Source organism: Lethenteron reissneri, chromosome 41, assembly GCF_015708825.2.
Source record: "Lethenteron reissneri isolate LAM-NWPU_2019-01 chromosome 41, ASM1570882v1, whole genome shotgun sequence".
NCBI classification, from domain to species: Eukaryota; Metazoa; Chordata; class Hyperoartia; order Petromyzontiformes; family Petromyzontidae; genus Lethenteron; species Lethenteron reissneri.
Genome location: NC_083819.1, coordinates 10,733,837 through 11,022,194, shown reverse-complemented (window position 1 = coordinate 11,022,194; position 288,358 = coordinate 10,733,837). Strand labels below are relative to the sequence as shown.

Genomic DNA, 288,358 nt, shown 5'->3' with positions numbered 1-288,358 from the left:
CAAACCTCGTTTTCATGTCTGCGTTGGGCTTTATATATTGTTTTTGGTCGAGTAATCTAAGTCACTGGTGGTTGACTGCTTCTGGTATGTCTATGTGTGTGGTGGCGTGCAGCTAAGACCCAGAGAGACCTGGAGGTAGGGTTGACGGATCAGGCTGAGATGGGAGCCATGGGTGATACACGATGCTTACTTGCAGGGCAACAATGTGCCCTGAAGCAGGCAGTAGAGCAAGTGGGTTCATGGCCACATCGGTTGATGTTATTCAATTGTGTGCACAGGTTATCTTTGAAGGTGGTAAAAGCACTGTCGTTTGCACACGCTACTGCTGGTGGAAGGGCCTCCACTAAAGGGTGAGGCTCTCGTAATTCCCCTCTCGAGGGTGTATTTGGCCTACTCTTCCACGCTGACCAGACATCTTGAGGGTGCCACGGTGCCGAGATGTTAACTACCTCACCTGGTATACAGGAGGCCGTGGATTCTATCCCAACCCTGACGCCTGCTGCTGTATATTTGGAATTTGCTTGTCTCTCTCTCAACTGCATAACCGTGGCTATGAGTTGTTAACTACCTCGCCTGGTATACATGAGGTCGTGGGTTCGATCCCGACCCTGACGTCTGCTGCTCTATATTTGGGCTTTTCGTGTTTTCCTGCCCGTGGTCGCGTGGATTCTTCTCCGGGTTTTCAAACCACATTTAGAAACACGCCTTTAGAGAATTTGGCTGCTAGGATTTTTCACACGATGATGAGCCACTTCATTGAGCTATAATTTGGGGCCAGGTCGCTTCTGAAAAAGAGTTGTACAGCTCAGTGGGCCTTACCTGGTAAAATAAATAATTATAGAGCGTTTCCCGACGTGGCGAAAGCCAGCGTGCCTTGAGGGAACTTGGGCCCACAATGGAGCAACACTCGGTCGTGTTCACAGATATGCCAGTAGCTGTCCCGTTTTTTTTTATCTTGGTTAATACCGTATCTCGGCATTTAACGTTACGCTGTCCCAGACCGCTTTGGAAAAAAAAAATCTATTCAATCAGCAATTCTCTCGACACTTTGAGTCATCATCCGTTGGCGGTGTCAATGCGCGAAGAATTGTATCGGTCGCAATCGAAGTCTGTTCCTTATCGAGCGCTCACGAAAACAAACGGCACCCGAGTTAAGATACGTTCATCCGCGTTGGGCAAAAGGCACTGACACGGTCCGCATGTGCAGATTGCCATTGATCAGCGGCGCATCGACCGTCGCTCGTCCTATTCGTGCGAACATCGCTCTGAGTGCAGGGGTTTTATGATGCGTAAAGTCACAATCGGAGCGCGTGGCAAGTGTTGTTTGTTAAGTTAATGGACGACGCTAATGCGATGGGCTGCAGACTGATAATAACCCATTCATCGAGGTTGAAAAATAAGTGAGAGTCGAGATAATAGCTACCCTCGAAACTGAAATCGTCATACAACTTATCGACGCGCTGTATTACTTGTATTATTTATTCGCACATAAGAAACAAGCGAAAAACGAACGGTGCAAATTAAGAAAAGGTAAAAAAATGTGTGCAGGTAGAGTTGGAAACCCAAGAGAGCTTCCGTGAAAACCACACACGAAAAAAAGGACAATGTATATGCACAACTTATTGATCAATCAATTAAACAAAGCATACTTATTACAATTAAACATGTTAAGCTCAGTGTTGTTTTTGTGTGCGTATGTGTGCGTATGCGTGCGTGAGTGTGTGTGGGTGTGTGTGAGTATGCGTGAGTGTGCGTGAGTGTGTGTGGGTGTGTGTGAGTGTGTGTGGGTGTGAGTGTTTGTGAGTGTGTGTGAGTGTGTGTGAGTGTGCGTGAGTGGGTGTGAGTGTGTGTGGGTGTGTGTGGGTGTGTGTGAGTGTGCGTGAGTGTGCGTGAGAGAGTGTGGGTGTGTGTGAGGATGCGTAAGTGTGTGTGGGTGTGTGTGAGTGTGTGTGAGTGTGTGTGGGTGTGTGTGCGTGAGTGTGCGTGAGAGAGTGTGGGTGTGTGTGAGGATGCGTGAGTGTGTGTGAGTGTGTGTGAGTGTGCGTGAGTGTGTGTGGGTGTGCGTGAGTGTGTGTGTGAGTGTGCGTGGGAGCGAGGCGACATGGAGGACACTCCGTGGTAGCTGATCAGACTGACCGAAGTCTATGCTTGAAGTTATTGAGGAATGACGATTATATTTTGGCATTGTAAAGATAGGAATTCCAGAGTGCACAGCCTGTGTGTCTGATAGAGAATTGACTCTGTGCGTGGTGCGGCTGTGGGGAGGAGGGTCAAGGTTATCAGAGTGTCTCGTGTTGTACGCATGGATTTTGGAACTAACACGGAAGAATACTTTGAAGGGTTACGGTACGATGTCGTGGAGGTACGTGCATTTATAGAGTAAATTTGCATACTTGGAATATACGCTTTATTTCTTTCGGTGAAGTCACGTTGAAAATAAATAAATACAATTATAGAATACAACGTTTCGATTGCAACAAAAGCAACCGTCAACAGATAAAACTCAATTTGAGAGAGAGACAAAACACAGACACGGAGACACACAGACAGACACACACAAGCAGAGAGAGACAACACAGATACACACAGAGACACACACCATAGACCCACAGAGACACAACATAGACACACAGACAGACACACAAGCAGAGAGAGACAACACAGAGACACACAGAGAGACAAACAACATAGACACACAGAGACACAACATAGACGCACAGACAGACACACACAAGCAGAGAGAGACAACACAGAGACACACAGAGAGAGACACACATTTAGTTCTATCGGGTGACGGTTGCTTATGTTGCAATCGAAACGTCGTATTCTATTATTGAATTTATTTTCTTTCTACGTCACTTTACCGAAAGAACCAAAGAGTAATTCCTGCAGTCACGAAAGCTTCAAATCATATTTGTAATATATTAATGGTGTTGATGGACATGATATTGAGTTTCTTAAACATCGGGGCAGATTGAGCCAAGTACTGTGAGGAGGTGGCCAGTCTTGCACATTTCTTTTGGACGATGTGTCATTTATGTAGGTAGGAAGCATATTTACCGGCCCAGACAAAATTGCAGTAGAAATACCTACAGTATTTTATACTGGTAGGAACCCACTGGTTCCACCAGCCCACAGGGGATTATTGTGTCCGTCCGTCCGTCGTATAGAGAGGGGCTGGGTGGGGAGGGGAGGGTGGGGTGGGGCTGGGTGGCGAGGGCGGGGCTGGGTGGGGAGGGGAGGATGGGGAGGGGCTGGGTGGGGAGGGGCTGGGTGAGGAGGGCGGGGAAGGTGGGGCTGGGTGGGGGGTGGGAGGGGTGGGGCTGAGTGGGGAGGGGCTGGTCACCCCGTGGTTCCCCTATAATAAAACTCAACGTTTAACCTACTCACGCCGGCTTGTGCCCGCCCTCACAGTCGGGCATATTTGCGGAATACACCACGCCGCCGTTGACCCTGGCCATTGGCCGAGCAACCCAACATTCCTACCAGCTCCCTCCGCAGGACAATGTGTTTATTCGCGATCACGTGCCAGTCGTGCCGTCGGCGTCACGTGACGACGAGACGAGGCGATGATCGTCGCGCAGGCGCGTCACGTGGGGCGACTTCGCTGCGGAAGAGGATTCCACAGATCTGCCGCCCAAATGAGAATAATCAGGAGACGAGTCCGAATGAGAATGAGGATATTTATTTAGACCGGAGGAGGAATCCGGTGAGCTGTGAAGCTCCTTCTTCACAGATTTCCAGTCGGGGCACGGGGTCAGAACGTTACGACAACAAACAGTACAACAACACGATCGGAGTGGAAAGTATATGACAGGTATACAATGATCAAAAAGATATACAAATAAACTTATTTTTTTATAATGAAGGTTTTTGGGTTAGATCGCGTAAGTACCAATCTGTCGTAACCCTCCACCACCCGACACTGCCAATTAGTAAGGGATTTGTCACGTAAACAAAACGCCAATTAGTTACTACTTAAGCCCACCGGTGTGTTGGAGAGTAAATCTAATTGGCTGTGTCAGGTGGTGGAGGGTTATGACACATTTATAGTTACGCGATCTAACCCAAAAACGGAATAATATTGGTCGCGAAAGCCTACGTGTTAAACAATTTTTGTTTGTCTTACCAGTTAAATCCCACTGAGCGATTAGCTTCTTTTTCATTTGGCTACAAATTATAGCTCAACGATACCCATTGTAATGCATCAAGTCGGTATTAACCACACACACCGTAGGTAATACATGCAAACAGACACGCTCTGGTAATATAGGCATTGACTTTGAAACGGATTGGCCTACAGCATGCACAATGTATTATCAGTGCATGTTTTTCCACAGGAACCTATGTGGTGTTTAAACATCTTAACACCTTATGTTGTATTGCCATTAAGGTTCAAGCCTATTCGTATTTTGTAATCTTTTTTTTAATGTTCAGCCCTCGGAGCTGTGCCAAGCAGAATTCAAGTGAGAAACCATCGCGAATTTTGTCTCGTGCTCTTTAATGCCACGTGACGCAAATTGGCCGGTTACTCACAGACGTGGCATTACATTGAGAGGCAGAATAGGCCGGTTACTCACAGACGTGGCATTACATTGAGAGACGTGGCATTACATTGAGAGGCAGAATAGGCCGGTTACTCACAGACGTGGGATTACATTGAGAGACGTGGCATTACATTGAGAGGCAGAATAGGCCGGTTACTCACAGACGTGGCATTACATTGAGAGACGTGGCATTACATTGAGAGGCAGAATAGGCCGGTTACTCACAGACGTGGCATTACATTGAGAGACGTGGCATTACATTGAGAGGCAGAAAGAGGAACCGCGTGGGTTAGAGCAGCGGTCCCCAACCTTTTTGGCACCAGGGACCGGTTCCGTGGAAGACAATATTTTCACGGACCGGGGGGGAAGGGGGGGGGGTCCTCATTGGGTCTTTCCCCCTTTTCAAAGAAGCTCTCCAGCGACGTTTGACTTTTACTCATTTTGGCCAGGGGTTAGAGCTTGTGGGCGACCAAAACTGTGACTGAGACAAATGTGCAGTGTGTGAAAAAGGCGCGGACGGAATTGGTAACTAATAAAAGAATGGGGGCGGGCCACGCGCGGACTCACCGCCCTCACCTCCTGCTGCTGTGCGGCCCGGTTCCTAACAGGCCACGGACCGGTACCGGGCTGCGGCCCGGGGGTTGGGGATCCCTGGATTAGAGAACACACGTAGGCTTCTATAATTCAATTTGTTGAGAAGAGTCAGTGGGCTTCCGGCAGGACACTTCACTCGAGGGGATGATGGCCGATGGTCAAGAATAGTGACAGAGTGGCAGCCAAAGAAAACTATAAACCATTTTTTGTTTCACCAGGTAAGGCCCACTGAGCTCTTTTTCAGAAGCGACCTGGCCACAAATGATCGCTCAACGAAGTGGCGTATCATCGTCTGGAAATGCATCGCAGCCAATGCTCTAAACGCGCGATGTTGATTGTAAATGTGGAGGGAAACGCCGGAGGACGCGGAGAAAAATCCACGCGGCGACGGGGAAGAGAGAAACAGCAAACTCCAAATTTACAGGCATCGAACCCACGAGCTCCTGTATACCAGGCGAGGTAGGTAACATCTCGTCACCGCGGCGCCCAGAGTAGTGGAACGCCTCCGAAAGGGGCCCTCCACAGAAGGGGAGGTGGAGTGGTGAAATCGTTTCGGTGTGCGGCTGCTGGCAGTCATTGTTGCACGGCTCAATCGCGATAAATTGCGGCGGCTTGGGGGATGTCTTCATCCAGCAGTGGATTGACCGTGGCTGATGAAGATGATCACGAGTCAACATTTTCGGGCGTGGGGGAGCTTCTCAGGGTGAGCACGACACGAGGCCGTCGCGGCCTCCGGACGGAAGCGGTTACCAACATTCAGCTCGGCGTGCGTGACGGGATCAAACTAAAAACCTTGCGCGGTGGACGATGAGATCGCTTGTCAGTTGTTAGGCAAATCGCCTTCGTGGCGATGCCAGGGTGTGACACGGCTGTCCGCTCACAGGAAGCAACTCTCGCCCTGTTCAAACCGTCGCGCGAACTGCGGTCATCCTTGCAGTGGCGGCGGCGGCGGCTTTTGGCTAACCATCGAACAAAGACGGTCACTTTCAGATGCGCTTCTGCGACCGTCTGGAACGCTTTTTCTTTCGATATTAGGTCACTGGAGCCGTGTGCTTTTAAATATAGATTTAAAATTCACTTTCTAGAACCGCTTTTTGTGTGTTAGTTTGTTGTCCTTCCCCCGTACCTCCGATTTGCACGGTTGACTACGTACGGTGCGAAAGAAGTTAAACATACAAAACTAAACAAAAATTTTTTATTTACCAGGTAAGGCCCATTGAGCTATTTAGTTATTTTTCAGAAGCGAGCTGGTCATCACAAACGATAGCCCAAACGAAGCGGCATGTCACGTGTAAATGTATAGCAGCAGCCAAATCCTCTGAACGTGAAGAGGTCTTCTAATGGGCGTGGAGAGCGCCGTCTCTCCTGGATCATGACTCGATTCTGGAACCACCGGCGGTCATTATCCAACAGCAGCGCGTGGTGTGAGGGGAAGGGCGGGATAGAGGCACGGGGGTAATAGCTCGGCTATGTTAGAAACGGATGCGATATCTGCTCGTGTTGGGCACTAACCACTCACCCTGGGATGCACCTGGATTTTGTTCATCACACAATGGGGGTTTTTGTTTGTTTGTTGCGTGGACGTGATTGTTGTTTGGTAAATCTCTGGCGGTGTCACGTCACGAGATTGAAGCGTGTTCCATCTTTCGCCATATCGGAGACTCTCGTAGAGAGCAGTGCATCGCGCTCTGTCGGAGATGGTGGTCTAGACAAGGCCGACAGCATTGTGGGTGGAACGTGGTGGTGGTCACGTGGCACGTGTGCAAGGCACGACGGGAGTCGTGCTTTTGAATCGGACAACCGTGACATTTTTATCCACCCCCTTGATAATAAATGTAATGTTTTGCTCTAAAATGTGAAACTACTTTGAATGGGTAGTTCATTAATGGATTTCTATTGATTCCTTTCGCAAGCCCTTAGGGACGGAATGCACGAGGAAAATCAATGTTTAAAAGTCATATCTTTTTTGCCGAATCCGGTGCGTCTACTAAACACGGTTCAACAGAAGCGCGAACTAAAATATGGGATTAACCTTCAGGAAGAGATTACGTTCTGATAAAAAATAATAGAGGCAATCCAGTCAACGTATGAAATATAAATGAGATCATGATTGTTTTTTTTTTATTTCAGTCTTGCAATAACCCTAACGTGAGTTTCTAATGAGATGAAATGGTGAAAGTGTTATAATCATCGTCATCATCATCATGTGTGCCACGCTGAGATTACACGAATTAAAGAGGAGTCGGTATAAAAAGATACCCAATCAGCAAGGCAATTCGAATCGGATTGGATACATCGATAGGTAATCATAAAGAGAGAAAGCATTAACTAGATATCGGATGTGTTCACGAAATAGTAATTATATCAACCGATGGACATTAACGAAAGGAAATTTAATTAACACCCAGCCTTTCCCGACCAATGTTACGATTCATAAATCATGATTTTTTTTTTTGGGGGGGGGGGGGTGAGATAACTGCGTAAGTAAATGTGTGTCGTAAATCCTCCTCTACCCGACACGGCCAATTAATAAAGTTGCCACGTCATGGACGTACGCGCCAATTAATGACGGCTTCAGTATCACTGCGGGCAGTGCTGGAGAGCGATCCACGCGTTAACGGTGTAATGAGGGCTCAGCACAAAACAATGTTCACGTTTGTGCATCACACATTTTACTTACGCGATCTAAACCATGCATATTAGCGGAACTCGTTGAAGACGGCAAGGTTGAGTTCGAGATGAAACTAAACTCTACGATCTTACACTGACATACTAATCTCTCACAATACAATGGCCACATCCGCAGCTTCGTCATCGTGGAAGTGACTCTTCGATTTACTCGATCTTACATTTATATGCAAATTTTAACACTAGCCCCGCCCACTTCGCTTATGACCCTTGGGCTACACCCATCTCAAACCTTTATAACATCCTGCCTCAGCAGCTCTCCCGTAATGTTTTCACCTGATGACGATTCATCTTCTTGGTTCTTTCGGTAAAGTCACGTAGAAGGGAAATAATAAAATAATAAAAATAAAACATAATAAAATTATTCTCACGACGTTTCGGCCACAACGCAAGCAGTCGTCCTCAGGTGAAGAACAAGACACTGTCTTTCCGACAGACCTGTTCTTCACCTGAGGACGGCTGCTTGCGTTGTGGCCGAAACGTCATGAGAATTATTTTATTATGTTGTATTTTTATTATTTTATTATTTCCCTTCTACGTGACTTTACCGAAAGAACCAAGAAGATGAATCCCTGCAGTCACGAAAGCTTTAAATCGAAACTGATGACGATTGTTTGTGTTGTGATCGAAACGTCGTAATGTTTTTTTCTTCTTCTATCCAAAGAATATGAATTCCTGCAGTCACGAAAGCTCCAAGTTAAGATTTATCTTTTTGTGTTTTGGCAGGTAACGTCTACTGAGCTATATAGCTCGTTTTGAGAAGCGACCTGGCCACAAATGACAGCTCAACGGAGCGGCCGATCGTCACGTGGCAATGTATGGCAGCCAAATACTCCAAACCCGTGTGTCTACATGTGGAGGGAAACACCGGTGGAGCCGGAGAAAAAAGAACCACGCGACCACAGGGAGAACGTGCAAACTCCAGTGTCGGGATCGAGTCCAAGACCTCCTGTATACCAGGCGAGGCAGTTAACATCTCGCCACCGCGGCGAATAAAACACAGCACGCGAAGCACGTGGCGTACAAAGTGCGCAGCGTTTACTTTCCGCGGCGGCTGCCCACGCGTGTTTAGTTTGTTGTCCTTCCCCCGCACCTCCGATTAGCGCGGTTGGCTACGTACGGTGCGAAAGAAGTTCACCATGTAGTACATACGGACAGACACATACAGACGGGTTTACGTCGAGAGCACAGGCTCAGCGGGACCGAGCTTAAACTCGCACGGCACTCGCAGCGTCTGACCCGGTGACTGCGGCGACAAAAGAAGCCGCGGGCGCCTGAATGGAGTTGAGGCTTTAAAAGTCCACAGAGTGAAGAGGAGAGTCGCGGGGAAGGTCCGCACCCCGCGACTTGTCGGCGCACAGCGCCGCCCTCAATAATGCCACGGCGGGATGGTCCGCGCGGCGTCTGCGTGCGTCTGTGTGCGTCTGGTGCGTCTGGGTGCGTGAGTGCGTGCAGCGTGCGTCTGCGTGCGTCTGTGTGCGTCTGGGTGGGTGAGTGCGTGCAGCGTGCGTCTGCGTGCGTCTGTGTGCGTCCAGGTGCGTCTGGGTGCGTTTGCGTGCGTCTGGGTGCGTGAGTGCGTGCAGCGTGCGTCTGTGTGCGTCTGGGTGCGTGAGTGCGTGCAGCGTGCGTCTGCGTGCGTCTGTGTGCGTCTGGGTGCGTCTGGGTTTGTCTGCGTGCGTCTGGGTGCGTGAGTGCGTGCAGCGTGCGTCTGCGTGCGTCTGGGTGCGTGCGGCGTGCGTGAGTGAGGACCCCGTGCGACGCGCTTTACGGTTTTGGTGTGGAAGGAGACATTACGAGCGCGTGATGTGTGCGCGTATGTTGAACTTCGATTGCAGCGTACGTAGCGCACCGAGCTAATCGGAGGTTACGTAGGAAGGACAACAAACTAAACACAAAACGCAGTTCTAAAAAGTGTAAGTTTTCATTCTAGATTTGAAGCTTTCGTGACTGCAATGATTCATATTCTTAGGTTTTTTCGGTAAAGTCACGTAGGTCAAAAAACATTAAAAAGTAAAATAAAATAAAAATCACGACGTTTCGGAGGCAACACAAGCTTCCGTCTTCCAACACAAGCTTCCGACGGTACCACCTGAAGACGGAAGCTTGTGTTGCCTCCGAAACGTCGTGATTTTTATTTTATTTTACTTTTTAATGTTTTTTGACCTACGTGACTTTACCGAAAAAAACCTAAGAATATGTAAGTTTTCAATTTAATATAGTGGTGTAGTGTCCAGGTATAGTGCGGTAGTGTATGATGTAGTGTACAGCGTAGTGTGTGTAGTGTATAGTAGAGTGTGTATTAGTGTCTAGTGTAGTGTGTATGTTGAACTTCTATTGCACCGTACGTAGCCAACCGTGCTAATCGGAGGTGCGAGGGAAGGACAACATACTGCGTGGGTGCGACCGAGTGCCAATGAGCGAGTGTTGTGTGTGTGTGAGCGTCTGTGTGAGTGTGTGAGTGTGTGCGAGTGTGTGTGTGAGTGTGTGTGAGTGTGTGTGTGAGTGTGTGTGAGTGTGTGTGTGAGTGAGTGTGTGAGTGTGTGTGTGAGTGAGTGTGTGTGGGTGTGTGTGGGTGTGTGAGTGTGTGTGTGTGAGTGTGTGTGAGTGTGTGAGTGTGTGTGAGTGTGTGTGTGAGTGTGTGAGTGTGTGTGAGTGTGCGTGTGTGTGAGTGTGTGTGTAAGCGTGTGAGTGTGAGTGTGTGAGTGTCTGTGTGAGTATGTGTGTGAGTGTGTGTGCGAGTGTGTGTGAGTTTTGGATTGACCCACAACTCTTTGCTCATGAAGTTACCCGCACGCCTCGTGCTCAGTTTGCTCGCGTGCGAAGCAACCAACGCTGCTGAGATGATGCGCCCGCAGAAGCGCGTGGTGGCTGATGAGACGTGGACATTATATTGTCTTTTTTTCACGTTGACGGCAAATTGTAAAGGTGACGTCCGTCTGCCTATTTATTGCAATTTCAGCCGATTGGGATTTCGGAACTTTGAGGACAAGTGGAACTTTGAGGACAGGTGAAACTTTGAGGACGTGTTGAATGCCATCCTCATATATTCACCATGGCTGGCACAGCGTGGCCTCTACCAGCCTCCCACGTGCAATCTCCACCCCACACTGATCTCAACCTCTTCCTCAACGCCCTGGGGGCAAAGTCATTCGTGTAGAACGAATGTTGGAGTCTTCTTGTGAACGGACATATTTGGGTCATGAGTCAATGGCACGAGATTCGACCAAAATGCCAACTTAGAAGCGGTCCACAATGGATTGTACTTCCATACTCAACATCTATGCTGTCTGCCTTCAGCATCCCACCGGTGGGGCCGTGAGGGGGGGGCGGGGTGGGCACTTGTTACATTTCATTGGTTTGGTTGCGGGTGATTTGTGAAACGTGTGAAAGGCGCTGAGGTCACGTGTGGACCTCTCCCCGCTCAGAGGAACATTCGAGCGGTGACAGTGCCGACGCTGCGGTGAGATCGCTCCGGCTGTCAACAGTGGGCATGGACCGGGCTGCCGTTCATTGCAAGCGGTCGTGCGGCAGCAGTTGCAGGACTGATAACGCAGCCTGCTAAAGCCCCTAGTGGGGCGCATACCGTTACTGCGTTTTGTACTTATTGACATTCGATCGGTGTTTTTCATGGCAAGGCCTGCGGGCCATTGGCGGCCCCCTGGTGGCCTTTAGTGCGGCCCCTGGCAAAAGACAAATCGTGAAAACACCGCCCCATCGTCATCATCATGCTGCTGTCAAACCCCCAATGGTTTTCAATGTGTGCGACTCCTCACCCGGGCAATGCGACTCCTCACCTGGTCGCGCGTGCGCGCTGCTCCGTCGCGTGCGTTTTCCAGATCCGTTCGCGTAGCAGCGCGCCCAGGTGAAGGGAACCGTGACAGTCAACAGCGCCGCGACCAATCAGAACCACCGTGCGCCGAACAAAAGCCGCTTCAGGGAGCGAGGAGACTCACGCATGGCACGCAAAGCTCTCTTTTTTCTTCACACAGCTCATTAGCAGCGACGAAGACTGTTTTTTTTTACTTTCCGGATATCGTTTGCGAGAGACCTCTGCTGAACGCGTAGCGCAGCTCATTGCCGACTGCCTTGGGGGTCCAAAGCGTCCCAGTGTCTACGGCAATTCATTGACCCAGCACCGCTGAGATCTTTGAGCAAGAATCTGAGCCTCTGGCCCAGGTAAAACCGGGTTGTGTCGATTGTGATTTTCATGGTCTCAATCAAGTAATCAATGATTTTTTTTGTATGAAACATTATTTCGCTTGTTTAGCCAGGAAAGGCTCCCTGAGTCTCAACATTCTTTGTCAAGAGGGTCCTGCCAGCTGATCGCAGCAGCAGCAGCAGTGGGGACGATGTTGCTGCTGCGTGTGATCACAGTTTAGTAGTTTGTAGTGGAATCTTTCATCTATAGGATGTTTGGTCAATGCCAGCGACATTGGTTTGGGTTTTATTTGTCGCTATGGGAGGAAACCGGAGAGCCCGCAGTAAGCCCATGAAGATTCGGTGGAGTAGACACAAACTCCAGACAGAAATGTGCCTGAGTCAGAGGTTGAACCCAGGTGCTTTTTTCTGCCGTGAGGCACAGGTGTGTGGCCACCGTGCCGCCATCAAACCGCATGAAGAAACCATTGCGTCATATTTGACTTTGCTCTTCTTCCTGTCAATTTCAGTTGTGCAGAAAGTGAGCTGGGTTGGTGATAGATGCCCTTAGGGTTGCCATCTGTCCGGGTTTGAGCCGGAGATTCCGGGAATCGGCATCTGCGCTCTGGTGGCAGGATCACCGTGTCCATAGACCTAGGGCTGACTTGAGAAATATGTCCGGGTTTGTGATTTGAGATTACAATGAGCAGTGGTTTGAGATGCAGTCTGGAATTTCCATGGGATACCTAGTACTGCACCTAAATCGGTGAATAATAAAAGGGTAAAATGATTTGTTCGATAGCTGGAATAAAATGACGTTGAACCCGTTGCGTGGGGGCTTTGGGCACGGGGTGTAGATCGCGAGGAGGGACGGTGGGGTGATGGAGCGGCAGCCAAACGATGGAGCGTGTTCGAGAGCGCGACCGCGCGTGGTGATAAAGCGATGAAGTCGGCTCAGTGTACCGGGGCGCGAGATGGACCGTGGCATCACCTGACCACGAGGTTTGGTGATGCCCAGGCCTTCATCTCGTCGTTCACAGATTCGATCTGCGAAGTTTAAATTAAATAAAAATAGCAAACTGCAGCGCGTGTCTCTCTCCTTCTGTGCCCAACCGTGGTTGTTCCCGCTAGCGTTCTTTTCCAGACGAGAGATGACGGCTCTCGATGCGGCCACCCATCTGGTTCTACAAAGGCCATTCAATTAGATTTAATCGAACATCGCCGTGCTAATAATAAAGAAGACGATGATTCGGATAAGCCGAACCCCCTTTTGTGGGGAGCGCGATTGCATTTGTGTAACAAATGGGCACCCCCCCCCTTCGCTCCCCGTCACCTGTGGTGGCGGCGGCAGCGGCGGCGGCGGTGGTGGTTGTTGTTGTTGTTGCTGCCTCCATTCAACAAAGGCCCCTGCTATAGCCAGCGCCGGCTGGCGTGTTGTGTCACGCTGTGCTGGTGCGTGTATGTATCTGTGTGTGTACCTGTGTGTGTACACCTGTGTGTGTACCTGTGTGTGTATCTGTGTGTGTACTTGTGTGTGTGTGTACATGTGTGTGTTTACCTGTGTGTGTACACCTTTGTGTGTACCTGTGTGTGTATCTGTGTGTGTACCTGTGTGTGTGTTTACATGTGTGTGTGTACCTGTGTGTGTATACCTGTGTGTGTACCTGTGTGTGTATCTGTGTGTGTGCACCTGTGTGTGTATCTGTGTGTGTGTGTACCTGTGGCTGTAGTGGGTGAGTGTGGGGAGCGGTAGTGTAGCGGTTAGCGCGCTGCGCTACAAACCTGGCGCCCCGAGTTCGTTTCCCGCTCACGGCCAACATCAGTGACGATTATCTGCACCGACCCTGGGCGTCCCCTAGGGCGACTCAGCCTCAAATGCCTTTAGCTGTAGCGGGGTTTGTAGCGGGGAGTGTAAGTCGACTCAGCCTCAAATGAGTACCTGGTGCGGTGTGTAGGCGGTCGGGAGTGGTGCTCATGGACAGCTCCTGCCTTCATAGGTGCTCGCTAAGAGCACTTGCCCCTGCAGTCTGTTGAAGGCCATACGGGGGATCTTTGTCTTTGTGGCTTGCGAGCTGTGCAAACAGAACCGCGACGCGCACCGCATCCGACAACACATTGCGAGCTGATGAGTGAGCCGATGAGTTTTCCGAAGGCAGCCGCCAGAACCATCATCATGATCATCGTTATAACAACAACAATACCACCGCCAGCAGTAATAACAGTGACTTTGTAACGCTGCACCGCCGCTCACTCTCGCCGAGAGGAGGACCCGCAGACAAAGCGGGAAGGCAGCCAGCCACGCGACGAGCCGGCGATAATTATGAACACTTGCCCAAGCTCTGGGGTCCCCAATAAATTGAGGTGGTTACGGCCAATTAATGAGTGTTCAAACGTGGGAGGAAACCGGAGCACACAGAGAAAATTCCTGGTATTGACCAGGGCGGCTACTGGGCTTCAAGCTGTAAACAACAACAACCGCGAGCACCGCTAGGGGCCCTGTCCAAGCGTCCTAGACAATTTTTTTTTTATTGCGAGCGTCAATTTCTGGACCAACATTTTTTCTTTTACGGAACGCAGCCCACGGGTGACGGCACCTGCCCACGGTGCCCGCGCGCCCTCGCCCGTGCGCCCGCGTGTTTACCGAAGCCGGCGAGGCGTTGACTCTGGGTGCACGCGCGGAAACCGTCGCAGTTGCGTGCACTTCATTTATTTTTACCCGCGGGCGGCAAATATTAACATCCAAAACGAGCTTTAACGGCACCGCCGCCCATCGCCGCGACAATTTTTGTTTTTTAACCGGCTATTTGTTTTACTTTGTTTTTGTTGTTCTGCTTCTGTCACTCGGGGCGACACGGTGGCGAGATGCTAACTACCTCGCCTGGCGTACAGAAGGATCATGGGTTCGATCCCAACCCTGACGCCTGCTGCTGCTGTATATATGTGGAGCTTTGCTTGTTTCTCTCCCCACGTGGTCGCGTGATTTTTTCTCGGGGTCCTTCGGTATTTCCCTCCACATTTAGAATCAACATCGCTGCGCGGTTCGAGTCATTGTCTACCGCTGTAGATTTCCACGCGATGAGCCACAACGCTGAGCTTTCATTTGTGATAGCCGGGTAGCGCTTCTGAAAGATCGCTCCATAGCGCCGGTGGCGCCTTACCTGGTAAAATAGAAATGAGTTTAGTTTGAGTAAAAAACAAAACAAGTTGTGTTCAGCGGGGCACGGTCTCTGCCGCGCTTGTCCCACCAACAGCAACATTGCAAATGTTGTGGATTTGCTCTCCGCCACACCGGTGTGCTGTACTCGTAACGAATTGGCACGTTCTGTTTACGTAATAAACCTCACAAATTGGTGGCCGGTTTAACAACGCATTTATGTTCACGCGATCTAACCCCAGAAACACCTCTATTATGGATGACATTGGTCGCGAAAGCCTGCTCCTACTACGAGGTATCACACTAACAGCCAAGAAGGGGGACTAAATATTCCTCAGTCAGCGCTGGGTCCACCCACCCACGTCCCTCGGCACCGCAGGAGGCCGCATGGCTCTGCGATCAAAGGGGCCCCCTCGTCGTGGTGTTCTGGGTGGCGCTTCGTCATCCGCTTCTAATGAGAACTCGGGATCGCTCCTAAGGGTCCGATCTGAATCCCCCCCTCCCCCACCACGCCCCACGAGACACCCTGACTCGTTTATTTGGTCACACACACACGTGCGCGGCCGCGTTCGTACGTGACTGTAACGTTCTGCCATTAAACGGCTTAATGGAAATAAAGTTTGAAGTGGACTTGTTATGTCTACGCTTTCAACACTAATAATAAGATGATGATGATGACGTTGTTGCTGCATTGTGGGCAACCGAACGTAGTGTGGCGGACATCATTTGTTGTTATTGACTTCTACGCTTCCGCAACTCGTAGTATGCTCCCCACCTTCACCAATCCCGCACTCACCGGAGTGGTGAAGAATGGTCAAATAACCTCCCCCCCACACGAACCGCAAGGCCACGGGAGGCCCACACCCAACGGCAGATTGACCAAGGGCTCTCTGCATGCAACTGTTGTCACATCGTTATCATCACAACAACAACAAAAATAACAATGACGCTCTGAGCCATCTTTCTCGTCACAGTTAACTTCCTTACGGGTATGATAGCCCTGCAAAGGGGTGGACTTTCTCAGTGCTGCAAACAGGAGATGGCTCCCGGCCTGGGCACACTCGGCGGTGGGAAACCCACCCTGACGTTCTTCGTCATCGCAACGCCCGGCGTCTCGTCGCGCCGCTGTTTCCCATTTGAACTTTCGCGTCGCAGAATTCGAGGCTCGGGACAGCGACAGGAAACGGGGACGTCGCTGAAGTCGGCGTCGACGTCCGAGCCATCGGAGAGGCCTCCGGAGCGACGCGCCCCCAACAGCGTCGTCAGCCCCGTGGTGCGGACTCAAAGTTGCACGCAATGAAGGGAGCTGAGTGACGTTCACGAGCCTCACTGGCGCGGGCAATCGTCCCCACGGTCCAGTCGGTGTCCAACGTCAAGGGACGCAATCCACGCGAATGCACTTTTTTGTATTTTTTGTTTTACTTTATACCAAAGTGGTGCCATAGTTTGCACGCTGGTGTGGTGTGAGCCTTCGCAGTCCCATCCGGTTCCTGCAATATGAACATTTTCAAACTTTTTGGAAAGTAAAGTTTAAAAACAGAAAGATTCCCTGTGACGGCTAGCGTCGCACCCCGGACTTTACGGTCTAGAGATCGCTCGCCCGTCCGTCCGCCCGTCCGATCACCCGGCGTGGCAAGTCGGTACGACGGTGCGGGCTTTCTGCAACGCAAGGTCGTCGCTCGGCTGCTGTACCGCGCGGTGGGGTCTGGGTACTCCGACGTCTTGCGACAAACAACAACAACAATAAAACGGCCCGGCGTGGGTGAGTGGTCCGAATATCGTTGCAGAGGTGCGCCAAAAAGGGCGGAGGCCCTACTACCCACGGGTAGTAGCATACTCAGAATATGATTTATACTGGAGGAGTCCGATGACCTATAAAGCTCTTTTTCACAGATGTCCAGTGAAGGGCGCGGGGTAAAAACGTCACAGCAGCAAACAAACAGTACAAACATAATACAAGAAAAGTAAACAAATCACCCACACACATACATATGGAACTAAACCATCCCTACGGTACCAGGCAAAGCCCACTGAGGTATTAACGTATTGTTCATAAACGACTTGGCTACAAACGATAACTCAACAAAAGTGGCTAAATCGCGTGGAAATGTAAAGCGGCATGAGCAAGACATTACGGGGCTTCTCCTTTACCTTTTCACATCTTCCTCGATTCAAAATCACACGAGGTGAGGGTTGTGGCAACCGAGCGCTGCTTCACCCACCCGTCACCCACCCTCCCCCGAGTGGCAGCTCGCCGTGTTCGCCCTCCGTGTGTGGCAAGCGGCGACAATCGCCGCCGCTGCCCTTAGATCATCGGAGCGCGCCACCTTTGCTCTGGGGGGCGGGCAAGGGGGGTGGGGGGGTCCCGAACCCTCTTCCTTCTGTTAGCGCCACAGAAGGGTGCGCCCGTCTCCGACCTTGTGAATTAAAACAAAAATTCACGACAATACGTCCGCCGCGGATTTCATCACATCTCCGTGCGAGACCACGCAGTGAGACCGTGCCTCGCCTGGGAGATCGGATCTCCGACCCCCGTGCCATGGATTCGCAAGTCCACTGTGCCAACAATACGCATCGTTAGTTAGAAGATGTTAACTACCTCGCCTGGTATGGAGAGGAGGTCGTGGGTTCGACCCCGACCCTGACGCCTGCTGTATATTAAAGTTGGCGGTGTCACTCTCCCCATGGTCGCGTGGATTTTTCTCCAGATCTCCACATTTATAATCAAAATGCGTTTCTAGTATGTTGGCTGCTTTAGATTTCTACGTGATGATAATTCACTTCGTTGAGCCATCATTTGCGGCCAGGTCGCTTCGGAAAAAGAGCTACAACGCTCAGTTGGCCTTACCTTTTAAAATTAAAGAGCTTACCATTATAATTATTATATCACTTGCTGTCAACGAGGGCCGCTATCTAAGAGAGGGAAAGGTTTATTGTCCATAAACATTCTGGGCGTTCGCCATCGTTGGTTTAAGAGCAAAGCCTCGCTCTGCTGATGAGATGGTAAATGTCGAAACCGGATCCGGAGTTTATTGAACGAATGGTGCTGAAACAAATGCATTCCAAAGAGGTGAATATTTTGACATAAAATACTTTTATGACATGGAGAGACAAATATGAAAAAGAGGACGGATTTCTCGTTTTTTTTACCTAAAGGTTGCACCGTTTGAAATGTAAATCTTTCCGAAATATATACTTTGCAATTATTTGAGGTTTTGCAAAATTCACTTTCGTGGGTTCAATAAATGTTTTTATTGCTTTTATGAAGTTGTGAATAGTTTATAAGATCGATAGCCTGGATAAAGATGTATTTGCCCTTCTAAGGAACTCCTCCCTCCAAGCCTACTCTCATCCACGACGAACACGCGTACACGCCCTTCGCACGCGCGCGTTGTGAATACATGCAGGCAGGATGCAAGTGAACGAGAATATGTCGTTTGTGATTAATTACATCCACACCCAGACAAGGGACTTCTACCATTGGAACCTCATTTGCCAGTAAATAATTATGATTATTGTTTTTTAACCCTTTTATCTGGTAACAAAACTGACACCTTTTTTTACAAGGAGTCATGTTTGCATAGATCACAATACCTGCAGTCATAATGCAAACAAAAAACACAACACTGATAATGTATGCACTGTCCTTGAAGTTGATTGGTCCACATCCTAGACAGCTTTCCTTAGAGCCTAGTCTCACATGGTGTTGGACCAGATGACGCCAAAAGGCGCACAACTCAAAGACAATGCACCATCAGAATATGAGAGCTCGGGGTAAGCATTTGCACCATTTGAGTTGTGCGCCTTTTGGCGTCATCTGGTCCAACACCATGTGAGACTAGGCTCTAAGGAAAGCTGTCTCGGGTGTGGACCAATCATCTTCAAGGACAGTGCATACATTATCAGAGTTATATTTTTTGTTTGCATTATGACTGCAGGTATTGTGGTCTATGCAAACACGACTCCTTGTAAAAAAAGTGTCAGTTTTGTTGCCAAATAAAAGGGTAAAAAACCAATTATCAAGAGCCTCATAGCCAAAAGATGTCGATAAGAAGTCGCCGGCATGTGCCCAGGTGCCTGACAAGTCCCGAAAGAGAACGTGGCCAGGTGAGTGTTGTATGTTGTGTTGTAACGGGGAGCGGTGGTGCAGCAGTTAGTGCGCAGCGCTACAGACCCTGGCGACCCGAGTTCGATTCCCGCTCACAGCCACCAATACCAGTGACGTATATCTGAACCGGTCCTGCCCCCCCTAGGTTACGTACGGTGCAAAAGAAGTTCAACATACATACGCACACGTCGACTCATCCTCAAATGAGTACCTGGTGCGATGTGTAAATATCATCACTGGGGAGACAAAGGCGGCCGGGCGTGGTGCTGGCCACGCACCCCCTCGTGTGTCGTTCCGGCCTTCATAAGCGATGCTCGCTAGCAGCACTTGTCCCAAAAGGCTGTTGAGGCTATACGGCGGTGTGCTGGGTGGGACGTGCGTGCAGCAGCGGCGGCGCGGCCTTCACGAGTCCTGGGACCGAGGGGAAGAGAAGACCTCCGAGCAGATGGAGGGAGACTGTCAGGGCGCATCTCGAACGTCGCGTGAGTTAAGGGGGTTCGATGCAGCTGGCGCGAAGTGCTCGTTGTTGTTTAGTTGTTTACACCGAGCAAACCGATGCGAAGCACGGACCTTGCTCACGGCCATTGAACCGGCCAGCGGTGTCGCTGGAGACACTCGCCGGAGACGAACTTGCGCACGGTGGGTCCCTTGACCCCCCCCCCCACCCTCCCGGCTCCTCTGGGAAACCTTCAAAGCGGCTTCACTTCGAGCGTGGCCGGCAGCCAAGCTGGGCTCCGCGCGTGCGCGTGGGTGGTGTTCTGAAACGTCGCACTTCCCAAAAGGGACACGGGGTATATCGCTCTCTTAGCTCCGAGGTGCCCTTCGGCGCAGTCGCAGCGCCCTGCCGACGGTGCGGCCGCCTGCAAAATGAACAAAGAAAGGCACCGAATAGAAAGCCGGAGCGACGTCGAGGCGCCTTGGGGACGTCACGGGCTGTTGGCTCACGGCCCGTGAGCGACGCGGAGGTGGGAATTTGCCGCCGGTTGTGGCGTCGCGCTCTGGGGTTTGCGGCCGCGCGTCTCCGAGGAGCCGAGCTGTCATCTCGTTGGCGCCCCTGGGCGAGCGAGATGATTCTCTCTCTTAGTTTTCTTTTTTTCTTTTACGATCAGAGGAAACAGAAGATGCTCGGTGTAGTCGGCACTTTGCTTCGTTCATCATTTAGTTTTTTTTAAATGCTTTGCTTTATGTAACCCCCCCCCCCTTTTAAATGAAAGATTCAATGCTCTGCTCTCCTTACCCCTTCCCTCTCTCTCTACCCCCTCTCTCCGTACTCCATGTCTATGTTCCCCCTATGTTTTCAATGTAATATTTGTAATATTAATATTTTTACGACAAGTGCTGCATTCTCTCTCTCCTCTCTCTCCCCTCTCTCTCCTCTCTCTTTGTCTCGGAGCGATATTCTGCGGCTCTTAACGGCCCTCGGCTCCCGAGAGACGGGAGGCTGTGACGGGGCAGTTCTGGGATGCGAGTCGCAACCAACCCACCCACCCCTCCCATCCGGCAGATCTCCATTGCGAGTGTCGCCTTCGCACAGCGGATTGCGGGGACACGCGAGGGGGATGATGGAACAGTGCAGTGCCCCTGGCTCCGAGAGAGAATGTATCATATAAAAGTCCACTGCTTAAAGGAAGGCTTATCAAATTTAATACAAACGGCTAATATACTCTTTGGTTATTTCGGTAAAGTCACATAGGTAGAAATAAATCAGCAGTTGTCCTGCTGTATCGGTTACGCCTAATGACGGTCGCTTGTGTTGCGATCGAAACGTCGTGATTTATTTTATTTTATATCTACCTACGTGACTTTACCGAAAGAACCAAAGAGTATAGATTACTGCATGCAGTCACGAAAGCTTCAAATCAAGATTAAACGCCTAATGTATATTTTTTTTGTCCAGAGAAACCCGAGCCTCGGGATTCATCTTCCAAAAGGGTCCCGCTTACTTTGGGGAAGTTTGTCCAATGTGCGTTGCCCAAAGGGCAACGTAAAGCGACAAGTGTTCGAAATCGTGTTGCTCGTGTGTTCAATGAATAACAGAGACTTCTGGAGAGCAAAAAAAACAATCCAGATGAACGGGAAAGGAATGTCAGAGGAAATGCCGAGACTTCTACGACCTACGTGGTACCTGGCTCCCATTGCCTCCCACCATGCCGCTAGCCAAAGATCATTCCACGGAATCACCTGCGCTGAATATTATATTGTTTATGTTGACAAATAAGACGTGATGTGGGCGAGTGCTTAGAAGAGCGAGTAAAGAGTTATTGGGCACGGACAATCGCTCCTCCGATTAGCACGGTTGGCTATGTACGGTACATACAAACGAAATGCATTGCAGTTCAAAGGTAACTAAATACAGGGTGCTTCAAAAAAATGTTAACACTTCCGAGAGCATGCAACAATATCACAAGAAATGTGCCTCCGGGCTCTGGAGACCACCTGGAGAAGATTCCAGGCGTGTGTTGACAATGATGGCGAACAAATGGAGACTCTTTGACTTTGTGAAGCTATTAACAAACATTTGTGATCATGTTACAGTGTATTTTCCGTTCTTTTTCTATTAAAAACGATAGTCCCGTAAAAGTGTGAAGATGTTTTTGAAGCACCCTGTACTGCATGTATTTGTAGTGACATGGAATGGGTCACGGTGGAGCATAGCGCTGCTTGCTGGCAGAGAAGGGGATCTGCAGTGGCCCTGTCTGTCAGCAGGTCACGTGATAAGCAGAGAGAGAGATGTAGGGCAAAGGTCATAGAGGGGGCACGTGAGGTCAGTCCGGGAACCCACGAGAAGGTTCTAGAAGGGGGGCGTGGCCGGGGGCGGAGCCAGGCCCCGCCAGGGGGATAAAAGGGGACCCCGAGTGAAGGCTCGAGGCTGTTGCTTGGAGTGGGATCCCGTCGGGCTGCTGGAGTCTTCGTCACCGTCTTCGCCTTCTCGGCATCGTCAGTCAGGCAGTCTGTTGGCTGTCCTGACTGAGAGTGGAGTTACCCTTGTACCTGTGAAGGCGGTAATAAATAGAGTGCCTCCTACTCCTGGTGTCTCTGAGTGTATCACTAAATATTTATAATCATTTAATCGGGGTCACCCATTGCTTTCAAAAAAATATATTCACACACACAAAGTATAAACTATTTTTGTGTGGTGTTCTTGGCCGATCTGTGCTCAGCCACACGTTTGACTCCTCTCTTTCATTCGCTGTCGCTCCTGGGTTCATCCTCTCATCTGCACGAGAGCTCAGTGAATGGGATGGACGACGTGCATCTAGGATACCACTTCTGGCTGAGTCAAAATCTTTCCGGACAAGTGTGCGGAGTAAGAGAATTGTCGGCCAGCATTTGGGTTTACCTTCCTCTCTATTGTCGGTGCCTTCACGGACAAAAGGATACATCTATCGTCTGTAGTGACACCTTCTAGGCGACAATGATCGTGATGCTGATGATAACAACCGCTATTCGCAACTAAGTGGTGGAGACATCACCATGGCGATTGTGCCAGGCCAGTTGACCATTGGGGTCACGCGAACTATCGAAGGCTCGCTGGCAGGAGGTCATGGAACAGACCTACGTGTCGTGGGTTGGCTAAGACGACTGGCAGGTGATTACGACCGGCTTCATCAGGCAATAGTAATCACCAGCGAAACGTACTCGAATTGTAAATGTTGTGGGTTTACCCTCCAACACACCGGTTTGCTGAAGTAGTAACTAATTAGCACGTTTTGTTTACGTGACAACCCTTACTAATTGGTTGTGTCGGGTGGTGGCGGGTTTAATGACATATTTCTATTTACGCGATCTAACCAAAAAAACACCTCTTTGTTACGGATAATTTGGGTCGCGAAAGTCAAATCATTAAACAAGTTAAACACTTGACGATACCGGTTGTAATCTTTGACGAAATGTCATCTAGAAAAAATTGTCAAAATGTTTTGCTTGCTTTTCAACATTTCTCCTCCTCCGTTTTTTGCTGACAAACCAAATACATCGGCATATTTGCCCATGTGACGTGACAACTTGATTTGTTTAGCTCTGTCTGGGTGGTGGAGGGTTACAGTTAAGCAATTGACATCCTACCTCAAGGCCGTATCCATGGAGTCAACATTGGGGGGGACCAAATCTTCCAGGGTGTCTGGCGGTCCCAACCCAGAAAAATATCCAAATTTGAAAACTAATTACCTACGTAAAATATAAAAAAAAATTCACTAACACATGGGATAGACTTTTGATAAAATGTTTTACAATAATGTCTAATAGTGTATTGTATTACATTGCTCTGTTTTACTTTTTTACCATTTCTTGCTTCATTGTTTGTAATGTTTGAGATTAGGGGTTAATAAAGTACAACCATAACCACAATTATATAAACAGAAATCTAGGCATTGAATAATATGAAGACAAGTCCAGATATTGTGGCCAAGGTTTAGCAAATTGTTGTTTTTATTTACATAGCATAGCAATTATTTTTATAGCAATATATTGGGGGTGACATTTTGAGCATATTTGAATATTGGGGGAGATGTGTCCCCCAATATATATTATAATTACGGCCTTGTCATATCTCCACGACTATCTAACCCATGCAAAATAATATCATTGTGAATAATCATATTCGTAATAAAGGTGAATACAATTGCATTAACTTTCCACCCCTCCTCCGCCTCTGATCTCTGCACCTGATGGCTTTAGTGATGACGTCATCTTGCTCTATTCAAGACCAGAAGCAGGTGGATTGCTTCATTATTCTGGCAAATCGCCTGATGATGCTGGATGTAATTACCAGCGAAACGTCATACTCAAATTGTACATGTTGTGGATTTACTCTCCAACACACCGGTGGGCTGAAGTAGTACACTAATTGGCGCGTTGTTTCCCGGACAATTCCCTTACTGGCTGTGTCGGGTGGTGGAGGGTTACGACACATGTATACTTATGCAATCTAACCCAAAAACCGTTGTTATGAATCATATTCGTCGTGAAAGCCTGCGTATACAATCTACCCTTTGGTTATATACAATTAAGATGCAGTATATAAAACCTAGCGTTCGTACTGTATGAAAGACAACATTTAGTAACAACTACAACCCGAAATCATGGGACATTTTCTTGCCACCATCAAAGTATTTGAAAAAAAAAGAAAACAGGTGTTCAGATGTTCAGACAACAAATAGATCCCTTTTGCAAGGAATGAAGTCCGTGCCAAAGAACATGATTAGTATCTGAGCGTGTTTGTTTGCATGTTCACCACAAGTACTGCGCGGTTAATGCAGACTCGATGCCTTTGTTTTGGCGTTTGAACATCGTAACGCCTCCTGTTTTATTGCCAGAAAGGGTAAAAACACATTTTCATTTTTAAAACTGCAACCCTATCACACCCACGCAAGTTCTTTCCTGTCGCCGCAGTTGTCAATCGTTTAAGGGCAATTGCACGGAAGGGTGACCCCGCCCCCCCCAACCCCCCACCCATCTAGGCTGTACCCCCCCCCCCACACCCCACACGCGCGTTCCAGGATGGGCCGCGCGTTCCCGGATCCGCGTCCCCCCCCTCGACCCCGCCACTCGCCCACCTGAAGCTCGCCGGTGAGTCACGGCGAGGGCTAAGAATAGCCCGCAGCGACACCTGCGATCGCCGTCCTGATGAAACCTTTGTGCCGACGACTGCGGGAACGCCGCCGTTGGTTTCGCGCCAGAGACGTCGACCGCTCGTGGCTACGCCGCCGCCGTCACCGCACACGTGCAGCCTCTGCTCTGGCACGTGGAGGGGGCGAGGGGTTGGTGAATCGCGCACGGATCGGCTGCGAAGCGCACTTCGCGTGGGTGGCGGCGAGGAGGTGCCATCACCTCCCCTGGCTCGCCAGCAGATGGCGGTGCAGCGAGGGGGCTGATCGCCGCCTGTTTCCGCCTGTACGGGGATAGAGCGTTGTTGTTGTGTGTTGTGTACAGTCGTGTTCTCCTGTAACGCGATGGTAGTTGCCTTACTGAAGAACACCGCGTTATGGGAAAAAAATTGCGTTATAATAAATAACATGTAATATGGTGGGGGGGGGGGGGGGGTAAAGCACAGTCCGCAATAACGCGTGGGATGCGTGCACAGGCTGAGCACAGGCTGAGGCGCGTGGGTAGCATCTAGAAGCATCCAGCAGCATCCCAATGCCTTGTGCGATGATGCATCCTGATTGTTTCCTACTCGCGCAACGTAGTTCCGTTCACTCGATCGCGTTATATCCAAATTCGCATCGGGCGCTATAACAAAACTGTGTTCCCTGATACATTCATCGCGTTACATATCCAATTCGCGTTATGAAAACAACACGTGGCGTTTGCAGGAGAACAGGCTGTACGTTGAACTTCGTTTGCACCGTACGTAGCCAACCGTGCTAATCGCAGGCTGTTGTTGTTGTCCCCCGCGCACACGCGGGAGGGATTTCTCCGGCTGCTCCGGTTTCTTCTCACGTGTATAGTCGACGCAACTAGCCATCCATTGGCTGAATTACTTTTTACAATAAAACTAAATAATGCAGCAGCAGGAAGGGCCCTCCTGAAAAAATGATCGGATACGACCCGGCGTGGCTTTCGTGGACGAAAGAAGGACATCGATGATGCAGCTCCAGGGGGAGGCCACAGTCCCCGTGGTGTTTGCGACTCTCGCTGCCGCTGTTTCTCCCTGAGGACGAGAGGCTGCCCGCCCCAACGTGGAGTCAACATCGAGAAGACGTCGGATGCCGCCCGTCGGAGGAAGGCGCCGTCGAGCGGGACTCCCGTCAGCTGCAGACCGCGCAGAAGTCAGCTGACGGTGGCCCGCTCGATGTTGCGAGGAGCCACAACAAACACGACGGCCGTCCATAAATGGCGTCACGCACCTAGGCGGGGGGGGGGGGGTCAGACATTTGCGACGATGTGTGACGAGGGGGGGGGGGGTTGAGAAATGTGACATCACATCAAAATGCGCAACTTGAAATAAATATAGGCAACACGTTCTACTTAATTAAATAGACTTTTTTAATACATGTTTTCTCCTACAACATCAGAGTGCAGCGCCACATTAAATACGCACTACAATGACAATAGTTTAAAGCGATTTGAAGCGTGTTTTATTTGGGGGGGGGGGGGCAGAGCTTTGTGACGTTATATTTGAGGGGGTGTCTGACTTTTTGTGAAGCCGTGTGACGAGGGGGGTGGGTCAAAAATCTACAAAATCGTGTGACGTCATTTATGGACGGCCCCTAAGCCACGGTTTAGCGACAAGTACTTATGCGATCGATATATTGGCCTAGCATCGTGAACGATTTCCGATATCGGTGTAAACGTGACAATCGACCACGTGGCCGAACCCGAAAACGAATTTGGATCGTCGGTGGTTGGTGACTGTCAAGGCCGGCACGGTCTGTGGAGGCAGTACCACGCACTCCCGGCCGCCTTTGTCTCCCCCACTCCTGGTGCGTCTTTACAATGCAATCACCCCACCGAGCGCTCGTGATTATAATGAAAGCTGACCTGAAGGAGGGCAAAGCGAGGCTCAAGCACGAGTGAATGCTTGACCGGGAGTCGAACACAGTGGCACCACGTGCACCTTCCAACAAAAACAACAACCCCCCGTATAGCCTCAACAGACTGTTGCGGCAAGTGCTGTTAGCGAGCACCTATGAAGGCCGGAACGGTACACGAGGGGGTGCGTGGCCAGCACCACGCCCGACCGCCTTTGTCTCCCCAGTGGCGATGTTTACACACCGCACCAGGTACTCATTTGAGGCTGAGTTGACCTAGGGGAGGCCCAGGACCGGTTCAAATAATCGTCACTGGTGTTGGCCTTCGAACCCGGGTCGCCGGGTTCATAGCGCAGCGCGCTAACCGCTACACCACCGCTCACCGATTGCTGCTCTCGCAAAGCCAGTTCCCGCGCCTGACGACCACGTGTTCGGCCGGCACCAGGGTGTGTGACGCGTCCACCGTCACGTGTGCCGTTATAATGGAGACCCCCCCACACACACCCCCTCCCCCCTGCCCGCCGGCGAGAGCCAGAGATGCGCGGAGTTCAAACGAACACGACGGCCGCCTGTGCGCAGTGACGATTCAAACCCCGGCAATTGAGAGCACGCGCGGCGTAAGAGCTCGCAAAGATAAAACCCCCAGGAGTCGTGAGCAGTGCTGACCCGGTGCTCCGACGTGGCCAATTTCGAGCCTCTCGAGAGGCAAACTCATCCCGAGGGCTCGAGGCCTCAAACGTCTCGGCGATGCCGGCCTCGGTGCTTCTGACGCGCCATCGGCTTTGGAGGCTCGACTCACATTCAGCCGCCTCCGGGACTCTTATTCTGAACGGTTTGCCGCGCTTAATGGGACTCGGCAAGGCACTCGGTCACCACGGTGAGCGCCGTGTCCAGCGATGCAGAGATGGCCACCGTGCGCTGATGCTCATCCCCAATGCAAATAACGCCCTGTTTGGGAACACGCTACCACTGCGCTGTTCCTTCCTCCGCGATGTCCATCACCGTCGTTCATACCTCTGGGTTTGCGCTTCTCGCGAAAGCTCTCCCTCCGGTGGCTACGGGTCAAGGTTCGAGGTGCGCAGAGACCCGCTATTACCTCGTGCTGTCTGTCAGCTCGACAAAATGCGGTGGGGCAGCTCCACTGGCCGGGAGGATGATGTGGCCATACTTCGCCACGCTGGTCCGTGCAGGCCGGTACAGGCGGGGGAGAGTTCATGCGGCGTGGGCTGCTGCTACCCACAAAACCTGGTCGTGTTCAGTGACTGGTGGATACTCATCCGAATACTATCCACGGGCTCAAAAGCCTGTTTCAGCGTCTTAGGTCTGGTGGGAATCCGGGTGATTTGGATCACCTCCGATTAGCACGGTTGGAGGCGTACGGTGCGAAAGAAGTTCAACATATAAATTATAACAGATGATAACAAAGTTACAAATACATACTTTTTACCCGATGAATGTGGTGGCTTGCAAAGTGTTCTCCGGAGTTAATGACTACCAAGGCGGTGATATGACGCCGTAATTTTCATCGTTAATTCCGTTGTCTCGTGAAAGCGACATCACGTGCCTTGTAAATTGTAAAGCCGTAGCGGCGAGCAGAACTATGGGAGCGTTTACTGAGCTGAAGGGAAGTCGATTGACTGTGAACCAATCCCGACGCGTGTTGGAAGCACAGCAAAGCACGACGCAATAAGCAATTGCAAAGTTACGGGCCAGCGATATCGCAGTAATGTTCATATCGTGAAGTTTGAAATCGTTTTGTCGTGGAAAGATATCACGGGAAACCCCAGCGACCACCGAAATACATTCAGCTGCCTCGTGTAATGGTTAGAAAAACGTCTACGCGTTGACCTGCTTGACTCGTCTTTGCTTTTAATCTGCTGGGTTTTGTTTGACTGGATCTCAACACACGCACGCGAAGATGCGCGGAGACAACACATTCCCCGTTTGACCTGGAGCCCTTAGTTCGCGGACTGTCAATGTTGGCGGAGCTCATGACTCACAGTTGCAACTACGTGTACACGAGTTCAATTCCGGTTCAAGGGTCGACTCAGCCCATCATTCCCCTGGGGTTATTTAAGTGAATGTCATTTTGTGGCGTGTTCAACGGCGTCCTTGGGATAAGCTGGGCCCCCTGCCATAAGGCTGTGGAATTGCCAAGAATGGCTTGAGGCCACCAGTTTGTGAAAGGTGCAGCACGTGAAGGCGGGGGGGGGACCGTTAGCCTTGACCACCTTTGTCTCCCCAGTGTGGATCGCACTGCTTTAGATTACAGGGCCGGATGTGTTCGTTCCAGAGGCCGGATTGACCTCACGGGACACCATGGTCAGATTCAGATGCCACTGTGGCGGTGTTTGCGTGGCCACACATTGGACCGAAAGTTTGATCGGGAGGGTGCGGCGTATTCACAACCTCCAGCCCACCACACACACAACTTTTTAAAGATAAAAAAATCCCCCGTATAGCCTCAACAAACTGTAGGGGCAAGTGCTGTTAGCGACCACATATGAAGACCGGCACGACACACGAGGGGTGGGTGGCCAGCACCACGCCCAGCTGCTTTTGTCTCCGCAGCGGCGATTTTTATTACACACTGCACCAGGTACTCATTTGAGGCTGACTCAACTTAGGGGAGGCCCAGGACCGGTTCAGATTATAGCCACTGGTGTTTGCCGTGAGTGGGAACAGGACGCGTGCATATTTCCGGGCACATTTATGTGAGCTTCGTGTACTTTCTCTTAGAATCGGAATGCCACGCATGCCTTGCCAGTTATTAGGGATTCTATTTCACCGCGGAGCGAGCGATTACACGCAGACGCACAATGGAATTAATCCGCGGGGCGGGTGGGGAGGGGGGAGCGGGGTCATATTTCCCGTAAAGGTCAGCGCCGTTAAAAACAAAAATGCCACAAAGAGACGCAGCAGCAGCAGATGGCTCGCGCAAAGAAGTGGCCGCCGTTGGTGTCAACAAACAAACAACAACAAACAACAACAATCATGTGTCGTTGTAGGTCGAGCCTGACTCAGTAGGTGACGTGGCGCCAGCGGGTCAGTGGCGTTAGCAGAGAGCCGCTAAGCCACGGCGGCACCCGGCGATGCGATCCTCCCCGAAATGCATCTCTTCGTCTTGTTCTCGTCTTGTTCTCGTGTTGTTCTCGTGGTGTCCTCGTGGTGTCCTTGTGGTGTTCTCGTGGTGTTCTCGTGTTGTTCTCGTGGTGTCCTCGTGTTGTTCTCGTGTTGTTCTCGTGTTGTTCTCGTGTTGTTCTCGTGTTGTTCTCGTGGTGTTCTCGTGGTGTTCTCGTGGTGTTCTCGTGGTGTTCTCGTGGTGTCTTTGTGGTGTCCTCGTGGTGTTCTCGTGGTGTTCTCGTGTTGTTCTCGTGTTGTTCTCATGTTCTCGCGGGGTTGTTTGTTGTTGTCGCGTCCACGATGGGAGCGAGCCCACTTCGCTCCGTAGAGCGACGGTTCTGGGTCGATCCCCTGCGTCTGAAGCTCGCCTCCCCCCTCCCCCAGCTTCGTCGCCTGCCCCGAGTTGGGATCTTAGACATCACGCGGGGGGAGGGGGGCAGAGGTCCTCCTGAGCGAAAATTATGGCCAAAATCCCAATTATCCAAACTTCTCACATGACGTTCCAAAAATGAAAATGCAATTAAAGCCTCTCCCTATGTAATAATTGATTCTGGAGTATCTCCTTTGCAAAATGTATTGTCGTGAATTTCATGGCCCGATGAGAAGCACTTCTTCTCGTGTGCATGACTCGACTGTCACTCCAGCTGCTGAACCACTCGTGCTCTGCGATAGTGAGATGTCAACTACCTCGCCTGGTATGCAGGAGGCCGTAGGTTCGATCACGATCCTGACGACACGTGTATATTTGGAGTTTGCGTGTTCTCCCCGTGGTCGCGGGGATTTTTCTCCGGTTTTTCCCCTCCACATTTAGAAACATTCGTAAAGAGTATTTGGCTGCTATAAATTTCCACGTGACAAGCCACTTTGTTGAGCTATAATTTGTGGGCAGGTCGCTTCTAAAAAACAGCTTCATAGCTCAGCGTGGCTGACCCTGGTATAATACAAATGTTGACAGTGTTTTTTTTTGTAGTTTAGTTGTGGACAATGTAACGGAATCCGTCAAAATCAACAAATTACACGGTGACTATGAATTCACCACCGCCGTCGCCGTATGAACGTACAAACTACCTTTCGTGCTGATCAAAACCCATTCCCGAAACGCCCCCACCGCCACCGCCCCACCGCCACCGCCCCACCCACCTCTATTCAACGACCGTGCCCTACGAACGCCGCGCCCTAGCCTACAAACCGGGACGCGTCGGGAGGTGGCTCAGTTAGGGCCCCCTTTGTCCACCGTAGACCCCTGAAACCCGGACAAGTTTCTCAGTCAGCCGAGGTCAGCGGCAGCGGTCGGCGACCTGCGGCGGCTCTTTAAGGACTTGATTTGAAGCTTTCGCGACTGCAGGAATCCATACTCTTTGGTTCTTTCGGTAAAGTCACGTAGGTAGAAAAATAAATAAAACGAAATTTTGTTTGGTTTTATTTTATTAAATTTTTTTTTTATTTTATGAATTTTTTTTTTTTGATTTTTCTACCTACGTGACTTTACCGAAAGAACCAAAGAGTATATTTAAGGACTGTTTCGTGACGTCGTCTATTACGGGGCGGGAGGGACGTCTCGTGCTCACCTCGTATTGCGGCTCTAGAAATATTTTATTTTACAGATTTCGAGAGAAACAAACGTCTCTTCTCGTTGTTTTTGCTGCCGAGCCTTGGCCTACGGTGCTATAAAAGCCGTGCTGTAAACTGCGATAAAGTTGAACACCAGATCTCGGTATAATGTTTTTATTTACGTCACTCGAAACAGAAACTAAATCTCGGGCCGTCGGCGCCAAGCGTGGGGTTGATGTCAATGGTCGCGTGGATTTGTCTCCGGGTCCTCCGGGTTTTCCATCCACTTTTAGAATCAACGTCACGTGTTTAGAGTCCAGCACTGCATTTGGCTGCAATACATTTCCACTTGATGGGCTACTTCGCTGAACTATCATTAGTGGCCGTGTCGCTTCTGAAAAGAACTACGTAGCTCAGTATATGTTTTAAAGAACCATCGTGTAGTTTGAGTGGCTACGGCGTGGCCACGCACCGGACCTGACAGCAAGCAGCGGCGTGTGCGTCTCTGTCTCCCCGCGTCCCTGCGAGGTGGAGCACGCGCCGCGAGAGGGCGGTGGGCGGCAGCGTTCCCAGCAGCAGAGCGCGCGGCACCGGCACCAGAGCGCGCGTTGCCCAACAACCCGGCGCAGCTGTTGGCAATCCACGAGACACAAAGCCACGTGTCTGTGTGTGTGTGTGTGTCTCTGTCTGTGCGTGTGTCTGTGTGTGTGTGTGTCTCTGTGTGTTTGTCTCTGTCTGTGTGTGTGTGTCTCTGTGTGTGTGTGTCTCTGCGTGTCTGTGTGTCTCTGTGTGTGTGTGTGTCTGTCTGTGTGTGTGTGTCTCTGTGTGTGTGTGTCTCTGTCTGTGTGTGTGTCGTCTGTGTGTGTCTGTGTGTGTCTGTATGTGTGTGTCGTTTGTGTGTGTCTGTGTGTGTGTCTCTATCTGCGTCTGTCTCTGCGTGTGTGTCTCTGTCTCTGTGCGTCTCTGTCTGTGTGTGTGTGTCTCTGCGTGTGTCTCTGTCTGTGTCTCTGTGTGTGTTTCTGTGTGTGTGGGGGGGGGGGGGGGTAAGAGGTAGTGTCGCGGTTAGCGCTACGCTGCGATACCAAACCCGGCGACCCGAGTTCGATTTCCGCTCACGGCCAACACCGGTGACGATTATCAGAAACTGTCGTGGGCCTTCCCTATGTCGACTCAGCCTCAAATAAGTACCTGCTGCGATGTGTAAACATCGCCACTAGGGAGACAAAGGCGGCCGGGCGTGGTGTTGGCCACCCACCCCCTCGTGTGCATTGCCGGCCCTCATATGTGCTCGCTAACAGCACTTGCCCCAACAGTATGTTAAGGCTACACGGGGGATTTTTTCCTTGTGTTGTTCTTCAGCCTCACTGAGCCACCTTCCTCTCATGATGTGAGTACGTCTCCTTTATCCGCCTGTGACCGAGTTGGCGATCTGGGAGACGGTTTACTGCAGGGGGTGTTTATGGCTCAGAGCTCACAAGTGAGAGAGAGTCAGTGTGAGAGAGTGTGCGAGAGAGTGAGAGAGAGAGAGAGTGTGAGCGAGAGAGTGTGAGAGAGAGTGAGCGAGAGAGTGAGCGAGAGGTGGGGGTTACATAAAGCAAAGTAAAAAAAAATACGAAATGATGAACGAAGCAAAGTGCCGACTACACCGAGCACCTTCTTGTTTCCACTGATCGTAAAAACAAGGAGAGAGTGTTCGCCTCGCGCTTTACACAGGCACGTCTGTGCCCGCTGTAATGACGTCGGTGCGGCACTTCAGGTTCATAGGGGACGGCGAGACAATGGAACTCGATGGACGCTACTAACACGATGGGTTCTGCATTCACGGTCTTAACCCCAGCAGTGCAACTTGAGTACTCAAAAGGCGATGGCACTCGAAAACACAATGCACGTGGAGACACATCATTCGTTTCCCATGATTTAGGTCGCAGAGATGCAATGCTCATTTCTTTTTCCAACGACTGTCCCACAGCCCTCCACCACCCGACAGAGGCAATCGAATCGGGTTGTCACGTGATGGGGAAAATTTTTTGCCAATTTATTTTTTTGGTTCGTGAGCAAACACTGAAAGGGATTACTGAAAAGCGATAACAAAAAAAATGTTGACACATTTCTTTTTTTAAAGCGACGTTCGCACGCTATGGCTCTCCGCTGCTCCTGACGCGGTTCGTCTGGCTTTACCGCCCACACGCGAACTTGTGAACTGTTGCTCTGCATCTACATCGGCCGTACGACAGAAGACGACGGCGAGGACTGGAGATTACAACCGGCATCGCCAAGTGTCCGCTAGAGCTCAGCTCGGCTAGAAAAGACAGCCAGTTCAGGAAGTTTCAGATAATCGTAGCAACACGAGTAGCTACATATGTTGCTACGGGCCCCGCACTTTCAAGGGCCCCGCGCTAAATGCTTTCAAGCTATCAATTCCGGTTCAGTGATTCTGCACTTGCTCTATTACTATAGTACTATATTGCCTTCAACTTTCATGAACGACTGGGTGTTTAAGGTGAGCGATTCGTCGTATTATCTGGCTGTATAGCAAATGAAAAAATACAATTACTTTACTATGCAAGCTAAACATTTGTGTTTTTTTTTTATTTAGGGCCCCTTTATAACATCATGCTACAGGCCCCGCACTAGCTTAATCCGGCACGAAGTTCGGGGATTATAGTGGAATGTGTGACGCAGCTGTCCACTGACAGGAAGCGACTCTTGCCCTGTTTAAACCGTGACGAACACTCTGGTCATCCTCGCATCGGCTCTTGGCTCACCGTCGAACAAAGACGGTCACTCCATCGCGTGCTTGCAGTTGTGCATCTGCGGCCGTCTGGAACGCTCTTCCCTCTGATATTCGGAAGCCACTGGAGCTATGCACTTTTACATCATCGAGATTGAAAACTCATTTCTTTGTAACTGCTTTTTGCATCTCCGATTAGCACAGTTGGCTAAGTACGGTGCGAAAGAAGTTCAACATACATGCATGTCCTTATACATTCAAGTGACAACTATGAGCCTTGCGCTGTAGAACTGATGCAGCAGCATCGGTTTGATACCCGGCCATGGCCACGGTGAGTGGTGGTCGATGCAACGCAGCCGGTCCTAAGCCGATGCCACTTCACCAATCCTCTCCGTGGCTGGTTGTGAGGCATCTTGATGAGATTCTCAGTTGCCACGAGCCAAAGGGGCTGCTCCTGAGTAGAGGCCTCCTACAATGAGAATCAGAATCTGTATTTGTCACTGGAGGAATCCGAAGAGCTCTGAAGCTCTTTTTCACAGATGACCAGGAGGGGCACGGGGTCAGAACGTTACACCGGCAAACAATAAAAAAAACGCGATATGGGTGCACAGTTTAGGGAAGTTAGACAAATCACTTTAAAAAATATAAATGAAACTTAACTCTTTTTTTATCTTACCAAGTAAAGCCCACTGAGCTATTATCTTCTTCTTTCAGAAGCGACCTGGCCGCAAATGATAGTTCAACAGAGTGGCTTATCACGTGGAAATTTATTGCACGCAAAATTCCCCATTATAATGTGGTGGGGGAAACCCGGAGGACCTGGAGAAAAAAATCCAATCGACCACGGAGAGAGAGACACGCATACTCCAAATATATTCAGTAGGCCTCGGGGTCGGGATCGAACCCGCCGACCTCCTGCAAGTTTACCATCCCACTAAAACCTGCAACGTTGGCTCAACGTTCGCACGTGGGTTGGAACTAATTGGACAACGTTGTCTCAACGTTGTTCCACGTTGAGCCAGCCACAACAATAACAACAGTTCCACGTTAATTCGCAAATTTGCCCATTTGAATACCGAAATGTAATGTAACGGACGTCCTGTGACGTTCAAAACGTCTTGATTGAATCTCCCCCGTTGTTGTACGAGTAGCTCACTTGTGCCTGACGTTTCGCACCTAGCATCTCGTCCCGCATTCGCATTTTGGTGGAGCAGTCCCTTTTTCTTCCACGTGTGGTTCTGGCTGCTGTTGTTATTGTTGTGGCTGTTGTTGTTGTTGGAGCTGCTGTTGTTATTGTTGTGGCTGTTGTTATTGTTGATATGCGGCGCGACCGCCCCCCCCCCCCAATTGTCGCAGGGTCAGCAGAGAGAATGAGGAGCAGCGCTCTTCCCCGTGTCGACCCCTCGAAAGACGGCGAGAGTGGATGGATTCGCGTGCAGAGCCTTAGAGCGTAACGAACGTGGGGGTCAGGCAGGGGGGGGGGCCTTGCCCCCCTCCCCCCCCAACCCTCCCTCGGGTGGCCAAAGCTACGCGCTGGGGCCCCCTTGACAACCACCGCGGTGTAACTTTATTTTTCTCAATGGAAATGCTTAATGGTGTGATCAGGCAAGGGGAGCCTCTGGGTGCGATCGTGCGCAGACAAATCAAATGTTGGCGGTGACCCGACCTGACCGAGTGCCGCAAACCCCACCCCCTTTGAGCCGGTACTGTTGCGTCACCACCGCCGCCGTGACGTCAGATGGAAGACGCGTGGCGACACGTGGCCGACTTTTAGATGCAGCGCTGTAACTGTAAATCGCTTCCCCCCCCCCCCCACCTTGCACAACAAACAACGAGGGTGAATCCCCCCCGCCCGCCCGCCGCCATCGACCCCTTTTAAAACAACAAACGAGGTCCGCTCAGGCGGGACGCGCTTGTTCAAACATTCAAGGGCGGCTGTACATCTCGGCCATCTGCCCACTGCCGTGACCATCGCAAGTAAACGAGTAGGGGACGGTGTGTGTTGGGTTCGTTGCTTGAATATCCACGGTACAAGTGATACCCCGGATTTACGTCGTTTCGAAAGCACGTGGTCACTTTATTATTGGCACCGCTTACCCGTTTTGCGTCGCCTCAAGTCCCACACTTACGTCGCTGACAGCATCATCGCCCGTCCTGTCTCGGTATCCATCACCTATCAGCCTTCGCCTCCACCACCCACTACAACCCTGCGAATCGCGTCGCTTGACGTCGTTTCCATATTCGTCGTAGCGCCTTCCAGGAACGCATCCCCGACGTAAACCGAGGGTTCTTGCTGTATTGCATTCCTGCAGGCGCTTGGCCAATGCAATGCATAGTGTACAGGATGTCACCTTACGAGAAAATATCACGTATACATGTATTTTGTATACATTTGGAAATGTAACGTTCCCATCAGCCCCCAACCCCTCCAATCGTTTTGCCTTCATCCCGCTGCCAGGCACGCTCTCTGCCTCATGCCAGGAGGCATGTGCTGTCTGCTTTAAGGAATGTTTGAATTGCGAGTTGGTTAAGGGTATTTTTGTTTGTATCTATTCCAATGTTGACGTGCTCCTCTTTGAAGTCGTCACAGTGGGGAATCCTCCTCAACCCCGTCCATAAATACCCCTCTGAATACACTTCGTGAAATCGCATACCTGTGATTAGTTATGGCGTTTGTAGGATGGACGACAAGAGGAACATTTCAAGGTGTGTTATTGTTTGGATAAATAGGAAGGAACCGGAAAGAAAGGAATGCCTAACAGAGAATGGCTTGATGACGACAATTATAAGAGATCGGCGCCAGAAAGATGTGACCACTAGTTGAGCATATTGGGCACAAGACAGAGGAAAGTGGAAACAAATGATGAAATGTACAGTGGACACATACGGGCTATTTGCACGCAGCCCCTGATGGTGATGATGAGTTACGGCCGTTGTCAACTTAGCCGCATGCATCGCTCTCACTCGGGGTCTCCATTAGGACGTCATCACAATTTCGTGGCAACTGTCGTGGCAATTGATAAACAGTATTCCGTCGTTATTCTCGAGGAATATATTCCGGAGATGTTTGTGAAGAGCAAATGCCGTGGAAAATGATATTGGCTCTACGAATATCATACGCGCAACGTCTACAGATGCTTAAAAAGCTTCCAGAAATTCTCTCTTTCTATCTCTCTAATTTCATTTTTCTATCACTTTCTCTCTGGTCGCTGTATCGCATCACATTCCCTCTCTCATCACTTTACCGCATCACTTTCTCGCATCACATTTCTCTCTCACCACTTTATCGCATCACGTTTTTTCTCGCTCGATACAGTAGTCGTGCAGAGTTCCAGACGCGATTCGCGGATAGCCAAAATAGCGGAGAACAAGTTCGCGAATAACGAGGGAATGCTGTATTTCATGAATGTTATCATCCCTTTGTCAATTCCTGCAGATTGCTGGATGAATGCCTCCCTGTGCCAGTTTGCTCGTGGGTATTGTTGGACCAGACTTGCCCAAGGTGGTCACTGTGCCATGGGTTGGTGAAGGGTGAGCCATCGGGCCGATTCTGATATCGCTCGCTGCCGAAGTTGGGCGTTGCTGGGAATTGATCTCAGGTGGCTGGGGCCGTAATGCAATCGATATGGGGGCACCACGCATAGCGAGATGTTAACTACTTTGCCTGGTATACAGAAGGTCGTGGATGCGATCCCAATCCCGACCATGATGCCTGTATATTTGGAGTTTGCGTTTCTCTCTCTCTCTGTGGTGGTCGCTTGGATTATTTTCCAGGTCCTCTGGTGTTTCCCTCAACATTTGTAATCGACATGCGTTTAAAGCATTTGGCTGCTATACATGTCCACGTGATAAGTCATTTCATTGGGCTATAATTTACCTGGTAAAATAAAAAAAAGTTTAGTTTAGTTTTAGATATTTTGGCCGTTTTGCACCCCGCAGTAGCGTCTTGAACATCAATTTTCACTGGTCATTTTCGGTAGACTTGAAGTGGTCACAGGAGTTCAACCCTTTGGCTCTTCGCTCAATCGAGAGGTGGGTGCCATAGCCACAACCGCTGTAGGTCGGCGAATTTTGAGCAGCGGCAGTGCAGTACATTGCTGGTAGCAATGTGGCGGCATGATGGCATTCCTTATTTATTCCTCATCAAAGCCGCACGTTGCATCCTAATTGAATTACACTAATGATGTCATAGCCATGTGGTTGAGTATATCAACCGCAATTAGGGCATAATTCTTACGTATCAGATATTTTTTTGAAGGACACCAAACCCTCGACAAAATAACATCGCTACGTAGGAAATATATATGAAGTATATTTAAACTAGAAAAATAAACGTAAGCCAAGGGGGTGACAAAGACAACTGATTCCCAGCAACCACTGCCTTTGCTTGCGCGATTCTTGTTCGGAGTTCAGCTCATGGGCTGCGCAAGAATACTCGGCAATTAATCTCGTTTTTATTACCGCAATCTGCATGTGCAAATGAGTCAGAACAAGAGGCCACGTGTATTGCGTGTAGCCTGTAGTTACACGAGCTACTAAAAGCAACATAATTAGGGTCTAACGTTCACACGTTGTCATTATGACCGAGAAAAGACTTATGAATTGCTGTGATCATCTGCCAGATTAGTGGGAATATACACTTAAGTGGGCGCGCACACACACACACGAAAGAGTGGTATTTTTATTATGCAGTTTGTGAACCTTCCATATTTATATCCGGACTCGGATGAGTTAAAAGGTTTTGTTTAATAGCAAATGTAAAGGTTTACGCAGGCAGCATGTCTAGTTCGGTGCCGTGGAGAGGCAAAGCTCTCACACCAGATTGTAATTCCCGTTTTTAAAATATATATAATTCGTGAAGTTTTTTCCTTAAAGGTATAACGTGATTCAAGCATTTTTTTAAAATGCAGTTTTTTTCATCAGATAATATTTGTACGACAATCACCTTCTTATTTTCGCAATTACTGTAATGTTGTTCAAATCTGATTCTCTCTTTATCCAAGGAAGATCTCCTTATCCAAGGCAAAGCGTGCTCTCTCACAGCGTAAACATACCGAACATAAACCGCTCAGGAGGCAGCCCTGGAAAGAGTTGAGGTGGAAGGTGGGGGGGAGGAGGGGTCCATCACGGCAGATAAAGTCGCTGCGGCAGTCGAGGCCCTTCGTAGCGGCCACGCTGCTGGGGGTGGACAAGACTCGCTCAGAGTTGCTGAAAGCGCTGGACCGTGTAGGAGCGTCGTGGTCAAGACGCCTCTTCAATGTCGCATGGCAGTACCTCTGGATTGGGTAACTGGGGTCGTGGTTCCCATTTTTTTTTAAAGGGGACCGCAGGGTGTGATCCAACTGCAGAGGAGTCACAGTCCTCAGCGTCCCAGGTAAAGCCTAAGCCAGAGCGCTCGAGAGGAGGCATCGCACAGTGGTCAAGCCTCAGATTCAGGCAGAACAATGTGGATTTCATTTCGATTTAAAGCTTTCGTAACTGCAGGGATTCATCTTCTTGGTTCTTTCGGTAAAGTCATGTGGATTCCGTCATGGCCGTGGAACAATGGACCAGCTACATCATGGGACCTCCTTTGCCAGTACCAAAATATGAGAATAAGTTTTTCAATTTTTTCTGGCAACAAAACAGGTGTTAAGATGTTAAAACACCAAACTGAAACCTTTTACAAGGAATCATGTCTGCATTAACCACAGTACTTGTGGTCAGAATGCAAACAAAAAACATACTCTGATAATATATGCATTGTCTTTGAAACTGATTGGTCCACACCAGAGACAGCATTCTTTGGAGCCTCGTCTCAAACGGTGTTAGACCAGAGAAACTGACCAATCAGTTTCAAAGACAATGCATATATTATCTGAGTATGTTTTTGGTTGCATTCTCACCATAAGTATTGTGGTTAATGCAGACATGATTCATTGTGAAAGGTTTCAGTTTGGTGTTTTAACATCTCAACACCTGGGAACCTTCTTAATTTTGGAGCTTTCGTGACTGCGGGAATTATTCTTTGGTTCTTTCTACGGGGAAGTTCCAAGTTTACCTTTTTTCTCTCTCTCTCTGGGTTTTTTGTTCTCTCTCTCTGCCTGTATATTTAGTGTAATTTTTTTTGTCTACACTCGTTTTTTGTCGTTCTTAGGTTCTGCTCTGTCTGTGTGTCTCCGTTCCTCTTGTTTTTATGTTTTGTCTTTCTTTGAAATTTTCACACTTAATTTCTAACTTAGCAATCTTTGAAATACGTAATCGACCAGGCTATGCGTTAATTGTGTGTTGACCGACTCTCTGTGTCGTTTTACATAACATTTCGATACTTTGCTAGGTTGTTTAATTTAGTGTGTTCTTTCTCCCTCTAAGCCTGCGTACTTTACTACGCGTCTCTTCGTACTCATTGACATGTAAATTTTGTCTCTACCCCCTCCTTCTCGCTGCCTCCGCCCCCCTCTGTCTATTTAAGGCCACCCCACAGAGACGATCACCCCTCTCTGTACCTGTGTTGCCCGCTCTATGTATCTTGGTGATATCTGTCTGCTTATATGTCTGTCTATAGTTTTCTGGTTAGATTTTATGTCGCTATTTCATTATACCTGATGATGATTGCTTGTGTTGCAATCGAAACGTCGTATGCTATTACCTGGGAACCTCATTTGCCAGTAAAAATATGATAATTGTTTTTTTTACCCTTCTATCTGGCAACAAAACTGACACCTTTTTACAAGGAGTCATGTTTGCATAGACCGCAATACCTGCAGTCATAATACAAACAAAAGACATAACTCTGATAATGTGCACTGTCCTTGAAGTTGATTGGTCCACACCCGAGACAGCTTTCCTTAGAGCCTAGTCTCACATGGGTTGGACCAGATGACGCCAAAAGGTACTTGAAGGCTGCCAACTTCTTATCTACAGCTCTGGCCGGTTGTTTCATAAGGCCCAATTTGATGTGCAGTGGTGGCATCCGCACCTTCCGGGGGTGCACCAGTGGCTCCCACTTGACGTTGTTCCTCCCCACAGAGAACTCGGTCCGCTGTGGCCAGTCCCGCTTGTGGTAGTGCGCCTTGGTGTCCCTGCTGTCCCAAAGGCAAAGACAGCAGGGAAACTCGGTAAAACCGCCTTGGAGACCCATCAGGAATGCCACAATTTTGAAGTCTCCGATGACCTCCCAGTCGTACTCAATCATACTTCAAGGCATCAAGCAAGGTATTGATGCTGTTGTAATCCTCTTTGAGGTGTATCGAGTGAGCCAGGGGAAGAGACGGGTACTTGTTACCGTTATGAAGCAGCACGGCTTTGAGGCTCCTGGATGAGCTGTCAATGAAGAGGCGCCACTCATTCTGGTTACAGGCGATTCTGATTGCCTCGAACAGACTGGTCACATTGTGGCAGAAGCAGAGCCCATCTTGACGGGTGAAGAAGCTGCAAAAAGGTTGGTGACGCTTCCTCTGATCTGCGACTTGCACACTTTCATCCAACAAGTTCCACTGCTTGAGCCTAGACATCAAAAGCTCGGCATTGGTCTTGGTGAGACCAAGTTCTCTTATCAAGTCGTTGAGGTCATTTTGGTTGGGGTAGATTGGTTTCTCTCCTCAGCTCCACCTCAGAAATTGTCATCTGGATCTAGAACGTCTTCTTCGCTCTCTGACTTGCTGCTCTCTTCTATAGACGACTGCTCTCTCTCCAGAAGAGTGGGTATGGGGAGCTTATGGCAGTGTGGCACCGGGGCGATGGATGAAGGAAGGTCTGGATACGTGAGAGCATGTGCATTTTTGCCAGTCCGACGTTTTGAAGGGTCCATCATGCAGAAGTAGCAGCTGCTTGAGTGGTCAGTGGGTGCCCGCCAAATTGTTTGGATATCGAACTTCATGGCTCTCTTTTCCCCTCTGTACCATCCTACAAAAATACATTATTTCACCCATGACTAATGTGTAAGAGATTCTCCCAACATTTTTAATCTATGATATATTTTTCAATAACTTACAAAATTGTTAAAACATTTTAAAATTAAAAAAATGTATAACATAAAATTCCGAGCAACAATTGTCCATCTTACCTTCCAGAGTTTTTTTTTGCATTGCTCGCAGGTGAAATGAGGTGCCCAGGGTTTGTCTTGATCCCCGACAGACATGCAGAAATATGCCTTGTAGGCCTCACACATCTTAGCAGATGCTTCCACAGAGTACTTTTTCGCTCTTGTCTTGATTAATTGGCCGCAGACATAGCAAAATGCGTCTGCCGGATACTTGCAGCCTCTTGATGCTATCTCAGAATAATGCAGAGATGTAGCCACTTAGGCAGCTGGAACTAAACTGAACTGGTGAGCTTAAAGCCATTGTATTTATTTATTGCTCGCAGGTGAAATGAGTTGCCCATTACTTTTTATATTACTGGAAAGTTCAAAAATGTTCTAGAAGTTACTCCAAGTTTACTCAGCACCGAATCTATCTGGAATATTCTGGAAAATAGGTAAATTTGAAAATATCACTGTCCTGGTCACAAAAGCAAAGTTTGTGGGGAATAATAGCCATTTTATGTACTTTTGAGGTATAAGCAATTAGGAAATAACACTACCCAGGAACAAAACATAATAAAAAATGTGTTACACAGTGTTATCAGTGGCGTAGTAACCACATTATCAGTGGCGTAGTGACTACATTATGAGTGGCGAAGTAACTACATTTTCAGTGGCGGAGTAACTAAATTTGCAGTGGCGTAGTAACTACATTATCAGTGGTGTAACAGCATCATCAGTGGTGTAATAACTACATTATCAGTGGCGGTGTAACTACATTATCAGTGGAGTAGTGACTACATTATCAGTGGTGTAGTAACTACATTATTAGTGTAGTGACTACATTATCAGTGGTGTAGTGACTACATTATCAGTGGTGTAGTGACTACATTATCAGTGACGTAGTAACTACATTATCAGTGGTATAGTGACTACATTATCAGTGGTGTAGTGACTAGATTATCAGTGACGTATTGACTACATTATCAGTGGCGAAGTAACTACATTATCAGTGGTGTAGTGACTACATTATCAGTGGTGTAGTAACTACATTATCAGTTACGTAGTGACTACATTATCAGTGGTGTAGTGACTAGATTATCAGTGACGTACTGACTACATTATCAGTGGTGTAGTAACTACATTATCAGTGACGTAGTAACTACATTATCAGTGGCGTAGTAACCTCATTATCAATGACGTAGTGACTACATTATCAGTGACGTAGTAACTACATTATCAGTGGCGTAGTAACTACATTATCAGTGGCGTAGTAACTACATTATCAGTGACGTAGTGACTACATTATCAGTGGTGTAGTGACTACATTATCAGTGGTGTAGTGACTACATTATCAGTGACGTAGTAACTACATTATCAGTGGTGTAGTGACTACATTATCAGTGACGTAGTAACTACATTATCAGTGGTGTAGTAACTACATTATCAGTGACGTAGTGACTACATTATCAGTGGTGTAGTGACTACATTATCAGTGACGTAGTAACTACATTATCAGTGACGTAGTAACTACATTATCAGTGGTGTAGTGACTACATTATCAGTGACGTAGTAACTACATTATCAGTGGTGTAGTAACTACATTATCAGTGGCGTAGTAACTACATTATCAGTGACGTAGTGACTACATTATCAGTGGCGTAGTAACTACATTATCAGTGGTGTAGTGACTACATTATCAGTGACGTAGTGACTACATTATCAGTGACGTAGTGACTACATTATATCAGTTCAGGGGGTGCATCGATCGGTCAGGTGGGGCCCCCCAACATTGTATTTGTCTGCGCGTGCTCGCACCCACAGGCTATTATATATCGCGGCTCCTCTTGCCTAATCACATCATTAAGCACTTTTATTGAAAACCTAAACTTGAACCGCAGTTTTAAATACGCGTTGTTGCTCTTGTTCGTTTACTACTGTTGTTGAAAACATCTCTCACGGTGCTTGTCAAGGGGGCCCCAACTTGTAGCTTCGGCCACGGGGGGCGGGGTGGAGGGGGGGGGGATCAAGGCACCCCCACTGCTCCCACGATCGTTACTCTTCTGGTGATGGATGATCTGTCGCTAACTATCCATCTACTTTCCGACCCCAAAGGGAGCAGTCGTCTCCCGCGTGATGGAATGGACTCTATCGCCCGGAGGTTCTTTTCGCGAGTACTACGCGGAGCAGAGTTTCCAGACTCTCAACTTCAAGCCACTTAATTGAGTCGAGGCACTGTCTGTCCCCTTATGTATTAAAAAAATCAACGCTGGGTGTGCATCGTGTAATCAATCCAGAGAATGCATTGTGGTCTTCCGGAAGACGCGTTTTAATCAGATGCTTCGCATCAAGACGGTTCGTCCATCGGATTTCATGGCCACCCAGAGGGCAGAGTTCGACCGCCGGCCGTTCACTATCAACTCCCGGACGTCATCTCTCGCGATATAAAGGTAGCGCATTCATAATCATCTTCTGGGAGGCGGCTCTCCATGGTACCATATTCTCCCAATTCGAAGAAAAAAAAGAGTCTTAATTTAATGTCAAGAATGGCGCATTATAAAGTTTGGAACGCGTACAACTCACGGATGGGGAGATTTTGGGAAGGACGAATGAATGTGTCGTGCGATGAAGTGGCGCGGGGTTTGGCGGGTTCAACGGACTCAAGAGTTGAGCAATCAGCGGCGATGTGCGTGCCGAGGTGGGTTGGGGGCTGCGCGCTGTGGATCCTCTCTGACCTCCGAGGGGGCGCCACTGCGCACACACAGACACACACACAGACACACACGCAGACACACACGCACACACGCAGACACACACAGACACACAGACACACACACAGACACACACACGCACACACGCAGACACACACACAGACACACACACACACAGGCACACACACATGCACACACACAGACACACACACAGACACACACCCAGACACACACACACAGACACACACACACAGGCACACACACACAGACACACACGCACACACGCAGACACACACACAGACACACACACAGGCACACACACACACACACATAAAGACACACACGCACACACGCACAGACACACGAACACACACACACGCGCACACACGCACACACGCACAGGCACACACACACTCACCACATACACAATCACCACATACCTACATACCACATACATACACAGCACTTACCTACTCACCACATGCACACATACTACCTACCTATATTACACCTACCCACCTACCACCTACCGACATGCCACAGACATGCAACTCACAGAGCGCGCGCAAACGCGTTCACACGCGCACAAGACAAAGCTCCCCCGTGTAGCCCTACACAGGCTGTCGGGGCAAGTGCTGTTGGCTAGCAGCAGAACCTGTGAAGGCCGGCACGGCGCACGAGGAGGGGATGTGGTGGCCGGAACCACGAGTCTTTATTGTACCGTGCCGTGCACACCTCTCGCTCTAAGTTGGCACCCCAGAGTTGAGTCCATGGCCCGTCGGGCAAGGGCTGCGAACGAGCGCCAATCCATCCGCTCGACGAGGTAGCGCACAAGGCCACGTGCAGGAAATAAACAAACATCAACCAGAATGAGCGTGCTCACCCCTATGCAGTATGAACGCCCATCTATTAATTGGGCTTTAAACGCCCTGTGTCCCCCGTACCTGTGCGCGTACACGTGCAGTGTCGTCGACGCAGATCAATACGCCCCGTTGAAGGCGACCAGGACCGAAAGAGCAAGTGTTGCTCGCGAGAAACTATGACGGCATCAGCCATGATCTATGCACTGCTGGTTGAAGACATCCCCAAATAACGTCTCCCCAATGGTACGAGCTATACGTTGCACACACATATAGATATGTGTAAATACATTAAAGTGTATATATGCACGTGCATAGTGTGTGTATGCAGCGGCGCATGTATGATGACAAAGGAATATGCCGTAGCAGCCTCCAGTCTACCCACACACACACGCGCGTGCGTGTCCGTCGCGCGGGCGTGCGCACGGCACATTAACATCGCTCGATCCTCTGATGGATGAAGGGCCCTCCCGAGCTGCAGTGAGGGTTATCCGACCATACTTCACCGGCCCGGTCAATGGGGCGGTTGGCGAGCGTCACACAGTCAACGCGCGCACCAGGAATTCATAGCGACTGGCGAATCGCGTGGAGCCAGCGACGTTGGGCGAGAGCGCGCGCGCGCGCGTGTGGCAGGCGGAGAGGGAGCGGTGGCGGCAGGGGAGGGGTGTGTGGAGGAGGGTTCGTGGTGGGGGTGGGGGGGGGAGCGCTCGCATCACGCGCCGGGAGCGCGCATCCCAGCACCGCCGCCATCGTCATCTTCCGAGCACCAACTTCTCCGCGCAGACTATAACCACCCCCCATATCCCTAACCCCATATGACCCCCGCCCCCCACCTCTCCCCCACCCCCGCCCCCCCGCTCACGGGAGAGACATCAGCACCGGTCCGAGCTCGCTGCTCCCCATCGCCGCCCACCTCCCCCTACTCACCATCCGTGCCCTTCGACTCCTCGCGGCACCGCTCTCCGCGGTGGCGAGGAGTTTCCCTCCTCCTACTCCTCCTCCTCCTTCTTCTTCAGCGCTCCGCGCCTCCCCCGCCATCCTCCCCGATCGGCGTTGCGCGCGCTCCGGCGACCGTGGCGTGGAGGGGTCGTGGTGGTCGTGGTGGTGGTGGCGTCCATCCAGGACGAGGCTTTGCCCCCGCCGCTCAACTCGAGCGCATCGCTCGCCCCCCCCGTCTCCCCACCGCTCCGTACCACGGCCGCTTCGTTCGGGGGAGCCGCCGGGGCTACGCGTCGCCGCCTGCTCTCGTCTCGCAATTAAACAGCCTTTGTGGGGGGGAGGGGGGTGTAATTCGTAAATTTCGCGGCGTCAGCAGCAGTAGCAGCAGCGTCGTCGACGTCGCAAGCCGCCGCCTTCAGCGCCGCTCGGTTCGGCTGCGCTGACTCGCGACGCCGGGCAGGAGGGGGGTGCCTCCTGCTGCTGCTGCTGGCGGAGCAGCGACTCCCCCACCACAGCACCCCCACCACCCCCACTCGTCTCTGTGAAGTTTTCTCCAACGGCGGCGACTGAGGCGGCGTTTCGTCTCTGCTCCGAAGCGGCTGGCGCTCAGAAGGCAGCAACAGCAGAAGCAGCAGCAGCAGAAGCAGTAGCAGAAGCAGCGGCAGCAGCAACAGCAGCAACAGCAGCAGCAGAAGCAGCAACAGAAGCAGCAGCAGCAGAAGCAACAGCAGCAGAAGCAGCAGCAGCAGCGCGTCACGTTGAGTTGGATACCGACAGAGCCAGCGGCGAGGACGACTGCGCGCGGATTGGATATACCACGGAGTACTTTGCCGTGAAGACAGCCGCCGTGTGTGTGTGCACGCACGCGCGCGCGTGTGCGTGACGCCTCAAGTTTGTGGCTGCTGCTGTTGTAAAGCCGGCTCATCTATATCAGCAGGAGCAGCAGTATCGGCAGCCCTCTAACGCATCCACATCATCGGCCGGGGTTGCCAGGAGGCCCGCGCTGGTGTCTGCAGGGAGGGAGTGGTGGTGGGGTGGGGGAGAGAGGCACGGAGGGCGCTAGAATGGCACAGCGCGTGAGTGTTGTTCGCACTTCGCGCGCGTCCACGCCACACACCCCACACACACCACACACCCTACACCCCACTCCACACACACCCCACACCCTACACCCCACTCCACACACACCCTACACCCCACACACACCCCACACACCCTACACACACCCCACTCCACACACACCCCACACCACACACCCCACACCCCACACACACCCCACACCCTACACCCCACTCCACACACACCCTACACCCCACTCCACACACACCCCACACACACCCCACTCCACACACACCCCACACACCACACACACCCCCCCACACACACACACACCCTACACCACACACACCCCACACACCACACACCACACACACACACTACCCACCACACACACCCCACACACCACACACACACCACACACACACCCCACACCACACACACCCTACACACCACACACACACCCCACACACCACACACACCACACACACCCCACACATACACCACACACACCCCACACACCCCACACACCACACACACCACACACACAACCTACAAGCCCCACACCCCACACCACACACACTCAACACACCACACACCATACACACACCAGACCCCACACACCCCACACATACCACACACCCCCACACCCCACACACCACACACTCCACACACACCCCACACACCACACACACTCCACAAACACCACACCTCACACACACCACACATACCACACACACCATACACCCCACACACCCCGCACACACCCCACACACCCCACACCCCACACACCACACACCACACACCCCACACCCCACACACCCAACACCACACACACCCAACACCCCACACACACCCCACACACCCAACACACCACATACACCCCACACACCACACACACCCCACACCCCACACACCCCACACACGCCACACACCCTACACACCCCACACCCCACACACCCCATACCACACAAACCCAACACTCCACACACATCCCACACACTCCACTCCCCACACACCCCACACTACACACACCCAACACACCACACACACCCCACACACTCCCCACACACCCCACACTCCACACACCCCACACATACCACACACACCACACACCCCACACACAACACACTCCACACACACCCCACACACCACACACACTTCACAAACACCACACCTCACACACACCACACATACCACACGCACCACACACACCCCACACACCCTGCACACACCCCACACCCCACAAACCACACACCCCACACCCCACACACCCCACACCACACAACCCAACACCCCACACACACCCCACACACCCCACACACCCAACACACCACATACACCCCACACACCACACACACCCCACACCCCACACCCCACACACCCCACACACGCCACACACCCCACACACCCCACACCCCACACACCCCATACCACACAAACCCAACACTCCACACACACCCCACACACCCCACTCCCCACACACCCCACACCACACACACCCAACACACCACACACACCCCACACACCCCACACACTCCCCACACACCCCACACTCCACACACCCCACACCCCCCACATACACCCAACACACCACAGACACCCCACACATCCCACACACCACACACCCCACACACCCCACACACCCCACACACACCACACACACCACACCCCACACACCCCACATACACCACACACACCACACACACCACACACACCACACACACCCACTCCCCACACACCCCACACCCCACACACCCAACACACCACACACACCCCACACACCCCACACACTCCCCACACACCCCACACTCCACACACCCCACACCCCCCACACACACCCAACACACCACACACACCCCACACATCCCACACACCACACACCCCACACACCCCACACACACCACACACACCACACCCCACACACCCCACATACACCACACACCCAACACCCCACACACACCACACACCCAACACACCACACACACCCCACACACACCACGAACCCCACACCACACACCCCACACCCCACACACCACCCTCCCCACACCCCACACTCCCAACACACACCGCACACCACACATCCCACACACCCCACACCACATACACCCCACACACCCTACACCACACACCCCACACACCCCACACACCCCACACACAACACGCACCCCACACACCCAAGACCCTACACACACCACTCCCCCAACACACCACGAACCCCACACCACACACCACACACCCCACACACCCCACCCCACATACACCCCACACACCCCACACATCACGCACCCCATACCACACACCACACACACCCCACACCACACACCCCACACCCCACACACCACCCTCCCCACACCCCACACTCCCCACACACACTGCACACCACACATCCCACACACCCCACACCACAGACACCCCACACACCCCACACCACACACACACCGCACACACACCACACACCCCACGCACACACCACACAACACACACCCCACACACCCACACCCAACACTCCCCACACCCCACACTCCCCACACACCGCACACACACCACACACACCGCACACCACACACCCCCGCACACCACAAACACCCCACACACCGCACACGGACCACACACACACGCAATCTACACACCACACACCCCACACCCCCCACACCACACACACCACACACCACACACCCCACACACCCAACACTCCCCACACTCCCCACAAACCGCACACGCACCACACACCCCACCCCACACCCCACACACACCCCACACACGTCACACACACACCGCACACACCACACACCCCACCCCACACCCCACACACACCACACACACACCGCACACATCCCACACACCCGACCGCACACCCCCCACACACGCCCCACACACCGCACACCCCACACACGTACCACACACACCGCACACTCCCCACCACACACACCACACACCCCACACACCACACACACCCCACACACCACACACACCACACACACCACACACTACACACCCCACCACACACCACACACACACACCACACACACACACACCACACACACCACACACCACACACACCACACACACGCCACACACACCACACACCCCACACACCACACACCACACACCACACACACACCACACACCACACACACCACACACCACACACCACACCCCACACACCACACACCACACACCACACACACACCACACACCACACACACCACACACCACACACCACACACCACACATACACCACCGCACACCCCACACACCACACACACCACACACACCACACACACCACACACCACCGCACACCCCACACACCACACATCACACACACACACACCACACACACACGCACCACACATACACCACACACACCACACATACACCACACACACACACACACACCACACACACACACACCACACATACACCACACACACCACACATACACCACACACACCACACACACCACACACACACCACACACACACCACACACACACACCACACACACACCACACATACACCACACACACCACACACACCACACACACACCACACACACACACCACACACACACCACACACACCACACACACACCACACACACCACACACACCACACACACACGCAACACACACACACACACACACCACACACACCACACACACCACACACACACCACACACCACACACACACCACACACACCACACACACACCACACACACCACACACACCACACACACACCACACACACCACACACACCACACACACCACACACACACCACACACACCACACACACACACCACACACACCACACACCACACACACACACACCACACTACACCACACACACCACACACACACCACACACACACACACACACACACACACCACACACACCACACACACACCACACACACCACACACACCACACACACACCACACACACACCACACACACACCACACACACCACACACACACCACACACACCACACACACACCACACACACACACACACCACACACACACCACACACACACACACCACACACACCACACACCACCGCACACCCCACACACCACACACCACACACACCACACACACACACCACACACACACCACACACACACGCAACACACACACACCACACACACACACACCACACACACACACCACACACACACCACACACACACGCAACACACACACACCACACACACACACACCACACACACACACCGCACGCGCGAGACGCCCGCAGCTTCACGCGCGCGCCCTCGAGTCGGGAGCGCGCGTGCACGTGCGTTCTCACGAGCAACAGAAACAACCCCAACACTCTGTTAAGACTCTACGGGGGACCTTTGTCGGCGTGTCTGTTGCGTGTGTGTGTGTTGTGTGTGTTTGTTGTGTGTGTGTTGCGTGTGTTTGTTGTGTGTGTGTTGTGTGTGTTGCGTGTGTGTTGTGTGTGTGTGTTGCGTGTGTGTTGTGTGTGTGTGTTGTGTGTGTGTTGCGTGTGTGTGTGTTGCGTGTGTTTGTGTGTTGCGTGTGTGTGTGTGTTGCGTGCGTGTGTGTTGTGTGTGTGTTGCGTGTGTGTTGCGTGTGTGTTGCGTGTGTGTGTGTTGCGTGTGTGTGTGTGTTGCGTGTGTGTGTTGTGTGTGTGTTGTGTGTGTGTTGTGTGTGTTGCGTGTGTGTGTGTTGCGTGTGTTGCGTGTGTATTGTGTGTTTGTTGTGTGTTGCGTGTGTGTGTGTTGTGTGTGTGTTGCGTGTGTGTTGTGTGTGTGTGTTTCGTGTGTGTTGTGTGTGTTGCGTGTGTGTGTGAGTGTTGCGTGTGTGTGTGCGTGGTGCGTGTGTGTGTGTTGCGTGTGTGTTGCGTGTGTGTGTGCGTTGGGTGCGTGTGTGTGTTGCGTGTGTGTGTGTTGCGTGTGTGTGTGTTGCGTGTGTGTTGCGTGTGTGTGTTGCGTGTGCGTGTGTGTTGCGTGTGTGTGTGTTGCGTGTGTGTGGTGTGTGTGTTGCGTGTGTGTTGCGTGTGTGTGTGTGTGTTGCGTGTGTGTGTGTGTTGCGTGTGTGTGTGTGTGTGTTGCGTGTGTGTTAAGATTCCAGCCCCTCCACCCCGTCCCCCCGGGTTCGCCAGTACCGCGGTGCGAATCTCGTTACGGGAGCTCCTCACTCAGGTTCACGCAACGCACCGAGGTGCGGTGCGGAAGAAGTTCAGCAATGCACGCGTGCGTGCAACTTCGTTCTGTTCTTGAGGATGATGGTAGCAAGGTGTTCGGAGGCTAGACACCGATGTCGAGGTCTGCTGCTGGCCACGACGAGAGGGCCTCGTCAGAGAGAGAGAGTTCGTGTCGTGTCGCTGTTCCTCCTCTGTTGAACGAGCTCACAACGCAGTGGGTTTACTGTGTGATCCATAGTTTGTTTTTAATTGGCTACAACCGCACGCCTGTGGCTTGTCTTTAATGTATATCTGTGTATCTCCATGGGTCTCTATGAATCTATATGCATCTCTGTGGGTATCTATGTATCCCTATATTCCTCACGTTTTATTATATTGTCAAAAGTATGGGTTTCATGGTCACAATTGCATTGATGTGGCTTGCCTCGTGTTGATTGTATCTCTATGTGTCTCTATGTATCTCCATGGGTCTTTATGGGGTTACCATATGTTCCCTATAGTTTGGGTCGCATGGCCACATTCACACCACTCCTGTGGCTTGCGTCTTTAATTTTACTTTCATGAAGGGGGTGCGCGCAAGGCGTTGATGCTAAGCCAGTGGAATAACTGCTTCGGATGTACGTTTAGTTTCAGCTCTGGGAAGACAAAGGCGTCTGTGGCGTGTGCCCTGTACTGGTCCCACCAACCTCTGCAGAGGGTCGTGTCGGTCTCAGTAGGTGCTCGCTAACTGCACCGGCCTCGACAGCCTTTGGTGGCGATAGAAGTTAACGCATCGCGTGGTTCATGCGTCCGTGTTTGTGTGTCTACCCGAAAACGTTGCAAATATACAAAACAAAGTCCGACATCTAAATAATTGCGTAGTTTGTGCGAATAAGTTTCGACCAGATAGAGATGTGCTGCGTGTCCCGAATGGCCGCGTTTAAACTTTCGTCGCGGTCGGCAATTATCAGAAAGTGTACAACAACAACAGCCAAGAAACTCCGATCGTTGGGGACCAATTTGCCGCGCGATTCAGTCACACGGCAAACTGCACATGCGTCCTGTTCGCAGGCCACGCGGTTGACGAGAGTAACTTTCGAACACCCCTTGCGTCGACTCGTTGAGGGTTCTAAACAAACGCCTCGCATCTCATTTGACACGCGGTGTTGTTTTAGACGCGCGCGTGCGTGCAGTGCGGGGCAGGTAATGTTACGACAGAGGCCTGTCGGCGGCGCAATACGCAACATCTTCACTCCGACGAAGGGTCGTCGCGAAACATCGCTGAAGCGAGTTGAAAAGTTTACGGGGGAACACGAAGCAGCCCGCTCACGATTCCTCCCATGGGCAAATACAACCAACACCGCCACCACCGCCACCACCACCGCACTGCCACCACCGCACCACCACCAACGCATCGCCACCACCGCCACCGCACCGCCACCACCGCCACCACCACCGCACCATCACCGCGATTTTAATTCATTGACTGGGCACAAATCGCGCCCGTGTGGAAGGGGCTGTAGGAGTTGGACTGCAGTGCATGGTACGTGTGCTTCGCATGACATGTGCTTAGCACGTAGCTCGCGAGAATTGTTGACCAAGTCTCTCGTTCGTGTATTTTTTTCCCGCACCTCCTATTTGCACGGTTGGTTACGTACGGCGCCAAAGAAGTTCAACATACATACAAATATGATAGGTTTGTGTTGCGGTGAGCGTTCTGCAATGCGAACCCGGCGATCCGAGTTCGAATCCCGCACCAACACCGGTGACGATTATCTGAACCGGTTCTGGGCCTCCTCCGCTAGGTAGACTCAGCCTAAAATTTGCATTTGGTGAGGTGGGTAAACATCGCTACTGGAGAGATAACCGCGACCGGGAGTGGTGCTGGCCAGCCACCCCTCGTGTGCCGTGCCGGCCTTCATAGGTGCTCGCTAACAGCACTTGCCCCAACAGTCTGTAACTGCGGTGTAAATGACTTGGACACACTTCGTGCGCGAGACGCGAGCGCGTCGCGCCCCCCATTACTTGCGTCAACGTTTATACTTCTGGAACAACGCGCGGCGCGCTTGACACGACCCCAACCAACCCCCCTACGGCACCCGCACTGCGGGGCACCCTGCCGAGGTGACCTCGACCCGCACCCAGAGATCGAGAGCCGCTCGCGTAGTCACGGCAAAGCCCCCAGGAGCTGGCGAGCCGACACGAGCACCCACCAAACACACGCCTATGTTTATATGCAGGCAGATATATATGTGTGCGTGCGTGTATAGTTTGGTTGGCAATTATGGTTTGTTCCATTCGAATTTACGATTTGAATTATTTACATTCATTTGAAAGAATGCGTAATTCCCAGAAAGGTGCTGTTAGCGAGCGCCTGTGAAGGCCGGCACGGCACACGAGGGGGTTGGGTGGCGAGCACCACGCCCGGCCGCCTTTGTGTTCCTCAGTGGCGAAGTTTACACATCGTACGATGTACTCGTTTGAGTCTGAGTCGACTCACGGGAGGCCCAGGATCGGTTCACGTAATCGTCACCGGTGTTGGCCGTGAGCGGAAATCGAACTCGGGTCGCCGGGTTCGTAGCACAGCGCCCGAACCGCTACACTACCACTCCCCACATCATCACGTGCACACACACACACACACGTGTACACACACACGTGTACACACACATACACGTGTACACACAGACACACGTGTACGCACACACACGTGTACACACACACACGTGCACACACACGTGTACGCACACACGTGTGCCGTGAATGCACGACCTGATGCCCAGCTCAGCAATACAACAAGATTCGTAAACTAGCCGAGCGATAGCTATTCACCCTACGTGAACGTGTGTATTCATGTTTCACATGTCGACGTGTTGTTGAGCGATTGGGAAAATTCTATCATTTCAATTGTCCAGTCTTGTTTCGGCTTTCTAAAATAATTATCGCCCTGTGTTAAGCTCACAGTGTACACTCACACGAATCTTTACCCAACGTGTACGTTTTGCCAAATGTGACGTTGCGCGCACATTGGGCGTGTGCATGTATATACGAGACTCGAGTGAGATTCCGTTCACGTGTAGCTTGTTAGTGACCTCGATCACGTTCACTCGTGTAGTTCATTGCCCGTGTTTCAACAAACTTGAGCCGATAGATGCAGCAGCTCACTGCGACCAAAACGAGTGGCCCAAGGCCGCTTCGGGCACAGCGCGTGCATCTCCTTACCTGGGGAGCGGTGGTGCAGTGGTTAGCGCGTTACGCTACGTACGCACGTATGTTGAACTTCTTTCGCACCGTACGTAGCCAACCTTGTTGATCCGAGATGCTATGACCCCGAGATCGATTCTCGCTCACGGCCACCAACACCAGTGACGATTGTCTTAACGGGTTATGGGCCTCCCCTAGGTCGACTCAGCTTCAAATGCGGCCGGGCGTGGTGCTGGCCACCCACCACATCGTGTGCCGTGCCGGCCTTCATAGGTGCTCGCTAACAGCACTTGCCCCAACAGTCTGTTAAATGCTATCTGGGGGCTCTTTGTCTTGTGACCACTATTCATCGACGTAGCTGCGTGTCCACGAAAGCAGCGTATACATGCTCGGAGCTCCGGTTAATATTATTATACACACGCGATTATATGATCCGTGATAACAAGCGTTCATATGAATGTCTCCTATGAGATATTATTAAAATGCCTCCTATTCAACAGTGCGTGTGCGCGCGCTGTGTATATTGGCCCCGTGTGGATTACGAATGCGGGATGGATAGAACGTCATCATCATCATCGACAGTAGCCATTGTCTGTCCACTGCTGGAGGAAGAACACAATGCACGATTTTAATTGGCAACAGTGCCTCACTGAGTCGCACGCCTCATATCGTCCCGGCCGAGAGCAACCATAACTTCATGTTCACTCATCATCAGCAGCAGCATCATCGTCGTCATCATCATCATTATCAGCAACAGCAGCATCGTCGTCGTCGTCATCATCATCAGCAGCAGCATCATCGTCGTCGTCATCGTCATCATTATCAGCAGCAGCAGCATCATCGTCGTCGTCATCGTCATCATTATCAGCAGCAGCATGCACTGCTGGATGAAGGCCTCGCCTTCTCACGCCGCCGCCATCCTTCGCGGCCCCGCGCCGTTACCAGATGTCCCCACGGTGCAGACAGACGACGCCATCCTGTGCGCGCCGCACTCCTCCACGTGCATTGACACGCGCGTCACCTGTGGCGGCTTCACCTGGTCGCAGGCGAGTGCCTCGTCTCCCCACCCAAACCCCAGCCCCTTCACGCGCTCGGTCGGGGTGACTGCGATCTCCTCGACGACGCACGATACCCACCCACACTGAACAACAAAAACAACAACAACATCAACAACATCTTCCCTCCCACTTTTAGAAACTATTCTTGAACGCTGTAGTTGTGCGGATACCCGTACATCTACATTTATATATATATACACATACGCGCAATCGTTGAGCAGTGATGAGTACACGCCATGCCTGTAGTGGTCGCTATATATCTACAATAATTAATGGGACTGATTCCCAGTTGTGTGTTTGTTTGTTTGCTAGATCAAATATGTTGTAGTCCTCATCCTCGCATGGTGTATTGCAACATCCTGACGTTCTGCACGCTATGGCCAGGGATATCCACGCGTACCCGCAGGCACACCGGACTCGTCACAGCACGCGAACGGGATGTTCTTATTCTTATTGTTGTTGTTATTGTTGTTGTTATTGTTCTTATTAGTATTGTTCTTATTCTTGTTGTTATTAGTGTTGTTGTTATTGTTCTTATTATTAGTATTGTTATTATTATTCAACAGCCAAGTCGTGCAGACTTAGGGTGTCGCGGTGCTCCGTGCCGTGACTCGGGGGAAAGGGGTGCTCGGGTTTTAAAAGCCCCCCCGCTCCCCCCCCCCCAAAAAAAATAGACAGATTCATAAAGGTTCAAACGAGGCAATACTCCAGCCACGATGATGCATCCTCGAGTGAGATTTGGTTCATTAAAGACGCAGCGTCGCCGCGCGTATTCCTGCCGTTCGCGTGCGACATGGCACTCGTTGCGTTCGTTCGAAACTTTAATTTTGCTTCGCAATTCGCACTGATGTAGCATATATATACACACACAGCGACACACTGCGACTGAAATAACCAGGGTGAATAACGAACGGGGAGTTTTGGCATCATCAGGCATGGGTGGTGGTAACACAGCGACTATGAATGATTGAACAATGTAGGCAAAAGAGCCCCTCCCTGAAGCGAAGTCAGCCACGGGTCGCCATCAGACCACCTCCCTCTCGTGTCAAGCCGCCACTCAGCAACCTCGCGTGGCACTCACTCCACGTGTCACACGTCTCGGTCGCAATGCTGTCACCCCCCTCCCCCACCGTTCCACTGCTCAATGTGATATCGTTCGTTTCATACAATATGTAGGGCCGTTGCCCGAAACGTCACCAAGTCATATATGTATATATTCCCTTCTAAGGCCGCAGGATGATGGACAAATGCGTTGATGGTTGTTGATGTGGTTGATGGTTGTGTTTGTCCACCACTGTCAAACCAGCAGCAGCTGTCGCCCAAATTGTACACAAACTGCTAGCATGAGTATACGTGTATTAAATCAGAATATTTATGTTATACTGCAGGAGGAATCCGATGAGCTATAAAGCTCGGGGACACGGGGTAAGAACGTTGCAACAACAAACAGCGCAAACACGCGATAGCAGTGTCAAGTACAAGAAAGGTAAATACATCACCCAACACACACACAAATACAACAACACCATCCCCACCTTAAACAGGCAAAGCCCCACTGAGGTAGTCACCTTTTTTTTATTCAGGAGCGACCTGGATATCGCAAATGATAGCTCAACAAAGTGGACATTTGTAGCAGCAAACTACAATAGCTAACATTCAAACTTGATTAGAAGCTTTCGTGACTGCAGGGATTACTCTTTGCTTCTTTCGGTAAAGTCACGTAGAAAGAAAATAAATGAAATAGTATACGACGTTTCGATTGCAACACAAGTAGTCGTCATCAGGTAGAACTCAATTTGAGAGAGAGACAAAACACAGACACGGAGACACACAGACAGAGAGAGACAACAGACACACAGAGAGAGACACAACAGAGACACACAGAGACTCTGTGTGTCTATGTTATGTGTCTCTCTCTGTGTCTTTCTACGTGACTTTACCGAACAAACCAAAGAATACTTCCTAACATCGTAAATCACGTGCGATCATTGCAGACAATGGCTATTCATTGCATAATGCATGCATCATTGTACACGGTGTATACATTGCTAGCACGCGTGTACAACGCAGACATTGTATGCAGTTATTTACATTGTGTTCGCGTACTGTGTGATATCCTTCGTAGAAACGAGGAGACACGTATATGTGTAGAGCTGTGAGTCTGGTAATGTAAGACTCAGCGCCAAAACGGATGCCCGTTGCCAATAAAGTTACACAAATCTAGTTGCACTCACACGCACTCACGCACACACTCACTCACACTCTCACACTCTCACACACACACGCACTCACACACACGCGCACGCACACACGCACACACTCACTCACACACTCATGCACTCACACACACGCACACACTCACACGCACGCACGCGCGCACTCAACTACCGGATTATAAGACGCACCCTGAAAGCTTTAGAATACGGGGGGGGGGGCGTTGCGTCTTATAATCCGGAGGTTAGGGACGTTGATGTTGCACCCTCTGCGTTGTGCTGGCGATGTGACGTCGTACCAAGCAGGGAGCTGCTACGTCGAACTTGGCCATTGAATGGCAGGTCAATTATAGACAATGGCACATTTACTGTCGTCGAGAAGAAAGTAAATGTCTAAGGCGTTTCGGGCCACTGCCCTTCACCGGGATATGTTTTGATTTGCACATCATCTGAAATAGTTGTACTGCGTATGTGTCGTGAGCCACGCCTCGTGCGTGTGTGTACATAGACCCTGCGTGTGCAAGTGGCATGCGGTTACGAGTAAGCACAGGTTAAGTGCAATGTGCCGGTGGGTGGTAGGCATCCACCATTTGACGTCTGCACCGCATACTGCCGCATGCAATGCACAGGTGTGTGACATGTACCTCAACACGTGCGGGGGTGTAGGTGAGTGCGTGTGCGTGTGTTGTGTGGGGAGCGGTAGTTGTAGCGGTCAGCGCGCTGCGCTACGAACCCTGGCGTACCCGAGTTCGATTCCCGCTCACGGCACAACACCGGTGACGATTATTTTAACCGGTCCTGGGCCTGCCCTAGGTCGACTCAGCCTCAAATGAGTACCTGGTGCGGTGTGTAAACATCGCCACTCGGGAGATAAAGGCGGCCTGGCGTGGTGTTGGCCACCCACCACCTCGTGTGCTGTGCCGGCCTTCATAGGTGCTCGCTAACAACACTTGTCCCAATAGTCTGTTAAGGCTATACGGGGTATCTTTGTCAAGGTGTGTGTGTTCCACACGCAGTGTAATAGTGGGGAGCTGTAGTGTAGCGGTTAGCGCGCTGCGCTACGAACCCGGCGAACCCGGCGAACCCGAGTTCGATTCCCGCTCACGGCCACCAACAGCAGTGACGATTATCCGAACGGGTTCCTGGGCCTCCGCTAGGTCGACTCAGCCTCAACTGAGTACCTGGTGCGATGTGTAAAACATCGCTACTCGGGAGACAAAGGCGGCCGGGCGTGGTGCTGGCCACCCACCCCCTCGAGTGCCGTGGCGGCCTTCATCTGTTCCCGCTGTACTCGATAACAGCACTTGCCCCGACAGTCTGTTAAGGCTACACGGGGGGTCTTTTTCTTCGTATAATAACCACGTGCCCCACGTATACACAATGTGGACATCTGGGATTTGGTGCTGGTATATCATTAATGTGCAGCGTTGTATCTGTTCGCATGAATGACGCCGCTATGTAAAATGAAAATTATTATTACTCTATTTGTGACAAAGAGCTTCATAGCTGATCGGATTCCTCCAGTGGGATTTGCGCCCTGTGGTCACGAAGCCGCCACGGCTCACATCAGTGGCGATTCATATCTGCACCCTTCCCACCCCACCCAACATCCAGTCTCTCTCACCAACCCACATTGGCCAGCGTGGTGAAGTATGGTCAAACAACCAGCATGAGCGGCAATGCGTGGGGAAGCTTTCATCCAGCAGTGGATGACAAAGAGCCTCTCAACGATGACGATGATGCTGGTCTGTGGTGCTCGTACAATTGAGATGCACGTCGTGGTGCACAATAGAGGTTCTATCAGCTCCCTCCACCACGTAACTCGCCACACCCGCCACACCCGCCACACCCGCCACACGTGTATCACGCATGTTCGTCATCATACGATTCGTGTATAGCCACTATGTTTTATACGTATACAGTTCTGTGTGTGTATGTCTACAAACGTTTGATTTCAAACAATGTGTGATCGGCGTTGTCACAAAGACCTCGTTGTACTGCACTTCTATGCCCACCGCCTTCACCGGCGCGGCGAGGTAGGGGTCAGTGGAGCCCCGCGACCCGCACGGCGTGTGGACCCTCCTCATCCAGCAGCGGGTTGACGCAGAGCCGCAAGACGAACGATGTCTCGTGCACGGAACGTGCCTGTCACCGTGCGTCACCGACCGTACAGGGAATCATCTTCTTGTTTCTTTCGGTAAAGTCACGTAGAAGGGAAGTAATAAAATAATAAAAATAAAACATAATAAAACAATTCTCACGACGTTTCGGCTACAACGCAAGCAGCCGTCTGAAGACGGCTGCTTGCGTTGTAGCCGAAACGTCGTGAGAATTGTTTTATTATGTTTTATTTTTATTATTTTATTACTTCCCTTCTACGTGACTTTACCGAAAGAAACAAGAAGATGAATCCCTGCAGTCACGAAAGCTTTAAATCGAAATCGTACAGGGAATGTTTAGTTTGTATTGCGGTAGGTCCAATAAACACGTGGAGGTACACGTGTTCCACTTACCGTGTAGATACACGTGTAGGTACGCGTACACGTGTTCCACTCACCGTGTAGATACACGTGTAGGTACGCGTACACGTGTTCCACTCACCGTGTAGATACACGTATAGGTACGCGTACACGTGTTCCACTTACCGTGTAGATACACGTGTAGGTACGCGTACACGTGTTCCACTCACCGTGTAGATACACGTATAGGTACGCGTACACGTGTTCCACTTACCGTGTAGATACACGTGTAGGTACGCGTACACGTGTTCCACTCACCGTGTAGATACACGTGTAGGTACACGCGTACACGTGTTCCACTCACCGTGTACGTGCGCGCGCCTCGGGGATTCCTCTCGACCCCAGAGGAATCTCTAGAGATACCGATCCCGAGTCTGTAGAGTCGACCGTGTGCCCTACACAGTCCAGGTCTCTGTAATCGTCTTCATCATCATCACCACCGTGATCATCACCATGGTCTATCAACCGCTGGCTCAAGGCCCTCCCAACAACCATCCACCCGCCCCACCTTCACACGATCCGTCTGGGAACGCGCTCCGTCCCTTTGATCTCCACTCCGTCTTTATCCATGGCTGTTTGAGTCGCGATGTTTTTAACCTCCGAAACGGAGTTTGCGTCACACCCGTGTGTGTGTGCGGCGCACATACCCCCAATGAATATTGTCACGACCACAATAAAACGGCGAGGCGAAACAGGCAAAGATCCCCCTATAGACTTTACGAGACTGTTGGGGCAAGTGCTGTTTGCGAGCACCTATTAAGGTCGGCACGGAACACGACGGGGTGGGTGGCCAGCACCACGCCCGGTCGCCTTTGTCTCCCCAGTGGCGATGTTTAAACATCGCACGAGGTACTCATTTGAAGCTGAGTCAACCTAGGGAGGCCCAGGACCGGTTCAGATTATCGTCGCTGGTGTTGGCCGTGAGCGGGAATCGAACTCAGGTTGCCGGGTTCGTAGCGCAGCGCTAACCGCTACACTAACAGCAAGGCAACCACACACACAGTGGGTGCAGCTCGCTATATTATTATTCCTGCTGAAGACTAGGCGACCGAAACGTTCCATTCTTACGTGACGCGAAACGTGCCCCACACAGGCTAAAAGCCTTCATGTATGTAATATGGAATTACGATGTTTTAATCTGCACATGTTATCTGTATTTAACGAGTTGACATACAGATGCATGCGTTACGACCACGAGTCGTATTTCTGTTGTCACGGGATAACATCAGTTGATAAAGGGCAGCGAAGTATATTTATCGATTATCTGCGAGTTAATTAATATCTGTTTATCATATTACACACACGCACTCAAATAATTTTTTTAAAATATTTGCTGGCTGCATGTCTGTTGGGAGGAACGGACGGTGACGAAGTATTCACTAAACATGCCACTTGCCTGGATTGCAACTCAATGCGCACACTGCACGCCTGTGCTCCGATTCTCAGAACCGAGTACAGTACGATGGTTACTCATCTTGATACTAGACTCGTCTCAATGGTCGTCGCAGCACTAATCTGAAATACTCATCAAAATGCTCCACTCAATACTCGACTCACCACTCGAGTACTCATACCAGTGCTCATCTCAGCACGCATCTCCATGCCGTGTCAACCCACACGGTTTACCCCGTATTTTTGTGCAGGGAAATTGAGTTTTCAGACCCATACGGCAGTACAGCCGTTTCAACACGGACAACATTTGTTCATTTTATTTCTTTGCGTTTCTTCCTTGCGATGGCACTTTGTAGGGTGAACGTTGCGATGTATAAGGGGCACGGGGTGACCGATAAGGTCTGAAGTGGTCTGTGACAAGCTCGGGGCTCTGATGATAAGGAGTTCACAGCTACGCACTCGGGCTCACTCGCCTCCAGCTGCCCGTGGCACCCCGCGGATCATCGCGCAGCGCGCCGTGGACGGAGTCGCTCCGCTGCACTGAACAGACACGGCCGCGCGTTGACGCGCAGCATCGCTAAACCTGCGAGCGGAGAGTAAATGTCACGTTAAGACCCTTTGGGGAGACCGCCGTATAATTAGGGTAATTCGATGAGAGCCATGAAAGTATAATCATCGTAATGATAACTCGTGGACGCTGCCGCGCGCGGGCCGCCTAAAGCAGGTCGGTTTCGTGCCGCGCGTTATTAGCGCACGGGGAGTTCCAACCCAGCTCGCTAAGCCGCGGTGAATTGGAACCCGTGCCGTGCCGTGCCCCACGCCGGCGTGCCACGCCAGCAGACGGCGTGGCAACGCGTCCCTTGCGCGTGCCCACTTTGCGATCACGCGCAGAGGAAGCCGCTGCCGCTGCTGTTGGCATCGCCTTCCCGTTCTGTGTCGACTCACCATCACGCCGCAATGATGCATACGAGGGCTGCTCGTGCCGACCTCGCGGACCTGCGAGCCGTGCCTGAGAGTGACCCCCACCAACCCCACCCCTCCCCCCGCCCTCTCCCCCCTTGAGTAGCCAAAATAGATGCTCGCTGACAGTACGCGTCGAGACGCTTATAGGCGCGCTAACAGGACGGACGCTATTGGGTTTCAATCTCAACGGGCGCGGCACCGGGCGATCGGACTCGGGTTACTAATCGCAACCAGACATTGCTGTCCGAAGCTGGACTTCGGATGGATCGTTTGCGCGCTATGAAGAAGGGCCGTAGCCCGAAACGTCGCGGGCCCCGGAGTAGCGTGGGTGCAGCCGCTAGGTCCACTCGGCATGAAAAACGCACGCACAGTCAGTGAGTGGTGGGAATCGGCAGCATCGGGGCGAGTGTGTGGAGTCCCGTGAAGTTGTCGATTCGTCTGCATGTGGCCGAGCTGCGTCGTGCCGCGTTCTCCCGCGATTATTATAAGACGCCTCGCTCGGGAGGGTAAACAGCGCCCCAAGACGTGCGCCCGGTGGATGTCTGGTCAAACACTCACACAGCAACCGGCGTTAGATTGCGGTGGTTGAAAGTGCAGCGTTGAATCCGGATAATGATCGATAATAAAGGAGGTGTGGTGGGGGGGGGGTTACTTTATTTGTTGTGAGTGATTTTGAACTCGCTGCTGGATAAAGGCCGCCACACGCCGTGCCGGTCACGGGCGTGGGACTGACCACACTCCACCACACTCCACCACACTCACTCATCCACACCCAACCACACTCCACCACGCTCCACTACACTCCACCACACTCCACCACACTCCACCAGACTCCACCACACTCCACCAAACTCCACCACGCTCCACCACGCTCCACCACACTCCACCACACTCACTCCACCACACTCCACCAGACTCCACCACACTCCACCAGACTCCACTACACTCCACCACACTCCACCAGACTCCACCACGCTCCACCACGCTCCACCAGACTTCACCACACTCCACCACACTTCACCAAACTCCACCACACTCCACCACACTCACACTCCACCACACTTCACCATGCACCACCACACTCCACCATACTCCACCACAGTCACACTCCACCACACTCCACCACGTTCCACCACGCTCCACCACACTCCACCTCGCTCCACCATACTCCACCAGACTCACACTCCACCACGCTCCACCACACTCCACCTCGATCCACCACGCTCCACCACACTCCACCACACTGACACTCCACCACGCTCCACCACACTCCTCCACACTCACACTCCACCACACTCCACCACGCTCCACCACACTCCACCACACTTCACCAAACTCCACCACACTCCACCACGCTCCACCACACTTCACCACGCTCCACTACACTCCACCACACTCCACCACACTCACACTCCACCACACTCCACAACGTTCTACCACACTCCACCACACTCCACCACGCTCCACCACACTCCACCTCGCTCCACCACACTCCACCACACTGACACTCCACCACGCTCCACCACGCTCCACCACACTCCACCACGCTCCACCAGACTCCACCACACTCACTCCATCACATTCCACCACACTCACACTCCACCACACTCCACCACGCTCCACCACACTCCACCACACTCACACTCCACCACACTCCACCACGTTCCACCACACTCCACCACACTTCACCACACTCCACCACGCTCCACCAGACTCCACCATACTCCACCACGCTCCACCACACTCCACCACGCTCCACCACGCTCCACCACGCTCACTCCACCACACTCCACCATACTCCACCAGACAGTTCGGGTTCGTGAAGTTTCGTGGTGTGCGAGTGGATGTGTCTGTGAGTGATGTGGCTGTGGATATGTGAGATAATGTGTGTGTGAGAGTGAATGTGAGTGAATGCGTGAGTGAATGCGTGAGTGAATGTGTGTGAGAGTGAATGTGTGTGTACATGTGAGTGAATGTGTGTGTGAGGGAATGTGTGTGTGTATACATGTGAGTGAAAGTCTGTGTGAGTGAATGTGTGTGTACATGTGAGTGAATGTGTGTGTGAGTGAATGTGAGTGCATGTGTGTGTGTATACATGTGAGTGAATGTGTGTGTGTAAATGTGTGTGTACATGTGAGTTAATGTGCGTGTGAGTGAATGTGTGTGTGAATGTGTGTATACATGTGAGTTAATGTGCGTGTGAGTGAATGTGTGTGAGTGAATGTGTATACATGTTAGTTAATGTGTGTGTGAGTGAATGTGTGTATACATGAGTTAATATGTGTGTGAGTGAATGTGTGTATACATGAGTTAATATGTGTGTGAGTGAATGTGTGTATACATGTGAGTGAATGTGTGTGTGAGTAAATGCACGTGTGTGTGTGTCACATCGGAGACAGAAAATATGAACAGGTCCTGGGCTTTCCCCTATGTCGACTCAGCCTAAAATGAATACCTGGTGCGATGTGTAAATATCGGGACGAGGGATACAAAGACGGGCGGAAGTGGCACTGGCCTTCATAGGTTCTCGGTAACAACACTTGACCCAGAAGTCGGTCGAAGACGGTACGGAGGATATGTGTCTTTGTGCGTGTGTGCGTGTGTGAGTGTGTGCGTGTGTGAATGTGTGTGTGTGCGTGTGTGAATGTGTGTGTGTGCGTGTGAAGTGAATGTGTGAAGTGAATGTGTGTGTGAGTGAAAGTCTGAGCGAGGGAGTGTGTGTAAGTGAATGTGTGAGTGAATGTGTGAGTGAATGTGTGTGTAATTGAACTCGTAAGTGAATGTGTGAGTGAATGTGCGTGTAATTGAACTTGTAAGTGAATGTGTGAGTGAATGTGTGTGAGTGAATGTGTGCACGTTCGCGAGAATTTGACTCCGTGTTCGTCTCCCGACCACTGCCGTCACTGACTGCTGTGGGGGTGGGGATGGGGGGATGGGGGGTTGGTCTTTACAGGGACACGAAACCCCGCACGGCTCTCAACTCGTAGCTATGCACACCCAGCGCCGCGTGTCCCGCTCGCTCCCGCGCGAGTTCGATGGCACGGTAGTGAACCCGGCTCACTATGGCCGTGTCCCCTGTTGTGACCGTCACCCATTAACGCCCCGCATCCATGCGGCGACTTCGCAAGGAGAAGCTACGACGGTGCCGTGTGGCCGTGATTTGAAGTTTCTATTTGAGTTTGCTTCCAACACGAGTTAAGCGCCCGTCGTATCTTCCTCGATACCCGACGCGGGGGCTGAGGTTGACTGGAACCCACCCGGCTCACGTTCGCCGCCCGAGATGGAGAGGTCGAACTTGGGACCGTCTGGCTCAGAATACAAAAGTAACGGCCAGGGGGGATGAGCAGCCCAAGTAGCGCTGTCGAGGGGCGCCCTGGAGCAGCTACACCCATGAGTCGTGGCAGAATCATCATACGAATATTTACGTGCGCTGCAGGAGGAATCCGATGAGCTATAAAGCTCTTTTTTTCGACATTTGTCCAATAAAGGGGCACGGGGTCAGAACGTTAAAACAACAACAAGCACTAGAAGAACACGACGGGAGTGCAAAATCACCGCCGCCTCCCTCGTGCCGTAGCAAGTAAACAAGCAGACCCTGACCGGCGACCTCATGTCCATTGGCAAACGCTGGCTGGTGACGGGACTGCAACTGGGGGCCGTTGCCGTGGTTGAGATGTGACGAGAGACGCTTTGAGATGCCGCCGATGCATTCAGTCGATCGCCACGTGCACAACATTCACCCCCCCTCCCCATGTATGTATGTATGTTACACGCATGTACGTTGAACTTCTTTTGCACCGCACGTTAGCAACCCCATGTCTCCCCCCGCCCTGTGCTTGTCGGCAGTACGAGGAGCTCCCGTACGGAGGTCTGGACGGGCTCACGCCGGCCATGGCCGCGTCTGTCTACGGCGACCCGCACGGCCCCCGGGGCCTGCACCACCACCACCACCACCTGCCCCCGGGGCCCCCGCTGCACGCGCCGCCCTACGGGCACCCGCAGCCTCCTCCGCTCGGCTCCGCGTCGGGCGACAGCGTCAAGAGAGACAAGGACTCCATTTACGGGTGAACACCAAGAGACAGGGTCGAGCGGCGGCGTCACGCGCGAGGGAATTGCAGGGCTGCCCCCTTTGCCCCTGGCATTTGCGATTGATTTCAATGCTGCCGCTGAGTAGCCCGCGGTGCTGAACGTGCGATGCAATGGAGTCGCCAGTTCGGATTCGATCTCTCCGGGCGCGGCAGTTTGAAGCGACGGGGCGAGGCTTCTCATCGTCACGCACGCACACGTGCGCATGCCGGTGATGCACCGCTGTTAACTCACCGCGTGCGTATAAGAGGCGGAAGCCCCCGGGGATAACTGCCACAAAACAATTGCATCGCATAGTGGCCAGGAGGCCTTTTGGTTTGTGCTCAAAGTTTTGGGCATTCTTTTTTTTTTACCGATTTAAACAATATTTTTAAACTATACTTGTTGTACCAGGTAAGGCCCACTGAGATACGTAACTCTTCTCCAGAAGCGACCTGGCTATCGCAAGCGATAGCTCAACGAAGTGTCTATTCACGTGGAAAATGATAGCAACCAAACACCCTAAACGCACGTTGATTCTAAATGTGGAGGGGAAAATCCGGAGGACCCGAGAAAAAAAATCACGCGACCATCGGAGAGAGAGACACCCAAACTCCAAATATTCAGCAGGCGTCAGGGTCGGGGTTGAACCCATGATCTCCTGTATACCAGGCGAGGTAGTTAACATCTCGCCACCATGGCGACCCATTTGATAACAATTTGAATAACGTGGCCCGGTTTTAAATGAGGGTAGGTTCCCTAGTAGCGATACAACTTAGCAGTACTCGTTGTCTCATATTGGATGATCCTTACGAGAAGCGCGCATCTCCTTCACGAACGGAACATTAAATAGACAAGCCTCAGTCGTGCGATTGTGGCCATGCAACTCAAACTATGGACCACACAGTCAACGCACCGTAGCCTGCGCCCCTTCAACGGAGGAGGAGGAGGAACAGCGACACGAACTCGCGCTCTCTCTCTCGATGCTGAAGCCCTCCCGTCGTGGCCAGCACCGCTCGACATTGGTTTCGACATCCCGACTCACATTGCAGCTGCCAACGTACGCACGAATACCATCGAATAGGGATAGTTATCATGCCCCCCCACCCACCACCCATCCCTCTCCCCCGGTTAAGGAGAGACAGATGAACGAGTTTAAGCGCTCCCAACCTTGCTTTGATGTCGGCATCGGGCCTCTGTCATTCAGCTGTCACGGTCCGCATACTCGTCCCAGCGGGGCGCAGTTAGCAAACGGCGTTGTCATGCGCGTGGACACGTGCGAGCTCACCAACCACTGTAGCGTCCTCGATGGCCCCGTCACTCATCGTCGTCGTCATCATCATTCCCAGGACGCTACACGCTCGCGCCATTGCCCCAAGTTCCTCGCATTGATCACCGCCCGTGACAGCGCTTCCAAAGGGAACGGTTGTCCACATCGCCACCTACAACCGGGGCTGCGTTGGTCTCGCTCGCGGCGTTTGCTTTGACAAACGTCACTCGGCTCGACAGGCTTTCCCTTGGGCACACGAAGACAAAGATCACCCGTATAGACTCGATAGAACGTTGGGGCAAGTGCTGTTAGCGAGCGCCCATGATAGCCGGCACATAACGGGGGTTGAGAGGCAAGCACCACGCCCGGCCGCCGTTGTTACTCCAGTGGTGATGTTTCCACGGTGCTAAAGAAACCCATTTGAGGCTGAGTCGGCCTAGGGGTAGGCCCAGGACCCGTTGAAAATATTCGCCACTGTTATTGGTCGTGAGCGGGAATCGAACTCGGGTATCTGGGTTCGTGGCCCAATCCACGACCACTCCCCACATGATACACTCGTGCACTCGACGTCATACAAGCGGTTATGCATTTGCCGCACACAACAAAACCACAACAATCTACTACTCATGTTGGAACACTTGGCCATGCTCAGATGCAGGGATACCACACGCAGTACACCGTATTCTCTGGATTATAAGACACGAATGTTGTCCCCTGTAGTTGGAAGCAAAAGTTTGGGTTGCACGTTTTAATCAGGTAGCTGTAGTTATGTGTTTTTTTTACCAGATTTTATAGAACTTTATTGAAACCGGGCACAAGTTTGCCATCGCGTATTGTATGTTGAACTTCTTTCGCACCGTACGTAGCCAACCGTGCAAAATCCTAGGTGCGGTTTTATTTTCCGGAGCGTCTCACCATCCGCAGAGCGTGGTGCGCACAAGTCCTGCACAACTACACAATGAGTGAAGAGCCGTCATTAGCTTGGACCTTTCTGATGCCCACTGGCAATGCTACTTCACATCCTGGGTCTGCTTGGCCAGCGTCTGAGCAATCTTTACTCTTTGGTCAACGTAACCCCGTGTGCTAAAGCGTCTGCGATTCGGCGACCGACGTAGTGTAGAATTCAATTCGTCACAATTTGCCTGAGAACACGTGACCGAGGCCCCCTTGCACACGCGTCCCTCACGCGTCCATACAGCGCCGTACACAGCGGGGTGCATCCGTCGAAACGCGGGGACCCCCAAAGCGCGGGTCCCGGGGCGGTCGCCCCGCCTCGCTGCCTACCCTAGGGGCAGCTCTGCGCGCATATTTACTGTGGTGTCGGATCGGCACAGGTGACACGCGCGGACTTGTTTATAGCAGCTCGCCATTGTAACTGGCGCGGGGAGGCGGCTCCTGGGCTCGGTGGTGATTTATTAATCGTGTCAGAAAATCAATGCTGGTTTTCAGCTTCCAAAGTTCATGCGTTCCATACATAAATAATAATAAGCGCCGCTGTTCGGCAGTCCCATTGTGTGCCGAGTGGGTGACGCGTCCCACACACGCAGAAGTTACAGCAATAACAACAACAATCTCTTTACCTGAGGTCACATCACCGGCTGGTAAAATAAAAACCACGTGCATTTGTTGTTGTTATCGTTACAGGCACGGTGGAATAATATTACTCTGTGCATGCGCGTGGCGTTGTTGGTTGGTGACGTTACAACTCATCGCAAACATTTTTCAGAGGGAACCCCCAGAGGCAGCTGTCCCCGTGCGGCGCGAGGTGACACGGCAGTCGTGTCACTTACATGTTATTATTCAACCAATGCTGGATGGATACAGGCCTCACCATCTACGGTGACACACTGTGTGCCAATGTCCAGCACGTATTACGGATTAGACAGACCATAGCCCCTGTTCCGAGCAACTTTAACTCTCGTTCGCAATCTCCCTGGACCTCGTGTTATAATTCAAAGTTGACTCTTGTTCTAAACCAGATGATAAAAAAAACATTAGAATTCGGTACAAAACTCAATATTTAAGAGCAGCAACGGATGTGACGACACACACACACACTCATTACGTCACGAAGCAGGGAGTACAGAGCCGCGGGTTGCCCACCCCGGCTCTGAACTTCTCACGTTCGTTTAAAATAAACCAAAGCCCCTACGAGTAAAGGCTGCCTCTAGCCCGCACTGGTAAATGCAGACTCTAGCGCTGGCTGATATCTCTGCAGTCCTACAGAGCCCGAGTTCTTCCTCCCTTACAACCGCAGCGTTGCTCCAAACATCAAACCCTTCGGTTCTTCCCCCAACGCCGCCGCTGCACGATTGTGGCTGGACGCGCAGGGCAGTGGCTGTGTGTGGCACCACCGATGCCCCCCCACCACCCCCCGCGTTAATGAATAGTGGGGCACGACTCGGGGCACCGTCGATCTGCGTCACTTTTTTGTTCTGCGCCGTCCCCGTGTCTCATTTACACGGCCACTGCCCTCGGGGTGGTGGCAATGACGATGGTGGTGGCGGTGGTGGTAGTGGTGGTGGTAGTGGTGGTGGTAGTGGTGGTGGTGGGGGTTCAGCCTCCACGCGGCTCGCTCAACAACACTCAACACACGCCTCTGATTTCGTCACTCCGTCTCCCCTTTGTTTAGCGACCTTCCTCGTCGCATGCCCCCCCCGCCCCTCTCTCTCTCCACACACACGCGCACACACAAAACAAAGACAGAGGGAGCCATGCGACGCAGCCATTAAATCCCATCACACATTTTAGAATGCGCAAAAGTTTCGTTGGGATTAATGACAGGCACGCATCCTGAAAGTTTGACTGCTGTATGTTTAAAGTTGGCACCTCATCCGGTGCCAACTTTAAACATACAGGCGGGGTGTATCGCCACACATGTTCATTCGACAGAAGAAGAAGAAACACAGCCATTCCATTCACCACCTCGTATTTCTACTGACAAGTCAGCTCCTCTAATTAAAAAACAAGCCCTCAAGATGTAATTGACCTGATTGTCAGCGGCAACAGCACCCAGAAAAACCTGGGAGCTGCATGCCTGGCCACCCCCTCCCACCCCTCCCACCCCTCCCACCCCCTCCTCCCTGGGCCACCCCCTCCCACCCCTCCCACCTCCTCCTCCCTGGGCCACCCCCTCCCACCCATCCCACCACCTCCTTCCTGGGCCACCCCCTCCCACCCCTCCCACCTCCTCTTCCCTGGGCCACCCCCTCCCACCCATCCCACCACCTCCTTCCTGGGCCACCCCCTCCCACCCCTCCCACCCCCTCCTCCCTGGGCCACCCCCGCCCACCCCTCCCACCCCCTCCTCCCTGGGCCACCCCCTCCCACCCCTCCCACCCCCTCCTCCCTGGGCCACCCCCTCCCACCACCTCCTTCCTGGGCCACCCCCTCCTTCCAGGGCCACCCCCTCCCACCCCTCCCACCTACCCTGGGCCACCCCCTCACACCCATTCCTCCTCCGTGAACTCTAAAGCCCTCGCCTCCTTGTCAAACAGAGCGTTAGCCTCCGCCGACCTCTCCCTGTACGCAGTTGGAGTTTGAGCAGTAACCCCTCGGCTCGCCGGGACGAGCCCATCATTGAGATGCACGTGGCGTGCGCAGGGTGGCCGGGGGTGGTCCGGGGTGCCCCACCGTCCCTCCTTCCCTCTCTCGGGGGTTTGTGCTGCCCGGCCCCCAAACCGGGCCCCAACCCGGGCCCCAACCCCGGCCCTCCCGCCCGCCCGGGTGCTTTTCAGCGGGTGTCGCGCCCGGCATCGAGAAACGGCGACGTGCGGTCCATGCCAAGGAGGCTCCTGAATGGGGGCAGCAAGGGGCGGGGGCGGTGGTGGCGGTGGTGTCGTAGACTCGGCGTTTGGAGTTGGGGGTGGCGTGTGGGATGTGGGTCAGGGTAGGGGAGCCTCTGTGACCACCACCGCCAACCCACCCACCCTCCCGTCCTCTCCCTCCTCGTGGTCACGAGTGCACGCTGAGACCAGTGCCAGATTAAGCGAGTGCGGGGCCTGTAGCTTTTGTTATAAAGCGGCCCTAAATTAAAAAAAATATTTAAACACACGTTTTTAACTTGCAGATAATACGACAACTCGCTAACCTTAACACCCAGTCGTTCATAAACGTTGAAGGCGGTATCGTACTATAGCAATAGAGCAAGTGCAGAATCACTGAACCGGAATTGACAGCTTTAAAGCATTTAGCGCGATGGCCCTTGAAAGTGCGGGGCCCGTAGCATCATGTGTAGCTACTCGTGCTGCTGGGATAATTCGGCACTGACGGAGACTTGGCTTGGTGTTGCGCGTGTGCCGTCTGTCACCTGCACCGCCCTCCCCCCCTCCACGTGAAACTCCGAGTATCGGATGTGTAAATCCTTGTTATCCGGGGTCATCAATTCCGATCCACGAACACCCCTCGCATTTGTCGGATCTTCTTTTTCGCGATTGTGACGACGAGTCACCCACACAAGCGGTCACGGCAGGTGCTAAGTGAATTGTATTATCCTTGGATAAGAGGATCACAATGATCGGCGGTGGTGATGCCAACAATCACGATCGTGATTCATTATTCGCAAATAACTTTTAACCGATCAGTTACAATTTAATAACAGTTGGCATACCACTACATGGACGAATGAGTCACTTACCATCACATGCCCAGGAAGTCAATAATACTCTTGCTCTAAGTACTGTGCTTTATAAAAACTGCACGGTTTATTAATTGGAACATGAATCTCCGATAAATATTTACAGAATTTAAACCGTATTTCAAAACACGTGTTTACAGTAATGTAGTCATGAGCACGGTTGGCTACGTACGGTGCGAAATAAGTTAAACAAACGGTATACACGAAGGGGAGACGCAGGGGATTACCACCCGTAATGGACACGTTTAACCACAGGATCGGGCTACCACAGCGTTCGTCATTGCAAGGCCTGGTGGCCTTTAGTGCGGACCCCGACAATACACAAAGAGCGAAAACACCGCCCCATCATCATAATCGCGCTGCTGTTAAGCCCCCAATGGTTTCAAATGTGCGGTGGTCCTCACACTGATGATGTCTTATCGGAGAAAGTGCCTCCCTCTGAACATTAGTGAAGAACATTGGGCTATCACGTGGTCTGCTGCTAATTGACTTGGCTCTTACTCTGTTTTGGGAGATTACATTTCAAAATAAATTGAATCAATCACATATATTGTCACTTCATATATGAACATCGAAATATGTATTTATACTGGAGGAATCCGATGAGCTATGAAGCTCTTTGTTACAGATACCCAGTGATATTTTAATGGCTGAACACCAACCATGCACTTCCATGCATGCGAGCAGCGTTCCGGCAGGAACTTTCGTTTCTTTAAAGTATTTCTCTGCACTTCTAAGAGCATTACTGGCATTCCCCAACCTCTGGCTTCCCTGTGTCCAGTCTCCAGAGGCTTCCCTGTATCTACCCTTTGACGGCGTAGCGCCGTTTGCACCCCAGGTGTGCGTATGGATTGTCCAATAAGAATGCACGGACCGAGTGATGGAGTACATAAGGACAGCATTAATCTTTTTTAAAGCTGTCATCAATACTACAAGTGCCGTTGCTATATTACACATTTTGAAATAATAATCAGAATGATGATTAGTGCCATTAAAATAAAAGTGTCTAGATGCACATGCAGTGATTTGTTTTCAACACATTTGACCTAAACATATCTCATCATCATCAGCAGCAGCCATGGTCACAATTCACTGCCGGATGAATGCCTCTCCAAGACGCCGCCACTCCTCATGATGTAACAACAACAAAAATCCACCCAGCACAGGCCCACGGGCCGATGTCCTCACTCCATCTCCTCGGCGGACGAGTGCTCTCGGACGCGTTTCGTGCAATGCCTGCAAGCCTAACGACGCCGAATAATGAAAAGTAAATCCTCGCATTACGTTGCTGACGTCTGTTTTTCAGTTCCTCATTACCACCGTAGCCTCCCCCCCCCCCGCACACAGGCGTGCATAACAAGAGGGGGCATGTGATACATAATACAACTTTAACACTCACGCGAGTTTAAAATCGTACAGTGTGCTTTCCCAGACCCCAATTTCACAGCTGTTTAATTGCTCAGTTCACAGTGTTAGGGCAGCATTGAATTACCATTAGTGCCATTAATATTTATTAAACAGGTTCCCATACAATTAGCTACGTGGTGCACATTTAAATCACTACACTGTGGCGCACATGAACAAATGAGTCTCGTTTATTTGTTATCTGGTGGACAAAGGCAAAGATGTTAGTGAGCACCTATGAAGGCCGGCAAGGTACACGAGGGAGTGGGTGGCCAGCACCACGCCCGGCTGCCTTTGTCTCCCTAGTGGCAATGTATGTACTCTAGACCAGGTACTCATTTGAGGCTGAGTTTACTTAGGGGAGGCCCAATACCGGTTCAGATAATCGCTGTCACTGCTGTTGACCGTGAGTAGCAATCAAACAAGGGATGCCGGCTTCGTAGCGCAGTGCTCTAACCACTGCGCCACAACTCCCCATAATCTGGCCGACGCTCACGCGCACACACATACAAAACAAAGGTCCCCCGTATAGTCTGGAATAGACTGTTTGGGCAAGTGCTGCTAGCGAGCACCCATGAAGGCCGAAGCGGCACACGAGGGGGTGGGTGGCCAGCACCACGCCCGCACGATCTGCCACACACACAATATTGCGGGTTTCTCGAGGGCATGTGCTGCTGGGAAAGGGTTAACATAGCATTGCCCCATAGTATGGTTTGTACCGGTGAGTTTAACCGATCCAGCTAGAGTTCGTGGGGTATGATAAAAAACGAAATTCATGAAGATTACTTCGATTTAGCTGTTGCGTGTCCTGTACTCGTCTTCCTGTGGAGATACTGACGCCTGCCATGAAAACGTGGAAATGACACCACTTGCTCAGAATCACGCATGTACAGCTGTCTCGGTTGTAGCGTCCACAGTCCACCCTGCAACACAGGCTGGTTATTCCAGTCTGAATGTGTGTGTAATGCAAAGATTCAACTCTGATGTCAATTTAGAATTAGGGCACATAACCAGGAATTTCACTTAGGCTGCTGGGATTTTAGCAAAAGCTTCGAACGCCAATACCGCTGTTTCACACGCCTAATGTTCCAGCGACACACGAATATACAAATACCCGCCATTCGCCACTAAGAGACGGTGACGTGAAGTGTCGAAGGCTCGCTGACAGGAGGTCACGGGACAGAGCCGCGGGTGCCATGGGTTGACTGACTGAGATGACTGCTCGATGCACCACCAGCTGAACCAACTTGTTGCGAGTGTCGCTCACAATATACCCACGCACACGTCCATGACGGCAGTTACTCGAAGAGAAACGCGTGCTGTAACGCAACTGAAGTTGACTGCCTGTAGCGGTGATACATTGGAGTCAAACCCATCTCGATGTTCATGCGATCAGCGCAACGCAAGTCTGATTGTTAACACTTGTTGAGAAACGGACCCTGTCATCGTCATTGTATTTTGTAGGAAAAACTGTTACGATGAGAATATTGCAGATTTTCTCTGCGTCTACTTCTTTGGGAAGGTTAGTGTCAGGCGTGTTCGTTTAGAATGCGGGTGAAACACACGACAAAAAAATAACACGTACAAAATACAAAATGAAGTTTACGTGAAAACAAACTGCGCCCTTAAAATTCCGACGCAATCCCGCAGCAGCATCATCAGCAGCGTAGGTAGCAGGCATCCTGTGTGTGTGCGCACGGCGCGTGTTTATGCCCTTTCGTGGCAAAATGTTGCAGTCACAATGTCCAAGGAGCGTAAACCATCACGCGAAGTGCGCTCATCCTCGCAGCAGCAGCAGCAGCAGCGGCTTGTCGGCTGGGCCGTCGAACAAAGGCGGCGGTGGTCACCGCATCGTGCGGCGCTTTCAGATGCGACTGTCTGGAACGTTCTTCCTTTACGATATTAGGAAGCCACCGGGAGCTGTCACTTTTAAATCGTCTAGATTGACAAACTCACTTCTTTAGAACTGCTTTTTGTGTATTAGTTTGATTTCCTTCCTTCGGTTGGCTGCGTATGTATGTACAGAATGTTGAAATAAGTTCAACATACTTACATAAGATTACTTAGATGTAGCTTTGTATGAACTCTACTCGTCTTCTTACGGAGGAGACTGACCCCTGCCATGATACATCGGAGCCAATGCCATCCCCACGCCCTGTATGTTGAACTTCTTTCGCACCGTACGTTACGCCACACACGACTTCTACACACACACGTGACTTCTAAACACACGACTTCTACACACACGCGACTTACACACACACACATTTACACGTACACACTTCTACACACACGTGCCTTCTACACGTAGACAATTCTACACGTATATAACAACAACCGCCATTCGCCACTACGTGGCGGTGACGTCTCCACGACGCTTGTGCCAGGATATGTGCACCTTACGGCCACGAGAAGTGTCGAACGCCCGCTGGCAGGAGGTCACGGGGCAGACCCAGATGCCACAGGTCGACTGACTGAGATGACTGGCTGATGCACCACCTGTGCCCCTTAGTGTGCCAACTTGCTGTTCTTTAGCTACCCAGCGCTCCGCTCGTTGTTGTGAGCGTCGTTCCTCCGCCCTCAGTTGTTGTTGGAGGGCGACTGCCTCCAACTGTCCAGTAGCCTCCGTCAAGAGCCTCCTCCACATAGGCCGATCTTGACACCGCTGCTACCAGTCATTGGCAAGTCCACTCAGCTCCACATCCTCCTGTACCATATCACTCCATCTTTTCTCTAACCTGTGCCGTGCCCGTTTAGCCCCCTCGATCCGGCCAAGCCAGCGCAGCCTTGCCTGCCGGAGAAGCTCACCGATGAGACTTTGTCCAGATCTTTCAAGGATTTGTGAGCTCCTCACACAATCTAGCCTGGTTAAACCCAATTAAAATTGGCCCTCCCCCCACGGCACTGCCCACCACAGCGTTGCCGCCTGGCACCACGAGGGGGTAGGGAGTGGATTTTGCCGGACTACACGTACATCCTTCTACACACACGTGACTTCTACACGTACACACACACGTGACTTCTACATGTACACACTTCTACACGTGACTTCTACACGTACACACTTCTATACGTACACACACGTGACTCCTACACGTACACACACTCAACTTCTACACGTACACACACACTCAACTTCTACACGTACACACACATGCAACTGCTACACGTACACACACACACACTCAACTTCTACACGTACAAACACACACGCAACTTCTACACGTACACACACACACACTCAACTTTTACACGTACACACACACGCAACTTCTACACGTACACACACACACACTCAACTTCTACACGTACACACACACACGCGACTTCTACACGTACACACACACACACGCAACTTCTACACGTACACACACACACACTCAACTTCTACACGTACACACACACGCGACTTCTACACGTACACACACACTCAACTTCTACACGTACACACACACTCAACTTCTACACGTACACACACACTCAACTTCTACACGTATACACACACACTCAACTTCTACACGTACACACACACGTGACTTCTACACGTACACACACACGCGACTTCTACACGTACACACACACACTCAACTTCTACACGTACACACACACTCAACTTCTACACGTACACACACACGCGACTTCTACACGTACACACACATGCAACTGCTACACGTACACACACATGCAACTGCTACACGTACACACACACTCAACTTCTACACGTACACACACACGCGACTTCTACACGTACACACACATGCAACTTCTACACGTACACACACATGCAACTGCTACACGTACACACACATGCAACTGCTACACGTACACACACACACAACTTCTACACGTACACACACACGCGACTTCTACACGTACACACACACGCGACTTCTACACGTACACACACATGCAACTGCTACACGTACACACACACTCAACTTCTACACGTACACACACACGCGACTTCTACACGTACACACACATGCAACTTCTACACGTACACACACATGCAACTGCTACACGTACACACACACTCAACTTCTACACGTACACACACACACTCAACTTCTACACGTACACACACATGCAACTTCTACACGTACACACACACGCGACTTCTACACGTACACACACATGCAACTTCTACACGTACACACACACTCAACTTCTACACGTACACACACACTCAACTTCTACACGTACACACACTCAACTTCTACACGTACACACACACTCAACTTCTACACGTACACACACACTCAACTTCTACACGTATACACACACACTCAACTTCTACACGTACACACACACTCAACTTCTACACGTACACACACTCAACTTCTACTCGTACACACGCTACATAGAAGTCGTCGTCACAGGATGAGTGTACCGTACAGTATTTAAGTATCGTTGAGTAACAACGTTACGATGCACATACTATTTTTAATACAAACGTATGGTAAGAAGCTACTTCTTAAACTAAACTCAAACTGTAAACGAAACAGGGTAAGGCCAATTGAGCTATGTAGCTCTTGTTCAATCTCGACTCGTGTAGCTTCCGCGCACTGCGAACCAGTTCACAGGCTAAACGTGGTCGGCAAGACCTCAGTGCTGGATTATTCTAGCAGCAAAAGTAGCTACAAATGCTACGGTCCCCGCACTAGCTTAATCCGGCACTTCAAGGCCTACGGTGTGGTGGAGCTCTTGGAACGTTACGCAAGATACCGATGCATTCCTGAATCACTGGGCGAGTTTATTGTCTCTAACGCTCCTCTCTTGGAGGTTTTTTTGCTATCTTTCTCCAAATTCCTCATTTACAAAGTGTCGCCCCACCCAAAAATAACGATTTTAGGACCGTAACGCTACGTTGTGTTTAGAAATCATGGGTGGGGGGGGGGGGGTCTCTTCCCGTTCTTTTGCCACGAGGGATTGAAAACTAAAATGCGTTCTCACAGCAGCGACGTTGATTCTTGACACAGAGAGTTTGTTCACGTCTTAGCTGACGCGGTCACAACTAAAGCGCACGCGTGTTTACGTTACGGGCGCTTGGCAAGGAAGGTCCCATCATCCAGTTGTTAGTTTTGCAGACTGGGCTTGCAGTGGATCATTTAACACGCCACAAGAGAGTGTCAAGCCAGGGGTGGCCCTTTGAAGCTTCGCACTCTACTTCGCTGGAGTTGTAACGTTAATGGGACCTGGGCAGAGTAGGTGCAACGGCGTGCAGCCAAGCGACTTGGGACTATTTTTCCACCATGCCACCGTTGATGATGAAACGCATCCAGTGGAAAGCAACGGGTGATGCGTAGAATTGGCCAGGGCATTTAACCATTGGCTGTACGACTGTATGGTGACCTGGTTTGAGGAGGTCTGCCTGTGGCAAGGTGCTATTGCTGTTCAGACTCTTGAGTTCAGAGCCTGTGGGGGGGGGATGAGTGAACGTGGCTGGGGTGGGGGAGGTCGGGGCTCGAGGTCAAGGGGAATGGGATGCGATTTTATTCTGAGCCGATAAGTGCCGGTTCAGGCCAAGAGGCCAAGTCTGGACACTGCATTGGTCAGCTTCGTTTTGTTTGGGGCGTAGCGCGGCACGACGACTCCTATCCCGAGTGTAGTAGACGCTGTTGTGGTCGTCTCTGGGATTATTGTACTCTCAAGCTCGACGTTGCAAATACAAAGATCCCCCATGCAGCCTTAACATGCAGTCGGAGCAAGCGCTGCTGTTCGCGAGTAGCACTAATAATGTCAAGGCTGGAAACGGCACGCAAGGGGGTGGGGGATGTTTATGCACCGCACCGAGTCTTCATTTTAGGCTGAGTCTAACTAGGGGAGTTCCAGGTCTGGTTCAGAAAATTTTCACTGGTGTTGTTGGCCGTGAGCGGGAATCGAACCCGGGTCGCTGGGTTTACCGCTCCCCAGTGCAATGCCTGGAGCTGCTTGCTTGTTAATGTCGCCCCTAAGTTGGAAGTAAAGTTCAGACATGGTGCCTATAACCTCATCTTGAGCAGCCCCGCGACTCTCCGCTGTGATCTCCGATCGAGCCCCAATTGATGGGCCGTGCCGGGTAATGAACAGTTTCACGTTAACATACCGTGTCAACCCATACGGTTTACTCCGCATTCTTGTGCAGAGAAATTGAGTTTTCAGGTCCATACGGCGTACAGCCGTTTCAATACGGGCAACATTTTTCTGGTCTATTTGTTTGTGTTTCTTCCTTGTGATGGGACTTTGTAGGATGAACGTTGCGATGTATATGGGCACGGGGGTGGCCAATAAGTTCTGAATTGGTCTGTAATAAGGTAGGCACTGATAAGGGGTTAACAGGTATGCGTTTAAACATGGTGAGATGAACGATACAGATTGGTCTGTCTTGGGGGGGTTAAGGGCCAATGTCAGCACCGTTTCGTGAGCAAAACATCTTGTTAGCAACACTAGAATGTTACCCTTTAAAAGTACGTTGACCTCATCAGTTATTGCCTTCAAGTTACAAGTATCGAGTCGTGCACGTTGTTGGGAATGGGTTGTTGACAAAGTGCGCAAATGACATGCGAATGTTATATTGCAGCTCGCGACGTGAACGCAACTGTAGAAACGGGACAGAACAAAAGATAAACAATACGCACGAGACGAGGCAGATTAAACACGCGGGAACACAAGGATGACAATGATTACGACTGCACGTGTATGTATGTATAACGACATAAATGGGCCGTTCTATGGCGACAGTGGGTGTACTATACACAAGGGCTCCCTAGACGGCAGATTCCGGAAGTCACGGAGGTCGGGTCAGGACATGACAGTCTGGGTGAACTCGCGAGAGCACGTGACCGGACGGGGGGGCACGGGGGCCCCCAGAAGGGGGTGAGCGGGCCACGTGATGTGGACCCAGACTCTTCGAGAAGGATCGAGAAGGGGGCGTGACCAGGGGCGGAGCCCGGTGACGTCACAGGAGATAGAAGCCGAGCCCCGAGAGGGAGCGTGGCTGTTCAACCCGGGAAAGAAGTCGTCCTCTTCCATCGTCGCTCTTCAGTCTCCGTACGCGACGACACGACGGCGTGTCGGCTGTTCTGGTTCAACCATATAGTGATTCCGTTCAAGTGGTTAGGAACGGTGGCCACCACCTTATGTAGTTAACCTGTAATGTACAAAGTCGCTCGAAATATACATAGGTAACCTTGAAACGTTGAATAGTGTTGGTTGTGTTAGAGAATGAAACGTGTTGCCTCCCAGTTTTGGTGTGAGCCTGATTAGAACCTACTACATATGTTTGTTGAACTTCTTTCGCACCGTACGTAGCCACCCGCGAGGAGACGATACGAACGAGCCTGAGTACAATGTGCAGGCTAAGATTACGTGGCATTGTTATGAGAGACGGCAGTGGTGTGAGGAAGACCAACAAGAGCAATTGGCAACACACATACACACCCCGGTTTACGTCGAGGATGCGTTCCTGAAAGGCGCGACGACAAATATCGAAACGTCAATCAAAGCGATTTTTTTTCTCCAAATCACCGAAATACTGTACGTAAATAATCTATTGTACTCTGCAGTACAGTAAAAAAAACATTATGCGGGACGTTGCAGGGTAGTTCGTGTGCAGTGGTAGGTGGGGACAAAGGCTGAGACGCACATCCGGTAGTTGCGGCGTTAATAAGAAAGTGACGACGTACTTGCGAAACGACGTAACATGTGGAGACGTACATCGGGCTATGAACTGTATTGTATTAATCTTGATTTGAAGCTTTCGTCACTGCAGGAATTCATACTCTTTGGTTTTTCCGGTAAAGTCACGTAGTTAGAAATAAAATAAAACAAATCACGAAGTTTTGATCGCAACACAAGCGGTCGTCGTCAGGGTAATATGAACAGATTAGCTGAGAGCACGGATTGGCTAAGCTGGTAAAACTAAGAGCCGTCTACATGGCAATTATACACCGGTTGTTATTGGTGTCGACTTGCCCATTAACTATGACTAACATCCGAATGTATGCCAACTTAATTGTGATCACAATGCCGAACTAGCCAGCGTGTTCCCAAAGTTGTCTGCCCCTTGTGACCCCACAGCGTGGCCTGCAAACCTCCCCCCCCCCCACTCACCCTGGCTTTAACCTGGCGAGCGATGGGGCCGGCGTTCCCGTTACTCTGTGCACGTGGAATTCTCCGGCCCAGCGGCCTATCGGGCCCAGCGCCTGCCGTGTCCCCACCCAACACGTGGGCTGCTGCTGGGACGAGCGACTCTGTCACCAGTGACAGGGATTGGCATAACAAACATCGGTCCAGGCGTTTTGTAAACACACCGGCCCAAATTCGGGCTATGGGCAATTTTTTTTATTGTAATTTTTGTTCAATGGTTGTTGTGCGATGACAAACTTGTGTTGTACTAAGTAGCTAAGATGTTGCGGTGTGACGACGTGTTGGCGTGATTTGGCCGTGCGATCTCCTTGGCCAATTTCGGAGCTGGGTCCAAAGAAACACAAATGGGTGGATGGTGAGGAAGAATCTTTGGGGGCTGCTGAATATGGGGACTTAACGCCGACTGAGAGTGTAACTAAGCAATGACGCGTACACATCAGAGGTAATAAAATATGTTAATTAATTGTGCAATTTCCGCACACAGACCTTCCCCACCGGCCCGCGGAATGGGCCAGCCCACCGGGAATTTTGCCCTATGGACTGCTGCGCTATGGCCGGTCCGGGGCCTGTTCGCCACACTGTGTTTACAACTCGGGGCGAGTTCTCCCCCCATAACAACGGCGCTCTTCCGCCGTGATGGTCTGCGGTTGCTGCGTAGCCACGAGCCCGTCGGTTTGCCCGCTCTCAGCCGAGCCAGGCTCGCAGCGAGACGAACGACTCCGATGTTCCGACGTTGGCTCCACATTCTTGTGCAGAGAAGCAGCCTGGGAGAGTGGATCGTGTGCCAATACGACGGGTGACGGGACGAAGCCCGTGATCTTTACCTCGATTCATTTCGTGCAAAAACCTCACATCCCACGTTTAACAATGACCTGTCGTGAAATAAGAAAAAAAACGAACCCACGTGGTTTTCCATAACTTGTAATCCAATGATAAAAAAATCAATTAATCCAGCTGCCAGTTGGCTTTGTATAATAGTTGAAATAAAATGTCATTCAAATTAATCGCTGTTTCGGATTTATGATGTCCCAGTCGTATTTTGGCTTCATGTCACCAAGGATCATCAGCAGGGTTGTGGCCTCTTTAATGAATGCTATTGGGTATCCATCCCATTGCTATCAGCTAGAGCCAGCATTGAACAACGAAATTGGCTAACATTGAGCTTGGATGTGCGGGGAATTTGTGAGACCGTTAGGGGAAGGAGGTGTTGGAGACACAGACAATGGTCTGGCAAGTGGTAGATCTGAGAAGAGGGTTGGAGCCTGTGTTCCACCATGGCACAGGATATCTTGAGAGAAAGAACGAGTCCTTGTAGGGAAATGTAGGAGGATCGGTGTTGATAGACGAGGTCAGATGCAGGAGTGATGGGTGCAGGAGAGGCCTGCGTAGTTATGGAGACATTCACAGAGGGTGTCGTGGTAATATTTGGCAAATTAATGGGATTTCTATTTTTTAAAAATAGGGTACTTGTTGAGTGCTATGCCGTGTTATATTCGGTAAAAAAAGAGTCTGTGTATCCAATATCTTCCTGCTTTTTTTTGTTTAGTTTGTTTTCCTTATAAGAAAATTTTACTTAAAATCGAATCGGCCCAAAGAGTCCAACCCCGTGCCACAAGTATGCTTAAAAGCACAAATACAATTTCAACCACGCACGGTTGTCTACGTACGGCGCGAGATAAGTTCAGCGTAGAGGACATGCACACAATCTAGATTTAAGTTTTCGTGACTGCAATGATCCATACTCTTTAGTTCTTTCGGTAAAGTCACGTAGGTATAAAATAAAATAAAAAATAAATAAAATAAAAAATATAAATACAAATAAATGTTTTTTTTTATACCTGCGTGACTTTACCGAAAGAACTAAAGAGTTTACATACACACAGTTTGGACGTTTGTAGTTTGGCACTTCGAGCCCCCTACCTAGGCACGTTCGTCGAACCCCGAGCTACAAAACATCGCTCCGGTAGAGCAAGTCCCCCGTTTGCATCGGGCAGCATCAACAACCACGCCAGCAGCTGGTGGCCCAAGCCACACGGCGGATGCTCGTCTACGAGCGGGGGGGCGGGGGGGATGCAAGCAACTCGAGGTCACGTTTGCTTGTCGAGAGCAAATGAACAAATTGTCTTGGCTCATTCGTCGTGAGCTTTGGGCGCGCGTGGGGTGTGGGTTTATATAGACGGGGACGCAAGGTTTGTAAAGCAACGGGAGCCCGACGGTTGTGTCCGGTGTTTGATGTACAACACGAGGGGCCCGGGCTCCTTTACGCGTGGGTCGTGTCACCGCGTGTACCCCGAGGCGATGAGACGGCGAGCCACCTGAGACTCCCTTGCATCGGGAGAACGTTTGCGCACTGCAATGCGAAGCTGGCAGCCAGGGTTACAATTCCCCCGGCCACAGCTAACGTCGGTGGCGAGTGACATCCGAACCGGTCCCTGGGCACTTGGTGGACAAAGCTACGAGTTGGAGCCCCACCTTGGACAGCCACCACGAGATATGGTTTCAACCACAGTGTACAAAAATAAATAGAATAAACACTTATTAAAGCGCAGTTCATATATTTTTTAAAATAAAAATGCTTTCATTTACGTCCCACGTTTTAATTTTAAGTTATTGGAGAAGCAACGTTTGGCCTCCGCAGAATTGCGCATCGCATGTTTGTTTTGCCGTGTCCGTGTTGTTGGAGTGTAGCCAGGTCGGCAAGCAGAGCTGTCCGGTGGCTGTATTTTGCGGGACCGTAGAACGACGCCGTGATTAGGGCAAGAGGAGCCGCGAGATTCTATAGCCTCCAAGTGCGACCGTGCCAGACATCAAATCTTGGAGGGGCACCCCCCCCCGAGCTGATAATGCATAGCTATCAAACCATACGGTTTACACGGCGTACAGCTGTTTCAATACGGGCAAAGAAAAAGGGTTTGTGTCTATTTGTCTGTGTTTCTCCCTTGTGATGGGACTTTGTAGGATGAACGTTGAGATTTTTAAGAGGCACGGGGTGACCAACAAGGTCTGAGTCGGTCTGTAATAAGGCAGGGCACTGATAGGGGGTTGACAGGTATGATGATGTCGTTACTACTCCGCCCCTGCTGGGCACCCACCCCCTTCACCAACCCGCACTGACCTGCGTGGTGAAGTATGGTCAAACGACCTCCCGTGGCCGACGTGGCGCAGGAAAGGGGACGGCCCCGAAGTCCTTCATTCGCTCAGCCGTTGATTGACAAAGAAGTGTAACTTACAAGCGCAGTACTTGTCAATCCGGTCTGTTTTATCTGTGCGCGGGGCACTTGGAACGCGGTGTCGTGAGGGGTGGAATTGATTTTCCTCTAAGTCGACCGAAGCCCTTGCCTTACGGCGAGTCACTAAGGGCGCTAATTCTCGTATGGATTTACCATCGGGCGCGTTTGACGCGTGCCTCGTTTCTCGAGACTTTATCGCCCCCGCCTATCTGTCGTGTGCTTGGCGAGAGAAACATCTTCAGGTCGAGTTTGCTCAGTGACTGTGACACGAGGTTTTACATACAGTGTGCTCAATGATGAACACGTGCACGCACGCGCGCGTTCTTAAACACGTACATGCACAACACTTAGTATGTGACCGGTTTATTTGTCAACGAAAGCTTGCAATGTTTGTATGCATGTTGCGTGTGAAGGTGTATTGACGGGTACCTCTAAGGGAGAAGTTGTCATTCGTCATAGCCTAATGTCTTTCTTTTTTTAAAGATCGTTTCGTGAGGTGTTACATCCGAATATAAACCACTCTGCTGCCAAGGACTTTCTGTCTCCACTAATCCACACTGTGTTCAACCACCACACTGCAGGTCCCAACACCACAGCCACTCACTTTATCACTCATCCACTTACTCAACTGCTCACTCACCCATGAATTTTCAGACGCTGTCTCCCCGACAGACCTGGTCTTCACCTGAGGACGGCTGCTTGCGTTGTGGCCGAAACGTCGTGAGAATTATTTTATTATGTTTTTATTATTTCCCTTCTATGTGACTTTACCGAAAGAACCAAGAAGATGAATCCCTACAGTCACGAAAGCTTTAAATCGAAACGTTCTACTTAATTAAATAGACTTTTTAATAAATGTTTTCTCGTACAACATCAGAGTGCAGCGGCCCATTAAATACGCACTGCAATGACAATAGTTTAAAGCGATTTGAAGCATGTTTTATACTTGGGGGGGGGGGGGGGCAGAGCTTTGTGACGTCTTATTTGAGGGGGGATCTGACTTTTTGTGACGGCGTGTGACGAAGGAGGGGGGGGGTCCAAAATCGTCCAAAATCGCGTGACGTCATTTATGGACGGCCACTATGCCAAGCAGCACCAATATACAAAAAAACAAATCCCTGGCCAACAAATGCCGAATACCGCTGCCCGGATCATCTTCAGTCTCCCCCACCACCGCCAAACATTGCCTCTGCTCGTCCTGCCACGCTGGCTTGCCGTCTGCTACCATCGCTGCCTTTGCGAATTCCTCAGCCTCGTCGACAAACCTCTCCGTGGGTTCGCCCCAGCGCATCATCATCTCGCCTCCACGCTCCTTCTCGCCCCTCTGCGTTCACAATCACAGCCGTCTCTGCCCCCCCCCACCGTCCTCCCTGTGTCCAATCACCATTCACTTCTGGCACCCCTCGCACTGGACCTGCCCCTTCACGGTTGGCTACGTACGGTGCGAAAGAAGTTCAACATTCATACACGTCAAACAATCGGCCTCACTGTCTATTTTTCGTTCTTCCCCCCCAAAACATTCACTTGCTTTCCCTCGATTACCCCAACTCCCCTTACCTCTCCCTCCCCCCATCACGAACTCCATCCCTCTTCGCAACTTCCATAACCATCCGTCATCGACCACTCACTGCCGCTTTATCATCGTTTATTTCACCCTTCGTCGTTATATTCATCACGCACTGCCATCCTTCTCGGCAACCCATCTCATATCATCACGCTGTACCGCTGCACAAATTGCTAACACTGCCTTAGTCAAGGCGCTCTCCGGTAAATGAAAGTAAGACAAGAGCTGCCGCGCGTTATGTTCACCACCACCACGTGAACTTTGTAGTAGCCACTGCAATGGATGACCCCACCTCTGGGCACCCTCCTGGCTGGCGATCGCACCGCGTCAACAGCGTTCGTGTGGCGTTGCCCGTGCGTCGATGTGCGGTGGCCTTTCACGTCCATTGTAGGGGAAGCGGTGGCACGGTGGTGATTAGTGCGGCTGCGTCATGAGCCGAACTAAAATATGGTTTGTTATTTTACCAGGTAAGGCCCCACTGAGCTATGTAGCTATTCTTCAGAAGCGACCTGGCCACAAATGATAGCTTCACGAAGTGGCTTATCGTGTGGAAGTTCATTGCAGCCAAATGCTCTTATACTGCACGTTGAATATAAATGTGGAGGGCAAACCCCGGATACAAATCCACGCAACCACGGGGAGAAAGACATGCAAAGTCCAAATATCCAAGCGTCAGGGTCGGGATCGAATCCACAACCTCTTGTATACCAGGCGAGGTAGTTAACATCTGACCACCGTGGCGACCCGAGTTCGATTTCCTCTGACGACCACTAACGGTGGCGGGGAATATTTGAGAGGGTCCTGGGCCTCCTGTGGGTCGACAGAGCCTTGTATGAGTGCCTGGTGCGGTGTGTAATCATCGGCACTGGGGAGACAAAGACGACCGGGTGTGGAATAAACATCATGTCATGGACCTGTCTGTCAAATACTGGAACCCAACAGTGGAAGTTTTTATATCTCTGTGTGGGTTTGCAGTCGCTGTGAAGTTTGCGACGACGACGATGCTCTGTCAGGGCGTGGCTCGCAGTCTCAATTTCGCACAATTTGCAAGATGTGGGCAGCAGTAGCATGGGTTCGATCTCTGGTCTTGGCATCCCTAGTGGCTATGTGAAGCAGACCTGAGCCTCCCCTAGGTAAACTCAACAATTAAAACATTGCTCGTGCAGCATGTGAGTGTGTCAGCATCTCCACGGAACATACAAAGGTAATACTGGCTGTACCACCCCATTGTGTAGCCTGAATAAGCGCTTGCTAACAGTAAATGAACTGGCATTATACAATGCCTCTGTGCACGTGTGCACGCGTGTGCGCGTTTGTAAAGAATGAAAAATGCTATAAAAAACACATTTCTATAAAAAAAGTCAGCTGAAGTTTTTTTTTTTTAAACCGAGCCCTGAATCATCCAATAAAACCCAGAGCTCTACGGCGCAATGTCGTAATGGTGGCAAAGGGGGCTCTCGTAATGTTTAGACCAGATGTAATCAGGGGTGCATTTATTGTCTGGCTGCTGATTTAACAACGGGAGAGGTCTCTAAAGGGCTCCAATTCGACATTCATCTGCGGCGGATTCGCGACCACACCGCGTGCCGGCGACGGCCAACATTTATTTTTTTTGAAAACATTTCCAGCATGTTACATTTTGTTTTAGATACTGTACAATGCCCGGACATTAAAACGAACCGCACATTCACTGGAATTGAGAATCGTACATCGCAGTCATCACTGGTAGACTAAATGCTCGCTTGCAGAGGCCGAGAGTCTGTGGGTAACCGTGTACCCACAGAGACAGCTGCCAATGGGGATACCCTTTGAAATGTGTTCAGATGAGATGCGGTGTAAAGACGCTCTTGAGATGCCCAGGCTTCGAGGAGAGCACCCTCTTTCGAAGACCATAATCACGACCATCAGAATCTGAATATGTATTGAAACTGGAGCATCATGGCCCTTGCACGGTCGTTGGCTCGGGAACTATCACGCATGGCGGAGTGACGCGCCGGGGGGGGGGGGGGTGAGATTTCGTGAGCGAGGCCGACTTCACCGTGGTAGGAAAGTAGTTCCCCCAGTGGAATCGTCTGCCCTGGTAAATGTTTACTGCTCACTCAAGGGCCATCAGGAGTGCCGATTTGCCCCTCGGCTCTGCTTAGATGTGTCAGCGTTAGGTACGCGCGCGCGTGTGTGTGAAAGCATGGCTGTGTTTCTTTGTGCTTGTATGAACAATGATGACCGTGTCAGTACGCGTAGGTGAGGGTTGTGCGTGTGGGGGTGTAGTGGCGTAGTGAACCCGGAGCCACACGGGGTCAATTCCCGCTCACGGTCAGCAGTAGTGGCGATGATCCAAACCGGCCCTCGGCCTCGCCTCGGTGTGGAAACATCAGCAGAGGATAAATCACGGCGGCCGGGCGTGGTGCTGACCACACTCTTGCCCGTGCCAGCTTTTCGCAGGTGGTCACCACGCCGGCCTTCGCACCAACGGTACCTTGGCGGCACCCACGTTCAAATGAAAAGCGGGAGCCTGACAAGGTGACGCTCTCTCGTCATAGCAGTGCTTCACACAGCGACATCGTCAGATGATTTGCCGACAGGTGAATCGGAGACACCGAGACAGCTCAACGGAGCGTGCGCACCCAGGCCGATGGCTCGGCAGCAGCCCCTGACCAGCAAGGGGTGCGTCCACAGCACTGTGCCGAAGCAGTGGGTGGTGATGGAGGCTATAACGAGGGATCGTCGCGTGCGTCTCTCCCCCCCCCCTCTTCTCTTCGGCTCCGTGTGTCCCGCGGGCCGCTTGATCGCAGACACCCGCTCTTCCCCCTGCTGGCGCTCGTGTTTGAGAAGTGCGAGCTGGCCACGTGCACGCCCAGGGAGCCCGGCATCGCCGGCGGGGACGTCTGCTCATCGGCGTCGTTCAGCGAGGACATCGCGGTGTTTGCCAAACAGGTGCGGGGCGTTCCACGCACACACAAAGACAAAAGATCTCCCCCCTCCCGTATAGCCTTAACAGACCGTTGGAGCAAGTGCTGCTAGCGAGCAGTGCCTATGAAGGCCGGAACAGCACACGAGGGGGGCCAGCACCACGCCCGGCCGCCTTTGTCTCCCTAGTGGCGATGTTTTTTTACACACAGCACCAGGTACAAATTTGAGGCTGAGTCTACCTAAGGGAGGCCTAGAACCCCTTCAGATAATCGTCATTGGTTTTGGCCGTTAGCCGGAATCGAACTCGGGTCGCCGTGTTCGTAGCGCAGCGCAGCGCGCTAACCGTTATGCCACCGCTCCCCACACTCACGCACCAGAGAGCCGAACCGAGGCAGAACACGAAATCGGAGTCCACTGCTAACTTTTATGACCATTAACCGAAACGAAAATCGTAAACCGAATGAGAGTTAAAGGATAGGATTTTTGATCTAGAAAAACACCTCCATCAAAAAGGATATGGTTACCGGTTTTAACCGGTTCCAGAAATACTTTTTTCTTCACATTGTCCGTGGCCGCTAAAGCAACGCCAGTCTAAGAGGGGAGATGGATGCACTGCCTCACTCAGACACGGACACACGCATCGAGACGCGGACAAACAACGCAGAGAGACAATAACGGAGCGAGAGATGCCAGGTTTCCCGATTAGTGAAAGTGTATCTTCTCTTCAGATTTTCGCAGTAAAATTTAATGAGGGTTTAACCGTCGCGTTATCTTGAACGCGTTCATTAGAGTGGGAATTAAGGTAAATACAATAAACGGCGCGCGCGGCGTTCACTGCTTCGTTTGATTGCCTGCGATGAATCTGGCGAAACGATGCTCTGTGCAGTTGTGATCACGATGCCGTAGAGCAAGAACACCCCACAATAAAATGATGAAAATTAAAAAAATAGGGGCAAATTCTGAAAGAAATCCTTCGCGACGTGAACCTGGTCGCTCTACGTAGATTTCACAATAGAGATTTTTTTTGGGTGAGATCGCGTAAATATATAAAAGTGTTCTTAAACGCACCACCACCCGACGCGTGTTGTAGAAAAAGCCACAAAATTGTAAATGTCGTGGCTTGGCTCTCCAACACAGCGGTGTGCTGTACTTGTTAACGATTCGGCACGTTCTGTTTACGTGACAAACCTTACTAATTGGCTGTGTGGGGTGGTGGCGGGTTTAACGACACTTGTATATATTTACGCAATCTAACCCAACACAACTTTTATTATGGATGATATTGGTCGCGAAAGCCTACGTGTTAAACTCGACGTAGATTTTACGCTCAGGAGAAGCCGTGGATGGAATGACGGCCCTTGCCGTTGCGTCGCATCACTGGCCCGCGAGCGCGTCTCGTTGCTGGGATTGCGAGACGCCGCTTCTCCACGGGCGCTCTCTCGCAGGACCTCCGTGACTGTCCCTTTGGCAATTTGCTCTCAAGAGGACTTTCAGAATGTCTTGAGAGGACTTTCAAGAAAGTCCCAGTCCTCTTGTTTTTTCGCCCGCGAGTGCTGCGTCGGTACTTGGCCCAAAGTCTGCCGCCGATCTTCCTCGTCCGAGCAGCCATTGCGGGACTCTCCCAAGACACCAATTTATCGTTTGTATTTAAAACTGTAAACAACATTTTTATTTACTTTACGAGGTAAAAGAAAGCGCTTCGTTACTTGTGCATATTATACTTGTCCTGTAAAGGACACGTTCCTATTTTTTTCCTTAAAAATATATATATTTTTCAATACAAACGTATGGTAAGAAGCTACTTCTTAAACTAAACTCAAACTGTAAACGAAACAGGGTAAGGCTAATTGAGCTATGTAGCTCTCGTTCAGAAGCGACCTGGCCACAAATGATAGTTCAACGAAGTGGCTTATTGCATGGAAATTTAAAGCAGACAAAGTAATCTAAACGCATGTTAATTCTAAATGTGGAGGGAAAAACTGTAGGACCAGGAGAACACGCAAACTCCAAATATATACCAAGTGTCAGGGTCAGGATCGAACCCACGACCTCCTGTATACAAGGTGAGGAAGCTAACATCTCGACGCCGTGGTGAGATGACCCCAGCCACCTGGGTTCAGTTCGCAGCTATGCAGAGAGCATCGTTGGAAAGTGGAATTTGAACACTGTTCCAGACATTTTCCCTTAGGTCAGCTCAGCCTTAAACGAGTAGCTGATGCATTTTGAAAGCGTCGGAAGTTTCGGAGATGATTGTATTTATCGCGGTGACTGCCCACGCTACCCACATCTTGCGCCTTGCTGGCCTTGGCGGCTCCCGCTAACGTCGCTCAGCCTGGCCATCTACGTGTGTGTGCGTCCGTGTGCGTGTCCACGTGTGTGCTTTTCGTGTGTCTGTCTGTGTGCGTGTCCGTATGCGTGCATCCATATGCGTGTGCATGCATCTGTGTGCATGCATCCGTGTGCGTGTCTGCGTGGGTGCGTTCGTGTGCCTGTCTGTTTGCGTGTCCATGTGCATATGTCCATGTGCGTGCGGCCGTGTGCTTGCGTCCGCGTGCGTGCATATGTGCGCGGGTAGCCTGCATCTGCTAAAGTAAGTGCATCAGAAAATGCATCGCGGTGCAAATTGTGGTTCACCAGTTTTGCGCAGCGATGGGAGGCGGGTGCTGGATGCCCGTTTGTGAAGCCTCCATCAACGCCCTCCCCGCACGCATTCAAAAAAATGTAGGTCAGGCATTGCTGATGTCAGCTGAAATAAATAAATTACCAGGCCAAAAAAATAAAATAAAAATTTCGATGAATGTAAAAAAAATAACAATAGTAATTACTCAAATGTATATTGGCAGAAATTGACATTATGGAATAAAAGGCTTTATACAAGATGATAAGAATAATGTTCAGACTGTAATAACCCTTGGGTATGGTGTGTATTTGTATATTACCGTATCAACATTACACCGAGCTCAACCACACGGCACGCATTATCCGAGAATTCCCCAGGCGCTCACACTAATAAAATTATATGGCATGATGATGATGATAATAATAATACGCCACGTGGAGCTACACAGCACAGTGTTTTGTTTAAACCGGCCTCTGTAGTGCAGAGCCCGACGATTCCTGTGTATCCTGGTAAATTATCCCATGCTCTCACAATTCAAATATTGTAGACCTACGACCCAACTAAGTTTAAAACTTGCAAACATTTTTTTATTTTTCCGGGTAAGACCCACTAAGCTGTATAGCTCTTTTTCAGAAGCGACCTGACCATCACAAATGATGGCCCAACGAAGCGGCTTATCGCGTGGAAATTAATAGCAGCCGAATACTCTACAAGCACGTTGAGTGGACCCTGCCTCTGGTCACTCTCCTGGCTGACGATTGCACCGTGTTGTGTGGCGTTGCCCTTGCATGGATGTGCGGTGGCCTTTAATGTACATTACGGGGAGCGGTGGCGCGGTGGTAGCGCGCTGTCCTATTAACCAAACGAAACTTTTCATTTTACTAGCTAAGGCCCACTGAGCTATGTAGCTCTTTTTCAGAAGCGACTTGGCCACAAATAATGGCTCAACGAAGGGGCTTATTGTGTGGAAATTGATAGCAGCCAAATACTCTAAATGCGATCCAGATGCGCCGCTTCGATCTCCCGGCACTGCAGTTGCAACGATGGGGCTGGTTTCTTAAATCTCCTTCTGCCTCTGTCCACCCGGCAGTAACGATAGGGTGAACCACAGTCGATCGGCAGTGGGGTAAAGTGTGGGTACTCCCAGTGAGGGCACTCCCACCTCTTCTAAGAAATCTGGCCGGCGTGGAAGAGTAGACCAAACACCCTTTTGAGGTGCGCTCTGAAGCTCCCTGGAGTTCTTCTGCCAACGGTAGCATGAGCAAGCATTTGCAGGGCTGCACCTTTAACCTGTTTTATTCTCACGAAAGCAACGAACGACGAGTTCGCCGCCGTGCTGTCGGCGTCGTCTCGTGAAGTGAAATGAACGTCAGTGGAACAACTCGCCGCGTCCCCAAAGGGGGACACCACTTCGCGAGGCCTCCTTTACCAAAAACAACATCGACAGTGCCTGTTCCAAGGTCCTTAAAGAGCGGCCCGCTGCCACGTCCTCCGTTGAGTTGCGTGGACGTAAGTTATCATCTCGAATGCAGGGCCACGCGAAATGAAGTGAAAATACGAATTTGTATTCGTTTTTTTTTTTGGTGCAGCAAACTTGCTCCACTTGCCTGGATTCAAACCCAGGGTTTTCGTGGCTCTGCCTCTGGGTTGCACCACCGGCTATTCGGGAACGATGCCTATTTCGCTCCGGGCCCTAGGAGCTTCTTCACATGAAGCCAAGCGGTAGCCACATGCATTCGCCAGTTCCTCAAGAAGCTTCCCACACTTGGTGTGAAACGTCGGACAACCCCGAAACTCATCTGAGAGCTGGCATCACGAGCCACCTGAGGTAGCTGGCAAAACTCCCCTAAGTGTTATTATTTTGCGTCAGTTCATTGTTTTTAGTCATTTTTTTTTAAATCAAGTGATTTGTTCAAGTGTCATGTGACCGTTGTCTTGTTCTGAAGTGGGGCCAGTATTCGAACTGCAGTGATGTCACATTAACGAGGATAACCTGGGTAATTACTTTATATTACATATGCGCAGCTGGGTAGGCCGGTCACGAGCACTGTTGCTACCCAGACAATTTGTGTGCAATCACTGGTTCCATTCCCGTTCAGCGTCTCCGCATATGAAGTGTCTCCACATCTAAACACCAAAAAACAGTCCGCCCGGGTCCATCGGCCTCTCGGCTTTCCAGACCCATTCATTTCCCAGCAGCATCCGTTCAAGGGCGCACATTCTCAGAGACCGACGTTTCACCTTCCGGGTCACGTCAGCAGGGTCGGGCACGTGAACCACTTGAACCAAGACCGCCGTTGGGTTTACCGGCCAATCTCCGTGCCTGCTCGCCGCTCTGAAGGGAGGGCCCACCGGCCAAACAAAACACTCCACTCCACCAGGAGGCTTCTCCATAATAGAGAGGGGTGTTATTTTTTGGGTTAGGGGCCGTCCATAAATGACGTCACGCACCTGGGGGGTAGAGGGGGGGTCAGACATTTGTGACGATGTTTGAAAAATGTGACGTCACATCAAAATAGTAACTTTAAATAAAAAAGACAACACGTTCTCCTAAATTAAATAGACTTTTAAATAAATGTTTTCTCCGACAATATCAGAGTGCAGCGCCACATTAAATATGCATTACAATGACAATAGTTTAAAGCGATTTGAAGCATGTTAAAAAAAAATTTGGGGGGGGGGGGGCAGAGCTTTGTGACGCCATATTTGAGGGGGGGTCTGACTTTTTGTGACGCCGTGTGACGAAAGGGGGGGGGTCAAAAATCTCGTGACGTCATTTATGGACGGCCTCTTAGATCGCGTGAATATAAATGTGTTGTTAAGCCCGCCATCACCCGACACAGCAAATTCGTGAGGTTTGTCACGTAAACACAACGTGCCCACTGAGTTCAGCACTAACCGGCTGGAGTGCTGGAGAGTAAACCCACTGCAACATTTACCGTTCGACTCACGACCCGTCGCCGGTAATTACCGTAATTATTACAACCGCAGCCTCATGGGGCGACAGCAGCCAGAGTTGTATGTTTCTCTCGTTGTGAAAAATGATGCGGCCAGCAACTTCGTTGGCTTTGTCCGATGTCGTAGCCCAGCCAAAATAACGAGAAGAGCCATCTTTATACATTATAGACTGCCAGTAGGCTCACTCCGATTAAGAACCAGGCTACAGTCTACATTATAGACTGCCAGTAGGCTCACACAGGTTAAGAACCAGGCTACAGTCTACATTATAGACTGCCAGTGCGCTCACTCCGATTAAGAACCAGGCTACAGTCTACATTAGTGGTTTTATTCTTTTTATTCTTTTTATTATTTATTATTATTATTATTATATTCTATCTACGTGACTTTACCGAAAGAACTAAAGAGTATGAATTCCTGCAGTCACAAAGGTTTTAAGTAAAAAAAAGAGACATCTTTCTTCGAAGTCGGCACAAAATCTCAACGTTTCAATTTGCCGCAATGCGCGCGAAAACAACAACAACAACAACGACAGCAGCAGCTGCCACTCAGCGGCGGTGACTGCACCACGGCGCTTGTGCCAAGCTACATGCACCTCGAGTCCACGTGAATTGTCGAACGCCCGCCGGCGGCAGGAGGTCACGGGGCAGATCCAGCAGGTTTCATGAGGTGGACTGACTGATGTGACTTGCCGATGCACCGATGCAAAGAAAGCAACAACAACAACCGCCATTCGCCACTAAGTGGCGGTGACGTCACCACGACGCTTGTGCCAGGCTATGTGCACCTTGAGGCCACGTCAAGTGTCGAATGCCCACTGGCAGGAGGTCACGGGGCAGACCCAGGTGACACAGGTCGACTGACTGAGATGACTGAGATGACTGGCTGATGCACATCCTGTGCCCCCTACTGTGCCAACTTGCTGTGCTTTAGCCATCCGGCGCTCCGCTCGTTGTTGCGAGCGTCGCTCCTATGCCCTCCGTTGTTATTGGAGGGCGACTGCCTCCAACTGCCCAGTAGCGTCCTTCACGAGCCTCCTCCACAGAGGCCTATCTTGACACCGCTGGTACCAGTCATCAGCAAGTCCACTCAGCTCCACGTCGTCCTGTACCACATCACTCCATCTCTTCTCTAGCCCATGCCGCGCCCGTTTAGCCCCCTCGATCCGGCCGAACAAAAGCTGTTTAGGCATGCGGTGGCTGGGCATACGGGCTACATAGCCCAGCCAACGCATTTTTTCGTGCTGGAGGAGCTCACCGATGGGACTTTGCCCAGATCTTTTAAGGATTTGTGAGCTCCTCACACAATAAAGCCTGCTTAAACCCAAGATGGATCGTAGGCAGGCCAGCCTAAATGTCTCTAACCGTCAAACATGCTCCATTAGGGGGGTCCACGTTTCGCAAGCATAGAGAAGGGAGGGGATGATTGTGGCCGAGAAGACCTGAAGCTTCGTGCGGAGCGACAGACCAGGTAGCTTCCACACAGCATTACGCAACCCATGAAAAGATATTGCCGCTCGACTGATTCGGAGTGAGATCTCTGCTGTTAAACGGGAGCCAGTCATGAGCACACTGCCCAGGTAAGGGAAACTCTCCACTCTCTCCACAACTGCCCCATCACCGATTGGGAGTTGTGGGAGTGGAGTGTCCGATGTTACAAAATACCCAGGCAGGTGCTTAGTTTTGGTGGGGCTGATGGTAAGGCCCCACCTCTTAGTGGCACGCTCCAGTTTCAGCAGCAGCGTCTCCAACTCCTCCTCTGAATGAGCAGCTATTACCAAATCATCAGCATACATAACGTGGTTGACCAATAGGGAGCCATCCCTTGACCACACCCAGTCATCGATCAGCCTCCCATTATATCTGTACCAAATAAAAATTTCACCCGGTACAGCTATTGAAGGCTTCACGAACTACATGGTCAAAATAGATGTAAATAATGTGGGAGCCAGAGGACATCCCTGTTGCACCCCAAGGTGTACAGGGAATGGCTCTGACTCGCGGCCACGTAGTTTTACCTAGGCCCGCTCACCATCATGAAGGTCCTTAATGATCGTGAGCAGAGGGTCAAGGACTTCGAAAGCACAAAGAACAACCCAGAGCCCAGGCCTACTGATGGTATCATAGGCCTTAACCAGGTCAATAAAGCAGAGATGTAGGTCTTGTTGGAATTCCCTACACCTCTGCTGTAGCAGACGGACAGAAAATATGGCATCTGTGCAGGACCGCCCTTTCCTGAAACCGCATTGGGGCTCCGCAAGCCTCTCGTCAGCGTGCCTAGCAAGGCGATGTTGAATAATCCTTGCCATGACCTTTCCCGGTACACTAAGGAGTGAAATGCCCCTGTAGTTGTTACACTCTGTGCGGTCCCCCTTCTTAAAAAGGGGGACCACCAGGGCATCATTCCAATCCTGAGGAACCCATCCAGTGGTCCAGACTGTTGTTATGATGTCATGTAGGGCAGTCTGTGCACAAACGCCACCCTCCCTCAGCATTTCGCTTTGGAGATTATCTCTGCCCGGTGCATTTCCTGGTCTCAGACTCAGGATTGCCTTCAGTACTTCCTCAACAGATGGCACCTCAGCCAGCCACTCACAGGGGGTGACTTCTTCCAATATTTGAGGCACCGCAGCCTCAGCAGGGTCATCCCCACTTTGTGCCATGATGTTTTCCTGTCCGAGGGATTTCCCCTCCCCCAGGACCTCACATAAATGCTCAGCAAATCTGCAAACCTGTTCCTGGGGGTCGGAGATTGGATCACCGTTGTTCCCCCTAATGATGATAATAGATGTGGCGCTGCAGGTTACTTTTTTGATGGAATTAAAAATGGATTTGTGATCACGGGCCACTGAGGCAGACTCCATCTTCTCAGCAACCCGCGACCACCACCCATCCTTGCAGCGCCTCACGGCTCTCCGAATCTCCGAGCGAAGGCTGCGGTAAGCCTCCTCATTCTCTGACGTGGGATGCTGTAGCCGATGAGAGTGGGCCTGTTGCTTTTTCTCAACCATCCTGAACACCTCCTCTGTCAGCCAGGCTCTCTGGGGAGGTCTGGACCGCGTACCCAAAGCAGCCATTGCAGCTGCATGAGTCACAGTCCTAAAACTCGCCCATTTACCCTCAACATCAGAAGGAGTGGGGGACGATGCCAACCCCAGCTGCAAGCGATGATGAAATTATCGCTTACAACTTCCATCAGCTAGCTGAGACCAGGCCACCTTAGGTTGGAATGGGGTCCTGGGTCTGCATCTACCACCGAAGTGGAAGAATGGCAGGCGCATCTTACAGATGACAAGTCGATGGTCAGAGGGCAGATCAGCTCCACGGTAGGTCCTGGTGTCAAAAACATGGGCTCGCATCCGCTGATCCGTCACTGTGTAGTCCAGCAGATGTTCTTGCTTGGACCCGGCATGCATCCATGATGTTGTGTGGATGGTCTGATGCCGGAACAGCGTGTTGGTAATTACAAGCCCATGGGCTGCACACAATTCTAGCAGCCTTTTACCGTTATCATTGAGCTGATCGGGCCCATGCCTTCCAATCACTTCAAACCAGGTGCCAGCATCATGATCAACTCGGGCATTGAAATCACCCAACAAGATTACTCTATCCCGAGGGGCCACTTTAGCCAGCACCTGTGACAGGAGGTCATAGAAGGCATCTGACTCATCGGCCTTGCCTGCATCCCTCCACGGATGTTCGTCTTCAGTAGAGGCATAAGTAACCATGACCACCACTCCTCGCCTCCAGTTGATAGGAAGGTGAGCCCAAAGTAGCCTGGGGCTTACAGCTTCGCACACCTCACCGCCAAGCTCCCACGCCCCCTTAATTATTTTGTTCAGAAGAAGAACCACACCCTGTTGTTTGGCAGTCTCCTGCCCCGAGTAGAGGATTGTCCACCCCTCATGGTAGCAGGAGCCAGAGCCGGTCAACCAGACCTCCTGAATGCCACAGAGATCCAGGCGGTACCGGTCCAGCTCCCGACAGAGGAGTGGCAGCCTCTCCTCCACAGTGATCGTTAGAACTTTCCACGTGGCAATCCGAAGTGGCTTTTCGTTATTTCTGGAGGATCCCCGAGGGTAAAGATTCAATCTCCTGGCTCCACCAAATGGGGTTTGGCCAGGAGACGTCATAGACGCCTGTCCCCCAGGGGCCTCCGGCACAAGCTTATTAGTTACATATATGTATTCGTGGTTTAGTGGTAATTTATTGAAGGTGGAGGGGTTACCAGCCCCTCGCACCCGTCCACAGCCCCCATTTAGCCACTGTGGGTGGACAGAGATTCCATGAAGGGAGAGGCTGATCGGAATTGGCCCTCCCCCCCCGGCACTGCCCGCGGCAGCGTTGCCCGTCCAGCACCGCGAGGAGGTAGGGGGTTGCACACAGACACATATGCAGTCACAGACACACACACAGACACACACACACAGACACACACAGAGTCACGTACAAAACCCGTCGCGTCGCGAAACAGTTCCGCAAAGACTCCGCCCGCGTGCGGCAACCTGAGCTGCGGGTTCCCCCCCCCCCGACCCCGCAGCCTCGTGCAGCGGCACCCATCATGAGTGGGGGGCAAGGTGGGGAGGGGGGACGGTGGGCGCGAAGGGGTTGAGGGAGCAGCAGGGGGGAGGAGGCTGTGATTAAACAAGCTCTCGTTAAGGTGATGGCGCTTGCTATAATTATTCCGCCGCTTGCCTGCGGTGCCCCTATAAAGGCTCGCGCGAGGTGGGGGGGTCGTTTATTAAAGCAGAATTTGCTGTTATCGCATTTCCCCCCCCCCCCCACCGGTGTGCTGTTGTCTGTGAGAATGTGTGAGTGTGTGTGAGTGAGTGTGTGTCTGCGTGTGAGTGTCTGTGTGTGAGTATCTGTGTGTGAGTGTCTGTGTGTGAGTGTCTGTGTGTGTGCTTGTGTGAGTGGCTGTGTGTGTGAGTGTGTGTGTCTGTGTGTGTGTCTGTCTGTGTGTGTGTCGGTGTGTGTGAGTGTGTGTCTGTGTGTGAGTGTGAATGTCTGTGTGTGAGTGTGAATGTCTGTGTGTGAGTGTCTGTGTGTGTGTCTGTGTGTGTGTCTAGTGGGGAGCGGTAGTGTAGCGGTTAGCGCGCTGCGCTATGAACCTGGCGACCCGGGTTCGATTCCCGCTCACGGCTAACACCAGTGACGATTATCTGAACCGGTCCTGGGCCTCCCCTAGGTCGACTCAGCCTTAAATGAGTACCTGGTGCGGTGTGTAAACATCGCCACTGGGGAGACAAAGGCGGTCGGGCGTGGTGCTGGCCACCCAACCCCCTCGTGTACCGTTCTGGCCTTCATAGGTGCTCGCTAACAGCACTTGCCCCTACAGTCTGTTAAGGCTATACGGGGGATCTTTATCTTTGTGTCTGTGTGTGAGTGTCTGTGTGTGTGCTTGTGTGTGAGTGACTGTGTGTGTGTGTGTCTGTGTGTGAGTGTCTGTCTGTTTGTGTGTCTATGTGTGAGTGTGAATGTCTGTGTGTGAGTGTGAATGTCTGTGTGAGTGTCTGTGAGTGTGTGTCTGTGTGTGTGTTCTATGTGTCCTGGACCTCCCCTAGGTCGACTCAGCCTCAAATGAGTACCTGGTGCGGTGTGTAAACATCGCCACTGGGGAGACAATTTCGGCCGGGCGTGGTGCTGGCCACCCACCGGCCTACGTAGGTGCTTGCCAACAGCACTTGCCCCTACAGTCTGTGAAGGCTATACGAGGCACCTTTGTGGTCGTTGTTTCGTGAGTTCACGTACTCGACAGAAGAGCCCGTGACCTCGCTGTTAACTCATTTCCCTGCACGTGTCCCTTCAAGTAGTGCAACCGCGTTCTTTCCGTGTCTTAATTAATTGCTCTAAGGCTGCGGTTCTCAAACCCAAAAGGGTTACTGAGAAAGCCTTTCGGTAGAGGGGTGCAAGGCTCCGGCATGGATACCGTGCAAGATAATTGTCCGTGGGAGAATGTCATCGCCTCGCCAACACCGCGGTGATTGTGTGTCTGCGTATCGTGGTATGAACATCCCTGCGGGGTTGACTCCGTACGTGTGCGAAAGAAGTTCAGCGTACAACTTTCTATTCTTTCCGTCGCTTGCAAAGGCGTCCTGCCGCTGGCCACGGCAAAGAGGGCCTTCAAACAAGCGCACGACCGTGGTGTGTCTCTTGTGAGTGAAGAAGCCGTGCGGAGGGGAGGGGAGGAGGATGATGACCACGGGGCTCATTGAGGTCTCCGACCAGACTCTCGTCTGCCTCCTCGCAAAGCTTCCTCGCGGCGCGAATCGAACTCATCTGCTGCGCTCGATTGGCGATGCGGTTTGTTTTGTATCTCTGAACACACGAGGCATGGCTCTGGGAGCTGAGTCTGGTGAGCACTACGCCGTTGCAGCGGACTTCTGCCCAGATTTCGCCATTTTGCAGGCAAGCGCGCAAGCGAGGACTCTTTTTTGTAAAAATATGTAATATTTAAAAAAACTTTTTTTAAGCACGCTTTTATGAAATGTACTAGTAATGGCAAAACTCCACGACTCCATGATGTGGCCCCGAAGCTTGCCATAACGTATGGGACCGTGGCCAATTACAGGCAACGTCAGTTGACCGTGCACAATTAGAGCCAAGCCGAAACATATCATGTAAAAAATATTTCATTGTTTATGATAGAATATAATATTGTCATCAGTATGACATAAGTATACCAAGTTTGCAGTTGATACCACATTGGGAAGTGGGTTAAAATGAGTTACAAGATTTGAGGATACAACAACAACCAGAGGTGTGGACTCGAGTCATGTGACTTGGACTCGAGTCAGACTCGAGTCATGAATTTGATGACTTCAGACTCGACTTGGACTTGCATAACAATGACTTTGTCCCACCTCTGAGGTGTGGACTCGAGTCATGTGACTTGGACTCGAGTCAGACTCGAGTCATGAATTTGATGACTTCAGACTCGACTTGGACTTGCATAACAATGACTTTGTCCCACCTCTGACAACAACAGACAGAGTGAGTTAAATGAAAGTGTGTAAAAACGAGACCGCTTTCTCATGATTGTCATTGTAGCCCGAGGTACCATTGTAGCCCGGGTACCATTGTAGCCCGGGGTACCATTGTACCCCGGGGTACCATTGTAGCCCGAGGTACCATTGTACCCCGGGGTACCATTGTTGTTGTACCCCGGGGTACCATTGTAGCCCGAGGTACCATTGTACCCCGGGGTACCATTGTACCCCGGGGTACCATTGTAGCCCGAGGTACCATTGTACCCCGGGGTACCATTGTACCCCGGGGTACCATTGTAGCCCGGGGTACCATTGTAGCCCGGGGTACCATTGTAGCCCGAGGTACCATTGTAGCCCGGGGTACCATTGTAGCCGGTACCATTGTAGCCGGGTACCATTGTAGCCCGAGGTACCATTGTACCCGGGGTACCATTGTTGTAGCCCCGGGGTACCATTGTAGGCCCGAGGTACCATTGTACCCCGGGGTACCATTGTACCCCTGGGTACCATTGTAGCCCGAGGTACCATTGTACCCCGGGGTACCATTGTAGCCCGGGGTACCATTGTAGCCCGGGGTACCATTGTAGCCCGAGGTACCATTGTACCCCGGGTACCATTGTAGCCCGAGGTACCATTGTAGCCCGGGGTACCATTGTAGCCCGGGGTACCATTGTAGCCCGAGGTACCATTGTAGCCCGGGGTACCATTGTAGCCCGAGGTACCATTGTACCCCGGGGTACCATTGTAGCCCGGGGTACCATTGTAGCCCGAGGTACCATTGTTGTTGTACCCCGGGGTACCATTGTACCCCGGGGTACCATTGTTGTTGTACCCCGGGGTACCATTGTAGCCCGAGGTACCATTGTAGCCCGGGGTACCATTGTACCCCGGGGTACCATTGTAGCCCGAGGTACCATTGTAGCCCGGCTCTCGCATAATGTTCGTGATGCAGTCACTGTTAGTCTGTTGATGGTCGTGTACAGGGTTTCAGCGCAATCGTCCTCGCTGCGTGTCGACATTGCGGAGTAGCACTCATTTCGGATTGATTGGTACCCCAGTCGCGGAGTGAAGTACACCCCTGGACAAAAAAGTGTCCCAGAAATACAAGATTTAATTGCCTCGTCCCATTTTGTATTATTTGGTAACCCGGGGTAGCGCCATCAGGATCACATGCTTGTCGGGCGGCACCCGGCGGTCAGTTCCCGAGGAAGCGCCCGGCACGTGGAGCGAAACGTCGGACACCGAACAACTCAAGCCGAAAAAGCTCCGCGAAACCCTGCGCACCCCAGGGGGGTCGTTTTGATGACCCCTGAACGCGACACTCAAATCGCGGCACATAGACTCCGCGACTTACGAACAGAGTACATGCCCTGGTTCGTTCGTAAGTAGGGGAGTCGCTGTACAAGCATGGCTTTGGGTGGCCCCACGGCTGGCAGGATGGTTTAGTTTGTATGTGTTTGGGTGATTTGTTTACCTTCCTTGTGCTTCGCACTTCTATTATATTTCTGTATTGTTTGTTGATGTTACGTTGTCCTGTTGGACGTCTGTGAAAAAAAGAGCTGCATAGCTCCATCGGAATCTTTGAGTTTAACGCGTCGGCTTTCGCGACCCAATCTACGGAATCTTCCAGTATAAATAAACATTCTGATTCTGCTCGATGGGTCACCTCGCCCACCGTCGTATTTCTTGCAAGGCGGTCTTGTAACTTGTAAAAGTGCTCGCTGACCTCACGCGCCATGCACACTGCTGGACATCTGGGAACCGACTTGGACGTCTGTGAAAAGAGCTGTGAAGCTCATCGGATTCCTCCAGGATAAATGCATATTCTGATCCTGACATTACAGGTTGGGGGCCGTCCATAAATGACGTCACGCGATTTTGGACGATTTTTGACCCCCCCCCCCCTCGTCACACGGCGTCACAAAAAGTCAGACCCCCCTCAATTATGACGTCACAAAGCTCTGCCCCCCCCCCCAAAACCATATTTCCATTTTGAAAATAAAACATGCTTCAAATCGTTTTAAACTATTGTCATTATAGTGCGTATTTAATGTGGCGCTGAACTCTGATGTTGTAGGAGAACACATTTATTAAAAAGTATATTTAATTAAGTAGAACGTGTTGTCTATATTTATTTAAAGTTGCGCATTTTCATGTGACGTCACATTTCTCACCCCCCCTCCTCGTCACACATCGTTACAAATGTCTGACCCCCCCCTAGATGTGTGACGTCATTCATGGACGGCTCCTAGGTGCTTCTCGCTAACAGCCCCAAAGGTCTGTTGAGGCTAAATTGGGGATCTTTGTCTTTGTCTCTGTGCGCGCTTGTACAGATACGTACGGAGAAGCCGCTCTTCTCATCCAACCCTGAGCTGGACAATCTGGTGAGTAGCTGAGGCTGTCACGTGCACATGGGGCGGCCTGGCAGCACCGTGCAGACGCGCGCACGCACAAGGGCACATCGTGGCACTGCCGGGCATCCGCAGCTCAGGAACTGACCATTGGCTGTGAATTGAAAAGGAAAACTGATGAACAGATCTCAGTAGCCATAATCGTATTTTAACAGTTTTAGTGGATATTAAAATGTGTTTCATCCCTAACCGTTGACTCACAAGTAGGCCACAGCCATGCATCTGACCAGCCGCGTAAATCACGCTGTAGGATCTCTCTCAGCATCAAACCCTCGCCGTTAACCTCGCTCAATCCCGCCGAGGCTGCCTCCACCCCCTCTGCGTCTCAGATGTAGGGGGCACGCTGAGCAAGATCCTGCCCGAGGTCGCGAAAGTTGCTCGAGACCATCAGGAGCCCGCAGACTGAGTGGCGTTCGCGTCGCGACGTCGGAGCGGCCCGTAGGCCCATAGCCATACTCGGCGCGATAAGCCACTTCGTTGAGCTATCATTATCAGCAGCGCTTCATGATCGTGAGCCACTTCCATGCACGTGGCATCGCGGCCACTCGAGTTTGGGATGCGTGCCACTGGTCAAATGCCACGGTGGCGAGATGTTAACTACCTCGCCTGGTATACAGGAGGTCGTGGGTTCAATCCTGATCCTGACGCCTGCTAGTAAATTTTGTGTTTGCGTGTCTCTCTCCCCTCCACATTTCGAAGTGTGCGTTTAGAGTTCACGGTTCTAATATGACAGGCTGCCCTGGTCATTACTGCGGTGCGTACCAACCACGCAGATACGTGCCGTCCGCTTCACAAAGGGGCGTTAACGATCCCCTGGCGTAAATTCGAAACGAGTAGGCCGTTGTCCGCCTGCGATGCGGCTACATTTACAGAATTTGAACAATGACCCCAAATTACTCAATTGGGGTCGCGCAGAGCGACACTCGCTCTGTCCTGGCTGACTGTGCCCGTCTTTGAAGCACAGTCCTTTCCCTCGTGATAGCCCTGCACTGTAATAATGGCGCGAATATCAAATGTACATCCTTATCATTGCTATTCATGCAACCTCTTTGTGGTCGCTTGAGATGTGCCGGATTAGTGTGGTGGTGGTGGTGGGAGATGCTAACCCTCGTGCCTCCCTTCTCCGTGCAGATGATTCAGGCGATCCAGGTGCTGAGGTTTCACCTGCTGGAGTTAGAGAAGGTATTTTGTGTGAGTGATTGTGTGAGTGAGTGATTAGGTGTGTGAGCGTGGGGAACTGTGGCGCAGCGTTGAGCATGTTGCACTTAGAACCCAGTGACGAATATCTGAACTAGTCCTGGGCCTCTCCTAGGTCGACTCAACCGCAAATGAGTACCTGGTGCAGTGTGTCAACGTTAGTACATGGGAAACAAAGTCGGCCCTGTGTGGTGCTGGCCACCCACCCCCTCGTGTGCCATGTTGGCCTTTATAGGCGATCGCTAGCAGCACTTGCCCAACCAGTCTGTTAAAAGGCTATACGGTGTATCTTTGTCTTTGTGACGATACTTCAAGCCTGCTCGGCAGTGCGAGTTGGCGATCAACTCACCGCCGCTGATCTTTGTCTCCGAGTGGGTGATTGTGGGAGTAAACGTTCGCGAGCGAGTGAACGGCGACTGCGTGAATGAGCGCGTAAGCAAGCGAGTGTCGTGTGGAATCAAAACCAATGGGACGTGGCAGTTGGGGAACAGCAATATGACAAAACCGTTGTGCACGATCTGAATATTCCTTGGACCTTCTCTAGGTTGACTCAGCCTTAAATGAGCACAAGGTGTCGTGTGTGAACATCAGCACTCGAGAGATAAAGGTGCTGGTCATGCATTTAATAGGCGCTGAGAAGCAGCGATTGGCTGAGCCGAGTGCTGTTTGTGTTCAAGTGGCGATGTCCTCTCTCATTCCATGCTGCTGTCCTGGGGTTCATGCCATCACAGATACTTTGCACATGAAGAAGACAAAAGGACTATTCATAACCGATTTTTGGGATGAGGCCCGTCGCGCCGCAATGATCTGGCCAAATGTATGTGGTCAGGGCCCTCCACCACCCAGCCAAAGAAATGGCATTGTCCACGTGTGGTGGGCGTTTTGCGAGGCACCAGCTACTCTTGTGTCAGCGCACACCGGTGGGTTTGGAGAGCAGTTCCCTTGGCAAGATTTTGGCAACGTCTTTTTATCTTCTGCGTACGGGTATTTGCGCGCCGCCGTGCCCGCGTGTGCGTGCGAGGCCACGTGGGTCACTGTTTACGCGAGGGAGCTTGCCGTCTGTGATGGAGGCGGACGGGGGCCGGAGCAGCAGGTGTTGGGACAGTTGCGGTCTACGTGGATCCGGTGTCAAAACAATCGTCGCAAGCGCAGCGTTACGTCCCCCGCCACCGCAGCGTCGCGCGTCACCCATGTTGCCCCCCCCGCGCCAATTTAAACACAAACCACACACATGGCGAATTCTGCCACCCTCACTGCACTCCCCCCACTTCTGGCAATTTTCCCACGCACCATGGGATGTCCCCCCATCCCCCCCACCGTGCGCAACGGTTGTATCGCTCGCAACGTTACGGCTACCGCATCGAGCACTCTCACATGCGCTTTTGCGGCCGTCTGGAACGCTCTTCCGATATTCGGCAGCCACTATGCACTTTTAAATCTAGATTGAAAACTAATTTATTCAGAACAGATTTTTTTAGTGTTTACATTTTTGTCCGTCCCCCGCACCTCCGATGAGCACGGATGGCTCTGTACGGTGCGAAAGAAGTTCAACGTACATACGTACAAGGCATCGGTGGGGGAGGTGCCCGGGTATTCGTATCGGTTTGCTAGTTTTGAGCCAGCGGTCAGAACATTCTGAGACCCTATCGCAGGACTCGGTCCCTCCTTCGCCGTTCACCATGGTCGCGCTCGGCGGCGGCGGTGTTTTGCGTGGTGGAAGGCCGTCCTCCTACCCCCCCCCCTCCCGCGTTCCCATTCTTCGGTTCTTGACACGCCGGCTGCGCTCGCAGGAGGGAGGCCGCTTGCCGTTCTCGGTGGGGCTTCCAAACCTGGCTACGAGTTTTGAAGGGGGCCGTCGACCGATCGACCGGGCTTGCTGAGCGGCCGCGCGCGCGCGGTGTTATTGGGCGCCAGCCAAGCGTGGCGTCGGGCGCCCTCGGTTTTCCGTCGCCGCTTCCAAGTCTGCGCGAGCGAGGGAGAAAAAAAAGATGAAGAAAAAAAACCGAATTTCGCGCCGAGCGGCTTCATCGCCAAGCCACCCGGGACGCGCGGCCCGCATTAACCCCGCTCGCCGCACTGTCAACGTCGATTTTCCAGATGTCTTTATTTTATGCAAGTTTATTCAAAGTTGCGCCCCGCCTGTCTCCCCAGAGGGTAATGCTATGCATGAGCGAGCTGCGCCCGTAATTGCACGCCGAGTTGGCCCGCACGCGCGTTGCGTGCCATCGCGAGCCTGCCTGTTGGCGGGCATGTCACGGCCCCTCCGTCTCGTCGTGCCCGCACGCCTTGGCCCTCGTCGTCTTCCCGCTCTGCACCGATGCCGCTCTCGGCGTCCTTCGCGCGTGCGGCAGAGGCCCGCGGGCTAGGCGGGCGCGGAGCCATCGGTGTTGAAATCCCCGCGCTGCTTGGACGACAAGAGGCAGACGTTGTCCTGCAGCCAAGGCGGTTGGAGCCTCAACTTCAGCCGAGGCAGGGAGGGGCGCTCCCCCTGAATTTTACGAATGCGGTCACTACTTTGTCCTCCCTCCCTCCCGCTGCCCCATTCCATAAAATTGGACCAAATAAACCCTTTTATTTTCACCATACTTTTAAGCACCAACCAATAACTGCATTAACAAAACAAGACGTCATGTTTTATTGTGAATCAGTGTTGATAGAGAAATCATAGTGAAATCAATCAGGATGTGATTGCATCAGGCGCAGTGGAGACGCTTTGTTGCGGCCACGGCTCTACCAGCAACGGTGACCGTGCGTGTAAACACACTCCGCGTGTCCGTAACCAGTGGGAAACCCATTGAGATGGGCGAGCTCATTCGTAAGTATGACCAAAGTTACCGGAAGTCTGTTACCATTACGTATTTACTTTTGTAAGGCTTTGTGGGGACGCGTGTTTGGCTTTGGGATTTTGGCTGACATTTGCATGAAAGAGCTTGAATTTCTTAAGAGTCGAGCGAAGCAGTTCGGTGAGTGCCAAACATGCGGCAGACAGCAGGCGTGGATATATATTTTTAACAAAAACAGAACAGTTGACAGAGATTTAAGTTTTCCGTAACCTTGACTAAAAATTTCGATTTCAACTTTATTTGTGCATCGACTTCGTTCACCCCCTCCCGCTGCCGCTGCTTGCGTCACCCCCCCTCCCGCCCGGTCTCCGTAGACCGCAAAGGAGTTGGGGGTGGGAAAGTGGCACGAGAGTGAATGTCACCGGTCAGTTGCAGCTGTAGCGCTCGCCAATCGCGACTGTGCCAACCACTCGCTGTAGAACAGGTTGCTTGTGGAAGCAGCAGCAGCAGCAGCAGCAGTAGAAGAAGCACCCTGGTTTTCTTTTCAGAATCCTTGTCCGGCATCAAACTTTAAACGCCGTCATTCTGTGAACGTGGCAGTTGGAACTGTGCTCACCTCCACGTATAGAGCGACGCTCATCACGTGCTGGTAGTGTGTGGCAATTTTCACGATGCCTTGACTTTCGTCCACTTGACTTTCGTCACTTCGCTCTTTCGGCCGTTTAAACTCTAACCACATTTAAAATTTGGTCCACGCGCTTTCCTCTTTTGTCCGATTTCATCCAGAACCTTCCACGACGTTCGCGCCACGCGCCATATTTTTCGTTCAATCTTTGAATTTAAGTCGTTCGGTGAGCATTATACTGTGAACAATTCATAGTTCTTTTTGTGATAACGGTATAATACTACAGTGTTCGTCGTTATTTTGTGATTACAAAACACGTGTACAGTATTCATACTGTGCTTATTTTTGTGAATTACTGTAAAATACTTATTTTTGTGCTTTAATATATTCATAATGGGTTCTAAATGTGGTGATGGTAAAGCTAAAATAACCCATAAGGTTCTCAATTTGCAAGATAAGCTTGACATAGTCAAACTTAATGAGCAAGGCTAAATGAAGGCTCTCCTTTGACATTCATCCATTTTTGACATTCGTCCATGCCCTGGTCCCTAACCAGACGAAAGTGTGAGGTATTCCTGTTCAGCTCTTTTCAGAAGTGACCTCGCCACAAATGCTAGCTCAACGAAGTGGCTTATTGTGTGAAAACATCCACACGATCACGGGGAGAGAGACACGCAAACTCTAAATATGCAGGCGTCAGGGTCAGGATCGAACCCGCGACCTGATGCTTAGCAGGCGAGATATTCTTTGCCAATCGCCCGGCGCGGTGTCCTCACGCGCTCACTGTTGTTCACACGCAGGACAAGTGAGCGCCCTAAACTTAGAGGAAATATCGATGCGTACAAGACATTCTACTCACGAACAGGGTTAAAAATGTAGACGCCCTGTATATTTTAGTCCATTCCTGTTCATATGATCTCCATGAGAGAGATTCCATCCGATTTAGATACGGCTAGAGCCAGGATGTCCTCCTGGAAACTAGTGATTGACTCAACTTGCACGTGAACAATGGCAGGTCAATTGTTTTAACCAATTGACTTTTCTCTCTCCTGTTTCTTAATGGAAGCCCAGTGATAATGACGAGGCTTGACTTGTGTAATCGGCCAATCGGCAGCGACTGTTTCTGCTCACGGCCGCGTGCTCAAAGCCCATCCCCGGTGGTCACGCAGGGACCCACGACGAACGTGACTCTCTTGTTGCCTCGTTCCTCTTCAGGCTCACATAGGTGCTTCATACAGGGCCGCCACTTGTCCAGAGAATTGGCATCTGTGTTCGGGTGGCAGCAGTAATGGATTTGCACCGAGATCTGGTGGCGTTGAGTTGAACGTTATCACAGGATTACTGCACGGTGTTGATAGGCCTAGGCCAGGGGTTGGCAACCAAAATAACAAGAAGAGCCTTTTGTTATTCGGTTCAAAACATAATAATTTCCAGAGCCGCAATGCATGTGAATGCGAGATGGTGGTCCTTAAAAAGCTGCAGATTTTCGGCTCCTGGCCTAGGCTGACTGAGACACGTGTCCAGGTTTGGTCAGAGGTGGTCAAGGTGGCGGCCCTAGTGGCATCCCTCTATTCCACTGTACAAAAACATATTTAACCAAAGGAAATCAGTGCCAGGCATGAACACATCTGTGTGAAGTAAAACCGAAATGGATACAAACCATTTAAATGTACCCATTTGTACTCACACACAAAAAAATGGTTAAATATGAAAAAAAGTTCATAGAATAAATGAAAACTGCGGTAATTCGAGTCAAATGAAAAGGATTTCATATAAATAATGCAATTTCTTGCATTATCAGCTTCTGCAGCACTTACATTTGTGACTTCAAATGAGTGTCAATATTTGAAGTTCAATTAAATTCAACTGATAGGGATTGAATGTGACAGACACGCGCAGTGTAACGCTCACAGCTGTGGCGTCATACTGATTTTAGTTTTTTTTTTATAAATTGCATGTGCGATGCGAATTTCGGAGGAGAAAGTGCGGTGCCTTTCCTGGTGTTTGAGGAGTGTGCCAGACTGAGCAACCGTTAAAAGCATTCACCATCGTTTCATAAAAAAAAAAAATCTTTAACAAATAAAGGTTTTGGCTCGTTCAAAATCGGCGCGTAAATTATTTGGGCCTTCTAAAGTATTCCCTCGTTATTCGCGAGGGATACGTTCCGGAGATGCTCGTGAGTAAGCCAATTTCGGGGATAATGATGTTGGCCTACGAAAACCTATCTTTTTAATGAATTATAAATAACCTTTTAAATACGTGAAAATTATCCCATCGCTAAATCTCATCATCATTTTCTCGCATCACATTCTCTCTCATCACTTTTCTCATCACATTCTCGCTCTCTCTCTCTCGATGCAGTCGTATAGAGTTCCAAGATGCCATTTGCGGATAGCCAAAATCGTGAATAATGAGGGAATGGATGTATTTGGTCAAAAAATGTCATGGCCGTGGATTAACTTCAGCTTGTAGACACCCAATTCATCGAGCGATCATTGCATTGGCTCGACTTTGCATGAATGGAGCGCGGCTCAGACGTCTGGGGCCATTGGCATCACTGCCATCGCTGGTGCAACTGACGAACTTGCGGACGCGGCGATCCGACCTCAAAGAAGTCAATTATGAATGAAAATATTGGGGCACAAGTGCGTATGTTGAACTTCTTTTGCACCGTACGTAGACAACCCTGCTAATCAGAGGTGCGGGGGAAAGACAACAAACTAAACACACACGAAGCGGTTCTGAACAGATGAGTTTTCAATGTAATATAGTGGTGTTGTGTCCAGGTATAGAAGTGTATAGTAGTGTAGTGTATAGCGTAGTGTGTGCAGTGTATAGTAGAGTGTATATCAGTGTGTATGTATGTTGAACTTATTTCGCACCGTACGTAGCCAACCGTGCGAATCGGAGGTGCATGCCAAGCCCGCCGCATGCGATTGAAGGAATCATCACGATTCGGTGTCACCGTGGACTCGGGATGTCCCCTGAATAGCGCTTGTGGAACCCTCGCGACCGCGTTGTCTGTAAATCATGCGGCCTGTTGTGTTGAGACGAGGGCGATTGAATGAAAGAAAGAACGACTCACTGCATGGCGGTACACGGGGAGGAGATGTTATGATAAAAGCGGTTTTGTAAAGGGTTACAAAATGATGCTCGCGTAGGTTTTCTTAACAAGACACATTTGTGAGTTATTTCGATTTTCCAGCACGCCACCTCAGCTCAGGATTTGCTTGCTCTCTCTCTCTCTTTGTGCAGTGCAGTTCCTCCAGCAGCTGCATGGGTCACGTAGAATCAACTTGGGTGCATGACAACGCAAGCACATCAACATGTCCCCATCGACGTATACACGTCGACGTTACCGTACACATCAGCACGTGCGAATCGAGGCCCCCCGAGCAAAGTATACAAGTCGACGTATTCCAATCGCAAATGCTTCTTGGACGCGCGGTTCGATGCGTGCGTTGTGAGCGTGAGAGTCGAGCGTAAACGGCGAGTCTGTGGCTACTCCTCGCGCTCGCAAGCTCCACGCGTTGTCTCCCGGCGTGTTCGGGTTTTATTTGAAAACGCAATCCCACTTGTCTTCCGTTATCATTGCAGTGTGATACGAGCTTTTCGGGGGATCAGTATTTACCGTAAAATGAATTCCCTTTGCGCGTGTCGTTTGTATGGGCTCCACGGTGGCGAGATGTTAACTACCTCGCCTGGTATGCAGGAGGTCATGGGTTCAATCCCGACCCTGACGCCTGTATATTTGAAGTTTGCGTGTTCTCCCCGTGATCGCGTTGATTTTTCTCCGGGTCCTCCAGTTTTCCCCTCCCACATGTCGAATGAACATCATGCGTTTAGAGTATCTGAATGTTATAAATGTCCACGTGATGAGCCACTTCGTGGAGCTATCGTTTGCGATGGCCACGTCGCTTCTGAACAAGAGCCACACAGCTCAGTCGGCCTTACCTTGTAAAATAAAACAATTTAATAGTTCAAGACCTCGATTTGTCTCCACTGCTGCTGCTAGACGCAGTCCTCTTACGAGCCTTCCCCTCGCGATGCCGCCCGCAGGTTCACGAGCTGTGCGACAACTTCTGCCATCGCTACATCAGCTGCCTCAAGGGCAAGATGCCCATCGACCTCGTGATCGAGGAGCGCGAGGGCGAGGGCGGCGGGAGGGGCGACATGGACGACCTGCCCGCCCCGAGCAGCCATGCGGGAGACCAGGTGAAGCGTCGCCCGCTCTCGCCCACTCACACGTGGACACGCTCTCTCTCGCACTCACACACGCGCACCGCACACAAATTCAAAGATCCCCCGCATCGCCTGAACCGACTGTTGGGGGTGAGTGGCCAGCACCACGCCCGGCCGGCACCATGCCCGGCCGCCTTTGTCTCTCCCAGTGGTGAGGCTTACACCCTGAGAGGCCCAGGACCGGTTGAGAGAATTGTCACTGGCGTTGGCCAGTGAGCGGGAATGTAACTCGGGTCGCCGGGTTCTTAACGCGCTGCGCTAACCGCTACACTGCCGCTCCCCACACTCTGTCATTCACACAGTCTCATACACGCTCACTTCCAGCAGCACTGGTTCAATATGAGCAGAATGAGACGTAGCAAAGAGTTCACTCTGACAATTGGAAAAAAAATGCCCTGCGTGAATTACTGAAATGGCCGAATGGGGCATATTTTCTCCTCGATACAGTCAAAGTCAAGGTGCAATGATAGTCAACAATGCTTCACGAATTGGGACCTCTGGTCTGCCTTCTCAAACCAGTCACACAGCACAGAGCTCCTTATTGTCACTCGATCATCGCTTCGCCTGCAAAGTGATCGTTTGATTGAACACCTGTAAGTCATTGGGAGCCAGGCCTGGTGAGTGTGGATTTCTCCACATTTCTTGTCTTTCTGATACCTCCACTCCACCACCGCCCCCACCCCTCACCAGCCCCAATATTTTTCCTGGGCCTTTCTGATATTTTCACGTTTCGCTTGACGCAATCACGCACACACGCATGCAAACAAATCGCCAGGCACAAGGACGTTTCGATCACCCCCCCCCCCCCCGCTTGAACACTCAAGTGACAGGAAGCGCCTGCGCAGTGCGACGGACTGTTGGGGCGGCACTGTCAGCGAGCGCCTATTAAGGCAGGCGCCGCACACTGCGTGGCGATGCCGACCTCAGCGCCTCTCCTGCCCAGAGGCGCACTAGAAACCTCTTCCAAGCAGGGAGAGGGGTGGGCGGGTGAAATGTTAAGCCTTTTGAATCGAGCCCTACATTAATAATAATAATAGAACATTAAAGTATTTTCTCTGGTAATTATCAATATAATACCAATTTTTTGGGGTCTCAATGTGGAGGGGTGGGCTGCTTAGATCCCCCCCACCCCCAGATCTGCTACTGCTCCTACCTTTGTATCTCCAAGGATTATGTTTGTGTTTATATATAAACCTTGGCACGGCCACATGCAGCGCCCGTATGGCACATCTCACTGTTTCTCCCTGTCTCCCTTACCCTGCTCACTCCCCCCACTCGCTCCCCCCGTTTGCTCACCCCTCTCGCTCACCCCTCTCGCTCACCCCTCTCCCTCCCCCTCTCCCTCCCACCTCTCGCTCACCCCAATCGCTCACCCCACTCGCTCACCCCTCTCCCTCCCCCCTCTCCCTCCCACCACTCGCTCACCCCTCTCGCTCACCCCTCTCCCTCCCACCTCTCGCTCCCCCCTCTGGCTCACCCCACTCGCTCCCCCCTCTCGCTCACCCCTCTCGCTCACCCCTCTCGCTCACCCCTCTCCCTCCCCCCTCTCCCTCCCACCTCTCGCTCACCCCAATCGCTCACCCCACTCGCTCACCCCTCTCGCTCACCCCTCTGGCTCACCCCACTCGCTCCCCCCTCTCGCTCCCCCCTCTCGCTCACCCCTCTCGCTCATCCCTCTCGCTCACCCCTCTCGCTCACCCCTCTGGCTCACCTCTCTCGCTCACCCCTCTCGCTCACCCCGCTCGCTCACCCCTCTCGCTCACCCCTCTCGCTCACCCCTCTCGCTCACCCCTCTCGCTCACCCCTCTCGCTCACCCCTCTCGCTCACCCCACTCGCTCACCCCACTCGCTCACCCCACTCGCTCACCCCACTCGCTCACCCCTCTCGCTCCCCCCTCTCGCTCACCCCTCTCGCTCACCCCTCATGCCCACCCCACTCATCCACCCCTCTCACCCACGCGTCCTCTGCTGTACTCGCCATTGTCCCGCATGCCATCTCTCTGTCTGTGAACGTTTTTTTTTCTTCTTCTGTTCCCAGCCCTCTTTCTCACAAACATACCGTTACAAAAGCTGAAGATGGCACATTTAGCGCGAAGAAACTGTTAGAACTGGGCGATGCAAAGATCACACCGCAAAGGCCACACCGCGTCCTTGTGTGTCACGTCGACCTTAATAGGTACTCGCAAACAACCGCTTGCTCTGGCCAGTTTATAACCCTGCATGGAGGACATTTGTCTTTGTGGACACAAGTTGCCAGCGCTCACTGTGGAATGTGAAATTTTAAACGCTATCGGGGTCATGTCCGATCGGACAATTGCGATATCGAATCAATAACATTGATGGTGCATTTTATTTCTTTTGTTCACCGCCCTACTAACCGTCGCGCAACCGACGTGCCGACGGTGCATTAATATACGCGCATTTTAAGAAGCACACAATTGCGAGACGGTGGAGAGAGGAGGAGAAAAAAAAAGAGCGAGGAGAAATTGTATATTCTAATGACTGCCATAATTACCATCGATATTGGGAGGTCTGCTCATTGGGCGGCTGAGTAATGAACCCTGTTGGAAATGAACTAGCCACACAGACGGAATTATAGATTCGTTGCGCGGAATACAGCCTTGTAAACCGCCCCCCACCGCTGCCCCCCCCCCTTCCCCCCCCCCCCCTCATCGCCCCCCCCCCCCCCAGTAATATTTCAAAACAGAGGCCCACCCGCTGCCTCTTATTTAATCCAACAATGCTCGCCTCCAAGCTGCGTCGTATACGAGATGACGGATTAAATGGGTTTAATATTTAATTACGGCAAGCTTGATTTGTCATCCCAGCCAGGGTGGGCATTGCGGTGAGCGTCACCGCCTCACAATCAGAAAGGGGGGGGGGGAGCCCGAGTTGAAATGCCGGTCAGGGGTCAACTCGGGCCCCACCGTCTCTCCGCGACGCTTGAAAACAAGCGCCGCTTTGGCGGATGTCAACGGCGGCTTTTTTGCACCGTGGGCACACTCGGAGCGAAACGTTGCGAAAAGACGCCGCTCACCGTCGTTCCCGATGGGCATTTGGAGCGGGGAGACGCCGGTTATTGCCTTCGACGTGGCCAACGCGACTCAGCCGCAGTTGCCGAGGGTTGCCACCCGTCCATGATTCTCCCGGACAGCCCATGAATTTGGCGTCTGTGTTTGGCTGGCAGGAGCTGATTCGTCCCGAGATCCGGCAATCGGTGCTCTGTGGTGAACTTTAACAACAAGAAATTGCGCAGGTTTTCATTGGCCCAGGCTGACTGCGAAAATGTGAACGGGTTGGCCGGTGATAAAGAGACCGCATCGGTCAAGAGGGAAAAGTAAAATCCAGATGTTTTGCTGACACAACAGAGACGATGACAGCCAAATGGAGCGATGAAATTAGGACAGGCATTGGAGGTATTTACTTTTGATATATCCTCCCGTAGTATGCACATTTTGTACACGGTTTTGTTTAAAGGAATGCACATCTTCAAGTGCATTTTGTAGGTTGGTGATTGAGACCTGCGCTGCGAATTACCCATGGCACTGGGTGTCCGTTGTTAAATTTATTGTCAGTTGTTAAATTATTATAATTGGACAGTTCATTGAACTTTACCAGGCGATTCGGTGAAAACGTCCTCCCTGCGCACGCTTAAGTTCGTTTGTGTGGTTTTTTTTTTAAGCGAAATTCTTTAAGCGATCTTCAACGGTTCATGACAGAATCATTTGAAACGATCTCGCAGCCGAGAAACTGGCGATGCATCCGGAACCCTCTCAGGTCCTGATGCTTCACACGTAGCCAACACCACCACGTGGCAGGGACGCGCGTGGAGACATCTTCACACAACCACGTGTGTGTGTAAGAAGTCTTCCTGAACCCCTAGCTCAAAGCAATGTCCAGTAACATTGAATTGAAAATGGATGATAAATGAATGGATACGCTGCACAATTTATATTTGAAACGTACCAGCCCTTTGTCAATCCACTGCCGGATGAAGGCCTCTCCATCCTGTGTCATGCTGGTTAGTGCAGGAGTGTGGCAAGATCGGCTAAGGTGTCACTCATCACCGATGTGAGCCGTAAATAACACCGCACAGGTTCTCAGAAGCGGCGGCACACTCATACTCGCACAACAGCGACGATAGCGACGACGGCGGCGGTGGTGGTGGTGGCGGTCGCGGTGGTGGCGGTCCAGAGAGATTCGCTGGTGGAGTGGATGCACGGCAGCAGAGATGCCACCACCACGATGAGAAAGGCTTTAACCCAACAGTAGATTGAGGCTGGTGACGTTGACAGCGATGATAACGCAGCGAGGCCACCTGTAGAAACGAGGGGGCACGTTGCCGGCTGTGCCCCCCACACGGCCTCGAGCGGGGGGGGGGGGCGAGGCAGTCGGGCTAATCGCGATTCCCACGGCGTGAGCGCTGGTTATTACCGAGTCCTATTTGCATGCCATTACGCCTTTGCTCCTCTTGATCCAAATCAAGATTTTAAATAACATTGTATTATGCGTTCATTAAGAGCCACGCCACGGGATTTGATGGAAATTGGTTTGTGGAGTGTTACATGGGAAACTGGGTGGATCTGTTGTTTGTCTCTGTGTGTGTGTGTATGTCTATGCGAGCGTTCACGTGTACGTTTGGGTCCGTGCACACGCACGCAACACGCGCAAGTGATGTATGGAGGGAGCGATGGTGCAGCAGTTTGTGCGCGGATCCGACAACACCTGAGTTTGATTCTCGGCCACGGCTAACGTCAGTGGCGGAAATCTGTACCTTAAAAAATATTATCACCTGGTGTGGTGTGTCAACATCGGCACTGGGGAGAAAAAGGATGGCCGGGCATGATGCTGACCGCATAGATGATGATGTTGTGAGTGAACATTCCAACTCGCCCTGTGGGATGTTGACTGGCATCACGTGATGACCGGGTCTCACGACCATTAACACGACTTTTTTTGTCTTGTTGCAAGTGTTTATCTTCCTGCAAGTATTGGATGCAACGGGGTTAAACTCGCAAAATCTTGCATCCTACAACGGTGGAGATTGCAGTTGAAAATTGCACTGAACCATAACGACGACGATCATTTACAGCCCTGTGCTCATCCGCCACTTGCGTGAAAGCCTCCCGCCCCGCCGTTGACGGTCACTGAGTGCCGTGCGACCCTACTTCACCAATCTGGTCGGCGCGGGTTGTTGGTGAACAGGTGGCCCAAGGCACCAGTTGGTTCGCACTTGGGTCGCCGGGTTCGTAGGGCAGCGTGCGCCACTGCTGCCCCGCGCGCCGCGTGACACCGCAATGTCGCAGTGGTCAGCGCGTGAGAATTTTGCGGTCGGACAGGGGGGCGTCATCTCTTGGAGGTCTTCTCCGCCGATTTGACGGGAAGCTGCGGCTGTGACGCCACACACAACCACTCGGGTGACTTGGTGGCTGGGTTGGTGCGCGTTTGCCACACGCTTTGCCCGTATCAAGCGGTACAGCAAAGCGGGATATGGACTAATGTGTGGATTTTTGGAGTGTTATTAACCTCGAATGCACGATATATATATATTTTTCTGGCTACTCCGGTGTCTCCTCCCGTGAATAAAGTACATTGCTCAATAAGATTCTTCGTCTCGTGAGATGACACTAATTGCAATTGGAATATAATTAGGAAAACGTAAACAAAAATACTCAATAAGGAATTGATCCAATATCCCACGCAGGGCCTTCGCGAAGCGCGTGCACACTCCCGACTTGTTGAAGGGGGTTGCTGCCGCCGTGGTGTCATAGTCGACACAATGTGGGAATTGCAATCCAGGGGTCGCCCGTTACGATCTCCCGGCACGGCGGTTGAAACGACGGCGCGAGCTTCGTGACACCACCCCCCCCGCCTCTTGTCCACCCACGGTTAGTCAGTGATGGGCAGGTCGCGTGCAAAGCGTGGCCCACTTCCTATCTCTTCCAAGGTGTTCTGGCCAGCGTGGAAGAGTAGGCCAAGGCACCCTCGAGTCTAGAGATCCAGAGCGGGAGGGTTTCAGGGCCTCCACCAGGAGGGGCTATAAGGGTGGCTGTCTCTAGAGGGTATCTCTAGAGCTCTAGCACTCCCTCCAGAGGGGCTGTCTCGAGTCAGCACACACACAAAATGTTCCGTCCGTTAAATGTATTCGCGAATAAATTAATCGAACGCTCATTCCCACTTTCTCATTGGTAAGCACAGGTAATCATGAGTCAAAGGCAATACTTACATTAAAAGCCAGTGTGAATGATTTCACAGTGAGATTGCACCCAACCAACCCAGTCACGCCAGGCTTAGGCCTATTTTATTTTATTTTTGTTGCAATTACGTTAATAATGACAACATGAAAGGCAAATTAATTTGATAGCGTCTAACACGCAGTGAGCCAATACCCATTGGTTAAAAATCTCTGATTAATGATGTAGTATTGTGATTAATGATGTAGTATTATGATTAATGATGGTATTGCTAAATAGGTAATTTATAAATGTTGGGGCTCTAAGTAGTTTCACTTCCCATCGCGAAATCCTCTTCACCGTCACTCTTATATTCATGTGCGTGCGTGCGTCCTCTGTTTGCACACTTTACATGCTAAGACAAAGACCCTCCTTGTAAAATCTCATAGACTATTGGGGCAAGTGCAATTAGCGAGCACCTATTAAGGTCGGTACCGCGCGCCAGTGGGTGGCACGGCCACCTTTGTCTCTCCATTATCCCCTCTTTGCCCCACCCCCATTTCTGTAAATGTAACAGAGACAAAGATCCCCGGTATAGCCTTTAACAGACGGTTGGAGCAAGTGCTGTTAGCGAGTAACGCCTATGAAGGCCGGCACTGCACACGAGGGTGTGGGTGTCCAAGACCACGCCCGGCCGCCTTTGTCTTCCCGGTGCTGATGTTTACATACTGAACCCATTCAATGCCGGGTCGACCTAGGGGAGGCCCAGGAACAGTTCACCCATTCGTCTCTGTTGTTGGTTCAGAGCGGGAATCGAACTCAGGTAGCCGGGTTTGGAGTGCAGCGCACTTACCACACCACTACCTCCCCCCACATGTATACCTAATGCAAAGATCCCCCGTATAGCCTGAACAGACTTTTTGGGCAAGCACATGAGGGGGTGGGTGGCCAGCACCACACCCAACCGCCTTTGTCTCCCCAGTGGCGATGTTTACACACCGCACCAGGTACTCATTTGAGGCTAAGTCGACCTAGGGGAGGCCCAAAACCGTTTCAGATAATCGCCGCCAGTGTTGGCTGTGAGTGGGAATCGAACTCGGGTCGCATGTTTACCGCCACACTATATATACAGTGAGGGAAAACAAGTATTTTATCCCCTGCTGATTTTGTACCTTTGCCCACTGACAAAGAAATGATCAGTCTATAATTTTAATGGTAGGTTTATTTGAACAGTGAGAGACATAATAATAACAACAAAATCCAGAAAAACGCATGTCAAAATTTTTATAAATTTATTTGAATTTTAATGAGGGAAATAAGTATTTGACCCCTCTGCAAAACATGACTTAGTACTTGGTGGCAAAACCCTTGTTGGCAATCACAGAGGTCAGACGTTTCTTGTAGTTGGCCATCAGGAGGGATTTTGTCCCACTCCTCTTTGCAGATCTTCTCCAAGTCATTAAGGTTTCGAGGCTGACGTTTGGCAACTCGAACCTTCAGCTCCCTCCACAGATTTTCTATGGGATTAAGGTCTGGAGACTGGCTAGGCCACTCCAGGACCTTAATGTGCTTCTTCTTGAGCCACTTCTTTGTTGCCTTGGCCGTGTGTTTTGTGTCATTGTCATGCTGGAATACCAATCCACGACCCATTTTCAATGCCCTGGCTGAGGGAAGGAGGTTCTCACCCAAGCTTTGACGGTACATAGCCCCGTCCATCGTCCCTTTGATGCGGTGAAGTTGTCCTGTCCCCTTAGCAGAAAAACACACCCAAAGCATAATGTTTACACCTCCATGTTTGACGGTGGGGATGGTGTTCTTGGGGTCATAGGCAGCATTCCTCCACCTCCAAACACGGCGAGTTGAGTTGATGCCAAAGAGCTCCATTTTGGTCTCATCTGACCACAACACTTTCACTCAGTTGTCCTCTGTATCATTCAGATGTTCAATGGCAAACTTCAGACGGGCATATATATGTGCTTTCTTGAGCAGGGGGGCCTTGCGGGCGCTGCAGGATTTCAGTCCTTCACGGCGTAGTGTGTTACCAACTGTTTTATTGGTGACTATGGTCCCAGCTGCCTTGAGATCATTGACAAGATCCTCCCGTGTAATTCTGGGCTGATTCCTCACCGTTCTCATGATCATTGCAACTCCACGAGGTGAGATCTCGCATGGAGCCCCAGGCCGAGGGAGATTGACAGTTGTTTTGTGTTTCTTTCATTTGCGAATAATCGCACCAACTGTTGTCACCTTCTCACTAAGCTGCTTGGTCTTGTAGCCCATTCCAGCCTTGTGTAGGTATACAATCTTGTCCCTGACATCCTTGGAGAGCTGTTTGGTCTTGGCTATGGTGGAGAGATTGGAATCTGATTGATTGGTTGCTTATGTGAACAGGTGTCTTTTATACAGGTAACAAGCTGAGATTATGAGCACTCCCTTTAAGAGTTTGCTCCTAATCTCAGCTCGTTGCCTGTATAAAAGACACCTGGGAGCCAGAAATCTTTCTGATTGAGAGGGAGTCAAATACTTATTTCCCTCATTAAAATGCAAATCAATTTATACAATTTTTGACATGCGTTTTTCTAGATTTTGTTGTTGTTATTCTGTCTCTCACTGTTCAAATAAACCTACCGTTAAAATTATAGACTGATAATTTCTTTGTCAGTGGGCAAACGTACAACATCAGCAGGGGATCAAATACTTTTTTCCCTCACTGTGCGTAAAACAAAGACAAAGATCCCCCGTATAGCCTTAACATACCGTTGGGGCAAGTGCTTTTTGCGAGCACTTTGTATGTGTAATGCACACATACACATACACACACACAGGCCCGTGTGCGTACGTGAGCATGCCGATGCAGCCCTGCATTTCTGCTGCCAGCCAACGTTGGGAATGTCAGTTCCAGTGTTCTCATGTAGCAGCTGTATCTGATCACGTTGACCCACTCCGACAAAGGCAGACTGCAATGTGGCCTGAAAATTAGTTTGTTCTGCAAATAAGACAAGTGGGAGTTGGTCGTCTCGTGTGTTTCATGGTGAAAACAGCCACGCAACATTCGGTTTCTGTAAACATGGGCTTTTGATGCATTGCAATACCGAGTTTTGTATCTGGACAAAGGGAACTTCAGAGCAATGCAAGCAGCTGCAGAATGTGCTCGAACGCTGGGTTAAAGTGTGTGTTTGCGAGCGTGTGCGAGTGTGCTCGCTAACAGCACGTGCCCCAACTGTCTGTTCAGGCTATAGGAGGATCTTTGTCTTTTTGTATATATGTGTGTGTTTTTGTATATGTGTGTGTGTATGTGTGGGGAGTATTGCTGTAGGATGTGGCAATTCTCAAATATGATTGCAGCAACCGAGTTCAATTCCTGTCCAGGGGCGTTTGAATTTGTCCTGGATTCTCCAATTCCTGATCCAAACGAGTCTAAATGGAGTGGATGGTGGCTGTCGGCTCAAGTACATTCTGCAGGGCTGGCCGCTGTTGCAGACTAGGGCCACGAACAAAACACCGTGGGGCACATCCGGAAAACTCGTGTTTATAAATTAACAAAAATTAGCATTGAATTGCACGCTCATTAAAATCGAGCAAGCTTCCTGTTTCTAGTATTTCGACATACAGACAGCGGATAGGTACAGAGAGACTTTGATTCTGTTCTTGCGTATGATGACGATGTGTTTAGGAGCGAGATGCCAATGTCGAGGTCTGCTGCTGGCCCCGACGAGAGCGCTTCAGCAGAGAGAGAGAGTTCGTGTCGTGTCGCTGTTCCTCCTCCTCCTTAGAAGGAGCTCAGACCACAGTGGGTTTACTGTGTGGTCCATAGTTTGGTCTGCATGGCCACAATCTCACTACTGTGGCTTGTATTTAATGTATCACTTTGTATCTCTATGTATCTCGATGTATCTCTATTGGTCTCTGTGGGTGGACTCCATGGTCCATTGTTTTGGTTTCATGGCCACAATCGCACGACTCAGTGGCTTGTGTCTTTAATGTTTCGTTAATGAAGGGGTAGTGCACCCCGGCCTGGTGACGATGTTCCGATGAAGCCTTCGAGGAATTAAGCAGAGAAATCGTCTTTTGTTTGCCCTGGTTCAGAACCTTTTGGGAACAATTAAGTGCACGTGATTCGGCGATGCTGGCAGTAACTAAAACTGAACACTTTCGTTCATAACATCATCATCATGGCTTGGCTTCGCGAACGAAGATCTAGGAAGGACATCCACGTCTTCTGCAGGCACGCTGGTGGCTGAAGAGGCCTATGCGGGACAAGCAGGTCCTGCCACAACAGCTGCAAGTATAGGTTTCACTGTGGCATTAAAAGGAAAAATTCCTCTTTATAATAACTGACGTTTCGGACAATGGCTCTTCTCCATGGGACATAGCGTCACCTGTTATGTATTTATTTTCCACGTGTTAAGGCCACGGTGTTATTGACGAATGTGTTGAGTTTTTTAGTTTTATCGAGGCAATGCCCCAATTCCAGGGTCGTCTGGGTAATAATGGAATGTCTGGTGTAGCAGACGCACACAGCGCGTCGGTGAAAACATATTTATGCATAAAGACAAGGATTAGCATTCAATAGTCTGTGCGAGACAGAAAATTAACAACAGCAGCAATGCGGCTAATAATTCAACATGATGTGTTTGTACAGTAAATCAGCCCGACAACACTGATGTATAAATACAACACGTTCAACAATGTTCACAAGAACATTGCAACGTGTCAATATACATTCCCACAATTATAAGATGTTTTTGGAACATTATTCTTTATTAAAAACACGAAATAATAGGCAAATGAAGACATCTTGTGACACTCAATAGTGAAATGAATACGACCAACTTAGAATAAGCCAAAATATAAAAGTCATATAAACCGGTGATTTGACAAGGATATTGGCAAAAATTGTTTTTCATCTGCATGTAAGGCCCTGACAAGAGTTTATGGATTTCTCTTAATAGGCTGTGGACCTCCCTGGGCGAGTGTGTGGTTCTGCACATTTGTGACTTAGTCGGAGACACACAAAGAAGGAGCCAATGTGTACGTAAGACACCAACTACCCACTGGGCAACGGGGTGTTCATGCTAAGCAGTAGAGCAAGTGGGTTTACGACCCAATATGTATAGCGTGAACTTGAGTGTGTTCTCTCCTTTGTACGCTTGGATTTCCTCCCACACTCGCAAAGAAAAGATAATTCCAAAGCAATTGGCCCCAAATATTATGTTAAGCAGGGCCCTCTTGGCAAATAGTATCTTGTGGCTTTACAATGCTCTCCTGTGATGCCAAAAGCCCCCGGACGTTTATAACGCTCTTCCACGAGACGTCAAGATCTCTTGAGTCCGTGAACATTATTAAAACTCGTGTTAAAGCGGATTTATACGCGTCTGTTTATTCAGCTTTTAGATCTCATTCAGCAAACGGCTTTTAGTGTTTAACTTATAATTTTACAACTTCTTAAATGTGTAAATGTGAGCTCCACAAGTTATCGTCGTGCCGTGTCTTGCACAGCGCTTGAAGAATCCTCGTTGAAAGGTGCCTTCGTGAATAGAATTGTCATTACCATTATTATACGATGGTAAAATAATCACCCGGCATGGCATGCACAGAGCTCTGTGGCTCACGATCGGACAGCTGCGAGTTCCAATTCCTATTGGGTGTTGACGCACGCCCATCCTCCCGCCAGCCAGAAACCGTCGTGTGGAAAGTCCCGGGATTAACTGTCTCCTGTCATATGAATGTGGAATTTGACTTGTTACCATTGTTCTTTGACAGACATCAGCGTGGACGATCGCAGTCCAAATTGATCGTTTTAACGTGCCTGTTTTTATTCATTTTGTTCCGTTTCGAAAGCTAAACATTCGTTCTGTAATGTACCTATAAATAGTTCGCTGCTTGTCATCTCCGCCGCAGACCGGCCGCACAGACAATGCCGCCTGAAAACAAATACGGCACTTCCACGAGCTTCCTGTGCGGGCATCCCCCGAGGATTCTTTCTCAGTAATTCACAATGGAAAGTAATTATCTGTTAATACTGTCTGCCCGTTTAATGGTCTCATAGTCTCGTATTGTTTTCCTTTAAATTCTTTCGGTTCACCAAAGGTTGGAGGGAAAAAAATGTAGGTCAACAATTTACTTTCACATCGCTGCCCATGGTGCTGCAGCAGTAACAAGTCGGCACGTTTGTCCACCGCGTGACAGTTGTATTTTCATTGGGCTGTCGGGTGGAAGAGGGTGTACGACACACGGTTTTACTCACGCGGCGATCTGACCCCGGTAAACGTACGCACACTGCACGTTTGTGATGCGGCGATGCATCGACTAAACGGCGGTGACCGTCGTCCCTTTCAATCAATAGTTTTTTTTTGTTCTCTTCTGCTTTAAACAACACTGGCAAGACGCTCGCCACTCTCACGGCTGGAGGACATTCGCCGCGGACCGGTGGTGGTGAGCACCGCGTCTTCTCGTGTGCTCTGGCCGCGGTGCGATCTTCCTGCCCCGCCGCCTCGGCTGTCGGAGGTTTCCGCGTCTCATAGGGCAAGAATGTTGCCGGCTCAGAGTACAACACGAAGCCCAGAGGTGGTGGTGGGGGGGGGGGCAAAGTGCAACTTCCAATAGAAGCACACTACTTCGGATATAAGCACACACCGCCTGACCTTGCTCTCCCAAAGGCCGTGTGCTTATGTCCAGCGTCTACTCTGTAGGTACATGGAGAGCAGTAGCGGTGCCGGCGGCGGTGCCGGGGGGCGTCTTACGGCCACGGCGCTGCCAGCGTGTGAACCAGCGGCGGTGTTAACGTGTAGACAGCAGGGTTATCTGTGTCGGATTGCAGGCAGCAGCAGCAAGGTGTCAATGGGTGGTCAGCAATAGCGGGTGGCACTATCAGTGAGTGGACAACAGCGAGCGGTGCCAAGCCGGTGCGCGGATAGCGGCGGTAGCGAGAAGCGACGTGGCGGAGGCTCCGCTCGAGCGCGGGCGTTGGCGCGCCTGGATTGTGTTGCCGCCGATTCGTCAGCGAGTCGCACGGCCGCTAGCTATAATAATAATAATCTCGGAGCCAAGGCACGCGGTTGGCCTATATGCGCACATATCTGGGCAGTGTCTTGTCAACGAGCGCTAAACTGTTATGTCAGCCGTTGTCTGGCGCGGCGGCGGCGGACCGAGCGAATGGAGCTGGCCCCTCATCAAGTCGCGGTTCATGCACTGTGCCGTGCGTGGGAGTCCCGGTGGTGAGCTGCGTTCAATATTCCAGACATTGAGAACTCCACCAGCAGTCGGTGTTTGCAACCAGGGCCCTGGGCCGTTGCCGGGGCCGGTTCAGCCTAGAAGCCGAGGAGGGCGTCTGTTGGGGAGATGGAACGGTTGAAATCGTCTCGGGCAGAGTTGCTCAGCGAATTGTTGTATCGCGAAATCGCGAGGGGTGGCGGCGGCTTGGAAAGACATTCATCCAGCAGTTGATTGATCGTGGCTGCTGCTGACGATCATTATTATGATGGGAGACCAATCGCATTGTCAGGTTAGGTTTAGATGGATTACATAAACCACCTCAGGTGAGTAGGAAAGGTTAATTGGAGGGATGAAGAGATGGTAGAGGCAAGAACAGTGTTGAAGCTTGACTTTAAAAATAGGAACAAGTGTGGAAAGTAAAACATATACACTTCTCACACTTTTAACCCTTTGCGAAATAATGCTCGGAATTTTGTGGCAGTGTAGCGTGAGCAGACGTGGAAGTCTGGAAGATCACGTGGTTGGCGAGCATTGTAGAAGCGATCAGGAAGAGGATTGTTGTGAAGGGTGGGACACGTGTGCAGGGTGGAGGAGGTCAGGTCACAGAGGCGGGCATTGAAGTGGCACCCAGAGGTCAGATGCCCAGGGGAAGACCTGGAGCCAGATGGTGGATGCTGCTGTGGCACAGTACCTTGCTAATCTCGTCAAGGAACATCACGCGAGCTCCGGTCGTCCTCACAGCAGCGGCTTTTGGCTAAGCCATCGAAAAAAGACGGTTACCGCATAGCGCGCTTTCAGATGCACTTCTGCGGCCATCTGGAACGCTCTTCCGACATTAGGAAGCCACTGTAGACGTGCAATTTTAAATCTAGATTGGAACCTCATTTCTTTAGAACTGCCCTTTGTGTTTAGTTTGTTGTCCATCACTCTATTAGCACGGTCGGCCATGTACGGTGCGAAAGAAGTTCATCATACCTAAGTACAAGTGGACCTCGGAGCTCGGGTATCGACTGTGCAACAGTTCTTGGACCAGGCCGAAGGAATTGCGCGATTGCAATGTGCAGTTTCATGAAATGGCACTGGCTGTGGTGACCTCTTGACCTTAAACCTGAGCCAAAATAGAAGGGGTCGTGAAGATATCACGACACCATTTGTTATTTTAAAACGCGACTTCACATGCACGGAAAAACCTTGGGCGCGTGTGCTCGTGGACCACGTAGAAGATTTCAAACTATTTCTATTTATTTATATTTGACCAGGTAAGGCCCACTGAGCTATTAGGTCTTTTTCAGAAGCAATTTGGCCACAAATGATAGCTCGACAAAGTGGTTTATCACGTGGAAATTTATAACAGCCAGAAATCTCTCAACGCATGTTGATTCGAAATGTGGAGGAGAAAACCAGAGGACGTGGAGAAAAATCCACGCGACCACGGGTAGGGAGACATGCAAACTCCAAATATACAGCAGGCTTCAGGGTGGAGATCGAACTCGCAACCTCCTGTGTACCAGGCGAGAAATTTAACAAGTCGCCACTGTGGCGCCCATGATGTTGTGGTTAACCGTGGCGGCGGAGAGGAGGTTTGGATAGAGAGTTTGTGTTCACACGAGGGAGGGTCAGTGATGTGAACAGATGGTGGTGGGTTTTTCTTTTTTTACGCTGTGAAACAACTGGAGGCAAAAGCACAAACTTGGAAAAATCCCGCAATTAGCGCGGCTTCAGTGAACGTAGGCAGGTCGCCCGCTTTGCACAGGAAAATAGATGCGTTTTAAAGTGCTGCTTGCTTCGTACGAGCGATTTGAAGTCTGTCTCGCTGACCTTGCGAAATGTCCTGTCAGTGGTTGTTGCTTGGCATTCTTGAGATTACAAATGCCGCGTTGTTTTGTTTTATTTTGGGTCATATATATTTTAATGATTATTGTTTTGCTTTTTTTTTGGAAAAGCATTCTTTCCATCACCGTTAATAATGCTCTGTTGACAAGTGATAAGATAAAGTTGCTAAGTTGGGTCTCATCAGAGGCTGCGTTATTTCTCTGAGAGGAGCTGACTCTGTGTAAACAACCAGACCCTGCTTGTGAAATGTCACTGCTCAATCTGCCAAATGCACATCTGCCCTCAGTTAAATTCCCATCACCCCCCCTCCTTCATCAAGCCATCACATCTATCATCCGTTTGAAACGGGGTTGGTGGAAGGCATAGAGATTACTACATGCTTGATGCTTTCACCATCAAACTGCTATGACGTGGCCTCGAGAAGACAGCACACGAAATATATTTATTCACCTATCTGCTCTGGTTTTTGAGTCTAATCAATCTCCCGTGTGTCTGGGTTTTCTCCGGTATCCTGGATTTGGAAAAAAATATCCCATGCGGGATCCTTCTAAGAAATAAAACTAAAACTAATCTTTTTTTTTATTTACCAGGTAAGGCCCACTGAGCTATAGGGTTTGTTTTTCAGAAGTGACCTGGCCACGAATGATAGCTCAGCGAAGTGGCTTGTTGCGTGGAAATTTATAGCATCCAAATACTCTCAACTCTTCTTTATTAATGTCAAGGGAAAAACCGGAGGACCCAGAGAAAAATGCATGCAAACTCCAAATATACAGCAGGCGTCAGGGTCAGGATCGAACTGACGACTTCCTGTATACCAGGCGAAGTAGTTAACATCTGGCCACCACGGCAGCCTAAATAGTCTGGAAGAGTCGCTGTGCGCTTTCCTGGTAGATCCAAAAAATAGAATTGTCTCTGCAAGGGAGACTTTGGTTACTCAACAGTAGTTACGGAATTCATTTAGAATTGAAGCTTTCGTGACTGCAGAAATGACTATACTCATTTATTAATATTAATAAATACAGCTTGCTGTATTTGCCTCCGTGCAGTTTGCCGTTCTTTGTGTGCTCTGTATGTAATGTCTCTCTGTGTGTTCTCTCGCTATGTGTTTTGCCCCATTTCCGCCTGATTATGAGCGCGTGTGTTGCGTTCTAAACGTCGTGATTTATTTTAATTTTATTTGTCATTTATTTAAATTTTATTTTATTTCTACATACGTGACTTTACCGAAAGAACCAATGAGTAGAGTAGTTACGGGAGGTTATCATTATTATTAATATTAATAGATCATTTGTCAGTAATCTGATGAACTATTCACCAAGCTACCTGAGCTTGATTCCCAGCCACGGCTAGTATGAGTGGCGAGCTACATCTGAATGGGTCTTCCCTCAGCAACTCGCAATGAATTATGGCCAAACATCTCCGACGAGTGTTCGGATTTTACCGCTCGTTGCTCGGCGGCACGGTGTCCGACGTTTCGCTCCGCATGCTAGGAGCTTCATTGGGAACTGAGTTGGAACTGAACAGTGCCTGAAGAAGCTCCCAGGGCGTGTCACGAAACGTCGGACGTGGGTGCCGAACAACGCGCTGAACAGCACGAACACAGCGGAGGGCTTCAGCAGCAGCAGCGCGATCGTGAAAATCTCGGCAGCGAACAATCGTCACAACTGACTCGGCATGCAGAGGCCTACATCCAGCAGAGCGGTTGGCAAAGGCCTAGAGTACACTATTCTCGTTTATAAAATCCACAATTGTACTCTGATGCCCTCTCACTTACTTGTCCAGACAATTGCGGGAATTGATCTGTCTACAGTCTCAGATTATCCTAATGATGACCACCGTTAAGAATCAACTTTGTCAAGAATAAAATATAACGGAATGTGCCAATTCCGATAGGATCCAGAACGTGCATTGTTTCAGTGTGACATCGCAGTGGCTAAGTCTGTTTTATGTTAATCCTGGAAAGATGTGCGTACTTGCACTAAAGCTAAATGCCAGCAATTTCGGGGAGCAGGATATATTGATCAGAGATTTTTTGGTTAGTTTTTTTGTTGTTGCAGGAAATCCCTGATGCTTCCATGCCCAGAATGCATATTAAATATAGATGCAGCAAACACTAAAAATATATAATATTCATACTCAATCAAAGGGGGCCCAGTATTTTTTTGTTAGTGAGAAAGCATAATTGGGCCAAAAACATGGACTCATTAATGCAGGCTGTAACTCATTCATGGAAATTGGCCAAACATTCCATTGCTGGATGCTCCTGAGATACAGAGAGATGCGATTCTTGTGACCCTGTGAAGCTTGCCAGGTGAGAGGAGATCGTCGTTTATTATTATCATTGTTTGGTTGAGTCTTTGGTCATTGTTTTCACGTGAGGCAACACACGTTGACCTACATAAACTGAAACGGCAATCAGAGGCCTCACTTGTACTTACTATGGACCTGTCCCCTTTGAAGAGAGATGCAATCCTAATGTCACGTGATATACACCCAGGTTAAATCAACTTCTTGATGCTGCTGGGGTGGGTGGCAGTGGTGCACAAGCTCGACTCACAGACAACCCCAACGTGTCCGTCGATAACGCCGCGTTTGCGTGCGTGGCTTTAACAGCAGCAGATATTTCATAGGTGACGTTTCGGGGCAATGGTTCCTTGGTGGCCCTTCTAGACCGATGTTGTGGCCCCGAGCCTGTCCAAAACGAGTGAGAAGCAACTTTTGTTGAGAAAACGAAAGGCTCTTGATAGGATTCCTCACACACGCCGCGGTGATGTCACAGTCCCGTGAGTAAGGTGCCCTGCAACGCCGCTCAAATTCACTTGGAATTCGTTTTTTTGACACCATCAACAAAGCTTCAAAGAGCGCGTCAAACATCTCAGGCCTGCTCAGCTTAGGCCTGCACAGCTTCAAGAAGTGAGACCCGTCAGTTTATTGTGTCCACCCCTTTTCCCCTTGCACATAAATCATCCTCCTGCAAAGTTTTCTTGTTCTCAGAAACTTTCGTGTCCCTGGGCCTGCTCCCACAAGTGATGAGATTCCTCGCCGCTCTCAGTCCGCCTTCTCTCCCTGCTCCACGGCGCTTTGGGGATCCTCCCGCCACCATCAATCTCCGCGCAATGCTGGACGGGCCAACCGAGCAGCGAGCTTGCCACCAGGCCCGCCTCTGCTTGAGTTATGGTGCAGTGCCTTGTTCTTTCCCAGCGGCTTGTCCCGCATCAAGCTGCAGGGCATTGCCAAAGTACAGCTAACTGCAAAGGGGCGGGGGTGTCCTTTGATGACCACGTGACATTATTGACAAAAGCAGGCAACTATGTATCATCAGATTATTATCCTCAGGCTCAATATAAAAAAAACAGGAAAGGCCAAGTGAATGCGTCACTTCACTTCTCGACGAAGGCCTCCTCACGCCGTGTCAGTCATGGGGGTTGCTTGACCGTACTTCACCTCACGGGTTAGTGTGGGCTGGGGCCCAGAACTGACTCGGATACCAATTAGCAGAGATGTTGGTGGGTTGGCAGTGCAGTGTGCTACGCCAGAGTGTGTGGCTTAGGGATGGGGCACTCATCGGTGATGCGTTGGATGGCTTGGGCTTCGACACAGTCGCAGTTTGGCGATTCTTTGATTTTCCATTTACGGACACCATGCTTCTCGCGTGCTGCATCCGAGCGCGGTTCAGCGTGGTCCACAGCCGTCGTGACAGAGAGGGAGAGAGAGAATCCCCAGTGCTAGAGCTTGGCTTGCACTCAGCCAGTGCGGCGCAAAGCATGGTGCTGGCTCAGGGCCCGCCCGCTAATAAGACGCCGTGTGATTGCAGCCTGTAGAGACATCAATTTAGTGCACTCTTGGATGAGCCTCGGAGAGATATACGATGTAATGGCTAAAGATAACGCTGTGGTGTTAGAGTAATGTTGTGGTTTTACGATAATCCTTTAATATACTCCGTGCTTCAGTGTATGAATGTCTCCGTATGTCTATGCAAGACTACAAGATATGGCCGTGGCATAATGGGGCTATGCATGGTCGTTAATTCATAAAACACACAACACATTTAACATAATGCAGTGTTGTGATTATGGCAAGAGAGGGCCATTGAATAGACAGCATGTGGCCGAATCCATCCTCGAGAGAGACTGGCCTCTGCCATGGGAACGTGGAACTTCCACGACAAATTCAACTCGGCCCATCATCTTTCAGGGGTCGATAAAACGAGCACCGCTTTGTCAGGCTACAACAACAACAACATTGATTTGAATCAGTACAGCATTGTCCTGACCATAGACGTGTCGACTTTACAACACTGGCTGCAGAGTTCTGATCGAGGCAACAGGTCCGGGTCTATATCTTGTGTGAACCCGGAGACGCCGTGACATGTTGCTGGGAGAGAACGGGAAACAATAATAACAACAAAAATAATCGCACAACGATTCGGAAAGCCGTACTTATTGGGATCAACTGACGTCCGCACTGTATGTGGAGGTTTGTGTTTTGAACGAGTGGCCCCGGGGCGTCCTTCGAGTATGGAGACGTAGACGACCTGAAGATACGGCCACATCCTCAGGAGAGACAGCCAGATAACATTGCAGACGCTTTCCTTCCTCCTCGGGAGAACACCAATATCTTCTGTTTACGCACGGTCAATTCAATTGCGCGAGGCCTCTGAACCGGCGAGTGTGGGAATTATATGCAACAGAGGTGAGGCAGAAAGAGCGGAGGGAGGTGTTTTAAGTCTGGATCAATGTTGCGTTGTCAGAGAATTTGGCGAAGCGAACAGTAAGGGGAGAATTATTGTTACATCACATGATCGTGAGAGGAACTAAACGAATGTTTAATTTGATCAGGTAAGGCCCACTGAGCTATGTAGCTATTTTTTAGAAGCGACCTGGCCACCGATGACAGCTCAACAAAGCGGCTTATCACGTGGATTTTTTGTTGCAGCCACATACTCGAAACGCGTGTTGATTCTAAATGTGGAGAGAAAACCGGAGAAACCGGACAAAAAGTCACACGGCCACGGGGTGAACTTCAAATATACAGCAGCAGCAGGCGTCAGGGTTGAGATTGAACCCACGACCTCCTGCACTCCAGGCGAGGTAGTTAACATCTCGCCACCGCAGCGCCCCAGGAGCTGGCAGCGGTTTGGGGAGGCCTTCATCCAGCAGTGGATTGACCATGGCTGACGGTGATGATGAGTCGGACTTTGCCAGACATAGGGACAAGCAAATGAAAGGTGCCATGTCTCCTCGTGCTGAGCTCGAGGTCCTGTGCGGTAGGTTTCATATAATCTGTATAATTCCGCAAATGCCAATATTTGTATCGTACTTGAGATAATTTACAGATAAAGGGGGGTTTTCATTTTACAGTCTGTGAAAATTTGTTTTATCTGTTGTATCATGCATTACAGGATGAATTTACACACTAATCTCATGTTATCCATTACAAAATGGATGTCAGGAAAATATTCCTGGTGTCGGATTGTTTAATTCCATGACGTTACAGTTACGGATAAAAGTAAGAGTGCTGGGGGGCAGAATTTGGGCTGCGGCATTCATTGCAGAATAATAAGATCGTGGGTAAAGACACGCGTGCACTTTCATCACATTGCACAGTCAATCTGCGTGCGTGTGCCTTTAATTCATTGCTGCAGAAGCCAATTTCAGAAGTTTCATATCAACGCAAAAAAAATACATATCCAAATTTAGAGCTCCCGCACAGGTGAATTTCAGTATCGAGTTGGTTTTGTTCATTAAAGCTCATGATTAAAATATAGTTACTGTGTATGTTTCGGAGATAAATATTAATGTCGTGCAGTCCCTAATGGTGGAAATTAATCCATAATTCAGCCGGGTATCAAAAGGCCACGTTTTCGAGAGCTAGCTGCGGGAGCCTCACCCCACGTGGAATCTTCGCGTCCTCGCGTTTGGCTGCTGCGCTTTTTGTTGCCCCCCCCCCCCCCCGTGCAATGAACGCGCCGTCGTGGCATTGTCTTCGTGTGACGGGGGCCGGGAGGTGGTGGCTTTGCGTTCCAAGTGAGACGGCAACCGCCGCTTAATCGGAAATCAGACTCAGAATCTGTATTTATCCTGCGGAAAGCCGATGAGTTACAAAGCTCTTCGTCACGGATGTCCAGCAGAAGGGGTGGGTCAGAGAGTTACAATAACAATAGAATGTATGTACCAAGGTGGAGGGCCATTTCACACCACGTGTGTGTTCGCGTACAGCTCTGTCCAACCCGGCATTGTAAATGAGTACCCCACGGTTTGTCAAATCATCAGCTGGCATGTGGTGGGATAGAGTTAGGGTCCTGCCATCTGTTCAAAGATGCCTGGCCAGGGTGGAAGACTAGGCCAAAATAGCCTCTAGAACGGGGGGCAGGGGGGTTGTCGAGAGATACCTCTCGTGGGGCACCTTCTGGCAACACCGGCGAGAGCCGGCGGTTGCAAGGCCACACCTTTGTTCCCGATTGAAATCGTCCTGAAAATATAATAAATACTTTCAAACGTATTATAGCACGGTGGCACACGTGCAGATTTGAACGGGCGCAATGCGTATAGCCCTAAAGGGCTGGTGTTTATCAATTGGGCCTTCACGTGGCATTTGTGGTCACGTGGTGGTCGTCTGGATTTTTCTCCGGGTCCTCCGGGTTTTTCCCTCAACATTTAGAATCAACAACATGCGTTTTCAGTATTTGGCTGATATAAATTTCCACGTGATAAGCCACTTAGTTGAGTTTTCATTTGTGACCACGTCGCTTCTGAAAAAGCGCTGTATAGCTCAGTGGACCTTATCTGGTAAAATAAAAAATAATCATAGTAAATTTGAAATTGAGAATTGTGTGTTGCGTTCGCAGTGTTTTATTTACTCATTGTTGCTTGCTTCTACCTTGGCACGTGCGACAAACGCGTGTCCTCTCACGCAGTTCCTGAAATCAGAAAGCGATGCAGAGCAATGCAACACGGTAACTGCATTGTGCACGAGGCTTATAGAATCAGCTCGTTCTTTTGCTGGTCGTTTAAAAGCGTTACTCGGCGTCCAATATGTGGCAGGCGTGCCTACCCACACTGTAAAAATGAGCAAATTGTGTTTTGCTATTCGTAGCTCATGCACTTTGGGATTCAGTTGTATCAGTTGTATCAGCAACTACACCTGTAATGGGAAAATAGAAAACGTTTTACGAAGAAATAGTTGCGAAAAGTTGTTTGCTCTGATTGGTTTGTTGCTGCTGCTGCGGTTTCACAGCGCCCGGGCCTCGTGTTTGAGGCCGCTTTCGAACAGCGTTTGCGATTTTACGGCCACCTCAACGGCAACGTTGTGTCAAGGTCGCAGCGGCGGAGTGGGCAGGCTTATCCAGAGGCTGATGGAATGAACACTGGCGGTGGTTGAGGGCGGCTCCATGCAGCCGGGGGTCGGTCAGAGGCCTCGCCGGCGAGGGCCGGGTATGGTTCACGGTTGGATTCCAGCCGTTGTCCGGTGACTTCTTGATGCGGGGGGAATTGCCGAAAGTAGAGAAGGGACCCTTAACTTCAAGTGAGTGGCTCAGGAGGCCGCGTCGGATCACCGAGCCCGCACCGCTGAGCTCCTGGGCTCGCATCTGAACGTCCGCAAGAGAATTTCCGTTAAGCGTTAGATACCCCGAAACGAACGCGGTCGGCAAATGCCTTCAATGAAATGAAAATTCCAATGACCAACTTCCGCGCAAGAATACACTCTTTTTTAAAGTCGTCACGATTCCGTTGTGAAAGAGTTATTGCACAACACCAGACTCTCATTTGTCTAAAGAAAGGTTAAGTGAGAGCGAATTAAGGAAAATTGCTCTGGGAAAAAAAAATAGTAACGGCGCACATCTGGTCCACTGCGTTGTCAGCCGTTTAATAAAGGCCACATAAACATCGCGGCTTAAAAAGACGTCCGTGCCGTGTTATTTACAGCCCGAGCGGCTGGCGCGCGCCCCCTTTCCCAGTGGCTCCGAACGGCCGCAATAACCCGCACACAGTTAATCCCGCTGCCGCTCGTAACCGCACGCGGGGGGCTCCTATCCCCGAAGCGCACCCCCCCGCCGCCGCCGCTACCGCGGTGCCGACGGTCGGGGCCGTTGCTGCGTTGCGGCCGTGGCCCACGCAGCTGCCGCTGTAAACGCTGGACATGGTTGGGGTGGGAGCGGTGGGAGCATCGTTGTTGTGTGTTTAGTTTGTTGTCATCCACCCCCCCTCATCCCTCCACCACCGATTAGCACGGTTGGCTACGGTACGGTGCGAAAGAAGTTCAACGTACGTCTGTTTTAGAAACTTCTGAGTTTTCTTGCGCTGAACCAATGTTGCTAAAATGATGACGGCAATTTTTTTTATATACATCGTCCGCTTGCTTATTTGTTTGGCTCTTAGACAAGTGTTTCGTCTGGCTGTTGGGATGCTGTAGCTTTGACACTAAGGATCTTAGAAACACGGTCTCGTGTGACTTTTATTAGTTCACTAATCAATGAATCGATGTACACCCTGCCGAGATTGTTGCTTCCACTATTATTATAGTACCCTATTATATTTAAATGTTACGAATCAAAATAATTTCAAAGTACGTACATACGTACGTGTGCGTGCGTTGCCGCGAACGCGTTCTGTTTTTTTTACGACAACCCCAGCTTGGCGTCGTTCGCTTCACGACGGACGTCGTTGGGGACGAGTCTGGCCACCGCTAGCCGGCGTCACGGTCCGAATTACGCCAACATTTTTAATAAAACAACCTCCAAATTACTCGGTTGGGATTGCACGTAGCGACATTGCCCCCCCCCCGGCCGCCACCGCCCCCCCCCCCCGGCTGTGAAACTATGCAGACCGTACCCATCTGTGAAACATCGCGGGTTTTGTTCGTGATAGCCTTGCGTTGTGAGTAGACTTCTGATGCCTTGTAACGCACGGTGGGTGTTGTGGTTAGCTACGTGTGCAAGTAGGCGTTTTGTTCTTTTCGAGTCTTAACAGTGACACGGACGCACAACGAATCGGAAGAGGCACCAGAAAGAAGTCACGTGCAGGTGCAAGTCAGCTCTGTGTTTTGGTCTAATAGGGACACAAATAGGAGGAGTCGAGGGTGGGAATCAAGTTGACGATGAGCAGCAAGGGGACTCCAGAGATGTGGAACAGCAATGCGGAAATTATATATATATTTTTACCAAACAAATTTTAGAAAATGGATTTTTTTAGGAGAAATTGGGAGGCATTTCTGAGGCTACGCAAGGCAGTTAAGATGAGCTAAGTGGCCCTTTAGGTAATCAGCGGATTTGTTTAGGACGACCTTTCGGATGAAGTGAGCCCAGTTATCGTCTCTCTGGATATCCATGGGGGACGGATTTTAGTAAGTGTAGCACGGTTGGCTACGTACGGTGCGAAAGAAGTTCTACATACGTACATACATGATGATGATGAATTATATAGGGGTGTCACAGGGCAAAACGGAGAGCAGAGTGGTATAGCGAATGAGATTCAGAAATTAGGCGTTAGATGGTGTTACAATAACCAAATATGGTTATGAGGGTGGCATCAAATACACAGGATTTGTTTCTGTATCGGTATCGAATTTTTATTTTTTTATCTTATTGTCTACGTGGTAAATGTGGGTGTTGAAAGATTAATTTCGAGTTCCAGGATAACGCCGAGATATTTAAAGTTGTCAAACCCGGTCAATAGCGTGTGAGGCCAGAGTCACAATTTGCATAGTTGGCGAGATAGGTTTGTAGCAGCCGGAATGCCAAAAAGAGAATAACTCGATATTTAGTTTGCATTGAGGCACAGTTTTAGGGCATTGCGTTATAGTTTTATCGAAATCCTATTGTTATAACTTCTGCATGGAATTTATGGAGGTCATCAGGGCTGTGTCAATCAGCAACGAAGTAAAGGTCAGAGTGCAGATTAAGCGATGCATAGATTGTTATGAATATATATTGAACTTCTTACGTAACCAACCGTGCTAATCAGAGGTGCAGGGGTAAGGACAGAAAACTAAACGTTTAGATTGTTGTTCTTCCCCTGCGCCTCCGATATCGTACAAAGGAAAAGGCCAAGAACAGAGTAATGGGGGTCCTGTCAGGGTGATGTATATTGATGAAGCAATTTGAAATCGGTCAGATAAGTCGTTGTGAATCCAATTGATTACATATGAAAAAAGGAAATCGGCATTTTAGCGTTTGCAACTTTACAGTGTGGTCCAGTGTCGAACGCTTTAGACAAGTCGAGGAATAATAATAATAGTACAATTTGTAACGCGCGCAAATTTGCAGACGTAGTGGCCGCAACTCAGAGGCGCGGAGCCAAGCTCAGAGTCGCTCAAAAGCATGATTGTAGAGGTGAGTTTTTAAGTGTCTCTTGAAGGAGGCGATTGAGGTGATGCTGCGAATGTGCAGAGGGATATCGTTCCAGACTGTTGGGGTTGCCACCGAGAAGCGGCGCGTAGACATGACCATCCTGGATCTTGGTATTGAGAGGAGGTCGTGAGTCGCGCTGCGCAGGCATCTGCCGTGTGCTGAGCTGCAAGTTGTCAGTAATGAAGAAAGATACGGCGGGCAGGCGGATATGAAGGCATTGTGGCAGAGGCAGGCGGTCTTGTATGTGACCCTACTGGCAATGGGGAGCCAGTTGAGAGCGCGGAGACGAGCTAGTGAGTCGAGGCGGGGATGAGTGTGGGCAATGACGATGCGTGCTAGGTAATTTTGTAGTCTTTGAAGCTTCCTTAGGTTGCCAGCGGAGGTCCGGACAAGGACGGAGTTACAATAGTCAAGGCGAGACCCAACTATGCAACATGCCAAAGTGTTGGCAATTTCAGTAGAGATGAGAGGACGTATGTGTCTAAGAGCCTTCAGGTGAAAGTTACATGAGCTGATGATATGGTTGGTTTGACGGTCGAAGGATAAAGTTGAATCTAGGATGACACCGAGGTAGCTGAAGTGGTTGGTGAACTTGATGCTATGACCGAAGATGTGTATGTGTGTGGGGAGTGCTGCTGAATTGAGACGTTGCTTGGTACCTAACATGATGGCCACTGACTTTTTCGGATTAAGGGCTAGGTTGTGTGTAGTGAACCATTGTTGCACGGCGGTGGTACATTCCGAGAGCCTCTCGAATCCAGATGCATTGCTAGAATCGATGGCGGTGAATAGAATCGTGTCATCCGCGTATGAGTGATGCTTAACACCGAAGCTTGCAATGAGTCGGCCGATCGGGGAAGTGTAGGCTGTGAAGAGCAGGGGACCTAGAACAGAGCCCTGGGGAACCCCGCATAATGCTCTTGTTTCAGGCGATGTGGACATGCCCACCCTGACTGAGGATTGCCGGTCAGAAAGGTACGAAGCTATCCACTTGAGTGCTGAGCCGCATATACCGAAGTCGGATTTCAGGAGGGAAGTAAGGAGCGAATGGTTGATGGTGTCGAAGGCTGACGAAATGTCCAGACTTACAAGTGCAACAGTTGAGCCGGAATCAACGATCGTTAAAATGTCATCGAGCACCCTAGTGAGTGCTGTTTCTGTGGAATAGTTTTGACGGTAAGCTGACTGGAAGTTGCAGTAGTTTGCGGAGGAGGTGACGTGTGGTTGTAGCTGGGCGAGGGCTAGTCGTTCAAGGAGTTTAGAGAGGTTCGAGAGGTTAGTGATGGGACGATAACTAGATGGGTCATCCGGATCTAGATTTGGTTTCTTTAACAAGGGAGAAACCAGGCCAGATTTGAGGTTGGACGGAAAACACCCCGAAGAGAAGGAGGCATTTGCGATGTTCCTGATCATGATTGCGAGTTCCGGAGCACATTGCTTGAACAAGGAACCTGGGAGCACGTCGAGTGGAGATGACTTCAAAGGAAGTGATTCAATTAAAGCGAAAACGTCTTTTGTAGACACAGGCTTTAGCATAGTTAGAAGAGTGTCTGGGTTAGTGCTTACAATTTTAGGTACCATGAGCGGGGTACAATGGTGCAATGTGTCAGTAGACGTGCACGAGTTTGCGACGGCGATTAGCTTGTTGTTGAAGTAAGTATTAAAGGAGGTGGCAAGTTTCAGTGAGGCCAGGGGATCGCTAAGGTGAGGGACCATGGTGCTACCAGGATGGAGAAGATCTTTGAGAGTTTTCCATAGAATGCGCGGGTTTTCCGGTTGCTTTTTTGATGCGTTCCTCAATGTGGGAGGAACGTGAGACAAGGATCAGTTTGTTAGTTTTCCTGCAGGCGACTCTGTAAGCAAGTCGATCAGCAGGTAGACCACTGCGGGATGCGATACGTTCAAGACGCCTCCTGGTTCGCTTAGCAATGATGGCATCTCTTGAGAGCCAGTGAGTGTCGTGAGAAGACTGCCTAGCGGTTCGTGATTTTAATGGAGCTAGTTTGTCCAGCGCCGCCCTCATGTCAGCTTCTAGTTGGAGAGCGCAGACGGTTGGATCCGATGATGGGGATAACATTGAAAGCGAGTTTGCAAGGAGGTGACGAAAAGCAGAAAATTCGATACCCTTAAAATTACGCAAGTTGCGGGTGAATTTGATGGTGATTGGCTTCGGAAATTGGAGGGAAGAAAGTATAAGGCGGTGGTCGGAGTAACCAGTTTGGAAAACTCCCAGTGCAGTGATGCGTCGGTGCTGGTTAGGTTCCAGAACCAGGTCGAGCATGCTCTCAACGTTTGTTGACGAAGCTCTGGTGGGGCCTGAGTTTGTGATGACCAGGTTATGGCAGGCCAAAGTTGACTCAAGGTGACTATCGATGGAGGCTGGGGTATTGCCGGGGCAATTGAAGTCGCCTGTAAGCACGAGCCTGTGAGATGGGTTAGGAATCAGATATAGGAATTCCGAAAGCTCATTTACGAAGGTGTTGATGCTGCCATCTGGAGGGCGATAGATGGAAATAATGTAAAAGCACTCGTTGTTAGTAGTAAGGGATACGGACTGGACCTCGAATGTGGCCTGAGCCATTGGTAGATGGAGCTCTTTAATTTTCAAGTGAGCATTGTAAACGACCGCTAAGCCACCACCCCGCTGGTTAGTTGCGCGAGGTTTATGTAGAACCTTGTATCCTGGGGGCGCAACTTCCAGAGAGATAGCTGGCGGGGAGTCTTGCCTGCACCAGGTCTCAGTGATGAGCAAAAGGTCGATGTGGTGGTCCGAGATGGTATCATGAATCAGGGCTGATTTATTAGTGATGGAGCGTGCGTTGAGCAGACCGAGGCGGATATGTGAAGGTAGATGTGAAGATCCGTGCAGGTGAGGCGTCGAGGGAACAGAGGAGTTGGCTGGTTCGAGGTCGACCTGTGAACGGCGGCCCCTGCCACCTCTGCAACCACGGTGCCGATGCGGTCTCCGACGTTGGCCTCGGAGAAGCCCAAGGACAGAGAGCGTCCTCAGGAGTGCGGGTTGCAGGTGCAGATGATGAAGAGATGGTGCATGTCGTAGCCCTATTATATCAGCCCGTGCTGCAACGATGGTGCGGATGAAGGGGCCCGGATTTGGATGGACTCCAATCTGCGGCTCAGCTGCCCTGAGCAGCAAGTCGAGGTGTCGTTGTCCAAGCTCCACGCTATCAGCAAGCACTTCCCCGTACGTAGCGGATGCAAACACGCCCGTGTAAACACTCGCTGAGCGCGTACACGGGCGTGCAGAACCACGCAGGCGGGGCGTACAATGGAGCAGCCAGAACTACACGAAGTCCAGTGGATTAGCTGACCACGCTCTGTGCTCCAGCTCGCAGGTGGTGCAGCAGGATGGACGTACCTCGCAGAGCTCCCGTTCACTGGTGGTGCTGGGCAGCAGGCAAGCCAACTCTCTCGTGTTGAGGAGATGACAGTCTGCTTCGCGTTCCCACTCGCTGATGGTGGTGAACGTTGGACGGAGCACGTAGATCTCCCACTTGCTGGCGATGCTGGGGCACGCCAAGCTCACAGTCGCTGATGGTACCGGAAGAGGTGCCTTGTGAGGACGTTGCTGGTAGAAACCGTGCCCGGGGCGGATGTTAAGCCGCGCCGCATGAACAATACAGCCAGCGTCCTCCAGCTTCGTGAATCGAAGCAACAGGCCTCGTTTACTCGCACTGCCCAACAGCTGTGCGATGCGGCAGTTGAGGCGAGTTGTGTGGCACTGCAGTAAACGGCATTTGTCGGCTGTTGTAGCGCCGCGAGGCGTGTGCAGTGAACACGGAGGCGGGCGGGTTTGGGTGCAGGGATCGGCCGCAACCCAAAACTCGGGCGACGCCAAAGTAATAATGAAAATAATGAAACAAAATAAATTATATGAAAAATGTAATGGAAGATGAAAGTAAGAAGAGTGGTGGTGAGTGAAGAAGGACGTGGGTAAGGCACGAGGTGTGGTTACGGTTGATAAACTGTGAGAGCGATCCGGGACTGCAGCCAGCTGCGGCGCTGTCGCCATGGAGACCATGGAGAATGCGATGGCACAAATTGACAACGAGATTCAAGACCGTTGAGCCTAAAGTTACAGAGGCGGTGCGATCTTTTTCTCAAAAGCCAGATTGCTAAGAATGGAATTAGGGCATATTCTGAGATTAATTTTATGATTTAGGATTTTAAGATCTCACAGATCTTGATGAGAGGGGAGAGAGGGTTGAGATAGTGCGGTAATTGTTGGGGTCATCTGCAGCGCCACCTTTATGACGAGGGCCTCTGCAAGTGAGCAGTTTTCCATGTAGGAGGGATGGATGCCTCTAGATTGGAAAGCTTGAAAATGTGGCCTTTCTGTTTTGCATTGAAGTTCGCCACATGATAGAGAGCACCTTCACCAGAGGAAGTTTGTTTTTAAATTGTGGATAAGCAAGATTAGGACTTAGAATTCTGAGATTGGGAGGACATTCAATTTCTGATTTGCCTAGAGTGAGGAGAGTGGGTCAAGAGGTGGGTGAAGAGTGGTGTCGCGAGGCTGGATGTCGGTGCTGAAGATGTGGCCTGCAGATGCAAAGTGAGAGTTAAACCCATTCATGATTGCAGTTTGATCAGAAAGGCAACTGCCATTGACAAAAAAATCCTGAATATTTAGACTTTTTACCTTCAAGGGCCGTTGCGGCTTTCCAAAAAAGATTTGGATGATCTTTTGAATCCAAGAAGATATCCTTAAAATGACGGGGTTTGTGGTCTGCCTGACTAATTTGATGCAGCGGCTGCTAAGGACCCTAGAGTTGGCGTGGCGGTGGCGAGATGTTAACTCCCTCGCCTGGTGTGCAGGAGGTCGTGGGTGCAATCCCAACCCTGACGCCTGTATGGTTGGAGTTTGCATGTTCGCTCTCCCCGTGGTCGTGTGGATTCTTCTCCGGGTCCTCTGTTTTATTTCTCTCCACATTTAGAAACATGCGCTTAGAGCATTTGGCTGCTAGACATTTCTACACAATGATCTAATTCGTTGAGTTATCATTTGTGGCCAGGTCGCTTTTAATAAAAAGAGCTATATAGCTCAGTGGGCCTTACCTGGTAAAATAAAAAAAATTAGTTTATAGGTTTATTTCAAATCGGGTTGCTTAGCGAGTTATAAGGTGTATTTCTGGAGCAGATGAGTTGAGCAATTTGTGGGTTGAATCAGGGGGCTTGATTTCCCCTGACTCTCTCTAAATGGGGCATGTTTGTCAACTCTAGAAAGGAAGGTCTTAAGGAAGAGGGATCAAGCACTGTCCAATGTGGGAATCTTACACATGTAAGGTTGATCAGAATTAGCGATTTCGTGGATGAAGGCCCGATGATGAACGGATTTCACAGAGCATTTAAATATCATCTAAATTGGACCTTTAAGCAGTTTCGTATGTCGAATGCCAAATGTCATTGAGTGATCACGAAGATGATTTCCCAGGACACCCACTTTTACAAACGTTTCTGGAGAATAATTTTTTACTTTACCAGCTAAGCTCCACTGAGCTACACAGCTCTTTTTCAGAAGCAACCTGGCCACAATTGATAGCTGAACGAAGTGGGTTATTACGTGGAAATGTTTAGCAGCCAAATACTTTGAACGCATACTCTTTCTAAATGAGGAGGTACAAACCAGAGGACCCAGAAAAAAATACACGTGACCACAGGGAGAATATGCAAACTCCAAATATACAGCAGGTGTCAGGGTCTGGATTGAACCCACGACCTCTTGCATACCACGCGAGGTAGTCAACATCTCGCCACTATGTCGCCCCATTTGATGTGACAACATCAAAGATTGATGAGTGATCCGTTTTTTTATTATTATTTTCTGCTGCTCTTGTGGTCTTTTAACTCCCTCCTTTAGTTCAAATCCAGACCTGAAAATTTCAACCCCTCGCTTTCTGCCTCCCCACAATGCAGGTCATAATCCTTCGCGTTGTAGTTTGCGTCCTCCCCTGTCTCCCCACGACCCCTGCACGCGAACGGCACCGTTATGGCCACCCAAAGCACGATCCCCTGCGCTCTGCACCATGTCACCTACTCCTCCGCCCCCTGCCCGCCCCCCGTCGCACAGCAAGCAAGCTGAGAGGCACTCCTATTTAGATGCGTTGTGCACGGCATTGGGATTGCATTGAGAGACGGACGTGTCTTTTGTTGTTGGGTTAGATCGCGTGAATATAAATGTGTTCTTCTTAAACCTGCCACCGCCCGACAACAGCCGCCACTCAGTGGTGGATAGACTATGGCAGGTGATGTATCTCAGATACACAGCCCGTGTAAAAACACATCCCTGCGGATTGAGCTGGTAGGAACGTTGGGTTGCTCGGTCAATGGCCAGGGTCAACGGTGGCGTGGTGTATTCTGCAAATATGGCCGACTGTGAGGGCGGGCACAAGCCGGCGTGAGTAGGTTAAACGTTGAGTTTTATAAGGGCACCAGGGGGTGACCAGCCCGTCACCACCCAGCCCCACCCATCCCACCCCCACCCAGACCCACCCTCCCCACCCAGCTCCTCCCCACCCTCCCCAACCAGCCCCTCCCCACCCTCCCCACCCAGGCCCTCCCCACCCTCCCCTCCCCACCCAGCCCCTCCCTCCCCAACCAGCCCCTCCCTGCACGACGGACGGACGGACACAATAATCCCCTGTGAGCTGGTGTAACCAGGAGGTTCCTACCAGTATGAGGTGGCATCTATATACAAATGCACTGCATCGAGTGGGTTTATGAGTAGAACTGTAGAGTGGTTTCATGGTATGTATGTATTTTTGATTTATGTCGCGCCGTACGTAGCCAACTGTGCCAATCGGAGGTGCTGGATGCATAGACGTGCATTGCTTGTTACATGAATGTGGAATTTCCATCACTGGCTCAAAACGACCGTTGGAAATGGGCACTGCCCTATGCAGGAGTGAGCGCAAAGCCACCTTGACGCAACTCTTCCCAATCATCGTCGCTCGAGCACACCTCCGCCTTGAGCTCTTAATTCACGTACGGGTGTCAATCCTGACACCGAGATCCCTGACCGGGGGCCACCTCCTGCACGGAATGGAGTGACGACGCCTTGTGCACCAAGCATCGTTCTGAGAGTGCCCCTTTTTTATTGGCGTTTTCAGTTTTGAGCCAAGCGAGCGTTTTCAGAGGTCGTAAACGCACGGATACAGACGCCAGTTAAACATTAATGCAGTTGGCGGCTCTCGGCTCAAACGTGCGAAATTATACCTTGGGGCCCCGCACGCTGCCCCCAGGCTGAAGCTGTGATGCCTATTGTGCAGAGGAGGCCCGTCCCTGCCAAGCTAGCAAACCTCTGCGGGCACTCTTCAGATTGGAGTGCTAACGCGAGTGCCCGTGTGCCACAAAGATTGCCTGCCACCCCCTCCCCCTCGCTCCTTGTAGTTCGCTAATTAAATTAAGCAACACAACAAAAAATAAATTGGCAGAACGTCCTAAACAGGGTGGGGGGGCCTCTGCACTGAGAGGGTCCTCCTTCCGCACGGTGAGACTGTGCTGAGTGAATAAAGGATCATTGTGAAGGCTGCGCGAACCGATGTGATTAGGCCAGGCCAGTCCTTCTGCACTCTACCCCTCCAACGTTCCGTCTTCTTACTCTTTGGTTCTTTCGGTAAAAGTCACGTAGATCTAAAAATAATTATAAAAAATAAAGTGAATTAAAAAAAATAAAAAACAAAAAAACACTCATGTAGACTGTAGCCTGGTTATTAAGTTCGGTGAGCGTACTGGCAGTCTATAATGTAGACTGTAGCAATGGTTATTAAGCTGGGTGAGTGTACTGGCAGTCTATAATGTATACTGTAGCCTGGTTATTAAGTTTGGTGAGTGTACTGGCAGTCTATAATGTAGACTGTAGCAATGGTTATTAAGCTGGGTGAGTGTACTGGCAGTCTATAATGTAGACTGTAGCCTGGTTATTAAGCTGGGTGAGTGTACTGGCAGTCTATAATGTAGACTGTAGCCTGGTTATTAAGCTGGGTGAGTGTACTGGCAGTCTATAATGTAGACTGTAGCCTGGTTATTATGCTGGGTGAGTGTACTGACAGTCTATAATGCTTACACTGAGGCAGTCTATGATGTAAACTGTAGGCTACAGTCTACATTATAGACTGCCAGTACACTCACTCCGATTGAGAACCAGGCTACAGTCTACAATCGTGTTTTTTTACATTTTTTATTTTAATTTGATTTCATTATTTTTATTAACTTATTTTTCTATCTACGTGACTTTACCGAAAGAACCAAAGAATATGAATTCCTGCAGTCACGAAAGTTTTAAGTCAAAGTTCGTCTTCTTTTTCTTCTTCTTGTTATTTTGATCAAGCCTTCTCGGTGAGAGCTCAGCGTTCAGTTACTCCACTCAGCTCGCCCTCACATCAGATGGCAACCAACCCACCCGTCTTCTCTCACGTAACCTCACCTCTTCGCTTCGCAGTTTATACATTCACGGTATGCAAATAACATGGCAGCATTTACACTGAGGCCTACTGGTCAAAGAAAACCTCACACACAAACTAAACAGAAGCATTCTTGAGAGATGCGATGGAGTTGCACACAGAAGAAGACCTGATGATGCAGGCAGTGGTGAGAAGGAAACTGGCACTCTTTGGACACATTACGTAGTAGGATGAATAACAGCAGGAAAATAAAAAGTGTGCCGTTCGGGAAAAGTGGAAGGAACCGGAAAGTGAGGAAGACCTCGCAGGGAATGGCTTGACGACGACGACGACGAAATCATCAGAGATTGGTGCCAGAAAAATGCGGCCACCACTTGAGCATATTGGCACAGGACGAAGCAAAGTGGAAACTAATGACGACACATGCAGTGGTCACCTAACGGGATTATCTGCCCATGGATCGTGACGATGATGATGACGACGACGAGGGGGGCGGCTGGGTTGCAGAATATATGCTGGGATTGATCCATGATCCTCAATCGTGCCGATCATTGAATGCCTTGTGCGGTGAATCGTCACGTGACTGGCCAGCCAAGCGCGCACGTGCCACCGTTCACGCGAGCGATGCGCGCATCTGTTTACACCCGGGCCCTGGCCCTTTTTCTCTTTTTTCCTTCTTCTTGCGGACAAAGGTCACACGTGGTAGTGATCTATGCGGAGAGTGGACGGAAAAAAATATTTACCAGATGTTCTGAAAAATAATAATTGCGCCGTAACACGGATAGTTTGTGCACCACTTAGCTCTTTTAAACAACCGCGTGATTGCCGCTCCTTGCTGCGGCCTCCCCATCTACCGAGCCCTCTCTTGCGTCGATGAGAGCCCAAGGCCTCTTGACGTCTCCTTGCAGTTTATTTAGATTGTTTTGCTGTTGTAAATGCCAAAACGATTGGACACTTTGTTGAGCTATCATTTGCGGCCAGGTCGCTTCTGAAAAATCAGTGAATACATCAGTGGACTTTGCCTGGTGGGATGGGGTAGGTTTAGTTGTATTTGTATTTGTATGTGTTTGGGCGATTTGTTTCCTTCGTACGTTGCACTGTCGTGTTTCTTGGTATTGTTTGTTCGAACGCTATTACCCACCCCGACTGGACATTTGTGAAAAAAGAGCTTCATAGCTCATAGGATTCCTCCTCCAGTCTAAATATTCTTATTCCGAGTTGAATGCGCTCGCCGCGCCTTACCCCCCAGGGTCCTTGCTCAGGCAAGTTTGGCCACTTCCTCTTGAGCCATTTCATGGCGATCGACAAGGAGCGGGACTGCTCCACCTGTGCACGTTTGGGTTAGGTGATGACAAGAGGACGCGCCACCAAATTTAATTCAATAAGGGAAGAAGGCGGCAACGCAGCCCGGAAGAAGAGTAAGATTAAGAAGGTTAAGAATACAAAACGTGCCTCTACTATTTGTGAATAACGTTGGGCCACGTGCTCTCAGCGAGCACCTATTTAGGCAGGCATGGCACGCGAGTTGGTGATGGGTGCTGATATCGGTCGCAGCCACCACCTTTAGCCTCCACGTCCGATGGCCACAAAACACACGATGCTGGCGCTGAAGGCTGAGTTGACCTGGGGGACGGACGCGCCAGGTTCGGACACCGATTGCCACGACTGCTGTCAATGAACGTTTTATTTAAGCTGGCATCGCCGCTATCGCAGCACACGACACAGCGCTGTTCCACGCATGTGTGACGGCCCCCTTTTGTAACTCCACTGCTGGACGATTGCCTCCCGCAAGAAGAAGGCAGGGGATTGGCTGAGGGCTGGAAGAGGAAGATTTGGCGCGAGAGAACGAGGCGAAGGAGTTAGCCCAGTATTCTTCACTAAGTTTCAGAGGGAGGGCCATTTCGCCTATTAGACATCATCAGTGTGAGGGCCGCCACTCATTTGAAACCATTGGGGGGTTGACAGCAGCACGATGACGATGGGGGGTGTGAATTGTCGGGGGCCGCACTAAAGGCCACCAGGGGGCCACCAGTGGCCCGCGGGCCTTGCAATGAAGAATATTGAGTTAGAGGGACTTTGTGGAAAGATCTGCGGGATTTAAATAGTGGGGGTGGTAGTGTAGCGGTTAGCGCGCTGCGCTACGAACCTGGCGACCCGAATTTCTCTTCCCGTTCAAGACCACCAATACCAATGACGATTATCTGAACCGGTCCTGGCCCTCCGCTAGGTCGACTCAGCCTCAAATGAGTACCGTCTGCGGTGTGCAAACATCGCCACTTGGGAGACAATGACAGCCGGGCCTGGTGCTGGCCACCCACCCACCCCCTCGTGTGCCGTGTCAGCCTTCATAGGCGCTACCCACTAACAGCACTTGTCCCAACAATCTGCTATGGCTATTCGGGGGTTACTCTTTAGTTCTTTCGGCAAAGTCACGTAGAAAGAAAATAAACTAAATAATATAATACGACGTTTTGTTTGCAACACAAGCAATCGTAATTAGGTAGAAAACAAACTAGTAAACTTAGAAATATAATGCAACACAATCACAGAAAGTCGGCTAACACAACAGTCAACACCCTACCTGGTTGATGACGTTCTTCCAAAGATTGCTAAATTTAAGAGAGAGACTAAACACAGACATGGAGACACACAGACAGACACACAAGCGGAGAGAGACAACACAGAGACACAGAGAGAGAGAGAGACAATAAAGATCTTACGCGAAGATCCTGCATTGCACACGAGTTGTCTGGCATGCATATTGTGCAGAGATATGCCAGCAGCCTACTTGCTGTGCTGTGCTCACTCATAGAGGCGCCCAGTCACTCCTCCAAACACCTGGGTGTCTTACACCCCCTTGATATTTACATCTCCATGTGATGATCCACCAACCCGGCATCGATGTTGTTGGATTGCGCGTGTGTGTACCACCGTGACAGTGATTTTCATTCGGACGAGGGTAGAGGTCAGCTAGGATGGTGCTGTGGTCAGAGAAGCAGGACTTACAAACAGGACGTTGCAAATTGGAATCGCCATGGTCGATATAAATGAGGACCGCACTGTTCCGCGGGAGCGCAACGGTGGTTGCCTCGTGGACTGACTCGCCCCCCTCGTCAGTAACGTGGAATTTCCACCATTGACCCAATGCTGTAGAAATGGAAGAGATGAGAGCACCATCTTCTTCCCCCCCGCCGCTGCTCCCGATTCGTCTTTGAACAGCGCAACACTCTCAAGAGTTACCGTTTGTTTACGTCCACACAGCTCCGTTCCGAGCTGGGCGTGAGAACGTGAGCGGGGCAGTCTGGTGGAGAGAGGCAGCGTTGGGGAATGGGATACTATAAAATAATATTTGTTAATTTACCAGGTACGGTCCACGAAGCTATGTAGTTCTTTTTCAGAAGCGACCTGGCTGTCACGAAAGACAGCTCACCGAAGCGTGCTCATCATCACGTAGTAGCCAAACACTCCCAACGCGTGGACGTTGATTCGGAATTTGGAGGGGAAAAAACCGGAGGACCTAGAGAAAAATCCACGGGACCACGGGAAGAGAGAGACACGCAAACTCCAAATACACAGCAGCAGGCGTAAGGATCGGAATCGAACCCACGACCTCCTGCATACCAGGCGAGGGAGTTAACATCTCGCCAAAGACGGAGCACTGGGAGTGAGTGGTGGTGAGGTCGGGGCTGGGGCAGCAGGGGGGCGAGTGGAGAGCTCGTCTCTTAATTGCAAACGCTTCTCCGTCAGCTGGCGCGAGTCTCTTAGCTCCGGCTAAGGCGGGACCCCCCTTTGAGGAGCCATTGTGCACGTGACAAAACTAGGTGTTGCGCTTACACGGCGGGCCTGCGCCACGGCAGCAGCTGCTGTCCAGCTGACGCCAGCAATTATGGCCAAGGGGGAGAAGAAAAGTCCCAAAGTCTCCGCGCCCTGGGAAGGGAGGCGGGAGCCGGGACTTTGTCTGATACGATTCTCCGCCGCCTCCTCCTCCTCCTGCTCCTCTTCGCCCTCCCTTTCTTCCTCGCGTTCGTCTGTTTTGGCTTTCTTTTTTGTTGATCTTGCGTGACACTCAGCCCTGGATGTGTGGGTGGGGAGGGGGTGAAGTTTGTTTATAAGCGGGGTGAGCGCGCACGGTGAGCGGCACATCACCTGAGCGGCACTCGGTCCCTGCCTCCGCTCCGCTCCGCTGCTGCTTCTGCTGCTGTTTGCACCACTGCCCTTGCGCCATGGTAAGGCATCGTTTCGCTCCCTCTGGCTCGTTCACACGGCCACTTTGTCGCCATGTAGATTGGGGGAAGCTGCAGCGCGACGGCTTGCGACGGTGCTCCTAGCTTGGCTGGAGATTCATGGCAGCAATCCGGGCACCTGTGCGTTCGTCTAGCCGAACTTCTTTCGCAGCGCACGTCGCCAGCCGTGATCACCTGGAGCTGGAGTTGGTGGGTCTTGCAGGGCCTGTGTAAGATACCGGCGAGCGAGGCAACGTGATAGCGCCTGCGGAAAGCAGTACAGCAAGTAGGTTGCTCAGTGTTTTTGATTTCATTGCGGGGTGAAGTTTTATCGCAACCATCATCCCTCGGTTGAGAATAGATTGGATGCAAGGTGCGATCCCATTGTGTATGTGGCAAAGTGAAACGGTGCCCTTGGCAAGGCAGAGACCTGTGAGAAAGTGTGGGGACAGTGGATGGGAGGAGAGATGCGTTTCAGATTGAAATCATGATTTTTGGGGAACAGGCCGCACAAGGCTTCACGGTAGCGCTGCTGTGCCGCTCTTCCGCGTGCTGTCCGGCACGATGTCCGACGTGCCGGGACCTTCTCTAGTTCCTGAAGGGTATTGGGGAAAAAGATGCTTAGCGTCGTTACTAAGTACACATTGCAAATTGTTGGCACACTAAAACAAATATTTAACTTTAACAATTGCATCCACCTAGTACTTTTTACGTAAAAAACCCGATGTTAAAAACCCTGCCCTCTTATTTACAGATGTATCTACGATCGATGTACCAAGTTACGCGCCACTCTCCCACCTTTATTCAATCACCCGATACGTACGGACGTATGTTGAACCTCTTTTCGTGAGCGTCTTTGTTAATTATTTTAGTCTTTTATTACGCTTATCTATCCACCCAGGTACGCCTAACGGAGTCTCAAGACTCTGCAAGGTTTTTTGCAATTGGAGGGGAGGTGGGGGGTCGATGTTGCTCTGATGTGTGGTCCCAATTGAGTAACTTCACAGGTGATTTTTAATCATTGGGATGTTTTCACTGATACCAGTTACATCGTATCGGTCGGAATGCGGAGGAAACCCGCACAGAACAGGGGCAGAACAACAAACTCCACAAGGGAAGAGTCAGGTTATCGAACGCAGTCCTTTGTTGCTGCTGCGAGGCGCCAGTATCACCACCCCGTGGTCTGCGTGCCATTTCAGAAACAACAGAATGCGGTGTACTCGCCGCACTAAGCGCATACACCGCTCGAATTGGCGAGCGTTGCGTCGCGTGCCATTGGGCTTCACCGTGTGACTCCGGCGCTTGGAACGGCCTCCACCTCGCTCCCCACCTCCACCGCGCTCTCCACCTTGCTCTCCACCTTGCTCTCCACCGCGCTCTCCACGGCGCTCTCCACCGCGCTCTCCACCGCTCTCTCCACCGCTCTCTCCACCGCACATGGCACCGGGGATTCTGGATCCTGCGCAGCTGTCGCGGCCCCGTCAGCACGGCATCTGCAGCGGAAACATGAAAAAGAGTGCAAAAATAAGGAGTGTTTTCTTTAGCAGCTCATTTTCTTGTTTGCGTGGAGTGCCGTTTCACCAGACTCTTTGTCGAGTTTATAAAGATCTTCCTGTTGAGCTAAGAAAACAAATAAATGTGCCGTTTTCCCGTGTGTGGGAGACACAGAAATGGTTTAGAGGTGGAGTGCGGGCGGGCGGGCGGGTGGGCCGGGGATGTTTGTAAACGCCTCAGTCCAAGCCCTTTGTCACTGATCGGTATTCCCCATTCATTTACATTATTAATGAGGCCTCATCAGGACCATCACTACGTGCCTTGTGTTTAACCGCAAGTCACAAGTTCAGTTCCTGACAAGGGTCAAATCTCATCGTCGTCGTCGTCGTCGTCATCACCACTCCGTTATGACCAACATTTACCTTTGGGCGTTCGTTACGTGAGCGCCGGGCGGTGAGACAGCGTTTGGTCGTCAATCATCATCGGTCGCTCTGCAGAAGAGTCACCAGCTTCGAGTGACGGCCCAACGCTCGCTCGGGCTGGAAACGTCATCGACTTCCAAACACCCAACTCCCGCAGCGCGTCCAACGGTGACCCTCGATTGCATGGCCGTGCAAGCATCATCATCTTCTTCTTCATCATCATCATCATACAGCTGATGTTGACGTAGAGAACAGCGATAACGAGCCGGCCAATTGCATCAGGAGTGGCGGAGTGGGGGTGAATCGCTGTGACGACGCATTCCTTCCTATTTGTGAACCGGGCACCGAGCCGTGATGTGTTCGACGGTCTGTTCTGGCTGGTGACCACAGTCGTATATCTGAGTTTCTTTTTTTTATTGTTTTCCATTTGCGCATCAAGTATCTGCGGTGGTGGTAATGGAACGCCGCAGTGGAAGTAACATTTTGAACCCGACTGCGTTCCAGAACGATTCACGGAGATAGACGCCTGGACTCACAGAGAGACCACAGACACACTCAGAGACCCACAGACACGCACAGAGACCCACAGACACACACAGAGACCCACAGACACACTCAGAGACCCACAGACACGCACAGAGACCCACAGACACGCACAGAGACCCACATACACGCACAGAGACCCACAGACACACACAGAGACCCACAGACACGCACAGAAACCCACAAACACACACAAATATCCACAGACACACACAGACACACACAGAGACCCACAGACACGCACAGAGACCAACAGACAAACACAGAAACCCACAGACACGCACAGAGACCCACATACACGCACAGAGACCCACAGACACACACAGAAACCCACAGACACGCACAGAAACCCACAAACACACACACATATCCACAGACACACACAGACACACACAGAGACCCACAGACACGCACAGAGACCAACAGACAAACACAGAAACCCACAGACACGCACAGAGACCCACATACACGCACAGAGACCCACAGACACACACAGAAACCCACAGACACGCCCAGAGACCCACAGACACGCACAGAGACCCATAGACACGCACAGAGACCCACAGACACACACAGAAACCCACAGACACGCACAGAGACCCACAGACACACACAGAAACCCACAGACACGCACAGAGACCCACAGACACGCACATAGACCCACATACACGCACAGAGACCCACAGACACACATAGAGACTCACAGACACGCACAGAAACCCACAACCACGCACAGAGACCCACAGACACGCACAGAGACCCACAGACACACACAGAAACCCACAAACACACAGAAACCCACAGACACTTCACAGACACCCACAGACACACACAGAGACCCACAGACACACACAGAAACCCACAGATACACACAGAAACTCACAAACACGCACAGAGACCCACAGACACGCACAGAGACCCACATACACGCACAGAGACCCACAGACACACACAGAGACTCACAGACACGCACAGAAACCCACAACCACGCACAGAGACCCACAGACACGCACAGAGACCCACAGACACACACAGAATGCCACAAACACACAGAAACCCACAGACACTTCACAGACACCCACAGACACACACAGAGACCCACAGACACACACAGAAACCCACAGATACACACAGAAACTCACAGACGCACACAGAGATCCACAGACACACACAGAACCCCACAGACACGCATAAAAACCCACAGACACGCACAGAAACCCACAGACACGCACAGAAACCCACAAATATGCACACAGACTCACAAACACGCACAGAAACCGACATACACGCAAAGAATCCATAGAGATGCACAGAGACCCACAGACACGCACAGAGACCCAAAGACACGTTCAAAAACCACACAAACACGCACAGAAACCCACAGACACAGAGAACCACAGACACACACAGAAACTCACAGACACGCACAAAACCCCACAGATACAGAGACCCACAGACACGCACAGAAACCCACAGACACACACAGAGACCCACAGACACACAGAAACCCACAGCCACGCACAAAAACCCACAGACACGCTCAGAGACCCACAGACAAAACAAACTCACAGACACACACATAGACCCAAGCCACACACAGAGACCCACAGACACGCACAGAAACCCACAGACACACACAGAGACCCACAGACATACAGAGACTCACAGACACACACATAGACCCAAGCCACACACAGAGACCCACAGACACGCACAGAAACCCACAGACACACACAGAGACCCACAGACACACAGAAACCCGCAGCCATGCTCAGAAACCCACAGACACGCACATAGACTCACAGATCTAGTGGGGGGTGGGGGGAATCATTTATGAGTTTACCCCCAAGTCATGCCTTCCCATTTCCAGCCCTGAGTATCTGTATCTGCCATGGGTTGTGCGGTTGCGGTTTAGGGTTGGCAAGCATAGCTCCAGCAGAGACGACTCGTCTGTTAAGACGATGTGCCCGGTAGGTCTGTGAAATTCATTCACTGACAATATATTTCTATCGACTACTTTTTTGTGGTTCGATTATTTGGGCCGCTTTACAAATCGACCTCTCTGCCTGACGAAGGTGGGAAACCCCCCGTCCATGGCTCGCCCAGCGTGACGATGACGTCACAATCAAAATCTTTATTTCGACTGGAGGAGGAATCCGATGGGCTCTGAAGCTCTTCATCACAGGTGTCCAGCGGGCGTGGGTCAGAAAGTTACAACAACAAACACGACATTGTATGTTCCATGGCGAAGGGCCATTTGTATACGGTATATATTTATTTTAAGGCCACATGGTGTTATTGACAAACGCGTTGCGTTGTTTTTTGCTCGTTTAGAAGTAGCTGATGTAAGGAGACACAAGAAGTGCTGTTTGATGAGTCGACCAATGGAACCGATAATTAATCGGCAGTCGTCGATAATTATTTGTACATACGTATGTTGAACTTCTTTTGTGCCGTACGTAGCCAACCGTGCTAATCGGATGTGCGGGGGAAGGACAACAAACTGAACACAAAAAGCAGCTCTAAAGAAATGAGCTTTCAACGTCGATGATATAACAGTGGATAGCTCCAGTGGCTTCCTAACATCGGAAGGAACAGCGTTCCAGACGTCCGCAGAGGCGCGCGCGATGCGATGGCCCAGCCAAAGGCCGCTGCCGCTGCTGCATGGCCGGGAGTTTGCGTGACGGTTCACGGCACCTTGATTGAAACGAGGGTGCGGAAAGTGTGAGTGGCAGCGGTAGAATGTTGGGAAGGCGCCGTGTCGTGCCACTGTCCCCCTCCGTGTCCCCTGCACGTGTCTCAGCGCACACTCCGCTCCGCCCGCCGTGAGCGCACTGACCGCTGCAAACACGCTCCTGAGTGCTCCTTGTGTGTTGAATCAACGCTACATTAAACATTAAAACGCCCGCATCTCAAATCTACAGTGAGGGGAGCAGCTGTCGGGGCAAGACTTTTTTTTTGCTGGGGTTGGGGGTTGGGGGGCGATGATGGGGGCCAATTGGGGGAGGGAGGTGGGGGTCGTTGGGGAGGGAGAGAATGCTAAACACACTGCCCCGTTCCCAACTATAGAAAGGGCCACGCGTGTGCTCGCAGGAGCCCCGGGTATCGCTGCTCTCCGTGTCAGAGCAATGAGCCCCGCACTGTTGGCAGTCCGCAGGTCAGCGGGCTTCACCGCTGAGCCAATGCTCTCCACTCTGCGTCCGGGCCGTGACGCAACGCTGTGGAGGCAGCGAGGGTTGGTGAATCACACACACGTCGAGGTCGCCATAACACCCTGGCTTGTCAGTAGTAGTAGGAGTAGTAGGAGTAGTAGTAGTTGGAGTAGTTGGAGTAGGAGGAATAGTAGTAGGAGTAGTAGTAGGAGTAGTAGGAGTAGTAGTAGGAGTAGTAGTAGGGGGAGCAGTAGTAGTAGGAGTAGTAGTAGGAGTAGTATGAGTAGTAGGAGTAGGAGTAGTAAGAGTAGTAGGAGTAGTAGTAGGAGTAGTAGGAGAAGTAGTAGGAGGAGGAGCAGTAGTAGGAGTAGTAGTAGTAGGGGAGCAGTAGTAGGAGTAGTAGTAGGAGGAGTAGGAGGAGTAGGAGTAGTAGTAATAGTAGTAGTAGGAGGAGTAGTAGTAGGAGTAGTAGGAGTGGTAGTAGTAGTAGGAGTAGTAGGAGTAGTAGTCGTAGTAGGAGGAGTAGGAGGAGTAGGAGTAGTAGTAATAGTAGTAGGAGTGTGTTAGTAGTAGTAGGAGTGTGGTAGTAGTAGTAGGAGAAGTAGTAGTAGGAGTAGTAGGAGTAGTAGTAGTAGGAGGAGTAATAGGAGTAGTAGGAGTGGTAGTAGTAGTAGGAGAAGTAGTAGTAGGAGTAGTAGTAGGAGTAGTAGGAGTAGTAGTAGGAGGAGAAGTAGTAGTAGGAGAAGTAGTAGTAGGAGTAATAGTAGTAGGAGTAGTAGTAGTAGGAGGAGTAATAGGAGTAGTAGGAGTGGTAGTAGTAGTAGGAGAAGTAGTAGTAGGAGTAGTAGTAGTAGGAGTAGTAGTAGTAGTAGGAGAAGTAGTAGTAGTAGGAGTAGTAGGAGGAGGAGGCTTTCGTAACCAATATCCAGAATCTAGATTTGTGTAGGTGTTAGATCGCGTGAGTATAAATGTGTCGTTAAACCCGCCACCACCCGACGCGGTAACTAATTGGCACGTTTTGTGCACGTGACAAACCTTGCTAATTGGCTGTGTCGGGTGGCGGCGGGTTCAACGACACATGTATATTAACGCGATCTAACGCCTCAACAAAAATTCCTCTTTATTATTGCATCACCACACTCCACGTTGGAACAGGCGCCACGCCACCACTGTGGATTTACCACTCCCGTCTCTTCCCACACGCAATCCTCTTGACAAGGAGTCGTGGCCACGATCATTTGCTGGTTTCATTCCAGCGTTGTTACCACTTCCGGTAGAAATGGCGACTAAAGTTAAAGTTTCTCTTGCATCAGGTGAGAAGAGCCTGTTTGGGACCTGTTTCAAGTAAAATGTGCAACATTAGCGTTCAATAATAAAGCTCAGTGGCCCAAGGACGTGGAAGCTGCTTAATAAAAACGATCGTATTTTCTTAATTTCGAGCTTTCGTGACTGCAGAAATTACTGTTTGGTTCTTTCGGTAAAGTCACGTATAAAGATAAAATAATAATAAATTAAATGTATTATTTTATCTTTATACGTGACTTTACCGAAAGAACCAAAGAGTGATCGTATTTTCTTTATATTACTGAGCTTTTGTTACGCGTGGCTGCAGTGGCTAAAACGCCGCCATGCAATCCTCGTCACCTGGGTTTGATCCATGGCCATACACGAAACCCGCGGCAACGCAGTATATGAATCACTGCACGCGTATCCCCTAGGTCGACTCAGCCTCAATTGAGTTACCGTAAACATCGGCACTGGAGGATCACGCAGGCAGCGGTGTTGATCTAGCTGCCCCTTGTTCGTTATGGGCTGCCCTAATAGGTGCTCGCGAGCAGAACCATTTTTTCGGTGCTGTCGGGCTAAATGGGGGCCGTTTGTCATCGCACGTAAGCAACGTTGAATAATGGACCTGCGTCGTGTCAAGCACACTTTTGTTTTCGGTGAACCAGGCAGGGTTTCTTTGCGTTATCGAGTTACAAAACCATGCCAGCAGCTCTCTTTGCGCGTGACAGCCATCCAATTAAAATAACAGCAAAACCGCCACTTCACAACGCTAAGCAGCATGTGTAGCATACCTGTGACGTGTTCGACATCCATAACATGTAAGGCTTACATTTAAATGAGATGTAGTTGCGTGTGTGAGACGGGCTTGTGAAATGCAATATTTCCCGCAACCGTGAAGCATGTCCCGTCGTCCCCGTGCATGGCCGGGCCTCGCTTTTGTTTCCACCTCCCTCGGGCGGAGAGTTTGAAGAGGCTGCTGCGATGCCCGGAGGTCTGAGCTGAGCCGACAACCTGAGGTCCTGGGTTGGAATCCGGATTTTAGCCACCCCGCAATTGTCGCGAGTTGATTCTCGGAGCCCAGTGCCCCAATGAACGAGCGCAAAAAAAAAACCCCATCGCATTAAATTTCTTCCCGCGATTCACTTGGTCGAATTTCAGATTTGATAGACAGGCGTCACAAGGCTCGGGGCCAAGCAGGGCCAGGAGCTATTGACGCATCCATTGTGCGCGAAGTCATCAATGCGACGCAAACGCAGCGCCATCGCATCACCTACACGCCACTCGACGCCCGTTCGTTGTGTGTGGCGTCAGTGGGTAGCCTGCGAGGACGCGGCCTCGACTCATCACGAGCACGCGACTCGACCCATTGATTGTGCGTCAGTGCGTATGCCGTGATGTCACGGCGTCGCTCCGTCACCTCCGTGCGACTCAGTCATGAATTGCGAGTGATGGCATTGGCGTGGCTCGGCTCGGCTTCTGCAGTGGAAACACGACCCCCCCAGCACGGCCCCTGAGTCGTGCGGCGAGATGTTGACTACCTCGCCTGGTATGCAGGAGGTCGTGGGTTCGATCCTGCTGTATATTTGGAGTTTGCATGTTTCTCTCATCCGTGGTCGCGTGGATTTGTCACGGGGTCCTTCCGCTTTTTTCCTTCCGCATTCAGAATCAACGTGCATTCAGGGCATTTGGCGGCTGTACATTTATTCTAGATTTGAAGCTTTCGTGACTGCAAGGATTCATACTCTTAGGTTTTTTCGGTAAAGTCACGTAGGTAAAAATAAAAAATAATAATAGAAATTATAGAAATAATAATTGTAGAAATAAAATAGTAAATCACTGATTTATTATTTTATTTCTACTATGATAATTTCAATAATTTTTATTATTTATTTATATTTTTACCTACGTGACTTTACCGAAAAAACCTAAGAGTATGGCTGCACATTTGTTCCCACACGACGATGAGCCCCTTGGCCGAGCCATCATTTGCGGCCAAGGTCGCTTCTGAAAAAGAGCTACGCGGCTGGGTGAGAGAAGAAGAAAAAGAAAAGATTTCCTAGTTTTAGTTGCGGAAAAATCGAGAGGTGTAACCCGGCGAACCCGGTTTGCGTGTTGCTGCAGAGCGTGCTGTGGAGCCGGGCGGAGCAGGACGACGCCGCGTCGGTGCGGTCGGGCAGCACCCCGGGGCCTTCGTCGGGCGGCCACGCGTCCCACAGCGGAGACAACTCGAGCGAGCAAGGTGCACGACCCCCCCTCCCCCCAGCCTCCCCCACCCCACCGCCCCCCTCCTCCTCCTCCTCCCCCCACCAGCCCCGCCCCCGTGCGTACACCGCTCACTTCGCTTGCTCGCTCGCCAAGGCGGGGGGGGGGGGCGAGAGAATTAGGGGCGATGGCGCTCCATCAGACTTCATGCATATTCTATGCACTTGGAGCTATACAATGCCATTTGGCTTTCAGGGTATCTCGCAGGGAGACACGACTCGTAGTTACTACCACTGTGCGCATTCACACACACACACACATTGATATATATACATACACATGCTGGATGTGCTTGGGTGTGTTAATTCTGTGTTGGACGTTAGGGGCCCCGGAAAAGCCATCGGGGTCAAACAATGTTGGGTAAAAATGGGGGTCTGAGGCCATCGTATTCCGATGAAGAAATGCCCCAAACGATGCGGCCGGGGTGTGTTTCAGTTGACATTGCAGCGGCACTCACAAACGGAGAATGTGGAATTCGATTCCAGGTCATGGTCAACTTGTAGATTTAGATTTTATTTATTTTGCGCGGGAAAACCAATTTCTTTAGAACTGATTTTTGTGTTTAGTTTGTTGTCGTCCTGCCTCACCTCCGATAGGCACGGTTAGCTACATACCGTGCGAAATAAGTTCAACATGCATATATGGGGCCCTATGGAGCTGTTAGGTTCTATTACACATGCGCCCTACGATGGTACAGATGTTACACAGAACAGGTCTTAGTTACCATCATGGTTAGATAGGTCGCGAGACATCATCATCATCAGCCCCCTGGGAGAGTGTAACGATGAGGCTGCACTGGGGTCATTGTACCTTGCATGTAAATGACTCGGTATGAATAAAATAATGATTAAGGCGAGGGGCTGTACTGAAACAAAAGCTACGTGTCATGGTTTAACATTCGAAGTATGCGACAGCCATAAAAGCTTTTGTTGTGAATGCACTGATGGGCGTATGTATGTATGTTTAACTTCTTTCGCACCGTACGTAGCCAACTACGCTAATGGGAGGTGTGGGGGAAGGACAACAAACTAAACACGAAAAGCAGCTTTATAGAAATGAGTTTTCATTCTTTATTTAAAAGTGCATAGCTCCAGTGGCTTCTTAATATCGGAGAGAAGAGCGTTCCAGACGGCTACAGAAGAGTATCCAAAAGCGCGCGATGCGGTAACCGTCTTTGTAAGACGGCTAGCCCACAGCCACTCCGAGGATGACCGGAGTTCGCGTGATGCCGTGCCATTCATGAGATTGTGTGACCATACTTAGCTCGGCTGGTCAGTGAGTGTTGGTAAAGGTTGGTTGCAGGACTGGTTGAGGTGTCACTCAGCACGCACTCGCTACTCATGTGAGCTGCGGTCAGTAATCGAACTTGGCTTTTACCACTGCGCCACCACTCACCCCTGTATATTACATTTACCAGCATCTGTGGGTGAGTGGTATCATAGATGGGAGCGGTAGTGTTGCAATTAGCGCACTGCATTACGAACCCAGCAGCCCGAGTCGGATTCCCGCTCACAGCCAACACCAGTGACAATTATATTAATTGCTCCTGGGCCTGCCCTAGGTCTACTCAGCCCCAAATGAGTGCCTGGTGTGGTATGTTAAACATCGCCGCGAGGGAGACGACTAAGGCATCCGGACGTGGTGCTGACCACCCACCCCCTCGTGTGCCGTGCTGGCCTTCATAGGTGCTCGCAAGCAGAAGCACTTGCCCCAAAAGTACGTGAAGGTTTACACGGGGGATCTTTGTCATAGCCATAGTGATCACGAATGCAATAGCCTACAGCCGCCAATGACCTGTGTTGATTTGATCTCATGCGGCACGCCGGGTTGCAGTCCCAGCCGAGTATCGAAACCCAGGCGGGCGGCAGTGCTGGCTCTCAGGGCTCTGTCATACGGGTCGCCCAGCCACCCATAGCCCACGCGTGCCTCTCTGCACCGATACCTCGACGTGCCTTAGCCCCGCCATACACACTTGTATGCGTAAAACGCGGAGTCGACTATCCGGATACAAATGCGTGCGCGTGCACACGCACGCCAACACGCGCGTCCGTTCACTCGGGGGACTCGCAGTGGCGCTGCAGGTGTGTTTGCCTGTGACCCGTGGATGCCACAGGCAGGTTAATAATTCATGTGGCAGGCCTTCCTGAGGAAGTGAGGAGAGAGAAGGGCCCAGCCTGGGCTAACCCCTGCCTCCCGTGGGTTGGTCTGGAGCTCCGAGTGTGCCCAGCTATGGGACCTGTGGCAATGCGTGATTTATTCATTAACGTACGCGCAATGAACGGGCAGCAGCAGACTCGCATCGCCAATGTTTGTTTGTTCATCGATCAGCACAGACGTCCATTCATCATTTCACCGAGTGAGTGTCAAGTGAGGTTTTTGCCATCGTCACCTTTGCGAGGGCGATCGGCATCAGTGCAGTGGCGGGGGGAGAGGCGGGTTTGTTTTAAACGATTTGTCGGGAGTAGTTTTCGAACCAAGGACGGGGGCTTTGACGCCGGCACATGAGTACGGCAGCGGGTAGCCTTCTGACGAGAATTTGCAAATGGGCATTTGATGCCCAGCAGCGGTGGAAATAAAAAAAAACCTTCGCTTCCCGCGATGCCGTCCCGGAGTAAAGCGTGCGTGCCGCCCGGCTGCTCGCTTTCCCTGACGTGGGCAATTTGCTGGCGGTTCAGAATAGAATCAGAATCTGTATTTATACCGGAGGAGGAATCCTATGAGCTGTTAAGCCCCTTTTCACAGATGTCCGGTCGGGGCACGGGGTAAGAACGTCACAATAGCGGCGGGTATGAGCCGGGCGTGGAGAGCCAAGTAGCAGCGTGCCCCCCCACCTCCCGAGAAGTAAGTTGGATGACAACGGGAATTTGCAGGACGTCCACACACGCGCTGATTATCTAAAAACCCGGCAGATTAACTCGGGGATCATAGCAATTAAAAGGCGCCGCGCGGAAGTGATTTCCCACGAACTCGCCGCCCGCTCCGGGGCAGCCGGCAGCAGCCGTCTGTGGCTGCGCTGCCTCAGCCGGCGTGAATCTCCGCGCCCCGGAGGCTTTAAACGACTGCGACGGTGCCCGGTTTCCCTTTGATTGCAGGTCTTCCAGACTGCTGCTGAAAAAAATGTTTCGTGGCCGTGGCTCGGATCCCCACGTGAGGGCTTTTTTTGGAAGCGGCCGGGCAAAGCCTTGGCAAGCTGCACCCGTCGGGCATGGCATGCCGTTAGAATGGGATGGTGGTCATTGTAATGATAATACTAATAAATACAGTGATTTAACCAGGAAAGTCTCACTGCGCGTCAAGACTTTTTGCGGAGAATCCTGGCTTGGGATGTTTGCCGGTTCCTTTCATCAGGAGTGTCGTTTGTATGTGGAGGGGAAGGAGGATTGGGGAAGAAAATTGTGATTCGCTGCTCAGAGATAGTGATGGAAATTCCACATTGCTATGGTGGCGGAGAGTCTATAAATGGGACAACCATTGTTGACTGACCTGCAGAGTGGTACTATATTTTATCGACCCTGGAGGAGTGATTGGCTGAGTTTCGGACCGGCCCACCGTCCCGAAACTCACCGACCCACTCACTCACCTATTCACCTGCCCACTTACCTCCTCAGTGGTCCGTCAGCCCGGAACTCACTTACCCACTCACTCACCTATTCACACACCCACTCAGCGATCCGTCAGCCTGGAACTTACCTACCGACTCACCCACCCACTCACCTACTCACCAACCCACCCACTCAGCAATCCGTCAGCCTGGAACTCACTGCCGCAGCATTTTCGAGATTCTTTACAGAAATGTATCCAGTTTAGTAAAAAATGAAAGTCAGACCTCTTTAGTAGAACCTACAGTGTATGAATACTGTGCACACTCGTGATAACCTACGCTATAAGAGTTATAAATATACTCACTTTTGTCAATCGACTGTCCCGAAGCTATTCCGGAAATTCTACATTAATATGACAGGGGCCAGTCTATCCGTAATGATGATAACAATTTCATGTTCAAACACCTTCACATACACACACTCGCTCAGGAAGAGCATTTAAAGTGTTCCATTCGAAGCACCCTTCTGATGTCACTGCAGTGATGCTCTATGAGAGAGTACGCAAGAGATGCTTCAGGGTCATCACCAGAGTGCTCTTGCCCTTGGCTTTAAAGTATATTCTTTTTTCATTAATAGATCATCAAATTCGTGCCTGTCAGCCTTGGAACACCGCAATCCTTATCTGCACCACGAGAGCTAATGTATTGGTTATTTGGGTTGCATCCAATTTTAACCCACGTTAATGATAAACGCTACGATACTTTATATATATAGTGTAAGAGTGCAGCTGTACATGACCTGAGCCAGGTGGCTCTAAAATTCGAGTTGGGGACTCTCAATTAGAAGGTTTGAAGTTGCAATCCCCATCATAGGTCAGCTCAGCGCTGAGGTAGATGGATGCCACTTTTTAGGAGGTCAACTCAAGGGTAGTCAGGCCCACGCCACGGGAATGTGGAATGCACGCCACTAGTTTTGAGCCCCTCCCCCCCCCCCCCCCATGGATATGCGTGACGACGCCTTGCTCGTGTGAGGAGTCAAGACGCCGTGAATTTGAGCGTAACGTGGACCATATGTACGTACGTGTGTATGTATGTCTGTATGTATGTATGTCTGTATGTATGTCTGTATGTACGTATGTCTGTACGTTGAACTTCTTTCGCACCGCACGTAGCCAGCCGTGCCCATCGGAGTTGTGGGGGAAGGACAACAAACTAAACATAAAAAGCAGTTCCAAAGAGATGATTTTTATTAATTTAATATTATGGTGTAGTTTATAGTGCAGTGTATAGAGTGTATAGTGTAGTGTATATTAGTGTAGTGTATATTAGTGTATAGCGTAGTGTGTGTAGTCTATAGTGTATAGTCGTGTATCGTGGAGTGTGTAAGTACGTTGAACTTTTTTCGCACCGTACGTAGCCACCCATGCTAATCGGAGACGAGGGGGGTGTACAACAAACGAAACGCAAAACGAAGTGACTTATCCTCTACTTGATGTAAATGCTGTATAACGGTTTGATGACTTGAGGCGTTAGCGCTTTGGGAGGAATCTGCATTGGAGCGTGACTATGGAGGAATGCTCTAGAGGTAAACACGTGCCGACGAGAAAGCGTGGGGGCTATGCCGCACCCGTCAGCACTGCTCATCAAACAGATGCCGTCTGGATGTGGCAAAGTTTTGTGTCGCCGTCTTCGGCGCGTTCACAAATAGGCCGCGTTCATCCACGGTGCGTATCAGGCGGTGGCTGCGTGCTGATCACAAGTTTTTGTGTTCAGTGACATTGTAATGGTTGAGTGTCCTAAATCCCCGCAATCCCCCCCCCCCAACCCCCAATGCCCCGTCAATGTAAATGTGTGCAGCGCCACGGGTTGTCGATAAGCAGGTTGCACGCGGTGGGGTAAAATGTGGGTCCTCCCACCAATTTCAAAACGTATGGCCAGCATGGAAGATGGGCTGAAGTAGAAACTAATTGTCACGTTTTGTTTTACGTGACAAATCTCACTGGCTGTGTCGCTTGGTGGCGGGTTACGACACATTTACACTCACGCGATCTAACCCAGACACCTTTAATGGTTGTAATATTGGTCACGAAAGCCTCCGTGTTAAACAGCATGGAAGAGTGGGCCCAAAACAGCCCCGAGAAGCGGCTTTCAAGATCTCCCCCTAGTGAAGGCCCTTCCACCAGCAGTAGCGTGAGCACCGCAGTTGCAGGGCTGCCCCTTTGCCCGTTTAATGATGGTGCACGGGCGCTGTGAGTCTCACTGTGCAAGGTGGTTGTCTCACGCATGATAACTCCCCTTTAGATACACACCCACACACCTGCACCATCTTAGACACACACGCACACACCTGCACCCCCTGAGACATACACCCACACACTTTCACCCTCTTAGACATACACGCACACACCTGCACCATCTTAGACACATACATACACACACACCTGCACCCCCTGAGACATACACCCACACACCTTCACCCTCTTAGACATACACGCACACCCCTGCACCATCTTAGACACATACACACACACCTGCACCCCCTGAGACATACACCCACACACCTTCACCCTCTTAGACATACACGCACACACCTGCACCATCTTAGACACATACACACACTCCTGCACCCCCTGAGACACACACCCACACACCTTCACCCTCTTAGACACACACCCACACACCTGAACCCCCTTAGACACATACCCACACACCTGCACCCCCTTAGACACACACACACACACACCTGAACCCCTTAGACACACACACACACCTGCACCCTCTTAGACACACCCACACACCTGCACCCCCTTAGACACACACACACACACCTGAACCCCCTTAGACACACACCCACACACCTGCACCCCCTTAGACACACACACACCTGAACCCCCTTAGACACACACACACCTGCACCCTCTTAGACACACCCACACACCTGCACCCTCTTAGACACACCCACACACCTGCACCCCCTTAGACACACACACACACACCTGAACCCCCTTAGACACACACACACACCTGCACCCTCTTAGACACACCCACACACCTGAACCCCCTTAGACACACACACACACACCTGAACCCCTTTAGACACACACACACACCTGCACCCTCTTAGACACACACCCACACACCTGTACCCCCTGAGACACACACCCACACACCTGCACCCCTTAGACACACACACACACCTGCACCCCCTGAGACACACACCCACACACCTGTACCCTCTTAGACACACACCCACACACCTGCACCCCCTTAGACACCCACTCACACACCTGAACCCTCTTAGACACACACACACACACCTGCACCCCCTGAGACACACACCCACACACCTGCACCCCTTAGACACACACACACACCTGCATTCCCTGAGACATACACTCACACACCTGCACCCTCTTAGACACACACCCACACACCTGCACCCCCTTAGACACACACACACACCTGCACCATCTTAGACACACACACACACCTGCACCCCCTTAGACACACACACACCTGCACCATCTTAGACACACACACACACACACCTGCACCCTCTTAGACACACACCCACACATCTGCACCCCCTTAGACACATACCTACGCACCTGCACCCCCTTAGACACACACCCACACACCTGCACCCCCTTAGACACACACCCACACACCTGCACCCCCTTAGACACACACTCACACACCCGCACCCCCTTAGACACACACCCACACACCCGCACCCCCTTAGACACACACACACCTGCACCATCTTAGACACACACACCCACACACTTGCACCCCCTTAGACACACACCCACACACCTGCACCCTCTTAGACACACACCCACACACCTGCACCCCCTTACACACACACCTACACACCTGCACCCCTTAGACACACACCCACACACCTGCACCCCCTTACACACACACCTACACACCTGCACCCCCTTAGACACACACCCACACATCTGCAATTTCCATGGACACCGGCTGCGGCTTTAAAAGGCTCCTCAACGTCAGGTACTAAATGTAGCTGCGTGACAGCCCATGAAGAGCACGGCCGCCCCAGGCAAAGGTGCCCCAGCGTTGGGGGAAGAAAAGGGGGCAGGGGAAATGGGGGGGGGGAGAAGAAACACCAAGGATGATGTAGCGTGCGGCTGCGAGGCGGCGTGCTCGCGGTCGGTCCGTGTGAGCACTCAGCAGCGCGAGAGGGGTCCTGTTGGGGGGGGGGGGGCGGAGAAAATATTGAAGTGGCAGTGAATAACAAAGGACTTTTAGCGGTCCATCAGAAACATTACACCCCCGCTAATACCGCCCCTCCTGGGGGAACTGCGAGACAAAATAAAATAGTGGTCAGGATGAATAAAAACACTCCCGTCTAACCCTTTTGTCGGCGGCGCTGCGGTGGGACGCGGCGAGCCTAACGCCGCGCCGTCGCTCCGGCAGCGTCGCGCAAACCCGGCGCGGATTCTTCGAAGGTGATCGTTGGATCGGCGGAGGCGAGTTCACCTCCGGTTAGCGCGGTCGGATACACGTGAGGTGCCAAAGGAAGTTCAACGTACGCACGCGCGGGATCGCGTCGAGGGATCGTGGCGTCGGATGAACGCCAATAGACGGCGGCGACCTGGCAAAGCCTTCATTACATTCGTTTGAGGTGCTCTTTCGATGCGTGCTGATTTTATTCGGTAAGCCGCGCCTTGCTAATGCATGACGGTGATCCAGTGCCCCCGGATGCAAGGGTTGGTGGATCACGCAGAATCTTTTTTGAGGCTCTCAAATCCGCTGGGCTCCGAAGTGGACCAGCAGCTGCCAGTCGACAAAGTGGATTCATGAATCAGCCTGTGTTGACCTTTAAGTGATTCCCCATTATCTAAACATGTTTTCTCCATGCAGTCTAATTTCCTCCCATGCATGGGACTCGTTAAATAAGGAACTGGCCCAACATCCCAATGCAGGACTCTCTATATAAATAAATGACATTGATTTCAATAATGGTGAGATTTTAACTACCTCGCCTGGGATACAGGACGTCGTGGGTTCGATCCCAACCCTGAAGCCTGTGTATTTGGGAGTTTGTGTGTCTCTCTCCCCGTGGTCGTGTGAATTGTTCTCTGGGTCCTCCGGTTTTTCCCTCAACATTTAGAATCCACATGCATTTAGAGTTGATTCCACGTGATAAGCCACTTGGTTGAACTATCATTTGTGGCCAGGTCGCTTCTGAAAAAAGCTACCTAGTTCAGTGGGCCTTGCCTGGTAAAATAAAACATAGTTTAGTTTCATAGTTGATTATGTACGTATGTTGAACTTTCTTCACACCATACGTAGCCAACCATGCTACGTAGCCAACCGTGCATGCCCGCTGGCGCAGTGGCTAGCGCCGTGACCATGAGGCCACCCAGCTAGCCTAGATGATGCGAGACATATACTCAGTCAGGACACGCTATCTCACAACGAGCGTTGATGTGGCAATGGCATGTTGCGTCTCATCTCACCATTAGGTCACGTGATCATCATTGAGGCCGCATTGCATTGAAATATCACAGTCGGTTGTGTGCCGTGCGCCGCGATGATCCATTCACGGATGCAGAGCCAGGCCTGGGGTTCTTTTTGCAACATCATTAAGTCCTCATTGAGGGCCGTCAGCCGAAACATTGATTCTCCTGCTTTTAGATTTTCGCTCGTCCAAATTGAATTTGCCTGTGTGGGGTTTTAGGCTGCCAAATGTTTTCTCGAATACGACGTGCAATATTGATTCGTGCAAATACACTTCGCGTTAGTCACATTCCTCCGCAGAATGTGTGATTGATTTCCATAATAATAAATAACAACAGCGGGTAATCACATATTTCTTCATGCAATATCAGGATTAGCTATGATGGGGTCAAGTGTTGATACTCGCACCGATTCCCAGACACCCGGGCAAGCATGGAAGAAGAGGCCAAAATTCTGTCCACAGGAGCCCCCACCAGTATCTAAGTAGTATGTACAAATAAAGAAACAAACACACACAAACAAACGCATACAAACTGCTCAGGGTGTTCGTTCACCGAAATGGAATCATATTTAATCCGTTGGCCAATAGGGACTTTGGGATCAACGCATCCCAGACGGATTTAGTTTGAACAAGGCAAAAGCCTGACTGATGCAGTTTCAAATTCATCAACAGGGTGTGGTCCGTTCGTAAATAAGTGGGTAAGTCTCGTGACAAAGGAATACTTTATTCAAAGTTCTATTAAACTATTAATATTAAATTATATATTTTTTTTACCAGGTAAAACCCATTGAGCTATCTCGCTCAGAAGCCACCTGGCCACAAATAATAGCTCAACGAAGTGGCTTATCACGTGGAAATGTATAGCAGCCAAATCCCGTACGTGCATGTTAGTTAAAAATGTGGAGGGAAAAACCTGAGGACCTGGTGAAAAATTCACACGACCACGGGGAGAACATCCAAATTTTCAGCAAGCATCAGGGTCGGGATCAAACCCACGACCTCCTGCATACCAGACGAGGTGGTTAACATCTCCTAGCTACCGAGGCAATGGACCAGTGGCCACGGGGAGAACCTGATGGGCGCTGCGAGGTGGGCACGCGTCCCAAACTTGAGTGGCCGCGATGCCACGCGAATGGAAGGAGCTCACGGTCACGAAGCGCTGCTGCTGCTGCAGCCAATCATCACGGATGGTTACAAAATAAACAGTAGCTGCTCCGGTATACGGAACTGTTGTGCCGCCTAATACACGCATTTTGTCTCTTTGAAGGGATCCCGATTTCCCCCCAAAGCAGGGCATTCATCAACTATGACAAAGTTTATTTTTTAACGATTAACGAAAACGTATTTTGTTAAAGGGGCATCGTCGGCTGCCAAGCCCCCCACACACACACAGCAGGCACACACGCGGGGCGAGCGGTCGGCGTTCCTGGAAGCGCCATCCGTGTGGTTGGATCCCCGGCGATTGCAGATCCAACACCGCAGTTGCGACCGGAGGCAGCACGCCGCACTTAAAGTGTTCCTGTCCCCCGTGTTCCTGTGACCCCACTTCCCCCCCCCCCCACCCACCACCTCCCAGCCCCCCTTTCCCTGACCCCCCCTCCCCCCCCTCTTTATCTGCCCCAGAAAACCCCACTCCCCCCTCCTCAAACAGGCGCGATCGCTCCATCCTCCAACCGAACCCCACCCCGAGCCGCGTGCGGGCTTAGCACTTAAAAGAGAAGCAGAGAGAGAGAGAGATGGGGGGGGGGGGGATGCTGTAACATCTAAAATCAATGGAACAACAGAGGCCTGGGAACTAATCAGCAAACACGGGCCCGAAAGCTTGTAGTTCATGATTAATTGAAGAGGTGAAAAGCGTTTCACGACAATTCCCCCGCGGACACGCCAGAGAGTGAGCGGCTCTCAGCACACACTCCTCTCTCTCTCTCTGCTGCTGCTCGTACCACCGAGCCCCCCCCCCCCACTCCTCCCCTGTACGCCCACCCAGGTCCCAGCACTAACAAACCCCCAAATACACACATGTGCACACGCACGTACGCACTACGTACAAAGATAAAGATCCACCCGTGTAGCCTTAACAGACTGGTGGGGCAAGTGCCGTTGGCGAGCACCTGTGAAGGCTGAAATGGCGCACGAGGGGCCGGGTGGCCAGGACCACGCCAGGCCGCCTTTGTCTTCCAGGTGGCGATGTTTACAGGCCGCACCAGGTACTCATTTGAGGCTGAGTCCACCTAGGGGACGGTCTAGGAACAGTTCAGATATGTATATATCGAACACGGGTCGTCGGGTTCGTAGTGCAGCGTGCTAACCACTACACCACCGCTCCTACCCCACCATACACACCAAACAGACATAGAAAACGCATTCACAATATATGCACATTCAACGGCAAAGTAAATATTCCCCCTATAGCTCTAATCGAGCACCTATGAAGGCTGGCACAGCACACGATGCGGGCCGGTGACCCATACCACGCCCGGCTGATGTTTATACATCGCACCAGGTACTAATTTGAGTAGCTACAACATACAAACCCAACAACAGCAACCACTGCTCCCCACTATATGCGGTGATGTCACCACGGCGCTTGTGCCATGCTAGGTGCGCTTTGAGGCCACGTGAAGTGTCGAAGGCCCGCTGGCAGGAGGTCACAGACCTGACCCAGGTGACGGGTTGACTGACTGAGATGCCGAGCAGATGCACCAACTCTGCTCCCCACTGTGCCAACTTCAGACCCAAATATACACACAGACGCATACACATCACATGCACATATAAACAATATATTGTGCATATATGGAAGTGATGTGCCCCAGATAGTATGATAATCATTGATAAGATTTTTAAAATATTTTAAGTAAAAAAAGTGACTTTCATTCATATTAATTGTCTATATGTTATCTATTTTTTTAAATTGATAATTAAAAAATATGTCATTGTGGTTTGAGCGATAAGTTAAGAAACATCTCTAATCTGGGTGACGAGTGGTGGGGCTGTATCCTTGCCTAACCTGGCCGAGCCTGGCTCAGAAACTCAAACAATCAACACAAACACGCACACAATAAATACACACGCTCGCATACGCGCAGTTATATTCTCTTCTTGTGTATGGCAATATGTTCGGGAGCTAAATGCCATTGTCAAGCTCTGATAGCCACAAGAGGGCTTCAGGAGAGCCTTCGTCTAGATTTGCTATCCTTGCGTCGAAGGAGCGAAGACCACAGTGGGTAGTTTGGGTTGCTTGGCCACAATCTCACTACCCTGTGGCTCGTGTCGTTAATTTTACATTCGTGATGGAGACGTGCGAATCGGCCTGTCGATGTTCTCATGCGGCCAACGGTTACGTCCGTGTCTTTGAGGAATGCCAAAGCCAGGAGGTGCGTTGATTTTGTTAAAAATCTCGAATTAGGTGTTTGTTCTGGACACTCGCCGATGTTCCACTCTGTTGGCCGGCATTCCCCTGCGTCTGGGTGAGAATACCTCGATGGCGAGAATTTGGGGTGGCGAGAGAACGATCCCAGTAGGGAGATCGGGACTTGAATCGGTGGCGAAACAACGTTGTTGAGGTCTGGGTTTTTGGGTGTGAAACCCCTTTGCAGTTTATACATCTCTGCGGACATTTGGTGGCAGAATACGCACAATATGCAACGCACGTAATTATTAATCCGGTAATAGCAGAAATAATAAATACCATGGATCATTCACAAAGCCGAGTGATTAGCAAGGTAACATTGATTTGCGTGAAATTATTGTTTCCCAAAACTAAAAAAGATACATGGCAAATTGGTGCGGGTGTTAGACGACCGTGAGAGCAGACAAGGGAGGAGACTGTCATAAGTGGATCATAGGGTTGTAACGTTACCTTTAAATCATTAAAATACCAATTCGTATTTTTCAAAAATCATTCCAGGACTGCGCCACGGTGGCGACCTGTGAACTACTTCGCTCGGTATACAGGAGGTCCGTGGGTTTCGATCCCGACCCTGACGCCTGTACATATGGCGTTTGCATGTTCTTTCCGTGGTCGCGTGGATTTTCCTCCAGGTCCTTTAGTTTTCCCTCCACATTTATAAACATGCGCGTTTAGAGTATTTGGCTGCTATAAATTCCCACGTGATAAGCCACTTTGTTGAGCTATCATTTGTGGCCAGGAGGCTTCTGAAAAAGAGCTATACAGCTCAGTGGGCCTTACCTGGTAAAATAAAATAAAAACGTTTATAGTTTTATAGTTTCTATTGTTTAATAAATGTATAATTACAGTAATACCCTTGATTTACGTCGCCCTATTTTACGTAATTTCGTAAATACGTCGTCACTTCATTATTAACAACGCAACTACCCGATTTACATCGCCTTAAACCCACACTTGCGTCGCTCGCAGCATCATCGTCCATCCTTTCTCGTTATCCATCGCCTCTCAGCCTTCGCCTCCACCACCACCCACACTATCCTGTAAATCCCTTTGATTGACACCATTTCGATATTCGTCGCCGCGCCTTTCAGGAACGCATCCCCGACGTAACCCGGGGTGTGTACCAGATTGTTGATATGCAGTGAACCACAAATAACGGCCCATGAAGGGAGCACCTCTGTCTGGTGTTAGGTAATTGTCCCCCTTTGAAGGGAATACGCAGCAGGTAGCATGCAAATCAAAGCAGGGTGAGATGTTTTCTCCATCGCCACAACGAATAGCCGGCCGCATTGCTGCACTCAACATGATGGCGGCCCTGATGGTGGCTCATTCTCGAATTTTTTTAACACAACGGCAGCAACTACCACTTGGCCGGCATTGAAGACGCTGCTTTTGAACGGCAGTGTTTACTTAGCCTGTTGGAACTACTTGATAACTGAAAGGGATGGGCAAGAGCCTTCCCCAAAACAACCAAGGGGCTCGACATTGTGTCACAGCAAATGTTTGCCCAAGGGACATAGTTCCCTGATGTCATTTTCTGGGGCTGTACTCTGACTTGACGTGACGCCCTGCTTACTGCGTGAACCCCAGAAGGAAGTTGTTTTGCTTCATGACATGACTCTAATCACAACTGATGCTATACATACATCACCAGAGTGTATATGTACGTTGAACTTCTTTCGCATATATCTTCATCATCATCAGCTGCGGTCAATCCACTGCTCGACAAAGGCAAGCCACCGTCGCCACCTCTCACGATCCGACGATGTAACGATCCGCCCAGCGCCCGCACACAAGCCGATTTCCTCGCTCCATCTCCCCGGTGGACGAGGCTTCATTTCTCAAAACTTGCGATTCTAATAATCTGCCGTCGGAGCGAATCAATACCGTGAATGTCTGTCGCAACAGCCTGGGAGAACATTCTTAAGACGAGAAAATATAAAAATGTAAATTTTGCGGGAACAACGCTCAAATGTGAAGTTGTTGAGGGTGAAGGCGAGGCGGGTCACGTGTTGCTAATGCGTGCAACGATCCGCGCCGCGGTGGCGGCAGAAGCGGCGTCTGAGCGTGCGGACGAGGACGTGCGTTGGCCGCGTTGGCTCCCCTCTAGGGCAGGCGGCACTCACAGCACGTTTGTCACCGAGATGCCGCCTGCCCGCCCGCCCGCTCGCCCGCACGCTGACGCGTTCGTCCCCTAAGTCGGCGCGACTGTGTATTATTTAAATTAGGGGAGTCGGGCTGTGACGGGAGTCCAATGAGGCCAGGACTTCCCGAGGGCACGAGCGCGCACGGGCGACCGCACGGGGGGCACGGCGGGCCGAGACGTCGTCGGGCGAAGTTGTGGTTCCCCCGCGAGCCGTCGAAGCTCCGTTATTCGACGCGATTCGCGCGCTAACTTGCGCCGAAAGCCGCAACGGCGGACCGCTGCGGGATAGCGATTCATGGAGGTGACCGGGGAAAGCGCGGGGCCCGATGATGCGTCCGTGGCACGGCGACGCTGGGATTTTGGGAAGGAAACTGGGTCACTGCCACAGGTTCTCATGCATAGCAAGTCGATGATCTGTCACTCGAGGTTCGCCACCTGTCCGGGGGTTTGACCCCGATAAACTGGGAAATATCGTCTCTGTGTGTTCGTGTTTCAGGAATTGATTTTTTCTTTTGCCGAGGTCTGGTGTCGAAGCTGCGTTGAACTTTGTTATTTTTTACCGCGCGGTCTTGATCTAGGCCTTGGCTGCAAGGGAAATATCCGGGTTCATTCTCTGGATAAAGAGGCAAACCTACAGCGCCGTCAAAGATAAACCGTTGAACGAGATTTGATTTTTCACTTTATACAAGCCCCATTGACATGTGGCGAAAACACTCTCTATAATTTGATGGATTCCTGCGTAGTAGTGTCAGGTGTGAGGAGCCTTCTGTTTGAAGCGACTCAGAGGTAGTTCGTTGGCATCACCTTCTGGGATCGCTCATGGTTTGATGCTCCGCTGACAGTAAGAGCTTCTGTAAAACACCTCGACTCTCACTGCACATTTGGGATGCTTTGAAAAAAGAGAGATTGTAGTAAAAAATGTAAAAACCTAGTTAAACTGAATTAGGAAATTATAAATATACTGTGTCATTCTGAAGCATGAAACATTATGTTAAACGAGACCTATTCCATTGTTCCCTTGTGTTTGCGGTTTTATTTAGTTTCCGTTTGCATGAAGAGGTGAGGCAGAGGGGTTTCCCCTATTGTTTGGCTGCCTCCACGTAGAGGATGTGTTACAAAAAAATGTTCCACCGCATGGGGCAGATTTTAGGTATAGTATAGTGAACAAAAAACCAGCAAAGGTTTATTTTTCATTGTTAAAATGAAATAACATTGGCACCTTCCTGGCCAGTGTTTCACAGTCACATTTCTTTAATTGTTTAAACAAGGCCTTACCCTGGAACGGTGCCAACGTCTGTACACCTCATCAGCAGGATGTGGCCCAGTATATGAATTTTAGGGGGTGAGAGCCACCCCCTAAAGACAAAGATCCCTCGTTTAGCCTCAAGAGACTGTTGGGGCAAGTGTTGTTAGGGAGCACCTATGAAGGCTGGCACGGTGCACGAGGGGATGGGTGGCCAGCACCATGCCCGACCGCCTTTGCCTCCCGAGTGGCGATGATTTTACACACTGCACCAGATACTCATTTGATGCTGAGTCCACCTAGGTGAGGCCCAGGACCGGTTCAGATAATCATCACAGGTGTTGGCCGTAGCGCAGCGTAGCGATAACCGCTACACTACTGAACGCTGTGTGACACAATCGCATTCAGCACAGAACAACTAAATATAAAATGCATTCTTGGATTTAAGAGACTTACCCTTTTCTTTCAGCTGCCACGCCAGGGAATTGAATTGGCGACGGTGTGCTAACGATTACCCCACAGCAACAATTCTAATCAGACTATCATCCCACAGGCAGCAAACAGAGAGGCATTAGCCAGATCACATTACATGTAAAACATATGAATGGCTATCATCCAAAAGATCAAACATTTGCTTGTGTGTATATATGTAAACATTGTTGAAACACCATTCATGTAATGTATCTCCACGATGCAAATTAACACTCGACAATGCCATTGAGTGAACGAGCGAAGTCTTTTTATCTCGTGATTGTAAGAGCCCACCGACGTCCATGATTTATGTTGCCGTGTTGTTTATGCACATAGAGTCGGAGTGTCTTCTGCTGCAGTGAGCAATGGGCAGGGGACTCACCTCCCACGTGAGCCAATGGTGGACATTCACGATAGGGGGTCCGTTTATATACAGGACCACCACTCTTGACTTCCTACAATACTGGTTAACACACTTTTTCTGGCACAAGGTATTCCAACGGTTTTAAGGTAATTTTGGGGTGCTGATTCCAAATCTGGCATCAGTTTTTGTCTATCTCATGAGGTTTTTTAGATATCAAATATTGAATTTTCAATAAAAACTGCAGAAGAAAAATATTTTAAAAATGTGGATATCTACATAAAATGATAATATAAACACACTATCCTAAAAATACAGCACCATATTTTAACACTAAAGCAGTCACCGACTCGCAACAACTTGCAATCATAAGTGACAGAGTTAATTTCGGGTAAAATCAATGAAAATGGGGTATGCCGATAGCATAAAAATTTTGTGATAGAGCAAATCTGAGATCAGATTTGGAATCAGCACCCTGAAATTAGTCTAAACAGCTGCAAAAGTCCAGGCCAGAATTGTTTTTTTGTTGACCAGTGTAATAAGTGGTTACTCATTTGAGCCATTCCAGGTGGGGGGGGGGGGGGGCGACAAGGGCGAGTCGACCCCAAGCTGGGGTTCTAACTCACAATCCGTGGATTGCGAGTGGGGGGGGGGGGCAGTCTCACTTCACCTCTGCTCGGCGTGGTGCAAGAGAGACGCAGGGCAGTTCGTGGCACTGTGCAACGTGGCCGAGCGTGACGTTTACATTGTGGAACATTTGGTGAACCAATGTGCAACGGGTTCACGAAATATCGCCGCTCAGGATAGATTGGCTCGTGCTCTAAAAGTTGGCCACGTATGTAATTGTAGCCGTTTACTTAAATTATGAATTGAACTCTTAGCTTCTTACAACGTGGCTCAGGGGAGGCAGCGTGCAAACCACTAACATTACAGTTAGGCCCTGAACAACTAGTTAAACACTTTGCAATGACTACTTCTTGAGTTTTTAATGTATTTTTCCCTTTAATTTGATTTCTTTATTTTTTGCCATCAGAACTTTTTCTTTTTGATGAGCAGTGTTTTTTTTGTTACAAAAATGCTGATGTAGTGACCGCTTAATGCGCATATTGAGGACACATGGCTGCACAGAGCCTGTGGCGTCGATGTGCAGCGATGCATGTGCGTGGCGTGATTAATGCAGCATACACTAACATGACAACATTGTAGTTTTTTGGCATTTTTTATTTTGATGCTCGTTGAGTGGTTTGGGATGTTGCGATCTTTTGCATGGCTCCGTTATGGCGGAGGTTAGCGCAGTCCCGCTTCTTGCGCTTTCCTCCGAGTCAGTTTTAAAACAGTAGACAATTCAACCTCTGCAGATGCCGATTTCTTGCGAGGAATGATGCCATCTGCTTGCAAAGTGGACAGCAAAGACCACGTAAAGACCATCATTCGTGAGAGTAGATATTGTACTCTGGTTTCTCCAATGCCACAGCCTCAACCACAGAATGTTTTTTTTTCATTCCCCGCAATAAGATTGTAATTTATTAATAACCGTGATTACTTATCCTGAAAGAAGTATTGAGTCTTAATGTGCTCTCACCAGGGTAAATAATGGACAATGAATAATTGAGATTGGTATAGTTTCCATACATATTAGCTCCACGTATTAAGACATGTTTGCAAGGCAGCGTGGCCTACATTACACAGGATGTCAACACAGACGCTAAATGTCACGTAATTACGGGCTACTATTACTAAACCAGTATATTTTTAATGTCACGAAAATCAAACTAATTTTTACGCTAAAATGTTGCACCGAAACCCAGTCTCCTCAAACTGAATTTCAAGCATTTGATCTTGATAAGTGAAAGATTAATTTAAATTGCCTTTGCGAGTCCACTTCTGGATGAAGGTCTCTTTGACCATATTTCACCACACTGTTTGGTGAGAGTTGGTGAAGGTGGTGCCCAGGACCGGTTCAACTATCACTCAGATATCACTCAGATTTCACTTTTCACTGGTGTTAGCCTCGGCCTGGAATCAAACTCGTGATATTCACAGTGCAGTGCGCTACTCCATCCCATGCTGGAGTTATATTGATTCATTATTTTTAGTAACTTAGTGGTCCCTTGCAGGGTTATAATGCCGGTATCACTACAAAATGGTTTTGCCCAGTAGTTGGCATTACGTGTATTGAGAATACAGCACTTGCAGGCCTCATCCTACCCTGGTTTATATATTTTCTCTTGGATTTAAACGGATGCCCCTTGCCATGGGAATATGGAATATCTACCTCTTCTGGCTGAAGACCTTTGCTGGTGATAAGCACCACTGGACAGCACCCTGTGCATGTGGATACGTAGGCCCCTTTTGGGGGAAAATGAGCAAATGTCTGGATGGGTTTAGTCTGCTTATTTTTTGTCTAGGCCAAATGACCTGGACCTAAATAGTCAATTAACTCAGCCATTGATTGCCTCAGAATGACCTAATCAAGTATGATTATTTGAAGCGCTTTGTGGATTAGGGCTATTAATCAAGCCTCTCAGTGTGCATATATTTCTTCCGCTATCCTTCGCCACTCTGGTGGAAAACCGCAAGGTCTCGCCCTCATGGCCACGCCGCTGCTGCTCCCCGGTGAGCTGTCGTTCGGCCTGCATCGATGTCGCAGGCGGCCTGCCCCTGCTCGCTGTGGACGTGCTGCCTCATCGGTCTTCGCCATGTCTGCTCTATGCCTCAAGCAGCCCTAACGTGATAAGCAAACAAAACAGGCCTCCCTCGCGCTCGTTAATTTACAATCCGTAATTGATTTGCGGATTAGGCCACGTGATGATCTAGGCCAAATGTCTGTCATAAGGCCCTCCAACACCCGACATAGCCAACCAAATTATACTGTCACACGGTGTACAAACGTTTGACAACGCGCCAGTTACTATGGTTGCAGCGCACACTGCGAGTGGATGAACAACTCTCACGACAATTTTTTTGTGATTTAGATAAACGACGTTTCGCTTGAAATTTCGTCGAGCATCTTCAGGAAAAGTCCAAGAAGTCAGAATATATCATTGCGGCCTAACCCTGCAGTCCATCATGACTTTATGCATCGTAATATTGGCCATGGAAAACGTAGGCGATCGTGAAATTACGTTTCCCGTTAAGCAAAATGTGGATCGCCCGTGGGTTCGGTGTCCGCCCGGTATCGCTGTAGTTAAGCCCACGGCAACTCGCCCCCATGGAGCGAGAGGGCACGATGGTCTTCAGAATCAATCGGGAGCACGGGGCTGGGGCTGCAGGCCTGCCTGGGCGGCTAGACAGGTGTCGGCAGGATTGCCGGGCCCTGGCCGTGATTGATAGTGTCCAGGGCCGGGCCCAAATGGCAACGTCAATACAATTAATCTGGAGGCAGGAGCAAGGGGGCGTCGTGGAGATGGAGCCTCGTAATCAGCCTGTCACGATGAGAGTGAGGATGTCCACCCCCCTCTCCACCACCGCCGGTGGGGAGCGATAACTGTGTCTGTCCGTGCGGCTGTCTGCCCGCCCACTCTCCTGTCCATTTATCGCTCAGTTACATCTGTTTGACTGTCTGTCCGGTTTTGCCCTGATGACCCTTGCCCTATGTCTTCCTGCGTGCGTTTGTATGTCAATGTTCGCGTATTTGTCTCGGGGTGTGAGTCTGCTCTTTGTGTGTCGTTCGTGTGTCTGTTCGCATGCGTGCGGGGGAGAGGGACGGCTTACACACTGCGCTACAATTGCTGTTCCATCCCGAGTCATTTCTGCATCAAGTGGTATCGGAACTTGTACTGAGCCTGCCCTAGGTTGACTCAGCCGTGAACACGAGTACCTCCCGTATGTGTGCCGGCCTTCACACGTACTCGCTAACAGCACTTTCCTCACGAGCCTAGTATAGGCTATACGGGGATCTTTGTCATTGCACGTAAGTCTCTGCGAATCTGTCGATGTGCTTTCGTACAGTCTTGGTATTTGTGTGCCTCTGTCGATTTGTCTTCAAGACTGCTTGGCCTGCCTCCCTGCCTGCCTGTATTTTTGGATGGCTGTCTCTCTGCACTATCCACTCAGGGTAAAACCATCCCGAGCCTGATCTGACTTTACAGTGAGCCACATGGTAAATATACCCTCATGTACCCGTATACATTCTTTCTAAAGTTTATAATTGAAAGAAGACTCTGGCCCTTCCCTTCGTCCACGAGGTGCGGTCTTTATTCCACGGCACGGGTCCGCACCTTCGTTCTCGCTCTCTCCCGCAACGCCCCCGAACTCCGCCTCTCGCTCCTTCTTGTAAACTCTTCCTGGCTCCGCTCCTCGTCGCACTCCGTCTCCACCACCAAACATCGCCTCTCTCACCCTCACCTGGCCTAAGCGTCCCACCTGACGCTCACCCAACCCTCCAGCTCTTGTCCCTTCTGAACGTTCCGGCCAATCCCGTTGCTCCCCGCGCCCCTAACCAATCAAGAGATTGTAGTGTTTGCTCCAGCCTTATTGATCACTCTCGCCCCAGGGATCGTGTGGGACAATCACTACATATTTATGCATTCATCCTTCCACCCATATATCCATATCATATACATTTATTCTCTCAAACTACCTACCAGTGAGGAGAGATTGTGTTTGTTGTGCATACGTGTGTATGTTTGTTTATCCGTGTAGGGGTGATCGGTAGCGCAGCGGTTAGTGCTACGCTGCGCTACGAAACGGACGATGCGAGTTCGATTCCCGCTCACGGCCAACACCGGTAACGATTATCTGAACCGGTCCTGGGCCTCCTCTAGGTAGAGTCAGCCTCAAATGAGTATCTGGTGCGGTGTGTAAACATCGCCACTTGGGGAGACAAAGTCGGCCAGGTGTGGTGCAGGCCACCCACCCCCTCGTGTGCCATGCCGGCCTGCATACAGGTGCTTGCTAACAGCGCTTGCCCCAACAGTCTGCTCAGGCTACACGGGGGATCTTTGTCTTTGCTTATCCCTGTAGGTAGTAGTGACGTAGTGGGTAGCGCATTGCGCCACAAACCCACCGTGAGTGGTGGAAATTAGAACCAGTCCTCGTCCCCTGCTTGGTTGACGAAGCTTTAAGTGAGTGTCTGGTCTGGCGTTTAAACGTCAGCACAGATCACACCATCTCCTTGTGTGCCATACCATCTCGCCACCGTGCCACACCATGGTGGCGAGATGTTAACTACTTCCCCTGGTATACAGGAGGTCGTAGGTTCAATACCGACCCTGACACATGTAAGTCTGTTCTCCCCAGCATGAGTTTACAGTATTTGGCTGCTATAAACTTCCACACGATAAGCCACTTTGCTGCGCTATCATGTGTGTGGCCAGGTCGCATCCGGTAAACGAAAAATACTTTAGCTTATAGTCGCTAAATTGGTGCTCAAGATCAAGTTGATTTTGTTGATCCAGGTGAGAACTCAAGAGACCAGGACGGAGTCTCCATTTGCAAGAGTGACCTGGGTCACCGACATGAAAGAAGCAACAACAACTAAGAAAATAAAGTTAGAGAGGTGAAAATGCTATTTTTTTTAATCAGAGCCAAAACAACTGCGTCTGGAGAATATCGCACGAACGTAAATGAATTGTTAATTAATACATCCCCTGGAGCGAGAGTCGGCTCGGGAAAATTAATTTCAAACTGATCACAGCACACTTACAGTGAAGGTACAGGGACAATAAACAGATTTCGGGTGACTCATGCAGAGCTGTTGCTCTATTCAAGACCGGGAGTAAGAGGAGAGACTCACCATTCTGGCAAGTCGCCCGATGAAGCTGGATGCAATTACCAGCGAAACGTCGTACTCGAATTTTAAATAAATGTTGATTCACTCTTCAACACACCGGTGGGCTATATAAGTGATTTGGTTTGTCCTTTGTAAACGTGAGACAATTTTTTACTGTTTGGCCGTGTCGGGTGGTGGAGGGTTACGACACATTTATAAATAACGCGATCTGACCCAAAAAACATTATTATGAAAAATATTGGTCGCAAAAGCCTACGTGTTAAACGAGGATGTACGGGTCAACCGCAATTGCAAGTGAAGTTATCATAAACCCCCCGGTCAACTGGCTGTGCGTGTGGGCACACACGCACGGCCATTTAGAGGCTAAGCGGAGGATCTGCGTTGCCCTCCGTCGGGTCCCCAGTTATCTGATTGCGCACATCACCCGTGGCAGTTGGAACCTTAAACCGGATGCGAGCCTCCAATAGGTCGACTCAGATTAAAACATGGCTGGTGCAGTGTGTGCCACCGTATGTACTGGGGAGACATGAATGTTGAACTTCTTTTGCACCGTACGTAGCCAACCATGCTAATCGGAGGGTGCGGTTGAGTGTGTGCGCTGTTGGTCCCTCCATGCCCTTGTCCAAGTCCTCCGTAAGCTCCCCTGGTCATAGGGCTATTTTACCATACTTCACCACGCTGGCAGGTGCCGGCTGCTGAACAGGGAGCCCGGCACCGATTCAGATATCACTCGCCACTGATGTCAGCCTTGAGCGGGAATTAAAATCAGGACGCCGGGTTGAAGCTGCAGTGCACTAACCATTGCACCTCTGGTCCACCCCGATATGGCCTTAATAGATGCTCGCAAACAGCACTTGTTGTGTCTGGCATTCTGCGTGGCCTCCAAAGGGGATCTCTGTCTTTTGTTTGATACGGAGGGGGTTAGCGCATTGCTCACGATTCACTCGGTGATGTGTTTCTTATGTTGTGAATTCAAGGTCACTGCCTAAATATGCATTACAGTACATAGTATATATATAAACACAAACTAAAGTTAATTGGCAGATCTGGTCTAAGCGATGGCAAATATCGTTCTCGGAATTCGTCTCCGGAAGACAGCGGTGGGGAAGCACGTGAGTGCGTTGCGACAAGCGGTGACACCTCCACGCTACCTGGACTTCAGGTGCCTCTTTAGCTCTGTAGTCGGCTGCCTCGCGTGGACATCAAAGTTTGAAAAAAACGGTCGGCTGCGCTTTTGTGTAGCAGCTGGCGACAGCGAGGACTTTCTCAAACGAACGCGCGCGAGTGTCGTTCACGGAATTTTTTTTATTGTTTTCTTTTTCGGGGTCCGTTAACTTTCATTGGCCAGCCTGGGCTGCCGTGCGTCTGCGCAATGCCGTTAGCAACCGCGGAGCGAGAGAGTCAGCGTGTGGTTCATGCGAACGTATTGACGGCGGTACACCGGTGGCGCGCGGTGTAGAAAAAAACGAGAATCAAAATGTTTTTTTTACAATCATCATTTATTTTCAAGCGATTCGCAACCCCGGTGATGTCGAAGCGCTCGTAAGACGAATGCTTCCACGAGCGGCTGAACACGACGAAGAAGCTGCACAGTCTGTTGCCTTTTCGCAGCAGCACCCAGCCTGATGACGATCGGCTGGCTCCGTGTTCCAAAGGCGACGAGATTTGACTCCTCGTGCCCGAGACTTGGTCGGACGCTTCTTCGATTCATTTCCGGAATCGCTTCTTGGCGGACGGTGGCATCGAAAGATTACGACTTTGTCGTGGTGTCACCAATGGGAAAGCGGCTGCTGTATCTAAGGGCAACTTCTAATCAGTGGCGGCTCCTGCAAAATCTCTCAGGGGGGGCAAATGTCTGGATGATTGATAAGGATAAGGTCCACCCATGCAATGGATAAATTAACAGCTTAAGCATGTAAAGGCAACTTCACTTCTTTAATATTAATGAAAAATAAAGTGACTTACAATACATATTGTTTATTCTTTGGTTCTTTCGGTTAAGTCACAATGTTTTTTTTATATATTGTTTGTTTCTATACTCACTATTATTACAATCCACTCAGTTTATTTTATTAAAGATGCCACGAGGTAGCGAAAAATAATATTGTTGACTGAAACGTGCTTACGTATGATGACGTAAGCACGTTAGTTCGAGCCCTCCCGGAAGCCATAGAGAATGCATTGCAGCGCCCGCCGTTCGAAAAAAAACATCTTTGAATGTAAGTCTATGGGAACACTCTGGGCGATTCTCATCCGGAGTGAAATCGCCCAAAAAGAGGCGGTACTCCACAGAACGTGACATGACGCTGATTGGACTATATCCAGAGGCACAGTGACGGCTGAGATTTGGTGGTGCGTCGCCCAATCGCCCTAATGAAGAAACCGCCCCTGCTTCTAATGGAGAGTCGGCAGCTCACTCGAGGGCGACACAGCGACATCGTCACACTGATTCTAGATTTGAAGTTTTCTTAACTGCAAGGGTCCATACTCTTTGGTTTTATCGGTGAAGTCAGTAATTTTGCTGTGACGGTCCCACCTGAAGACGGAAGCTTGTTTTGCCTCCGATACGTCGTGATTTAATTTATTTTTATTTTCTTTTTTATCTACGTGACTTTACCGAAAAAAACAAAGAGTATCGTCAGACTGGTTTACGAGGACCGGTGTGTTGTGATGCTGCACCAGTGTACTGCCAAGACATCCATATCCAGTATTGGCAGCCGGCACAGGACTGGGAGGAAGCCATGGAGCCAGTGGTTTGCTCCTCGTGCTGCGAACCTGATGATGTGAGCTTGATTTCCGGCCTCGGTGAAAATCAAGGGGCCCAGTGATACCTGAGGTGGTCCTTTGGCCCAGAGCTTTACCAAACCCGCTGTGAGCAGCCTGGTGAGGCATACTCTTAGGTTTTTTCGGTAAAGTCACGTAGGTAAAATAATAATAATAAAATAATAAATGAAAAATAACTAAATTAAATCGCGACGTTTCGGAGGCAAACACAAGTCTCCGTCTTCAGGTGGGAACGTCACAGCTAAATTTACTGTATCAATTTAGCTGTGACGGTCCCACCTGAAGACGGAGACTTGTGTTGCCTCCGAAACGTCGTGATTTAATTTAGTTATTTTTCATTTATTATTTTATTTTATTATATTTTTTTTACCTACGTGACTTTACCGAAAAAACCTAAGAGTATGAATCCATGCAGTCACAAAGCTTCAAATCTAGAACTGGTGAGGCGTCTTCACACCACATGACAAGGTGTGGGGTGGCCTTCATCCAGCAGTGTATTGACAACAGGGGATGTAAATTGTGATTGTTATCACTTTACAATTGTCACTGGTGTGTGTTTTGCCGCAGTGCCGATTTGCACGTTTGATTCTAACCGCGGTGAGTTTCTGCGGGTAATTAAAGTGCGTGGTTTGCTGTAAAGTGGGCCACAAAGAAGCGTGTGACATGATATGGCCGGCTGCTTATAACATAGCCCGAGTCCCCCGTTTGAAATAAATACCAGCGACGCAATTGTGCGAGAGCGATAATGCAAAACTGTCTGCGTAAAGGTGTCGTGACATCTTTGCCTTGCATGGTCATGCCGCTCTCAAGAAAAATGCTCGTGGTCCTTTGAGGTTGAGTGTCAATCGGTGGACCCCCCTGGCCGCGAGGGTAACGAGTGAGAGCACACACAACAACAATAGGTGTGCTTGACACCACACAGCACACATGGGCAACCGTGGTCATCCAGAGGGACGCAATGCCCCGATGCACAAATAGGAATGAGACATCACAGCGACACAACTCCGCTGCTCCTGACGCGGTTGTCTGGGCGGCTTAACCACATGCATGTGACATTGTAGTCGTTGCCCTGCATCGACATCAGCAGCCGTACGAAAGAAGAAGCGAATGCGAAACGCGCCTCTTCTATTTGTGAATAACGTTGGGCCACGTGCTCTCAGCGAGCACCTATTTAGGCAGGCATGGCACGCGAGTTGGTGATGGGTGCTGATATCGGTCGCAGCCACCACCTTTAGCCTCCACGTCCGATGGCCACAAACCACACGAGGCTGGCGCTTAAGGCTGAGATGACCTGGGGGACGGCCAGGTTCGGACACCGATTGCCACGACTGCTGTCAATGCACGTTTTATTATTAAACGTGCATTGCGCTGTTCCACGCATGCGCAACAGCTCCCTTTTGTAACTCCACTGCTGGACCATGGCCTTCCACCGCGTCGCATGTGTCCTGGGGGTGATTGGGCCATGCTCCAGCACGCTGCTCAGCGCGGCGTGCTGGAGCTGGGGGCGGCGCAGTGCAAGTCGAGCACAGCGATGAGGTCACGCCGCACGCCTCGTGTCCCCCCGTACACGTTCACGGCACCACAGAGTCCATCATGCACGAAGAATTGCAGGTGCGTGCGCGTGCGCGTGGTTAGCGCGCTCCGCTACGAAACCAGGTGACCCGATTCCCGTTCATGGGTCAATACCAGTGACGGTAATCTGAATAGACCCTGGGCTTCCCCTAGGTCGACTCAGCCGCAAATGAGTACCTGTCACGGCACGGTGTGCAAACATCGCAACTCGGGAGACAAAGGCGGCCGGGCGTGGCGCTGTCCACCCACTCCCTCGTGTGCTGTGCCCGCCTTCATAGTTGCTCTCTAACAGCACTTGCCTCAACAGGCTGTACGGGGAGCTTTGATCTTTGTGCACGCACGAGCTCACGGAGCCTGCTCGAGCGCGTGTGCAGAAAGCCTGTGGCATGTGCGCGCGTGCGCGTGGGGGTGCGCGCGTGCACGTGTGTGTCCGCGTCCGCGGGGTGTTCGGTGTGAGAACAGTGGTGCAGCGGTTCACGTGCTGCACCACGAGCCCGGCCACCCTGAGTTTGATTCCCTCCAACGACCAATAACAATGGCGAATATCTGAAGTGGTCCCGTCGTGCCCTCCTCTAGGTCGACTCAGCCTTAAATGAGTACCTGTTGCGGTGTGTAAACATCAGCACTGAGGAGACAGAGGCAGCCGGGCGTGGTGCTGTCCACCCACACCCTCGTGTGTCACACGTGGGCTTCATAGGTTGCCGCTCGATAATGGCACTCGCCCCAACAGTCTGTTACAGGCTATACTCGGGAGTCTTTGTCCGTGGGATGCTCGTTGCAGGCAGCACAATTGCACCGTTAATGCCCCGCATTTGTTGCACCGGTGCCACCACCGCCGCTACCGCGCTGTGAGGACGTCATCGCGCTCCCGCGGGCAGCGGCAGCTGCTGTGCATCTGCCTGGCTCCTCGGTGCCCCTCCTCGCTGCCTGTCGATCGCGCCCGCGAGTCGAACGCGAGGGCGCCAACGCTCTCGTGGTTCTGGACTGAGCCGCCGCCGGCTCAAGGGGCGAACCATGCAAATTCCAAATATACAGGCGTCAGGGTCGGTCTCGAACCCAGGAGCTATTGTGTACGAGGCGAGGTAGTTAACATCTCGCCACCGCGGCGCTGGAGTGAGGCCATGGTTTTGTGTGTGCGTGCTTGGGCTCGTGGCGTGCTCGTTTGCGCCCTTACTCACTTCCACAATTAGTCCCGAATTCTTGGCGTTCATTCGCTATTGAATCGAATGTCTGCGATAACTCACGTTTATATGAAGCACGAAATTGGGGCCGATATGATTTCCGCTCTTGTGTTATGTACATTTTCGACTCTGGATTTTTATCTGCGATTGTATCTCAATCGTGTCGGCAGTTCCCACAAGTAAGGTGATGGAAACATCCTTTTGGAACCTTTAATCTATCTTTAATTTTCAATAATTTTTTTATTATTATGTATTACACGTAAGACCTGTCGAGCGTGAATTCACTTTGATCGTTGTGTTGTTGACGACGATAGAATTTGCACGGAAGCATCGTTTTGTATTTTCTGTTCGCAAAATAATTTTCGCTCGCTTCACTCGTCCAGAGTTTCACGGACATTTAAGCCCTGCCCCCCCCTTGCTGAAAGTGCATGTGGTCTCAATGTACCCTTGCCTGCTTTAGATAAAGGATTGTTGTTTGGCCTTCAAATGATTTGAACCTATACGTCTTCCTTTCGATGCCTGTCCATTTTGCGGGTGCTGAGTGCAAATGAAAATTCTCAAATCACTCTCAAATATGCACAGTGTGAAATATGTAAAAAAAATTAGGACCGTTTAATCTGGTTCGAATCAGCGGAGTTTACATATAGTTATGTTGGATCGATTACACGTGTTAGGAATTGATTTGAATTGTGTGGTACAAGTGACTGTTCCTGATTACAATTGATGCAGACTATTCGACAATGATGTGTGTGTTCATAAGGGGCAATGGTGGCATAGGGGTCAGTGCACTGTGTCACGGACCCTGAAAACCTGAGTTCCATTTCGGGCCACGGCTAACATGAGTGGCGATTATCTGCACCCGTTCTGGGCCTCAGCCACCTCCGTTGACTCAGCCTTACACGAGTAGCCTAGTTCCTGGTGTGGTGCGTAAAACATCAGCACCACGGAAGCAAGGCGGCTGGGTGTGGTTGCTGGTCACGTCACACTCAATACCACCACTTTACCCACCATTCTTTGTCTTCAGTTTTGAAGAGGGGTTGTGGAAAACGGTTTCGACTCCGATGCTATTGTCCCAGCGTCCAAGGCTCGAGTCCTGGCCAGTGCGCATCATCAGTGGAGCCGACGCCTAAATCTCTCCTGGTCCTCCTCTCGGTCAGTTTAGCCTTAAATTACTAGCTTGTGCAAATGTGTTGCACATTGCAACCGGGGGTCTGGTCCCGGCCACAACTCCCCTTTCACCTGTGCAGCGTGCCGGAGTGAATAGGGGCTCGCTAACGGCACCTGACTCAATTCACCCCGCGAGATATGAACCTTCGTGTTTGTGTGTGGCGGGTTTGTGAGTGCATTGGTTGCTATGTCCAGAGGTCACAGGTTAAATTGCAACCGTAGCCCTCTTGATAACACGTGGCAGAGGAATGATCAAGTGAAGTGCACTCTCTGCTCTTCCCTGCAATTTGAAATATTACCCACATCGCAGTAGCTCCACAGGACACTGTGCATACCGTGGAAGAGCAAGCAGGCGCTACCGACACCCTGGCTTCCAATTTATGGCTTTCACCCAAATTCTCCAAATGTAATGAAGTTAAACGTCTTTGATAATAGGTTTTTCCCCTTTTATCTGGCAACAAAACAGGTGTTAACTTGTTAAAACACCAAACTGAAACCTTTTACAAGGAATCATGTCTGCATTAACCACAATACTTGTGGTCAAAATGCAAACAAAAAACATACTTTGATAATAAACGTCTTTGCCTGGTAAACAACAATTCATCGTACTAATTTACAGCCCTTTGCTATTCCATTACTGTATGATGGTCTCCCCCGTGTTGTGCCGGCCACGGGGGTTTGTGTGACATCATCTTCCTCGCCTGGTGTGCAGGAGGTTGGGGGTTCGATCCCAACCCTGACGCCTGCTGCTGTAAATTTGGAGTTTGCGTGTCTCTCTCCCCGTGGCCGTGTGGATTTTTTTCCTCCGGTTTTTTCCCTTCACAATTAGAAAAAGCACGCGCATTTGTTTGCTATAAATGTCCACACGATGAGCCACTTCCTCGAGCTGTCATTTGTGGCCAGGTCGCTTCTGAAAAAGCAGCTAATAGCTCAGTGGTCTTTACCTGGTAAGTTAAAAAATATCTAGTTTAGTTTTATTTGAATATTTGTAAGCGATTTATATACCTTTCCTATACTTTGCACTCCTATCGAGTTTTTGTATTGTTTGTTGTTGTAAAGTTTTGACTCACCCGCTTACTGGACATCTTTGAAAAAGAGCTTCATAGTGCATCGGATTCCTCCTCCTCCAGTCGAAATAAAGATTCTGATTTTGATTCTGGGTCAGTGCTGGTTGGTGAAAGGGAGGAGCTCGCATGCCACTCGCCATCAAGGTTAGCCCTGGCGGGGAATCTCGCTGAGGTGTCTGGGTTCCTTTGTGCCGTGTGTGCTAACCACTGAAAAACCACTGGTCCAGCACAAAATTACAAATATTTAATTAGACTTTGCTTTCGTAAGTAGGACTAAATGTTAATGGGGCTGGAGCAACCACAAGCCTGCAGAGAATGCACAAAACTAAGACATAGATCCCCCGTATAGCCATAAGACTTTTGGTGCAAGTGCTGTTTGCAAGCACTTATGAAGGCCAGGACAGTAAACGAGCAGGTGGGTGGCCAACACCACACCCGGCCGCCTTTGTCTTCCTAGTAGTGCTGTTTACACACCAAACCAGGTACTCAGTCGACCTAGGGGAGGCCCAGGACTGATTCAGATAATCATCACTGGTGTTGGCCGTGGGCGGGCATGGAACTCGGGTCGACGGGTTCGCAGTGGAGCACGCTAACCGTTACACTACCGCTCCACCACACACTAAATGACTTCTCTCTCAATTCGGCATAGATTTTACCCTCGAATTAATAATTGTGCCTATTTTATTTTATTCAATAAGAAACCTGTTTTCCCATTGGGGTTTTCACTTGGTTGGAAAATAAATCGATACATCTTTCAATCTGGTCACCTTTTACATCTTTCCGGTGTCGGTAAAAAGCGGGGCATGAAAGAGTGGCAAAATAGGGGAGCTTCACGAAGGGACAACCGTGAGAGAGATGGAGCCATGAGACCAGCGCATGTGGGATTGCAAAGATGAACATTGACTGCTCAGGAACTTGGATAACGCCAGCAGAGAGGGAGGCAGCCTTCGCCCGGACAGTGGATTGAAAATGGCAGGCGACAGTGACGTTATACGCAGAGATGTACACATCTCCTCTCGTTAACAATTTAACCGCGGCCTTCGCATACGAAGGGGCAGTTCAGCTCCTGTTGACGTTTACTCGTAACAGGGGGCGGGCAGCCCTTTCGGACGTCTAAAAGATTCCTCGCCTGTCCTTGAGGAGTGGCTGATGCGAGTGTATCGAAACTTTTCCTGTCACCGGCAATCTGCCGCAGGGAGCCTGATCTCCGGGCAGCTTCCGCTAAAAAATGTATTCCCCCGTAGCGATGCGCGCCGCTCGCAATGATTAGCGAGCGGTGTCGGGCCTGCCAATTTCTGCTTGTCCCAAATACTGGGAGCTATTTTAGTTATGGAAATTTAAGTCTTCCCTGAACCATTTTTTTGGGGGTCTATTTTCAAATTTATAATTCAGCAGCCCTGGAGGCAGGCTTTCAAGGACCTCACTGCACATCATCCCCCCCCCCCTTCACCCCATTTTACACCACCCCCCCCCCCGGACCCCCCACCATCACCCCTCTTCTCTCACCCCATCTCTTCTCTGCCCCCCCCCCACCCCACTTTGCCTGGGGGAGGCCTGGAGTGGGAAGAAGCCCTAAGACAATGGAATGTTGATAATGCACCCAAATGTTACGGAAATGACAACGGCAGGCTTTTGCCTGGTATGAATTATATATGGCTGTTGATGTTCAGGTAATGGGTCTTTGTGATGGCTCAGAAAAGCTCTAACTGGAGTGAGCGGGAAATCAGAGAGGCCCCTGTATTCATTTCCCTCTAGAGGACCGCGCTTAGAGCTGCGAGCGTGCACATGCTAGTGCGCGCGCGTGTGGGCGTGCGTGCACGCACGAAAGTGCGTGCATGTCCCACGCGCGTGTGTACACACTCGCGGGGAGCGAGCGAACGGCACTAGCCCCGACAGTCTGTTACAGCTATACCGGGGACCTTTGTCTTTGTACACGCTTGTCAGCGTCAAATGTGCTCTGGTCCCGGTGCCTCAAGTAACAATTTCTGGCCACGTACATCACCAGCGGCGTTTAATAATATTAACTTCATTTTGTAATTCGGCGCCACCGCACAATATTCGCTCGCTATCGAAGAGACAGAAAGACTCTAAACTAAAAAAAATATTATTTTACCAGGTAAGGCCCCACTGAGCTGTATAGCTATTTTTCAGAAGCGACCTGGCCACAAATGATAGCTCACTGAAGTGGCTTATCATGTGGACATTTATAGCAGCCAAACACCCTAAACGCGTGCTTCTAAAGGTGGAGGGAAAAACCGGAGGGCCCGTAGAAAAATCCACGCAACCACGGGGATAGAGACACGCAAACTCCAAATATACAGGCGTCAGGGTCGGGATCGAACCCACGACCTCCTGCATACCAGGCGAGGGAGTTAACATCTCACCACCACGACTCAGAGACGCATGGAGGAACCACAGACAAAAACGAAGGTAGCCACGTGATGAGCCGGCACCAACAATTGCCCAAGATCTGCGGTCCTCTCTAGATATGAAGGTGTTATCAGACCAATTAATAAGGGTTTACATTTTGGTGGAAACCAAAGCCCCCTGAAAAAACAACTCCACGAGTGTGAAGGAGAAACGCTCGATCTCCATCCAGACGGAACAGCTCGAGTGCACGTTTCTGCTGTATGAACATTTCCTGGCAAGTGTCTGAACTTGGCCTCTCCCCGATGTTTAATGGGACGACATTGTATGCACGGTGCGTAGTGTCGACAAACATCAGGACTGTGGAGACTTGCAGCCAGGCATGTGTCGTATTGGCCGTAACACCCCCTGATTTGTCAATTTAGCCGTAATAGGTGCTGAGTAGCGACATACGCTTTCCTAACAGTCTGTACAGGCAAACTTGGGTTCTCGCGTATATGTGAATAGGTGCAGGCGTTTGTGGGCGTGGGGTGTTGGCCTCACCACCCACTCTTGTAATCCAAATGAAACAAATTATTTGGTGACATTGCGTTGGCAGTGGGGTGAAAATACAGGGACTCCTCTAGTTAAGAACGAGTTAGGTCCAGAGGTCTGTTCATAAGTCGATTTGTTCGTAAGTCCAACTTTCCAAACACGTTGTACAGCATGTACACTAAACATGGGGAATGGCTTTAAAAGTTGAATAATCTCCTGGAGCTGCCACTGGTTCTTCATGGTCTGCAGATGTAGAATGCCACTGATTATTCATGTTTTGCAGATGTAGATGCCACTGGTTCTTCACGTTCTGCAGATATAGATGCCACTGGTTCTCCACATTCTACAGATGTAGATGCCAATGGTTTTCCACATTCTACAGATGTAGAATGCCACTGGTTCTTGACGTTCTGCAGATGTAGAATGCCACTGGTTCTTCACGTTCTGCAGATGTAGATGCCACTCGTTCTTCCCGTTCTGCAGATGTAGATGCTACTGGTTCTTCACGTTCTGCATATTTAAATACCACTGGTTCTTCATGTTCTGCAGATGCAGATATCACTGGTTCTTCATGTTCTGCAGATGTAGATGTCACTGGTTCTCCACATTCTGCAGATGTAGATACCACTGGTTCTTCACGTTCTGCAGATGTCACTGGTTCTTCACGTTCTGCAGATGTAGATGCCACCACCGCCATCTATTGTGTGGCGGTTGGACTTACGACTCTCGATCTGAACAGCAACTGTACATACGGACAGGTTTGTTCGTATATCTGAAAGTTCGTAAGTCAAATGTTCGTAAGTAGAGGAGACGCTAAAACATCACATACAGAAGCTGGAGAGGTAGAGGTCACGCTCGTATTCTGTTGGCCATAACAGGCGCCCGGCAAGAGAGCTCGGCCTGGATTCGAACTCAAGACTCTCAACGGTGCTGGTTCCCTGTTCTGGCACACGCATTAGCCCCATAAATCATGCGGTCACCTCCATGGCCGGTCTTTAATGTCCACTCTACTGCAGACGGGGTAGTTTGGTAACGCCCTACGGGAATTACCGTGTGGCCGCAGGACTTGAACCACTGACCCTGGCTCAGTGATGAGCAAAGACGACCAAGATGGCTACAGAGCACAGCCTCGTCGTTTACTTGATTTCACCACGCCGAGCGCCGTTTGTATCACTCGCAGTTTTATTGGTTGACGTGGAAAAAAGGAAAGGGAAGATAAAAAGCGGATCCGACACGTCGTATCGCTGCCCGAATTAACGTGCGCGCAATCACGTCGCGCTAAATATTTGAGCCTTGCGTCGCCATGTAAGTGCCTGCGTCGGCGGTTGTACTGCTTAAAGCCGCTCCCTGATGGGCAACGCGTGAAATATTTACGACGCAAATGTTTCTTAAGCTCATATAGTGCGCCGTGAATTTTGCACAGTGCCGTCGCTTAGCGCGCTCATGCTCTTCTTTGTACTTTATTCAAAAACAAAATTTTCTTCAATGCGAGTTCAGCAGCGCGGTTTGCCACGACAGGCGCACCGCAAGGCGCTCCCAGCTCCTTTCCTTTCACCGGGGATGAGTCGGTGAGTCGGTGATGAGTCAATTAGTCGATAATGAGTCGATAAATAGATGAGTCGGTAGTACTAATCGCATATCTGCATTTCCCATAAATATGATAAATTCCTCTTGTTATGCAAATTATTTTGTCAAGGCACTCTTCCCCCTCCATCCCAGCTTAAATAGATGCTCCAAGCCTGGGGTGTGTCATTCAAATTCTGTCTTCTCGACAGACCTGTTCTTAACCTGAGGACGGCTGCTTGCGTTGTGGCCGAAACGTCGTGAGAATTATTTATAATGTTTTATGTTTATTATTTTATTATTTCCATTCTACGTGACTTTACCGAAAGAACCAAGAAGATGAGTCGGTGTTGAGGTTATGAGTTGATGAGTAGATGAGTCGATGACAAGTCAATGGGTCAGTGATGAGTCGATGACATAGGGCTGTTGCTCCATGTGCGCGTCGCCACGCGATGGCTACGCTGCACGTCGGGCGGAGGGAGGCATGGCTCGCAGTGGAAGGCGACCGAGCCACGTGCGGCTTAACGCAGATCGCGACGGTGGTTCTTGCCGTACGGGCGATGCTTGTGATGCACGGTGGCTCGGCGTGCCCCCACCACTCCGCTCGTTTTCCCCTTTGTCGGCAATTTCATTCTCAGGCACAGCTGTCCGGATATTTTCTTTGGGAGCATTATCGCCATGATGATAATGATTATTATTACTGATTCGCCTAAAATTAATGACCTCCGTAAATTTCATGGTCGATGAGCGATGGCTAGTAGTCACTGGACAGTGGTGGCATGGGGGGGCTCCGCTCACCAGGCGCTCTGAACAACCGAGCTTGATCATGAAAAGCAACGTCCAAGTGAACCGACACGAAGGATGCATCCCGTCAAGTGCGTAGCACCTGGGCCGCCAATCCACGGGTGCCACTCCAAACGGTCTCGACAGGCTGCCCTCCCCCACCGCACACACACCAGAGCATCACCCTCCTCTCCCATCGGGCAACAGCTGCTGACTTCCCACAACGTGCTGCTGCCCCTCCTCCTATTGACTGTGGAGGGAGGGTGATTATGATGATTACGATGATTACGATGATTACGATGACAATTACAATGGTGATGATGATGACGATAAGAAAATGAGTCGGCCACCACTGGGGATTTACAAACGGCAGCTTTCCAATTGTGCGTCGAGAAATCTGACGACAGTGACTACTACAGTTGATGGACATTCCACATTCCTTTGGCCAGGGCCAGCTGACTCATGGATTGACCCGCTTGCTTGCTTTCTATAGAGGAACATTCCTCATATAATTGACTGTGGAGTTGTGGCCCTCACCACCTGGATTTGAGCTCGCAGCTCTTGATATGTATGTATGTTTGTACTTCTTTCACACCATACGTAGCCAACCGTGCTAATCGGAGGTGCAGGCGAAGGAGAAAAAACTAAAACACAAAAATCAGATCTCAATAATTTAGTGTTTAATCTAGATTCAAAAGTGCTGCCTAATATCGGAAGGAAGAGCGTTCCAGACGGCCGCAGAAGCGCATCCGAAAGCGCACGATGCGGTGACCGTCTTTGTTCGATGGCCAGCCAAAATGCCGCTGCGAGGATGAATGGAGCTCGCGTAAAGGTTTATGTTCCTTGACGAGATCAGTAAGGTAATTGTGTGGTTCATTTGTGGCAAGCACTCTGTGTGTAATAAGTGCGACCTTATAATGGATGTAAGCGCTCCGATCACAGCTCCGCCTGATCAGGACCATTCAGGCAGTTTTCGACTTATAATTCAAATTTATAATGCGCATTCCATCCTATACTTCCACGCTGTACTCTCAAATGGATTTTAATTTCTCCAAGGATCTTATTTTTTTTATTAAAATGTATAATGCAAGCACAGTCGGCTATGTAGGGTGCGCAAGAAGTTGAACATGCACACATGGCATGCACGTTAATTTACTTTTAAAAGTAACGTAGCAACGTAAGCACAGCAACTCCGCAAATTGTGCGTACAATTTACAAAGGGGCCCAAAATCTTAACCCTTAATACTGACCCTAACAATGTCTATCCTGAATACAAGAAGGGATTTAGATGTTTTGATTAGTTACGTTTATTTGATTCGTTACACAGATGGTCCTGTTTAGCCAGCTGCCCGGCTATTTCACCACGGGAGATCCGTGGTGTGCGTGAGCGCGGCAGCAGCAGCAGCAGACAAAAAACATCGACACGGCAGACAACGCGTACGGCAGGCTCCTCAAGGGACATCGCGGCACCTACTGCCAAAACGCAGGCGGCGGCGGCGGCGCGGAAAGACGCGTGCGCTCGGTGCAGAAACAGCCCGCGACGGGGCTTACGCTCTGGCACGCCTCTCGGTGTGCGCGGCGGCAATTACCGGGAGGTGCCGTCGTTTCCCAGCCGCCTTTCGGCGCTCTTTTGCGTCGCCGTTTGACCGGCCCGACCCGCGTCGGCAGAGAGCCACACTCGACGCACGACGCCCGCACTCGTCGCACGCTCAAGTCCGTGCGAGTCGGGAAGGCTTTTCCCCGCGTGTCGCGATGTCTTGGCGGAGCTTCCGATTCGTCGGATTGTTGGCGGCTCCACGCCGGTTGTGGGAGGGTGCCGCGTACGTGCCAACCGGTGCTTTGGGAGGGGGGGGGCTGCCCCCTAAAGCGCACCACTTGCCGTAGTCGCATTGTTTGCAGGCATCTCGTATGCAAACCCATATTGAACTCATTACTCTGTAGGGTGCATAACAACATTAAGGTCAGTGTATGAGTGGGCCAGCAGTGAGTGATTCAAGTTCAGATAATGTATGGATTATTGGGCTCTTCCTTTGAATATTTCAATTGATTCAGGAACCGTAGTGTCAGATCAATTCTTGCTTAGGTGCAAACTAGGGGAAGGGTTCAGGGCTTTGAGAGAAAACAAGCCGGCAAGGCAGTATGTGGAGAGAGCCTCGTTTTTGTGAGGGTGGTTGTCAATACAAATGCCCTGTGTACACTCAAGAAACACAAACAATAGGCACATACATAGATCCCCCGTATAGCCTTAACACACTGTTGGGGCAAGTGCTGTTAGCGAGCACCTATGAAGGCCAGCACGGCACACGAGGGGGTGGGCGGCCAGCACCATGCCCGACCGCCTTTGTCTCCCTAGTGATGATGTTTACACACTGCACCAGGTACTTAGTTGAGGCTGAGTCGACCTAGGGGAAGCCGAGGGCCGGTTCAGATAATCGTCACTGATGTTGGCCGTCAGCGGGAATCACACCCGGGTCGCCAGGTTCGTAACACAGCGTGCTAACTGCTACACTACCGCTCCCAGCAAGATTATATATGCCTCACACAATGGGCGCGTACGACACATTGTGCGCTGGTGGAATGGGCACAAAGCAAAGCACTAAGGTATATCTCTGCATTGCTTTAACTAAAAACATGTTTGAGAAGTATTTAATTACAAATATTTTTTGTTAAAAAAATATATATCCAGATCTACACCATAATTTTGGTCATTTTCCGCTCTGATTTGAAGCAATTATTTGAGGAATTTTCCAGGTTCCGCAGGCTGATGAACACGTCCCCTTCACGAATGGAAAATGAAAGACGCGAGCCACAGGGTTGCGACTGTGGCCATGCAACTCGACCAACAGAGCATGTAGTAAACCCATAGATACCTATAGATATATACATAGAGATACATTAAAGACAGAAGTGAGATCGTGGCCATGCAAACGAAACTATGGATCACACAAGTAAACCCACTGTGATCAACGAAGGAGCAGGAACAGCAAAACGACACGAACTCTCTCTCTCTCTCTCTGTCCTGAAGCCCTCTCGTCGTCGCCGTCATGCACGAGAATAGAAGACCGAGAGTGTTTGTGAAAGATGCAGATTGGCTCCTTTTGGAACGCGCCGCGGAGTTTCAACTCCACGGTTCGGAAAGGCTGCGCAATGGTAGTCGCAACGGCCGTGGATGCACAACATCACGGGGCGTTTAGCGGACGGAGTTTCTAATCCCCTTTTCAATAAAAACACTCGGCCATTGCTAATGCGAGTGCCGAACGGCACTTTTCTCTGTAGCCAATGGATTTTTTCTGTGCTTTTTTTCTTCTCAATTTGGCTGTGAAGGTTTAAAACAAAAAAAGCCGAGGTACATCAAATGGCCTGCGCGCGTTCCGAAAACTAAAGTCTATACAATCCAATCGATACTGCAGATGTCATTTATTTAACCAGGTGGTCGTTAATTTAATAATCTGGCTTACAAGAGAGAGGTGGACTCATAGGGTACTTTAAAATTGGAGATTAGTGCTCTGTGTGCATGCATTTTAAACTTCTTTCGCACCATTCATAGCCAACCGTGCTAATCGGAGGTGCGGAAGAAGGACAACAAACTAAACACAATTAGCAGTTCTAAAGAAATTAGTTTTAAATTAAAAAATTCACAGCCTAAGTGGCTACCTGATATCGGAAGGAAGAGCGTTCCAGACAGCCGCAGAAACGCATCTGAAAGCGCACGATGCTCCGGGAGTGTCGTCTAAATCCTCGCTCGTACTGATAGGAACCACCTGGTTCCACCAGCCCACAGGGGATTATTGTGTCCGTCCGTCCGTCGTGAATCCAAAAATGGGGGGGGTGGGGCTGGGTGGACAGGGGAGGGTCTGGGTGAGGAGGTTGGGGAGGGGCTGGGTGGGGAGGGGAGGGTGGGGGGGGGACTGGGTGGGGAGGGTGGGGCTGGGTGGGTGGTGGGAGGGGTTGAGCTGGGTGGGGAGGGGAGGGGAGGGGCTGGTCACCCCGTGGTGCCCTTATAAAACTCAACGTTCAACCTACTCACGCCGGCTTGTGCCCGCCCTCACAGTCGGGCATATTTGCAGAATACACCACGCCACCGTTGACCCTGGCCTTTGACCGAGCAACCAAACGTTCCTACCAGCTCCCTCCGCAGGAATGTGTTCATATTTGGTTTCACACGGCGCCGTACATGTCCATTTATAATCCACTTATTGGTGGTGGCTGCAGGCATTGGATCACAACGGTTTATTCAACTTTCTCTCTCGTACCCCATGAAAATATCCCTGCCGAGTATTATGAATGCACATCACATGTTCCCCAGGACTGATAGCTGTGCACCTGTGGCAATGGAGCATAATCACCTACATGTCTAAATAAACATCGCAAAACACGCCGGTCTTTGTAGGCGAACATCTGATCCATCCATCGATATGTAAGAATATATTTTAAGAATCCACTGCTGGAGGAGGACCTACGCTTATTCGTGTCTGTTATCCGGGGCTGTTTCAATCATACTTCACCACGCTGGTCAGTGTGTGCTGGTGGAGGAAGGAGCAATGGACTGATTCACATACCGCTTGCTACTTCTCTCCGTCGCGGCCGCCAAAAGAACCCAATGCTTGATGGGTTCATACACAGTGAGCGAACCACCACGCCGCCGTTCCACTGCGTACGCCTAAGCATTGACCTATTTTCATGTACAGTATGCCGTTCACACGTACATCACCTGTTCAGCTCTTATGTTTGTGTGAGCCCGATGCGCCCGATAGCGCTCGCACGCAAGACATTACATTCACACGCGCGTGGTGAAGGCCAAATAATTATGAAAAGTTGCACCGGTGTAATTTTAGCAACAGGAGAATGCCCAAGACATCAATAAGGCCGGTACAGATGAAGGATTATCGAATAACCCATCGATTGTTCACTTTTTTTGGTTGAGGCATATATAATCTTGCTGGAAAAAAAATTGGTTAATTATTCAACAGATGAATAGATTGATATCTCACGGAATTATAGGTCTAATTAATGTAATGTCTAATTACTTAAAGTATCCCTACCTGCAATTGGATAATTATCCCCGAGTAAAATAATGTTATGCTAAACAGAGCCAGCCAATTTAAACATTGAATTTATTAATATTGCCCTGAACGAGCAAATACGATTGTACTCTCAAAAGCAAATATCCCAGGAAAACCTCCCCGATTCTAAAGTTTAACTCAATGTTGCTTTATTTAAACCATCCTCTGACCTCGGTGGCCACAGCTTCCGTATTCAGCGTTGTTTACTCGGGTGGCCAAGGGGTCAGAGTGATTTCCACCTCCAGTTTTCACACATCCCCTGCTGTGCAAACACAAAACTATATCCTGAAAATGTTACTGTGAATGTTGTTTTTTTAAAAGTAATTTGTCCCTGCCAACTGTTGTTACTGGAAATGTATTTCATTAAAATACTGATTATATTTGTGCACACTTTTGAATTCCATCAGTAACACAGCATTATAGTTTGCGCTAATTTCTAATTGCTTGTTTCTCCCCCCCCCCCCCCCCCCCCTCTGATTTCTATTGCCTTCGTTGTGTTTGTCCATTTACGTGACACCTGGTTGTATTTTGATTTAAAGCTGTCGTGACTGCAGGGATTCATATTCTTGGTTCTTTCGGTAAAGTCACGTAGAAGGGAAATAATAAAATAATACAAATATAAAACAATAAAAATTCTCACGACGTTTCGACTGCAACACAAGCAATCATCATCATGTGTGAAATCCACAGCAAGAAAACGTCGTGAGAATTTTTTTTGTTTTATATTGTATTACTTTATTATTTCCCTTCTACGTGACTTTACCTGGTTGTATGTTGAACTTCTTTTGCACCGTACGTAGCCGACCCTGGCTCGTCACCCTTGCGAACGAGACTCTTCCCTTAATCTCGACACATTTGCCACCTGTTTGAAACGACAATAGACGGGGGACTTTAAAACTATCCCACAATTTACTCTCCGGGTAGAGGCGCCGGCCCCGCGATTGTTTGCGCTGCCAATGCTCGTACACCACACAGAGAGAGAGAGAGTGAGTGATCGAGAGAGAGTGATCGAGAGCGGGCGAGCGCGCGGCTTCTCACGCGTTGCGTACGCGTGCTCTTGGCAGGCGACGGGCTGGACAACGGCATGCTGTCCGGGGACGACGACGAGCTCGACAAGGAGCGCAAGCAGCAGAAGAAGCGCGGCATTTTCCCTAAGGTGGCCACCAACATCATGCGCGCGTGGCTCTTCCAGCACCTGACGGTACGCGCCCCCCCCCCCCTCCCCGCCCCCCCCCCCCTGTGGCCCTCGCCGCTCCGCCCGCTAACCGTGTCCCCGCAGGGCCGCCGCCGCCGCCACTCCGCTCGTGTCTGGCCGTGTAGTGGCGCGTGGACTTGCGATCGGCGTCAATCAGTGATCGCGACGCGTGCAAGCATTTGACGCACCGATGAGTCATTGTTGCGGCTCACGCCCATTGAGTTGTAGGACGCTTCACGCGGTCCCTCACCGACTGAGATACATTACAAAGCTCGCGATGCGCACATCGCATCGCGCGTGAGAGAATCGGTCGCTTACAATCGGCAGGAATGTCACTCGAATGCTACGTTTAGAATAACGGGACAAACAAAAACTAAACGTGTGAGATGATTTTTTTTTCATAATGAGAAGCGATACACATGAGATGGGGGAAAATTGAGACGAGCAAAATCGTGAATCCTTCAATTGAATTGCAGCCCCCCCCCCGATTTGCCGTTACAATTCATCACATCCCAGTCGTTACTCGCGCGATCACGTGACCAGACCTGCTGCTCACCCCTCCTGACAATGTCAATAGGGCTGAGTTTGGCTTCTGGATACGGGAGTTGGGGTGTTCACGGAGGCCTTCCTGTCAACAAGTGCAACGCGACGATGAGTGTCACGCCTTGATGGAGGGGGACCATAATAGCCCTGCTGATAGCTCTCGTGTTAGACCCACTGGCATATTCACGAAAACTCAAAACACACGTGCGATGTTGACGGGTGTTTTGCAAGTGTCAATGCCTGTTCACGTACGATTGGCGCTTACGGGAGGTGAAGGTTAAACGCAGGCTGTGCGTTTACGGGGTAGCATCTCTAAGCGAATCCTCTCACTTCATTGTCCGCTGATGTCTTGTCAAACCGACGTTGTAAATAGAAATTCATGAAACGCGATATATGCAGAGGCACTGGCACAAAAAAAATGGCATGCAAAAATGTCATGCATCAGTATGCTAATTTACTTTTCATTATGATATACTTCAATTATGCAAATATAATATTGCGTCGTTTTTCTGATGATTTTTTTTAGCTCATTGACTCGACGATGAATAGCACTTACGCATCCCGGCGAAGATGATAATAATCCTCACAGTTACCGCGAGACTGTGCAGAAAATCCCAAAGAAACAGATTACTGTGGCTTATTCGAAAGCAGTCGACAGTTAGAGCTAATCCGTTAAATGCATAAGCTTACAGAAGAAGGATTGACATTTGTATTTTTTCTTGGAGCAGCCTGCCCTATAGCTAATTGAAGTTGTTGGGGCCATGCCATGCATAGATTACAAGTGTTTATGCCACAGGACGCTCCTTGCTCCGTAATGGAAACGTATACACATTAGAGTAGGCTCCCGTCGTGCGTGGAGCATTGATCACTGAAGTGTCCCAAATGCGCGCACGTGTTTCTAAATTGAGATAATGTTGCGTGTGGGATTATCCCTGCGACCATGAATGCAGTAGCCAGGCGACTCCGGGGACTAATCGCAGTGTGCATGTCTGGCTGATGTTTGCTCTTCCTCTGAAGCCAGAACTGTTGTGGTGCTGTGTTTAAACACAGAACTCCCACCTGAGATTAAACTCCACTCCCAAATGTATTGCAATAGATAGCCTTGAGCCCTGGTTACCATTCATGCAATCAGAAAACTTTTGGGTGATTGCCCTTCATTCAACAGTGAGGGCTCCTTATTCAAGCAAGTAGGCACACTACAAATCATTCTTCTTTGGTTTTTTCGGTAAAGTCACGTATAAAGATAATAAATTAAATAATAGCATACGACGTTTCGATTGCAACACAAGCAATCATCATCAGGTATAATGAAATAGCGACATAGAATCTAACCAGAAAACTATAGACAGACATGTAAGCAGACAGATATCACCAAGATACACAGGGAGAGCAACCCAGGTACAGAGAGAGGTGATCGTCTCTGTGGGGTGGCCTTAAATAGACAGAGGGGGGCGGAGGCAGAGAGAGGGAGGGGGTAGGGAAAAAATTGACATGTCAATGAGTACGAAGGGACGCGTAGTAAAGTACGCAGGCTTAGAGGGAGACAGAACACACTAAATTAAACAACCTAGCAAAGTATCGAAATGTTATGTAAAACGATGTGGGTGAAGCGGAGACGCTCGCCGTTACGTATGAAAGCTCCCGTCGGGATGTCGCGTCACAACACCACCTCCGAGTTGTGTGTCTGCGTAATCTGCGGCTTCGTGCTTGGATGCACATCGTACACTTGGGACGCAACCGGTGAAAATACCAAATACCAAAGCTAAATTACCACACACCAACTTCCTTCCCCCCCGCAACTCCGATTAGCACGGTTGGGCTACGTACGGTGCGAAAGAAGTCCAACATCCATACAAACGCGTGCTTAAGACTATTAGCACACAGCTTCACAGTCTCACCTGGAAAACTGTGTTTTGAGTGGCACGAAGTGATTAGACATTGCAGGGAAATCACTTATATAGCACTTTTGCTGAGCAAAATTCATTAGAAATAAGCGCACAGAACGAGAGTCTGGCTCTCAATTCTTACCACTCAGTGCACCAGATGTCTTTCTTGAAAAAAAGCCATCGCACCATCGCCACGGTGACGGGACCCATTGGAGACTTTGGTAACGCGAAGAAAATTACAAACAAAAATGTACATCCGTAAAGGTTGTGCTTTTGCGTCCGGCCGATGTTGATGTAGAGGCAACGATTGTCATTTTACACCGAGGTGGCTGAGCCAGGTGATTGCGTCAAGAATCGCGGAGTGAACCTGGCACTGCGACCAGGTGTTTAAAGGGCGCTACGGTGCTGCAGTAAGGGTTTTTTGCTCTCGAAACTTTACAAAAGCACGACCAGATGGTTGGATAGTGTTCGGACAGATCTTGGAGAGTTTGCTTGCCTATTCTAAAGCCAATAGGCTGATGGCCTAAAACATAATTGTATGCCTGTGGAGATGCAGAGGGCAGTTTTGCATTTCAATGATGTTATATATTCAGTGGCTGGAACTAAAGGTTTGCGGCCTGACTATTCACTTGCTTTAATTTTGTATTGACACACAAACCAATGAGGGGTGTGGCTGGCTGGAAATAAAATCGTTATGAAAAAGTAAAACGCACAACGCAGACGTGCATGTCACACCCCCTTCTTCCCGGCTCCCGTTACATCGCTCAAAGCCAGCAGTTATGAATAACCTGCTCGGGCACAGACTGTGTGAAATGTCATTCGTTGTCGCGTAACCGTGAAGTTCAACTCACACAAAGCTGCTTCCAAAATGCTCCCCCATCCCCCTCCCCACAATACATCTGACCGTGGGATAGCTTTGTGCTTTAGCGATGAAGTTGTGTTTCATTGGAAGGCCATGAAAATTGCTTCTTTAAACTCACACCCACCGGTGTTTACAGAGCGCTGGGACTCGGCAAGATTCGTGTACACTTCTGCAACATCCACTCTTTTGGGTGATGTTTGGAAACGTGTTCGTGCGGCGATCTATATTTGCAGGGTTCCTGCGCAGTACATTGCGTGGGCTCATCGCTTGAATCCTGCTCCATGCCCCCCTCGGGAGTCCTCTGAGAAGCGCTCCCTCGCTGGCTATGAACCGTATTTCCACAAGGCCTCAGTTGAGCCTTCTCCGACTACTTTTTTGAGCCCTTGATAAGCGCCGTTTTGAAGCTTCCCTGGCTCGGTTTAATAAAAAAAAGTATTTAAGGTTCAGACGAGCCCATTTACCTTGCAGTGGTTTTTGGACTGTTTTCTACACGGCCTCAATTGTGCACTTGCTACCTGATTGATACGTTTAATTTTCTAAGCGTGTGTTAAGTAAGCTCGCCCCGGTTTCAAAGTCGCAACTTTAAACGTTTCGGTTTTTTTTTCCTTCGGACGCTTTTGAACTCATTCAGCCACCCGTTAAACACGCATTTCAGACACACATTGAATAAACTAACAAGCAAAGCGACACCATTCTCTATCGGCCGTACGGGCAGGGAAATGAGCTGTGTGAAATACTGCTGACTGGCACCGTGGTTGCCAAGGCCCACCATGGAGTCTACGTTGCGTTATTAAAAGCTATTAAAGTAATAGGTTTAAATTAACTGAATATGGAGCTGATTCCAAAAAGAGAGCTGTGAGGTAGGCAAACGTAACTTGGCGTTTGTGGCGAGCTATCAAAGAAGACATTATTATTGCCGTACGATTGATACCGGATCCAGTGTTCAACTCCCACAATCCCCCAGTAATTTTGCGGGGATATTATTTTTAAAAATCTCTATTGTTTACCGCTCATTGTAAAATAAACACAGTTCACGGGAGGAGTAAAGTTGTGTGCCTGTATCTTCGCCAAACCTCCATATTTTAACTTTACCCACAATTCATTATATTGTAATGTGTAATGCTTTCACTGCTTTGGTTTATATGCTTGTTGGCCAGGTTCGTGGGATAGGCAAAGGGGCAGCCCCTGCAATTGCTATGCTCACGCCACTGTTGGTGGAAGGGCCTCCGCTGGAGGGAGCTCTAGAGAGCCCCTTCTAGACGATATTTTGGTCTACTCTTCCACGCTGGCGAGACGACTTTGAAGAGGGTTAGTGAATAATGAGGTTCCAAATCACGAGAATTTGAGTTAAAATACTTCATGTATTATACTCGTCAGATGAGTAAATTGTGAAACATACCAACAGTGCCGCTTGAATAGAAAGTCAACAGTTGTCTTGCCAGGTACTTCTCTCTGCCATTGGAATGTTGAATTTTCCAAGAAGGCTAAAGACCACCAACACAAATTATCATGACCCAATGCTTATTTGTTTAATCGGAATTCTGATCTTTTTTTGTAAGGCTTGAGGTGATGAATCTAAGTGGGCTGTCGCATTTTAGAAACGATATCTTTAAAGTATTTTTTTCCATTATTCAGCATATCTCTTATTCTTTTTTTACTGCTGCATGGAGACCAACGCCACTGTTTTCTGTGCATTGCCTTGTGCAGCTGCAAACCATCCCGCTTGCGCACAAGCAAGACGCTTACACGAGGAACACATGGGTAAATCTCCATGGGAAAAATGGAAAATATCCGCTCGACGCAGAACGGTGTTTTTTTTCGTGTTTCCGGAACAAGGGAGTCACTTTTGGTTCTGGTTTTCAACGGGAGTGCTCTCACACCAAGAATGGACGTCCAAATATCCACCCTTGTGGAATTTTTCTTTTTTAGGGTGGTGAATGTTCATCTCCTAAGGGAGAACGAGGTGGGGGAGGGGGTGGAAATAGCAACAACTAAAAAAAACCCAGCCCATTTAGTGAGCATCCACCTTGTATTTCGACGCTAAGTGGAACCAACGTGTATTGTCGTTGTGCGCGTTTTTGTGGCCACGTGTACAGAACGAATGCATGCGCAGCTTGCCGATGGCCACATTTCGCACTTTTGACTTTATGCAGTAGATGAGTGGCATGCCCACGCTCCGAGCCATGAGGGTTCACAGCATGCTAACTGCTGTGAGCCAATCAGATTCGCTGACTCAGAAGCCCATTTTGCAAGCGGTCATGGGTGTGAATTCTAAATGAACTCAGTAAATATAAACTTCTTTTTAGCAAGAAAACCAGTTGTCCTTTAAAGTGACTTAGGCGGTGCCCTAAGTGGAAATGAACCCCATCCCCATGCTCGTTTGGGCCAGATTTGGCTGCTATAAATTTATACGTGATAAGCCACTTTATTGAACTATTATTTGTAGCCAGGTCGCTTCTGAAACATAACTATATAACTCAGTGGGCCTTACCTGGTCCAATAAAAAGTGTAGTTTTAGTTTATTTATTTTTCGTGATTTGCTTACCTTTCCTATACTCTGCACTCCTATCGGTATTTTTGTATTGTTTGTATGTTTGTTGAACTTCTTTCGCAGCGTACATAGTTAACCATGCTAATCGGAGTTTTGTTGTTGTAACTTTCTGACCCGTCCCTACTGGACATCTGTGGAAAAGAGCTTCATAGCTCAACGTATTTCTCCAGGATAATTAAAGATTATGTTTCTGATTCTCATCTGACCAACGTTGTGTAATGCTAAGGCGAGGCAGCCATACAACCGCATATTCCTACTCGCGCGATGTAGTTTTGTTCACTCGATCGTGTTATATCCAAATCGCATCCGAGTTAAATGAAAAAAAAAGTGTTCCTGAATACATTCGTCGGCGTTGTTTCCAATTCTCGTTGAGAAAACAAGACGCGGCATTACAGGCAAACGGGCTGTACAGTAAACCTTCACTGAAAGAAAAACAGATTTTCTTAGACCCAGTGGGGGGTTGAGGGAGAGCCACTTCTCTCTGAGTTTGAACAGTGAGCAGCGAAGGGGACCTCTGGGAGCTTGTCGAGGAAGAGCGCGTGAGAGCGTCTCCGTCTTGACTCTCTCCGCGTGCGTCTCCCACAGCCGCCGCTCGTGGGCCAGGCATCAGCGCGCGCCCGGAGTGGAGCTGCGCGCGTTCTGTGCGCACCGGGTTCACACTGAAGGGACTAAACGCACCGACTCCATGGGGCGACCGGCCACTCAACCCTCACTTGAGCGATAACACAGGGGCCGGGCGGGCCGTGGGAATGTAAAATTAGCACTCCGTGATATTCGCTCGGTTGACCTTTACAGCACAGAGATAATTGATAAAAAAATAAATTTGGCTAGGCCACGTCATTTATCTGGCCTAATTTTTTTTGGGCAATGCCCCACCACCCAACGTGGCCGAACACATTAACTTGTCGCGTGTGCAAGCGTTTAATGTGCCAATTATTTGTTGTTCCAGCTGACATGCAAGTTGAAAAACTATTTTCTCTGTTGGTGGAGGGCCTTACAACACAAACTCGACCGGATCATTACGTGGTTCTTCTACCCAAAAATGACCTATGAATCATAACGATCCATGGGCAGGTAGTCCATGGGTGTCTGCTGCACAATCTGTCATTTGTTTCCACTTGTGTCAATATGCTCAAGTAGTGGACACATCTTTCTGGCACCAATCTTATGTCGTCGCCAAGCCATTCCTTGTTAGGTCTTCCTGTTCTTCAGGTGTCTTTCACTTTTCCGAACAACACATTTTTTATTTTCCTGTTGTCCATGCTACATTTACGAATGTTAAGCATTCATGAATGTTAAGTGAACCAGTAGCCAATCGTGGTTCAGGTGGGGCACAGGAGGCAGAACTAAGGGGCTCTGAAATGTATTTAGTAGCAATGACATGACGATTAGGCAGTCGTCACACATACACACGTGACACATCACACGACCACAGCGGTGAGTTCCACAGGTGGCGTGGACACGTTTCACGTCGCCCGAGGCGTGTGATGCTCGCTTAACGTGGGGTACCGTGTGCTACACAGCGCGTGAATCTCTGCTCTGCGCGAGCGTTCGTTCGTCGTGTGTAGCGGCACAGTCAATGATTTGTGACTGCAGTAATCTCACTGGAAACGAAAGATAGGGAAATTCAATTGTATGGTCAACTTTGACCTTTAAGGCAAAAAAGTACCTCTATGATGAAGGCTTTTCCACTTCGTAAAAGGATGAATTCAGTGCCAATGACAATGGAAATGTGGTATTACTTCTGGGCTACCACTCCTATCTGTGGATAAGCGTTCAGCGTTGTGTGAACGGGAGTAATGGGAGTGTGGTTAACGGTAATATCACAGTAGGGGGCGATATTGCTTTGTCTAATCTCAATTGAGTAATTGCATGTAATTTACCAAATTTGGAAAAAGTAGATGATGCCGGCATAAAATGGCCTCCTCGTTTAGAATCACGTCAAGTAGATGGTGTAGAGTGTTTTCCTGTTGATACAAATGCAGTGTTAACCAGGGTGGCCTGCCAGATTTTATTCTATTTTCGTTTACCAGGTAAGGCCCACTGAGCTATGTAGCTTTTTCAGAAGCGACCTGGCTACAAATGATATCTCAACAAAGTGGCTTATCGTGTGAAAAATTATAGTAGCCAAATACTCTAAATGCGTGTTTCTAGATGTGAAGGGAAAAACCGGAGGACCCGTCGAAAAATCCACGCGACCGCAGGGAGAGAGAAACACGCAAACTCCATATATACAGGCGTCGGGGTTGGGATTGAACCCATGACCTCCTGCATACCAGGCAAGGTAGTTAACATCTCGCCACCGTGGCGAACCTCTGCAACCAGCGGCGAACGCATTCCTGCTGGGCCGCGTCACCGCCCCGTGCGACAAAGGTGGAAGGGGCAGCCATAGCGGTGGGAGAAACATCCGGAAGAGTGAGAGGTGGGCCACTCACCTTGCCCCGCTTGCCTGCTCCAAACACTCTCGAACGCTTAACCCCTCGCTCGGGTACCTCGTTTCAAACCGTCAACAGCGATCGCGCGTTTTGCTTCCGACGGCGAAGCCCCGTACGCACACGCGAGGGCGTCTCGCCTCCCAACACGTTTGAAAGGACCCCACCCCCCCCCCCCCCCCCCCCATGGCAACTGTGGGTCCCAAGCACAAAAATATTACCGTCCTGTGGTGGCCAAAGCGTGAGTCCCCCTTACAGGAGTCCAGAAAAAAAAAAACCGATGGAGTCCTCTAGTCTGATCCATTCCCTTTACACCAAAGGGGGAAGAGAGAAAAAATAACCATTAAAGAAACAAGGTCCCTAATTCCCAGTGCATTTTTATTGAAGTGCCGAACATGGGCTAATGCTGTAAAACACTGCGTTCAGCAAGCTTCAATTATTTTTAACATGCGGTACTAAATGTTTAAATAAGTGAGAGCCTCTCCTCTGCCTTTCTCATTTAACATGGGAGTGCGGCAGGGTGAAGGCAAGGCTTTGGTAAAGAGAGGGGGGGGGGGTTAAGAGTGTGGGGGGCGGGGTGGGGGGGGCGAGTGTGTGTGTGGGGGGGGGGGGCGACTGGGGGTGTGGGATGTGTATTATTGCTTTGGTTCCATTAGCGTGCGTGGCGCGGGGAGGCAAATTGACTGGTGGGGTTGGGGGGGGGGGCGCTCTGTCAACCGTGAAGGCGTCGTCATTAGGAGATGCTCGGAGATCAAAGTCTCGCTGAGCACGGCTGGGCTGGAGCGACCGAGCGCTTGCCAGAGGGCGCACCGCAACTCAAATTGGGCTTCCGTGGAACTCGACGACGGTCGACAGTTGCGAGATGCTTCCTCCGTTTCCCGCAGTCCAACGTTCAGGGAACGTCTTCTGGTCCTCTGACCGTCGAGAATGAACAACGTTTTTTTGCGAAAGTGTGACTCTTTGTCCGACTTCCCTTGCGATGGGCATTTTTGTTAACCCCTTCGTGTAAATTTATTGTCGCCGCTCCACATTAAAATGGATTATGTTATATAATTTATGAATCATTTATTTGTGTGGGGAGTGATGGTGGAGCGGTTAGCGCACTTGCGCTACGGACCTGACGCCCCGAGTTCGATTCCTGCTCACGGCCACTGCCAGTGATGATTATCTGAATCAGTCCTGGGCCTCTTCTAGGTCGACTCCGCCTCAAATGAGTACCTGGTGCAGTGTGTATACATCACTAATAGGGAGGCAAAGGTGGTCAGGCGTGGTGCTGGCCACCCACCCCCTCGTGTGCCGTGCCGGCCTTCATAGGTGCTGGCTAACAGCACTTGCCCCTACAGTCTGTTAAAGGCTATGCGGGAGATCGTTTTCCCTTGTTATATTTATACACAAAGACCCTAATTTGTGACAGCTTGTCATACCTCCATCACTTCCCACTGTGAAAAATGTCCTTCCATCGTCTGGGAATTGCAGGGCATTTTGGTGTTTGGAATCCATCAGTCTTAACTTGGATCTAACTGAGAGTATGTATATGGACGATGATGATATCGAGTCCTTTAATTAATCACACGTATAAACGAAACTGTCTTGCATTTGACTGCTGGGCTACACTATAGCTGCTTGAATCAGATATGGGCCGAGTTACACGAGTCTTGATTAACCCACACGTGGCTGGGAGACGGTGGCTTAACGACTGATTTCTCGTCAGCCGTGCTCATCTGTTGTGTCGCCCTGTCGCGAACGAGCAGAATTTTAGGTAAATTGTAGCGCTGTGGCAATTAATACCTCAGTGGGCTTTGGTCTGGTCGGATAGGGATGGTTTCGTTTTATTTGTTTGTGTTTGGGCGATTTATATTCTTGATTCTCTTGGTAAAGTCACGTAGAAGGGAAATAATAAAATAGTAAAAATATCAAACAATACAATTCTCACGACGTTTCGACTGCAACACTAGCAATCATCATCAGGTGTGAAATCCACAGCAAGAAAATTTGAAAAAAGTGGCGTTTTTTTCTTAACGTCAGCACCACGTTGGCTGTGGATTTCACACCTGATGATGATTGCTTGTGTTGTGTAGTTCTTACCCGCCCCTGACTGGGCACATCTGTGAAAAAGAGCTTCTTAGCTCATCAGATTCCTCTAGTATAAATAAATATTCTGATTCTGATTAAACGCAGCGCGAGTTTACGCACACGCCGTGGCCTGTCCTCAGCCCGGCTGCCGCGATTCCTTGGCTCGCGAGGCTGCCGACTCATCCCAGGACTCCACTCCGCGTAACGTGGCCCAACACGCCAAATAAAAACGAGAAATATACGCGCTGTTTGGACAAAGGCAGCGTTGATGCAATGGCCTCCTGCTGCATGCGCCACCCCGAGCAGACTCGGGGGAGCTGATGCTTGCTTTTGTGTTTTCGGTGTCCTCCAGTGCTGCTCGAGAGGAGCGCTTGCTTGAATTCCTCGCGGTCAGTAGTCACTTGCGAAGTAGACAAAGGTAATTCCTTTTTAAGTGGCACCTCGAGTGCCACATAAAACATTCGATAAGCCTGGCGCGGCATCTGCCCAGAATTCCTTTAAATAGCAACCGTATAATTTCCGCTGGCTCAGAAAGCCACGAGTGATATTAAGTGGGCGATTTGATTACATTTAGTACGTGGACACCCTTGCAAGCGAGATGTTCCATATTTGAGATTTTTGCAGGTGAAATATTTGCATAAAATAAAATAAATAAAGGTTACGTCGTGAGCATTGGCGGTTCGGAGAATCGCTGCGCCTAAAGTGGTGAGATTGGAATCCGTGCAGACTTGGGAGTTACGTGTTTTTTTAGGCCCACCAATCCGACACTGATTACCATAATTCCTTGTGTCAGCTGTGACAAATAACATGGCTTGAATGGACCGGCTTTAGAGATGTTCCCTAGTAACGTGCGTCTGTGGCGCATCCACTGCGGGGCGAATGGGGCAGCGCTGCAAGCCGCGTGCATGCAGCTTGCACCAGAGCCACGGTCGCTGCCAAGCGAGTGAAGTTGCAGACTATCTTCACTTGCACTTGCATTGAGGCAAGTGACGGTACGTTATTTTGACTATTGACACTTTTAGAACGGCCACCGCGGCAATGTGAAGGTGTGCGAGAGAATGGTGAAGAGTTAGAGGACAGCTATGGAGTAAGACGTGAGCGGGGAGCGGTACGTTTTTTTAAACTGGCACGTCAACCACAAGAGTTGAATTTTACTCCATGCCAGATGATGGAAATGCAGTCTGTAGTTTGAAAAGGACATAGGCGTGCGAAAGAGATGCACTGTGGAGATGTCGAACGGAAAAGGGAATGAGATACAACGTATTGGAAAGGATTAAGAGTCTGTAACCGCCCTTGCTGGAACTGTGTTTAAAATACCAATCGGAAACGTCAGACTGGTTCGTAATAAAACGTGGCCTGCGACAGGGAGTGTTCCATTGGCATTCTGTTCGTGTTTGAAATAGATGAGATGTTAGGGAAGGGTACAGGAAGGATTTGCAAGGGAAGGGAACAGGAATAAGGTATATTTGCCAATAGCTCAGGACCACCAACAGAGAATAGCTCTGCTCAATGTTCATACGATTACTGAACAGCAACACGCTTAAGGTCATTGCCACTGGTGTCACCAAACCTCATGCTTCCTTCTGGCAGACACCGCTGTTGTTACATTGTTGAACTTCAAGGTTTGTTTGTGCTGTCTCATCACTTTAATCGTTGCCAGATTCTGGCTGCCAATCCAATAGGTGTCTCGGTAGCCCAGCCACCTCTATCTAGCACACATACACCGCTCATCAAGAGCTAACTAGATCTACCAAAGCCAACTAGATCTACCAACGCCAACTAGATCTACCAAAGCCAACTAGATCTACCAACGCTAACTAAATCGACCAATGCCAACTAGATCTACCGATTTCAACTATATCTACCAACACTAACTAGATCTACAGTGCTCTCTGGCCATCAAGATGTTATGATCCCCTCACCCCTGCCCCTCCAAATTGCTAACTCTGTCCTGCGTTGAAATTCGTAGCATCTTGCGTTCAAATGCGAGAAGGGCCGTATCTAGTCGATTTGAGTACAGCTCAGTCATTGGTGCCGTCGCACAGAAGTGCCTTAAAACGTTAATTATTTACGGATATCCTTTGGCAAAAACCCGATGCGCCTCAACAAAAAACTCACCAAATTATGTTGAGTTTCAATAGATTTTTTCGCCTGGTAAAATAAAGCGCCATCGATCGATCGATGGCTCGAACGCTGGGGGGGGGGGCGTATAAACGCGTGCATTTGATCGGGAGGCTCGTCTCTGCGAGAGAGAGCGAGCGAAAGGAGAGCGAGAGGAGGGTTATTGGGGAGTGGATTTCTTGCTGATGCCCGTGCGCCGGGCTGACCTCTCCGCGTGCGCGCTGGACACTGCGCCTGGGCCCATTAATCACTCGCCACGCCGTCAGATCTCCCGTCAGCTACGCAGCCAGTGATGAATGGATCAGGCGCCGGCTGTAATTTATTGATTTGCTTTTTTTTGTTTAGGGAGTACCAAAAAAAAAGATACCAAACAAAAGACAAATTGCCCACGATATGGCCTACACTGTAATCACGTGTGCGGTGCTCTTCCACAAGAGGTTTATAAAGTCGTTTGGTTGCGAGCGTCGCGGACGAGAAGATAGTTGATGAAATAGAAAACATGAAATTGCCTCTGTTTGGTGACTGGGTAGCATCGTGACTGTAACGAGCTCCTCAAGCCCTGCAGCGATTCAGACAGGAAGAGCCGTTCCACACTCAGACAAGGTCGTTCCCATCAGCAGCCCTGAACCAGAGGTGGAAATTCCACATTTTCATGACAGCGGCCAGTCACCCTGTAGGGGACGAGCCCTGTTGACTTCCCATTGAGTGGTACGAATTTAATGAACTCTAAAATAATAGGCAAAAAATGTTTACCCCTCAACGAGATTTAAACTCAGTGGATACCGGACAGCAGAGTTACGGGATATTCCTAACACATTGGTGCTGCGAAACAAGGCATTGTGCTTCCTGAATAAAAAAATACAATGTTGAGATCGCAACGCGCGCATTGTGTGTTCACTCTCAACGAGAGTTGAGAGAAGAGAATTATCCTGAGGCACGGCAAAGCGCAGACGAGCGGGAAGGCAGCTAAACCTGACGTCAACAATTTCCCCCAAGCTCTGCGGTCCTATGTTGGGGATCTTTGGCTAATTCCATGAATGAGTGTTACATACAATATTGCTATGGGTAAACCGTGAATCCATGCTCAATTGTTTTGTTTTATTATTCAAAAAGCACTCCCCTTAAGGTTGCATCCGCCAATGTGGTTTTGTTTGCAGTCAGCACAGCAACAAGGGTGCCCTTTCCTTCCCGATACATTTGCAAAGCTCCAAGGAAAACGCTGCTCAGGGCAAACGAACTTTTTTGTTTGAAATTCACAATTCCTAATGGTGTGCGTCATTCTGCTACTCGGCACACTTCCTGCAGCATAGTCGGACCTGATCTGTTTCAGAGGAAGAATATTCATCACGATGGCGTCACGACCACCGGTGGTCATGCTGTGAGAAAGAAAAGTTAAAATGTTCCTATCTGCCCTGCATTAAGGTAATCTAGAGCCCTCAGCTGTGGGTCTCTATGTAATCCTATGGGTCTCTATGTAAGCATATGGATAGCTATGCAAACCTATCGGTAACGATGTAAACCTATGGGTAACTGTGTAATCCATTGAGTCCGTGCCCAGCATTGCTTTATATTGCATTTAAGTCATTAATGCCCTGCCCCCTTGTGAGTGTGTGCATATGGCCCATACACAAGAGCATGCTGTGGCCACTGGGCATCTGGGCCATTGTCGATAGGGTCAGGAATGTATCAGCCCAGCTTTGTCCAAGAGCAAGATAGCATCAGGGCTGTGATGCTGGGGGCCATCTATTGAGCACGCATGGAGGGGGGAGTGGGAGGTTAACCCAAATGCGTAGCTTGCGTATGGGGGGTCTACTGACAATGTACGTACGCATAGGAAACGGGGGGGGGGGGGTGTGAAGCCTCGATAATAATTTGTCTACATTGGCCTTCAAATGAGTCAGATAGTTTGGCGGTGGACTATCTGTTTGCTTCAACACGTTAATATTATTCACCCTTGATCGTTTCTGCGTGGATTAAATGTCGGCCGTTCTATAGGATTCGGGGGGGGGGGGGGCGCCAGGCGTACGTACGCAGGTAGGGGGGGGGGTGTGTACAAAGTCCGCGTGCGTATAGGGAGGGGGTGGAGGGGTCAAGTTTTGACAGATTTTTGTGTACCGACTAAATAGATGACCCCCTGCTGCTTCCGCTGTTGTCGGCCCATCAGTGACGTAGCCTGGGACTGCTCTACAAACTGACAAAACCCCGGGACTATTATTACTATTTATATTCTTGGCACTTTCGGTAGTCACGTAGAAGGGAAATAATAAAAATAAAACGATAAAATTATCACGACGTTTCGATTGCAACACAAGTAATCATAATTAGATGTGAAAACCACAGCAAGAAAATTTGAAAAAAAAACGTCGTGAGAATGTTATTGTTTAATTTTGATTATTTTATTATTTCCATTCTACGTGATTTACCGAAAAAAAACAAGAATATGAATCCCTGCAGTCACGAAACCTTTCAATCGAAACTATTATTACTATTCACGTCCAGGGAAGGCAGCAGCTAACCTCAAAATGACGAGCCTGGGGTAAAAAACAAAAACCCCCATCACGACACACTTCAACCAGGATAATAATCCGTTCGCGATGTAGACACTTCTATTCGTGTTAAACGAGTGGGGGGCATGGCCGGGCTTGTTTAAAGTTTGCTGCGGGCAGCACCAGCGGCGGCGTGACGCGGCTTGGAGCCATCGCTCCGCGAGTCACGAGCACGTGGCCGGCAAGCCAGGAGCCGTCTGGGGGGGGGGGGGGTGTCCAGTGGGGCTGTCTCCCTCACCCTCCACTCTCTCGCTCTCTTAAAAAAAAATTCGTTTCCTCCCCATCATCACCCTCGTCTGCCATCTCCACTCTCCATATTTGGCTTCACCTCATCCTCATTCCGTTGTGTCCGTCTGCGCGAGTGTCTCCGTGTTGAAAAAACAAAACAAAAAAGTCGATTTAATTGTTTTTCTTGTGTGCGACCACGCGTTGTTTGTGGTGCTGGTGGGGCGCGGTCCGCGCGCTCCGAACACGGCAAACACCGGTGCTGGGCCTCCCCTAGGTCGACTCAGCGTCATCAAATGAGTACCGAGTACGACGTGTAAACATCGCCACTAGGGAGACAAAGGCGTCCGGGCGTGGTGTTGGCCACCCACCCCCTCGTGTGCCGTGCTCGCTAACAGCACTTGCCCCAACAGTCTGTCACAAGGCTGCTTGTGGAGGAGAGGCGTGGGATGTTTTAGTGACGCATCGATTAACAGCCGAAAAACATCGCCTCTTGTCGAACTCTGTGCGTAAGCAGAGGTGGTTTTCGATTCGTATACGTTGCATATAAGGGGTTTAATGTGACCCCCTGCAGCCGATAGGTGCCAATATATTAAATTAAAAACCATACATTCCTGAAGTGAATCGTGACTGAATTATATTTAGTTGAATCGCTGGAAATGTGTGGGGGGGGGGGGTTAGTGGGGGTAAATTGCCTCTCAAGAAGAAGCAGCAGCAGCCCCCCACGAGGCAGTCCGCAAGGCCCACGGTGGCCGCAAGTCTGGCGAGACGATGGGGCCCTTCCTCGCCCACGTGCGCTCACAAAAAAGGCTGCCTAAAGGGGCCGTCCATAAATGACGTCACGCACCTGGGGGGGACGGGGTCAGACATTTGTGACTATGTGTGACGAGGGGGGGGGGGGGTTTGAGAAATGTGACGTTACATCAAAATGCGCAACTTTAAATAAATATAGACAACACGTTCTACTTAATTAAATATACTTTTAATAAATGTTTTCTCCTACAACATCAGAGTGCAGCGCCACGTTAAATACGCACTACATTGACAATAGTTTAAATCGATTTGAAGCATGTTTTATTTTCAAAATGGAAATATGGTTTTGGGGGGGGACAGAGCTTTGTGACGTCATATTTGAGAGGGGGGGCTGCCTTTTTGTGACGCCGTGTGACGAGTGGGGGGGGGTCAAAAATCGTTCAAAAGCGTTTGACGTCATTCATGGACGGCCCCTAAGAACAAAACAACGATTTCCCACCCCACTTAATTCAGACTTTTCTAACTGACCGATGCACCAATGAGAGCGCCTCTTCACACAACGTGGGAGGTGGCACTTTGAAGGGCGCCTCGTCTTGGAGTAGCTCCGTGGCGTCTTCGTGGGCCCTGCTCCGACGCTGCCTTGCTGACTCGGGGACTTGTTGGAAAGACATTTCACTCCCGAGCCGTAAAAAACATTGTTCAGTGACATCGGTTAATGGGTTTTTTCGGTTAACGTTTCGCCTCCAATAGGACCCCCATAGTCTCGACGAACGTTAACATTGTTCACTAAGGGAAACGCATATTCTTGCTTCTTTCGGTTAAGTCACGTAGAAGGGAAATGATAAAATGATTTTAAAAAAATTCTCACGACGTTTCGATTGCAACACAAGCAATCAAAACGTCGTGAGAATTGTATTGTTTTATTCTTATCATTTTATTACTTCCTTCTACGTAACTTTACCGAAAGAACCAAGAATATGAATCCCTGCAGTCACGAAAGCTTTAAATTGAATTTTAAGGGAAACGCGTTTACGTTCAGCACGCGGGCGCCAATTTCAACCAATCCGAGCGCTCGTCAGTGGGCTGAGCCACGCCCTCAGCCAATCAGAGCGTCCATGTACGAGCTTTGTCTACATGCGTCTTGTGTTTTGGCAGTGGAAACGGCTCTCTCTTGCAGACTCCGTGATTTTTGTCTACTTATTTTTTTAGCTCACAAGTGAATTTGATTAACGGTTATTTCGGTTAACAACAGTTTTCGTGGAACGGAATAAACACGTTAAACGATGGACCACTGCACGGGCACAGGGTCAAAGCTGACGAGACATTTGCAGGAGTCAACATGGCCAATAAGCTCACGTCTTCACCATTGCGACTGGCGACACATCCACGTTAGATAACAGACGCATCGTTCTTTTGTTTTGTTTGGGTGAGGAATTCGGCTGCCGAGAAAGGGTGAACTTTTGAGTGGCTTACGGCGAGCTTGCGATCCTTAAATGGGCAATGGCTGGCCGGGGCTTTGAGGGGTGACCTCCAGAAAACCTCTTGTAAAGCGTGCAGCCTCCAACCGGCGCATTCATCACCAGCGTCCCTGCACAGCCAGATGGGCTGTCAACACAGGCACCAAACCCAGCCCTTGTCCAGATTGAGGAACAACTTCGCCCGGCCACCTCCTACCTCTCCCACACACTCCCCCACTCCCCAACACTATCCCCCCTCCACACACACGCCCCCCACTACCCCCCCCCCACACACACTCCCCCACCCCCCAACACTATCCCCCCACAACCCCCCCCCACCACATTACCCCCCCACACACTCCCCCCACAACCCCCTCCACCACACTACTCCCCCACACTATCCCCCCCAGCACACTAACCCCACCCCCCACACTATCCCCCACAACCCCCCCACCACTACCCCCCCACACTATCCCTCCACAACCCCCCCCCCCCCACTACACTACCCCCCCCCACCACACCCCCCCCCCCCCCAATATCTCCCCCCACCCCCCCTCCATGCTGAAGAAGTCAGGGCTTGTGCGGTTAACCGGAAGGTCAGTCAAAGACAAACGCTGTTTACAAAAGATTATGTGGATTCTTATGCACTATTTACAATTGCTAACTTTTTTTTTTACCACTGAGCTATATAGCTCGTTTTTAAGAAGCGACCTGGCTATTACAAATGAGAGCTCAACGAAGTGGATTATCATCGCGTGGACATTTTATTAGTGGCCAGACGAATGTTGATTCTTAACGTGGAGGTACAAACTGGAGAAGCTGGAGAACAATCCACGCGACCACGGGAGAATACGCTAACTCAAAATACACAGCAGGCATCAGGGTCGGTATTGAACCCACGACCTCCTGCATACCAGTTGATTGTTGCCCCGATATCCTATGCAGACATCGTGTTGGCTCTATCAAATCGAATCCACTCCTGATGCACGCTCACGTCGTCACATCCTCACTGTTAACTCGATGGTTTCAAAGTGAAAGTGATTTGCCGCTGCTCATGAGCATTGTTGATCATCTCTCGTTGACAGCTCTGCACTAGTGGTGGAATTTCCCCATTCATATGGCAGGGTTGAGTCTCACAGAGTGATAATCATTGTATCGACCTCAGAAAGATGATGGGCTGAGTCAATCTCCAACCCAAGATTTGAACTCGTAACTTTGCGACGGTGAGCCGCCCCGCTCTTCCGCTGAACCATCAGAATGGTCGTATGAGGATAGTTTCGTCACAAACGAGCATGAACGCAAGAGCCAATGTACGGTCTAACATTAGCACAAGCTGCATTCATAACGCAAAGTCTAACTTGAATATTAAAAAATAACAATCAATATAACAATGGATGTTTAACAATAAAAGCCCCATTCGGTCTGAATTTTCCATTCAGAAGGGTCCTGCTGAGGGCATTGGTAAAATCCTCTCTGGGTATTGAACAAGTGGATGTGAACCAGAGTGCATTCATAGAAAACCCAGACGTGCAAGGCACCGACACAAAATAAATCGGCGACCTACGTTTTGCACTGCCTCCTCTAGGCCTCTTGTGGCCGATTCTGATGGGCTTCTCAAAGGCGTGATTTTAAAACGACTCGCTACATCGTCCCCCACCCCCCGAAAAGTTGTAAACTTACTCGCTGGCATCACCACACCCTGATAAGCTACATCAGCTTCACTCGTAACACCTACCCCAACTTAAACTCCGTTGCAGCTCTCATCCTTTTGCAACCGATAGCCGCGATGCTAACCCGAATGCATATCTTAACAGTGATGCAATTGCTGAACTCGATCCTAATGCTAATCTCAAGCCTAGCTCCCCAAATACTAAGTACCATGTGTCTCTCTGCTCGCATGAATGTTGAGCAAATGCGCTTTCCTGCTGTCAAGAGTCCAATTGTGAAACCGGATCATGACTCGCAGAGTGTGAATCGTTGAATCAAATAACTCGTTACGCGTTCTCACATGGATAACAATAAAGGACGATGGTTAATTATGTGTATTTAATCTCTTTTAAAGGTTGTAATGTCCCAGGAATGTGGAATAAACGTGGCATAATATTTCGATATCCCTCCATCCCCTCCCTGTCTCGCACACAACGCCACTACCCCTGCTACTTCTACAGCTGCCACGAGTCAAAAAATATATAAAATAAACCTCGAGAGAAGTATCCCCCGGGAGGCATGGAGGGACCTGTGTGAAAAGGCCTTTCAGATAAATGACTCAGATAGAGCATCCGATCTAATATCTTGAAACCGCTGCGGAGATGCTCCCAGCTCGTATCAATATTAACTTGGCAGAGATGACTCAATATTTTATGTCGCTCGCCGCAGATACAATTGCCCTGCTGAACCCAAAACATGCTGCTGATGTCTTGATGGAATCGGGGAGGGGGGGGAGCTTTGTGAAACGAATCCAGCCGAAAAAAAAGGTGAAACGTTGAGGAGATGACCTTCCATTCAAAAGACAAATCCACCATTGGATTGTTGTCACGAAGGGAATATAGAGCATGGGACAAGACCTTGACCTGAGGTTATTGATGTGTGTATGTGTGTATATATCTAAATCTGTAATATAAATACGTGAGCTGCAACATTTACCTCGATTGTTTTCTGTATTGCTGCTTCAATGTTTATTTGCCGGCGTTTATATTTCCTTGGGCTGCACCGTGTTAGCGGATGGCTTCTTGACCACCGTATCATCATAATGCAGTCCCACGACTCCCAGTGTCTTCCTATCAATGGGGCTGTGCCTTGCTGAAGAGAGGTAATCAAGTTGAAACAGAACCAAGGCTGCCACATTGAAGGAAATGTTTCTCGAATAGACTGCATTGGTAGATTCAAAGGCGAATACGTTCTTATTCATTTTTACTATTGTTATGTTTTTTTTAAGTAAAATGTCTATTAAGCAAAAACAGTCAGATTGAGCAGGGTATGGTGGGCACCAGTTTCACCATAGAACATAGTTACAGCTAACAAACCACACACCCCTTTGCCAACTCATCACCAAGCGGTGCTAATTTCATCAACCTCGCAGGGGTGAGAGGGGAGATGATGTGCTGAGTCTGATGATTCTGTTATGGGAGTTAAACTCCAGATCTCACGACGTCTGTGGCTCGAACAGTTTAACTTGGGGCACCACGGGAGTGAGATATTGACTACCTCGCCCGGTATACATGAGGTCGTGGGTTCTATACCGACCCTGTGACGCCTATATATTTGGAGTTTCCATGTTCTCCCCATTGTCGTGGAGATTTTTCTCCGGGCCCTCAAGTTTTCCCTCCACATTTAGAATGAACGTGCTGCTACTATAAATGTCCACATGATAAGCCACTTCATTTGGGCTATCATTTGTGGCCAGGTCGCTTCCGCAAAAGAGCTATATTGCTCAGTGGGCCTTATCTGGTAAAATAAAACAAAGAGTTTTTCATTTTACATTGCTTGCGCATGGCTCAATGTTTTCACGCGTTAATGACGGACATCAAAAATCTCACGGGGGGTGGGGGAGGAACGCGTGCCACGCGTTGGGGTTAGAATGAGAAAACCCTTCCTCATACGTTATAAGTGCTCAGCAAAATTATGAAAGCTCATTTTGACGAATTGCATTCAGATGGAGAGGAATGTGTGTGTGTTTTCTTAGATTTTTTTAAAATTTGTTTTATTCATGTGTTTATTATTATTGTAATTATGTTTATTATTGTTATTGTACTCGTGTGTTTATTATTGTACTCGTGTGTTTACTGTGTTTTTTATTGTTATTGCACTCATGTGTTTATTATTATTATTTTACTCATGTTTATTATGATAGTACTCGTGTGTTTATTATTTTTTATTAGACTAATCTGTTAATTATTATTCATCTCGTGTGTATATTTGCAGCTTCAAAGTGGTGTCTCTTATCGAGGACAATGGTAAACTAGTATCCACGGATGATCACACGCACCACTGTGGCTGTTTGAAGTCGAGGAATTTAATGACATACTTACATTACTCATCGTGGCTGACTTCAGCATAGCTACACTTTGCTTAAGATCGCAACGGAGCATTTTTTTTCGTGTTTAAATCAGGGTGAAGCTTAACAAAATTCTTTATTTATTTTAAAGCACATTAGCCGGTGGCTAACAGTCCCAAAAATCTTCAGCGTTCATGAACCAGCTGAGAGGCTTAAATCGAGACTTTGTTTTTAGCTCTTGGCGTGATTATTCCCCCCCCCCTATATTTGTGCAAGTTTACAAATATATGTGTGCAAGTATCTGTGAGCGCGCGCGCACGCACATACACACGCACAAGTAATTTTACGTGACCCACCAAGACCGTGGTCATTCAGGGATCAGAGGTCGTGAACCCCTTGGCCACTCGGCAGCTCATTAATCATTGCGGGGGGTCACGACCCTCCCTTTGACAGTTGGGAATGAGATTAATGACAGCGAGGGGTAGCCCGAGGTCAAGACCTTTCATGAGCGTCTTAGCGTACGGGGGGTGGGGGGGGGCAGACATCACACACAGCAGTAGCTGGGCGAAATGTCCATTGTTGCGCGTGCGCGAGCTTCTTTTGAGTGCAAACGGTAAGCGGCCCGATCGCGAGCGGCTACGGGCGGCGGAGATCGCTTGAGACCGGGAAGAGGGGGGCGGAGGCGGGGGGGGGCGGTGAAGGCTTTGGGAGATTCGTGGCCACTGGGGGTCGGGGGCCTGGGCCGAGCCGTAAAACGGGTTTCTCATTGTGCACGAAAAAACGACTGCGGCATCACGTACGAGGGGGGCCCAAACAACAAACGGGCCAATATTTAATGACGGTTGGGGGGGGGGGGGCAGGGGGAGTGGGGGGGGGCAGAGAGCTAGAGGGGAGGGGGCAGCTTATGGGAAGGGACACCGCCAGATGAGGTCGGGGTGGGGGGGCTTGGCGAGTTGGAGTTCTCGTGGTGGTAGAGGAAGAGAAATGCCCGACACGAGCGAGCGAGCGAACGGGGGAGCGGTGGTTTGCGTGGCAGCGTGCGTGTAAGGAGTGTTGTGTGCACAGAGTGTACTTGGTGGGGGTGGTTGTTTTTTATGTTTGGGCTAAAATTGTTATGACTGCACTGGGCTGGCAGACGTCGTGTTTACAAGAACTCGTGACTAATGTCATCTGTTGGTTTAACCGCTGCCAGGATGTATTAAGAAATGAGACAGGCGAGATTTTTCTTCTTTCCACCCATTAGCGCTGGCCGTTTCTTTTCCACGAAGCACTTTTATTCCAATTTTACAAATTAATGTAATAGATGACTTCATGTGAAATGGTAAAAGTTAAGTAATGCGGGAAACATATTTCTTTGTGCTTTTTAGATTATTATTTTTCATGCAGGGAGGTGGTCTATTAGAGGCAGTACAACAAGTAGTTTAAAACTGGTCTGCACAATTTGTATCTCCTGATGTTACGAAAATTATTTCCCCACAGGTTCCCTGGTTTACTTCAACATGAACATAGATACAGAGGGATTTGGCCTCTCTGCTGAAAAGGAGCCTTTAAGATAAAAACTAAACAGTATTCGTCAATAACACCTTAAAACGGGAAAAAAAATAGGCAACGTTTCAGGTCATGGCCCTTCTTCATGAAGGCCACATCATTATGAACGAAAGTGTTGGGTTTTATATCTGTGCTCGTGCACCACTGTCAATGCAGCAGCAGCATCAAGTCATATGTTTAACTTTTAAAATGATATCTTTACAAAGTGAGGCTATCCTGGGTAAAGAGCTATCGTCTTTGTGTACTGTTTGTGGTAACGTTCTTACCCGCCCCGACTGGACATCTGTGAAAAAGAGCTTCATAGCTCATCGGATTTATACCGGCTAAATACAGATTCTCATTCTGAATGACGATTGTAGAATTTACCATTCTTCCCAATTATTGTTTTACATTAATTTAGCTGTGAATTTTTTTTGCAGATATCGTGATATTTGATGCAATAAGGTTAAAACTGCCTGGATGTATTTAGACAAGAGAAATGGGAGGGTGATTATACTTAATATACCGGAGATAATTGATTTGGATGCGATGGAAGACGTAGGAGATGTATTTATAAAGAAATAGGTTGCGTTGCATTATTATTCCTTCCCCGTACCTCTGATTTCTTTCCCACGCACCTCCGATTAACACATTTGGCTACATACGGTGCGAAAGAAATTCAACATACATGAATAGATAGAAGGCAGATAATAGAGGCATTTAGATAAGATCGAATGTAGTCAGATTTTCATCTGAAAGCACGTTTATTTTATCTTACATACTTATCTGTGGAGGGTTATTTTACTCTTAGTTTTCATATTCTTTGGTTCTTTCGGTAAAGCCACGTAGGTAGAAAAATTATTGATAGAACACGACGTTTCAATCGCAACAAAAGCAATCGTCTTCAGGTGAAACAATACAGCAGGCGGACTGCTGAAGCAGGAGGAAATGTAGCGATAAATCTGCTGCAAACAAAGGTTGTATAGGTTTGTGGTGGGTACAACCCAAGGGTAAGTGAGCGGGGCTAGGGATTACTTGTGTTGCGATCGAAACGTCGTGTTCTATTAGTTATTTTTCTATCCACGTGGCTTAACCGAAAGAACCAAAGAGTATGAATTCCTGCAGTCACGAAAGCTTCAAATCAGGATCTTAGTTTTAATGTGAAGGGTTTTTCCTGGCATTCTGTTGTAAAGTGCTGTGAGGCTTTGTGTGAATGGAGCTTTATACAACTGACTTTTACTTACTTACTCATAAGAGATGGATGGAATATATATACTATATAGATATACTGAACAAGTTGGTCCTACATTATCATTTTGACGAACGATATATTTTATAAATCGCAATAGTTCCTACAAATGCATAAGACGGGGCCTCACCCTCCACCCCACCGCCTCCTAACTTTTGACCCCACGAAGTTAACCCAAACGAGTGTTAACCTTCACGAGGGACGTTAAGCTTCGTAAGCTTTCCCCAACACCAACATGAGAATTAATTCAAAGTGCTCGGTTTCTTTCATGGGTGGGTGGGCGGCCTTGGGGAGGCCTTTACCAGGCAGAGGATCAACCGTGGCTCTTCATGAGATGACTCAAGTGATGTTGACTGACCTCACAGACAGAACGAAAACACGTACAGTAGAACATTTCGCAAATTGTTGTTCAGGAAAAGGATTCACCCTGTTCCTCGGTCGGGCTGGTACCATCTTGTGTGAAACTTATGCCGCCCTCTAGTGGTTGTTTGAAAGTATAATCTATTTTTTACCGAGGTCATAGGTCATACATAGGTCCTAATGGGTTCCACAGATTCCTGGTTCCCTCTTGATCCGAGTGAACCCTTGCTTGACTCTGTACGAAAACACCTTTACTCGAGCAAGTGCAGCGACTGCTAATCTGACAGTCGGCCAAAATAAGTCCCTACGAATTGTATGAGCACTTTGACGTGATAGAGGGGTTAAAAGAGAGCGAGAGAGACGTGTGTGAGTGCGAGAGAGAAGACATGTGTGTGAGCGATGAGGGGAGACCGAAGTTTCCAAGGAGATTCAAAGTAGAAAATAAACGCGAGAGATCCATTCAGAATACATGTTAATCCGAGGAGAACAATGAGATAGGAGAGATACATCGACATAAATGCACATGGGTACTACAATCCTGCAAGCTATGAAATGTAGGGTTTACCTCCAAGCACCCGCCCTTTCTCCCTCCCTCCCGTGCACCGCTTGACCACAGAGACTGCACGCCGAGCAAGATAGAAAAACGTTTGAGAACAACGTGGCCCAGTTAGGGGCATCACAGTGGCGAGATGTTAAATACCACGCCTGGTATACAAGAGGATGTGGGTTCGGTGTGCATATCTCTCTCCCTGCGGTCGCATGGATTTTTCTCCGTGTCCTCGGGTTTTTACCTCCACATTTAGAAATATGCATTTAGAGTATTTGGCTGCTATAAATTTCCACGTGATGAGCCACTTCGTTGGGCTATCATTTGTGTCCATCTCGCTTCTGAATACGAGCTATATCACTCAGTGGGCCTTACCTGGTAAAATAAAAAATAAAAATAGTTTCGTTTCTTCCACGGGCTGTAGTTTAGACGGCTCTTGTGTTCGTGCTTTGTGAGATTGAACCGCAGGCTCTTCTTGCTTAGCAGACCCGCCGAGGAGTCGACGGACGTTACTGAATGATGGATGGGAAGGGTGGTCCAGCTTTCAGATCAACATCTGGCCAATTAGTCATTACAAGCCCACAATGTGGTTAGGAAGCAATTAAGAGGCATTATTCCACCACAGGGTTACACAGACCCGGCTGAGCATATCGCTGTGGATATTACAGACTGAGTGAAATCCCAACGTTGCATCACAAGACACGGACTTGGTAATGAGATCATAGTCATTATGTGATTTTAATTTGATGTCATTAATTGGCTACAGTGCATCTAATATAAAAATATGGAGGTTTTTTTTTTAACGTGTTTGCTATGGCTTGCCGGAAAAAAACCAGATACATGTGTGCTGTTATTATTATTGAACAAATTAAATCACAGAGGTGGGCATCGTGAAAGGTCAGGGTCTTGGAGGGCCTCTTCCAGCCGAGCGTGCGGTCCCAGCAGCAGTGTTCAAGCAGCAGGACTCTGACTGAGCACTGTGGAACGAACGTTGACGAACCATCTACTCGGACGTTCCTACGGCGTGTATTAATAAACAACAATAACATATAGCTCTTTTTAAAATCTGCTATTGCAGGGAACAGAAACCAAAAATATCAAGGAGAGGCATTTTTTTCGAATTCGGTAAAAAAACGTAATATTTTAAGAGCCGCAATGCACGTGAATACATAACATCACCAAGTAGTGCTTAAGGGGCCACATGCGGCTCAGGAGCCGCAGTTTGCCGACCCGTGTGCGACCGGATGAATGCCTTCCCGTGTCGTGTCGGTTGTGAGGGGTTGTTTGACAACACTTCACTATGCCGGACAGCGTGGGTTGGTGAAGAGGGGACCTGGACATGTTCGTGCCTGTCATCACAGCCACGTGACCGATTGTTGCCTTAACGCGTTGGGCACGATGCACATGTGCGGGCAAATATCTGGTGAATCTCTACGTACAAATCTCGGAGCGAGTCTCTCGCTCGTTTCCACCGAAGCTGCCTCCATCCCCTTGTAGGGGCCACCGTTTTTAGCAGCGCTGCCCGAGGTCGCTAAAGTTCTTCTAACCGACGATCGGGAGCCCCCTGATTGGGCGTTGTGATCGTGACGTCGGCGCTCTGCGGTGCCCAGAGGCCATCGTGGCGGGAGGATGGAGGCCGCATCATAAAAGTGGGCGAGGTGGCACACATGCCGCGCAAAGAGGATTCCAACACCCCGGCATTTTAGTGTGAAGCCATGAGTGATAATGTGCCGTTAGCTGTCCTCTGTTTGACACAGAGATTAAGGTCAAATGCCGTTATCGCGGTTGTACCTTGGTCTGTATCTGTATTAGCATCACCCTCTCTTCACCTTTGCCCCTTTCTATTTATATCTCTGAGCCCGGCCAATTATGTGTCTACTCTTCCTGTCTTCTGATATTAAACCCTTTCCTGTTCCGAGACGTCTGCACGATACAGGGTGGGTGGTGTCCCTTCACCACTGAACCTCGGAGCACGCAAGTGGCTCAGCGTGTAACCTCATTTAGAGAGGCGTAGTAGCACCGTTGTTTTTATAGACATTGTACTCAACAGAGAACTGTAGCGACACGACTGCACTCTATGATAGCTGGTGCCAAGCTGTGCCACACGCCCTGCCGCATGGCCTTGTGGGAGCCTCGGTACCAATACAGTTATTTTAGTTTAGTTTTTCTTAGGGTTCCATTCCAATTACGTATGCGTACGTCATCAGAACAGAATCGGAAGAAAAACCGATGACATACACGTTGGTCATCGGAATGGGAGAGGGTAAATAAACCCCCTCAATAGAATTGAATGATCCGTGTTCAAGTATCTACACCAACAGCTATCGAACTTGTAAACTTGTAATGGAAGGTGGGGATGGGGGGTGGGGGCAGGAGGTGTCACCGTAATCCATTCAATCATTCGATCTCATGGCAAGTGCTACTCCGTCACAGGTTTGACAAATATGGTCTAGGTTGCACTCTTTTGGTGATCGGGCTTTTGTTAGCGTGGCACCCATACTATGGAACGCCTTGCCACATGAGGTCAGGCAATCGGAGTAGATAGAAATATTTAAGTCTCTTTAAAGTGGCATTCCCTCTCTAGTTTGGTCGATTGCCCTAGGTTCTGTTTTTGTTTCCTGCTTTTCATGCATTGCGCGTTGGGATAATATGATGGAATGCGCATTATACTTTGGAATTATTATAAAAAAAGAATTCGGAAATTCACCAGGTACAGTTGCATATGGGGAAAATGTCAATGTATATACAAAATAAGAGGTTCGTAAAAATGAATCGTGAATCTCCTGAAGTATTCATTGGCCAATAGCATCTTAATATATAGAGGACCACAGAGCATTGGGGTAAATTTGGTGCTGGCTCCCGCCTGTCTGTAGTTCCTCACGCTTCCGAGTCATTCTCTGTATGGCGTGTTCCAAGCCAAATATATTCTTATTCTTATAATCATCAGCCATTGTCTATCCACTGTTGGATGAAGGCCTCCGTGTGCTATTGCTATCTGGCAGGGTTCTGCAATGCCACAGTCCACCTCGCTCCTGCGGTGTGTTTGCTCTGCTCTGCTCATGCCTTAACATCCTCAGCGCCTTGTTATTACTCGGATAACGTCGGTGCTGTAAGTGTCGATGTTTTTTCACAAGGTACGATAAACCCCCGTGGAGGTATAAACATCGCAATGGAGTCAAACCGATATTATCTCACAGACTTGGGAAACATCAAAAAGCAGAACTCATCATTTTCATTGCTGCATAATTTTGGCACACATTAATATTCGCTGATGTAGCAATGGGAAATGATGTTAATTTAGCTTTGGTTCATTTTGTAATTAAGCAGCGGAAGGGATTTGAGTGTAGGTGTTCGCGTGTGCGTGCGCGTCAGTGTCGCTTATTATTTCCCATACTGCCCACGTGATGTGCGTCAAGCCCAGGGGTCCTGACCGAGTTTGAGCACGAACACAGATCCTGACATGAACCTTCTTCTTCCACCATCCAGAGCATGACGACGACGACGATTATAATGATGATGACGATGGACATGATTCCAGTGGTGACGATTGTGCGATGCTAATGATAGTAATGCTGGTGAGCGTGTATTAATATTGATAACTGGTTTTGCTCATTATGATTACGGTTGTATTTATAGGGCATGTAAATATTGCATTGATTCATTGATTACAACAAAATCCCACGCTCACTATAGACATTAATGCAGATCCCCCATAAAGCCTTCACAGACTGTTGGGGCAAGTGTAGTTAGCGAGCACCTATGAAGGCCGGCCGTTACGGCACACGAGGGGATGGGTGGTCAACACCACGCCAGGCCGCCTTTGTCTTCCTAGTAGCGATGTTTGTACACCGCACCAGGTACTCATTTGAGGCTGAGTCGACCTAGGGGAGGCCCAGGATCGATTCAGATAATCATCACCAATGTTGCCCGTGAGCAGGAATCGAACTCGGGTCGCCGAGTTCGTAGCGCAGCATGTTAACCACTGCAATACCACTCCCTAAGATCACTATGCACACACACGTTGGACCATATGTGTGAGGATGTGTTATTTTCAATGTGTGCACATTGTGTGTAATGCTTTCACGTGAACCCTGCAGGACCACAAAGGAAAGGAAAGAATCGATCACTTAAATTTAATTGACACCCCAAATTTGGACAATTCATTCAATTAAGTCAACGAGGGATAATCGTTACACAGCCGTTCATTGTAGAGTGATGATTATGATTGCAGTGACAGTGATAATGGTGATGACAACGACTTATAGTCATGATGTCGCTGATGCCAGCAATGTTCACGGTGCTGCTGATTAATATTCCTGCTTTATATTGACTGTGATCTCTCAAACTGAGAGTGACAATTATTACATTGACGGTAATGATTAGACACGTAGATAACTATCCCTCGTGTCATTGGTTGAAAGGTTCCCCGCGCCCGCATTATTGCATCGAATCATGCAATGCAATAATTGATCATTGTTGATCGACGATGCAAAATCGTTCGCCAGTTATACACTCGTGCGCACTTACGCTGATGTAATGAACACGATCGAACACGCAAGGCGGAGCACGCAGCCTGCCCTTGATGACACTTAGGGTAGGACGCAAGGACTCTCGTGATAGAAAATGGAACAAAAACTGAAAAGTGTCACAACGAAGCGTGGAGAGGCGCATGCTGGAAATTGGACTGATAGACGCGAAAAAGGATATTCAAATATCGGAGGCGGTGTCTTTGCCAAATTGATGAATGTACAATTCGTCTTTAGGCAGACAGCACACACGAGAGAGAATAAACTAGACACGAAAGATCGATTCGATCCTCCTAATCTTGACGGTTGTACGTGTAGGTATGATGTTGAACTTCTTTTCGCACCGTACGTAGCCAACTCGTGCTAATCGTGACAGTTCATTGAACACCCGGTGGGGGAGAGGGGGAGTGGGGGGGGTGTATCGTTGCATTACAAACATACCGAGTGATTGTTCCTTCAAGCTTCCTTAATGAATATCTGACGAACAATTACAATTATAAACTATTTATTTTATTCCAGCAGGTAAGGCCCATTGAGCTATGTAGCTATTTTTTGAGAAGTGACCTGGCACACAAATGAGAGCTCAACGAAGTGGCTTACCATGTGGAAATGTAAAGCAGTCAAATACTCTAAAAAGCATTTTCTAAATGTGAATGCAAAAACCCGGAGGTCCCGGAAAAAAATCCACGCGAGCACAGGGAGAGAGAGACATGCAAACTTCAAACATACAGGAGTCAGGGTCGGGATCGAGCCCACAACATCCTGTGTACCAGGCGAGGTAGTTAACATCTCGCCACTGTGGCGCTGCAGTTCATAGCAATTACCCAGTGACTAGAGACCAATTGGTTCCGATGACAACGACCCCTCGTCCTGATTAGATTCATGGATGCGTTGTCCTATTAACCTTGGGTATTTCGCAGTATTAAGTACTCCCGTCAAATCAGCCTGGTTACGCTACGGATAGCCTCACCCCCCGCCAAAGCAATAGAGAATTTCCACCACTGGCGCGGGACTCTAAGCAGGAGATGAGCTCCCTTGAGCAGAAAATCTCCTTGACTTGAGTTCGCCATCGCCGCGTGAACGTGCACACGACGTGTGGAGGTATTGGGCCAGGGCTCGCGCAAGCGCCTAACCTCACTGAACCCGACCGTGCGCCTCCTCTCTCCACAGCACCCATACCCTTCAGAAGAGCAGAAGAAGCAGCTGGCGCAGGACACGGGGCTTACCATCCTGCAGGTCAACAACTGGTACGGAGCCCAGCACAAAGTGTCACGGGACACCGTGCCGATACAGCACCACGACACCGTGCCGATACACACATGACATGCGTCCCTTGAATGCGTGTCATGTGACCACCACATTGCATGTTACAGTACTCCTCAGCCTTATCTTGACCACCAGCTCATGAGAGTTGAACGTTAGGCCGTGTTATTGATTAGGCCACCTTAACCATTTACACTGCAGCTAAAACCCCACAGACATGCACGCACACGCGATCATTACTACGCACACACGCACACGTTTAGCATAACGCACGTGCGTGAGTGCTTGTGATGAACGCAGTGCTCAATTGCGTCAGTGGCTTCCACGACTCGTGTAACATTGAACATGGTGCAATAATCCATGCCTCAGTTATGGGTGGAGTTGTGACACCGCAGGCCGTGGTTAAGGTTGATTGGGAGTGACAGATCCTGACAACTCTCAACTGTTGTTATGTTTAAAGTGATCTTCGTGGTCGCATTTGCGGTGGCTGCGTAGCCCAGTGGTCAGGCCACTTGCCTCTGGTTTCAGAGTTCGTTGGCTGGGATCCAACTTCAGCCATCGGACAATGGCATGCGTGTGTGTGAGGGGACATTGTCAGACGAGCAGGATCGCGGCTATGTAGAGTGGACATAGAACGGGCGGCTCCGTGTGCTGCCACTAACAATAGAGCTATCTGTCGTATGTCAGGACCAGGAGGAAATTGTGTAATGTTGCCAGTGTGTTCATGAACAAAATGTCCTTATATATATTTGACCTAACCGAGTCAAACTATGAATGGAAACACTCACCTTGCGAATGGTTTGAGAGGTGTTTTTTGGTGACGTTGTGAAAATCCCCTGGCCTAGTAAACAAAACACAAAAGGGGAAATGGTTGTCAAACCGTTGGGTCTGCTTTCGGTGGAAGTTTAAATGGTCTGTGACATTGTGCCTTTGGACATGGCCCGAAATTGCCCCACTGAAAAAAGTTCCTTTTAAGTTACAAAACATTTTGGGACTTCAGAATAGAGTGTGAGTAAAACAAAAGCGAATGGATGAGTTTTGTTTTTTGCTAAACAAAATAAAATTACATTTGAAGGGACACGGCTTAAAACACCACAGAATGCGCGTGCCTGAGGGCAGTTGCTGCAACAAATCCTTCAAAGTTTCATCAGTGTGAATGGGATCAGCCGACACAGTACAGAGGAGAGCAAGAGCAACACGGAGTGAGAGGCACCTTCGGAAAGTAGAACTTGATCGTGAATAATAGCGGACCGATGGCTCTGAGAGAGAGAGACAGTTTTCCACCAGTGCACACTACCAGCCATGACGTGGATCAGAGGCCTTGACCACTGACACAGAAAATGGGACAAAACCTGAAAAGTACACAAAGAAGTCACGTAGGTCAAAAAAGAAAACAAATACATTAAATCACGATGTTTCGGAGGCAACACAAGCCTCCGTCTTCAGGTGACTTTACCTTGCAGTCACGAAAGCTTCAAATCTAGAAATACACAAAGAAGGGTGGTGAGGAGGCGCATGCCGGGAAATTACACCGAGAGACGGACACGGAAACACGGATCCGAGGCGTCGTATTGAAAATTAAGCAGAGAAAAATGGGACTTGGCAAGTTGCGATGATGGGCCGGTGTGCCAGAGCGGAGATGCGGTGGTGGCCAAGGGAAACAGTGAGTCCAGGAGGACAGCCACCGTGGAGATGGAGCGGTGAGCTCGGTTCACGTGCAGGAGTGAGATGAACGGAAAGAGCACTGGGCCGTGAGGGATGGTGACAGTGTGGGGAGGCCTTCATCCAGAGGTAGATAGAAAGTGGCTGATGATGATTGTATCGAAAACTGCAGAAACAATAGGAATGGGATGAACCAATTCCACTGAAGTTCCATCAGACAGTGCCTCAATTAGCATGATGAGATGAGACAATCTATTATTACAATTATGATTATTCCGCTGGCTGTGCAAGAATAATCAGCATGAAGCTGGCGAGAAGGATTTTCTCTCTACGAACCCGTAGATCTCGTGGTTCCAAGCTCGTGGGTTTTTGCGCCATCCAACTCAATATTATATTTTGTTCCTCCTTCCCCACTGATGAATTGGGATGGCAGTGCCCCGTGCTCAGCCCTCCCGAGTCTCTTGTCACCTTCGCATTGTTGGTGCAGCGGGCCGCACGCACATGGTAGACCGTGGAAGCGTCCGCGTGTTTTTCAACCCGTCACACGTGATAACGACAATGCGTGTCGTGTCGGACCTTCTCTGTGCCGTGGGAAATGAGGACGCCGTCCGCCGACAAGGGGCGGTCCCTTCCTGGAGGGCCGAGGGAGAGGACGGGAGGACGGTGAGAGGCCGGGGGAGCAGAGAAACGGGTTTTATCTGGCTCTGACCACAACCCGTTCAGCTGACTTGGGATCCCACCCGGCCAGCCCCTATTGTCTTGTCTCCATTGTGTCCTGTTGGGTGATTCACATCCTGTTCAGGGAGGGCCTCGTGCTCAGCTCTCAGACTCTGCACTCTCTTTCACCTTTAGGTTTGTTGATGTCCCGTGCCGTCGCGGAGATCGTGGAAGCTTCCTCGTGTTTAAAAACAGTCACTTGTGGTGATGATGATGATGGTGATGACAAAAAGCAGTTCTAAAAGAGTATTTTCGCTCAGTTCAATGATACTCAGAAATAATGACACAAAAGCCACAATCGCGATGGCATGAAACGTACTTTTTTTTCCCCTCGTTGCACAAAGAGGGTTCTGCGCGTGGCAGATAAAAGATATTTACTGGGCGATACGATGGGGGGAGTCAGCAGCGTCTCCCTGCAGGATTGTCCCTATCAGATTCGTTTATCACATATCCGTCGTTTATCCAGTTTAATTTGAAGCTGACTGTGCTTGCCCAAGTTGTAGACCACTGAGGTTCTTATTTTGTGTTGAGATTGAGACCAGAATAGCTGTGATTTCTTAGCGATACACTATAGAATGCTTTTACAATGAAAAAGACATTAGTTATTTTAACTTTAGCGTTATTTTAATTCTATTGTAAAATGTGACATGGTGCTATGCTGTGGCCCTGCGTGGCAAAGTGCATTAGGGCAGATACTTTTAAAAACAATAACCAATACAAAAAATTAAATTATAGAGAGGTTAAAGGCAATATCTCTTTCCGTGTGAATTTTGACAGCTACTCTCTGTGTCCCATTGTCCTCAACTCAGGAAGTACAATGTGTTTTCTGAGCCGTGTTAAAGTGTGACCAACAGTGATCTCCAAAACAGGGCTTCTAGCAAGAACGGTCATAAATGCGTAACGGGAGCTTCCCTCCGTGTCAACCAGTCGGGACTCTTTCTGCTTCTTCCCCGTGGTCGGGGCATAGATCAGCGATGCGCGTGAGCTCGCACCGCCGCAGTTGGTGATCGATCCAGTGGACGGCTTCGGGAGAACCCCACGGCGAACATCTGAGGCACTGCGGGCGAATGATCGATGCAGACTCACGCGGAGATTCGTAGTACTTACATAGAGACCAATCGCCTCACATAGACACCCACAGGTGTCACGTTGGAAGTGGGCCGTGGCGTCACGTTGTCGTCCATAGTTCAGCACGGGTAAGCGCCGTCCCAGTGTGGCCTATCTTTACCTGTCCATCGGTGGGGGATGTGGCCGCATTTGCCGTACGATGTACAGCAGTTGGAACGGCGCACCATTATGCGGAGGCCGTAATGTTAAAATTTATCACTTGACGTTGTAATACACAAGTCCATTTAAAGTCGAACGCATAAACTTTAAGAGCATTAACTAATTATTCGGAATTTATAACGCCGTAATAAAGTTGTAATACTGCATGTGAAATGAGGTATAAATTATTTCCACATTAAATCATTGGGAGTGGGATACTTTAATGTAATTGCATCACTCATGACTGACATCACATTGAAAACTTTAGTGTGTAGATTCAGTTCAGCGAAGCAGCCTTTGTCTCACCACGTGGGAGTCCAGGAGTGGAGATCTTACTCTGAAGTTAATTAAGAATTTGTGTCTAAAGAAGGAAACAGCAGTGGGCTGGTGATGTAATGTTTCATTACAGACTGGCAAGCACAGTGCTGAGTGGCAGAGTGCACAGACTGGCAAAGCCAGTGCTGGGTGACAGAGTGCAAGTACAGAGGGGACGAGGCAGACCAATGCTAACCTGGACGACCAACGTGAAGGACCGGACCAGGCCGAAAGAGGTGTGAGCTCTAGGTGCTGATGAAAAAAGCACAATACAATAAAATTCCCATGAATTGCTAATAATTATTAAAGAACTTCACAGAGAAAGGCTGCAAAGTTGGATGAAGGAAAATGTTGGCAAAGTTACAAAAAGCACGTAATACAATGAATTTTGAAAAACAAAACATCGTGAGTCCTCACTATGGGGACCTCATTTGCCAGTAAAAATATGATAATTGGTTCTTTACCCTTCTATCTGGCAACAAAACTGACACCTTTTTGCAAGGAGTCATGTTTGCATAGACCGCAATACCTGCAGTCATAATACAAACAAAAGAACATAACTCTGATAATGTGCACTGTCCTTGAAGTTGATTGGTCCACACCCGAGACAGCTTTCCTTCGAGCCTAGTCTCATATGGGTTGGACCAGATGACGCCAAAAGGCGCACAACTCAAGGACAATGCACCATCAGAGTATGAGAGCTCGGGGCAAGTTAGTGTAGATGCTTGCCCCGAGCTCTCATACTCTGATGGTGCATTGTCCTTGAGTTGTGCGCCTTTTGGCGTCATCTGGTCCAACCCATATGAGACTAGGCTCGAAGGAAAGCTGTCTCGGTTGTGGACCAATCAACTTCAAGGACAGTGCACATTATCAGAGTTATGTTCTTTTGTTTGTATTATGACTGCAGGTATTGCGGTCTATGCAAACATGACTCCTTGCAAAAAGGTGTCAGTTTTGTTGCCAGATAGAAGGGTAAAGAACCAATTATCATCGTGAGTCCTGTATACCCGGGTCGTCATTATCAATGGTGGATTGTGATTAACGTCATGAAATGCAGAGGCAGACGCAAGCGAATTGGAGGGTAGTGATAGGCAGCGATAACAATGTACCTGTAGAAGGTGTTCCGTCAGTGCAAATTACCAGCTAAAACAGACGGGTCGAAAACACGGACACTGACAATGAGTAAATGGAGCAGAAGCTGTAGAGTGCGCGAATTGTGGAGAGATTCATGCTGAGAGTTACAGTGAGAGACAGACTGAAGAACACGTGGATTTGGGAAGAAATCCAAATAGGAAACATCGCAGCGGTGGCGAGATGTTAACAACCTCGCCTGGTATTCAGGGGGTCGTAGGTTTTATCCCGACCCTGATGCATCTATATTTGGAGTTTGCATGTTGTCTCTCTCTCCCCGTGGTCGCGTGGATTTTTTTCCGGGTCCTCCGGTTTTTCCATTCACATTTAAAACGTGCGTTTAGAGTATTTGACTGCTCTACATTTCTACATGATAAGCCACTTCGTTGAACTATTGTTTGTGGCCATGTCACTTCTGAAAAAGAGCTGTATAGCCCAGTGGGTCTCACCTGGTAAAATAAACATAGTTTAGTTTGGTTGAGAAAAACTCGGTGGACATGGGCAGGACACTTCATGGCTGGAATGACACGATGGCTGATGGACAAGACCGGCACCAGAATTCCAGCCAGAGGGGGTGATCACACCTGAGAGGGAGACCGGGAAGGAGAGGGGTTAATGGAGACGTGTGTGTGTACGTACGTATGTTGAAATTATTTCGCACCGTACGTAGCCAACCGTGCTAAGCGGAGGGTGAACAAGACACATCGTAGCATCACGGAACTGTTGGAGATGGCGACAGGCCTGTGGATGCCTTCATCTAGCAGTGGATACGTCATTGCTGATGATGATACATGTACGCATGTTTATGCACAGAAATCGTCTGTGTATAACTGCACTATTTTGTATTCTGTGCGTGTGTAACTGCACTATCTTGTAAGCTGCCCGTGCCTGTGTTTGATGTGGGTATGCGAAGCGGTGGATTTCCCCCTTCGCATGATTAGCGAGCTCTGTGAATGCTTCATTTCCCGGATGGGGCTGTCTTTATCCCTTTGTATTGGATTAATTTAACCCTTTATGCAGTGATTACGCATTTCCCCGGGGCTTGCAAAGTGTATTACCAGAGGTCCCCTGCGTTGTATCACCGTTAGCCCAGCGACGTTCTAAAAAGCCGCTCTGTGTTCCCCTCCCTTCCGAGGTGAGCTCCGCGCTTGGGCCAAGTGCCTATTCGGAGGATGGGGCATAATTACGGATCAATAGCCCCCTTGCTTTGAGCGGGGTTTAACGTGACAAGGCGCCCGCGCGCCGTGCATTCGGCCGCACGAAACCCGGCCGATGAGATTCCTCGACGCGACCGGCATCGCTGTGGGATCCTTCGTACGGCCGCCTCGCCGCTCGAACGGTGCGATAGTATTGTAAGACGCGGGAGCGTGCGGCGCCGAAGAACTTCGACGTGGGACTTGCAGGATGCTGCCCGGTTAAAAATGAATGTTTTGTGGAAGGGGTCCATCGGGATGAAAACCCAGGCGACAGTTGATCAAGAGGGGCGAACTTTGCTGACAATATCGTGAGACCGTTTTTGCCAGAATCGAAGTGTCGAAAATAAAATAAAAGTTTTACCCTTCCTGGCAATGAAAACAGATGTTCAAACACTAAATAGATATCTTTTGCAAGGAATCAAGTTGCATTGACCACACTTCTTGTGGTGAACATGAAAACAAACACGGTCTGATATGATTTGGCATTGTCTTTGAAACTGATTGGCCTACACCAGAGACAGCCTTCTTTATGGCCTAGTCTCACTAGTATCAGAGCAGAGAACTCTAAAATGCGAACAGTACAAAGACAATGCCACTATCAGAGCATTTATAGCTCGGGGTGAGCAGCTACATCATGGGACCTTTTTGCCAGTATCAAATTATGATGAATAAGATAGGTTTTACCCTTTCTGGCAATAAAACAAGGAGGTGTTAAGAAGTTCAAACACCAATAAGAAACCTTTTGCAAGGAATCAAGTCTTGCATTCACCACACTGAGTACTTGTGAACATGCAAGCTAAAGGTATGCATTTGGTGTTTGAACATCTTAACACGTGTTTTATTGGCAGAAAGGGTAAAGCCTATTATAATTTTTTCATACTTTGCTGACGATACTCAGAAATTTGAAATTGTGTTTTGCCGGCTTAAGAAAACAAAACAATGCCGTTGGAAAACAAAGTCCAGAAGACCCAAGGGGCAGGGTTTCGGGTCGTGCCGCGTGCTGTTAGGTACGGTGTCCGACGTTTCGCCCCACGAGATTCGTTTGCAGTCTCAGCGGTGGCCATCACAGAAGGCACCTTTTTGTGTTAATTTTGCACGGTTGTTTGTTTCTGACCTGGACATATTATTACGATTATTATCATCATCATTATTTATTGAGGTTGAGTTGCCTTCTCGAGTGCGAGACAGCGCTTTAATACAATTAGAATTTACTATGTCGGGTGGAAGGAGGCTTTACAGTATGCACACTTTGCTTTTGCGAAACTGAACCAAATAATCAATTACACTGGTCAACACACTTTTTCTGGCATAAGGTATTCCAACGGTTTTAAGGTAATTTTGGGGCGCTGATTCCAAATCTGGCATCAGTTTTTGTCTATCACATCAGATTTTTGAGATATCAAGTATTGCATTTTCAATAAAAACTGCAGAAGAAAAATATTAAATAAATGTGGATATCTACATAAAATTATATTATAAACACACTATCATAAAAATACAGCACCATATTTTAACACTAAAGCAGTCACTGACTCGCAACAACTTGCAATCATAAGTGACAGAGTTAATTTTGGGTAAAATCAATGACAATGGGGTATGCCGATAGCATAAAATGAGATGTGATAGAGCAAATCTGAGATCAGATTTGGAATCAGCACCCTGAAATTAGTCTAAAACAGCTGCAAAAGTCCAGGTCAGAAAAAAATGTTTTTTTTGTTGACCAGTGTTATCAATCACATTTGGTAAGCGAAAGCCTGCTTGTTAAAACGTACCAATTTTCATTAGTTTATATAAAACTGACGTTTTCCATACATCCATACCGTAGATTCCGCACGCGCCACGGGGACTCTAAAACTAAAAACAAACCACCACAAACATCTGAATCGTCGAATCGTGACCCTCGAATCAGACTTGTGACGTATTCATTAAAAGTAGACTTGTATCTGTTTCACAACGCCCCCACGTCTGTGGAGCTTGGCACCATTTGCACTGCGTTTGCTTCTCCAACCTGCGTCTCACCATTGTTGTGACCCCATCCAACCACCGAGTGTTCTCCGCTAATACCGTGAGAGAGTGCTCACGGGTATCGGACGCGTTAGGCCAACAGCGATTGAGTTGACGCTGGGCAGCCACGGGCAGCTGATAGCAGTACCAGCAGCAGCTGAAGGAGGAAGTGACCGACGGTTTGGAACCGAGGCCTAATAGGATCACAGATTGGTTAAAACAGTCGACTCGATGAAAGCCGTAAAGGGGTTGCGTTCAAAGTTGCTTGGCTTTTTTAAGTGACAGACATTTACACAGGAGACTCGATTATCCTCGTGCGGTTTCTCTGATTTGCGAATTAACCACGCACCTGAGATTTTGACAATTAATTAATGACTCATAGATTTTCCCTTAAGCCCAACTGAATCATCTAAAACAGTTATACATTGTTATTATTGGAAATGTGTATTACTAGTCACGTGTATAAACAGCAAATATGTGCTCCGATTAATCTGAAATCCACGTGATCGCCTCTACAGTACAGTAGTTGCATATCTTTACGACAGTGGGTGGAGTTTGATTATTTTTTGATTATCCACGATGTTGAATAACCCGCGGCTGTTCTCCCCGTCATTAGCGCGGATAATCGAGAATCTACTATATATGTCTATATACCACAGGTTAATATTTTTTTTAAATCACCAATTACATCCCCCCATCCATAAAGCCTACGTGTTAAACTACATCCCCCCATTATGAGCGTGGTGAGGAGTGTGCTTCCAGACCACTCAAAGTCTGCAGAGCCCCAGAAGAGACGCCTCAGATTGACTCAGATCGGCATCTCTTCAGAACCGCTTCCTTAACTCAAGCTGAACGGGGCTCCTCCACATCACGTAGAGAGTGGTTCGTTGCTTATTAATCACCACACATGTTCACATACTTCTTCTGTTACGGCTGCATTGCACGTCACTGCAGTTACACTAAAAACAACACAATTTGTGTTTGCTTTAACTGGTTATCCGTGACCCATCTGAGGCCATAAACTTCCCTGACACAAGAGAACCTGGATTAACGTCCGGCGATTGACCTGAATTTGAACTTAGCCCTCTGCCACGGGCAGGGCAGCAGCTATCTGTGCGCCAACCCAGGCATGCCCTTGTTAAATGTGTCCCGTCTGAAAAGGCAATAGCCACACCAGAAGGTCCGTAGCTCAGTTCCGCAGTGGCCTGGAATTGTGTTGCTCACGAGAGGTCAGAGACGGCGAACGCAGCGCCGCGTGAAACAGATCCGTATCTGCGACTTCCCGGCCAGTGGTTTAATCCACCCCAAGGGGAGGGTCGCGCCCTCTCCTTGGGCTGTGATTTTCCCACTTATAACGGCCGGCTTGCCACTTCCCACCTCTCCGCCTCCCCCCCCGACACTTCCAATCGCTGCCGCCCCACCCAGCGTTGTCAGGCGGGCACGGTGTCCGCCTGGCAACGCTGGGCACTTGTGTCGGGCGTTTGTCCAGATAGGACCGGTCCGTCCTCGCCTCCCTCCTCGCCTCCCTCGCCCTCTGCTTACAGAAGCGGCGTGCTCGTGTCCCTCACCCGTCTACCCCCCCCCCCCCTCGCCTAGATTCGTAATCCAAAGGTGATGCACCACCTACTCCTAGCCAGGTCGCGCCACAATAAAGAACGGGAGGTGCGCTTACGGAAAGGCTTCCTCGACAACATCGCATCCCGTCTGCGTTTTTTTAAAGCGTAATATGCAGCACCTCTGATTAGCACGGTTGGCTACGTAAGGTGGTGCAAAATAAGTTTAATATTCATACATACGGGAGATTGTTGTCTTCATCCAGATTCCCGTACCGGCGATCGTCGTCGGTGCGACAAGCAGTCGTAGCCATTTGTTACCGATGGCTTTACATTTCCTCGTCTAGTTTCTGAAAATATGTTTTCTGAACGCATTGGACAATTGATACGTGGTGATTGAGTGCCTCCTTCCGTTGGCACATGGATGAGCGCCGAGCGTTGGGTGGGAGCGGCGTGGTGCGCTGTCTCCACGCAACATCCCGGCACTGCGTGGTCAATAAGCCCTGTCTGCTGCCGATGAGACCCAAAACGTTAAAACCAGTCTGCAGCTCCCTTGTTCAAACAAATACCCTGGGTAATATTCGTCTGAAAAGAACGCAGGTTGATGGACTCGTAAATATGCTATTTTTACGTGATAATATGGAACAGAGGACGAATTGTTTATTATATCATCCCCCTAATGTGCTCCAGAAACCCATAATGAGTCTCCATAAGCAGTTATGTGGTTTCTCTTTCATGTAGTAGTGTGATCTGAGACTTGCTGGCTGTGAGATTTCCCTAAATGTTGTTTTCTTTTTTGCACCTCGAATTCATTCCAACATCACAATTGGGCTTTCATTTTTTAGAAAGAAGAAAATAATAACACGCGTACAAAGTCTGCTCTGGTGTGAAACCCATTAGACGGGGGCGGTTGTCTTGGCGCGAAATACGACGCCAGCCGCGTCGTGCGACTTGATCCGCTTTTAATCCCAAATGCCCTCCCCGACCGCTTCCTAAACGGAGGACGTTACGAAGGGAGAACCGGCCGCCGGTGCAAATCGCCGCGCAGCTGCGAAAACAACATCCAGCGTGGACGTCGCCAGAGCCGTTCACGCGCCCCCCGCCCCCCACGAGAGGCGGCCGGGCGACTCCCGAGAACCAACAGCGGGACGGCAACAGAGCGCGAGGGGCCTTCGCCGCTGGGACCCACGGGTCCCTCTCCAGGCCTATAAAACGAGCTTCTCATTGGGCAATGAGTTGTATTGTTCCAAGCCCAGTCGCCCCAGTGGCTGCAAAGAAATGTAAGGACGTTATTTTTTTTTTGGGGGGGGTGGGTGGGGCGACGTGCACGAAGGTAGTCGGGTTGTTGAATAGATCGGTGAAGCTGGCAGACGCTAAGATCCCCGGGTTCGAATCCAGGCAGCTACCGCTGATTGGAACCGGGTTCTCACGTGCGCCGATTTGATGGTCTCAGCCTGGCCACCGACGAGCGTGGACACGACAAACACATCGCGTGGAAATTTGGGGTGTGCGCTTATTTTTGGTGAATTTCGACACGGAGAATTAAGCAGGAAATGTCGGTTTTTGACAGCAATGCGAGGAATAAAATATTCTCCACGGTAGGGAGGGTGGGAAAGTGGTATCCCATACTCTGTGGACATGAGGTCGCTTAAAGGGGTCTCAGAGGTAGCTCTGTGATGTCTTCTTCTGCGGGGCCATTTGCGAACACAAAGGGTCGCGCTGCTGTGCGAGAGAACTGAATGGGATTGTTCATCTCGTGATGACACGCGAGATGAAACCCAGCCAATGCGAATCCTGGACACATTATCCGCGATGCTCACCACCACTTGCAATTGGTACCAGAGCCAGGGCTGGGCCACCCTATTGTTGGCTCAGCTCCAAACGAGTACCCGGTGCTACGTGTGAACGCCGGGACTCGGGAGACGCGTCCGTGATTGAAGTTCGTCGGGTATCAATTTGCGTTACGTCTGTAAACAAAATTGATGTTTTTGCAAAGTAGAAAATCCGTTCGGGAAGGGGAAATACGGTACATCGCGTACTTTAATTTGCGGCACAAATGAATTTCACACGTTTAAAATTGCGCATGCCGCTTCACTAATTTTATCAAATGGCACGAGACAATGTTGCAGGAACAGACATGTGCTGTGTAATGAAATGGGAATATGTCGAGAATGCATTAAGTTGTTTGTAATTGCCTATGCATGAAGGTTAGTTGGCTGCATGGATAAGTGCGTGCAAGTGCGTGTGTGCTAATTGGTGTAGGTGGTGCGGGTGTTGTAGTGCGTGCGCACGCTGCCGTGTGTGCGTATGTGTTGTGGGGAGCGGCAGCGTCGATTCCGCTCACAGCCGACATCAGTGACTGGTTTGAACCTATCCTGGGCCCCCCCCCCCACCCCTAGATCGACTCAGCCTCAAATGAGTACCTGGTGCAGTGCGTAAAACATCGCCACTAGGGAGACAAAGGCGGCCGGGCGTGGTTCTGGCCACCCACCTCCTCGTGTGTCGTGCCTTCATAGGTGCTCGCGAGCAGAACTTGTCCCTAGAGTCTGTTAAGGCTCTATGGGGGATCTTTGTCCTTTTCTTTGCATATTTGTGTACGCCCATATGTGTGTGTGCGTGCGAGTTTGTGCTATGATCGCAGTAGCGAATATCTGAACCGGTCCTGAGCCTCCCCTAGGTTGACTCAGCCTGAAATGAGTACCTGGTGCGGTGTGTAAACATCAGCACCAGGGAGACAAAGGTGGCCGGGCGTGGGTCTGGCCACTCACCCCCCGTGTGCCGCACCGGAATTCATTGGTGCTGCTCGCTGACAGCACTTGGCCCAAAAGTCTATTCAAGTCTATACGGGAGATCTTTTTCTTTGTATTCTTCTTCAATGCAAACTCCCCTAAGTCTCAGGAGGTAAAACAAAGGAATAATTTCGTCATAATTTAAATTGTTTTGCCAAATCGCTGCTGGATGAAAGCTTCCACATGCCATGTCACTTATGGGGCTGTTTGACCAGACTTCACCATGCTGGTCAGTGTGGGTTTAGTTTTATTTGTACATTTTAAGTGATTTGTTTACCTTTTCTATACTTTGCACTCATGCCGTGTGTCTGTATTTTTTTTGTTGTAAAGTTCTTACCCGCCCCGACTGGACATCTGTGAAGAAGAGTCATGATAGAGGTGTTTTGGGGGTTAGATCGCGTACATATATAAATGTGTCGTGAAATCCGCCACCACCCGACACAGCCAATTAGTAAGATTTGTCACGTAACCAAAACATGGCGGCAACTCGTTACTAGTCCAGCACACCAGCGTGTTGGAGAGCAATCCCACAACATTTACAATTCGAGTACGACGTTTCGCCGATAATTACAACAACCAGCCTCATCAGGCAACAGCCAGAGTCGTGAGCCTGCATGTTAAACTGTAAAAAAAGAGCTTTATAGCTAATCGGATTTCTCCAGTATGAACAAATATTCTAACTCTGGGTTGCTGAAGGCGAGGGCAGCGGGTGGGATGCCCAGGACCAGTTCAAGGACCACTCACCACTGATGTTAGACATCTGCTGGAATTAAACTACGGACGCTGAGTTCGTAGCGCATTGTGCTCGCTATTTCCTCTCTGCACCACCCCGAGCAGAGACGCAATTTACCCCTCGCCTCCAAGAGCCCCAACGATGATACAATACACGTGGCATTCTCGCGCCTCCCTTGAGACAGGGTGCTTACCCGGTCATGAAGGGCATCAATCGAAGTCAAAACTTGGGGCCCAACTTACCTCGTGACACACGGTACAGCTTGGTTCACACATCTGTGAAAAAGAGCGTTCCAGCTCATCGGATTCCTCTGGTATAAAGATTGTGATTCTGAAGTAGTGCAATGTGTGGTGGTCACCGACACGCAACGGCTTAGATACGTACGTATGTACGTACGTGTGTTGAACTTCTTTCGCACCGTACGTAGCTAATCGGAGATACAAATGAACTCCGTCTGTGGCCCGCACACCGCCCAACTAACTTCACTGTTCATTAATCAGAAAATTATTCTGTGCGGGGGGAGGGGGGTCAAACTCGCCCCTCCGCGCGTGGAGCGGGTCGATCACCCCCCTCGTAGTACCACGTGCTCAACGTCAAGGACTAAACGCGGTTATTTTCCGCGGATTGAAAGCCGTTGCATTGTGCCCACGTGGGCTTTCGGCCCCTGCGTTGTGAAAATATTTGAAATTCATTGCTCCATGTTTCTTGAGTATATCATGAATATAAAAGTGCCTTTTTAGGCAGAAAAAAGCCACAATGCAGACATAATTTTAAATGGGCAGACTATAATTTTTAAAAAGCTTTGCGGCTTTTATATTTTTTTAGCAAAAAAAAAGCAAACAACACAGTGTTCCAATTAATGTTTCAACACCAGGCAAATTCTTTCATCATTTTACATGAAAGTGCCTTCATTTAATCATACTTTAACAAATTGGTCAAAGCCTGTATATTTTTTTAATGAAAATTTATTTCAACGTTCGTTTTTTTCTTTCTTTTTCCCAAGTCGTCGAGAACAATTTTACGAAAAAATATTTTTGTTAAAATCGCGGCGATTTGTGGACAAATGCGTCATCACTCCGGGTGACATCCGAATGTTTTATTTGAATGCATTGCAGTGCGAAACATAAAAGAAGGCGTTACACTCGCCCACACACCTGTACGCACACAATCATAAACAGAGTCGTGGATTTCCCGAGAACAGAATCAATTGAGTCTCAAGAGTTAATTTTTTTCCAGGAGGGCCTTGGTTGTCGCGTTATAATAATTTACATTTCCAAAGTGGCGCCTTTTATCCGTAGATCCCACCAATGCGCCACCACCGTGCATGGCAAGCCAGGAAATTAACAGAACCTGCACTGGGTACACACGCGCAGAACTAGGCGGGGGGTAAAAGCCAGTTTAGAGAGGTGAGTTTTCAAGACGTAGACTTAGCTGTAGCTGACGACTACGTTTGTCTTATTAGCAAAGGTGGCAGAGCGTTCCCAAGCTTGGGACCTGAACTGACAAAAGCCCGGTCAGCCCAGAAAGTTAGTACTTAGAAGACGGTGATCGGTAGATCTTATGTGGGATTAAACCAGTGGATCACGAGACAAACTCACACAAGCGATGTCGTCAACATTACTTGACATACTGCCATCTACGGGCCACCTCGTATCCGTGTCGGTGAGGTTCTGAATGCTCTGTTAATTAGCACCACACCCAAAGATGCGGATGTCAGACACGTACGTAATCCCAAGCTCAGCACCATTAATGAATTAACATTTTTACAAAAATAGATTAATTTAAAAAGTTATCTTTTCGTGTCTTATAATTACATGAAAAGTTAATAGTTCCATTACATGAGAAAAAAACAAAACGTCAGTTTCACACCCAAACTTACATGTCATTGTAAGCATAGCACTGTGGACAAAATCGTGATATAAGGGATTAGCCCCTGTGTTGAATCTTCAATTGAAGCAGTGGTGGAGTGATTATAATCATCGCAATACTCTATGAATCAGGCTCAAGTTCAAAATCAGAATCTTTATTATTACTGGAGGAATCCCCATGAGCTATGAAGCTCTTTTTCCACAGATGTCCAGTATTGGGAGGGTCAGCAAGTTCGGTTCCTGGCCACGGCTCACATCAGTGGCGATCGGCACCTCAACCGGTTGTAGGCCCCCCTCCATCATCCCGCACTGACCCAGCGTGGTGAGGTGCGGTCCAGCAACCCCCCATGACCTAGACGGCACTGGGAGGCCTGAACTCCCAACAGTGGATTGACAAATCACTATCAGTGGAATATTCCAGTTATCCCGGTTGCAATGTCGCATTCGTCGAGTGACGTAAACCTTCGTCTGAAATGCTCGGCTTGGTTTTGTACAGCCATGAACTTGAGCTGTAGAAAAAATAATGAAGTTACTTCAGGGTTGACGAGGTGCTGTAAATTGTGAACGTGCTTAGTCTGTTGTTGCCTTCACTGCGCCACTGCCTGGTGAGATTGAGACGAGCACAGTGCTCAAGGGTTTTTATTTTGTATTATTATTGTTGTTGTTACGCTTATTTACACTGAGTCAAGACTGTTTTTTCCAAGTTGTTTTTTCCCGGTTGGTCGCGACGTTGCTGCCGCTGTGTGTGATCCCAATTGCCATCTCAGTCAGTCGACCCATGGCATCTGGGGCCTGTCCTGTGATTTCCTGCCAGCGGGCGTTCGACACTTCACGTGGCCTTAAAGTGCACCCGGCTTGGCAGAGGCGACGTTGTGATGTCACCGCCACTTAGTGGCGAGTGGCGGTTGTTGTTGATCCCAAATGAAGTAATTTGCAGGCAGTTTTTCACGATTGGGCATCTGTTGGCCAATACCGGGTTACGTACGTCGTGTTGTTCTTCTCGCTACGGGAGGAAACCAGATAACTCGGAGGACAGGGGAAGAGAACGACCAACCTCACGGAGAATGTTGCCCCCCCCCCCCCCCGAGTGGGTTCAAATGGAACCCGGGACCTTGTCGCTGCGAGGCACCGAGTGTTGCCGCTGCGCCGCCACCGTGCCGCCCACGGGTTTGAAGATGAAGTGGAGGTGCAGCAGGGCAAGGGCAGAGCCGCGGCTTTCCCAGGCAGGTGTGGCAAACGAACGTTTCTCATGCAGAGCTAACGGCTGGGGTGGGGAGGGGGGCTGGCGGAGTGGAGTGGACGAAGCGGGGGATAAAGGCAGAAACCCGAGATAGATTGATGAGCGCGAGTGTGAGTTGGGGTCAGGCACGGGGACCCGGCCACATGTGTGAACGCTTCAAAACTCGAGCACATCTCCGCATCTGCTGGAGCGCGTTCACACACACACATACACGTGTGTGAACGCGCGCCAGCACGTGAGCGCACCTAACCGCACGCGCGTGCGCGTGCGCTCACAAAGATCTGTGATGTGTTTTTTTAGGCAAGTGTGGTGTGCGTGAGGTGATGGTTGTGGAAAGTACAACACCTGATGCCTCTGTCTCTCTCCCCAGTGCGGTTAATTACACTATGTAACACAATTTTTGTTCCTGGGTAGTAAGTGTTATTTCGTAATTGCTTATGCCTAAAAAGTATAGAAAATGGATATTATTCCCCACAGACTTTACTTTTGTGACCAGGGCAGTGACATTTTGAAATTTGCCTATTGTAAATGAGAAAACTGGCGAATTTGTGTCTTTTCGTTCACCTAAAGTTAGAAAAAAACAACATGAATCAAAATTAACATGTAATTATACTAAAGTAATACAAAAAATACTACGAAAGATTTAGAAGTTAGCAGTTTTTGGAGATATATGATTATACTGTAAATCACTTTCACGAATCAGCCCCCAAATTTAGTCTCCCTTTATGTTCTCGTTATACTGTCCTTGGTAGCGGCTTTCAAAGTCCAGTATATCCTGGTGGAAGCGCTCGCCTTGCTCCTCCGAGTACGCTCCCATGTTCTTGAATTTATCAAGATGAGCATCAAGGATATGGACTTTGAGGGACATCCTGCAGCCCATTGTGTTGTAATTCTTCACCAGTCTCAACCAGCTCCTCATAGTTTTCGACGTCGTGATTGCCCAGGAAGCCACGAACCTACTGCGACAAAGCTGTTCCAAGCCGCTTTCTCCTTACTAGTGAGCTTCTTGGGGAATTCATTGCACTCCAGGATCTTCTTTATCTGGGGTCCGACGAAGACACCGGCTTTCACCTTTGCCTAAGAAAGCTTAGGGAAGAAGTCTTGAATGTCCTTGAAGGCTACCGACTCCTTATCTACAGCTCTGACAAATTTTTTCATAAGGCCCAATTTGATGTGCAGAGGTGGCATCAGCACCTTCCGGGGGTCCACCAGTGGCTCCCACTTGACGTTGTTCCTCCCCACAGAGAACTCGGTCCGCTGTGGCCAGTCCCGCCTGTGGTAGTGCGCCTTGGTGTCCCTGCTGTCCCAAAGGCAAAGACAGCAGGGAAACTCGGTAAAACCGCCTTGGAGACCCATCAGGAATGCCACAATTTTTAAGTCTTGGATGACCTCCCAGCCATACTCATCATACTTCAAGGCGTCCAGCAAGGTCTTGATGCTGTTGTAATCTTCTTTGAGATGCATCGAGTGAGCCAGGGGAAGAGACGGGTACTTGTTACCATTATGGAGCAGCACGGCTTTGAGGCTCCTGGATGGGCTGTCAATGAAGAGGCGCCACTCATTCTGGTTACAGGCTATTCCGATTGCCTCGAACAGACTGGTTACATTGTGGCAGAAGAATAGCCTATCTTGACGGGTGAAGAAGCTGTAAAAAGGTCAGTGACGCTTCCTCTGATCTGCGACTTGCACACTTTTATCCAACAAGTTCCACTGCTTGAACCGAGATGTCAAACGCTCGACATTGGACTTGGTGAGACCAAGATCTCTGATCAAGTCGTTGAGGTCTTTTTGGTTGGGGTAATATGGGTTTTTCTCCTCAGCTCCATCTCTGAAATTGTCATCTGGATCTACAACGTCTTCCTCGCTCTCTGACTTGCTGCTCTCTTCTAAATACGGCTGCTCTCTCTCCGGAGGAGTGGGTACAGGGAGCTCGTGGCAGTGTGGCACCGGGGCGATGGATAAAGCAGGTGCATTCTTGTCAGTCCGACGTTTGGAAGGATCCACCATGCAGAAGTAGCAGTCGCAGGAGTGGTTAGTGGGTTCCCGCCAATTTTTTTGGATAGCGAACTTCAAGGCTCTCTTTTCCCCTCTGTACCATCTACAAAAATACATTTATTTCACTCATGACTAATGTGTAAGCGATACTTGCACCATTTTTCATGTATGATATATTTTTTCAATAACATTGAAAATTGTAAAACATTTCAAATTAAAAACTTTAACAATTAAAAAATTGCAACAAATTTTATAACATTAAATTCTGAGCAACAATTGTCCATCTTACTTTCCAGAGTTTGTTTTGCATTGCTCGCAGGTGAAATGAGGTGCCCAGGGTTTGTCTTGATCTCCGACAGGCATGCCAAAATATGCCTTGTAGGCCTCACACATCTTAGCAGATGCTTCCACAGAGTACTTTTTCGCTCTTGTCTTGATAAATTGGCCACAGACATAGCAAAATGTGTCTGCCAGATGCTTGCAGCCTCTTGATGCCATCTCAGAAAAATGTGGATATGTATCCACTTAGGCAGCTGGAACTAAACTGAACTGGTGGGTTTAAGGCCCCTGTATTTATACTCCTGTAAAGACAGTACGGAGCAATAGAGGGACAGTATGGTTCCCCGGGACCATGGTTACTAATGGGCGTGCTAATGATGATTGATGGGACAAGCGTTGACAGGGTCACGTGAGGGGAAGCACGGGATCCAACGGCGGAAAAGTGTAATAAGGGCGGAGATTGACAGGACCAGGTGCGGTGAGCGAGAGTTCTGGAATAGGGGCGTGGCCGGGTCATGCGAAGGATAAGAGCCGGAGCGAACTGGACCTGGGGGCTGTTGTTGTGGGGAATCACCGTCGTCGTAGTTGCCTTGGAATGGGTCGTCTCCATCGTCTTCGAGATGTCTTGAGACTAGAAGCTATGTTGTCTCAGAATAGAGTCGTCTAATTACCCAAGTGTAAAGAGTCACTCGCGGTTACTCATTGAGATGTCAGTGGACTTTATTCATAATAAATATACATAATGAACAAGATGGTGTCTCTGAGAGCTACATTACACTACTATTTATATTACTGGAAAGTTCTAGAATGTTCTAGAAGTTACTCCAAGTTTACTCAACACTGAATCTATCTGGAATTCATATTCTTGGTTCGTTCGGTAAAGTCACGTAGATAGAAAATATATATTTTTTAATTTAAAATAAAATCTAAAAACTACGACGTTTCGATCGCAACACAAGCGGTCTTCATTAGGCGGAGACAAAAGAGGGGGCAAGCCTCCAAATGCAACTGCTTTTAATAAGGGCTTTCAGGGTGAGCAAAGCTGTATGGCGTGAACAGTATGGGCGGGGCAGCCAGCGCCAATGTCGGAGCAAAGCACCACAAGTACAGCGAGTGCGTTAGACAATGGGGGGAGGGAGGGGCAGAGACAGGGGGAGAGGGGGGGTGGAGATAGAGGTGGAGCTGAAGGCGAGGGTGCAGTCCAAGTGTGTTAGACAATGGAGGAAAGTAGACGGTAGAGATAGGGGGAGAGAGGGGGGGTAGAGATAGGGAGAGAGAGGGGGAGTAGAGATAGGGGGAGAGAGGGGGGGTAGAGATAGGGAGAGAGAGGGGGAGTAGAGATAGGGGGAGAGAGGGGGGTAGAGATGGGATGGGGGCCATTGCACCTCGCTACACCCATCCACACTGCTGACGATAGAGGTTGACAGGAAAACACAAATCGAGTCATGACGCAAAGTGGTTGATGACATCTTTCCAATGATTGCTGAGTTTAAAACCGTCGTCTCGGTTGAAATTGTGTCTGTAACTGTGTATATGGATGGCGTCGTGAACGAATCTTTGTTGATAGCCAGTCGGCTTGCAAAGTACCATCGTCTTAGAGAAATCAATTTCACGTGAGCCAGCCGCATTAAAGTAATGATCAGCCACGTCGGGAAGTGTTGGTCCTGCCGTGCTTCAGATCTACCTTATGTTCTATCTACGTGACTTTACCGAAAGAACCAAGAATATGAATTCCTTGCAGTCACGAAAGTTTTAAGTCAAAATATATCTGGAATGTTCTGTAAAATAGGTAAATTTCTAAATATCACTGTCCTGGTCACAAAAGCAAAGTTTGTGGGGAACAATCGCCATTTTCTGTACTTTTGAGGCATAAGCAATTAGGAAATAACCCAGGAACAACAACAAAATTGTGACACAGTGTTACCACTCCGAGTCAGAAACTTAGGCCCACTTGACACAAGCTACGCTCAGCACATGGCAGCTTTAGACGCCAATCGCTACTAAACACTTGAGCCAAGGGGTAGCGGCGGTGCAGTGGTTCGCGCACCGCGCTATGAACCTCACAACGCGAGTTCGATTTCTGGCCACGGACGGCTCACACCAGTGGCACAGTTATGCTCCCCCCCCCCGACCCAGGTTACTAAGGCGACCATCCCGACCCTGACACCTGCTGTATATTTGGAGTTTGTATGTCTGTCTCCCCTGTGGTCGTGTGGATTTTTCTCTGGGTGCTCCGGTTTTTCCGATCAACATTCAGAATCAACGTGTGGTTAGAGTATTTGTCTGCTATAAATGTCCACATGATGATATGCCACTTGGTTGAGCTATCGTTTGTGCTTGCCAGGTCTTATTCTTTGGTTCTTTCGGTAAAGTCACGTATAAAGATAAAATAATAAATTAAATAATAGCATACGACGTTTCGATTGCAACACAAGCAATCATCATCAGGTATAAATGAAATAGCAACAAAAAATCTAACCAGAAAACTATAGACAGACATATAAGCAGACAGATATCACCAAGATACATAGAGAGAGTAACACAGGTACAGAGAGGGAGATCGACTCTGTGGGGTGGCCTTAAATAGACAGAGGGGGGTGGAGGCAGAGAGAGGGAGGGGTTAGAGAAATTTTTTTACATGTCAGTGAGTACGAAGAGACGCGTAGTAAAGTACGCAGGTTTGAATATTAGGAGAGAGGGAGAAAGAACACACTAAATTAAATAACCTAGCAAAATATCGAAATGTTATGTAATACAACACAGAGAGTCGGTCAACACACAATTAACGCATAGCCTGGTCGATTACGTATTTCAAAGATTGCTAAGTTAGAATTTAAGTGTGAAAATTCCAAAGAAAGACAAAACATAAAAACAAGAGGAACGGAGACACACAGACAGAGCAGAACATAAGAACGACAAAAAACGAGTGTAGACAGAAAAAAGTACACAAAATATACAGGCAGAGAGAGAGAACAAAAAAACCCAGAGAGAGAGAAAAAGGTAAACTTGGAACTTCCCCGTCGAAGTGGTTCAATCTTAACTTTGGAGCTTTCGTGACTGCAGGAATTATTCTTTGGTTCTTTCGGTAAAGTCACGTATAAAGATAAAATAATAAATTAAATAATAGCATACGACGTTTCGATTGCAACACAAGCAATCATCATCATCAGGTATAAATGAAATAGCAACAAAAAATCTAACCAGAAAACTATAAACAGACATATAAGCAGACAGATATCACCAAGATACATAGAGAGAGTAACACAGGTACAGAGAGGGAGATCGTCTCTGTGGGGTGGCCTTAAATAGCTCAGTGGGCATTACCTGGTAAAAAAAAATAGTTTAGTTTATAGATTACAACACACACACAGATCACATACTCATGCGTATATTCAACACGGTGTTAGTAAGGCATTTGGCTTCACCCTTTCTGGCATTTGTCGGGGAGGGTAAAGCCTTTAAAAAAGAAATTCATTTTGATACCAACAAAAAAGGGTCCCATGTTTAGTATGGCATTTGTTTTATGTTGTGTATTAGTGTGTGTGTGTATGTTGTGTTAGTAAGCCATGTGTTTCTCGTTGTGTATTCGTGTGTTGTGTTAGTAAGGCATGCGTTTTATGTTGCATATTCGTGCGTTTTGTCGCTGCAAACGCAGTGCTGACGTTCACCGCGCACGTTCAAAACTGAGTTCCCCTGCACGGTTTCCAGGCAGCAGCCTGCACACCCCCTGTCAGGCTTTTGACCCCCCTGTTCGTCGGTTGGGACCCTCCACTGTGAACTGCTTTTCGTTGTGTGTCAAGTTTGTCGTCCTTTCCCCGCACCTCCTGGCTAGCACGGTCGGCTACGTACAGCGTGAAAGAAATTCAACATACGCACATAGATTCGTATATAGGTCCCTGCTACTAAGGCAACCGTGTGTAGTTATCCTGGCGGCGAATGCGAAACTCGCTGCCAGAGTCTGCCCACCCTCACCCCCGTGAGAGTCTCCGTAATGAATTAAAAGCACAACCTCGCCGTCTGGTGCATCGGGACGAATTAATGGCGCTGCCTTATTGTTATTTTTTACATTGGTGTAAATAAAACAAAAATATCCGCGAGCCATTAAAGTGCACAAGTGCGCATTAGTCATTCACTTAAGCAATGTTCTCTCTCGGAAGCAGCTTTCACCGACGCGTAATGCGTAAGGAGTCAGTCGGCACAGTGCGGCTTTACTGCTCTCTTTGTGAACACGCCACGCAAGCCTCTCCCGCTTCACCTCCCCGTCCTGTGCTCTCCCGTCCTCTTCCCAATAGCTCCGGAGGCACACCGACTGTGAAGGCATTGACCCACTTATGAGACATAAGTCTACGTTTTAATTACTACGGTCGTAGTTTTTAATTCAAAGTGAAGCGAGAGGTATCTCCCTGGCACCTATGGCCATTTTTCGGGGGGTTGGGTTATCTGCCTTGAGAGCTCTTGAGTCGATGTGAGGGTAAAGGCGCAGCCATGCAACGTACTGGCTCAGGCCGCTGCTGGCGGAAGAGGCCTCCACTGGTGGTAGCTGCAGAGAGCCTCTCACGAGTACATTTCGGCCTACTCCTTCAGGCTGCTCAGAAATCTTGGAAAAGGTGGCAGTACCCACGCTTTACCCCACTGCACGCAAACCTACCGATCGATCAACTGCGGTGTCCCCATTTATGCTGCTGGGTGGACCGAGGTGGGGGAAGGGGGATTTATTAAACATGCCACAAGGTTTCAGCTGCCACGCCGGGAGATTGAACCAAACTGGGGACCTCTGGATCGCAAGTCCAGGGTCAAACCTTTACACCATGGCAGCGGCATCCCTTTAATTGTCTTTGATTAAAGGACGAGTCATCTACCTGCCCAAATGAACATATTTGGGTTTGCTCATCTCCCACTTGAGAGCCCAGAGACAATTCCATGGAAAGTCCCGTGTAGCCAGTTACCCAGCTAGTTTGCAAAGGGAGATCCATGGTGCATCATCACAGAACAAGAACAACAAGATCGTCAGGGCAATCCGTATGGAGGAACAGGCAACAACGGAACGCGTCAAGAGGTGCGGGCAAAAATAGTGTGTAAAAAAACAAAAATGTACATTATTAGCAAATGAAACAAAGGGCATAATGCACCAAGGACAAAGTCATGAATGGTCGGAGAGGAGATGCGGGCTATGCGAAGAGAACTCGATCGGACCTCCGATTAACACGGTTGGCTACGTACGGTGTGAAAGAAGTTCAACATACATACGTACATGAATACGATCGAGCAAATTAAGCAACAACCGCCAGGGGAACATGGGAAAGTAACAGCAGGCAGGTTGGGTACCCGGGGCAGCAGCCGAACCATGTGTTGTGAGCTCGGAGGGATTTGAAATGTTTAGAGGTAGGGGAGAGGCGAGGGCATTCCATTAACGTGGGGCAGCAAAGCGGTCGAAAAATAATTGAAAAATTCCACATTACCCTGGCAGTGGCTACTCCATTCATAGAACGACCACCAAAGTGCTACTCATTTCACAAACCCCGAGCAGGGGGGGGGGGGGGGTTGAGCCTGGCCGTGCCAATGCCTCCTCCTCCTCTTCGTCCTCCGGGCGACACGACTGATGACGTTGATTGATTGAGATGACGAAGGGGAAGACGGTAGTACATTGAGCTCTACAGGGAACACGCTGTGTTCCCCGTTTTTAGATTAGTCCCAAAAAGGAAACGTGACCATTGCGAAATGGGGTGCGAGGTTTCAGATTGCTCTGAAATGTGCGAAGTCATCGGAAATGACACCGCCTTGCCGTGCCACCTGCGTGCTGCTCGTGCCAATGGTGGCATCACGCGGCACCGGGTTGGCGTCACTTTTGTTCGCAATGCAAACGATCTGAAAAAATCCCACGAGGAGGTCTGAAATTGTCCTGCTGCAGACTGCACATACGTAGGCAGCGGCACTGAAGGCTGTGTCCATCATGGTCGTCTTGAGATTGTATCGCGGTACCCAGAATGGCACCCTGAAACCGTCCTTTGTGTTTGTATGCACGAGGGGTGCAAGGATTCGCTTCCCCTCGCAATACGATGAATTGTCGCGTTTCAGGATAAAAAAAAATCTAGTATTTTTTGTAAAAATGTGTGTCTGTTACCCTCCGACTAAACCAAAATAATTATTTGACCCCAACGGGATAGTATGCTAAGTTGCAATCTTTTGGAACCATCCATCCAGACACATTTGGTCATAATTAGTAACAACGATTGGGTTGGTGTGACAATAAAACCGTCGACTCAGACTGGCTGAGTTGGCATGTGGGATACTCGTCCTCCCCAGCGAATTGGGAAGTTTCATTCAAATGTTTTGTCATTCCAGGTTTATCAACGCACGGCGACGGATAGTCCAGCCCATGATCGATCAGTCCAACAGGGCAGGTGAGGGCTTTCTCTTTTCATATCCTCAGCAGAGTATGTTGCGTTTGCCACGAAAATAATATCTCAATGGTGCTCTTCACATAAAATTAAAAAAACAAAGCACATCTCATGTTGTATCTGCAACATCATCACCATCATATCTCCGTTAACTTTAATTAGTCGTGGAGGCACCCCTGATGCCTCTGCTGTCAACTTTTACCACTTTTGCCTGTCATTCGCAGTCGATTATCAGTTGCTGTGCCGGCTGTTTCGTCCATGTTGTCGCATGGCATCCATCTGTTCTTGGGTCGTCCTTTTCTTTTCCGTTGTACGATGCCGTCTGATGGTGATGATGATGATGATGAAATTATAAACTCAACATGTTTTTATTTTACCAGGTAAAGCCCACTGAGCTCTACAGCTCTTTTACAGAAGCGACCTGTCGCCACAAATTATAGGTACAATGAAGTGGCTTGTCGCGTAGAAATTTCTAGCAGCCAAATACTCTAAAACGCATTTTTCTAAATGTGGAGGGAAAAACTGGAGACAACTCAACGTAATCGTGGGGGAAATGTGCACACTCCAAATATACGGGCATCGAGGCCAGGATCGAACCCACGAATCCTCCTGCATACCAGGCGAGGTAGTTAACGCCTCGCCACCACGGCGCCCCTGTGATGTTGGTGAGTCCGACCACTCCGTGTGACGTGTCCAAACCGCCATAGCTCCCTCAGTTTCACCGTTGCAAACAGTGGTTGCCGTTCTCCCGCCTTTCCTGTGAGCCCAGCGTTGTGTCTACAGTCGAGGTCTCGACCACAACTGCCGTTGAGGAATTGAATGATGTCACTTCTATGTATTTCACTTTACTGCCTCCGGGGCTTGGCGCAGGATTGCTCCACGGCCATCCCTCCAAACAAATTGGTGCCAAACTAGGCCCTCTTGAATGGGGCGCAATGATTACATTTTTGGAAGTGATCAGCTAAAAAGAAAAGGTTTCATCGTGGTGACGCTTTCGAGATGCATTATCAACAATCAAATAAAAGCAATCTTGCAGTTTATCGTTCACACACCAACATAGCAAACGAATATTGTAATCATTTCAAATGTATCGTATAAAACTACATTGTTTTTCAATTACTTCACAATGTCACAATCACACAAAAAATACTTTTGTATAATTCCAAGACAATGTTAAATTATTACAAAAAGGCCTACAATATATTTTTGTATATATATAAGATATATGCTTTAGTATATCGCTGAATGATGTTGATAGATAAAAGATGTACACGCATGTCATAGCTCATTAGTGTGCATTATCCCTTCAAGTGGGCACAAGAGAAAACCGCAAAAAATATCCCGCGAATATTCACGTAAAAAATCCCGCAATTCGTGATTAATCATCGCATAAGAAATTGTAAACAACTTTGAGGACTGGAATTGAATGCGGCCAGATCTCATTGCAGATCTAAACAGGAAGAGGAGCTTGCCGCGAGAGGGATAGACGCGCGGAATGGAGGAGGCTAGGTTACCAAAAGTGGCATCCAGAAGATAGCCACCATGGGGAAGAGAAATGCTCGGGCCAGATGGGGTTTCTGCTGCTGCTGGTGGTGGCAATGAGACAAGTGGTAGTGTAGCGGTTCGCGTGCCGGACAATGCTACGGACCCATAAATCCAGGTTCGTTTCCCGTTCGATATTATCTAAACCGGTCCTGGCCCGCCCCTTTGTCGACTCAGCCTCAAATGAGCACCTGGTGCGGTGTGTAAACATCACCACGAGGGAGACAACGGCGGCCAGGCGTGGTGCCGGCCACCCACTACCATCACGTGCCAGCCTTTCATAGGTGCTACTCGCTAACAGCACTTGCGCCAACAGCCTGTTCAGGCTAAGCGGGGGATCTTTGTCTCGTTGGTGGCAATGAGACTGTAAGTTGCAGTCCTCGGAGGCAGGGTGTCAACTGTGCAACAGCTGTGCGTTGTAGCGGACGGAAGTGATGGCAAAGTGTTGAGGCATCGCCGACGCTGACCGCTATGCCCGCTTGACCCTGACACTTGTGATAATGAGCGTCCAATTATAGATGTTTCCAGGTATCCCAGGGTAGCTCTTGAGCCTGCAACATCTCAAGAAAGTGCGGTCACAAGCACTTCACGTGAAGCGGCGTGCGTAGAACTGCGCTCAATTGCCACCCGCTGAGATTATTCCGTGGTTCACCCCTTCCTTTCTCCACCCGCGCCGACGCACCCTGATCGTTTCCAGACTCCGCACACACACGCACACACGCACACACGTAACCGCATGCACAACAATGCCGTTTCCCAGTGTAAACGTGCGTGGCTCAATGATTGTACGTAATTAGACTCGTTAAGAGGGCGCATTTGTAATGCGCGCTGCAAGAGCTGTCGCATTTTCATAACGTGAATGTGCGCAGCAGCCGTGTTATAGTTTTAAACTTTCCCCGGATTAATTTTTTCTTTACTCCACAACACTAGAGAGGTGAGGAACAAGAGGGGGGTCATTCAGTCCCTCCAGCTCGTTAGAGCGGGAAACCACAGGCAAGCCGGTAGGCAGCCAAATGTCGGTGCCAACAATTTCTCAAAGCTCTGTGTTCTTGCCAGTAGGGGTGGTGGTGGATACACGCCATGTGTAATCCCAATTGTGTACTTTATGGTTCTTTTTTTGGGGGAAATTTTAACTGTGACGCTGGCACACAGTGGCCTGCACCTTGCGAGCGACCTCACGGGATTTTATTTTTACACGTCCACCTTTGAAGCGGATGGCGCGCAGACACGTAGACACGGTTAATTAACCCGCAGTATTAATCAGGGCAGCCGCTGGACGCGAACCTCCTCAAAAAACAGGATGACGCGCTCCTGCGAGGCAGTTTTAGTCGTCGTATGATTTAACATCATTGTCCATTTTGTATGAGAATCAATAACAAACCAAATATGCAAAATAATAATAATTGAGAGCGAAAAAAATATCGAGTTGTAAACCCCGTGGGATATAAAAATACAGTATTCTATCGAAATGCTGTCTACACAAACAAATTGAAAATTATTTAATCAAAGACACGCGTACAGAGCAAACACAGCGTATGGGCAATTTGAATCGAAGATGTGAGCTTGGGTTCGAGTGATTTTATTTGTTTTGGATTTCCTTCATTTACCCCGCTAACATTTCCCAATCCGTCGATCCAATTTACCGGAGGGGAGGAAGGAAGAAGAGAAACGAAAGACACGGGCATCGCGTTGACCCAAGGAAATGTGTTATTTTGTCAAAAATGTGCAAGGGAGTGTGGGAGGAGCATCCCAGGCACGAGAGCGGAGTGTGGGAAAAGGTCAGTGGCATTTTCGGACTGGGTGGGCGGAAGCGTCCGGGGAAATGCTCCCTCGCCCTCGGTCCCCTGGAAACGGCAACCAAATAACAGCGGCGATAGCAGCAGCGGCAGGGGCAGCAGCCGCAAGAAACAGCAGCAACAGCAGCAGCACCTCACGCCATGTTTAACCTCTCTTGCACCCAGCCGCGTTCGCTGCAAAAAATGAGCGCAAGGGCTTTCTATTTTTTTGGTGTTCATTTTAATTTCCGCCCGTCCGTTCTCTGTCGTGATGTTTCATCGCCGCGTGTGCCCTCCTTCCCGCCGCCTCCGCCCCGCTCGATCGATTTGTATTCTCTCAATAATGATCACGTTGTGCCACGCATGTGCGGGACAGCCCTTGTCGTCAGTTCGCTCCGGCTGCGTGAGGCGCTCACCACACCCACGAGGGTTATGCTGACCATACTTCACCACGCCGGTCAGGTTCGGGTTGGTTGACGGCATGGAGTGTAGATACGGAAGCATAGAAGTACAGTACAACAATGGATTGTTTTTTTGCAAACTATGTCCCTCTGCTGCCCAAGACACAGCCTGGTCACCCAGCCAAACAGGTGCCAGACCCAATTCTTCTTGGTGTCCATGATGAGATTGAGTGCAATCCAGGTGATGTGTACGTACTGGACATCTGTGAAAAGAGCTGCATAGATGATCGGATTCCCCCTGTCTACATAAAGATTCTGATTCTGCGATAAAGCATTTACCACGATAAACTTTTATTCAAACGGGAAAACCTCGATTGAGGCTTGAAACTCGTTCTTTGGAGGGTTACGCTCAGGATGTTTGGTAAATGTGTTAGTTGCTGTATGCGAGGAGACAACATGGCAGCACCCAGATAAAACCCACGTGAGCGTGTCAACCGATCTTAAAAAAAAATTACTCCGCTAAATCTAAATACTGCTCCTCGTTCTCATTGCTTTCTCATTGCTTTCATGGCTTTATTTTGGTGATTTCGAAAAGTGTATTGGTTTAGCCATGTTTGTTTGTTGTAGTACAGAGTTAGACTGATGGCCTTAATCTAAGTTGTCTTATGGTTGTTGTTGTTTGACTTGCATCCCACTGGGATTTTTGCACACAGCGTTGGTGTACGGTGTTTTTTTCTGCAATATTTTGCTGTCTTTTCTTGGATTTTCTGTTTGCACTTAGTCACATATTCACTTTAAGATGTTTTTGTTCATGTTTTTGTTTTTTGTTTTTTGCGGTTGCACCCGATTCAAGAGCCGAATGGCTCACAGGGCTATACCTAATAAATGAACTTGAACTTTATTCACCTCCTAGTCCTGCCGCAGGTGAATGATTCCGCTTCGATGACGTATCCGTGTACGTCATCGCAACGGAATCGGGAGTCAAAGGCCTCGCGGGAGGGGGTGTGCGGCACAGATTGGCACCAGCTATCGTAGAGTGCTGCGGTCGTGTCGCTACACTTCTCCGCGGTGAGTACAACGCCTTTAAAAACAGTGGTGCCAGTACGCCTCTAAATAAAACGAACGCGAGCCTCTTGAGCGTTCCGAGACTCCCACACCCCGCGACTTGCCGACATCTCGGAACGGGAAGGGGACTGGCCTGGCCCGCTGGTGTTTGTTAATTTGCCCACCTGTGGATGATTTGTAACGTTTCGGTGAGCGCTTTCCTCGCGATCCTGTCATGGCCCTTTGGCCTCAGTGAGCCGACAGCGTCCGCCGGTGCACGAGACCACGAGCCGCTCTGCTTTTTGTTGTTGTTTTGCGCACAAACGTCACGAAGATATTCATTTATTCATTGACTTATTCATTAATTCATTCATTTCATGATTCAATCCACACAGCGGCGGTTTATGGCCATTACTGTAATTATGCATATTTAGTGCAAATTGACGCTCTTTGATTCTTGTTTTATAAAACGTGTACACCCGCCGACATTTTAGAAATATAGCGGCGACATGTTAGTTACATGTAAACAATAGCCCTTGTTCTGGGAATACAAATCGGTCAATGGGAGATCCCCCCCCCCTATCAGTGGAACATTCCAGTTATCCCGGTTGCAATGTCGCATTCCTCGAGTGACGTAAACCTTCGCCCAGATTCCTTGGCCTAGTTCTGTACAGCCATGAACATAAATTTTGATTTAAAGGTGTCGTGACTGCAGGGATTCATATTCTTGGTTCTTTCGGTAAAGTCACGTAGAAGGGAAATAATAAAATAATAAAAATATTAAACATTCAAATTATCACGATGTTTCAAATTTTCTTGCTCTGGATTTCACACCTGATGATGATTGCTTATGTTGCAGTCGAAACGTCGTGAAAATTGTATTGTTTTATATTTTTAATATTTTATTATTTCCCTTCTACGTGTCTTTACCGAAAGAACCAAGAATATACAGTCATGAACCTGTAAAGTTATTTTGTCACGGACGCCTACTCGACTGACTACATCTCTCTGTTCAAGTCCACACTCAAGACTCTGTTCTTCTCACCCACGTGATTATGGTTTCTCTTTACCATCAGCCCAATCCTAGTTTTTTTATTTTTATACCATGAATTGTTTCTTCTCTTCTTCATTTCCGCCCATAATCTCACTCAATGTTGAGCTAAAGCTTGTAAAATCTCCACTGCTTTCTGACGATGTTGAAATGTGTCTACCTAGGTGGAACATGTGGGCGGAACCTTTCAAACACTTTATGAAATGCACACATTCAGCACAATTAAACTCCTAAGTATGCATTTTTGTTACGTATTATGAAGTGTACATGAATTGAAAGATAAAATAACACTTTGCATTTTCTAAATATCAGCATTAAATGTGCTCAAGGTGCACACTTATTTTTACCGTCGTGCTAACAACAACAATGCGTTCGATTCCGGCTACTCGCCGGAGTTAAAGCGCCAGAGGCCCCAATCTAGGCGCAAGAGCGTGAATGTGGCTCGCGTGCGCTCGGCTGGACACTGGCTTGCCGCCTGTGAACGCGAGGTTGTGAAACAGCTGCCATACAGCTCGCTTGTGACAAACAGAGGCCTTTAAACACGGATACAGTTTAATTAAGGTTAGGGTAGGGCTGGTATCGCGAACCAGATGTCCCAGATACATTCTCGCTCAAATGTATTCAACTCCAGTCCTCGTGGCCCACCTTGGTTTGGGTTTCTAATTCAACTTGGCATCGGATGTTTGTGCCGCAGTGGCGAGATGTTAACGCCCTCGCCTGGTGTGCAGGAGGTCGGTTCCGACCCTGACGCCTGCTGCTGTATAAATGGAGTTTGCATGTCTCTCTCCCCGTGCTCGCGTGCATTTTTCTCCGTGCCCTCCAACTTTTCCCTCCACATTTAGAAACTTGCGTTTAGAGTATTTTGGCTGCGATAAATTTCCTCATGATGAGCCACTTCTTTGAGCTATCGTTTGTGGCCAGGTCGCTCCTGAACAAGAATGATATAGCTCAGTGGACCTGTCCTGGTAAAATAGTTTAAAAAATAGTTGAATCGCATTGCTTGGTGAGATGCATTTGAGCGGAGAATAATGGTGAATGTGGATCACTGTCATCTCTGTAGGATGTATTATCGTGAACGTTATCATTCATTTTCTATGGGGCGGCAGTGTGGCGCAGTGGTAACGCTTTGGCCCCACAGCAGGAAGGACCTGGGTACAATTCCCCACCCGGGCCTCTTCCTGGGTGGTATTTTTAAGCCCCACCTGGTTATGGTGACAGAGAGACGGGACAGGCCGCCTGCGCCATGCAGGGGTTTCCTCCGGGTTCCCTGAATTCTCTCCTGCAGCTAAACAAACACCCAAATTATTATTAATTATTATTAATATTTAACTTTTTTTATTTTACCAGGTAAGGCCCACTGAGCTATATAGCTCTTTTTCAGAAGCGACCTGGCGACAAATGATAGCTCAACGAAGTGGCTAATCATCATGTGTAAATTTAAAGCGGCCAAACGCATGTTGATTGTAAATGTGGAGAGAAAAACTGGAGGACCCGGAGAAAAATCCATGCACCCACGGGGAGAGAGACATGCAAAGTCTGAATATACAGGAGTCAGGGTCAGCATCGAACCCACGACCTCCTGTATGCGAGGCGAGGGAGTTGATATCTCGCCACCGTGATGCCCCAACGTCACAAAGCTGCAAGAGTCTAGCTGCAAATGATACGCTTGGGATTACGGAGAGCAGCGACGTCCGCCCCCTGCTATGAAAACTTGGCAGGACCCTCTTGAAAATGAGCTTGAGACTCAGTGCAGCTTTCCTGGGTAAACAAGTGGAATAATAACAACAATGATAATTATAAAATAATAATAAAGCAGCTTTACATTGAACGAGCTAATCTGTCCTTACACATGATGAGGGCTATCCTTATGCACAATGGCATTCGTTATGAAGATGGCCTAAAAACACACGCAATTATACAAGAATATAACAAAGGGGAATTATACTCCGAGACAAATGTCAGCCGTTGGGACCACTGGTCAAAACATACATTATAATGTCGAATCACATCAAATCAGGCTTCAGCTTGAGGTCACTTAGCGACCGTGTAACACATTGTGGTCTTCGTATACACGTTCGCTTTGACTTTGAAAACTCCCAAACGGTCGCGCGCGTGTTCTCGCTTGTAACGTCATCGGATTGCCCCCCACTCATGGCGCCGGATTTAAATACGTCCTCTTGAGATAAAATCGCGCGACGTTGCAAGCCGCAGGTTGACGATACTGTCGTGCGGTTTCACTCCACTGTTGATTCCGCCAATGGCTCTCAACTCATCATGCCAACAGCTTGCGACGCTTCTGCCATAATGCTCGATCAAGATTAACTTCCCGCGGTCAAGTGGAATCACCCAGCGATTAAGCGGCGGTCGTATCGCGGCGTAACTTTCCGTTTCGGTGTCTTGATGAATTCACGTGTTTTCTGTGGAATCTGCAGGGCATCGAGTCTCCGACTCGCTCGGGACTGAGGTGTAATTGGATGTGTGGAAGGGTCAGATATGTGAACGTCTTAAGACAATGACAGTCACGCAGCTGTGCACAAATAGGTTACGGGACGAAAACAAAGTGCCTGCCGCTCTAAACACGTTTGCGTGTGCTTTAGAAGCTAGCGAGCGCACGCCAGGTTAAGAACACTTTGCCATTACGGTGTCACATGTGGGAAAGCCAGATTTTTCTACAGAAATTTTCTACAGAAAATCTGTTGCACCAAGCACTGTTACTGCATTGGGTACGGGCGGTTGCTTGGCCAGGTGGGATATGCGACTGTCGGATATGCGACGGTCGGATATGCGACGGTCGGATATGCGACGGCGGAGCTGTGTTGCGTTCACCGCGCCACCGACGCTAACCCCCCCACCCCCTCTCCCCCCTGCCCTTCATCTGCCTGTCGCTCCAGTGGGACAAGGTGCATACAGCCCCGAGGGAGCGGCGATGGGAGGGTTCATCATGGACGGAGCGCAGCACATGGGCGTGCGTCCACCTGGTCAGCCCTCCACACCAAACACAGCGGATGCCGGTGCCCAGACATTGCTGTTCACTTGGCCCGGGTGGTCTCTCAAAGCTAGGACTTGCTCTTAGGGGAAGCTAGCCATGAGTGGCGGGATGAAATGCGCAGGCGAGAGGGCCTCCTCCCTGGTGCCCGTGCCCTCCACATCCCATCGGCCACACGGCCTCCTAGGCGGGCGTCATTTCAGAAGCGTCAGTTCAACACGAGCAAACGCTGGACCGGTGCTGTAATTCAGTGTCTCATCAGCAGTCAGGCATGTTTGAACCTCAAATTATGCATTCCCGTGAGGCTATGTGGCCAATGAGATATGGAACAAACACTTTTAAATGTTGACGCTACAGATATGTGAATTCGGTTTATTGTCGCTTCTTTATTGCCTTACGTATATTCTACACAACGACACGCATCATTGTTTGTGTTGTGCATTATATAGTTTTGCGTTGAACTGGGACCCATATTTGACAGCGAAGGCCTTTGCTTATTAAACATCTGGAAGTCCACCAGCATTGCTTAAATCAAGCCTGGCTCTGCTGATGAGACTGATATGCAGGCTGTTGTGGGTTCGACCCTGACTCTGATGCCTGTATATTTGCAGTTTGCGTGTTCTCTCCGTGGTCACGTGTATTTTTATCCGGGTCCTCCGATTTTTCGCTCCACATTGTTCATCAACATCACGCATTTATAGTATTTCGGCTGCTATACATTTCCACACTATAAGCCACTTCGTCGAGCTGTCATTTGTGGCCATGTCGCTTCTCAAAAAGAGCTGCATAGCTCTGTGGGCCTTACATAGTAAACTAAAAATCGTGAAAGTCATAGTAGTAGACATGGAAAGTCAAAACTCATCCGGATTTCCCTGCTGCTTTTCGACGAGCGTCCTGTGTGTGCTCCTCCCCCGTGTTGAGCTTACACCGTGTGCCCTGTGCCAACAGGCCGGCCTCGTGTTGCGCCGCACGTGGTGACCATTGCTTCTTGTGTGCACGCAGGTCCCATGCAAGGGATGGGTATGAACATGGGCATGGAGGCCCAGTGGCACTACATGTGACCGATTGCGATTCCACGTGAGTTCTTAGCATCTGCACCCACATTTTCCTTCTACAATTGATTTAACAAACAAAACACACACACAGACTTTCTGTCTCGGTGTGGGACATTCCTCTTGCACACTCACACAACACTCAGCATGCTACATTCAACATACAACACTCAGCATACAACACCCAACATACAACACTCAATGTACATGCCACATGTGTTGCTTTTTTTCATTACCATTGCCCTAAGGTTGGCTAAATTGGCACTACACACAATCGCAATCACAGCAGGAACAGGTGCTGAGTCACCTATATGCCGCACAGGGACAGCTGCCACTTGGGGTGCCCCTTTCAAATGGGTTGAGATTGAAAGAGGTGGCTCTGTCAAAAGAGATTTAACATAATTGTAATTTTTATTATAGCTATTTTCCAATTTACCTGCAATTGTAAGGATGTTTTACACTGACAACATTTGCACTGTTAGTTAATATAGAAATTAGTTAACGTGAAGTACTTTTGACGATTTATCTGAACAATTCTTGTACGTATGGGGAGGGAAATCTGTAGCGCACCGAGGTTGTACACACACCCCTGAGTGAGCAACCGAGCCTTGAGAGTAGAGCCGGGGTGCAGCTGATTTGGTGTGTGCAGCATGAGCACGTGAGTTCGAATCCGAGTCGGCGTGAACTCGCGCACACAGATTTATCACGGTGTGCCGACTCACCACACCACCGCTCCACCCACGTGCAATTTTTACACGCGTGTCGAAAATGAAATGAACGAACATCATGCATTCGGACGAGGCGTCAAACCGAACCGATGATATAATCCTAGACATAATCAGGCATTCAAACAAGATGACGCCTTCCAGTGTGTGATGCACGATAGCCTTCAATTGGTTCAACCCAACAGTCGCAAGTGGCTATGAAAAGTGCGACGTCAGCTGTGGTCGTGGTGCAGAATCGCAACGGGCCGTGAAACGTCCCTCAACCCTGGCTCGGCGATGGCGCCACGTGCCCACCACTTGCCCACGTGACTGGGGGAGACCCTTGGAACTTGGTTTTTGTTCTCCCCACCTGTTCATTAAGCACTGCTAATCCACGCATTGCTGAACGCCGTCACAAAGTCGCCGTGTAATGACGACTTGACACGCTTCTCTTGAGATGGCACTTCACTGAGGAAGCGTTTTTTCACTTGACATCAGGCGCAGACCCCCGCTGCAACAGCCGCGAGTCTCCCGTGCATCTCCCCCACGCATCAACACGAGGCCACGCTCCCCCTTCTCGATCATTCTCGCCGACTCTGGACGCTAGCTGCACCGACAGATTCCACCGTCCTCTTCCGTCACCTGGCCACACTCCCTTCTCGATCATTCCCGGAGCCACCGGTCCCTTCGCGCTCACAACTGATACCCCTGTCGTTACCTCCCGTGGCCACTCGTCCATTCACAGCGTATGTAGGCTCTCCTGTCGTGACACACGCATGAAATGGTCGCAAGTAACTGGAGGAAAAGGCGGTGGTGGGGGGGTGGGTGTCGTTATTTATTAATTTATTTTGATTGCTTTCCGGATATTATTTTTTTAATGGGCATAAAATTACACCAATTATTTAAATTAAACACCCCGCTATTTTAACAGCGGGATTAAATGAATTGGAACCCGTGAGCTTTCATTAATGCCTTCACCTGCAGGCGGCCCCGCACGCCGGCCCCGCATTTAATGAGGGAGGAAAAAGATACGAACGCAAAAAAAGGGGCCGCTGTGCTTAAAACCGCGTTGATTAAAAAGTGTCCGATACGCAGCTGTTTATCCGGCTCCATCCGAGATGGTGGGTGCGAGCCCCCGCTTTCGCCCGCTGCAACTCGCTCGCACGAGACCTTCCAGGATGTGGCCTGGAAGGGGCTGGCGGGGGGAGATGCCATCGCTCAGTTTAACACGCGGTAGGCTCTCGCGAGTAAATGTTATCCACAAAAGGGGTTTTTTTTCGTTAACCCAAAAAACTCTTTTGTGGACGGCATCGCTCTTTAGAAAAGGGAAACGGAGGGCATAAAAAGGGGCTCTCGTTGTTGGTGGGCAGCATTGATTGAGAGGTGCATTTTTGCTTCAAAATGTAACATTCCCAGGTCGGACCTCACTCACATCTATTCAGACTTGCTCTGGCTCATCACTATCAAAATTCTCTATCCACTGTGCTGTGGAACTCTGCCAAAGGCTGTCTCAGTGAATCCGCTTAAGTTGGCATCTTGAGGTTCAACCTAAAGACATGTTTTGTTCAGATGGTGTTTTCTACTTGAACTCACAGCCACTTCTTACCCCCCCCCCCCGTCCCATTGTTATAACACGCCTTTAGATTTTCATAAAGACGCTACATGATCTGTAATTTATTATTATCAATGAGTCAGGTGTAACTATGAACGTTCGACTCACACTCCCAACGTTGGAAGTATTGGTCAAGGGTTCCTTGAGCCCTTCATCCCTCCGCCGGGATCAGTACAATGAATGCCACTTCATGGTCAACAGTTCTTTTACCGATCAATTTATTGGCACCTGCCATAAGAATCTGCAATTTCCACCGCTGGTTCGTGGCCATAAACAGAAGTACCTATTTTGTTTAAATGGGGAAATGCTTAGAGATGTATATATGAATGTTAAAAGGGGTGGCATAATTCGCCCTTGACAGCCAGAGCCCCACCAGTAACCCTGCGTGTACCCCCCCCCCGTCCCCAGGTGCCCGACGGCTAATTATGCATCTCATTTGCATTGTACGCTATGCTGAGCCACATTATAATGGCATTACGTACACTTTTAGGACAGCGTTCCCAGAGACTATAATAAATAAATAAGGCCGGCGCGCGAGGGAGGATGTGACTGCCCGTGATTATGAGTAAATCACTTTATAATTACGTTTCATCTCTGCGGGGGCCAAAATCATTTGCTAAATATGAGGAAACATTGTCGATCTCCCGTAATAAATGGAAATGTGTGTGGGTGGGTTTTCCTTTCTTCCCCCCTTCAGTATTTATTGTCGCCAGCATGTGCGCGTGTGTGTGTGTGTGGGCGCGTGGGCTAGCAAAAGTTACAACATTGATTCTCATCATAGCCCATGTCGTTCTGGGGACGTGGCCACGTTGTGATAGTTTTATTTATTTCATTTCCCCTCCCGCCTCCGCGCTTCAATTCAATTTGTCCAAAACCAGAGACCTTGCTAACGTGTAGTGGGGATCATTGCTACCACCGTGGCATTAACGATTTATTTTAAAGAGTACAACAGGGAATGTATTGACTCGAGAGGGCCTGGGTTCATTGTCGGACCAATAGCCAGATTCTGCGGAAACGCTCCGGAATTATTATTTTTATCACAGTTGCTGAGCACAGGCCCACGGCCTATGCAACAAAACAAATATAAAAAACTCTCATGAAAGTATAACACGTACGAATTAACACATTTCTTGAATTCGTATGTGATGAACTATTGTATAAGAAAGACTGCGCACTCTCGGTAAAGCTGACCTTGATTATAAAAGATCAAATCCCAGTGTGCCTCAAGAATGCGTTTTGCAATCAGTGCGTACGAACCGATGTGACACACGATTCAGAAGCGCGGCCGTTGATTGAAACACGTACATACGGAAACGAAAACTGATGAGTGCGCAAAAAAAAAGGCGGAGGAAAAAGCGCGTGCACACGATAACGACATGAATCAAACTGATAATTGATCATTGGTTTGTTACCCTTTTATCTGGCAACAAAACTGACACCTTTTTTTTACAAGGAGTCATGTTTGCATTCACCACAATACCTGCAGTCGGAATGCAAACAAAAAACACAACTCTGATAATATATGCACTGTCTTTGAAATTGATTGGTCCACACCCGAGACAGCTTTCCTTAGAGCCTAGTCTCACATGGTGTTGGACCAGATGACGCCAAAAGACGCACAACTCAAAGACAATGCACCATCAGAGTATGAGAGCTCGGGGTAAGCATTTATATTTTGCTACTGGCAAAGGAGGTTCCAATGGTGATGAATCGAACTGTTAAGGAAAGTGAGTGGACTTGGTCAGGACGCATCACTCGAAGAGAATGGCGGCCAGGGGTCCAAGACTAATACTGGAATGGTTGCCAAGGCATGGAATGGCTCCAAGGGGGTATCCGCAAAGGAAATGGAGTGATACAATCATTTCGGGAGCAGGTGCTGGGTGGATTACTACATCGCAGGATCGTGAGATGCAGCAGTGGCTCGGGAAGGCCTTCGTCTAGCAGTGGATAGACCACGGTTGCTGCTGCTGCTGCTGATGATGATGATAAGAACCGACTGAGATCAGCATTTATATTGCAACGGACACTCGGGGAGCAAATACTATACGGGCAAAATCCAAACAGTTTAACACGTAGGCTTTCGCGACCAATATCACCCATAATAAGAGGGGTTTTTTTGGGTTAGAGCACGTAAAAATCCAAACACGTGGTCACGCAGCGAGAGCAGGAACAACATGCAAAGTGCAAATAAGCGAAATCATAAAGGGTAGTAAATCGAATTTATTTCAGCCGTAAAAGATGATATGGTGGAGCTCCGTAATGCAGGCGCGAGACACGGGAAGCTTTAACACATCCCATAACAACAACAATAGTAATGGCTTGTGGGTGCCAGCGCGATGAAAAACGCTTCACATTTCAGAGCTCAGCATGTTCAATGTGTTTCTGTTTAACTGCGCTGCACTAAGGGCAATCTAATGGTGCGCATATTTTTTTTACTTACACGGCAGACGCCCTGTAAAGGTATTTCCGAGGCTTTGAACGCACGCACGGCGCTTAGTGCGATGAGGCATATCGCTGGTGGAGCGCCTTCGGCAGGCCACCGGCAGCTGTTGTCACCCCAAACAATCGTGTTTATTTTATGGAGCTGATTTCACAGCTATCGCTTAGAATACACCTTGCTTAAACGTAGAGGTTTAAAAAGAAACGCACACACACACTCGTTACGGAGTAGGCCAAGCATCTCCATGCAGGAACGTGATTTTAAAAAAAGACACTTAACCAACAGACCACTCGCATGTTATTTATCAAACACTTTAATTTATTGAACGTTGATATTGAACGGCGGTGCCATGAACCCGGCGATCTCGGTTCGATTCCCGATATCCGAACCTGTGCTGTCAACCAGCAGCGTGGTGAAGTATGCTCAAAAGACGCCATGACGGGTCACGGCGTGAGAAGACCTCTGTCAATCACCCGAATGACAAAAGGGTACAGTCTTAATAAAGAGAGCGCTGAGAACCGACACAGCGTGTTGCAGTGTCTATGCGTTGGAGCCAGACTTTAAATCAGATATGGAAGGACTTTACCAAAGTATCACTGGAAGAATGTTCCATAATCTCAAAACAAACTCGGTAAGCCCCCCGTCAAGCAGGTGAGCCAGGGGACTTGGCTGAAGTACATTTTACGAGTCTGTCCCTTCGAAAAAATATAGTTGTTCAACACGTGAAAGCAAAGGAACTCCTCAACAGCTGCAAGTGTGTGTGTGTGTCGATCTTGGTCGCTCTTCTTTCCCATATTAGGAAGCTACTAGAGCTATAAAATGTAAAATCATCTCGATTGAAAACTCATTTTTTTAGAACTGCTCTTTGTGTTTAGTTTGGTGTCCTTCCCCCGCACCTCCGATTAGTACGGTTGGCTACGTACGGTGCGAAATAAGTTCAACATATGTACGCATGCATGTGTTATCAATAAATCTGTTGAACGTGTGTCTGTGTGCACATGCAGGTCATTCAGCCTCCACTGCCTTGCGATGTGGGCCAGCGTACATCGACGCTGCTCAACGCCCCCTCCCCCTTTCTCTCCACCTCCCTCCGTCCATCCCCTCCGTCCTGCTCCGTCCTCCCGACCGCCGACGCAGCTCCTGCATCGTCACACGTCGTACATTCCTAAACACGCACGAACCCTCGAGCAAGACGGCCCAGGCGACTCCGAGGCCCGGCGACGGCCTGACGGCAAGGGCCCGAGATCCCCTCGCCGTCGTCGTCGTCGTCGTCGCCGTCGTTTTCCAAGCGTTCCGTCCGTCGGAATCTGCCGGCCACGCTTTGTGATCGCGGGGAACAAAAAAAGCCATCGTCCTCTTAAACGCAACACTCGAGAAGCACCGTGCGGCACATTCTCTATTCCTTTCCGCGCGGTGCAAGATGCTGACTTAAATTTTGAGTTAGAAAAAAAGTAGATGTGTGGATGTGCGATGACATAGAGAACGTGCCCCACCGGTAAATCTTTTGCCCATTCGACAGTGTCAAGTAAAAGTAAACAGGCAAAAGTTACTGCCCATCTTTTTCTTTCTCCCAGCACCCCAGTGACTTTGGGTTGAAAAAGCGGCGCTCTAACGGATGACATTGAAGGGGGTGGGGGTGGTGTGAGTCCTGGCGAAGATGACGGGAGGAGAAGTTCCCCTTGCTTGAGGAGACGTGGGCAAGCCAGCGGCATGGAGGCGCTCCGCCTGATGGCTCCTTGTGCCCCGGCACCGCCGGACTGGACTCACGACGGAGGGGGTGGAGCACCTCGGACCCACACTGGGGGGGAGTCGGGGGGGGGGGGTGGGGAATGATTCCCGTGATCCCCACTGCGCCGTGACCCCCACTGCGCCGTGACCCCCACGAGTCCTTGACCCCCCCCGCCCCCTTCCCACCAACACGAGACGACGTCGCCAAAAAGAAAGCGTGGACTCCCTCACTTTTTCTCGGAGATTATTTAAGTGAACGACTTTAAGGAGGAGGTGATTGCATTACGTAAATAAACAAAGGGTGGATAAACGTCCGTGCTATAAACGCTGTTGTGCCGTAGTGTGATGACGGAGAAGGAACTAATTTATATATATACCCCCCCCCCCCCGCTTCGGTGCGCCGTATCCCCACCCACCACCGTGAGCGCAGCGAGACGTGTGTCGATCGCTTTGTCTTTGGTTCCACACTGTGTGTGTCGTGCGTCCCGCGTCTCGAGTGTGAGCCAGGACCCCCACCCCCCTCCTCCCGCTCCTTCTCTCGCGTGTACTGATCATTCTCAATCGCCTGTAATGTGCGTCTGCGCGTTTTTATTCTCTTGTTTCCTTTTCTCCGTCGCCCGCCGTCATGAGCGTTGGGATTGTTGCACTGCGCCGGCGACGCGGCGCCTGCGAGGGCCCCGTATCGTCGACCACGGTGGGATGTGGGGTGGACACAAGCTGTTGAGATGATGTTTTCCTTCACGCGCCCCAACTTTGTATTCGGAACTCACTGTTGACATTTCGGTTCACGACGTTTCTCATCATTTTACCCTTAACTGCTTTGGAACGGGGAAGCAGCAAAAAAGTTATTTTACAAAAACACATTCTTCGCGGGAGGCATAACCCTTTGCCACTGTTGTAGCGTTTGTAATTGTAATGTACATATAGACTAGGGGACGTTAAGCAAATGTGACCAACCTAACGTTGGTGCACCCGTAACAATATCTCATATATGTTGAAATTTCTGGCTTGAACGTTTGGGCCACACCGTTTTTTTGGACTTGGTGACCCACGCAGAAAAACAAACACGAAGTTCAATAATTTCAAATCATTGACAACATGCGGATAATTACCATCATGTATTCATTTCAGCCGCGTTATAAACACACACACACCAGAATTGATCACAGTGATCTTCAGAATCCCAAATACTGCTCGACACCACTCTTCTTTGCCGTATATCGAGTAATGAGCTAGGGCACGTGATCTTGACATCCATGAGACCACCTCTCGTGGCAGCGTGGGTGGCACCGTCACCAGAGAAGAGTCCCCGATCGATTGCAGGCTCCTAAACGCATTTCTCTTGCTCTGATACCAAGCGGTGCTCCAATTCACGCAGTTTCAAGGAGAGCTGTGCACTGTATGCATGCATGTTGAACTTCTTTCGCACCGTACGTAGCCCAAGGTGCTAATCTACCATCGTCCGATTAAGGCTCTCGCGAGATAGGCTAGGCCAAATTAAACGACCGCCCAACATTTTACAGGGTGGTTTTTTAAATTTAATTTGTGAATTGTAACAGGCTATTGCGATGAACCCACGACTCGCCTGCATAAACCACCAAGGCTGCTGCGTTGTTAATATGACACCGGACCTTTGTAAATTGTATTCACTGAATGTTCCAGTGCAAGTTAAAGTGTCTCCCTGTGCTCAAGTGAGCAATGATCGTGTGCCACACGTCTCTCTGTTCCTCTGGTTGGGGGGAGGGGGGGTCACTCTTCAGAGGACGACCGATGCTGACCATTCACAAGTGGCACTCATTGCACGGACGCCATCGGCAGGATCGCCGTTGTTTTAACATTTTGTGGTTTTACTCTCCAACACACCGGTGGGCTGAAGTAGTAACAATTTAGTACGTTTTGTTTACGTGACAAATCGTACTGATTGGCTGTGTCGGGTGGTAGCGGGTTAACGACACATTTATACTTACGCAATCTCACCCAAAAAACCTTTCTTGTGAATAATATTGTTCGCGAAAGCCTCCTACGTGTCAAACAGGATAGGCAGATCTTAAATTGAAGCTTTCGTGACTGCAGGAATCCATACTCTTTGGTTCTTTCGGTAAAGTCACGTAGGTATAAAATAAAATAAATCACGACGTGACTTTACCGAAAGAACCAAAGAGTTAGGATGGCCATAGTTGGACCCTTATCTAGAATTTGAAGTTGTTACCCTTTTCATCGTAAGTTCAGTCACTTTGATAATGGCATCAGCCATCTGTGAGCATTAACGACAGAAGTGGCAGGACTGTGAATTGAGGTCCGGTGGTTTTAGCCATTGTCAGCGCCTCTCCACGTGAGTTCAAGCCGCGTGAAAATACTAAAGACGAAACCTCAATGCCCGTCGTATGGCCACCACAGTAATCGCTTTTGCAAGAGGCACCGATGTGCCAATCGTTGCTTTGAAACAAAATACCATTTTGTCGTGGGAAAATATTGAATACTTTTTAAAGTTCTGATTTGGAATTTGAAACGAGGCGCTGTGGCCTGTTCTTGAGAGCGATGTCACCAGGGGGTCCGGATGCGTCACCGTGCAGCAGCAGCTGGTGCCTGGTGCAGTTTGGGGTCGTTTTCACGCGCCGTGTCCTGGGCGGGTGCAGGCATAAAGCCATTGGCTCTGCGAAGCTCGGCAAGAGCTGGCCGCCCGGCTATCTGGGTATCATTTCTCTACACAGTATCCCAATACGCGCACATTCATGCATTTGCTACGTACACACATACACAAAGACAAAGATCCCCCGTATAGCCTGTAACAGACTGTTGGGGCAAGTGCTGTTTGAGAGCACCTGTGATGGCCGACAGCACATGACGGGGTGGGTGGCCAGTATCTATGCCTGTACACACATACATACACACATACATACATACACACATACATACACATACATACACACATACATACACACATACACAAGGGGCGCCACGACCTATTTCAACGGGGGGGGGGGGGGGGGGGCTATGCAAGATACGACTGTGCCCCCTCCCTTGTTTCTCCCGACTCACTTTCACTGAAATAGCTACCGATGTTTTTAACCCTGTATACATTTACATTTGACGGTATTCCTATTAATAAACAAAAACGATGTGGTGGTGCAATGCTCACAATTAACTTATCGTGCGTCTTCATTGCATGCCGGCACCATCGGTCGAGGATTTCCTCAAAAGGGGGTGGTGGATTGCGCAACTTCACGCTTGTTTCTTGCTACTAACGCCAGACGCGTTAATCCGGCTTGATCCACGGTAGCACCGGCTGTTGATTTTGAACGAATATACATTTTTTGTTAACACTCATTTTGTCTTAACATTGTTTTTGTACTTTGTTCATCTGTTCATTCTGGGGCCCCTCGTTGCCAACTGGGCCCCTATGCGTCGAATATCGCTGCCACATCCCCCTATCGTGGTTGCGTCCCTGCACATGCACACATCACGTTCACGTGATCCAAGTGAATGAGTCCAGTGAGATGACACATCTTGCTTTTATGTTCAGCTTTGGGGGTTGGGAAATCTAAATAGGCGTACGTCGCATTCAAATTAATTTCACATGATGTCAGCGTGTCGAGTGATGTGGTGTCCTGTATTTTTACATCCGTTGCCCGCGGAACAACATGCACTGTGTGCATGCAAAACAACGCAGGGGATTAATTGAAAGAGCGAGATGTTGCAGCCCAAGCTGGGCTCTTCGTCGTCGACGTGCGCTGTCCCCACCGTTCTGTTCACATGATCCCAGGAACTTGACGTTTACTCTACCGCCCAGTGAACAGTACCTCAAACTCGTCGTTAATTATAAATAATAATACTTTTTTTCAGTTATACCGAGCTAAATTCCCCAGCAACTTGCATCACGTGACATCTCAAACATTCGAAGGGCACCACCCCCCAGTGGCTGGCAGCTGTCCCTCTGTGTGGCACACGGCGACTGAGCGCCGGCCTGCAAAAGGGAGCACGTACCTGCCAGTAGTGGGCTAAGATTGTGATGTGTAAATCTCAATTTGGTTTTAATTTGAAAAGTTTGGACCATAACGCCAGCACACAATGGCCTTCTCGTTTTGAGTCAGAGGATAGCCAACCACGATCTCCCGATTAACTATCGTGAATGTCAACTGGTAAGGTTCACGTCCACTATGTTTGATACGCACGCCGCGGTATTAACCAGGGCGGGCTGCCGGATTCGAACCGCGAACCTCTTGCTTCACATGCGGCGAATGCGCCACCGCCGAGCCGCTGTGCGAGCGAGGTGACTGTCGGTGTCTATAAACGTTGTGCTCAATCGGCGTGCAACTCTGCGTGACATTTTTCACAGCAGTGGCATCAAAACAGCTGTCGCAAGAACCAGCAAAGTGATGTGCGATGCATGCCGTGGTTTTTACCTCGAGCGGTGGTGCCCCGCGTGAAGATAGTTGCAATATTTACTCAACGCGCACTGGCAGTATATATATACATAATTGTGTGTTTCATCCTGAACTGCGATTCTCCCCGATGCTATAATTGAAGGATTTGTGATTGCTGATGTCGCGTGTGCAGCACCAGCTGGCTCTGTCGATGCCGAGGTGTCGTGGTTGGCGTGGCCGCTGAGACACTGAGCACGAGCTCAGTGTTGGCACTCTTTGTCGAGCACGGTGGGCTACGTACGGTGCGAGAGAACCTCGACGCAGTATGTGCGCGCAATATTTGAGGCTCGTTTGACTTTGGCAATGGCGTGGTTATTTATCAGAGCTGTAAAAATTCGTACATTCGCATCTGTGCTCCCGTTCACATGATTCAGTGGCACGTCGATTTAACGTTTATAAACGTTGGCAGTGTTGGGTTTTTTTCCGTATAATTAAAGGTTTGTTGCTAGCAGGCTGTAAATTTATTCCATGTAATGGAAATATCTCATAATTATTCTTATAGGAGGTGTTTGCAACAATATATTTTTTGCCAAAGCATAATACATAGCTGGCGAGTAGGGGCTAACGGCTTGCCTGGCTATTTTGATCTCCCCCAGTGATAATGTCCACACACTGCACCAGGTGGTCATTTGAGGCTGTCTCTTTTGCGGAGGGCCCACGGCTTGTCGAGATACCACTCTGTCACTGATATTATCCACGGACGGGAGTTAAACTCAGGTGTCCAGAGATCATCAGCAAAGTGTGCTGCTACACGTTACGTCACCGTCAACCCCAAACAAAATGGCGCACACACGCAGACGCACAGCACAGCTAAAAGACTTCACGTCGAATGATCTACTTGTGCCTCGGGAATGAGAGGGCAAAACAGGCACGAAGCGATCTTGCGTTCACAGTTGGAGATGTGTGTAAATTCTGATCAAAAGCTGGTGAACTCAGCTACAAATAAACGATAAACAATTTTTACTTTACCAAGAAAGGCACGATGAGCTATATAGCTCTTTTTCAGAAGCGACCTGGCCACAAATGATAGCTCAACGAAGTGGCTTGTCACGTGGAAATGTATAGCAGTCAAATACTCTAAACGCATGTTGCTACTAAATGTGGTTGGAAAAACTCGAGGACCCGGAGAAAAATCCACGCGACCACCGAGACAGAGACACGCAACTCCAAATATAAAGCAGGCGTCGGGGTCGAACCCAAACTCAAGTGGTGTTTGTAACTCATAAACACATTGGTTTGTGTGTGTGGCTGAGGATATGGATACGTGACGAGTGGATGGTAAGGCTCATTGACTGAGCAAAGCATTTCCTGCCAAACATACAATTAACTCTAAATCCATCCCACCTTTGAATCTTAAATCAGGTTTCTTGCACAAAGATATATTGAGGTGGTGCTTATTTCCTGCTTACAGCCCAGAGCCAGTGGTGGAAATTCTTCATTCCTATGGCTGGAGCGAGCCTATCGATAGGGCAACCACTGCTGAGTTCACAAAGTGGTACTCATTGTATTTACCATGGGAAGCTGATAGGCTGAGTCAAGACTGGGTTTGAAGAAAACAAACAAACGAAGGCGTACTCACTTTACCAGTGCACTCTCCCTCGTCTCGGCATGCTCTCTCCACTCTCTAGGACAGTAAATCCCATCCATGGCTACAGGCTGATAACACAAATATTGTCTACAATGCGGGTGGTGGTGGGGGGGGGGGTTGTTATTGTGTTTGGGAGTAAAAAAAAAACAACCCTTAACGAACAAAACATGTTTTTTTTAAGTTTAACAAGAGGCAATTCTGTTTCTGGGGAGATTTAGTGCTATACCATGCATGCATATATCCATATGTGTGCACACATACAAACATGTAAAACGGTTTAGAATACGGTGTAGCATGACCTCTTTAGCTCATGGGCCACCCAGCGGTTGGTTTTGACTTTACTTTGTCTCGTCAGCGAAGAGCAGCCCGTAAAAAAAATGCCACTAAGAAGTGGCAGAATGCCATTTTAATGCAAATGTCTCCTAAGAATCACCCGGAGATATCGAATATGAAAGCCAAGTGGAGGCAAAGTGTCTCCCTGCTCAAACGAGCAACGAGGCGTCATTCGCCACCTTCTGTGGCCCTCAGCCAGTGGTGGAAACTCCACATTCCCCTGGACGAGGCTGGTCTCTCCATGACACGATCACTTTTGTTGGCGTTCCACAAAGTTGTACTCGTTTTTAATGACCGCGGGAATCGCACGCTTGAGTCGGCCCCCCAACCGGGATTTGAACTTGTGACCTTGCAATTGTGATTCAGCAACTCGATGCGTTTACGACATTTTTTTTCTTTCAGTGGCTTTATTCAAACTTGTCAATTTCATCTCCTCACAAAGCAAAACATGTACTTCGAACTGTATGTTTGTGTGGGCGCACGGCAACAGATACGCGTACTCGCACTGAACCTTTGCGTCGTACTTAACGGCCGCCAGAGGAGAGTGCTGTTTGTGATTTTGGAGAAGAGATTTGGCGAGCCGGCGGTACGAAAACTTTTGCATCCTGTGGCGGGACCCCGACGTTACGTTGCCAGGAGTGAGGTCCAACCGTTGTACCAATGTTGCATTGATTTTTCTGGTGTACGGGACATCGTGTATGGCATTCATTAGCTTCACTTGTACATAGCAGTGGATGTTGAATACTGTAATATAGAGACGACACGGAACATTGCACTGGCGTGTCATCTTTGATTCTTTGCAATTTGTCTTCAATGTTAATGCTATCGTCGCTGCTTTTTTTTCCATGTTCTGTACGTCTGGATTTCGTTGTTGGAGTTTGGCCACGTGTGTTAATAATTGTTTGGCTGCACATATAAAGTAAGACCCTCTGCATGGGACCAGCAACAGGAGCCCATACTCATTGTAGGGGTGGATATAAGCTGTCAAGGACCACAGTGTTTATTCCCCTCGTGACTGTCCACTGCCAGTAAGAGTTTTGATCATGAAATGAAAAACGTTATTTACAACTGGCACCACGAGCTGCCTGGCAGATTGAAACGGGAAAAACAGAAATACAACGATTTAAATTGCCAGCAATTACATTGTTGAAGGCTTGTACAACAATGTGAGAACTCAGGATTACAACGATGAAATTAACAAGTAGCACGGTTGGCAGACATCTATGTATCTAAGTTTAACTTATTTCGCACCGTACGTTGTCAACCGTGTTCATCGGAGGTGCGGGGGAAGGACAACAAACTAAACTAAACAGTTTTAAAGAAATTCGTTTTCAATCTAGATTTAAAAGTGCATAGCTCCAGTGGCTTCCTAATATCGGAAGGAAGAGCGTTCCAGACGGCCGTCAAATCGCATCTTTTAGCGCGTGAAGCAGGGATCGTCTTTGTTGGATGGCCGGTGCTCGTGTGAGGGTTTCTACTTCTTGACGAGATCAGCAAGGTATCGTGCTTAATTTGTGGCACTTTGTGTGTAATGAGTGCCACCTTACACAATGGGCATGCGGAGGATAACGGCTTCTTCCTGCATCTCCGCACAAGCAACATTCAACACTGCTTAAACTCGGGCTCTTCAGTCTTTCCCGTTGAAATGCAGTCTCATCATCCCAAGTCTCTCATCACAAGAGTCCACACTTAACAACTTTATTTCACCGTGCAGTGAAAGGAGTTATTTTTTCTTCCTTCTTTAAAATCCACAATATAAAAGATGAAAATGGAAGACCGCCAATGAGAGCTCTGCCCTTTTGGCCAGGTGCATTCCAGCTACTCATCGGAAGACAGAGAAGACATTTGTAAGGCACGTCCCACGGGTGAGTACACACTGAGTACAAACACGTATGAAAAACTAGAATAGGTATTAGCTTTCAGGCAAACAAAGATGCTCTCATAGTATATGCATTGTCTTTGAAACTGATTGGCCTATACCAGAGACCACCTTTATGGCCCAGTATCACCAGTGTCAGAGCAGAGAACGCCTAAAGGTGAGCAGGACAAGAACAATGCCACTACCAGAGCATTTACAGCTCGGGGTGAGCAGCTGTATCGTGGAACCTTTTTTTGACAGTATCAAAGTATGAAAAACAAGAATAGTTGTTGCAATTTCTGGCAACAGAACGGGCTGCGTGTGCGTGCGGCAACGGTGTTCGTGTGCGACGACGGGGGCTCACTTCCCATTGTACTCGTTGACATTGACATGCCAATCTCTCTCCCTTTAACGCAGCTGCTGTGCCTGCGTGCGGCGATGGGACTCCTTTCCATCTCTGACCCCGCCTACTTAGGGGCCGTCCATTAAGGACGTCACGCATCTAGGGGGGGGGGTCGGACATTTGTGACGAGGGGTGGGGTTTGAGAAGTGTGACGTCACATCAAAATGCGCAACTTTAAATAAATCTAGAATTGTTAAAACAACGCTAATTGTTATAACAACGCTCCTACAACATCAGAGTGCAGTGCCACATTAAATACGCGCTACAATGACAATAGTTTCAAGCGATTTGAAGCATGTTTTATTTTCAAAACGTAAATATGTTTTTTTTTTAGGGGGGGGGGGAGCAGAGCTTTGTGACTTCATATTTGAGGGGGGTCTGACTTTTTGTGACGCCGTGTGACGAGGGGGGCGTCAAGAATCGTCCAAAATCTCATGACGTCATTTATGGACGGCCCCTTACCCTTGGGTGACACCCACCTCAAACCTATATATAACCTCTTGTTGCAGCAGCAACAGCAGTTCTACTGCTGTATCTTTCCACCTGATGACGCTTGCGATCGAAACGTCGTGGTTTATTATACATGTTTCTACCCACGTGACTTCACCGAAAGAACCAAAGAGAACAGAACAGGTGTTACGATGTTCAAACACCAAATAGATGTTGGTTTGCATGTTCACCACAAGCACGTGCGGTTAATGCAGACTTGATTCCGTACAAGATGTTTGAACATCTCAACACAATCCTGTTTTATTGGCAGAAAGGGTAAAACCCATTCTTGTTTTTCATAACTTGATGCTGGCAAAAAAGGTCCCATGATGTGAGTACAAACACCACTGCAATTATGCCCCCCCCCATCTCTCTCCAAGTCCCCCACACATGGAGTGTTGCTGCTCTCGGCCGACCGGGCGTTCTCTACGGCAGCGCAGCGAGTGACGACAGATGCGAATGTTAATCGTTTCAGCTGTGATGAACAAAAAATGGTCTGTGTTCGTTTGCCGATGAGACAAAAGATAGCATGGTGGGCGCCACAGTGGCAAGATGTTAAACTACCTCGCATAGTGTACAACAGGTCGTGGGTTCGATGCTAACTCTGTCGCCTGCTGTATATTTGGAGTCTGCATGTTCTCCCCGTGGTCGCGTGGATTTTTCTCCGGGTCCTCTGGTTTTTCCCACCACATTTAGTAGCAACGTGCGTTCAGAGTATTTGGCTGTAATACATTTCCACGTGGTAAGCCACTTCGTTGAGCTATCATTTGTGGCCAGGTCGCTTCTGAAAAGAGCTATATAGCACAGTGGGCCTTACCTGGTAAAATAAAAAAAATTATAGTTTAGTTTTTTGAAAATCAGAATTGTGCATCATGCTGCTTTACAAACTATTATCGTCAGCCATGTTCTATCGACTGCTAGTTGAAGGCCTCCCGCAACGTTCCCGCAGGAACGCCACAATCCGTCTCGCTCCCGCACGTGAGTTGATCCCTTTGTTCCATCTCCGTAGGGGTTGTCTTCTGGGGCACAGGCACCAGACTGGGCCATCTGCCATCATGCCCTGCTGGACAACGGGTTGTACCCAAGCCCACTTACTTGAGTCTCTGATTGGCATTTATTCGCACGTAGACATATGTTGATTAATGTATAATGTGACGTATAACGATTGCCTTTATTTAATAACGCCACATGCCCATGGGATTGTATAGTTAAAATTCAACCAGGAATATTGTTGTATTTCTATAGACTGGAAAAATCCGATAAGCTACGAATCTCTTATTCGCAGATGTACAATGCACTTCCTCAAGTTGCCCTCCCATTGCTCCATTGTCGAGGGTTTGCCTTAAACACAACAACAACAACAAACCCCATCCTTGTGCGGTCGAATGAAACCACTTTGACTGTACACGGCGGCACAAAATCGCCACCCTGTTCCCTGCACCCTGCACCCATCGCACAACCCATCACATTTATTCTAGATTTGAAGCTTTCGTGACTGCAAGGATTCATACTCTTAGGCTTTTTCGGTAAAGTCACATAGGTAACAATAATATAAAAATAAAATTAATAAAATGAATTATCTTATTTCTATTATTACTTCTATTAATTAATTTATTTTACCTACGTGACTTTACCGAAAAAGCCTAAGAGTACCATCACACTGAACCTTCTCCCCGTCTCGGCCACGGACCTACACCTGGCGCAGGCCACGCGGCGGAAACAAGCCTCAGATCGGCGCGGCGCGTCCGCCTACTTGGATGTCTGCCGATGCCCCCGGCGTTTTTTGTTGTTGTCCGGGCTCGTGGAAGGCGATCGCAAACAGCGCCGAATGCCCCCGGAGGCAACCCCGTAGCACGCAAATGAGCCGTTGCCCTGCCGCCGTCGGGGCGCTGAAGAGCCGCGGGCAAACTCCCAACCTCCCTGCGCACCTCGGCACGCTGAGACAATACGACAGGTCACAGCGGCGCCACGCGAGAATTGACTCCCCCGCTGAGCCAACCGAAGCTTCCACGCCAGCCTTGCGCCGAACAATTTCCCCGCCGCCCCCCCCCCCCCGAAAAACCCCACAAGGGTGTTCAGATTTTATGCCGAGCCCGAGCGTGAGTTGGGAAGCGTAGCGGACATAGCTGCCCCTATCGAATTCGGCAGATAGATGCGATGCGTGTTGACAGTCCGAATGCCGCCGCTTGGCCTTGCTCTGGAGCTTAATGTGCCGTCAGATGTAATGGGTAGGCATCATCGGCAAAAGCATGTCTTGTGTCAGGGTCTCATTATCCCGTAACACTCCGCCGCCTATGTATGTTTTCATCTTGGTGCGCGTTAATGGATTTTAAATTTTAAAATTACCTACAATGGCTCATTTGTAACGGCGGTTAATTCCTCCCAGCAGGAGCTGGACAACCCCCTAAATGAGTGAAATAGAATGCATTCATCTCGTCGGATCAATATCCAGAGACGTCGTTGCAAATTAATGCGGCAAGGACCTGGTAATGGAACTCAATCTAACGCTTAGTCCCATTTTTTAAAACAGGATTCACATTAGCGGAGGGTCAATGAATGTCGTATGAACGTATAAAAAAAATCAGTGGAGTTCATACGAACTCAATTGATTTCATAA

At 49.6% G+C, this 288,358-nt stretch overlaps 1 protein-coding gene across 2 annotated transcripts; it reads left to right on the top strand.

Annotated features, from left to right (window-relative positions):
- The first annotated feature begins 47,222 nt into the window (after positions 1-47,222).
- LOC133352793 (homeobox protein Meis1-like) lies at positions 47,223-283,779 on the top strand. Of its 2 annotated transcripts, none has more exons than XM_061568689.1 (13): positions 47,223-47,693; positions 68,020-68,237; positions 91,262-91,403; positions 106,279-106,329; positions 107,488-107,538; positions 115,021-115,176; positions 162,435-162,552; positions 204,120-204,256; positions 235,073-235,149; positions 260,256-260,314; positions 269,016-269,102; positions 270,113-270,187; positions 275,923-283,779. In XM_061568689.1, the coding sequence occupies exons 1-12, from the start codon at positions 47,682-47,684 to the stop codon at positions 270,169-270,171; spliced, it is 1,167 nt and encodes a 388-aa protein (XP_061424673.1). In that variant the 5' UTR covers positions 47,223-47,681; the 3' UTR covers positions 270,172-270,187; positions 275,923-283,779. The 2 variants fall into 2 exon arrangements, with proteins under 2 accessions (XP_061424673.1, XP_061424674.1); XM_061568690.1 differs by lacking the exon at positions 47,223-47,693 and adding an exon at positions 58,487-58,572.
- Positions 283,780-288,358: the final 4,579 nt, after the last annotated feature.

Coding starts and splice junctions, on each gene's coding strand:
- LOC133352793 (XM_061568689.1), top strand. Junction 162,553..204,119: donor AGACAACTCGAGCGAGCAAG/GTGCACGACCCC, acceptor TGCTCTTGGCAG/GCGACGGGCTGGACAACGGC. Junction 260,315..269,015: donor CGATCAGTCCAACAGGGCAG/GTGAGGGCTTTC, acceptor CTGTCGCTCCAG/TGGGACAAGGTGCATACAGC.